Source organism: Salminus brasiliensis, chromosome 9 (assembly GCF_030463535.1).
Source record: "Salminus brasiliensis chromosome 9, fSalBra1.hap2, whole genome shotgun sequence".
Lineage (NCBI taxonomy): Eukaryota > Metazoa > Chordata > Actinopteri > Characiformes > Bryconidae > Salminus > Salminus brasiliensis.
In genome coordinates, this window is record NC_132886.1 from 8,625,175 (window position 1) to 8,879,005 (window position 253,831).

General features: G+C 41.3%; 1 protein-coding gene across 9 annotated transcripts; it reads left to right on the forward strand.

Moving 5' to 3' along the window:
• The first annotated feature begins 47,435 nt into the window (after positions 1 to 47,435).
• On the forward strand, positions 47,436 to 243,008 carry LOC140561978 (adhesion G protein-coupled receptor L2-like). 9 transcript variants are annotated; one of them, XM_072687301.1, is made up of 23 exons: positions 47,437 to 48,225; positions 88,586 to 88,816; positions 119,815 to 120,028; positions 131,411 to 131,520; positions 141,285 to 142,085; positions 161,583 to 161,885; positions 162,474 to 162,577; positions 164,007 to 164,192; positions 169,223 to 169,261; positions 174,896 to 175,079; positions 189,726 to 189,848; positions 191,177 to 191,382; positions 192,795 to 192,968; positions 198,476 to 198,685; positions 199,969 to 200,189; positions 202,029 to 202,095; positions 211,623 to 211,714; positions 213,466 to 213,631; positions 216,442 to 216,570; positions 219,604 to 219,700; positions 224,353 to 224,481; positions 237,091 to 237,126; positions 238,682 to 238,772. In XM_072687301.1, exons 2-22 carry the CDS (start codon positions 88,741 to 88,743, stop codon positions 237,123 to 237,125), a joined length of 3,666 nt encoding a protein of 1,221 aa, XP_072543402.1. In that variant the 5' UTR covers positions 47,437 to 48,225; positions 88,586 to 88,740; the 3' UTR covers position 237,126; positions 238,682 to 238,772. The 9 variants fall into 9 exon arrangements, with proteins under 9 accessions (XP_072543399.1, XP_072543398.1, XP_072543400.1 ...); XM_072687302.1 differs by having other exon boundaries at positions 237,091 to 237,141; positions 238,682 to 238,766; XM_072687293.1 differs by lacking the exon at positions 237,091 to 237,126 and having other exon boundaries at positions 238,682 to 243,008.
• The last annotated feature ends 10,823 nt before the right edge of the window (positions 243,009 to 253,831 follow it).

The following is a 253,831-nucleotide window of genomic DNA, read 5'->3' on the forward strand; positions in this document are numbered from 1 at the left end:
ATGTGCATCCGTAACAGTAGATGTTGCAAAACAGCTGCAATGAATTATAGACTGTTGGAGGCGCTGTGCAACCTCGGGTTGCTACATGAACCAGGCTTTGCCTGATGCCACTGGCCGAGGAAGGGGGGCATGGAAAGCAGCGTGTATGTACAGTATCTGCGCTAGGACAAAAACTGATACTAGCCAAGCAGTTTTATCAACAGACAGGACTACCTCAGACTACACTGTTTAAAGTATGTGATCCTTGGAGGAACTTTTAGAGGTTCTTCAGTTTGAAACTGTGGAGGAACATCTTAAGGTGCTTTGAGGAACCGTTTTCTTCCTCAGAGAAGAAGAAATATTGAGAGGTTCCAAGACCTTCAGGCAAAAACTGTCTAAAAGCATGCAGGAGAACCACTGAGAAAAGGCAAAGCCATCTGCACCGGGTAGTGGTGTTATGTTTCAAGCACGACAAGTGAGATTAAACAAGTTAATACAAGCTTAAATGTGAGTTGAAACAGAAGCACTTGGATCAGATAGTGGAAAGATCTGTGAGATATGCCTCAGCTTCATGTTAAAAGTCTATCAGAAGACCGCCAGAGAAAGATCTGGTGGGCTTCCAATTGTGTTAGACATACGCATGATGTTGCATATAGGAACCTCACTGGTAAGGGCTTCAATATGAGCGTGCGGTGGAATTGCAAGTTCCAGAAACGGGTGAGGAGTTCATGCAGGGATCGGCAGTCAGGAAGGTAATTACAGATCATGACAGGAGAACCTTCAACAAAATCTTGAACAGAACCTAGCATAAGCATTTAGCGCTGACGTCCATTGTTCCACAGTCGCTCCACGACTCGACTGCATGGTAACTATATAGTGTTTAGCGCCTGTTTTGTGTTTTGAAGCTCTTCATGACTGACAGATTGAAAAGGGCCCTGACAGTTGGAGCAATCCCTGATTGGGCCCTTCATTGAACTTCAATTTAATTGCATCTAATTCAATATGAGCAAATGGATCCCTGTGGGACGTTCAGCGTAGCACGGCCGATTCTACAGCTTCTGTATGCCTTGTTGTCTTTGTGTGAGAGAAGCTGTTTTGTGCTGCGTTACCCATGTGTAAAAGCAGAAACGCTTCATTAACAGACGCTCTGATAAGTGGTTAATTAACTCCAGCTGGCTGTTGTGGTTTCTCTTTTCGCAGGGGTGTGGTTTTCCTGTCGTGGGCGGGGGGCGTAAGCCTCTGTAATTTTAGCCATCCTGCACGACACAAAGGACGTGAGTCTCCCAGTGGTCAGACTGCTTGACTTGACTGTGGCTCCAGGGGTCAGGGTTGCGATCCCCAGATGGTGGCGGCGGCTATTCGCCCTGTGCCCCTGAGCAAGACACTTAACCTCAAGCTGTTCGCACAGTTGGTTAATAGAAGTAGCTCCAGGCTCATGTAAAACAACAAGTGTTAAACGAACTCCTGTGGAGTTAAACACAACTAGTTGGGCCTCTTTAGTGCTGGATTTAACTCCCCTGGAGTTGATTTCACACTATCGATTTTACTGTGTAGGGAGGGAAGGATGGAGAGGCAGGGAGGGCCGAAGGGAATGCTTGGGAGAGAGAAAGAGAGACAGAGAGAGAGAGAGAGAGAGAGAGAGAGAGAGAGAGAGAGAGCTCTCTTCATTGCATTTTCCGCCGAGGGTAGAGGTAAAGCGAATATCCGTGGCCTCCTTCCTGATCCTCTGCAAAGAGCCTCTACTGCTTTAATATCCAGAGGATTGTTTCATGGCAGTCGTTGCGGGTGAGCTGGACAAGGGTCAGGCCCAGTTCAAGCCAGAACAAAGCCAAACTCCAGCGCTGCTATATGCAGCTAGCGTGTTATCAGATTGTTCCCACCCTGACATGAATGATGCGTAATGCTGGCAGACCTCTATCCGTCTTGATGCGGAGTCAATTTGTGCTGAGTCTTGGCCGTCGTTTCAGAGGCGCCTTGTGAGAACTGTTGTGTGGGATGACTTCTGGGTGATTATTCATTTAAGTGCGAGAATACAACCATTGAACAGACAGTAATTAGCATGCGGCTAAGCACAGATTCTAGCAACGCTGATGCAAAGCATGGTGTTATTGCCTATGATTTAGATCCCACAAAGACAAAGAACGGTAGTTGACTGCTTAAGGATGTAATTATCCTTAATTTAGCATTCAGCATGTTAATGCTGAACGCTGACCTCCCCCTCCAACCCCTCTGCTGCCCTGGAGGGAAAATGATTGAAGACATAGGGGCCCAGCAGCGTGTTGAGAACATTCAACGGGGTCCAAAAATGATGTAAGCACAAGGATAAGACAGGAAGAACGAATGGCCAGTAAGAACAAGCTCCCGAAAGGCTACACAGCAGCTGGACAGTTCTCATAAATTGTCATAACACCAAGGAGCGTTTGTTCCGATATTAAATAAGGAAGAGGAGGAAAAAAAATGGGTCGGAAAGTTCAGAGTCTTCATTCCGCCCCAACCTTCGAGCGACCTGTTCTGCAAGGGTCATGGATTTGTAATTAAGTCCAGCAGATTCTACTTTTTTTGGCAGCAGAACGTGTTGCTAGTAATGTAGTTTCAGAGGAGTATGGGAAATTTGTGAAAATAGCCCCAGGCTCACGGGCTTCGGCGCAGCATGGGGCTCTGCCTGGGAGTCTGAAGAACAGGCAGAAGCCAATTTGCTGTCACCCACCTCCAGCTGTGGACATCCCCAGATCAATGACCTGTGTTTATATGGATGATCGTGTGTGCTAAGGACACAGGTACCGCCCTCAGCAGCCCTTCTGGCTATTGTCTTTATGCTTTTGGGTACTGTGGACTGGAACGTAGGTAGAGCTTCCAGGCCTGCAGAAGTCTTGTTATTGTTATTTTGCTATGGTATTTCAATGTAATTACATTTACACTTGGTTTGCATTACATATGAACAAGTTCATGCCTGTATTTCTGGCGATTATTGCATCTGTTGGAATGTCAAAAAATAACAAGAACATGGGAACGAATTGAGAACTGTCATTTTTCCCATATAACAAGAAAGTATACAACACAATAATTTAAGTCATAATACAATACCTCATCTTTTACTAATATCAGCCCTATAATGCAGATCCTTAATCATTTGATATATAATTTAATAAACCCAAGTACTTTGAGTTGCACACCTTGCTGACACAGAATTGCAAATGCACACACACAGAGCTTCTTTAGTTCTTGTAGAGAAGTATTGCCAAAACAGTGGGACTCTCTGGGCTAGAGGTGTATAAGGCCCCCCAGCATTGAGCTGTGGAGCAGTGGAACCGTGCCACCTGTGAGGATGGATGATGGTGCTCCATCCAAAACCTTTGGGATGAGTTGGGGAGGTGATCATCCAACACCTGATGCACCCAAATGCAACCTTTCCTTTTTGCCAATCATTAACTGTATCTGCTTTGTGACCCATTTCCACACATCCAATGAGACACTCACTGCACTGTACCACCTATTCTCAGTCTATGAATCCTGTCACACACCCTGCAGGTATTTATAGCCCCATCATCCTCGTGCAACACCATCTGCAACAGCCTGAAGTTAACACCACCTCAAACATGCAAGATGACTAACTGTTGGTCCTCTGAGCTTGAATGCATGAATGGATGGATAGATAGAGATAGTGTATTGTGTGTAAGTCCAGACTGCAACACTCTCTACAACATAAGTATACATACTGTTTTTCACTTTTTTATATAATGTGAATCTGGTCTTTGCATTGTGTCCAAGTATAATGATAAATGGTAAATGGACCAATAGAAATGCTCCGAAATGACTGGGAATTAAACCTTTCTACATTGACTTCCATTGAAAGATAAGGAGTTTTTTTTTACCTTCTCCTGTAAAGTTGGCATTTTGGAGATACAAGGTTTTTGTGTGACAACAATAGACATGTTCTCCAAAACGTCTCCTCTTAATTCCATAAGTTATGGGTGAAAAGTAAGAGGAGGCCCACAGGGTTGCGGTAATGAATGTGCTCGTTTGTTTTGTATGGTGGTTGTCAGGCTTGTGAGCCGCTGTTTAAATGTGTGTGCTGAGCGGAGTGTGTGTTTGTGTTTGTTTGTATTCAGTGGACAGTCGCAGGTTGCGAGGTGCTGAATGCTGTGTTTTCTTGTAAGATTACCCCAGCGTGACGTCCCTTTCAAAGGTCTCCCGCTCCGATGAGAAACAGGACGGCCATTCCTTTTGATTCATGCACACTTTGCCAAAATAAAGCCTACGCGTCGCCCCCGCACTGTCGCAGCCTCAGATGTGCCGGCCTTTGGGGGGGGTGGGGGGGGGGGGGGGGTGGCAAAAAAAAGAAAAAGAGTATATCTCACTTTTAAATAGTGGCGGACTGGCACTGGGTTTTCTGGAAAGGCAAAACGGCAGTGAAGTGGCCATGTGTGGCCAAAAAGCTAGCATTCTGGTTCCGTGCAAGTGGCAGATTCCCTGCCACTTCCAAAATGCCCCGTGCTCCGGGAACGGACCCCTTTTTCAATTCATTGATCCTCATTTATTATTCAAATAGAGCGGTGGTCCGGCAGATGGCAACAGAGGGGGCTGCGGGGCTGGAGGAGCTGAGGCTCAGAAACCTGTGCACTGGCCCAGCCGCCACCGCCAAACAAAGTTCAAAGAGAATCAGCCATCGTGACAGAGCGGATTAGCATATTCCCATTGAGAGTGCACGCTTTAAAAAGGCCATGTTGGGGGAACACGAGGGAAAGAAAAGGCAGCTCTGGCCCGGACCCCGTGCCTGAGAATGAGGGGTGTTTCAGTGTGCAGCTGCATGGCTAACACGTAACACGCTTGTTTGGGACTTAAAGAAAAGCTGGTTTCGGACTGGAACTTCTCAAGTAATGAGCCAGTGTGTATGGATTCCAAGTGCCAAGCCCTATAGTGGCTACTGGAGTGGCCAGCATTGATACATCAATGCACCTCGGCCTTTGCTGTCTAATTCCATAAGGCTAAGCTTGCTCTCCTGCCACTGACCAGGCCTTTAATTGAAAACTTTAATAAGACTTCGATCCTCACTGACTCAAGCAGTTAACTAAATAAGATAAAGGACCCGAGTGGTACAGACGCATTTGTAGCCAATCAGTGAAAAGGCAACAACAAAAAGGCATGCCAACATGGCAGCCCATTTAATCCCACTAAGGCTAATTAGCAGCAGCCACGCTATCCCTGTCCTCCGCAGGTGAATGGTAGGGGGTAGGGTGGTGGGGGCATCCATCAGATGGTATTTAAAGCGCAGAGGTAATAGATTTTCCCTCTTGTGCTCCAGGTGGTTTTCAGCACACTCTTCTCTCTCTTTCTCCCAACTCGAGCTCCGGCACCTTGACCTTCCGCAGAGGTTCAATTAAAGCGAAAGACTTTGGATTTACACTCCAGCTTTTGCCTGCCGGCTCAGAGACGCCACTGCGGCGGAGGACAGTGCTAGCGTAAGTGATGTTAAAAAGGCTAAATGGAGGAGGATGGCATCAGACCATGGCCTGAGGTGGCACCATCTGCTGCCTGCTACTACCGTCACGCTGCTGTCTGCGGTCGCCTTCGTATTAGCACATTTATGAACTCGCATTGACACTTCTGACGAACCTCTCTTCACTCCCACAAGTAAAGGCCCTTAAACGGATCCTGGATGTGTAGTTTCTAGGAAAAACCTTTAAAGGAACCTTAGGACATCAAACTGGTGTTACATTAGCATAGTTAAATACTGAGAGTTCGATACATGGAACTGACATTCTGCAAACCTCAAAAATCACCATAATCAAAATAGAAGCTGTAGAAAATCCCAAAACTGCTTAGTAACAGTCATGACTTCATCCCCAATGTTTAAATACACCCCGTCCACTAGAAAAATTCCTCATCAAAGCTGGCGAAGTGGTAAAACATGGAGGTGACTTCAGGAGGATATGGTGTTGTTGATACCGGAGAGCAGCTCATCACCTCCAGACTAGTTATTGGAATACAGCTTGCTACGTGAACCAGGCCTCAAAACCCCAGAACTGACAGTGCCCACAGAAGGGGAGCTTAAACTCAGCATGCAACAAAGCAAAAGCCGAGGGGATGCTAGCTTTTACCATCTCTTCTCTCCAACGTCCACGCTGTCGAAAACTAACTGGACAGCTGAGCCACACTGGAGCTAAACACACATCAGAAGGGCAAGTGCTGGCTTGCTTGTTTTTTTACCGGTAAGACTTAAAAAAGCCAAAACACAGGAAAGTGAGTGACGGCAAGGCTAAGAGCTAACCAGCTTTAATCTCTTAAATCTCTTCAATCACTTGCTAACAACACATTGTGGACACAACGAGAGGACAGCAGCACTATCCAGTATTCGGTTTCATGCGGAGGTAAAAACAACAGGGTTGTAAATTGGCTTCTGAAAGTAATCTGAGCATTTTAGCTCCAACCAAAGTTGCATACTCACTATTTAATTTAGCAAATTTAATTGTTATTTACATCCTGTAGAGTTTATTTTTTACTTTTAAAAAGGTTTGTTTAGTTTAAAAGGTTCTTCACACTTAAATAACTCAATTATCACCCACAGAAAGATTCTTCATATGACCAGCAGTGCACCAGCAATGATTTACTGTTAGCATTTGGTGACAATGGTGGAGTGGAAAATATTGCAGGTTAAAGAGCCCCTCTGGTAGCCCAAAGGTCAAGAAAGCTATGAATGAGGGGGTCAGGGACTCCAACCCAGCTGTTAACAGCACACCATTGTGCCCTTCAGGAAGGAACTCAAACACTGCTATAGAGGGCGCACCCCTGCTGTTAGCGTGCATGACGCACTTTGCAGGGACAACAGTGTCATGTCATTGTAAACATGTCTGTTTATAAACTGCTTTTTTCCCCACAGAGCTGTAGCACTCCTAAACCACAGTGGACACCTCACACCCTAATCTATAACCCTAATCTATAACTGAACTGAGCCTCTAAATTTCATTGGAACAAACTGGATTTAACTGCAACACAGTCCTGATACACAACATGCAGAACATTTAAACTATGATTATTTGCACAGCTGTACAGATGATAATTTACTGTAAACGTTTATATTATTATATCTGTACATAATAGTTTGTTTATAGATGTCTACTCTGGTTAAATATGCATGTTACAGATGTTTTACAGTTGTTTTTTTATTTTAAGTACTTTTTTTAACTTATTATTACTATAATTTATTTATTGTTTAGTGTGTTTTTCTCTCTTATTGTAATCGTCGTTAATAGTCTGTTTGTTTGTGACATATATGTTTGTGTTATACTTGAGTTGCTCACACCAGGTAAAATGTGAAACATACTTGGTGAAATAAAGAGATTCTGAAATCTGATTCTGATTCTGTAGGCGCCTAAACCCTAAGTAGTGTATTTTGCACCAACGTCTGTCAACATTTCACCTGCTAATGTTCACTAGAGTTCAGAATAAACACCAATACCAACCAAACAGAAAGGTTTTGTGGTGTTGAGAGCATAGTTGCAGTCTAGTATAGTAGTGTATATTGTCGCTGTCCAATGGGAAACCATGTATTTCCAAAATGGCAACTTTACAGGCGAAGACAAACACGTTCTTAACATTGACTGGAGGTCAATGTAAACAAAAACAAGTTTATTAACGGGTTTTAAGTAATTTAAAGCATTTATATTGGTCCATTCATTCAGAAATATTGACACAGTGTACCGAGCAGCTACAGGGTTCAAACCATGGACAGAAATATACATACATGATTTTCATTGGACAGTTCCATGGATCATTTTAATCGCATGTTCAAGCTCTAATCCTCTGATCCATTTAACATCAATCTTCCAATAAATTGACATAAATAAATGTCAGATTAATTAGCTCTAATCCGATGTGAAATAAAGCATGCCACACACCTGCAACCCACCAGTCCCCGACGTCCAGAGCATCTTTGCGATTTTCGTGGCAGGAGATTTAGCAGCTGATGATTATGACCCCGGCTTCTGGGGTTTTACTGCAAAGTCCCTTGGTTTGGACAAGTTTCAGTGGGAGTTCAGTGGAGGCAGGGATCGTAAATCTATCCCCAGGTCAAAGTTTTATTGTGCCTCTTATAAAATACAAACATCTGTCGGCGGGGTTTTAGTTGGTAGCTCTCAGTTAAGGGCAGAAACGGCCTCTTGCCTTTCAGAAGCACTACACCTGCCGTTTTTGCTAATTGGTAATGCATTTGTTGGTGACGGACAGCCGTGGGTTTGAGTTGTTCTGCTTTGTGAAAAAGCAGACTGTTCCTCACCACATGTCCATATGGCATTCACTGGAATTGTGGTGTTGTTGTTTTATTGGAAGTTTATTTTTTAGGCCTGTTTGAAGTTTTATGAGAGCAGCAACACAATGTTAATACTTAATAAATTACAGAATAATATTTAGGTTTTAAATAAATGTATAATAATAATTAAGACTGTTAAGTTTAACTATATTTAGATGGGTCTTCATATACAAGTAAAACCCCATCATGAAATTGTTTTTAAACATTTTGATTTTTAAAGAATTTTGATTCTCTTGGCACAGCTTGGCACCCACACCCCACTCGCCTAATCACATTACTACTGTTACTAATACTACTACTTATAATAATAATAATAATAATAATAATAATAACAATAATAATAATAGCAATAGCAATAACAATAACAATAACAACTAATATTAATAATAGTAAGCATCATCATCACCATCATAATAATAATCATAATAATAATAATAGTAAGAATAAGAAAAGGAAAAACTGTTATTATTATTATTATTATTAGTAGTAGTAGTAGTAGTAGTAGTAGTATAGCTAGAGCTCTTGTATTGGCTAAATCACAATGCTCATTTTGCAAGCTTGTGTTTTCACTGACCCTGTTACTGCCTAGCATAAATAAAGCCTATGCTAATGTAACTGATGCCTTTGTTAGTGTAATTAACGACCTTTGCTTCTACCATATATATATATATATATATATATATATATATATATATATATATATATATATATATATATATAAGGGGTAATAACAAAAACATATTGCTATGAGTTTCTTTGAAATTTTTGTAATTATCCATTACTCCGTGCAAAAACCCCAACACAGCACAGCAACACTTCACTGCGGCACACACCTCAGAAAATTAGGTGTAATGACGTCCCTGGCTCGTGTTAAGTAAATTTAACTCAAACGTTTTAGTGTGTTTAATAAAGCCGAACCTAATTTATTTAATGTTAATTAAATGGGTTGCCTTAAAGTTTATACATTAGGTGAACTTATCCAGGCTTACAGTGTTCAGGACATTTGTGAGTTATCTGTGATATTTGTAAGAGTGGTTGATTGATCACAAGGTTGTGGGTTCGATACCCAGATTCACTAAACTGCCACAGTTGGGCCTTTGAGCAAGACCCTTCTGTTCACCTCTCTGTTCAGTGGGTGCTGTAGCATGCTCTGACCCTGGCTTTCTAAGTTGGGATATTTCTAACCCTGGGACATGAGGAGCAGGACTTCAATGTACTGTATGAGCATAATGACAGAAATTATAATAATAATATATATTTCTTTATGATAATAATTAATACAATAATATAATAATTATTATTATCTAAGTTTTGGATTTTTTTACATAGACAGTGAATGTCTATTAACCATTATAATGTGGGTTTACTGTTAATTACTAATTCATGTAAAAATATATATACACACACACAAACACACACACACACATATATATATATATAGTCCCATCCATTTTTCTCCCTCCTCTACAGAGTCTATCAACATTTGTTGTTCTCGAATCTCTCGACCACAGAACTTCCCCTCGTACGTCTTCTGATCGTGACGACTCTGTTCTTTCTTCATTGTGACGTTTAAGAAAAATGATCTGACTCTGCTGTCCACACCACACATCCTCTATGACAATGCTCCTAACCCGAACAGATATGAAATACTGCAGGGGGAAATTCTCTCTCGCTGGGTCCCACCCTAGAGCCACGGAGGCCTGAAACCGGAGCGAGTTTTCCACAGTTCCCCGCGGTGCCGTACGTTTGGACCTTAACAGGCCGCAAATCTGGCCGAGGACGTCCTCCCCTCTGCCGCCTCGCGAGGGAACACACTCTCTCCTCTGTCCGAAACTGTGAGAGAGGGTCTGGTTTGAAGTGGAATGCTTTAAAAGGCCGGAGAGAAAAAAAGAAACATGGCTTCAAACTGTAGTCAAATGTCAAAATAAAGATGGAGAAGCCCACGTCCTTCAGATAGGAGGAATTCAATACAAAACTAGTCCTCATATCCTGTCCTCCTTCTTTTTTCCCCCCTCTGGTCCTGGTCGAGAGGCGGTAGAAGTCTGTTTTTGATTTTGAGAGCAGAATATTTTTTATCTGTGTTACAACAATAAATCTGATATCCTTCTGGGATAGTTTGTTTTGAGGGAGGTCCAAAGTATTAAGAACTCTGTGACCTGCAGTAGAATTGCGGTGTGATGACTTTACAATATTGCATATTTATAGACTCCTACATTCATAGGCGTTGTAGCTCAGATGTAAAAACAATGTTTCTTCTCTGCACAAATAAAACAAGAGCATACATCGTGTACCCACATGGCTTTTAGGATCATACTGTGGACCGGAGGGGGTGGGGGGGTGCTTTTCACAAAGTCAGAAAACTTGAAGGACCCATATAATGGAAAAACTTGATATTGTTGTTCTCATGCATCAAAAACATTGTATCTCCAAAACTGCACTTTTACAGGATGAGAAAAAAATCCAAATCTAATGGAATTAAGCAGAGAAATTCTGGAGACTATATATATATATATATATATATATATATATATATATATATATATATATATATATATATATATATATATATATATATATATATATGCATATTGTTGTCACACAACTCCTGTGCATCTCCAAAATAGCAACTGTACAGGAGAGGGTGCAAAACCTCTTAACTTTCAGTGGAAGTCAATGTGGAAACAGTTTAGAGTTTGGAGCATTTCTATTGGTCCATTCATCAGGACGTTGTAATGCAATATACAGAACCACGGCCAGATTTACGTTATGGCAAATAGTTAAAAACCACAAAAATGAAGATACAGTTTTTGCGCGTCATTGGCAATGTGCTATGTGAACATTAGTAACACATAAAAAACACATTCCTGTAAAAACATGAAAACAGACCCTTTTAATTAACTGATTTTACCCTGAGAGTCAGTATACAGCAGTAGAGCTCCATCCATTCACACTGGAGACATACGGAGTGGTCATCATATTCTCTATTACATTTTATTTAATAATTGTGAACAGATATTGCAAAGCAACGGGGTCTGGTTGTGTGATTTGAGCTTGTATACCCCTTTTCAATCAGACGTATGGCTTCCGTGTAGAGACAGATCTGTTATGGATAGCCCCTATGGGAATAAATGGGTTCACCTTTCTTATGTGCCAGATTCACTAGTAACACCCAACCCCCACATGGGGTACCATCACAGTTACCACTTGTCAGCAACACCCCAGCAACCATTGGAGACCACCTTAGCAAACGTCTGTGGATATCATAGCAAATGCTCAGCAACCACTAATCGAACAACCTAGCAACACAATACCAATCATCTAGAAACCACCTAGGAAACCACAGTAATTCCTTGGCAACACTACAGCAACCACTTGGCAACACCATAGAAAACACCTGGAAACCACCTGGCAACAACAGTATAACACCCATCTAGCAACCACTTAGCACTGCTTAAGCTACCACGTGAGCTGTACAACCAGTGTTCAGAAAAATACATTATTATAATATTATTATTATTATTATATTATTTTATTATATTATTATTATTATTTTCATACAGCTCTCTGTTCTCCTCATCTGCTCGTTTTGCTGTTTAATGTGAAATATGACTGAATGTCAACATGATGTGCTCTTCTACTGGTGGTTAGTGTTGACAGATTTACTCACTTTGAAATAATTCAAATGTAAAGTAATATAGAATATTAAATAATACAAAATATTAAATAATCTAAATGATAAAATAAAATGTAGAATGTAAATAACATATAATACAAAAATGTAATATAGAATATAAAACAATATATTATACAAAATTAAATATAGGGTGTAAAATGATATAAATTATAACAAAATGCAGTGTAACACATTATAAACTATATATATATATATAGATTATAACATACTATAGAATATAAAATAAAAATAGAAAACAAATAAAATAAATATAATAATTTACACATTGTATTCCATGAAGTTAGTGAATAATAAGTCTTGAGCTAAATTAATAGTTAATAACTCAGTATAAAGTACAGAATTAAATTGATATGTTCAGTTATATATGGAATATGCTGTGGATCGTGGCTTTAGTCAGTTATATTATGGAACAGGAACGTCCTTATTTATATTTTCTTTGGAAAACTGTTCTGTGCAGCACCAGAAAGCCACAGAACATTGTTTTGGGAATATTTGGAAGTCTTCTTGTTGCCCCCAGGACAAACACTATACCCCCTACTACGAGTGGAGTGACATTCAGAAATCTAAACTGACAGGTTAGGCCTAACCGATTTGGTCCCTCAAAGTGAAGCAGTTTCTCCGCTCAGGATGTTTGGGCTGAAGCGGCGGAGCTGAATCTGAAATAATTTTGGGCTGTTCTATTAGATTTAGTTTTAGTTTTCTAGAACAGTCGCAGTCTGTCCCACATTAAAAACCCACCAATGCAGAAGACTTACCCAAATCCTGCTGGAGTGTCCGGAGGCCTGACCACCCTGTAATGACCACATGAGCATGCATGTCACCCGTTTTCTTTTTCTTCCCTGTTCTGCAGGAAACACGCAGGGAATCTGATTTGGCAGGACGGCTGTTTTTTTCCACCTCTAATTGTCTCTGGTCTGCAGTTTTGTGTAGAAGCTGAAGTACAAAGGAGGGGAGGAGGAAGAAAACTTCTGGCGGTATAGTTGCCCTCATTTCGGCACATTTACACAAAGGAATAATTCATAACAGCTCTGTTTTAAAACAAAGTGCGAGGAGAAATTCTCTCCAAGCCGTTGTTTAGAGAAAGACAGAAAGAGAGAGAGAGAGAGATAGAGAGAGAGAGGTACAGCACTAGTGTCTGTTTCCTATCTGTTAGCACAATGGGCCTGGTATCACAAAAGCAGATTGAAAACAGTTGTGTACACACACTTGAGACGTGAGTGACAATGGAACTGATTCCAGATAAGAAGCCAGTCTGGCACTTCACAGCACATATAAGGGCATTTTTCACTGGCAGTTCATTCAAACTCCTTGTCTGCTCGCACGGCGGATGTACACTAATATTTAGAATATTCGTACAATGTAAATATTTGTTCCTTAACGGCTAGATCTACTTCTCAAACAGCCATATCAATCACAGCCGGCCTGCGCGGACGCTACTGCTTCAGAAACACCTGCGTCTGAAAACACCTGGGTCGAAGCAGATGAAGGACTTCAGTTAAACTCTCTGAAATCAAGAGAAATTATATATTAGAGATTATAATAAATAATTATGATAAATATTCATATGTAACATTAACACGTTAACGCACACAATTAATCTGCAAACTTTAACTCGTTAACCTTTTTTTAACGCAAGTTAATCATCTTGACCCCAACAAATCTAATAACTACCTCTCCTTCTATTACACACACACACACACACACACACACACACTCACACACACAGCTGTTCCTCTCTTAGCTGGCTCAATCCAGCCCAATGACTAACCATCTATTAATTTCTTAAAAAGTTGGTGAAGCAGTGTCTCTATTAAAGCTTCTGTGTCCGATCTCTGTTGTGTTTGAGGGTAAGGAAAGTTGTACACTGAGATATTCAAAGAAAAATAACATACATTTTAATGTGTATATGAGTGAGAGAGAGATAAAAAGTCCTTACAAACAAATTATGCAAAATAGATAAGCCACCAGTCATAAGCTGTTATACTGTATACCACCAATCAGCCAAAACATTAGTATGATAGGTGAAGTGAAAAAACCTTGATTCTCTTCATCTACACTGGCATCTGAGACACTCTGAAGAGAGGCAAACTGCTAGGCAGGTCTTTTGGGGTGTTCCTGGTATGCAGTGGTCAGTACCTACCAAAAGTGATCAAAGAAAGAACAACCAGTGGAACAGGTAATAGGGTCGGGGGCATCTAAGGCTCATAGATGCAATCCATGGAGGCCCCACCTCACAACTTACGTCTTGGTGGCAGAGACCCCCCCACAGGTCTTGTGGAGTGCATGCCTCGAAGGGTAAAAAATGTAATGCTGAAAAATTATTGCAATTAGTGCATTGAATTAAAATGGAAAAATACAAATAAATAAATAAATAAATAAATTAATTAATTAATAATTAAAATAAGGAACTCCGTAAGGAATGAGGTAAAGAAACACTCAGGTCACCTTGTCATTCCGACGCCGATCTCTAGCATGCAGCAGTCGTAGTTCAGTGGAGTGGTGGAAATACACATGGTGAGTGGGATATGTGGCTCGGCTGAACTGAATTAACGAATGTGGCGATTGTACCTAAAGATCTCAAAGTGGCAAAGCCAGGAGAAAAACTCGAGCGTGCAGCAGAGGCCTTTCACAAGGTCCTGTTGCAAACAGCCGCCAGCTAAACTCTTACCGTGACCGAGGCCCAAGGGGGCGCACCTTCATAGCATGTTGTCTTTTCATTACAGCGTGGATTAGTGTCGCTCACAAAGCTGAGGAGTGAGGACAAGCAGCTCTGTGGCACATCAGCAAACCCTGATATACAGCACATAGACCATTAGCACAGTTACCATACAAATGAGTGTAGTAGGTTCAGCAGTCTCTGATCACTGTGTTCATAATGGTTTTATTATTTATTTTTTTGCTCCACGTCCCATATCACACAAGGACGGTGCTGTGGGCGACTTTGGCCTGGTTTTGGAGAGGTCTGACCTTAAGAAAGCACTTTAGGTCATTGCACCAACATGAAGAGCCCCAGCATGAATCCATTACCAGCCATTTGTTTGTTCGAGGTGGAAGTGCATTTGTATTTACTCAGTTGTATGTGAAATTACAAAGGAAAACGAGAGACCAAATGACAAGATAGATATGTAGATGCAGATAGACAGACAGATAGACAAACTGTGCAGATAGACAGTCAGATAGCTAGACAAATACACACACACACAATCTGTCTATCTGCACAGTTTGTCTATCTTACTGTCTGTCTGCATCTACATATATACAGATAGACAAGTAGACAGATAGACATACAGACAAACAGACAAACAGATAGATAGATAGATAGATAGATAGATAGATAGACAGACAGACAGACAGATACATAGATAGACAGATAGACAGACAGGCAGACACAGACAGACAGACAGACAGACAGATAGATAGACAGATAGATAGATAGACAGACAGACAGACAGATAGATAGATAGATAGATAGATAGACAGACAGAGAGGCAGACAGAAAGATACATAGATAGATAGATAGATAGATAGATAGATAGATAGACAGACAGACAGACAGACAGATAGATAGACAGATAGATAGACAGACAGACAGATAGATAGATAGATAGATAGATAGATAGATAGATAGATAGATAGATAGATAAACAGATAGATAGATAGACAGACAGACAGACAGATAGATAGATAGATAGATAGATAGATAGATAGACAGATAGATAGACAGACAGATAGATAGATAGATAGATAGATAGATAGATAGATAGATAGATAGATAGACAGAGAGGCAGACAGACAGACAGAAAGATACATAGATAGATAGATAGATAGATAGATAGACAGACAGACAGATAGATAGACAGATAGATAGACAGACAGACAGACAGATAGATAGATAGATAGATAGATAGATAGATAGATAGATAGATAAACAGATAGATAGATAGATAGACAGACAGACAGACAGATAGATAGATAGATAGATAGATAGATAGATAGATAAACAGATAGATAGATAGATAGACAGACAGACAGACAGACAGACAGATAGATAGATAGATAGATAGATAGATAGATAGATAGATAGATAGATCGTGAACGAACGTGTTTTTGACTCCGCTCGCTGCGTCTGCTCCAGACGGCCCACTTGTTATAGCAACACATTTAAGGTCAAAGAATGTGATCCAAATAAGTGGGCCGACCTAAAGCCCCCCAAGCAATTCACAGCAGAGCAGAGCGGTTCCGGAGCAACAAGTGTGTACCTGGGGAGGGGAGGGGGTCAACAGAAGCAAAAAGACCACCATGACTTTACAGCCTACTTTTGCTTGCAGCTCGCTCTCTCTGTCTCTCGCTCCCTCTCTCTCTCTCTCTTTCTCTCTAAGCCATGGCTCAGAATAGCAACGTCAGTGTCAGCGGTGGGTGCTCTGCTGTGTGTGTGTGTGTGTGTGGTGGGGACCAGTGTGAATGGACCACCCTGAGGATCAGCTGATGGCCCCCACCTAGTTTTATGGCAGAGCCTGCTGTTCAGAGGCAGTGTTGAGCTAACACTCCGTACTGTATGTGTAGAGCCAGGAGAAGCAATCTCTCTCTCTCTCTAGAAATGTTCACTCTTTCATTGTCTCTCACTCTTACTCTTGTAGTCTATCGCTCTCTCTCTCTCTCTCTCTCTCTCTCTCTCTCTATCTTTACATTTTTCAAGATCAGTTTGTGCAGATGTTTGGACACCAAAACTTTTTTCAGGAAGGTCTTAAGAGTAGTGGAGCACTGTTGCACTGTGCAGCATTGCTTGCACAAGTATAATCTTCATGGAAGAGCCAAAAGAAGGAAACCAGACTCTCAAGAGTCCTGCCATACCATTAAAGACTGTGTCAGTTCAACAGTTCAATCAGATGGATGTAAAAACACATTTACAAACAGAATCTGGACAAAGTTTTACAAGCCACTAGTTTGACGAAAAAATTTTTTTTGGCTGCTTCTCAGCTCATGTGGGACTCACATGGGTGGAACATGGGTTAGGTGGGTTTCAGGTGGGCATGGGCTCTGAGTGGGTTTACACAAGCATTTTTACTGGGACCTAGTTTGGCTTCCCAAATGGGTCCCATTGTCACAGCCTACCTTGATCTTACATGGATCCCATCTAGGGGAACCCGTATACAGTGTACAACCCAGATGGGGCCCATGTTTAACCCCTCCTGGTTCAATCACTGACCCTGGGGCATCCATATGTGGGGCCTACGTGGAACTCGAAGACAAAACTTTCTGGCTCCCAGTTAGGCTACCCACACAGACCCTACATGGACATGTTAGCTGGGTTGTTTTCCTGGTGCTGAAGAGATTTGTACACATCTGATCAGGATAAAATTCAGATCAGGGTCTCATATGAAAGCTGAGAGTCTTACCAACCCATGAGGTCATACCCAACAGGCTGTGGGGGCTAAAGCCGGTCTGCACTTCAAACTTACAACAACCAAACCTAGTTGACAGATTATGAAGCCCTAACTTTTGATCTACCAAAACATTACAACCCCCTTTTAATGTCACCAGTCAGAAAAAATCACGTATTTACAAGAGATTTTTTTCGCTACATCGTTTTGGACTCGGTACCTGGTCTGTCAGGTCCATGGTGGGTCTGGTGGTGGCTGGCTTTGCATGTTTCAGAAGAGACATGTAATAATAATTAACCCTTGTGGTGTCAGGAGCTTTGCTTGTGCTAGGGGGAGCAACGAATGGTACCAATTTGGGAGTAGAGAAGAATTGGCAACAGAATAGGACTCTCTGGAGCAGATAAACATGAACATATTGGCAACATGCTGCCTAATGCCAGTCATAGGCTAGAGGGGTATAAAGCCCCCCAGCATTGAGCTATGGAGCAGTGGAAGAACTGTGTTCTCTGGAATGATGGTGGGTGCTCCATTCAGTACTTTTAGGATCACATGGGGACTTGGGGATGAGGTACAGTGGTGATCACTTAACATCCTGACCTCAACAATGCTCTTTTGTTGCTAAATGCAATCAAATCCTCACAGCAATGCTCCAAACAGTAGTAGAAAGGACATTTTTCTGGACAGTAGAGACAGTTAAATAAGCAGGTTTCCCAAAACTTGTGTCCATATTGTGTCTGTAACTGTGTAACATTGTAAATGTATCTATCATATGCTTTACCACTGAGTATACCTCTCCTATTCCAGTGTAAAAATGTAAAGCATTGAATATAAAGTGCTGTAGAAATTGTCTCATCGCTTCTCACTGAGCTCATTTAGAGCACTGATTGTCAGATCAGAGCAAGAAAGCAGGGCTGTTAGATCATGCCTGTCTGCTGGGGCTGCTACAATATAGTGTAATATGCAGAGAGCGAGAAAGAGAGAGAGCGCGAGAGAGAGAGAGAGAGAGAGAGAGAGAGAGAGAGAGAAAGGGAGGGAGTTCAAGCTTTCTCATAAAATGCACTTCAAAAGAAACAGAGGAAGCCAGAAAGCTCTAACCAAAGCATTGTAGATTCTCCCGCCATTGATATTACAGCCACATTATTACTGTTATTATCTAATTATTACATTACTTTTCTTTTTTTCTCCTAGTTGTTGCTGTTGAGTCATTACTTTCCCTCATTGTGGCTCGGCTCGGCTTATGGCTCGCATGGCGCTCTCATGCCGGGCTGCGGCGGACCTTTTGGAAATGGGCTCAGTAATAAGAAGCACCCCTCGTGCCTGACGCTGAATTGAATCTGTGAAATTGAGAGCAGACGAGAGTGAGAGATGAGAGCTAATCTAGCCCAGACTCTCTCTCTCACTCTCTCTCTGTCTCACTCTGAAGGCAGTGTGGTGTTGGTGGTGTTGGGGGGGAGGTTTGGTGGATGGGGTGGTCGGTCCTTCTCCACTTCCACGGTTAACAAGCAGCCTCCTGGGCTCCTCGGAGCAGGCGAGTGAAATGTTTTTGAGCTCCAATAAGACACAGGTTAGGCACCCCACCCTCTGAATTTAGGGATGTGGCCGGTCTAGTATGCTGTAACTGGACACAGTGGACACCAATTTCAGACAAGCTGATTCATAGACCAGCTCATATTGACCAAAGTATTGGGACACCTGCTCATTCATCATTCTTTTCTGAATTCAATGGTGTTAAAAAGAGCAGAGTTCTGTTAGTGTGAGGCAGGGGAGTCTCATATTAACACGGGCTGAGTGTTAAGAGGAGATGTGAAAATGAAGACGGTCACTGGTTGAAATATGAATGGGAGTTTTCGTAACGCTTAACATGGTAAAAGCCCGTTTATGGATAAAGTCCTGCCCCTCACCAAAAAGAACCAATCAGATTGCTAATTACAGATTAAGCCCCGCCCTTTCACAAAAAAGGTAAGTATCTTGCTGGAGACTAATTAGTTCTTCTCTTTAACTATTAAAAAAACACAATCAGATTTCTGGATGCAGAATAAGTCCCGCCCACAAAAAGAGGCCGGTGACTAATAAGTTCTGCCCTTTAACCAAAAAGAACCAATCAGATTACTAGTTACGAATTAAACCCCATCCTGCAACAAAAAGAGGCAAGCAGCTTGCCAGTTACTAATAAGCCCCGCCCCTTTAACCAAAAAGAAGATTCAGATTGATGGTCACAGATAAAGTACCGTCCTTCAAAAAAAAGAGACGAGTATCTGGCTGGTTATGAAAAGTTTTGTCCTTTAACCAAAGAGACAATCAGATTGCTGGTTACGGATTAAGCCCCGCCCTTCAACGAAAAGTGCCAATCAGCTTGTTGGAGAAGGTTTGATGATAGCATGTCAAAATAAAAGTCACTACTACAAACATCTTTCATTTGTCTCCCTTTTTACATTTTTGCTGAACTGAATTATGGGATTTAATGCAAAACGTCGTGTTAGATTTTATAGATTTTATTGCTGCTACTTTGCACATCCTTGGTTTGAAAATATTTCAGGAAAAAGGAGGATATTGGAGTTTTAGCTTTCTTTAATATTATCAGGAAAGTTCATTAAAACAGTGAATAGGTGAATAAGATTCCTCTTTATTGACATACTAACAAATGCATAAAACAAACTCAAGCTAAATGTAAAAGCTGATTAAGTTATTTTGGTAATTAAGCGAGTCATAATCAGAATAATCGAGTATTCGCTTTAATAATCAATAGAATATTCGACTATCAAAACAGTCGTTAGTTGTGGCCTGACTCTGGATACAAAACGCATGTCAATGTCAGGTGTAAACAGGCCCATTGACTCCCTAGGGGTCATTTTACAGTTGCTCCAGAGTCACTGTTTCTATAGTACGACGCTCACGGGCTGTATTAAAAGAAAAAGAAAATGCAGACCATATTTTCCCCTAAACCTTTCTGTATCGATCTGCTCTCATATTCAGGTCTAAAGTCAAGCCAAAACACAACTTCCAGACCATGTTTTTAATGCTCAGCTTGGCCTTTATTCCAATTCTCTTCAATACATAAGAAAACAGGAAATATATAAACAATCGTATGAAAGTGTGAACACTTTATTGATCTGCAGTTTTATGCAAGTCTGAAGCGTCGAAACCGAAAGCAAGGAAAAACACAACTTCAAGACGGAGCGTTTTCCCAACATTCAGTGCAGTCTCTCTCCCCGTTTCCTTCCAGCACAGGAAAATATGAGAAAAATGGACAATATTCTCACTAAAATGCGAAAAGCTCAGTCCATCGATCTACTCTCGCATTCAGGTCTAAAGTCAAACCAAAGGGGAGGAAAACACAACTTCCAGACAATTTTTGTGTAATACGTCTAAGCTGCCAAGAGGCCGCGTGTGTGTGTTTGACGCTGCAGCCGAAGCGTGTTAGAAAGTCAAATGAGGAGTGTACCCAAAACCCCCCGCTCGGAGACGCAGGCGTTCGCAGAGCTGCGGGTGAGTGTGGCGGAGCAGGTATGGGTGATTAATGGCAGTCAGAGGAGAGCAGACTCCCTTAAAGACATTTAGCCACACTGCTGGGGTAAAGTGACAGCCCCCCGTCCGTCATGACTAATGACATCCCCTTTAAAGCAGCAGCAATATTGCCCTAACTGTGACAGACTGATGAGGGTCCTCATGAAACCTGATTTTAGCCCTCATTTACATAAGCATGCCTTCCGGATGTGTAATTATGTGCATGCGTGTGCGCGTGTGGTTGTACAGATAGACTACGTCGTCTGCGGAGGACTCGGACCCGTCCTGTCGGGCTTTGACGAATTCGGTCGGTGTTACGGAAAAGGGCTTCGGTGATAAAATGCTAATTACCTGATTGTAATATCTTTTTAAATGATTTTGAGCACGCTGCCTTGAGACATGCGCTGTATATTAGGGCGGCATTTGACGCGAGCTACTGCATCATCACTCTGACTGCAGCAATGAAATATTTCTAGTGTAAGGGCCTAGCAAATATAACAACTGTGAGCACAATGCAGAAACAGGGAGGGTTAATGTTTCTAGAGGGGGAGCTGTGGCTGCTGCTGCCAAACACAGGCCCAACATCCCTCAGTGTTTTAATAACCTGGATCCCAGTGTTGCTTCATAGCGCAAATTCAGCACCTTTAGTTGAGTATAATGACTAGCAGTCGCAAGACTGTGAGGTGCACTCTACATTTTTGGAACACACATGAAACTTCAGCTCTTACACACTTTAAAAAAGAGGTTCTTTAAGGGTTCTTTGGTAAAGGCAGTGGTTCTACAGAAAACTCAAAGAAACGTTCAATGAAGCTCCTACAATGATTTTCTTGCTTCCCCTCTTGTAGGTTCTTCTTAGAACCTTTTACAGTGGTGTTAAATAGCACAAACAAGGGTTCTCCTGTGTGAGAACCCTCTTTCCTAGTACCATATAGAATTCTTTTTACTTAGAGATGATCCAAATTCAAGCATGAGAGTAACACTTTCTGCATAGATCTGTTATTTATAATGGAAAGTAAAATGCAGAATGTTTGTGTAACCAACTAAGATCCTACCCCTAGGCTGTTGCTATGTGGTTGCTATGGTTTTCCGGGTAGTTTATATGGTGTTGCTAGCTGTTTTTTCTGGTGTTGCTAAGTGGTTGCTATAGTGTTGCAATGGTATGTATTGCAGATGGTAGCAATGATGTTGCTAAGTGGTTGCTGTGGTATACCAGGTGGTTTCTATGGTGTTGCTTATAAATGCACATCCATATTTATAATTATTTTATAATTCTATAATATTATCTGGCTATCTGGCTAGAATACCCCAAAATCTCTGTTCTGCCCCCTTGGTCATGTAGCCATGTCATTTTGTATTTGCCTTGGTTCAGGACAATGTATCCTCCCTGGTCCTGCCCCTTGTCTAGCCGGTAGCGCCACCCTCTCGTTATATAGGTATTAGCATCAACATCAGATACTGGTATCAGCCTAGAAGTCCCATATTGCTGAATCCCAAACAAACAAGCATTAAAATCTCAAACATTCTTGAAATAATGAACCCCTGTTTCAGAAACTACATAACGTGTACAATCAACCCCCCCAGGTCCACCATACAGACCATTAGAAACTGTCCAATGTGAGGAGTCGTAATCAAGGACAGTGAAGGCTTGCCCACATAATATAATAAAGTTGTTGTTCTGTATTTCTTTTGGTTTGGTCTCCTCTCTTCCCCTGTCCTAACCCTTCATTATTAGCCCCACCTGTGTCTAGACTGCAGCCCCACCCTCTTGTTGTTACTTCCAGGTGTTTCTTGTCTACGTTAAATGTGTTTGCAGCTCTGATGTTGTCTCAGGCCTGCTGCCAGAGTTACTCATCGCAGCTGGGATGTTTCCTGGGCTGGTGATGTCTCTACATTGTGGCTTGGAGCTCTCCCATGCTGGCCGATGGAGTAACTGTACGCTATCCTGGCTCTAACTGAGCCAGCTAAGTAACTTTACACCTTGGTCTGGAGAGTATCTCCTTCTGCCTCATGGGGAACTGGGTGTATGTGAGTGTTTGAATGTGTTCTGTAATGTAAAGCGTCCTTGAGATTAGGGGAGGTGCTACATAAATTCAACTTAAATTCCATATAAATAGGTGCTTTGCAAAGCCTTATTGAAAATATTTACATGTAATCTTTCAAGCTGATACTGCTGATGCATTTCATGATTTATTAAGTCCAGAAGAGCTGAATATTTAGGTGACGTTGTGCTTCTGCACTGAAAAATGTCTCATTCATCAGAAATTAACATGGTTTTCCAACAATGTCAATCTAAGTAGATGTGGCCCTAGTTTCTACACTTTATGACTGTTGATTATTAGTGTAGGTACTGGAATCGGAATCAGCATTAGCCTAGCGCTCTCATATTAATGCATCCATTAAAAAAAACATTAAGGATGTGTTTATACTTGTTAGCTTTGGTTTGTTTAAAACCAAGCCTAGTGCGATTGCTCTTTTAGTGTGGTTCGGATATGTGGGGTTGTTTGTCAATGTCTTAATGTAATAGTAATGTAAACATTTTACAGACTCTACATAAAACCTGTACATTTTAAACCTTGCAATATTCAAATGTGTCAAAAGTATTCACATTCATTGCTCAGGTAGAAGTGGAGATACTAGGGTTTAAAAATACTTCTATAAAAGAAACTTAAGCTTTTTACTCCAGTAAAAGTGTGAAAGTACTGGTTTCTAAAGGCCAAAAGCTTAGGTCGTGCCACAGGGGGCTATAGTGCACAACCCACCCCAAAACAAATGTTTCTAAAAGCCATAATATCTAAAATGTTCTATTAAAATGTTGATGTTGAAAAATGTTGGGCTGCACTAGGCGGCCTGTTTCAGCTGCATGTCTGCCCATTGAAAATGAAGCATTTTAGTAATATCAGATCTATTAAAGGAGCGTCTCTGTGCTCTACTGAGCATTAACATGAGCTTCATGGAGGAAAATATGAGGAGTCGTTGTCTAGAAGTTTTGTAATGGTGCAAAAAGTCAAACTTCAGAGGCGTGTGATCAATAAGCTTTATTGGAATGTAAATGTGGGGCTTAGTCGGGACGTTTCACTCCAGTTCTCTTGAGTCTCTTGAGACTTCATACGACTGCTGTGTCACACTTTCTGGATGGCGCGATTTATCTGGATAGGGTTTTTGTTTGTTGCTTTTTTGAATGATGACGAGCCAGAATGAAAACAAACGGAAATGAAATAGGAGTAATGAGGCTATTTTTTAAATATAAGGAGTAGAAAGTTTAATAATAATAATAATAATAATAATAATAATAATAATTGGGTGAAAATGGAGTTGAAGTAAAAAGTCGGCTGGAAAATAATTACTCTAGTAAAGTACAGATAATAAAAAAGTAAGGTAACAAAGTATTTGTACTTCGTTACTTGACACCTCTGGAAATAGTGTATTTGAAGTGTATGTATAGTGTGTTTATAGTGTAAAGTTAAGGTCTATATATTCTGTATAGTTACAACTATTGTGAGGGACTATGCACCCAAGGATTTCCCTCCCCTTAACACCTGTGTTAATTACATGGATCATGCAGGACCCATAGACATACTTTCTGCAGCCTTCTTACATGCATGTGTCATAGGTCACCTTTATTCCCTTCTGGTTCGATTCTGGTCACGTCAGTATGAACGCAAAGCAAGCCAAGACTAAAATGAAGCCCACCAATGTAATTAAAAATAATTAAAACTCTTCATCGTGAGGGGCTGTTCGATATGACTGGGCTGTTAGATGTTGTGTGGTTGGGTTAGCTGTTGGACAATGTTCTCAACTATAAAATGCTTTAGAAACTTTACAAAATCACTACCTTCTTCACTCTGCCCTGCCGTGTTACAATACCCTGGATTAAACCATTTCCTGTTCCTGTAGAACAGCTCAAACAGTCTCGCTGAATGGTCGACGCTTTATGACCGTATTCTCTCCCGTCCTTCCACACAGATGAGTCTATGTGAGCGTGTATCCAGTAGCAGAGAGACGGAACCAGCACCGGCCGACTCTTGCGCGATGCTGGCTGGCCGAGGGGTCTGGGTCCATACAAACCCGATTAAGAATCAATTTGAGCCAGTGTCAGACTGTCTGGCGCCTGCTGAGGGGTGAATGCTTTTGATGTGAAACATTTTATTGTTGTCTCGGATGGGCCGGCGTTGTTGGAGCGCTCTGGCGCAGGCCTAAAGTACCTGTCACGAGCCATTTCAGTGCTAATGCTAACGCATTATAGGGCAGGGCGGGCCGGCACATGGCCCACATATGAAGAGCAGGGCGGAAACGGCTAGAGAAGAGCATCAGGATGGAGATATCAAAGAATAACCCCCCCACACATCCACCCACCCACCCACACACATTCTCACACCAACTCCAGTCTCAATGACCTCACTGAAGACATAAAGCCATAGTCAAGTCAGACACAATGAAGCTCGGATGTAGCAACGCACGCTAATGGCATATTTATAAAACAATTTATTAACTCCATCGACATCCTGTAAAAGCTTATTGGACGTCCTCGTCTCTCTTCACTCTCTCCACCGCATGCAAAGGGAAACGTAATGAAATGCTAAGCGATGAGGTCATGTTAAATATGAGGAACAGAATTATGGTCCCACTCTCCAATGAAACACCATCTCCACATCTTAATGTTTTTTCCTTGACAGTAGAAATTAGTGAAGCATATTTTTGGGGACAGCTGCTATTGTAAAACCCGTGGTGGAACTCGGGTGCGTTTATCAGCTCTGTTCCAGTTCCATTTGCTGACCTGTACTATATGCGTCCACCCCTATTAAAATTCCCAGCATAGATACCATATAGCCTACTGTCTCCGCTACGTCACGTCTGTCTCAAAGCATGGCATAACGCATTGCTGTCTCAGCTATGTGTGGTTGTCTCAATGTGTCTGTGATAGTAGAGTCCTAATTCTATCTTGTCTTCATGTAGGACTCATGATCTTTTTGGATGTACCTTAGGTCCAAAACGTTCTACATAAAAGTTCCAAAAAGATCCCACTTAAAATAAAAAATTCAGATCAGTCCAAAACATAAAGCTTCTCAAAGTAATGAATTAGTATATAATAATAATAAGATGATATCTCAAAATAGTGACTTTGTATATCAATATAATGTATTAGCATCTCAAAATAATGACTTGGTATGTTATAATAATTAATTAGTATCTCAAAATAATGATATATTATCTGAAAATAATGACTTAGTATCTCAAAATAATAAATTATATTTCACAATAATAAGACTGTATTTCAAAATGAGATGGTATCTAAACATAATGACATAACATTTCATACTAATTCATTAGCATCTCAAAAATAATGACTTAGTATCTCGAACTAATGACATTGTATCTCAAAACAATGAATTAGCATTTAAAAAATTATGACTGTATCTTGAAATAATGAATTATATTTCACAATAATAAGATTGTAGTTCAAAATAAGATGAATTAAAATAATAATAAATTAGTATGCTAAAATAATTCATTAGCATCTCAAAATATTTACTTAGTATCTCAGTATAATGACTTTGTATATCAATATAATGTCTTAGCATCTCAAACCAATTACTTAGTATGTTACAATAATTAATTAGCCTCTCAAAATAATGATATAGTATCTCAAAATAATGACAGTATATTATAATAATTAATTAGCATCTCAAAATAATGATATAGTATCTCAAAATAATGACTTTGTATATTAATATAATATATTAGCATCTCAAAATAATGATATAGTATCTCAAAATAATGACTTAGTATATTATAATAATTAATTAGCATCTCAAAATAATGATATAGTATCTCAAAATAATGACTTAGTATCTCAAAATAATGAATGATATTTCATATATTTTCATATTTCAAAATGAGATGATATCTGAATATAATGACATAACATTTAATAATAATTAATTAGCGTCTCAAAAATAATGACTTAGTATCTCAAAAATTATGACTTTCTCAAAATAATTAATTATGTTTCACAATAATAAGATTGTGATAAATAACATGTTATCTGAATAAAATAATGTAATGTTATATAACAGTGAATTTGCATCTCAAAATAATGACTTAGTATCTCAAAATAATGAATTAGTATCTCAGACTAATGAGATCATCTGAGAATATCTAAATGTTTATCTATCCATCCATGCCCCGCCCACAACTGTGCTCCTTTATGGCTGCTGTTAGTGAAGCTTTGCGTAACAACTGACCTGAACTGCGGAACAGTGTACAGTGAAGTACAGTGTATGGAAGGATGTGGAACCAGTGCTGCAAGAGCACCAAAAAAAAGGCAATTCATCTTCCTTTTGCGCCTCGTTTCACTAAATTCTTTAAAACAAATTTAATATGTGGACGTTATAATATATTGGGAATTTAACAGTGAGTGTTTAAACATGCATAAAGTTAATTACCTTAAAGTCAGATTTGAAAAGTCATTTTTGCCATTGTTATAATTGTTCATATTTCAACTTCCAGCTTAAGACATTTCATTTTCTTATTTAATAATCTCGTTCTTGATGGTTTTCATAATAGCGGGGGGATTTGCATTTGTCATTGTAATTACATTTGCATGTGTGAGCACCTCGGCAAAGTGGGTTCTCTAGAGAATCTGCGTTTAATAAAATATATTAGATAGTGTTTGAAATCAGAAGTGTGAAATTAATGTTACTGAAATTGGTCAAGTTGCTTGTTTGATTGGCGCTGCATTGTGTAAAGGAAGAGTCTTTTGGGCCTTGGTTGACAACAAAAAATGAAAAAATATATATTTAAAAAAAAACCTGAGAGCTGAGAGGTTTAAGGAACGTAGCAGGTTCTGTAAGGGAGACTGCTGTGACAAGTCAGAGCCGAAAGTAAATACTGCATGATCTGCTTCTATTGTCCTTCAGATTGAAAACACACAGAACCGGTTGTCTTCCCCTACTCAGCTTTTGAAAGGAATTTCTGCTTGGATGGGAGAGATACGGCCCTAGAAGGTTCTCCCACCCGCCGCTGACGCACTCCACACAATGTTAAAACACTTGTAGCTACACAAAAGTACAGGTCTATGAGCCTGTCTTGTTAAAACTTACGAGTGCAGCTGTTCGAAAATGAACGCTCATACCACTTCACACGTAGAGACTAATGGTATGTGCATGTCAAGTTTTGGCAGCTTGTATAATTTCTGACAGCCCGCTCGTATTTCTGCTGCTTTATGCACACTGCTCAGTGGGCTGACTCTCAAACTCGCCATAGGAGACGCTAAGAGAAGGTAAGTGCTAAGTGATAAGGAGCTGAGCGCACCGACTGAGCAATAATGGCTCAAAGCTATTGTAAGCAGTCGTAAAGGGAATGGCAACCCTGAGGGAACTAGCCAACCAGTGAAAGCGGTGCTTGCCGGTGCAGAGGTGTGCTCTAGTGCTGCAGTTCAGTTTGCAGCCCCACCGCAACCGTTTGCTGTGTCTGTGGCCAAGAATACAGTTAACCTGAAGGTCATGGAAAGGAAAAGGCAAGAGTTGAACGACCCATTCCTAAGTCTACGGTTGCGGATTTGTGTACTTGTGGGTGGGTTCATGTGTTTTCCAGTGAGCTCAAGTGTCTAAGTGTGTATCATTTCTCAAACATGCAAAATTACATTGCATCAGTACAGAATTCAAGTGTTTTTAGGCTAAGTACAATATATGGACAAAAGTATTGGGACACCTTTCATTGTTCATTTGTTCTTTATTCCAAAATCAAATGTAATTAAAAAATGTAAAAAAAAAAAAAAACTGTCCAAGGAAGAAGGCTTTCTACTAGATTTGTGAAGCATTGCTGTGCGAATTTGATTGCATTCAGCAACAAAAGCTTTAGTGAAGTCAAGATGTTGGAATGTGACCCTCCCACTTCATCCCCAACTCCCCAACTCATTCCAAAAGTATTAGATGGAGCAAAATCCATCATTCAAAAGAACACAGTTCTTCCACTGCTCCACAGCTCAATGCTGGGGGCTTTATGCCCTTCTAGCCCACGCCTGACATTAGGCAGCATGGTGCCAAAGGTTCATGTTTATCTGCTCCAGAGAGTCCTATTCTATTGGCGGTACTCCTCTACAGGAACTAGACAAGCTGTGTGTATGTACATCTGTGTTAGCAATGGGAAACTTAAAGTAGCTGAGAGCATTTGTTATAAGGGGTGTCCACAAACATTTGGACATACAGTATATCTCGTTGTTCAGTGGGCATTATTTATATATAGAACTTCTTATTCACTTCCTTATTGCTTAAAAACCCACTTATGCAGTTTCCAGGCGTTCACCAGTGTTTTCTTATTGGGGTTTGCTCAGTTTTCCAGGACAATGGGATCCATCCTTATGAGAGCAGAGCTGTGAACAATTCCGCGGTTTAAAAACACATAATGAGTCTGACCCAGATGTTTTGTTAGGACTTTTCACAAGAATTAATTCTTCCTAAGAAAAATCTTTGAAAGATTCTGGTGGATGAGGCCCAATGTCCTTTTTTCAGGTTCGAGAAACAGGCCCAAATCACCCCTTCCTCCCCAAATGTTCATAAAATGTCTACAGCTACAGTACAACAAGGATCGCTTGAACTTCTAAGTGATAACCTTCTGAGCACAGCATGACACACGGCAACATTTTAAAAAGACAAGATGGCTGCATATTCATTATGCACCTTTCAGATATATGGTAGAGCCATAGACGCCCACTCATGAAATTGATTTGTGAGCTCATTTTAGGATCCACACAGCTACACAGGCACTAACCAGTAGACGTCCTGCTCTACTGTCTTTACAAAAGGGCAAAGAGCTCTTGAACCTCACTATGGATTTGTCCATTTTAAGAGAAGTTTAAGCTTACACTGCTTCTTCATGTTGTTTCTCAACTTTATTGGAAGGTTCTGGAATGTAGGATGTTTCACGAGCTGAATCAGGGCGTTACCCCAGCTAAATGTGCGGACGCTACTGACTGAGGGGGTTCTTGCGTTAGTTAAATGAACCAAACTCAGATCTGTTAGGACACATTCACACCTGCCTGTTTGGTGCAGACCAATTTAACGTTTTCCTTTAGTTCATCTCATTTTGACAGGTGTGAACACTGCACCTGTACTCACAAAACAAGAGGACCGTGGTTCACCAAAAATTGGGGCTCTCGGTCTGTCAGTATATCATTTTCGTGCACTTCAGCTGCAGCAGAGTGAAACCAACTGATCCAAAAGGAAAAGACAATGTCAGAAAAACAAACTGTGTGAAAACAGCCTTAAAAATGAAACCTGGAAGGCAACCAGCTGCAGCTGTCCTCAATGTAAGCAAACTTTAGAAGGGTCCCTCGTTTTGGCAGTGAGAAGATACAGCCCTGCCAGCCCTAGTCAAAGCTGGCACAACAACAGCTTCAGGAGAATATGGTGTGGATGATACTAGAGAGCAGCTCATCACCTCCGGACTCTGCTAGTTATGGGAACACGGCTTGCTACTAGAAGCAGGTTCCTTGTGCTAGTGTCCGCAGAAGGGGAGTTTAAGCTCGGCAAGCCAGAAAGCGAGAGAGTATCTGTGCTAGGCTAAAAGCTAGCACAGTTATCGCTTCTCTCCAGGGTCCGTTCCCTCAAACACATACTGGACGACCTCAGCTGAACCAAACTAGAGAGCTAAGCACTCATCAGAATGGAAAGCGCCAGCTTACCAGCAAGTGGGGGCAAGACTCTGGTGACCAGATGTCCTCTTTGTCCTGGACATGTCCACATTTGCCTGTATCTACATGTAGCCATTGGCCAAACTACTTCCCACCACAGTTGACTGGTCACTTCCTAAAAATACCAGAATTTTATTGATGTATTTGGTCACATTTTTTTTTACATTGGCATGAAAATAAAAGCCTAATGTAACAGGGTGGTAAAAGTAAAAAATAAATAAACTCAATTTGAAATAAAAGGAGATTATGGTTATTTATTTATTTATTAAATAATGTTTATGTATTAATGTTCACTAAAAGACGTCATGATTTTAGAGATATTAAACTCCCTTCTACCCTCAACCACACACATTCTCACTGTCCTACAACGTATTCTACATGAAGCCCCCCAGCCAGAATATCCTAATCACAACAAAGTGACACCAAAATATGGTCACCCCAGGCAAGGCTAAAAGCTAATTCAGCTACAATCTCTTCAGCTTGCTAACAGAGCATCACACAAAGAGGACACCGTGAGAGGACAGCAGCACTATCCGGGAACACTTACAATTACAAAAATGAAAAAATAAAAAATGTAGTAAACTTTTATATGTTTTGCAGCTTCTGTGAGCCAGCGTCGGTAACATAAATCAGTCAGTAAAAGCAGAGCTTACAATTGTTTCCTCAAGCGTTCAATAAAAGGAAAAACTCCAAAATAACAGGGTGGTAAACAGGCTTGTAAAACTGCATCTGCCCATTTTACTCCCCAACCAAAGTTGCATGCTTACTATTCATACATCAAAGAACAACTTGAAACACTTACCTATCGCACTTATCATGTATCAGTTCACTGACTTATGATTATGTGCTTAATTAACATTAAAGAATTTTATTTCTGCTAGTGATTAGCCGGTCCTACTGATTGGCTTGTTTATTTGAATTCCAGCGAGACCAAAAAACATCTATTATTTATTGTTTTTTTTTAAATACACTTTCATTTTATTGTCCCAATTAAAAAACAGACAAAAGCCAGATTTTGCTAGATGATTGCTTTCAGTCCTGAGAGCTGAAAGCTGATTTGCAGCTTTCAAATTCAAAGCCATTTTGTACTTCAAAGCTAGGAAATTACAATCATCTGACAGCTCTGAGTTCCTCCAAACCTTTCACACACATTAATGTTATATTAGCACACAAGTATGACTAAATCCCCAGCTGTCAATACACTGCTATACTGTCTTGCTGTACGGTGGAGGGAGTGTGGCTTCGCAACTCGTAGCACATCAAAATGCATAGAAAGTGTTCTTTCAAAAAAAAGAGGAAGAAGAATTTCAAGGAGGTTAATGGAGCGGATCGCTAATGCCCTGTATGCTGCAGTGTTCTTTTTAAGTCAAACCAACACATAAAAAGCCAGATAAATTGAATTACGGAGCTGAGGGGGGGAGTTGTACTTTTGAAACCTTGAGCCTTACAGCTGCAAATGTGGCGGAGGATTGTGTTCGGCTGCGGCACACAAGGTCCTTATCAAGCACTTAACGAAGAGGAGCCCAACTCCCTTCCTTTGTACGCTGAACTCGAAATGGAAAAGCTCCACATCAACAGTGACGTGTAGATGTTTATGGTTTACACAGCGCTTCTCGTGATGATTCCCCCCGAGCCGAGCTTCTTCCTTTTAATGGAAACGTTCCTGCCGCAACGAGCCACGGCCGAATGTATAGGGACGTTCTGTTGGCCCGTTCTCTTTGGTAGTGCTGTGATTTATTGCGCCTATGTGTGCCATGATTGAAGCGTATGGAGGGCCCTCTGCATGCCTGGCTCTAAAATTAGAGACAGACAGCTCCATAACTTCACCTTGAGTGACAACAGATTCATTTTAGTGGCACGCAAATCCAGCTATTTCCTGGCTCTGCACTTTCCGAACTGAGCTAGTGGAACTGGTGCTTGGGCCTCTTTAAGGGCTCCTAGGAGAGGAGAGACACTTTGGAAGTCCCTTTCTCAATTCATGTCAAAACCTCACAACTCGAAACAAGCCTCAGCGATGTGCGAATGTGTGCCGGAGCTGAACGGAGCAAACTGGGGGGTCAGCCACTGAGGAACTGAATTATCAGACACTGCAAATCTATTTTCCGCATCTCTCTCTCTCGCTCTGGCTCTCTTTCGCTGTCTTTTTTCTTCCTGCTCTCGCTTTCTCTCGCCTTCACTCCGCTGGGACAGCAACGAACAGCATCTGTTTCCATTTGGCCGTGTCTCTGCACAAAGACAGAGAGGGAAAAAAAAAAGAAAAAGAAAACGATCGCCAGACGCACAACAGACCCTTTTTTGGTACCTCCGCCCTCCTTCGCTGGCAAGCCAGCCGCACACTCTCCACGGTACAGTACAGCAGACCCTTTCGATCCCTGCTCTACACAATGTACGACGGGTACGAAAAACAGCCCGAACAAAACCTTTTCAAGCCTTTCTCCATCAAAACCCTGCTCTGAATTGTTAACGTTGTGGTGACGAGCAGCGCTTTGATGTACAATCAAGTTACAAACATCATTGATCAGGCTGTAATTCTCTTTGTGGTGCTGCTATTAAAGCAGCCAGTCATTCAGTGCTACGGCCTCTGCGGTGGGACTGCATTTGAATAGGAGGAACTGCGCCGGGGTTTGTTTGAGCTCGGCCTTTTGTCCAGGTTTGTGAAAGGGAAGAATTCAGACGTGTGATCTCACCCTGACACCGCACCGACTCTCCGCCTGCTCTTCAAATGCAAAGATAAGGCATTCGAGGCAGTGCATTTGCGGTGACATTTCCAGATAGCTTAGCGACATTACGGCCTATTAATGTAGCTCTCCTGTCGCTGAAAAAGTCTAAGTGCATGTGCCTTGTAAAGAAACTTCCTAATAGCAGAACAGAGGTCAGACAGCTACAACTCAAGAGGTCATAGGATCAGTCTGCTTGTTGGCTGCTGTGCCCCAATTTACTCCTGGGCTCTACTGTTGCAGCGGTTCTTCAACATATGCTGCTTTTGAAAGTGTTAGGTCAGAAAACTACAGCTCAGGAGGAGGTCATGGGTTTGATCCATCTATTGGCTTAGCACCAATTTACTCTTGGGCTATTTTTCAAGCAGCAATTTAACGTAGGCCACTTTGGGCTGATGCTTCAGGTCAGAAAATTACAACTCCAGAGGTCAGGGGTTTGGTCTAACTATTGGCTTAGCATAAATATAATTTTGGGCTGCTGCAAGACTCACATTGCTTTAGGATAAAGCATTAGGTCTGAAAACTACAACTCAAGAGGTCATGGGTTTCCAGCGGTTCTTCACCATATGTTGTTTTTGAATGACAGAAAACTACAACTCCACAGGTCATGGGTTTGATCCATCTATTGGCTTAGCACCAATTGACTCTTGGGCTATTTTTCCAACAGCAATTTAATGTAGGCGGCTTTAGGTTGAAACTTCAGGTCAGAAAATTACAACTTAAGAGGTCAGGGGTTTGGTCTAAACTATTGGCTTAGCATAAATAAGTGTTGGGTCAAAAAAGTACAGCTCAGAAGGTGGTCATGTGTTGGGTCCAGCTATTAGCACCAAATTAATATTGGACTACTGTTCAAGCAGTAATTTAATGTAGGTTGCTATAGGCTGAAGCATCAGGTGACAGAAATGTACAACTGAAATGGTCATGGGATTGGTTCTACCTTTGCCCTAAAGTGGACTTAACACCAGTTTACTCTTGAGCCCCTCTGTTCCATTGATTCTTCACCATATGTTGTTTTTGAATGTCAGAAAACTACAACTCCAGAGGTCATGGGTTTGATCCATCTATTGGCTTAGCACCAATTTACTCTTGGGCTATTTTTCAAGCAGCAATTTAACGTAGGCGGCTTTGGGCTGAAGCTTCAGGTCAGAAAATGACAACTCCAGAGGTCAGGGGTTTGGTCTAACTATTGGCTTAGCATAAATATACCTTTGGGCTGCTGCAAGACTCACATTGCTTTAGGCTAAAGCATCAGGTCTGAAAACTACAATTCAAAAGGTCATGGGTTTCCAGCGGTTCTTTACCATATCTTGCTTTTGGAAGTATTGGGTCAGACAACTACAGCTTAGAAGGTGGTCATGTGTTAGGTCCACCAACTTAATACTGGACTTCTGTTCAAGCAGTAATTTAATGTAGGTTGCTATAGGCTGAAGCATCAGGTGACAGAAATGTACAACTGAAATGGTCATGGGATTGGTTCTACCTTTGCCCTAAAGTGGACTTAACACCAGTTTACTCTTGAGCTCCTCTGTCCAGTGATTCTTCACCATATGTTGTTTTTGAATGTCAGAAAACTACAACTCCAGAGGTCATGGGTTTGATCCATCTATTGGCTTAGCACCAATTGACTCTCTGGCTTTTTTTTAAACAGCAGTTTAACGTAGGCGGCTTTGGGTTGAAGCTTCAGGTCAGAAAATTACAACTCAAGAGGTCAGGGGTTTGGTCCAACTATTGGCTTAGCATAAATATACTAGTAGGCCACTGCGAGACTCATGTCGCTTAAGGCTGAAGCATCGGGTCTGAGCCTTAAAACTCAAGGGGTCATTGGTTTGGTCCTACCTGTTGTCTGCAGTGGATTTAACACCAAATAAGTATTGAGCTTTACTGTTTCAGCAGTCTTTCACCATTTATTGCTTTTAAAAAGTATTTGGTCAAAAAAATACAACTCAAGAGGTCATGGGTTTGGTCCACCTGTTGGCTTTAGCACCAATTTGCTCTTGGGCTGCTGCTCAGGTCTTTATCACAAGTCACAAATTTAGAACTCAACATGTTTTCTCAACAGGGGGTTGGTCCTACCTGTTGTCTTCTGTGGACTTAACACCAGTTTACTCTTGGGCTGCTGCTCCAGCAGTTCTTTAGTGCAGGTCGCTTTAGGTTAAGGCATTAGGTCTGAAATGATCTCTTAAGGGGTGATAGGTTTGTTCATACCTGTTGTATGGTGTGGACTTAACACCAATTTGCTCTTGGCCTCTACTGTTCAAACAGTTCTTTACTATATGTTGCTTTTGAAAGTGTTGGGTCACAAAACTACAACTGGAGAGGTCATGGGTTGGGTCCACCTAATTACCTTAGCAACTATTTACTCTAGAGCTAATTTTCAAGCAGTGATTTATAACATAGGTTGTTTTAGGCTAAAGCATCAAGCCATGAAGGTCATGGGTTTCGTCTTACCTATTGTCTGCTGTGAATTCACCACCACTTTTTGCCAGCACTGCTGTTTTAGCAGTTCTTCATATGTTGCTTTTGTAAATGTTAGGTCAGAAGACTACAACTCTAGAGGTCATGGGTTGGGTCTACCTGTTAACTGAGTACAAATTCACTCCTAGGCAAATTGTCAAGCAGCAATCTAATGCAGGTCACTTTAGGCAGAAGCATCTTTTAAGTCTAATAATTACAACTTAAGAGGTCATGGGTTTGGTCCACTTGTTGGCTTAGCACCAATTTACTCTTGGGCCGCTGCTCAGGCAGCCTCAGGTCACAAATTTATTACAGGTTTTTTTAAGAGGGGTTTGGTCTTACTTGTTGTCTGCTGTGGATGTAACGCCAACCTGTGCCAGCACTACTGTTCCTGCACTTCTTTAACATGTGTTACTTTGGGCTAAATTAACAAATGAACCAAATGTAAGCTCAACTGTGACAGTCCAGGAGCTAAATGGCAGCATCTGACCCCGAATGCACTCAGAATTCCTTTGTCTTTTCTGAAACAACACCAAAATCATATCAAAGAATCCCAGCCCGCATCGCTTTCGACATGCAGTTAATCCAAGATTTTCATCTTGCTTTGGGCGCAATTTCCCTTTTTAAACTCGGTTAAGACCATTGGAGCGCAGAGGTGTATTTTCATTTCAATTTCGCCCTTAAGATTAAGGGCATTATGGAATCACTCGTATCGACTTACATGGATCAATCGTGGCAGGGCTGCCTGGGTAAAGCTAACTTAATTCCAGCTTCATCACAATTTTCAGGCCCTTGCGCCCTCCCGGAGGCCTGATGAGGCCGAGCTCAATGAGGAGACAATGGAGTTCAGCCGCCAAGGCGAGTTATGAGAGATGCCTTGTGGCATGACGTTCGTACCACGCTCACTTCGTTCCTCATGGAAAATCATGGAAATGTGTTTCATTACGGACTTCTGACAGAGCGTCATTTCCAAGACAGCTGAAGACTGGCCAGGCAACACCCCACCACCACCACCCATCACCCCACCCCCTCCTGTTCTCCCATGCTTTTATTTTTTAGCATTTCCAACCAGAGGTCCTATTTCTCATGGCTTAGGATGGCCTTTGAATATGTGTCTTCTGAATTTAATAAGCACAACCACTGAATAATGACTCAAGACGTATTTCACCACAACACTGTCGAGGACCCTCTTATTAGCTGCATGAGGCTCTTCTGAACTTCTCTGTGAGGTTTCTCCCCATGCAGAGAACAACATATTTGAGAAAAAAGCACATGTATGGGAAAACAGAGAACAAAGCCATGGTTGGTGAGGGTGGATGTGTGTGTGTGTGTGTGTGTGTGTGTGTGGGAGTAGGGGGTGAGGGGGGTGTCATAATTTTTCCCTGAGGAAAATTTCCCTTAACTGTTTCTGTTCTTCTTTGGATGTAGTCACACTTCTGATACTTAAGGAGAGAAGTCGTCAGATTCCTCTGTTTTATGATGGCTTTTTCACACCCCCACACACACAGACGGATCTTTTAAAGGGTGCATTTTTACTGTCTTCATGTTCCAGTCCTGGTAGCTTGCTTTACTCTTATACAGCTTGACATTTAGCCCCTTTGCTGCTCGAACAGATGCCGGTGTTAAGCACTGCAGTCGCCTACAGCTCTACTTATTATTTGACCTGACCAAGAAAGCACCTCTTCACTGTGGCACACATCTATGCACAAAGTGGAAAGTAGCTGACCTTATCAAACTTACTTTGCTACTTTAAAATGCTAATCTGCATTCCAGAGAGTTATACAGTAGTGAGCTTCGGAGAAACGGGGCGCATTCTTCCTTCTTCTGAACTGTGCAGGCCATTTTCAGCTGTTTCTCTTTTCCATATTGACGTGCTCTCAGTAAATGGATTTTCTTGCATGTTAGATTCGAAATGGAGCATGAAAAAAGAAATACTTTTCCATATTTAGGATTTGCTTTACTCATTAAGTCAGCAATAAAGTAATAAGCAAGCAATCAGGTGAGAAAGTACGGTCTTACACCCCTCATTACATTTTATGGGTTTTTGATTTTGTAGGTGTAAATAAGTCCACTTGCGAATATTGCCCTGTACAGGATGTGGACTTATTTACACCAGCAAAATCAGAAACCCATTTCATTTAATGAGGGGTGTAAGACCGTACTTTCTTACCCGATTGCTTGCTTTCTTTAAACCGTGTTATTACAAACTTCTATTACTAAAGAATAGCCCCACCAGTTTATGCAGAAGTCATATACACCATAGTGTGTAATAAGCCTTGGAGTGCCGGCAGGCCGACAGTTTTACTACCAAAGAATAGCCCCACATATGTACATGAAATAAATTCTGGACACTTTATGCCAAATGTTTATGGACACAGCTTATCTAGTACCTGTAGAAAGCAGATAAACATGGACCTACTGGCATGGCTAGAGGGGTGTTTGAGCTGTGGAGCAGTGGAAGAACTGTGTTCTCTGGAATGATGGATGGTGCGCCATCCAATACTTTTGGGATGAGTCTGGAAGTTGGGGATGAGTGATGATCATCCAGTGGGGAGTTGAGGATGAGTGGGGGTGGTGATCATCCAACATCCTGACCTCACTAGCAATCTTGCCGCTGAATGCAATAAAACCCTCACAGCAAGGCACCTCCAAAATCGAGTAGAAACATCTAGCCTTCTTCCCGGGACAGTAGAGACAGTTACTCCAACCAACACAGTAGAAACTTTTTAATTTAATTTTAAATACCTTTGATTTTGGAAAAATATTTGGACAATACTTTTGTCCAAATAGTGTAAAGTTGATTGCCAAATGAATCAAGTCTGAACGGTAAATTCTAGTAAAGCAGTGCGTGAGTTCTGAAGTCCAGGATGTATGGGTAATAGTTGTCTGTGGTATTCGCTAGAAATGTGAGAAATGTGAGAAAGCTTTTCGTTTGAACATACTTGAATGAAGCAAAATTCAATTTACCACAATGTATGTAATAATATTGTTCTATAGCCAAATCCAGACAAAACAATAATGCCAACAGAACATTAAAAACTGTAACTATTACATAACCATTAAACAGCCTATTGAAACAAGTCAGATCATACCAAGGCCTCTCTTTATAAAAATGTCAGGCCGATTATGGCATTCGGAGAACAGCTGAGTAGTGTTCCGCATGTCGACTCTGAGAATTACACACATTCTCTCATACAAGAAATGATTTGTCTATGTTATGTTATGACGTTTTACTTCGTGCTCTTCAGACCCAGCAGATGACCTTTTACAGACAGCGGTTAACACATGCAGCAGAAGCTATCTGAATAGGGGTCCTGTTTGCTAACTAACAGCGCGTGTACGGGCACTGTTTTTACAACAATGCCTCAAAAAGATTTAATGTAAAGTTTACTTTAAAATGTTGTGTCAAGTGAGTCCAAGCAACTGCGTTAAGCTGCTTCACAGCCACTTTACTGAAGAATATGTACTCAGAAAGTACTGGTTAATCACCTGAACTGAATATCACTCTTATTTTAATTCCCTAAAGTGAGAAAACGAATCTCAGGTAAATAGAGTTTAGTAACAACCTTAAAACAATAAAGGTTAACTAAATTGATCTACATGTAAACTCATGCCATAGAAGAACCATTTTTAACCCCTTAAACAGCCTATGGCCTTCTGTTACCAGAGAATAGCCCCACCAGTTTGGACAGAAGTCTCTGTAGTTACTGAGTGATACACCGTAGTGTGTAATAAGCCTTGGATCGTTAAGAAGTTAACCCCTTATACAGCCTATGTCCCGCCGCCGGGCCGAAAGAGCTTATACAAGCTTCTACTACCAAAGAATAGCCTCATCAGTTTGTACAGAAGTCCCTGTAGTTACTGAGTGATACACCTTACTGTATAATAAGCCTTAAAAACGTATATCTCCATACTTAAGCGTAGGTCTTACTGTACTACTGTACCAGCCGTGAGCAGTAGTGTGCATGCTAACTTGCCCTGGCAGCCAACCAGGCCAGGTGGTCAACCAAAGGTTATGGAGGGTTATAGGATGTTCACACAAGGTAAGGTAGGCCAAGGGGGGAAAGCCTATTCACAGAAGGCGAGGTGGGGGTGCAATTTCAGTGCATATGGTTAATATTATCGATTAGGAAATTTACTAATATTGTAACCGTCTCACATAATGCCATAAATGAGCATGTCTTAAGTGTGTAATACTGCATAATTAAATAATAAAAAAAGGAATTATTTTCAAAGAAATATCAGCATTTTGACATGTCCCCTTTGACTAACATCACATTTAAGTGGACTAACAAAAAAAAAATAAAAAAATTTGTAGTAATTTTTTTTCAAAATTGTACTTTTACATTCATTAACATATAATCTTATAGAAATAAAATTTCTATCACAGAATACATTGTTTTTAATCTAACATTCTTTCTAATATTGCAGCAATTTTTTTGGCGTCCTTAAGTCCCTCATTCCACCCCGTAACACTGTAATTTTTCCCTCTTTCAAAAAAAAATAACTCTTTGATCTTTCATCAAAGTCTCTCTGATCGTTCGAAGGTTCGATTATACCTAGGATCATCTTCCCTCTTTTATATATGTTGAAACAGCTGAACTTTCAGATCAAGCTTCTCAAACTTCAAACTTTCAAAATGTACGCAAAAATATTTGGCGAAGTGCCAATCATATTAATACGTGGCGTGAACAACACCATCTTGCACAGTGCTGCTTGCTGGCACTGAGAGGCATTCGCCCTGTTAGCACAAAACCTACAACCCCGTCACGTTCCACCCAAAAAATGTGACGGGGTCGAATGGCTGTCGCTTTGTCGTCTTCACGTCTTCACCCACTCCTGAGAATGTCTCAGCGACATGTGTTCTGTATTACTTTCCTATGCATAACTCCATAACTTACTTCATTTAAAAAGGAATAACTGAATACTAAGAGTGCAGGTTAAGGGGTTAAAGTGGGTGAGTGATTGCTGACACTTTGTGCAGAGCGAGGGAGTGAGAGAGAGAGAGAGAGGCGGCGAGAGAGTGAGAAAAGAATGAATGAAGGCCAGTCTGTCCCATGCCCTGACCAGTCAGCCTGAATAAAGCCTTCACACCTCTCCACGTTGCTGCTGCATACTGATGCATAAACATTTTTTTTGTCTCCCGCTATGAGAAAGTGGCGGTGGATTACCTGCGTTACATCTGGTTTCACTTACCCTGCTATTCTTTATTATGTAAAATTATGCCTCCGAATACATGAGCGCTCTCTGCTAATCCCCCTCCTCTTTCCACCTGGTGAATCTGACCCCAATTCATGCCCCCCCATCGACTTTTTTTCCACTTTTCTTTTCTTCCCCCACTTTTTTCGGATTATTGAAGCCACGTGCGAGGCAGCACACTGGCCTTACAGCGCTGCTTGGACTAGCGAGGATAAAAGAAAGGGCAATGAGCAGAAACAAAGCTTCTGAATGCAGCAGTTCGAATCAGGCTTGTTTGCGTATTTGTGAGAGTGAGAGCGGTGCTGTCGGGACGGCAGTCAGGCTGGAGAAATACGGGGTGTCGTGGTGTATGTACTTAACCCGGTTCAGGCAATCAAGACCGGGCTCTTTGAAGCTGGTTGAAACAAAGAAGCAAGCATTATGAGCGGGACAGGCCCGTCTACAGCCCCTCCCCTCCTCGACAATGTTTCCTACTCGCGTTCCTTTTCTTCTGCACCTCCTCAAAGGAGAAGTCGCACTCCTGACAATTGAAGTTCAAGAGCTTTTCCGCATCAGAATCTTCAAAACCGAAAACTGCAGCGCTGCCTTTGTTTCCTATGAGGCTCGCTAGAGCTGGAGGTGTTCTCCTGCCAAACAGGCCTCTTTCTTTTTCCCGAGGACTTTCAAAAGCCTCTACTAGTCTTCCCCACCGCAACTGATGTTTCTACCTTTCACCTCGCCTAATCCTGTTTCTTCCCGGAATTATCAGCAAGCCAGTGTAGCGGAGGTATGTCTTAGTGGGGGATTGCGGCCTGCATAAACATTTCTTTCGGCCCGAGGTGTTGAAATGGCAGCTCGCGGGCTCGGGTTGCAGCGCAGCCTGTGGCTCCATTCACCCTATGCCTCTCTCGCCCTCCCTCCCTCTCCGTTCTAGCTCTCCTCTTGAATCGCTCTGGCGTACGCATTATTCCTGCTGATTTTGCCCCTCTGCTCCCAGCCTGGATTATACATTTTAACTTACACGTCAAGAGGTATTAAGGTGACGTATTAATGCTGTACTATTACAATGTAATTATGCAATTATTACATAGTAGTTACCAAGTAATTTGATATTGATAACTGTACTCACAGTTTTCTTTTATATATATAAAATCAAATCAGGTTTATTGTAAAGGTGAGTGAAAAATGTAGGTGTATAGTCCCCCACGGTAGTAAAAACACAAATATATATATATAAAAAAATACAGAATATATACACACATTAACTCACATTATACATCGCTGTTGTCCAATGAAAAACATGTATATCCATTTTTGTCTGTTTTTAGTTTTCTCACTAATTTGAACCATGTAGCTGCTTCTGTACACTGTATAAATAACTAATGACCACTGTATAAATGGACCAATAGAAATGCTCTAAATGACTTGGAATAAACTCTTATTTTACATTGACTTCCATTCAAAGTTAAGCACATTTCTGCCATCTCCTGTAAAGTCACCGTTTTGGAGATACACGTTTTTCATTCGACAGCGACGATATACACACACTGTACATACACTATACGCACACTATACACACTCAATACACAGACTATACACACTCTATACATACACTATGCACATTCTATACACACACTACACTCACACACAATACTTACACTATACATACGCTACACACACACTATACATACTCTATACATACACTTTGCACACACTATACATCCATTATTAAACATAATTGTTCAAATGTATTGCATATATAATCTGTGAAATGTTTACATTACTATATATATATAGACACTGGTATAGTGACTACGATGTGAAGTAGTGTGAGTAGGGAGGGTCTGTGGTGGGTGCAGAGTGGCTGAGCTGTTGGTCACAGTTCCAGTAAGTAAGTAAGTGCAGAGGGTGCAGAGGGTGTTTGTATAGGGTGGAGGTGTGATAAGCTTAATCTCAAGAATAACAAAAAAGTGATGAAAATGTAAAGGATGCTTTATCTTTCAACAAAACAAGACCATACACTGCTAAATGTTAGGGGTTTATAATGAGAACCACACTTTCAGTTCAACATGTTTGTAACAGAGATGAGTAAAGAACCTCGAAATAACATAAACACTTTAAAGGTTCTTTACACTCACACATTCCTATTTCAAAGCTTTCCTAAGACAAAACTTACTTAAGATCTTAAGATTATCTTAAGATAAACAAAGGTTCATAAGAAAGTTCTTAAATGCAGTTCTCCAAAAAACGTAAGAAGTTCCCAAATATTCTCTTAAGAAAGTCTTAAATTATTTTTTATTACAATTTTTGTATTATTCCTTAAAGTCACTCTGTGTTGTTTTCTTATTTAAGCCAACTGTAACACAGATTTCACAGATTATTATAAATAATGCATATTTAGTTTTTTAAGTTTACATATTCTGTTAAATCTGTGCGATGGAGGTAAAATGTAGGAAAACCAGGGTTAAACTAAGCATTTGAACATTTTCAGTAAACAATTAATTTTCCTAATAACAATAACAGTACTTCTCTAACAACAGTACAATCTCCACTTTTAATTCAGTTAAATTAGACATTAATTCTGTAATTCAACCATTTAAACTGGTCATTTCAGAAGCTGAACTATTAAACTCTTACTCTTAGACAAATGTGAGGCCATCATAAGGTTAAGAAAATATTTAAAAACATTTTTTTTGGAGAACACTAATTGTTCCTATAATCTTTCTTAAGTGAAAAGTTAAAAAAAATTTGAAATCAGAAATTTTCAATTTAAATTTAAGCATAAGGTTAAGGGAAAAAACAGATATACAAAAAGGTTGTTCTTTTTAAGATACATTTGTAAATTCAGCCCCTGGTTCTTTTTGGAACCAAAAGTGGATTCTTATATGGCATCTCATATTTTTTGCATGTGCACAATTGGACAGATTAATTCTTTTTGGTGGTAACTATGCTACACTACTCCATGCAGTCTGAAAATCAGTTTTTCTTAAAAGCAGGTTTAAATAATTAGCTAACATATATCAAGACATGCCTGTGACACCAAACATGTTTGAAAACAGCATAAAAAGCAGTCCGTTTAGGGTTTTTACTGGTATTTATATTTTCGGACTCTTCTACTTTTACATTGGATTTCTTGCATGGTGGTGTGGTGTTGTTCATCAGTAATAGCTCATCCAAATAAAGGAAATGGGCTGGCATGGTTGTGCTAGATTTCCCACAAATAGTATAAAAGAAACGGCTGAAATCCTCCTACTTAATTCATTTATGATAAAATACAATCTCTGCACTTCAACTTACAAACACAAATCTGACTCATTGGCTCAAAGAGTATAATCTGGACTTTCATTGTGAAACTTTCGCAATTTTGAACTTTGATTGAGAAATAATGAAAGCGCATGTAAGAAGAGGCAGAACAGGTTAAGCACACTCTTCCAGGTCTCCTCTTAACTCTTAAGTCCTACCTGAGGACTCTGTGTAAAGGTTGGGGTGTCTCAAAGTAATGCTCTGTGCTATAACAGTTTTGCTTTGTGATATTATTTCATTTCAGCTGTACTGCTATTTTGTGTATGATCTGTTTCACTGTATGAGCTATTTGAGCTATTGGGAAACACTTTGATCAACATTGACTTATTTTAAAAGGTTTTTTGAAAAAAAAAAAAAAAAAAAAATGTCTTGACCTGACATGTTCTTAAACATACCCCAACCCACTGAAACCTGAGCCAACACAGAGGTCCAGAAATGGTTTCAAAGTGACTGAAATTTGGACCACAGTGGACCAGAGACATGTAGACCCAAATAAAATCCATCCTCAAATAAAAGTGTAGTTATTTTGGCTACATAACTTTTATTTCTGGGAACAAAAAAAAAAAAAAAAAAAAAAAAAAAAAAAAAAAAAAAATATATATATATATATATACATACATACGTATATATAGTATAAGTATTTACATAAGTAAATATAAAGTATATGTGTGTATATATATATATATATATATATATACTTGATTATTGAGTAGAAAAGTAGCAGGAATTGAAAATGCTCAGAACATCCATCAAACATGTGGCTAATGTAAGTAGTAGTACATGAATGTAGTTACCGCCCTAACATGACATCTCACCCACTGGCTATTTCTCAATTTATGCTATTTCAAAATTTGAGAAAAGGCATTTTTGGACATTTAGTCTCTGCAACGTAGGGTAGAGGTTTATTGGTCGACACATTTACACCTGCTGTTTTCCAAAACGCATGGACTCGTGTTCCAGCCTGGGCAGAATTATGTATTTACAAGCAATGTACTGTACATGCTGTGTGCCTTTCCAGAAAACCGCTTGAGTAGATGTTTAAAAAGCAGCAACTCAACAAACTACTGAGTAACCTGAGCTTTCCTAGTACATCCAGCTGTTCATTAGACTCTATTTCCTCTAGTTCCTCTTCTTTTTGATCCTTTTTCTCTGGAATAAAATTAGTAAGCTAAAAGTTAGAAGTGAGACATAGAGCTTTAGAGGTGCTGCATTAGTGTAATACAACTCAGTCAAACAAAAGGAGGCTAATTGTTTCTAATAGTTAAAGATTAAACATTATACTGAAATATTGTTGAATAAAAAGTAGATTTCTATCCATAAACTGAAAATTTAGTAAATTGTCCCCAAATTAGGACATCCCTTAATACCTTTTGTCTTTTTGAACATAAACATATAGATGTCTGATCTTCATGTGACATAACACATAACACAAGTCTTTAAAATAATGTGTAAAAAAAAATATGAACAGAAATGCAATTTTCCTGTGAGGAAAAAGTTAGAACACTCCCAAATGTATTACTGTTAGAATCAGGTGCGGCACATCAGCTGCAGATGGTTAGAGAGGATTCTGGAGTCTGTCTGATTTAAACCTCAGACATTTAGCCATTGGAGTGAGTGGTGAAGTGGTGAGTGGTGAAAATCACCAGAGTGAGATCCTTCAGGTGCCTTCAGAAAGGAGGTTGTTGATGCACATGGGTCTGGGGAGGGGTTTCAAAAGATCTCTGAACAATTAGAAATCAGACATCCCACACAGCTGAGAGAACTCTGCATGGAGGAGAAGGAAAACACTCATCCCAGTCAATTCCAGAGGCTGGTGGATGTGGTTGGTGTGGCACATCAGATAACACCACTACCTGCCAGTGAGCTCCCACACCATGTGGGAGACTGGGGTTTTATTCCCAGTCTGGGTGACTGTGCTGTGCTACACCAATACGAGTCCTTGGGCAGAACTTCTAACACTACACTGGCCCACCAATACGAGTAACCTTGTAAGTCACTCTGGATAAGAGCGTCTGCTAAACACTATAAATGGTAGATGGTATAACATTTTTTATACATATAAATTATGTTATTATTACTATAACTAATTTATATTATTAATATTATTATTATATAGGTTTAAATATATATGTTTTAACATGACTGTGAATTTGGTAAATGTAACTCGTTGACACTCTAATGTCCTATTGTTGCTGACAATTTCAATTTTTAGTTTTTCCCTTTTTGATGTAATTTCAGTAATTTTACATTGTGATACTATTTCACGATAAACAGACCAATAGAAATTCTCCAAAATGAGCTGCGATAAAACCTTTATACATTGACTTTCACTGAAAGTTAGGAAGCTTGTTTCCTTCTCTTGCAAAGCTGTCACTGTGGAGATACAAGATCTTAGCGTGACACTGACGATAAGCTCACCCACTGGATATTTCTCTACTTCTCTATAAGATTATACTTATATAAAAGATTAAGATTAAGAAGATTAAGAAATGATGTTATGGACTTTCCACACAGGGAGTTTAGTGAAACTACAGATTCAGGCCAGGTGCTTATCAAAAGGCCTGTATGTGTGTAATAGATGCATGCCTGCCCATGGCCATATAATACATGCTGCATATAATACACTGCGCTGTCCATGTTGCATGCATTTGCCCATGGGCTACTGCATGCTCTTGCTCTAAAACTGCTGGATCAGATTGCTATTCGCCTCGTGCACGTTTGTGTACTGTGTGTGTGTGTGTGTGTGTGTGTGTGTGTGTGTGTGTGTATGGGGGGGTATACTAAAGTTTGTGTATGCATGCCTCCAAACTACTCAAGGTCCAGGTCCTCCTGTTCTGCCTAGTCCTTGCCAGGTTTTGTGGCAGGTTTTGTCTGAGGCAGCTGCTGCAGAGAGAGAGAGAGAGAGAGAGAGAGAGAGAGGGAGAGAGAGACTGAGAGAGAGACTGAGAGAGAGAGAGAGAGAGAGAGAGAGAGAGAGACTGAGAGAGAGAGAGAGAGAGAGAGAGAGACTGAGAGAGAGAGAGAGACTGAGAGAGAGAGAGAGAGACTGGGAGAGAGAGAGAGAGAGAGAGATAGAGACTGAGAGAGAGAGAGACTGGGAGAGAGAGAGAGAGAGAGAGAGATAGAGACTGAGAGAGAGACTGAGAGAGAGAGAGAGAGAGAGACTGAGAGAGAGACTGAGAGAGAGAGAGAGAGAGAGAGAGAGAGAGAGAGACACTGACTTCAGCCACGGCGCTGCTGCCTTTCCCTTTTTCACTCCAAATCCAGCCCAGCCTGCTCTGCCGCGAGCTCGCTCAATGCGACTGGGATTTCCTCAACTTGCAAACATACACACACACACACACACACACATACACACACACACACACACACATACACACATACACACGCGCGCGCGCGCACTCACTCTCACGCACACGCATAGGCTATACACTTCAGCTTGAGACTGTTGAAGAGAGCGAGCCACGTCCGAGCTGGGGTCCTCTCCTCGTCCCCTCCACCCCCTTTCTCTCTCTCTCTCTCTCTCTCTCTCTCACACACACACACACACTCACGCACGCACGCACGCGCACACGCACACACACTCACTCACTCCGTCCGTCTGCGGCTGCTTTTTCAACCCTCTCCTGCGCGCAACGATGGCGAGACGACGCTTGATTTAGTCCCTCGCGCCTCGTCCGCTCGTTTTCTCTCTCTCTCTCTCTCTCTATCGCTCGCGCTTTCGATAACGTGGAGATGGCGCGTTAGGGACGAGAAACCGGCTCCGTCTCCCCCTCCTCTCTCCTTCTCTCTTCACGCGCTCGGCTTTGGGATGGAGTTTATGCGAGGAGCTCGTGCTGGAAGAGCAATGCAGCAGCAGCAGCAGCAGCAGCAGAAGCGGCAGCAGCAGAAGCGGCAGCAGCGCGCGGGGCTTTGCACTGCACATCGAGGCTGAAGCTACCCCTCCAGAAAAGCCTAAACACACCACCCCAAAAAAACACACACTAAATAAACAGCTGGGACGACACACACTCCACTCTGTGAGTATACAGGCCTCCTGAGCTCTTGTGTCTTTCTGCACACACACACACACACACACACTCACACACACATACACACACACTAGACCACAAGCGATGCAGGCAGGACTTCTGGAGTGTTGTGTGTGTATGGATGCATGTGTGTGTGTGTGTGTGTGTGTGTGTGTTTGCAGCATTGTCTCGTTCACCCTTCATCTGTGCGTTGAAGCTTCTGCTCGAGCAACAGGGCTGTAGTAGGAAATGCTGGGAATGCATGCATGGGGTAGGGTGAAGTTGCAGGTCCTGGAGCTACTGTAGAGTCGGGCATTAGTTGGCTCGTGCTGCCCCGTGCTGCTGTTGGTTGCTTTGGGCTGCTCTGGCGTGCATTTAAAGCCCAGTTTAAGCACATTTAAGAGGGCAGCAGCTTTTAATTCTGCAAATGAGTGCTGCCCTCCAGAGCAGGATGCATGGTGAAGTGCCAGTGCCAGATGTGGCTCGACTGGAGCTTGCCTCATGCTGTAATCTCGTCTGGATTATGGAGGTTATGGATAGATGGGGGGATCCTCTTTTCCGCTGGTGTGTTTGGTGGGACACAGTGTTCCAGAGTGCTCCTTTTGACGGGACATTTTGCTGGTCAGAAATCACCTAGACCTTTTTGAAGGCATCTGTGCAGCTTATTTTTGGCTGTGCAACTTTGCCATGGACCTGCATGGCTCTGAATGGAGGCATGTGTTTGGTATGGTTCACAGTGAGCTCGACTGCTGCGGCAGGAATTAGATCATTTTACTGCACATGCATAATTCACCCAGCTATGAGCTGCCCATGTGCATACACATGTGTGTTTGTGTGTGTGTCTGTGTGTGTTGTGACATTTACATACACTATGTAGCCTTGCCTTTGAGAGCATGCCACAAAGCAATAGGCCATGCCCAAGCAAATGGAAGGGAAAACGCCACGGGAGTGCTAGATTTGGGCAAAACCAGAGACTACCAGATAAACGAGGCCTGTAGTTCAGTAGACAAGTAGACAAGACACGGATACCTCCAGAGCTCCATCTGAAAGACAGTGTATTGTTATCTTCTGAGGTGCACGCTCAACATTTTTCTCCTACAGGCCCAAAGAAGTACATTATTTGTGTGTAATTTGGCCTGTAATTGGCCAAAGGCAGCCTACAACCCGGCTCAATCAGTCGTGCTTTCATTCACTCATTCATTTCGCCCCTTTTCTAACTGACAGAAAGGAATTCTGAACAAATGCTCCGTTGTTGGACCTCCGGGAACCACCTGTTTTCCGGCAGGCCGCGCCGGGATTGGCTGCTAGTTCACACTCGCAAGCGGTTCGCCCAATGGCAGCTGCCAACCAATCCTAGCGCATGTGGGCGGGGCCTGTCCCGAATACAGGCGTGGAAACAAGACCAGGACCTGCTGCTTGTTCCATTTGTCCTGCTCGTCTTCAGCAAACCTCCTCCGAGTCTGGTGTGATTTCTTGCAGGTTTCTTTGTTTGCCTAGGCGACCATTTGCATATCAAAAGTGGCTCCAAAAGTTAGGCCTACCTCCCCCCTCCTCCAAAACACTCACACACACACACACACACACACACACAGACACACACTCGTACCCACACGCTCACTTCAGTTTAGCCAAATCGGGTTAGTTAGGGTTTTCTCACTGCTGTTAATGCATGCAGACTGAGACTGGATCTGAGAGGCCTGAGAGGTCCGGCAGTGTTTCTGGTGGTGCTTGTTGGCTTGAGCTTGATCCTACAGAGTCGAGAGTTACAAAGACAAGTAAACAGCAAAGGGATCCAGCCTGTAAAAGTGGTCTTTAGACCTGCTTGGTGCGGCGTTCTGCTGTTCTGGCCAACAGAGCTTGAGCGAGCTGAAGGCTGGCCATGAAAAGGGAGTGAAAAGGCTGGCAGGTAAATTATTCCTGTGCTCAGAATCGGTGTAAAGCAGCCCTTATGTAATTTTAATAGCTTACTCATGTTTCTTTGGCTCGGAAATGTGCCGTGTTATGAAAGCATAGCATATATATATATATAATATATGCCGTTCTAGCATATATTTCAGTGTAAAATATCCACACAAGGCGGCTGCTGCATCTTATAGGCCTATTTATTGATTTTCCTGATAATAAATCAAGCTCAGATTAAAGTGTATGTATTTATTGGCTTGGATATTTGACATAATTAGCAATTAATTGGTTTTAGTTCTTCATTTGCTGCTATATTTGACATTTTCTATAAAAGCACACCCTGTAAAACCCTCTCTCACACACACACACACACACACACACGGCAGACTGTGGTAGCGACTCCATCGTTCAGCGTTACCTCCATTAGTAATCCTTTTCCCAGTCTCTTTTCCGTGTGCTCTTATTAGCAGGTGATATAAATGTACTGCCGCCAAATATCTGACACTTAGTGTGGGCACTGCTGTGCAGACCATTTAAACAGCAGAGTTGTTTCAAAAGAGTGGTCCTCTAAGAGATCTGTCATATTGGATGGCAATAATTGGGTTATCCTGTCGCTGTGGAGAGCAGTGTATCATACTGCAGAGCAGACGAGAGCGAGAGCGATAGAGTGAGAGTCAGAGAGAGAGAGAGAGAGAGAGAGAGAGAGAGAGAGAGGGAGAGCTTCTCTGTGGTTCTAGTCAGTCAGCCAAATTTTGCCAGGAGCTCGAGGGGCGATTAGGTGAGTTGTTGAAACTACTCGGGCGCCGTCGGGCTAGACGGCAGAGAGAGTCCGAGAGCACGCAGAAGAGAGCGAGAGAGAACACAAGGGCGAGAGAGGGAGAACGAGAGCTCGAGAGGGAAAGAGAGGGAGGGATGTGCTGTATTCAGAGTAGGCCTGCGTGATGTCGGCAAAATAATACCAGGCTGGGGTTATGTAGCCTATTGCTGCGTAATGCGATTATGGTATGTCTTGCATTATATTGAAAGCATGTTGGTGAACTTGTTTTGCCTTGTTTTTAGGGATGCATGATGGAGTCAGATTGCGATGGGCGGATAACTGCTTTTTTAAAATCATCGGCATTGGACAGATGTTTAGACATGGCTGGTATTCCAAACTGATATTTGATGATATATTTATTAGGTCCATGTAGGCGATGCTGGACTACTTCGCTAACAGTACCTGCAGTTTATTCATTCTACTGCGTTTGTAACCCTACAGAGCTGCATGTTGTATTTCTCACCTTCGCTGAAGGTAGTAAATGTTCCTCATGTATTTTAAGGTTCTTCACACTCATAAACATGCTTCTTAATGGAGGCAGCGTAATATATTAGCTTAAAATGTATAGATATCGGCACTGGACAGTCGCTTAGATTTGATGGATATTTCAACAAGCTTATTTTTACTGCATTTGAAGCCCTGCACTAATATATATTGCTGCTGTCCCACAATTTATTATTATTATTATTTTTTGCTGTTTTTCACTTTTTAACAAAATATCAATGTGGCTGTTGTTCTTGACATGGTGTCCAAATTTCATGATGAACGGACCAACCGAAAAGCTCCAAAATGGCTTGGAGTAAGATCTTTTAACATTGACTTCTATTGAAAGTGAAGATGTTTTTTTCCTTCTCCTGTAAAGTTGCTTTTTTAGAGATTCCAGGTTTTTGATATTTTTTCATGGATTAAGTACCAACTTCTGCATTTCTAGATATTTTTGCGTCAGCTTCGTTATTAACAGATATATACACCACAGTCAATGGCTCAGAATTCCCTAGAATTCCTCCGTAATTATTTTTGGGCCATGTGGGCGCCTCACACACCTTGAGCCGTCGGTTAAAGGCTCACTTGAATTGTTCTGTCCTCAGTGAGAAATCAGTATAGCGAAGCTCGTTATCATTCTGATAATCATTAACATCTGATATATTATTCGGCCCAAATTCAAAAGCAGTTCGGCGTGAAGTGTGAGAGAGAGAATCATGGCAGGAGTGTGTGAGTGTGTGAGCCCCACCTGCCCGCCTCACTCACCGCATGACACTTTGACAGCTGTCGCTCTGATCCATGGACACACACACTCACACACACATGTCCAGAAAGGCAGGAAGCCATAAAGGGAGTGGTGTGCGTTGTGGTGCCTCGATGACTTGGCTGTCTGTTCAATGCGGATGTTGTCGTGTTGTCAATAGTGTCAAATCAGTCAAAAGTCCCTGCAGGATGGCCTTTACTATTCACTCGGCCTCAGCATGCACTCTTAGAAGGTGCTGAATAAAGGTGCCTAAAAGGGTTCTTTGAGTGATGCCATAGAGGAACAATTTCTGGTTCTATAAACGTCCACATGGTGCAGGCCCTTTACATTCACTTCTTTAAGCCTCTTGACACTCACATCTCTTTTACAAAAATGCTTCTTTATGGAACGAAAAGTGGCTTTTCTGAGAACCTTTTGTAGCACCTTTATTTTTAAGAGTGTAGATGGCCACGGCTAGTCCTAATTCCGCCGTTATTGACTCGCCTCTATGCTTTACGTTGAATGGATAGCATTTCAGGTGCTAATGGGGGCAAATAAGACTGAGATTGGGCTCAAAACGTTGGCCTATTGATTCTCGGCCTGGCAGGTAAAACACACAATGCGGGATTTTGCCACTTTAGAAATGAGAAAATGGCGTTATGTAGAGTCCGTAGTTGTTGGATTTAATTGACCTTTAGAAGTCCTCATACTTATCGCTGGGAAAAACAGAAGCAGGGGGGGTTTGCAGGGTTTGTTTCCAAATTGCATTAAATGCCAAATTAATCAGTTTTTGTCTTCCAGTGAAATAAGTTGTTGGATTTATTGTGCTGCACAAGGAATGTCAGAGCTAGACGAAAATTAATTCGCCATTATCCGCCATCATTAGAGAAAGAGAAATGTGTTTTGTGTTGAACAGGGTGTTTGTTACAATTAACACGTAATACTATAAAACTTCTGAGAAGGTTAAGCGTTAAAGTTAAGCGGCTCATGTCCAGCTTCTTTCTTCTATTGTATCTTACTGAGCTCCACTTATGATGTTTATTTGGGTGTTAATAATAACAACAGTTATTATTTATGTACATGAACACTGTCCAGCCTCTCTGTATCGCCTGCTATTTTAGTTTCTGTGCCTTTAAGACTGATATATGTAAAATAGTATATATGTATGATATATGATATGTGTATGCTGTTTAGTTTTGTGTGTTTGAAAAAAAAAGCCACCCAGGCTGAACAGCTCTTTTATACGTCAGGGTGAACCTTGCGGAGCAGACCTGCTACAGGGTGTACAGCCCCCACACTCCTATGCAAAAGTGTGGGCACCCTCATGGTTTACAAATTACATGTGCTTTTTCTACAGAGACACGTCTACACATTCAAAAGCACTGAAACTACTGTTTAGTAGCTTAATTTAATAGGTTGTCAAAAAAAAAGGCATGTGAAAATGTAATGGCAAATTACTTTAAATAAATACATCATGTTTATTTTTTCTGATACGTTTAATTTGGAAAATAAATAAGAATTTAGCTCTAAAATGTTCAGAAAATGAAAAAGAAAAGTATGTATCATGTAGAGAAAATTTTGACTTAAAATCTGAATAGGGATGTCCAAACTTTTATAAGGCGATACATATAATTAAAATTTCATTTATGGACTAGAATGGATATATACACAAACTGTTTTCATTAAAAAGGTGAAGATGGTTTGAATTATTTTTGACTTGTGGCTGACTGAAGCAAATTAAAAAATGCATAAACTAAAAATGTAAATGTTAAAATCTCATGAGAGGGATTGCAAATTTCACAAATAAAAAAAGAAATCTTTAAAAACTAAAAAAATGACAAGAAATTGTAACATTTCAGTTGATACTACACTTGTGTTCATAAGTAGATTGAGGAAATTTGATTTTGGTTATAAGTATGATCTTAAAAATTCTGATCAGTGTTTTAACATCAGAAACAAATGGGATTAAACAGAAGCATGACTTAGTACAGGTTTGAAGAAGAGAATAAAATTATCTGTAACTATTTGTAAGTATTTAGTGGTGTAGTTGTGAAATAGTGTATCAAAATAACTGTTATAATAAAAGTAATAACTGTTATAATCAATAATCAGGTGAAATAGCCTGAGGACGACTTTGCACTGGAATGCACTGGACCCTTGATAGCATCGCTCATTACATTGTGCATCCCCACATCATATCACGACGCCTTTCTCACACTTTTTAGTTGTTTATGGTGTCCTAAGTGTAAATGTAGGATATGATGGGAGTAAAACAGGGAGTAAACTGGCAACCGTAAGCATTTGCTGCTTGTAGGCGCATCGATTCGCTACCGTACGCGTGTATCGATTTGTTAGCAATGTGAAAATAATGGCTAAAAAAATGTGAGGGAGTGAGAGGCAACCCCAGTATGTCAGAAACAGGGGGAAAGTGTTGCATCACAGAGTGAGTTTGGGCAGAAAGCTCATGCATTTTGTTCAGGAAACAAAGAGTGTGTGGGTGGACGCTGCTGTCGTAGTCAGCAGTTTTTCGCATGGTTTTTAGCTCCTCGGTGGGCTCCTGCTGGGCGCATAACTGCTGCCATTAAAGCGGACGCCGAGAGCTGTGAAAAAAATGGCCACAGCAAATGTAACTACAGCTGACATTTCAGAGAACGATAAAAAAAAAGGCCCTCGCACTTTCAGAGAGATGTAGAAAGACAGATTTCAGAGGGACATCTCTCCATTTCCATACCGAGCCGCCATACACCGCCATTCTCTTTCTGCTGTTCTCCAGCAGCCTGGGCAAGGTAACGAACACGGGTTGTGTATGTGAGTGTTGTGTGAGCGTAAGTGTGTTAGAAAATAGTACAAGAGGATCTTCCTGCTGCTGATTTCCATGGAAACACTTTACAGAAGTTTCAGACAAAGTTTAGCTTCCCCTGAGGGCGACTGATGTTATATACGTTAAATAATTCACACTGGTTTCAGAGCTACTGCTCTCCACTCATAGCCACAGCTGTGGCGGCTTACTGATGCCAAGATGCAAAATACAATGGGACAAATAGGCCAGCCCAATGATATGCCTGGAAATCAGAACTGCATTTGAGACTCATTGCAACATTTGAGGAGACGTGAAACCACCCAGTCGAGCCGCCGCTTCATCTGACTGTGTTTTAGTGCTTTCATTCGCCAGCTTCCTCCTGTCTCCCCTGGTGTTCGGAGGCGCTACTCGATGTTTGTGTTTTAATAAGACATCATGCCGGCAGGGTTTAACCTGAAACTGTTTCGACTCATTCATTAAAAGGCTGTGGAAATGTGGGGGATGTAATAGGATGATATTAAATGAATTAAAATCTCAAGCCACATTAAAATAAAGAAGTTGGACAATAGGAGTGATTTCCAGACAATGCAACTGCAGGAATGCGATTGTACAGTGGACCCTTCCGTCTTCCTCAAGATTCATACAACTGCAGGAATGCGATATAAAAAATAGATAGAAAATAAAATTAAATTAAACAATCCAGGTACATGTAGTCCGTTCTATATATGTTGAGATATGACAATCAGCAGATATGGCCATAAAAAATGTTGTCTAAGAAAAATATCAGATATTGGCATCAGATCTTAACTCTCATATCCCTACCTTGTAGGACTCTTCCTCCTTCCTGAACAATCATACAACTGCAGGAATGCGATTGTACAGTGGGCCCAAAACGATTGCTTAGTTATCGCTGTAGAAAACGAGTGGCATTTCTTTCAAACAGACCCTTTCAAGTTTCTTGGACTGCAGACTTCTTCAGGTTTGCGTCCAGAATGCCTTCATACCTCCATTAGTTCAAGATCGAGCTCACGGCCGATGTTGTAAAGGAAAAATGTCCCACATTCCTAAAAATAAAGTGGTTCTTTGAGGAATTTCGTAGAAGAACCACTTTTGCTTTGGTTAAGAACCATTTTCATAGCCTAGACTTAGTTAGGTGTGAGAATGAGACCCTAAGTCATGGCCATGACTTAGTAATAAATGATCCCACATTCCCACGCTTTACTAAGTCATGGCTATAACCTAATTATCTTGTTCCCTGGCCTTTACTAAGCCGTGGACTTTGTTTTATTTAGGTGGGATGTCACCATTGGGGCTCCGGAGGGGGGTATATGTGTGAAGAACCTTTTAAAAGCTTTAAGAAGTCAATGGAAAGGTTCTTCCATGGCATTGCTCAAAGAACCCTTTGTAACACCTAGGGCTGGGCAGTATGGCAGTATTCTATCTGTTATGTTATAGAACAGATATATGTTGATTCTATATATAAAAAATAGTAAAAAAATAATAATAATCATAATAAAAAAACATATATATATATATATATATATATATATATATATATATATATATATATATATATATATATATATGCTGATAGTGAAACCTCAACATATATAGAATGGGCTACATAAATCCAGGTACATGTAGTCCATTCTATATATGTTGAGATCACAGTCAGCAGATATGGCCATTAAAAAAATATTGTAATATGAATAATATCAAAGACTGGCATCAGCTCTCAGCTCTCATATCCCTACCTTGTAGGACTCTTATTTCAGTCTGGTTGGAAACCCTCTTCAGACTTTCTCCACACAAGGTGTCTACCAAGTATTCATTTCTAAAATAACCTAAAGAAATTCACTGAGGGTAGCCAATGGTTAAACAGTTGAAGTGTCCAAATACTTTTTGGGACCACTGTCTGCAAAACATAACATTATTTAAATTTCACCCTCACAAAAAGTCCTGAATTGGAACCTGACCTATTGATCTGGTAGCCTTCCTGAGTATGAGTGTGTGTGTTGCTGAGTGTGTGTGTGTGTGTGTGTGTGCGCGCATGTGCGCATGTGTGTGTCTGTCTCTGGTTTGAGGCCCAACAATGAGCATACACGCTATCTGACGGCTGTCAGCGGACGAGGGTTTGTTTCCGTGATCAATCCTCCTCCCCTCCTTTTTTAGAGAAGAAAAGGGGGCCAAACACACCCTGTTGGATCTGCCAGTTTTGAGTGATGGATAGCTGGACGTCTTTTCGCTTCCTTATTAACCCCTGTGTGTCCACGCAGGACTCTCGGCTGGAGCTGCCGAAATGGCGCTTGATGGATAGCCAAAGGTCTCGGCACTCCATATATCAGGGGATTAGCGCAGGACGCCTCCGCCGGCCCCTGGGCTCCTTCAGCACAACAAATGGCTACTATTAGCATAGAGAGAGACTGCAGGATCTACAGAGGCCCGGGTGATAATATACTCCATCCCTCTGTGGGGGTTTCTGTTTTCACACCACTTTCTGGCAATAGCGCATGCACACACACACACACACACACGGATGCCCCCATACGTACACACGGACTGGTAGGACATGGCAGATATCTGTCAGTGGTCCCATTAAAAGAAACTATTGCATGTAACTGATAGGTCTTATTGTCAATATATTGAGATCATATTTATGTATTTATACATATGTATATTTGTGTGTGTGACCGGAAGGCAGGGGAAAAGTCTTTATTGAGACATTTCGTCCTTACTGCGTCAGGGTAGCGCACTGCGATGCAGTCTCGCAGGACATTTCCACTGTTTTTAGGTATTAGTTCAAAATATAAACTTTAACTTTCTAACTAAGAAATATGCTAAAGAATATTAAATATGAAAAGATATTACTTACTTCACTTTTCTCTTTATATATATGTATATATATATATATATATATATATATATGTGTATATATATGTGTGTGTGTGTGTGTGTGTGTGTGTATATACAAATATTTATATATTTATGAGGTTTAAATGCAGTGAAATGCCTTTATTGTGACATTTCTTCCGTACAGCGACATTTTTAGGTATTTGTTCAAATTATCGTAGCTGTAATGCGTTATGCTAAATATCTACATGCACTGATTTAGCAACTACATGCTAAATATATTAAAAATGAGATAATATTTCCTTCATAATATTTACTTATATATATGTACATATGCGTGGTTGGAAAACAGTGAAAATGTCCTTATTGTGACATTTCGTCCTTACTGCGTCAGAGTATCACACTAGGGACGTGTTACAATAAGGACATTTTCACAGTTTTTAGGTATTTATGCAAAATATCGTAGCTATAATTTGTGTTATAACTACAAGCTAAAAAATACTGAACATGAGAAGATCATATTTACGTGTATAAATATATATATCTTGACATTTCGTCCTTACTGCGACAGAGTCTCGCAGGACATTTTCAGTGTATATAGAATAAAAGTCTCCTTCAAAATACAGTGGCTTTAATGTGTCCATTAAGGACACTCTGAATACACTGAAGTGGATTCACTTTTCTGTGACTCCAAGGACACCAAGATGCCTTTCTCCACGCTTTTGTCCTTGTGCTCTTAGGCTTACATATGCTTCCATTGAAAGTAGCTTTATTTGAATGTATATTGATGTCCCATAGGTGAATCAACCTGCTTGCTAATATAAATAGCCATTACTGCACGAAGGCTTAGGTAAAAGAACCTTTCCACAATGAATTTGTCGCTCCGGTCAAACGTAATTATAAATTAATGACAAAAGTGACAGTTTTTTGTACAACATAGCAATATTGGCCTGTTTTCTTAAAGAATTAATTAAGCCCACGCCGTCTACTTGCTGACAGTACAGACAGCAATATTTACTGTTCCTTATAGTGTGAAAACACCACTGAACACGATAATTAGAACAATAATGAGATGACTTTTTTATAGGTGGATCGATGTCTGCAAGCATTTTACCAGTGCAGTACTTGCAGTGATGTCAGCAGTTTCTGGAAATAGCATTAAAAAACAGCACTGGAACAGCATTATGGTTTGATTATGCCCTTTGTGTTGCGGGCAGGAAGGCTAATCCCTCTCAGACTGCAGCTCATATCACTGACACGGAAGCCTCGCTGCATTCCGCAGTGAGACGAGCCTGCATTCTTTCACGGTGTTCAATAGGGACGTCTGAGTGATCTGAAAACCGGCATTAGAGTCGACTAAGGCGTATGTTCATTTGGAGCACAGCCATTCTGCTTTTCCTGAGTTTCATAAATATCTTATCAAATATCAGTTTGATGACATCTGATTTTTTCTAATACTGATATGATTCCAACATCATTGTAAATTCTTATTTTTGATGCAGTGATGTCGGCCTATTTTATCATATTTTGCTAAACTATCAATTTTAGGTCTGTGCGGCTTGTTTTTCAGAGGTTAAAAGATGGTCTGAATGTCTGCAGTGTGGAACTATTAAAATGGAGAATAAGTGAAACAACCCAGCCGCTGCTTGTAACATCATTTATAATGGAATAAATAACTATTAAACTATTAAACTACTTGCTTTTTTCACTTTTTTGGTCCATTTTTACATTGTATTTAAATTCCAGGATGAACTAACCAATAGAAATACTCCAAAATGACTCTATATAATATAAAATATAAAATTCTATAATATAAAAAATAATATATTTTTTTACATTCATTAAAAGTTACTAATTCTACTGCAGTTTATTAATTCTACTGTCTTTGTAACCCTACCCCTCATTTCTATGTGACACGGCATGCTTCTCTGTTTTAAGAACATTCGCTGGAGGTAGTAAATGTTCCTCACGCATTTTAACCTCCTGAGACTCTTTTTTTTGACGATTGCTTGGTGTGCATTTTTAATTTCTCCTATTTGGGATTAGTAGGACCTAACAAGTCTAAAGTCTTTGTACAGGAAGTCATTTTTGAAAAACAGTGTCATCATATGAGGCCAAAGGGTCAAAGTTTGAAATATTTAAGTATCATGGTGCAGAAAGGCAGAAATGTGATGTCCCCATATGAGGACGCAGGGTCTCAAGAGGTTGAGACTCATGAACATGGTTCCTTATGGAGGCAGTGTAGAGATATCAGCACTGGACAGCTGCTTAGATTTGAGGGATATTTTAAGCTGATATTTAATGATGAGTCGCTGTCCCACAAAACCCTAATGTGACTCTGACTGTTGTTGTTTACATTGTATCCAAATTTCCTGATGAACGGACCAATAGAAATGCTCTATTGGAGTAAATTCTTATTACACTGACTTTTATTAAAAGTTACGAAGGTTTTTCCTTTTCCTGTAAAGTGGCAGTTTTTGAGATTTGTGAAGGTTGGAGGTTTACAAAGTGTTTACTGTTATGATAATATCCTGGTGTCAGCAGATACTTATTATTTAAGTATGATATTGACAAAAAAACCAAAATTACATATATTTAAATTAATTACAAAAGCAATTATTTCTTAATATTCCCAAGTATTATATGAAAAACATACCTTTTCTCCTTACATTTTCATTTTGACCCATTTTAATATTTTTTATATTTTATTACAAATAAATACATTTCTGTAATTGTAATATTTTAATATAAGTTTTAATTTTTGTTTTTCTAAAAACATCCAAGTAAATCAGTCAAAAACAGAATTACTCACGACTATATGCTAATAGATTTTTTTGTGATCACCAGTAAAACCAGTTAGTCATTGCACCAGACACCACTACATCACACTCCACCTCCTTAAACTCCAATGTGTTCAAGTATAGACACTTTTATACTTTATTAAAGTTCATGTTGGCTGTATTTGACCTGTAGGTATAATTTCTCTGTTTTCTCTCCCCCTCGTTTTTACCTTAAATTCAGTTGCAAAGGTATGTTCGCTGTAGTTTGTCTGAATGTTTGTACGTCTGTAGTTTGTTACTTTATCTTAGCTCCTGTAAACTAATTGGAATTGTGCAACCTGCATGCCTGCAGTTCATCACTCACACACACACACACACACACACACACACTCAACCCAAACCAGTTGGGGTTGTTAAGTAACCTCAAACAGAGCGGCTTCTGTGGCCAAGTTCCGACTCCAGTATGGATTCCACTGCCGTTTTTAGCTGCTTGATATATTTTTTGCTAAAACGACTTGATCCGGACATCCCTAGTAGATTAGTGCGTCAGGCGCACGCCGGCTCTTCCTGCTATTGAGCGGCCGGCGGCCCGTGCTCCAGCTGGGGAGCCATTAGCGGTGAATGGGCTGCCCTTTTAACGAGCCAGATAAGGCAGGCTTGTTGTCCGGCCGGCCGGCGGTTTTCAGAGGGCCCTCGCTCTTGGCCCGGTGGATAATGTGTCAGTGGGGATGGAGCTGTGATGGATATCAGGTGGTTAAGGGGACGCATGCAGCCTCCCAGAGGAGCATTGATCACCTCCATAACTCAAACTCCCTCTGATGCATGTGCTCCAGTGTTAAGCGGGCGGGCTAGAGCAGCGGAAGGTCCTTGAATGGTCCTTGGGCCCTGCAGCCCAGCGAGGACTCAGAAACGAGTGCGTGCCCTTGGTGTGGAGGGCAGTGAGCGATGGAGGGGGTGCTGTGTAAGGCCGTATAAATGTTTTCTCTTGTAGGCTTTGCAAGCTTATCTGTGGCACCAGGTTACACATAGATGTCAGTTTGGTGGGTGTTTTGATATACGCTCTTTGCTTCAGCATCTTAGAGCTTGAGACACACACACACACACACACACACATATATATATATATATATATATATATATATTACTGCACAGTGGACAGTGCCGGGGGTGACTTCTGGTGTTTATTCTAGGTGAAGAGAAGGCTCCTCTAGGGCCTCAAATCACTTGCCTTAAACCCTCTAGGATTGTTTAGGGATGTCTAAAAGACTGCTTATGTGGATTCGAGCATTTTTTGATATAGTCATCTTTTCAAATGGAGATAACACCAGGGTACGGGATGACTGCTACTACTATATGTAGCTATGCAGCAGACTTTGTTCATATTCTATGTAATGAGCCATTTCTAACGTGTCTTTTCAGCCAGTAATCTACCATATTAACACAGAAAAGCAGTTTACCTGTACAAGACCATGTACGGTACCTGAGAAATTACGGGGAGCGTACAGAAACCAGCACATTACCAGGAAAACCAGCAATGTCTAGATCACAGCCGGCGAAATGGAGCGTTTCTGTGACTCTTACTGTAGTCTACCTGTATGAGCAATACCTGGGAAATGAACAGGAGGATGCGTAAACAGAAGCCGATACATTAACATTAAGACCTTGATGTCTGGATTGTAGCCAGAAACATTTATATTTCTGTCACTATTACTGGCTTTTGTTGTTTATTTATTTATATATTTATGTATTATTTACTGTTCTCCAGTTTTCCCATTTAGTTTACCAGTAGAAGACCAAGCATAATACCTTGAGAATTACTGGGAGGATGTGTAAACAGAAGCCAATACAGAAGCCGGTGACCTCTAGATTAGTGTTTAGTTTTTAGTGTTTAGTTCCTTGCCACTGTCGCCGTTGGCTTGCTCATTCCTTGCCACTGTCGCCGTTGGCTTGCTCACGGGGGTCTTTGACGCTTCATGTTATTTCTTCTTTCTTCTCTGTCTCTGTTCTTTATTAAGTAATAATTATGTAAAGCTGCTTTGTGACGACAACAGTTGTAAAAAGCTATACAAATAAATTTGACTTGACTTGACTTGACTTTATTTGTACAAGATCAGGTACGATTTCTGGGAAAATGACGTTTCTGGGAGGATGCGTAAACAGGAGCCCATACATTGACATTAAGACATCGACGTGTAGACGTGTAGATTGCAGCCAGAAAAAGTAATATTTCTGTCACTATTACTGTTTGTTTTTTGTTTGTTTATTTCTTTATTTATACTCAGTTTTTTCCCATTTCTTTTACGTGTGCAAGACCAAGCTCAAAGGAGGATGTGCAAACAGAAGCTGATACATATCCAGGACATACAGTAAAGTCTAAATTACAGTCTGCAAAATTGAATGTTTCCTGTGACTCACTGTACATTTATTTTTTTTTTACTGCTTTTTTAATTTTTCATTTAGTTAGTTTAGTGACATTTAGATTGCAGACAGGAAAATATCTCGCTTTAACTTTTATTTTCATTGTAATTTAGCTTTCCGTTAGTTACCTGTACACGTGCAAACAAGAGATCTTGGACATTACTGGGAGGATGTGGTCCTGGTGGAACAGATCCATAGCATGGACATACACAGATGTCTAAAATACAGCAGACTAATTCGTTATACTGTTTTGAGTAAAAATGCCATGGTGGTATATTTTCTATATCCTAGCTGTTGGAACAAAGCCTCATATCTCTTACACAGTAACTTTACAGGACAGTTTTTTTTATTGAGGGACCGTGTAAGATGTTTCTTTTACATTATTTGAAGCATTTCTGTTGTTTTGGTGACAATTAGACCATTAAAAATAGCAGCTAGTAATTTAGAGTACATGGAAATACCAGGTTTTGTTCAAACAGCCACAATGTGAGTTTAGAGATAAGAATCAAAGACCCGCCCTGCTTGTGTGGGTGGCCTGGAAAAGCGAACCAAAGCTTCTGTTTGCTTTTACAGTCGAGTGAAAGTCACAGGACTGTCATTTTTCACACTGCTCTGTCGGGCAGGTAGGAATGTGTGCATCATGTTTAAGAGCTGCGTGTCTGAATGACTCCTGATAATGTCCCTGTTTGGGGCGGCATGATCTGGCCTATTCAGTGTCAGGAACCATGTAAGCAAGTCTAGTTGAGGTTTTTGCGAGTGCACCGTGGAGTGTCCCGGCACCAGAATTACAATAACCTCAGATCAAACTGAGAGATCCTCCAGCATTAATAACGAGCATGTCTCTGAGCGGCAGGCCGGGCAGTTCTTTATGTTTTTCTGCCCGAGCGGCGGTTTTAGTCAGTGATGCAGATTTCACACAGATCTGTCCGCAATCTCGAGCTGCTCTTTTCTTCCAATACCTCATGCATATGATCTGTAGATCTCAGGATAAGCGCAAAGCCTCTCTTAATGGAAAGCGCCATATGGGGCCTATAGGCCCGGCGTCTCAGGCGCAGCGCACACAAACGAGTGTTGGATATTTTCCTCCAGCGCGCGAAAGCGGTGCCCTTCAGCTCCCGCATGTCTGAGAATGCCATCCTCAGAGGCACCAGAGGCTCCAGAGGTAAGCCGTATTTTATTGTTGTGGTAAGGCAGGGTAGTGGAGGGAGAGCGCGCCGCTATGTGATATGCGAGCCAGCCTGGATCCAGCAGCACCGGAGCACTAGAGAGTCTTCAGAAGCCCGCTGACGCTAACCGCAGTACCTGAGTCGGAGCAGGTAACTTTTTGATGTTGTTTAAATTGTGAGGAAATGACTTTCCGACATAAAGGCGAGCAGTAAGCCGGCTCTAACCGCCATCGCAATTGTGGCTTCATCTGTGTTTATGGCGAAGGATTTTCCCAGGCAGTGTGAAGGGTTGGCATTTGATGCTAAATGCCTGGAGCAAATACCAAGCAGTTATGAATCATCGTCGCAGGCACCAGTCACTTTGAGGTTCATTCCAATGCCCTCGTTCGACACCCGTTCCGAACGCAGATAGACTTGGAGTGGTGTGTGGCACTGATTGTACCCGTGCCCAAGAGCCAATGTTTTTTTTTTTTTTTTAATCTTTATACACTCTTTAACTCTCCAGATGTGCGCAACCAATTTTCTCCTAGCGTCCTTCACACTTAACCTCGGCCTGTTTTACAACTGCAGCAAATGCATCAGTTGGCTAGATGTAGGTGGAAAAAAATCAATTGAATCCCAACAGAGAAAAGTTCATTGCAGCTATAAATAAGTGTTTTTTTTTCCCCTGCTGGAATCGTGGCAGAGCGCGCTTGCAATGACCATGATTTCTGTTCATCTTTCTTACTCCCTCCAGATGCATGCAACACGTTTTAGCCTTGGGCCCGTCACACTTGAGCTGTGTGTATTTTTCCATTCTGACTCTGATTTCTGTTCAATTTCTTACTCCTTTCAGATGCAACAGGTTGTGTTTCAGCATCCATCACACCTCAACTTTCTTTATTTATAACTGGAGCAAACATATCAGTTCAGTAGTTGGATCTGAAAAAGGGGAGAAAAAAAATAAGACCTTCCAGCCGAATCCAGATCAAGGAACGTCAGCTGTGAAAAAAAAAAATAATAATAATAATAATCCATATTTTCTGCTGGAATTCTGACTGAGAAACTTACAATGACTATGATTTCTCTTCATCTTCTTACCGCCTCCAGATGCGTGCACCGCGTTTATTTATCTCTGGGCTTTTCACACCTGACCTGGGTTGCATCAGTTTACTGTTTGTCACTGAACAAATCATGTTTTTTACCACTTGAATTCCAACTGGGAAAAAGTTTCAGCTGAGAAGAAGTTGACTCGCTCCAGATGCACGCCACAACTTTTGCTATGGCAGAAATGTGAATCCTTCATACGTAACCTATTTTACAGCTCATCAGTTTACTATTAGTCACAAAAAATGACATTTTCCAGTCACGACTGTGATTTTTGTTCTTCAACTTGAGTGTCTGCCATCCTTCACACTACATTTATTTACTGAAGCCAATGCATCATTTACCTAGATAGTTTAAAAACAGAAAAGTAGGTACTAGGGTTGTTCCGTGTGAGTTCTAAAATATAGAAATGTTAGCTGTAGCTAAAAAAATGACTTCGATCTTCTTGTGGTGTTCTGGCATTCGTCACACACTTTGTTTAGTTTTTACATCTGAAGCAAACAGATCAGTTCACTAGACACACTAAGGCTTATCACACACTGAGGTGTATTACTCAGTGACTACAGGGGCTTCTGTATGACCTGGCAGGGCTATTGTTTAGTAATTGAGGTTTTTAATAACACTATCGGCCCGCGGCGGATCATAGCCTGCGTAAGGGGTTAAAAATGTTCTTCTTCTTGAATCTTCTTCCAATATAGAAAATGTAGCTGTAGCTAAAATTGGCACATTTTCCACTTAAATTACATTACAGTTACCTTAAATTACAATGACTGTGACTTTAGCTCATCTCTATACTCCTCCAGATGTGTGCAACACATGTGCATCTCTACGCTATTCAGTCTGGACTCGAGTTGTGTTCGAGCATTCTTCACTTTCTGGCTTTGTTTTACACCTAAAGCAAATATAACAGTTGACTAGTTGAACCCAGTCTGGGTTCCTCTCAAGGTTTCTTCCTCTGAGGGATCTGAGGGAGTTTTTCCCTGCCACTGTCGTTACTGGCTTGCTCAAAAGAGGCTCGGACCCGGATCTCTGTAAAGCTGCTTTTGCTCTGTAAATATTCATTGTGAAAAGGCTATAGAAATACATTTGAATTGAATTGAATGAAATTACATATTTGCCTCTCTTCATCGTTGTAGTCCCTCCATATGCTTACAGCAAGTTTCCATCTCTGAGCTTTTCATACTTGACCTTAGTGTATTATTTTTCCATTGAATTAAATGCAAGACTTTATTGTTTGTAACTAAGCAGATTGAGCTTTCCTCAATCGATTTCCAACTGAGAAAAGTTTCAGCTGCTAAAAACGTCACTTTCTGCAGATGAATGTGCAGACTTTGGGTCTTATATCCTTCACTCGCAACGCCTTCGTTTATTTTTACAACTGGAGCCACAATAACTGTGATTTCTCTTCCTTCATCTTTGAACTCTGCCCAGATGGATGCAACGCCTTCTATCCCCGGGCTCTTCACACTTGACCTGTTTATTGTACAAGTCAAGCAAACGCTTCGGTTTACTCGTGAGCAAACCATGTTTATCCCATTCGAATTTCCAACTGGGAAAAGTTTCAGCTGTGAAAAAAACATTCCCTCTCTCCGGATGCAAGCAACAAGCTTTGGTTTAGGGTCCTTCACACTTAGCCAGCCTTCTTATCTTATCGCTGAAGCAGTTGCATCAGTTTATGATTTGCGACTTAACAAATCCCATTTTCTCCACTTGAATTCCAACTGGGAGAAGTTTCAGCTAAGAAAAGTTTCAGCTGAGAAGCGTGTATTCTCTCCGGAAACCCACAGCAGGTTTAGTTCTCATCCTTCAAAACCTCACCCTCTTATAGCTGGAGAAATTGCATCATTTTAGGATTTGGTCACTAAACAAATGATATTTTTCCACTAGAATTACGACTGGGAAAAGTTTCAGGTAGGAATACTTTCGGCTAAGAGACGTTCACTCTCTCCGGACGTGCGCTATACGTTTCGTTCCTGCGTCTTTCATACACATAACCTTAGTTTATCCTGCAGGATCTGAAGCCAGTGCAGCATATTTGTTGAGTTTTCCACTTTTCCACTTCAGTCCTGGCAAAATTTACATTTACATACAAATGACAATTTCTATTCATCTTCCTGTCCTCCACATTTTTATATACCTGGGCTCTACACACTAGACCTGTTTATCGTACGACTCGAGCAACTGCATCAGTTTACTAGTTAATAAATCTTGTCTTTCCACTTGAATTCCGACTGGGAAAAGTTTCAGCTGAGAAAAGTTGACTGTCTGTGGATGAATGCTACAGGTTTTGTTACGGCGCCCTTCACGCGGCACCTTCGTTTGTGCTGCGGCTGAGGCGAATGCATCGGTTTAGTTTTTATCACTTTAAAAAAATCCAGTTTTCCAGTTATGTCTATGATTTTCCATGACTTCGGCTCTGGCATCCTTCCCAATTCAGCCTCGTCTCTTTAATAAATGCACCAGTTTACCTTTGCATTTGGAAATGCTTTTCCCCATATATCCCATGCATTCTCATGTAGTCCAATAGAGAACAGTTGCAATAATGTGATTGTGATTTTTTTTATTACGCCCCCTAATTCCAAAGAAATGTGTATTTATTTGTGGTCAGCAGCTTACTGACACTCATAAGTGTATGTGGGGAAATTTCAGGAGCAGGAATAATGGGTGCATTTCTCTCCATGTTTGTGCTGAAAAGGTTCGCATAATGGCAACAAAAGAGCCGGATGAAATATTATGGTGTAACACACAGGAGCGCTCAGGCATCATGGTGGGGGTGAAACGAGAGTCGCTAATTTAGCCACTCGCTCTGATTGCTGCTGATTGGTTCCGTTTGTAAAGGGCCTGTGACGAGGAGCCGTGTCCGTCTGGGCTCGGAGAGAGAGAGAGAGAGAGCGAGAGAGAGAGACAGCGAGGGAGCCTGCTGCCGCTCGCCCAGCAAAATTGTATCTTGAATGATGTTTGGCAAGAGGGATTATGATTACTGATTGCTCTGGGTTTTAATTATGGAAATCGTGAGATGCTCCTTGCATCTCCGCATGGCTAAGTCTTAAACACGCTCAAGGGAGCGGGCCATTATTCCGCTAATAGCTGAAGTCGTAAAAAACAGCAAGGAGAGTTCTTTTTTTGTTGAACAGCGCACTCCAATTAGATGAAGTACGTTCCGCTCAGTCAGGATGGTAAACAGTGACATGGCTTCCACTTGGAGAGTTGTTAATGGGTGTTAAGGTAGTGACTCCTTAGAGCTTACTCTGCAGTACTGTAGGTAGAGTCGCCAGCGAGACTTAACACCTTCTTCATTCACAGTGGACTCACTGCCTGTCAAAAGTGTATGAACCCCTAGTTTTTCAGTGCTGTAGAAGATTCTGCTTCTTTGTCAGAAACATCAACCTGCAGAGTTATTGTCCCAGTTATTGTCATAAATTGTAGCATTCAGAGATATTTAATTATGATTTGAATTTGATGAAAAGTTAATATTGGATGTAAACCATCCTTCATGTCACTTTTTTTGGTTGACATCAGAACGTCAAGCAAGTTGGGAGGTCAACCTTAAAGCTAATGAAAATTAGCTTAATTAACTTAAATTAATTGTGTATTTAATTATGTAAATTCCCAATGTTGTGTGCTAATGCATTAACATGCTAATTCTGAACGCTGTTATTATTTTTTTCTGGTTTGACCCATAAAATCAGCCCTAATCCAGATTAAATCCAGCATGCATCATGGTTGACTTGGTGTTGATGTTGGATTTTACTTGAAAACGTCAAAAAACCCAGCGTTGTACAGATGTAGAAGTTGAATTTTGGTTAAAAGTCAAGGTCACCGTTCCTTCAAAAATCAACGCTGAGTTGACATTAAGCCCCAGCGTTGGACAGATGTTGAATTTTGGTTACATAACCATGACTTTAAACCAACAACATGTCAATGTCTAACTGAGATGTTTGGACGTTAACATTATGAAGTTCAGCAGATGTTGGGTTTTGGTCACCACACCTTATAACTAAATGCTTGCTATTTTGGTGATTATTTTAGTAACTTAACATCACGACACGCAACAATATGTCAGCATCAGCTGTCGTCACTATTCTACGTCAAAGTAACATCGACATTAGACATTGTCCTGACCTCAAATTTTGGTCACCTGATCTCACAATCTACATGCAATCAGATAACAATATCTAACAACGTTGGTGACGAAACATGCAGGCTGCATGTTGGGAATCTGGTTTTAAAGGGTGACTTGCTGCACCTTCAGTAGACATTTGCTGGACGGCACTCTTGGGAGATCTATGGATAAACTAACTATGGGCAAACTAACAAAACCCACAACAAAGTGGCGCTCCAGTTCCCCTCGAGAGCCTCCACTGTAATGAGATTCTACAAGCTGTATGAATGAGAGCGGGAGTAGAAGCGAGGGGCTACAATTGCAGAGGAACTGAACTATTGAATGTATTTATAATATATAAATGTTCTATAGAGTCATTGGTTGGATCATGTCGTTACTGCCACCCTTGCATCACAATCTGCATTCACTTTGTGGAAATCAAATGATTTACATGTTTAGGATCTTGTAAGGGATAAAAGTAGTAACTGTCTGTCTGCGTTTGCATCTGTTTTGCATTTTTTGACATAATTTGAATCTGACAGCTGTTTTTTTACATTCTGTCAATATTTTATGATGACTGGACCAATAGAAATGCTCCAAAATGACTCAAATAAAAACTTTACATTGACTTTCAATCATTCAATTCAAGTTTTTTAAGCTTTCTGTATAAAATAGACTGACCAAATTCAAATGGGAGCGAATAAGCTCAAATATAATCACTATACATTACTTTTATGGTTGACAGCCCTAATAATTCCCAAACTACAGTAGATTTAAATGGTGTCACAAAATGACACCAATAATTCTTGACTTGATAAGGAAGGATAAACAGGCTAATTCTGAGGAATGCTATATCACATGTACACCTGTACCAGTACTTGTGATGGTCCTAGATGGATCACTGCCACATCCCACCCATGTTCTTTTCTTGTTTTGATGTTAACACTCTTAAACTAGAATGGAAAATGTCTGGAAATTGTCTGATTCAGTGTGTTTGCTGTCGTTCACACTGTCACTGCCAAGATTTTGGGATTGGGCCCACCTTTACCTGCTGTGTGAACGTAGCTTTATTGGTGTAGTGTGGCGTACTTGCTTGGCCATGGAATCAAACCACAGGGAATGCTCCAGGGAATGTGGTGTTGTTGCCCAGTCCGACTGCTAGCCACCTCTGAGCGTTATACGTACTAAACTGTGCTTTTAGTGCTTTTATTTAGGCGAAACCTGCTCTTCATAACAAGGTCCTTGCTTCAGTGAATGTGAAGCTGATTAAAAAATAAGAAAAAAAATTACAGGTAGTTTTTCTTGCTTAATTAAAAAATTCTCATTTCAAAATAAGCCAGGTTGGGCAGTGTTCGCCAGCTCAAGGCCACCAGAAGGCAACTGCTTTTCATTTCTGAGAGTTATTTTTTCATGTTTTACTTTTGTTGAACCAGAGAAATAAGAGAGCGGGTGCATATCCTCATACGTGAGCACAACACCTGGGGGTGTGGGATGGTGGATTGGGGGCGTAAGCCACACTGTAAGCCGTGCTGCACCAGCCCTGGAGCAACTTGGGGTTAAGTGTTTTTGCTCAGGGCCACAACAGCAGTCGCTGGAGGACGCGAGGGACAGAAGAACCTGTGGGAGTAAATCAAGGTTTGGCTGCTATGACACTTCATTTATCCAAGGCCGCTCCTGAGTCAATACCCCGCTATATGGTCTTATTATGGAGCTTTGGGGGGGAGCCGCGTGGTGCTTAGCGGCTGAAAATTGCGGCTTTGGAGTTAATTCTCTTGATAGCGGGTCAGAGGTGAGGGAATCACGCCCAATTCGTTCCTAGATTCGAGTCAACAAAGCGCTGTGATTACAGAGCCTATTGCAAGGGCGTCATGTTCAGAAGCAGATTCTGAGCCTCTTTTTTTGTTGTTTTTCTGAGATGAGTTGACAGGACGAGTAGTATGAGCAGTATGAGCAGCAATCGGGTTGCAGTGTGTGATCTCAGTGGTGGGAATGACGCATAGACCGCATTCCTGGACTCAAGCCGACAAAATATGGTGATTTGAGGGGTGAAGATTTTTTTCTGATGTTAGAGAGACACAGACAGATGTCACACGGAGGGTAGAGGCCTGACCAATATGATGATTTAGACCAATTATGGAGAGCTCGTAAAGCAGAGGTTCTCAAAACATCCCTGTCTTGGGAGTTGTGGACCGTCTGGAGGGGCCATAAAGGGGGTGGTTTGAGAACCACTGCTGCAAAGAACACCAACAGCCAGTGTAGCAACTGCAAAAACAGCGTAGTAACAAGGATGTGACTGGATGTCGGAGTAATGTACCATTATTTTAGTCATTTATGTTTACTAATTGGCTAATTTTCTCTCTCCTGATTCTTCTGGAATAGTGCAAGGGAGAGCAGAGCAGAACTTAACACACGTTTTTACGAGATGAAAACATAATTTGCTAAAAGCAGCACCAGTGCAGACGTTACCAAGTAGCTCAACAGTAAGAGACGACACAGGGAGGAAGTGCCATCAACCCACATCTGCGAGAACAAGGCCAATTGTGCTCTCTCTGACTCCGGCTGCTGATGGCAAGCAGCGAGAGCTAGGATTGGAGACAAATGTTGACGTTTTGATGGACGCGTTTGGCTACGCATAAGCTAATATCTCGTTAAACTGTATCCATTTATTGATCTTGAATAAGCCTAATTCATACAGCCTGGTGTGAATGCCGTAATCCTATCGCATGCCTGTTTCCACCACACTGTTGGTTAATCCAGTGAAACCAGACTCTGAATACGGGCCGACTGCAGATCTTAGTTCAGCCGAGCTATGATACGCAAAGCAGGCGATCGTCAGTTAATTATCTGTTGCTCTGACGGAAACTTGGCTGAGATGAATTCAGCGAGCACGTGGACTAGATTGATGTGATGCTGTGACAGTTTCACATAAACATTCATTTCATACGATATGATAAAAAAAAGAAGCTGAAACTCTCCAGGTTTTAAAGTGAGCTTCAAAGCTCAGAGACTGTATTAATGTTTTGCGTGCTGCTCTCTGTTTCCTGGCGTACGTTCTCTCATGAATAGCAACAAGCAATAGGGTTGGAAATCCGCTGGTAGTGCTGGATCGGGAGCAGGCTGTAGTGTTATAAAAAACAACACTTCGGCGGCGTCTCCGGCGCACCAATTCCGGGTGTTTTCAGTGCACTTTCCAGGCCTGATTCCTTGGTGTCTTCACTGTTATTCTCACCAACATCTCTTTGCTGTCTTACAGCTTGTGCCGCTTGTGCCCCACTTTCCAGTTTACACGGACCCCGTGGTGCTCTCCGCATGGGGAAACCGCTGTCCTTGAGTTTACCCAACAGTTTGTTTCCCAATATTTGTCCAGCGTCCCCGCCTGCTAGTCAGCAGCAGCGCTGCACGCTGCAGGTTGGGGCGTAATTGCCAAGGCGGCACGCGCACATTAAAAAGCGCCATTGCTTTGCATTGCTAAGCATGAAAAAGCCCTTGAATCAGTGCTTGCAGGTGGGAATACAGATAGTGGGCCGGTTTAATTTCACTCCGCAGCTCAGTGTCTTCAGTTCAAAGACCTTTAGTCAGACATTTTAATTACTTTGGAATTGGATCTAATTGATCTTGGCTTAGATGGACTTCTCTTACTTCCACACTTGGTGCAGCTTTTCTCCCAGTGGAGATGAGCTCGGTGCTTAACGACTGTCCTCTTCTTCCTCTTCTTTCGTTTCTTCCGCAATAAAAAAGAAAAAGAAAAGAAAAGGAGGCTAAAAACAGAATAAAAGCTGAGAGGATATTAATGCAGCTAGGTCCTATGAGTCCACTGCATTAGCTAAAAATCTGCCGTGCTTAATCATCATGTCGTTGGGTCATTTGTACTTACTACTGGAGTGTATGGCGAATAGCTGCGCTCTCTTTTCTTATCAACCTTCTTATAATCACTTCACACATTACGATCATGATATCATCTGTCCAAATGATGTGTTCATTTTTCAGTGTCAGGATCGAGAAACCGATTACTCAGGAGCTTTAACAAATAAACCTATTATCAGATGTTGGAGTGTTTGGAGCGTCCACCTGTACCGTTATTACAGCCTCCATATGGGTTTTTCCACGTTTTTTCTACGCGCTGGGTCCCCAGCTCCACCACACCAGCAAACATGATGCCTGTACTGGCCAACATCAGCACAACAGTTGTGCTCTCCCAGACTCCGGCTGCTGATGGCAAAAAGGCATGGCTCGGGTCCAGCTTCTATTCTTTTGAGGAGACTCATTTTCAGTGCTACTGCAGGTAGAACGTTCCACACTTCCAAAGTCCGGTCGTAGAACATCCTAGTCGTCCCGAACACGTTCAGTGAAGTTGAGGTCTGTACCCTGGGGTGCTCTGGCCATTGTTCTGAGAACACCAGCAGCTTCGGCAGCTTGATTTGCTCAGATGCTCTAGTTTCTAGTCTTAAGAGCTTCTTAAACAGCTTCACATCCTGTCAGACCCACGGTGCTGGATCATCGTCTCACAGTGGAAGGATGGACAGAAACGCCTGTGGATGTTTTCAGATCTGAAAGGATTAGGTGCTGTTTTTCATAGAGAGACAGTTGTGGTGGTCTGCCAGGTCTTGCATAGTTGAGAAGTCATCTGTCTTTTAATCAACAGTGTCAACACTGTTACCATTATCAGTAATTGTCATGACAGACACTATAATACACTGTACGGACAAAAGTATTAGGACACCTGCTCATTTTTTTTTTCTTTATTCCGCAATCAGTGGTATTAAACTAAGGTTATCCTGCTTTCCTGCTAGAATTATTGTCTCTGCTGTCCAGGGAAGAAGGCATTGTACTAGATTTTAGAGGAGCATTGCTGTGAGGATATGATTGCATTCAGCTACAAGAGCGTTACCGAGTTCAGAATGTTGGATGATCTCCACCCCACTTCATCCTCAACTCCCCAACTCATCCCAAAAATATTGGATGGACCACCACCACCATCATCCATGAGAACACAGTTGTCTCAATGCTGGGGGGCTTTATACCCCTCTAGCCCACGCCTGACATTAGGAAACATAGGTTCATGTTGATCTGTTCCAGAGATACTGCTCCTGTTCTACTGGCAAAACTTTCATTAGAAGGGGTGTACATCAAACATTGTAGCATGACACTGCTTTACAGGACATCATTTGCTAGTAATTTGATGGCATGCTAACATGTTTAAGTCAAAGTTACGTAGCAGTGCTCAACTAAAGTGCTAACAGAAAGGAGAAACGTCATTCAGGGTTTGAAGACCTTGACAACCCTGCTAATACAGCATATCAGAAAGCTAGCAGTCTCTGCCTGTACATTTAATATTGCAGTAGTTTTAGTAAGAAAGGGCTGAATTGCTCTTTTATACGCTGTGAAAAAAGTGGGCCTCTTCCACTAATTTGCATCCATCGTGGAAGCTTTTGTCGCTCAGTTTTTTATATATATATATATATATATATTTTTTAACACCACACCCCCCTCCTCTCATCCTGCGTTGTCACCAACCATGCTAAAAATTTTATCTGGCTGTTAGATAATGCTTCCCGGTGATGGTGAATTATTGAAGGCCTTGTTCATGTGAGTGGGACAGGGGCGCGCTTTTAACTCCCTGTACTGCCGTGTCTTCTATCCAGTAACTAAGAGACGCTACACAAACAGCAGAAGGAACACAGCAAGGCAGGGGACTGTGGGTGGGTGGGTGGTTGGGCTGGGGGGGCTGGGGGGAAATGAAAAGAGGAGCGGAGTCTCGCTGACTGGTGGGCTGGCCTGCAGATTAAGGCGAGCCGATGAAAGGCTGGGAAGCTCTGAGTGGAGTCTGCTTTGCTGGAGTAACTGATGTTGCTTTGGTGAATTAATGGGCTGAAGCTTTATTATGAAGCACATTGACGTTTCTTCCCAGATATATAGCGAGATATCATTGGCTGTTCCTTCATCATTCCAGCACATCGAGTTGGAAGAGGAAGCACTTAGGGTTACAGCTCTGAACCCTCCCGACGCCTGGCCTGAGGCAATATATGAAACATGTGAAACGTCAATATGGATCCCAACATAAAATCAAATGTTTCTCCACTGCAGTCGCTTGTCAGGCCAGTAGGGCAGCGAGAGAGTTTCGTCATTGCCGTGTGCTCGTGTTTGTTTTTGTCAGTGGTGCTTAATGCTGCTCGATTACGCCTGAGCAGTCTGAAGCACGGGAGATCAGGTGCCGGAGCGAATGTGAACACATCAGCGTGTAAACAAAACCTTAACCTTGCTTTGGGGTGGAGATCACAGCCTGGGGGTCCGGGCGGAGAGCCCAAAGTGTTGATTTTTTTTGCTCTTCCCTCCGTTTCAGCCAGTGTTTCTCCATTCCGCTCGCTCCCCCAAAAGACTGATGGCAAACATTACTGGCTGTTCTGACAGTGGTAAACATAAGTGAGGTTGTCAAGCCAACCGTGGTTTCTCCTGCACGCTGTGTGAATTGAGAGGGAGCGAGTGAAGGTTGCGGGAGGGAAGGGTTACCGCGTGTTTCGCGCCGTTTGAATGAGGAGAATGGGCAAAGGGCAGAGAAGAAAAATCTTTCTTTCAGTCCTTCGGGAAGGAAGAAAAAACAGAAATCAAAGCACATGAGCACTCCGGCATCAGAGTGAAAAATAACGGCAGCGCGAAGACTCAGAACTCACTGATCTGTACATAAGATATGTAGCAAGATACATCTATATATACATATATAGAAACAAGGAGGTGGTATTAATGTTATGGCTAATCCGTATATGTATGTATATACATATATATTTATAGTTCTATAACATAAAACACTCTAAAACACTGACTGACATGGTGGTGGTGGTGGTATGTTAGTAGTATGTATGTGGTAGTAGGTGGTATGTGTGTTACGCTGGTGGTTCGAGTGGATCAGACACAGCAGTGCTGCTGGAGTTCTTAAACGCCTGAGCGTCACTGCTGGACTGAGAATAGTCCACCAACCAGCAGCAGCAGATGAACCTCTCTCTGACTTTTAAATCTACAAGGTGGACCAACTAGGTAGGAGTGTCTAATAGAGTGGACAGTATATATATATATATAAACACACTGTAATTTAAGGTACCTACGCACATTTAAGTTTACTGTAGAAGCTCCAGATCTCATCAGAACAGATGCAGGTGAACATAAATCCAGTAAAAAGGAGAAACAAGAGCTTCTCATTCTGAAGAAAGTAGTGAGATCTTGTCGGTGAGCTAGTCTGAAGAACAGAGCTCGGTTCCTCCAGGTTTCTCCTGGACGCCCCCCCCAGTCCAGCCAGCACAGCGTGGAGGATGTATTCAACTCCATCATCATCATCAGCAGCAGCTCACCTGATTTACCATCATTAAGCCCTGATTTACCACCAAACCAGGTGTTGATCTGCGGAGAACTCTAAATAATACTAGACTCCATGAGAGAGGAGAACTTTGGAGATGTTCTAATGATGAACACAGTGATGGAGAACCACACATGTACTGCACACATTCATTCATGTTGGCTTCAAGGACCTCAAACATGATTTGGAAATGTTGTACATACCTGAAGAAAAAATCGGTCAGCAGTTTTGGAGCTTAACGGCTAATATGGAAGTGAGTACGTCTTCTCCTTCTGATTTAAAAGTTATGATATAGCCACAGCAGAGCTACCAGCTGTAGTTGTGTAAATTAAGGTCAGGATTAAATCGTTATAATTTCTGTTTTAACACATTAGATGTCATTATCACTGCCCGTGTGACAGCTGTTATATAAGGGTCAGTGAGCTGCAGTGTCATCACACACCTGCTGACCGAAATGACTGAAAATATCGCACAGCTTTTTATATATATATATATATATATATATATATATATATAAAACAACCTTTGGATTTCCGTCAAGACACAGAAAGAGCCTTCACGAGAGGAGAGCCAGTTTGTGCCTGCCAGCATGTTGAGAGATTTATTCTATAAAAGGCAACGTGTAACATGATTAGCATGGAATATGATTTGCTAGCTGTACATTGCTAGTGGCAATGTTGACAGTTTTGCCTGCGATGCTAAATTTCAGATCATCAGCCTAATGAGGAAAATCATGTTTCTAGATAGTCTCAATAATAACAGATAATAACAGATATTAATTAGCAAATAATGAAAGTTTACTGTATTTTATTTGTAATTCAGGCCTGTCTACAATGAATTGGGTATGTTAGCTATACTTTAGAGCTATTTCGTGTTGCAGGTTGATATTGCCGCTGTCTGAATGCCTTTAAACGACGTTTTAATTTCAAGCAAGAACAAGCAAAGTGTTTGATGAGTGCAATAACGCTCAACAGGGTGCATTATTGTACTGCTCTTGGCTTTGCATCCTGTGACACCATAGGGGTGTGTGTTGTACACCGATAAGCATTGTTCTCTTACGCATTATTGCACACTTATGCTTACGCCATGACATTTGATCACAGATGTGTTGACGTCCTTGTCATATCTGGGAAGGCATTACCAAATGCTGTTGAAACCCTTGGTGTCAGTGGAACTACAGCATCGGGCGAGGAGGAACATCTCTCTCTGTAAATGAATGTGACATTTAAATCATTTCCATTTTGGCCTGTTCGTGGCAAATGCTGAGATTATTGCCCAGAATACATTAAGCCTTCATTAAGATCCTGTAACCTTTACAAATCAGTTCTGCACGAGAGCTACGGGAGAGTGTGACCTCGCAGAGTTAAAGGCGGACAATTTCAGTTCATCCGCTGTCATTAGGGAAAGCAGTGTTAACAGGTAATAATGAGAAGGAGGTGATAACAAATATGACAGCTATGGCTCAGCTCGGCGTGAACGGCCTGCTCGCACAAAAAAAAAAATTGGCAAGCGTGGAGCAAGCCTGATTGCTATTTAATCATCCTTTAGAGAAAAAGGAACATCGCCAATTAATTCCAAAAATTCTGAGGTGTTTCCGCGCATGCATTATTCGAAGTAAGAGCCGGCGCTCCGGTGACTGGCGTGCACCTTTGGGATGCGAACCCCTAGCTAGCTTTCTCCCCTTCCCACCCCGTACCTGCAGCTCAGTGACTTTTGGCAGCGATGTCTCCCCTCTCAGCGCCCCAACGATGACAAGTTTTCTGCAACATCGCCGGAGCCAAGAAAATGACATTACATCCTTGAGGGGGAGGCACCGTCTGCCTTAGGCTTGTCAAGCACTGTCAAAGACAAAGTGCAATGCAGTGCCTCCGGAAGGTCCCAGACGGGAACGCTGGGTGTATCCAAGGAGATCCGCTCCACTCCTGCCCCGCCTCCCCTGGCTCTTTTGTGTTCTGGATAATCAACCTCTGCTCTTTACTGACAGCACATCCTCTTCCTTAAATTGGCGGTGCCAGAATTCCTCGAGCAGCCCGACTCTTGCTGAGACTTTCATTTGAGTCTCTGTGTCCTTAAAACTGGGAGGCAGTGATATCATTTAGGCAGTTTTGGCTTGGGGGTCGGGTTCCTTTCTTGTTATCGTACCTGCTGTGTTGTTGGCCATACATTCAGAGAATTTGTCTTTGTGTCTTTGTATCTGTTAACTGGTTAGAAAATAGAAGCATTAACTTTATGGGACCGCCACACAATCACACTAGTGAATAGGGGCAGTGAGCACACACCCTGAGTGCTGGGCAGCCACCCTGGGAGTGATTAGAGGTTAGGTGCCTTGTTCAAGAAGACCTCAGCTGTGAATGTAAGGGAGAAGAATGCACTGTTCCTTTACTCACTCTGCACCCATTTCCTGATGGTCCAGGGGATTGAACCAGCAACCTTCTGGTATAACCTCCTCTAATCTCTCTACCTTCTCTAACCTCTAATGGCTGCCTCCTGGTATAACCTTCTCTAAGCTTTCCTTGACTCCACCTGCCCCTACTTCTTGCCTGTCCAGGGAATTGAACCAACAACCTTCTGGTATAACTTCCTGTAATCCTTCTACCTTCTCTAACCTGAAACAGCAGCATCCTGGTCTAACCTTTCCTTGACTCCACCTGCCCCTACCTCTTGCCTGTCCAGGGAATTGAACCGGTGACCTTCTGGTATAACTTCCTGTAACCCTTCTACCTTCTCTAACCTGAAACAGCAGCATCCTGGTCTAACCTTCTCAAAGCTTTCCTTGACTCCACCTGCCCCTACCTCTTGCTTGTCCAGGGAATTGAACCGGCGACCTTCTGGTATAACTTCCTGTAACCCTTCTACCTTCTCTAACCTCTAACAGCAGCCTCCTGGTCTAACCTTCTCTAAGCTTTCATTGACTCCACCTGCCCCTACCTCCTGCCAGTCCAGGGGATCAAACCAGCAACCTTTTGGTCCCAAGCCTACTTCTTTAAAGATTAGGCCACGGTTCACCCCATGGTAAAATTCTGCCCCTAAGGTGGTTGGACTACATCCATGTCCAGTAGTTAAGATCATAACATAGATCCTCATGTTTAGCTTCAGTGCTACTGTGTTTTCTAAAAAAAAGCCTATGCTGCCTTTATTGTTGGGTGCACTGCGACTCCAACTGCATTTCTAAGTGAGTGTTTAAATAATTCACAATAAAAACAACTGTTAAGCTTTGTTCGATCAAGTTGTTTGTATCTGAGAATAAACACAACTGCAGCGCTGAGAAATCCTGTTATTAGGCGAGAAGAGGTTCAAAGGCAGGAATAGCTGCTTTCTTTGCATTTTGCTCAGCATTAACGGCTTAAATAGAAGAACTGGGAAGTGGAAGGCAGAGGAAAATGCAGACCCCTGTCTTCGTTCAGCTGTGCTCGGCCTTACGCTTAAATTTGCGTTTTGTTCCAGCCTCATTTGATATGCATGTATGTATGCATGCTTTATTTTCTTCCTTCCAGGCGCCCGACAATCGAAAATAAATTAACATTCCAGCTCTTTATGTTTCTCCTTCTTTAAGCCGGTGGAGAATACTTGGAGGCGAACCCTCAGAGGTCAAGCGATACTCAGGAGCTGTCAATCTTGCTCAGGGAGCCTCCCACCCCCTTTCTTTCTCCTCCGATCCATTCTTTTTACTCCCATTCATTCGACTCTCCATCTTAGAAATGGGGACTGCTTCTTCTTGGCCTATTCTTGCGGTGCTGCCCCCCCCCCAGATTGACAGAGGCAACCAAGGCCTTTGTAAGACTCTCACGTCCATTCACTCTCCTGTCACAAACACACTCATATTTCATGCGGAGGAATGATGGCTGTCCTTTTTTTTTTTTTTTTTTTTTTTTTTTTTTTACATCAATTTAGTTAAATCTGATTTTAATTGCATGGTTTTCTGCTGTTTTCTGCCATTTGTTGTATACCTTCACTGCAGATTCATTATTTATATCCGAGACTAGTCACGACTATTTGATCTTATTGTGAGTAATAACCTCCGCTCATTTATATATATTTATATATATATATATATATATATATATATATATATATATATATATATATATACACACATTGTCTAATGCTCTTATCATGTAGTTTATACACCATTAATAGATGAGCAAAGGTCATCACTGCTCTCTTTTGGCAAGAAAGGCACAGGCAGCTAAAAAAAGGTCATGTGATTACATTACATCTCCTAAGGGTTCGAACCGATTAAGCGATTAACACACGGTGTTGTGTGAACAAGGTAAGGGAATATCTGTTAAGCTTTTGCTCGAGCAGCGAGCAAGCAAAGCAAGTGCCCATCCCTCAGGTATCAACAGCAGGACCTTAAGCAGCTGCTAAACTTTGTCTCATTTGCCTACTTAAGCCATTTCATGCTTGGAGAAGTGAACCCTTTTCCACCCCACCCCCCCCACCCCCTCTGCTTTCCACCACCATCTAAAATTATGATGCGACCATCAGGAATGGCGCAAAGCTTCTTAATGCTAATCGGCTAATCCTTTTATTTCGAGTCGGACCAAATCCAGTCCGAAATCTGCCAAACAAAACGGTGTTTAGGGGGATGATAATGCCGGGCTCCTGCGCTTAAGCTTCGCAGACATGAAGCGAGTGTGTTTCCCGGTGGGGTGACGTCTTCAGCGCCTCAATGAAGAGCAAATCACACACACACTCGATCCTCGTTTCACCCCCCCCCCTCCTCCTCCTCCTCCATGTGGCCTGCTGGGACCAGGGGTCTCAGCTGGCGCAGCGGGGAACGGGATTTTCCCGCAGTTTTCCGTGCGCTCACGCCGACTGCTGAGCGTTCGCAGCTTGAGGAATGCTGTCTGGCAATTATATCCTTCCTTCTCCTAGAAGAAGAGGGATGATGATGGGGGGGGTGTATGTGGTTGCTTCCAAGGATTGAACTCCTTGCTCTTTTTGGAGCACCTCATTTTCTGGGATGCGTTGCGTACTTGTCGAATTAAGGCTGAAAGATAGGTGTGTGTTCTGGAGTCAGAATATCTTCATATCATATGTGTCTCTAGCTGATCACACCTGGCTTGCTCAGACTGTGTTTTGTGAAGGCCTCAGGGGATTGCTTAGCAAAAAAGAACTGTACACGGAAAAGGAGAATGCAGCGCTACTGTTTGTCATAGTACAGTGGATTAATATCATAAGCCATATTAGGAGGCCTGTTTTAGAGTCACCACAAGGTTTTGGCTTTGCCTATTTTGACTTTGTAAGTTTAAAAGCACCCAAAATACCTTCTTATCCACCTAGCATGTGGACCTGGAGCACTCTGTATGCCACCATGTTTTCTGGCACTATATAAAAGAAGCTCTGTGCCGCCTTTATTGTTGGATGCACTGGGATAAATTAGGCAGAAACAGGCTGGTTTTTGTAGTGGCCTTAAAAAAAGATAAATTAGGATTTAACAGAAGATATAAAACTTATTTTCTTGAGTTTCCTGCATTTAATTTTTTTTTCTTTGTTGAGAAAAACAGAGCAGCATTTTTACAGAATGCTGCTTTAACATTTGTGCACTGTCAAGCCTGACATTGAGACTGGTTCCTTTTATTAAAGACACTAATTACGATGCTTGGAGAATTTCACAGCTCTTTGGAGTGTGTGTGTGTGTGTGTGTGTATATGTGTGTGTGTGTGTGTGTGTGTGTGTGCGCTCTCCTCATTTGTCACATTTGATGAATCTGGCACGAAAGCTGAGTAACAACATTCAGAATCAACTGGACGTGCTGTGGTGACAGATAATGGTTAATGATGGTGATTTATACTCATTTTATGAAGTTTCTCATAAAAGTCATTAAAGAATCAGAAATTAAAAAAAAAAGGTGCTTGCAACTCCTTTAAAGTCATACAAGCTTTCTGTAATCAAGTCCAAGCTTTCTTTGGCTTCCCGGATTATGTTCTAGTATGATCCAGTACGTGAATATTTAGGCCAGTGTTTTGCAAAGGACCTTAAACAAATCTGAGAGTATTTGATATTTTGACTCCACTTTTTTTTTTCTTCTTAAAATCTTTGGCTCCATCCTTCGGTATCTTGGCCAGCGCTGACATTACGTTCTGAGCCACCCCACGGTTCTCAGCAGTTTTTGTCTTACATTTTAAATACCTCTGGAAACAAAGGAAGCCTCCTCCCGCCAGGCACTTAAGGAGCGAATTCATTACGGCAATTTGAATTCAGTCTGCTGTATGCTAATGCCTAAAGCTCCTTGTGTTTTGGTTCCAACTTTATCCCTCCCTCTTTCTTTTCTTTTTTTTCTTTCTTTCTTTTTATTTTTTTATTCATTGTCTAAAAATATCTCTGCATTGAGAGTGATCCGGGCAGAGTGCATATTTAGGCTCATTATAAAATAATCAGGATAGTTGATGAGGGGGAGCTCATCAGAGGAGGAGTTGTGGGAAGTTTTTTTTTTTTATGACTCACACTTCAAAGTGTGAATTTGAGCGGGTGAGCCGGATGATTTTGCAACCCACAGACTACCTGCACTCTCAGCAGCTACATGGAGGAGGACTGGGAAGAGAACTGTGGGGGGGGTGAGCTTGGTGGTTGGTTGTGCAAGATGAAAGTATAAACTGCTTAGTGGGTGGATAGTTGTACAATATATACACACACATTATATATATATACCATATACTGTTATATATATATATATATATATATATATATATATATACCAGTTGTATCATACACGTCTATCTGTTTATATATATATATGTATATAGACAAGTGTATGATAAATCTGGTAATCGCAAATTAATTATTGTATATGTTAATAAATCAAATATTTACCATTGATTGGTTACTCGTTATTGACTTATAGGATAACTGCTCAGCATTAGCGGGATCACTGTACTTGAACTAAACCTTAAATCTAACTCTAAACGGGTAAGGTTAAGCTCTTAATTTAGCAAAGCTTATTACACGCTTAGGTGTATTACTCAGTAACTACAGGGACTTCTCTACAAACCGGTGGGGCTATGCTCTGGTAATAGCAGTTTGTAATAACACTTTCTGCCCTGACCGGCGGATCATAGGCTATTTCAGGGGTTAAGGTTAGGGTTACATTTAAAGAACGGTCATTTACATTCAGCTTTAGTTGCATATTAGCTAAATGTCAGGTAAGAATCTACGAGGCATCTACAATGGACCAGCCAATTAAAGTGTTACCGCATTATCTATTACTTAGTAACTGATTAATCAGAATCAGAATTATTTGCCAAGTATGTTCACACACACAAGGAATTTGTTTCCGGCTGTTAGTGTCTCTCTAGTATATACAGCTATAATATAGCTATAATATACAGCTATAATATACAGCTACTCCACATATAATTTACAACAATGCACAATATACTATAGTATACACTGTATACATTAAGTACTTTGTAATTAGTATTTGAGCACATTTTTAATATATTTTAGTTTGTCATTAGTTCAGAGATTATGCACACATTAACTGTGAACTGTCAGTCATCTGCTATAAGTATTTACTCTCAGAGAAAGAACACATAACCTTACTAGTACTTATTCCTGTTAATAATTTGCTGAGTAATCTAATTAGTAGATTAATTGTATATCGGATAAATACAAATAAATACAAATTTAATAAGGCCCCAATGGCTGGCCATAGGCTGTTTAAAGGTTTAAGAGCGGTTGATGAATAAGGCCTAGGTTCTTAACATTAGTATAATATTAATATAGCGAGATTGGATCCCCAGCTATTCCCACCATTTCTGTGGGCCCGTTCCCCATGAAATGCTCAAACAGCATGACAGCACAGCGTACATGTTTGTTTGTGTGTGTGTGTGTGTGTGTGTATATGTGTGTGTTCATGTGTGTTTGCGGACACGTCTGCGCCTGTGTAAACGCACATGTGTCAGTGGCTATGAATGCGCAGGACAAGTGAGGCCGACACACCATCCATCTTCAGTATTTGACATATGTTATAACGAGGCCCCGCTTCCCCTGGGCCTCAGATGGTAACCTTTGCCAAGCGCAGACAAAGCAGCGTGCGTTTGTTTCAGCTTCCCCTCGAGACGTGGGATGAGACGAAACTAATAAATAAATAAGTTAAAAATAAATAAATAAATAAATAAATCATATGCGCACACAAAGAGCTGTGTTTATGCGGCCTTTTCATGTTACTACACAGAGGCCCACTGTCCACCCAGTTGTGTCATGTCCGCCAACGGGTTCAGTTGTTAGATAGACAACAACAGGCTGCCCACTAGCAACTTGGCGTGCAACCTAATTAGCTTGGCAACATAGAGGAGGCTGTGTTTTGCAGCAGGTGAACTCCTAGTGCTCGGAAAGTATTCGCTTTTTTTGACAATTTCGCTTGGCAGCCCACGAGAGCAAGCTAAGGAGAGACCGGCCGCGCTGCCAGCTGAACACTGATGAATAAGAGAAAGTGTGGATTACATTGGCAGCAGAGCAAGACATCTGAGGTGGCCATATCTGTGTGGAAAAAATAATCATCTCAAAAAAGTGCTTAAAGACGGAGTAAACAATAAACAAGCGTTTTTCAATATAGAGATATATACTATATACGTGCTCCTTATTGCATTCTAACAGGTGATTTGTCCAATAATAGCCATTTTATGCTGATAAATGACACTTTTGCTGGCTGCCGAGCTGCTAGTGCTAGTGCTGTGTCTGTAATTCCGCCTCAATTGATGATAAAATAATGAGAATTTTTTCCCCCACTATTACATTGTGGTGGGTGGTGGCCTTCTGAATGGTGACACCCCCTTTCCTCATTCAAGGCAGCATTAACGCAGAATACTCCGTGATCGCCTCCTTTCTACTCTGCTCACTCCTCACTAAGCCCCGCCTCTGCATGCTTGATATCAACCCCGTAACGTATGTTTTTTTCAAGAGGTTGGATATACTCTGTACATGAGGCATTTTAGATCTGTCACTAGTCCATGAATTATCGTTTTCTATCGGGCTACTTGCTTGATTCATGATTTCGTTAGCGAAGGTCAGGGGTCACCACCACTTTTGGTGACCTACAAACATTCAGCAAAAAGTGAACCTCCCAATCTAAAGTGTAAAGCCTGTGACCCACATAGCCAGGGACAAATGTGTCTGATGATTTGTTTGTCGTCTGATTGCTGTATTCTGAAGTTACACAGCTCAGACTTTCAGCAGTTTGTTTTTCCATCTCTTTTCCTTCCAGGCAGAACTTCGGTGAAGGAAATGTGAGAGATTGAACTGTAGCCAATTAAGATTGAAATAAAAATGAAGGGAGTATTTTTTTAAAGAAAAAAAATCGAATTAAATATAAAATGATTCTAAAAAGACAAAAAGCTAAATATATAGTGTGTAAATAAATACAAACAAAGATATAAAGCTAATATATAGTAAAAAGTGGAGGTTAAATCTCAAGCCGATAAAATTAAACTATTCATATAAGCATCTAAATAATAGTATATTATTTACTGTTTAAGATCAAAGAAATATAATAAAATAATTGTTTAAAAAATACAAGTACAATACAAATACAAATCTAAAAAACATCTAAAATACCTTTTGGTGAATTGTAACATTAATTATCATAATTACATAAATAATAATAATGAAAATAATAATAATTATATTCACATTTATATTACTTTATAAAATAACAATAATGGTTGAAATTGTGGTATTTTTTGGCAATTCTAAACTGAAAAACAAAATAAAATAAAAAAAAAAACAGTTTTTAGACATAAATATCTTATTTATGAGATTCTCTAATGTTCTAAAGCCCAGGACCCCTTCCTGTGTATTCAAAAAAATCCAAGGACCCCCACAGATTTATTTTATGAACACAATTGAATTGTTCAAATGTTTATTAGGCACATTAGGCAAATATGTACCATCATATTTATTTGATGGGATAAACAGCTCTTCTCCAGTGATGTGTGGCGTTTAGCTCGTATCAATCCGCTGAGCTTCTAATAGTTTTCAGACTCACTGTTCATTTTTTTCCTGATCATTCCTGGGTTTGAAGAATGACGTTGTTTTGCTGGTGTGATCAGGATCATTTGTAAGCAGATTCTTGGCCTCGTTTGCTAGAAGACGGATTCTATTTTGGCCTACCGTCAGTTGGAGCGGATGCAGTCGTCTCTGTACTTGAGATTCAGTTGATTTACGGTGAGGAACACAGGGACAGTGAAATCAGTTAGTTCAAGTAGTTCAAGCATGTTTGAGGTCCAATCAGCATCACAGCTGGTCCATTATTGTTCTTAAGAATGTTTGAATACACCTGACTGAATGTAGTTTACTCCAAATCTGAATGCAAAGCTACAGATTATCCTTAAAATGTGCTTGAAATTTGTTTCTACAACAAATATGAATATGAATATTCTTTCACAACAAACAAACAGGCCGAAACAGAAAAGTAAAAAGCATTTTTAAAATGCCTCCAACAAGTAGTTCCCGGCAGCCAGCAAGTTCTCAGCATATGTGGAGCTTCTTCTAGTCTTTTGAAAAAGTGTCCCAGGTGGCTCCTCATGAGGCTGCTTGAGAGAATGCCAAGAGAGTGTAAAGCTGCATCAAGGCAAAAGGAGGCTACTTTGAAGAATCTTATAAATAGAAGATAGTTTTGATTTCTTCAACACGTTTCTGGTTGCTGCTTTCCGAAGGAGTTTAGTTGCAGTTTTTTAGTCTTAACTATTATTCCAAAATATTGAAAATGGTCAAAGTAACCCTTTCCTTTAGGTGTAGGTCCAACTAGTGCTGGAAAAAACTGTTCTTCTGAAATCAAGACTATTACAAGAGTTGATCCTGCTTTTGTTGGAGTAACTGTCTCTACAGTCCATGAAAGAAGTCTTTCTGCTATGTTTTGGAGAGGCATTGCTGTGAGGATTTGATTGCATTCAGTAACAAGAACATTAGTGAGGTCAGGATAAAAAGTACTGGAAGGAGCATCAACCATCATTCCAGAGAACACAGTTCTTCCACTGCTCCTCAGCTCAATGCTGGGGGGCTTTATACCCCTCTAGCCCACACCTGGCATTAGGCAGCATGGTGCCAATAGGCCCATGTTTATCTGCTCCAGAGAGTCCTATTCTGTTGTCAGTACTTCTCTACAGGGACTAGACAAGCTGTGTCTTGTCAATGGGTGAATGCATTCATAGAAGCTGAATGCATTCATTAAAAAAGGCTGTCCACAAACATTTGGACACATTGTGTATGTTATGGAAAAATGAGAGCAGCAAGAGTTTTGATGTAATTTGCCTAGTGAGGCGATACCATCCCAACTGGTACTATATTTTTGAACCTTTAATATTTTTAGAGCAGTTTGGAGGAGCTGTGTAATCCACGCGTGCCCAGTTTCTGTTTGGCTGGAGCCACGCTTTACGACCTGTATGTTTTTCAGCAGATGCTTAATGCTGTATCTTAAATGACACTTAAATGGCTTCAGTTTAATCTTACTCTTTATTCCGTGCAGATGTTGCTCGTGAACGTCTCGTACATGACTTTGCACCACAGAGAATTAAAAGCCGGTAGAAACGGGCCCATCAGATAGCGAGCCATTATCCACTATTTGGCCAAAACAACCCATTGCCTGTTTGCTTTGTATTGTCCACAGACAAAATACGCCTCATTCTCTGATTTAAACACATCCACTTCCTCTGATTGCTGTTAATGTAAGGGGACCCTCTGAGGCCCGAGCATTCGGACCGCTCTCCTCTTTCATGTTTTACGGTGTCTTGGTGGAAATTGATAATCATGATAGATTAATGTTGAGGAATGTTGTCATGTAGGGGGTAAAACGACGACGAAACGCAGATAGCCTTCGCAGCTGGCTGATGTGAATTCCCACGTTTCTGATAATCGCCTTCTTTCCATGTGCCTGCAGATGGAAGATGACCGGTGAGGACCTTCGGCCCATGACCGATCGCTGACATTCCCCAGACCTGGATACGTGCTGTTTTTTTGTTTTCTGCTAAACCACTCACTTCTCCCAACCGCTGTCGTTGTCGTCGTCCGGCATCTGGAAATTGAGGAGACAAAATGTCTGCGTGGGTGTGGAAATGCCCCCTGCTGTGCGGCCTCCTGTTCGCCATGGCCTTTTACCAGTGCTCTGAAGGTAAGGTCATCTCTGTTACTCTTTCCTCCCCATGGACGCACACACTCACATTCACACACATTCACCACAATGTCTTCTCTACCTGGACTTCGATCATCGCTATCCTGTGCAGATACTTTCCCATATTATCCTCAAAGCCATGCAGTAGTACACTTTCCCCGAGGACTAGAGGTTCAAGCTAGTAGATGTTCAAGCAAGTAGATGTTATTGTAAAAAATGAAAAATAGTGAAACACCTTCTACTTTTAGTCCTTTTTTCAAAGACACCCCCCAAACACACAGTCAGACATGGTTTAATCAATTTTTTAACAGATCCAACCAAAAAAGTCCCACCTTCCACTACTTAACCTGTATGGGTGGACCAACTGGCAACCAGAACATTTCGGTTCCCAAAGGTTGACCCCACATATGGATGCCCATTAGGGTTGGTGATGGGACCAGGAAGGGGCCTAGATGGGACCCGTGTGAGATTAAGGTGGGCTGTAGCAATGGGGCTAATTGGTGAAGCCCAGTGAATCCCAGTAAAAACCTATGTACAAACCCACTCAGAGCCCATGACCACTTGGAACCCACCTAGCCCACATTCCACCAATGTGAGCCCCTTGTGAGCATGTTAGCTGGGACTATAGTGGTATGAAGCCCCCCAGCATTGAGCTGTGGAGCAGTGGAACTGTGTTCTTTGGAATGATGGATGCTGGTGCTCCATCCAGTACTTTTGAAATGAGTTGGGGAGTTGGGGATGATGAGGTGGGGTGGTAATCATCCAATATGCCTCTGCGAAATCTAGGACCCTTCTAAAGCCTTCTTCCCTGGACAGTGGAGACAGTTACTCCAACAAAAGTTGCAGGTTAGAAAAGCAGGTTAGAATCTGTTTAACACCAATAAATGAGCAGGTGTCCCAATACTTTTGTCCATATAGTGTATACCAGGAGAAAAATAATGAACTCTTGGCTATGTTGGCTACATAAATTTGGGAAAAAAACAAATCCCCCCATAAGCAAGACTAAACTTCACCTGTCCAGCAGCATAGCGGTGACCTTGGCATTGCTTTCCAGGCTCTCAGCTCCTTCAGGTCTCTCCACAGTTGAAAAGCCTACACTGATTTTCACTCCGGGTCAACCTCATGCTTCATCCAACTGCTTTTTTGTTCCAAGCCTTTTCTACTTCTTCCTTTTCCTTCTTCCTTTCTTCAGCAGTACAAGCTGGGTCATGAGGTAGGCAGAAAGGCAGGCTGGAACATAGGCCGTCCGATCATTTTTCTCGGTCCGTATGAAATGATTGGACAGGGTGCAGGAATGCAAGGACAATTCCAAGAAATACAAAGCAGAAATCACCTCTTCCAGCTTCCAAACCACGCCGGTTAACCCTGTACCTGCCGCCAAGGAGGACGAAGATGAGTTTGAAATGAAGGTGGTGTCAATTTTTCCCGTACGCCTCCCAACCACCTCCATCAGTCTCGCACCTGACTGAATGAGATGTGTGACCTGGCTGGCTGCCAAAATGACGGCTTTGGGAGGTGAAAGCAATGTTTGCAGTAATCTGCTGAGAAAACACAGGTCCTAAATCATTTTCTCCACGACTCTTTGACTTTGATTAGCATGTTCGGTTGTAATTACAAGTGTAGCAAACACACAATCACACACAATGTGCGGATGCACATACCCCATCAAAACTACACATATGGGCGAGAATTATTTCCCTCTGCTCTTTTTTCCCCATATTTTCTAGAACAAAGTTGATTTAATCATACACTCGTGTGCCAAACATTGATTACTGCAACACACAAGTAAGAAAGGCTTTCTTTATAGTTCAGCTTTTTCCCCTTGTTGTTGTGCTCTGCTGTGGCTTCCTGTTTTAGCTGGCATTTTCCAGAGCAGTGGGAAAAATAGGCTTCTTGTTGATCTTTAGTTTTGGTGCCACTAGCAGATATTTTCCAGAGATTCCCGACATTTGAAGTGCTGCTGGAATTGTTAAATTTTTGGGTGGACATAAGTTTACATGCAGCTTATATACAGAAAGCTTGCATACAGGAAGAACTAGGGCTGAGCAATATGACAATATGTTATAATATTGTGATAAATATTGTTATTATGATACACGAAGCGTATCGAGGAGACTGTTAGTGCTTAATAAACACTGATCAGCTGCAGGTTTCATTACTAACAGTGTAATCAGACTGGTTAAATGAGACGAAGAGCAGCAGATGTTGGATAAGAATCGCTGTACTCAGTACGGGAGAATATCTGGGTAGTAGTTTTAAAGAATCTGTTGCTACTGATGTATTTAGTCTTGTGTATCGTGAAAAATATCTTTAAATATTGTAATATAGTATTTTTTTGTCGTCCAGCATTAGAAAGAACCCTTCAGAAGTTTCAGAAAAGCTTCATAAGAAATGAAAATAGCACTTTTTGGATACTGATGACGTTACTTAAAGGATAATAAAAAAATTAAACAAACCTAAGCAAACCTATAGTCAGATTATCCTGTGAAAATATATAATATAAAATAAAAAATATATATATAATAAATAATATAATATATAAATATAATAATAATATTTGACCCAAGCCTTCAGATGGCTTTAGAAAAAATGAAGGAAAAAAAAATATGCTAATTTATGCTAGCTTCCCTATGGGATTCTAGTACTGTTAGTGCTAAGCAAACAGTAATTTGAAGAAACACATTGGAAGCTGGTTTATTCGAAGCTTGTATAGTAGTGACCTATTGCTGTGATCATATAAATGACCTGCTCTGTTGCAGTGTTACATTGAGTGTTTTAGTAATGGGTCCTGGCACAGAGCTGCCGCTGCTGTTTTCTGACTGAAACACGCTCAGAGCTCTGCTACTATTCAGCCAGTGATGAATCTAGCCCTTCCAGAAGGTTTATAGTTCCATTTGTTCTCATAAAACCGGTCCCACCTAAGCACTGGGGCCTTCAGTTCTACCAGTGAAGTCCTAATCAATGGAAGAGCTTGCTTGGCTGTATTGACCTACATCCTACATGAATCACAATTTGGCCCAAAATCAGTTGTTTAACATTAACCATGAGCTACAGATTATTATTACACCATTTTCTGAAGGCCTAAAATGTGCTTTTTCATTTTGGACGATGTAATAAACTGATGATGGGACTATTAACGTATTGATATAAAAAAATATGGTAAAAAGTCAAGTCAAGTGAGTTTGTGTGTGCATGGAACAGAAAAAAAACATCAGTTCAGTCTCTGGAGTTGAGAAGTCTGATGGCTTGGGGGAAGAAGCTATTGCAGAGTCTGGTCGTGTTGGACCGGATGCTGCGGTACCTTCTTCCTGATGGCAGGAGGGAGAACAGTCTGTGTGAAGGGTGGGTGGAGTCCTCCACAATGCTGGTTGCTTTGCGGATGCAGCGGGCAGTGTAAATGTCCATGACGGAAATATGGTGTATCTTACAATTTCATAATAATTCCATGAGTCAGAACAGCCCTAAAGCTTCATGTATTTGAGTCACATACACACACACATAAGTCCAGCCCAAGCCTTTCACTTTTTTTTGCCTTGTTTTTGAGGTACTTTCTTTGGTATGTACAAGTTAAGAAGCTAAGGTTTTCGGTTTCACTCGAAATGAAGGTTTCCAGCTCAATGAATGATCATTCACCCATCCATCAATAGTGGAATGTGTGTGGGTTCCTCAGAAAACAATGTCTTATCCATCCGCAAGCCATTTACCTTCTCCCAACCCCCTTGAAAGATGCGTTTCCCTTAAAAAAAAAAAAAAAGAACCACATTTCGGTGGAGGCCTTCGCAGAAAGGGCCTCTCAGTAATTGCTTCTTGCTCTGCGGCTGGCGATCGTCCTTGTGATCAGTTGCACAAAAACCTCCTAGACATGCTTTGAAATGTCCGATGAAGTTCTCGCGAAGTTCTCCAAAAGTTTTCCTTCCTTGGCGAGTTCTCCTGGTTATAGGGCAGTCTTTAACATTTTACATGAGGAATCAGCGGGACATCAACTATAAGCAGCTTCTTAGGGGTCTGCATTTCTCTGACGCCTCTCTGTGTTGTCTGAACTGTGTTTCCTTTGGCCTATCTGTGCTGAATCTTCACAGCTAGCGAGCCTTTGTAGTTTGAAATGAAAATATGTCAAAGAAAATGCTCCGCTACCTGATGCGTCACCCGTTGCTACAAACAGGAACGCTGCTTTCGGAGTGTTTGTGAAGTTGTGGAGAATGCTAAACAGTGGCCTTGCTATATGCACCCCCTGTTTTCTAATGCTTGCCCTAATCCCTATCACACTTATTCTTAGTCTTTTGTCATCACATCCTGCTGGCAGCTAACTTAAGAATGCCTTGAAGAGGTTTGTGCCTGAGGGGGTTCTGTGTTCCTCGGGGGTGGGTGGGCCGGTCCATGGCTCGAGTGATTTACATTACAACGAGACAAAGAAGGCGCGCTCACAAAGGTGCGCCTCCACCGCGGCCCTGCTGCCTATCGCGCCGGCGTAAATGCATGCAATTACGGCCTTCAAAGAACGGCAGAAGGTGCAGGGAGGCGTGTTTACGCCGTTGCATTGCAGTGTTATGTTCAGTGCCTAGAACATGCTAGCCTTTGAATGGGCCGCTAACAAGGCAAGCTGTGTTAGACACAAAGACGGATTAAATGATCTGTGTCATCTCTGCGTAGACAAGAATCAGCATTAAGTCCCGGAACCACTGTTTGTTATGTGTTTTTAAAAGCACTTTGGATCGCGGACAGAAGGGCTGCGAGCCGTGTCTCAGCTTGAGTTCTGTTTGTTTGCCAAATGCGTTTAAGTAGCAGGGAAGCAGGAGGTGTTAATGTATTGTGGAAATGAAGTAGCGTCGGAATGAAATTGCAGGAGTGTAATTGGGTAGAACGCGCCTGCCCCTTGTGACACAGAGGTATTTCCTGGCCGTTTTCTTAATCAGCTGCACCCAGCCACACTGAAAATCTCATTAAAGGTTTTGGTTTTAATCGCAAAAAGGGGCTGTGCTACGGAGCCAAAATCACAAGACACATCCAGGCGAAAAAGACCTAAATCCTATCAAACACAAGCCACGCGAGCCAAGAAGCACGTACGTTATTTGTTACGGCCAGTGGAAGAGTTTCTTGGAATCGGATCACATGAACTTAACTTTGGGGGTTTAGACACATTAGAATAAAAGAGCATCGCTTAGTTACGGCCTCGTCACAAACCGGGAGGTTTAGGGTCTGGGATGCTGTACATTAAAAAAACCTGACTAGTGTCCTCTTACTACTGCTGTTCGGCAGACGACTGATCAGTTACACTGTCTAAATGTGGGTGTTCAGCTAGTGTTGTGCATTGGGGCTGTGAGGCTAATGTATAAACTCCATTTCTGGAAAAGTTCAAATCTGTGATTTGCTAATTCCCTTTATATAACTGACAAAATTACAAAGAAATGACTTTTGATGTTTTGCCTAGGAATGCACCAATCCGTCTTTTTCAGTTCCGATACCGATACAGTTACATAAACTTTGCATATCGGTCGATACCCGATACCGATCCAATACTACTGTCGAATTAATAAACCGTATACCTCACCATGTGGGAGAGACTTAAGGCATCAGGATTGACCTAAATATTATTTTACTAAATTTATAAAAAAAGAATATAACAAATGAACACATAGATCCACATGTACTGAGTTGCTATTTCTTTGTCACTAAAAGAAGCAGTTGTGCAGGACACAACATTCAATTCAAAATAAAAAAAGAGTCATACTTCTAAAAAAATATTAAAATACATTAAATGTATCAGTCAAAACTAACAGAAATAAGTAGCTTCACTTTGTCAAACATACAAGCAGCAACCAAAAATTGCCAACATCTAAACATTTAGTGCCGTCTCACACCAACCAATTAAAGTGAAAGGATTGGTTCCATGGTTCGGCCTAATTATCCCAATACCTAATCCAGCTAATTTTGTTATTATTGGACCGATATCCAATCCTAGTATCGTATCGGTGCATCTCTAGTTTCGGCTGACCAACTTGTGACCAAATGTCTTTAGCATTTACATTTGTGGCATTTGTCTGGCCCTCCTATCCAGAGCTCCTACATTCAAGGCACTGCATGTAGATGTCTGTAGTGTGTAGTGTGTAGTCTTGCGTAAGAACTGTATTGGTACAGTGGGGTTGGCTTGTCCAGCCAGGAAATCGAACATCTAGTTTCCTACAGTGTTGCCAGGCAGTGTTGTGACCCTCTAAGCAACACCAACCTCTACAAAGACCTCAAAACTCTCAACCTCTGCAACCCACTCAAAAAAGCTGCAGTGAAAAGCTAAAGCACCCTGAAGTTTTGAGACTTCCCGCAATAAGCAGGTGAATTGGTAACAGTTGAGGGTACCATGATTGGGTATGAAAGGAGGATCCATCAAAGGCTCAGTCTTTCCAAAGATGGGTCATGGCTTACCACTGTGTTCCAAATCCCATGACAGAAGAACATTTCTCATTTCAAGAGAGCGAAGAATAAAGATCTTTCACCAGCTGCCGCACATCAGATTGTTTACATGCAGGGAATTCTGAGAAATCTCAGTCCTTGTAGGACAAAGCCGAAAACCTGAATGTACATGACCTTCAAAGCCCTCAGATAGCACTGCATGAGAAACCGTCATGCTGCTGCACTGAATACAGCAATGTGGGCTTAGGAGTAGTTCGGAAAACTGTTGTCACTTAGCACAATCACAAGCTGCGTAAGGAATTCAATCTGAAACTCTGAAGGGAAGAGGAGAGAAGGCCATACATTCATTCTAATGCGAGTTCTTTGGTACCGAGCTCACCTCAGATGGACCAAAAGACAGTGGAATTGTGCACTGTGGTCAAACGAGGCCACATTTCAGCTTGTGTTCAGGGAAAAAAATGAATGCCAAGCTCTTTGTGGCGAAGACAGATAGATACCATCCAGACTGTCATCGGTGAAAGGTGCAAAAGCCAACATCGGTGATGGTATGGGGGTGCATCAGGGCTCACAGCATGGGTAACTTGCGTATGTGTGAAGGTGCCACTGACACTGACGTGCATTTGGGGATTTTACAAAGACATAAAGACCTTTTTCCCCCGTGGTTATTTCAGAAGGACGATGCCAGGCCTCATTCTGGATGCGCTACAGCAGCATGGCTTTGTTGACACAGAGTGCGTGTGCTTGACTGGCCTGCCTGCGGTCCAGGTCTGTCTCCTATTGAAAATGTGTGGCGCATCACAAAGCAGAGAATCGGATAACAGTGACCGCCGACTGCTGAGCAGCTGAAGTCTTTTATCAAGCAAGAATTGCCCTTGCAGAACTGTATCCAAACATTTGTATCTTCCAAGAGAATTTCCAAGTGAATAAGAATTGTAATTAATAGGAAATGTGATGTAACAGGGTGGTAAACATGCCTCTATCACAGCTGTTTTGAGTGTGTTGCAGGCATCATGTTTTAAATGTGTTTATATTTATATTACGTTGGTCAGCAAAACTCATCTGGACATCTGTTTTGAGTACTTTTGTCTGTTAATCTGAGCTTCAAGGGAATTAACAACTCAAAACAATGTCCAACTTCTCCAGAAATGGGGTTTATAGCTAATAGCCCAACAGTTACTGGCACAAAGATAGTAAACAGGTCTCAGATTACAAATACATTAAAAAAGGGTGATTACTCGCTGGACTGCATTAAAAACACATGCACTTTCTGAGCATGTCTGCCTGAACTCGCACAATTTACACTGTGAATTTTTACAATCTATGTTGGACATATTGATTTGGCCTTTTTTTACTTGTGAGATTACTGACAGCTTGTGTGCTGCTTAACTTAAAAACTTAAAAATAAAATACTGATTACCACATTTGGTTAAATTTGTCAGTTTTATATATTATATCATATTATATATGTTTGATATATTATATAACTTTAAAAAGACAAATAATTCTAAAGTTATAGAAGGTAATCACGAATGTATTTAATATTTAATATAGTCATACATTGTATTACATCACAGATTATATTTTTTAAATCAGTATAACCCTCCAAACCTGGCCTAGCTTATAGCACTGTGATAACTGCATGTCCTAATCAACACAGCCTTGCTGATAGGCCTCAAGAAACCTCAAATTCACATATATACGTTAGAGATGCAACGATACCATATTAGGATATCGACCCCGATAATTTAGAATTACTGTTTATGCTAAATATTAAAAAATCAGATTGATTACTGTTTGTGTGTTTGACAAAGTGAAGCTACTTATTTTTCTTTAGTTTTGACTGATACATTTTATGTATTTTAACATATTTTAAGAAGTTTGACTCTTATTTTGACACTTGTTTTGAATTAGAATATTGTGTCCTGCACAATTGTTTATTTTAGTGACAAAGAAATAGCTATTTAGTAAATAATAAGTAATGTTTAAGTCAATCCCGATGCCTTAAGTCTCTCCCACATGGTGAGGTATACGATTTATGAATTCAGCAGTAGTATGGGATCGGTATCAAGTATCGTCCGATATGCAAAGTTTATATAACTGTATCGCTATCAGAACTGAAAAAGCCAGATCGGTCCATCCCTAACATATGTATATGGCCCTCAAACTACACTAGCCTAAGTTACATTAGCCTAATGTACTGGTTGCTCCTGTGCAAAACCAGTGTAGAGACAGTGTGCAAACAGCAAGCCGAACCTGGCTGATCGAAACTTGGTGTACAGGGGTCAAACTGTGCAAATTTGACTTCTCTCTGAACTTTTCCGATAACCTCCAGACGTTCCAGAGTTCTGTACTGTGGCATGTGTATCTCCCCTACCCCTTACAGATCGATGGCTTTAGCGTTATTAAATAAAGGTGTTTTAAAATCGAACAGAGAAGCCCAGGCCTGTAAATCCACTGCCCTGAGACGGTTCCTTCTGAGTGCGGCTTAAGGCTCACCGAAGCTTATCAAGGCGGCGGGGGCGATATTTCCAGTTCTCCTTGCCAAAAAGAAGAGTGAGTCGGATTGTCGTTAAGCGCGAGCCACACAGCTGTCCTCCACCATAAACGTTCACTCCGTCATCTCGCTTTCACGCTCAGTTTGCCTTGTTTTGTTTCAGCCCTTTTTGCTGCTCGTGTCTGAATCATAGGGGTACGTGACACGGCTATCATGAATTATCGCCACATTGCCATGGGAGATTCGGAGACGAGTGATGCACCAGCGTGCCCAGAACAAACGCATGCGCACACACACACACACACACACACACACACACACACAGATTCCGGCCAAATGGAAGTCATCCATGAAACAAGGACGGCCACTATCTGCGGAGCCGCAGTCTGCCCCGTGACCGACGTGTTAGCGGTGACGGTTCTCCAGCGCTGCCACAGCCGGCACCTCTTGATGTTAAAATGCAGATTCCGTAACAAGCCACCCAAGAAAGATCTCGTTCTCAATGAGCTCTTATTTTTTACGTTGCTTTCCAAAGAGACCTCGGCATCGGCAAACGTCTCTCTGATCTCGCTGTTGACGTTAAACAGAGAGATTATCTCCTCTCCCAGCCGGAATTAGCGGAGATCTCTTCTACTAAAAGATCCTGATTAAAACTCATCTACGCTATCAGTTGTCTGATCAGCTGCTTGGTGGATTTTTATTTATTTTTTGAATATATTTCTCTGCTGTCTTTTGTTTTTCGATCCGAACGAGGTCCAAAGACCTAGATTAGCGACACCTAATTTCCCAGCTTGAGCACACAAATACAAACACGCGCAGAGCGGAGCGTCGGAGGCAGTTCGTCAGGAAAACAAGGCCGCTAAGCACACCAACTGACGTGCATTAAAACAAATACACAGAAAGTGATCCTCGGCACTCGTGCAGTTGGACGTTTTTCGCGGTGACGGATGTGTTTGCTCCTCTGGCGCAGTGCTCCTTGTTTTTTCGTGTGAGTGTGTGTGTGTGTGTGCGTCTCGGAATAAAGCCCAAAAAACAGCCCAGAGAATAAACCCCTTTCTGATGCATTGCAAACAAAAGCATATGAGATTTTGAAACAATGCCGTCCAAAGAGACTGTGATGGAGCTGCCTGAGAGGAAATTGGCCCTTTCCCCCACTCCCCCGCCTCCTTTTAGGAAAGCACTGCAATGTAATATTGCCCTGTGCGCGGTCAAGCGCAGATTTAGTGGGGAGTGGGTTTGGGTAAACTGAAATCAGCACACACTCTCTGGTAAGCCCCGAGGATTTAAGGGCCTCCAGGGTTCTTGGCTCGACACAGCTTTATTGTCTATTTACATCTGATTGTAAAACGTCCCCGTGACTTTTTTTCTTTTTCTTTTTTTATGCCCAGGTGATGAACAGGCACTGCGTCTAAACGAACCGGGAGCCATAGCTCCTGGCAGTTTGATTTCGGGCGACTTAGGCCGGCCTTAAATCTTAACCTCGCTGACATCATCGCGGCTTCTTATGGTCGTCCTTCCCCTCGAGCTCCCCGCTTACCACCTACTTAAGCGTTCCCCGTGAATCGCAGGGCCTCCTTGTAGACCTCTCCTGGTCCATCAAGGACCGCGTTGCTTTATACTGCTGCTATCTGTTTTTTCTATGAGCAGATAAAGAGCAGATAAAGCGCAGAATAGCAGATGGATATAAAGGAACACTTTGGCCCAATGTAAGCTCCCCGACTCCGCTTTCTTCCATTCTGCGGTCGGCTTCTTTGACAGCTGTTATGACAAAGCTGTATTTTTAATCTATAGAAGAAGCTTTTAACTTTAATCAAGTTGTCAGGATCAGCTTGCAACAATGGGGAATAACTCCGCGCTTGTAAACCAATATTTACCCAACACAGTGAGCAAGGCAAGCGAATGGGGAGAGGAGAATATCTGCCTTGATTTCACTCATTTAATAAATGCCTCTCTTATTAAGGCGCCTTTATTAAACCTGCGCTGTGGAAGGCCTCGGCGTGGAGCTGGAAAGAACAAAGTGCTGCAAATCTATGAAAACACTTGGAAAAAAAAAAACAGGCAATATGTATTCTGCTCTGCTGCTGGAAATGCAGCAGTCTACAGAGAGTGAACCGCGGACAGAGGAGAGTGTACTGTAAAAAATATCAAATTCAAATGCTTTTCCAATCTAATCACTTTTGTAAGCTACAATGCCTTCTACCTAAAGACAAGAATGTATGATTTAAATATGATGCTCATCTTTAAGGTAGTGGGTAACAACACCGTGGCACTTTATACTTGTGGCAAATTAGGGTTCGATGGATTCCATGGCTGGGCAAAACTAACAGGCCACGCCAATAAGAGCCCTTGGGCAAGACTCCGAACACTACATTCAGCCTACCTGTGTAGCATGACTCAAATGGAAGTCAATCTGGATGTGATAATTATTGAATCAGCAATCTTTTAAGGTATGTTTTTAAACAGCTTTCAATTGATGGTAGTAATTAGGTTAGTAGATTGACTGGATCTAGATATTTAAAATGAATGAAATGCCCAGTATTGATGATCATGTGAAGAGGAGCCATATAAGTGATGCTAAGTTTTGTATATTAGCATATAGGCAAATAAAGGCATTTTCCAAATGTTTTACAATCCAAAATACCCAGCGAACCTTGGAGCTCTGACTATTATATAGACCACCTCTCCAGCAGGACTTCATAAAAAAGCTTTAGGCTGAAACCTTCTCCAAACTGAGTCTCAGGTGCTTCATGTTAGAACTTTCTCTGATTATCTGATTGGCTGGTTCTATTCAACACCCCTGAGAACAGTTTCCACTCTGTCAGTTTCTGTCAAGAGTTTCAGTCAAACCTCTCCGGATGACTTTGCTTACATCCTGAAGATTATGTGGACGTTTTTGAACAACGCAGCGGTTTGCACAATGCTAATTTCTGACTGTATGTTTGAATAAGCAAATTATTTGTTAGCTAGATTAGCTTCCACTAAATAAGCTAAGATCACAACCAACCAAAATGTCTTGGATAATTCCTACATTCATATCCACAAACAGCCAAAGCCCACACACACTTGCACAATATGTCCAAACATTTTTGGACGCCCCTTCTAAAGAAAGCATTCCAGCTACTTTAAGCTGCTTCCATTGCTGCTACAGATGTGCGCATGCTAACACACACAGCTCTAGACCCTGAATAGAAGAACTGTCAATAGAATAGGACTCTCTAGAGCAGATCAGCATGAACCTATTGGCACCATGCTGTCTAATGCCAGAAGCGGGCTAGAGGGGTAAAAAAAAAAGCCCCCCAGCATTGAGCTGTGGAGAAGTGGAAGGACTGTGTTCTCTGGAATGATGGATGGTGCTCCTCCAGTACTTTTGGGATGAGTTGGGTGATGATCATCCAACCTCCTGAACTTACTAACACTCAGTCAAATCCTTCCAGCAGTCTTCTTCCCTGGACAGTAGAGACAGTTACTCCAGTTATTATTCATTTTTTTTAGTGAATAAGCCGGCGTCCCAATACTTTTGTCCATGTAGTGTATCACTCGCTTTTTTGAATGAAACATCTCCAACACACAGAGATCCACAACAGTGTTGCTAATGGACCAACATTGGTATGCTAATTGAACAGAGACGAGGCTTCAAGGCCAGGTCAGTCCCTGCATTGCGCATTACACTGTGCTGGTAATTCATGTGGGCTGCGGTCGGGCATGACGTCTTTCTTTCCTGAGCGGGGGCGCAAGAAGGGGTCACATGAGGAAGGGTCACAACAAAAGAGTCAGTGGGGCTGATGTTCAGGTATATACAGTGTCAGAACCCCCCCTCCTCCCCCTTTCGTGCCCCCTGCTCTCACTGCGGCTCAGGAAATTCAATGAGCGCTTTTTGAAAGCGGTGATTTGAGGAGGGGGCATGAAAAATGCGCTGGAAAAAAAGACACACAAAGAGCGTTCTTGTTTGCTTTCCCGCTATCACTGTTGACCCCTCCATGTAGCATATTCTGGAGTGAGTGCTCGGGTCAGGGAGGCTGGTGGAGGGGGAGGCTGTGTTATCAAAGCTCCAGCCTGTTCCTCTCATCGGCAGCTGAAGGCGGCATGCTGATTGTGTGGTGGGGTCATGTAGAGGTGGGTTTCGGAGCAGGGTAATCACACTTAAAGCAGCAGTTAAACAAATAAGGATCCAATTTAGACATTTCCCCTCACGGCTAATGTGGCCAATCAGTCAGGATATGCTTGGTGCCCAAAGGTAGCTTCTTTTACAAATGTACTATTTAATTATTTGGTAACACTTCATTGTAAACATCGCAAATTAGGGATTTGTTAAGGTATTTCTTTAAAAATGAATTTATTAGATAAGTGATTCACTATGCATTAAGCTTTATTCATTATGACCTTTATTCAGACAGAATTGGAGGCCTATGATATGAAAATTCCCAATAATTGCATTTTTAGTTGTATTAATGTACAATAGACACTTTGTTACCACCCTGTTACGCAAATAATGTAGTGCTTTTTAGTCTCTAATTAGTGATAAGTGTAATCTGTAGCACCTGCAATGTCCAGTACACAACATATTAGCTGGGCAGATGTTAGTTTTAACCCTCTTGGGAATCAAAGACCACCAGTAAGCAGCCAACGGCGACAGTGGCAAGGAAAAACTCCCTCAGAGCTGGAGGAAGAAACCTTGAGAGGAACCAAAACTCACAAGGGGGACCCGACCCGTCCTCCTCTGATCAGAACTATTTGTTAATTATTGATAAAAATGACCAAATTATCTATACTGTTGAACTGCTCTGATCATAATCATAATATAATAATCATGGTGTAGCAGAACTTAATATAGTCATGGCAGTGATGGTCAGAGTAATGAGAGTAATGATAGTTAATAGTGGGAATATTAATAGTGGCAGATAGTTAAGAGTCCAATTAGTAGAACCCCATTTGATGCTATATCTGACCATTTTTGTATTTGCAGTTTCACCATCCAAGCAAAAACTCATTTACATTAATAGTGTTTTGCTCATGCTCTTATCCAAGGTTACTCATATTACAGAGGTGGACCAGTGTAGTGTTAGGAATTTTAGTCACCCTGACCAGGAATCGAACCCGGGTCTCCTGCATAGTGTTGTAGCTTACTGGCAGGTAGTGGTGTTACTTGTTGCACCACGCCAACCAAACACTGAATGTGTTCCAATGATTCTTTGAGTTGCTGTGGATGGAAATACATAGTATCATAGTTTCCTTCCTACAGTTTCTTATTTACTGAGAATTTCTCACTGAGAATGAACACCTGCCTTCCAGTAAAGCTAAATTCGTGGGCTGTGTGTGTATGGTAAAAGTATCCCAAGTGCGGAAGGGGCTTGAGACTACTTAACAACTCAGTGCGAGTGATTAGGATGCTAATTGGTGGGCAGTGGTTTAAGCATGCAGTTTGAACAGAGCTAATTGGTGGGGCAATAAAGCTCCAATCACAGCTCCAGTGCAGAGCGGAATCACTTGTGTTGATTGATTGCATTAGCAGAAAGAAAGAAGAGAATTGTGTGAATGAGATTTTTCCAGAATAAGTGCTCTGACTGAGTAAATCAGGGATATTCACAGAGATAACCAGGTCTGCTGGAATGCGTCTGGTTTTTGCCCTCCTTCCACCCCCTCCTCCCAAGCACTTGCTCGCTGAAAGGAAAACAGTGAGGGACACTTTTAGCACCCCAGTAAATTGCGCCCGCGTCCTGCTGACATTTAAATCCCGGCTAAGTCTGGTCTGGCTTCCGTGCGCTGTTCTAACTCATCCTGATTTAGATGTTCTTCTATCAGTTACGTGCAGAGAAGCTCCAGTCACGTGCCAAAAGGGATTCAGAGAAATCCTCTTTAAAACTTGCTTCATTATAGCGTTCGCACTCGGGGGCTTTCAGTTCTGCAGTTTAATGTGTCAGTGGAAATTGTATGATGATCCGTGATCATCTCAGCCGCCTTATCTCTTAGTTTCACGCTAATAAAGCAGACTAGTTACCTAAACTGGATTTGTTAAAGTTTATAAAGTTACATAAACTGGATTTGTTAGAATGTAGGGAATGTAGGGATCAAGGTACACTTTACTTCAGTTTGAAGTTTGAAGGTTTAATTAATTTTGACTAGTAACAAAACTGTTCGGACTAATTAAACTGTTTTGAATAATGGAACCGTTTTGACTAATCAAATTGATTTGACTAAATAAACCGATTTAACTAAATAAACCAATTTAACTAATCAACTATTTTGACTAATTAAACTGTTTTGACTAAATAAACTGTTTTGACTAAATAAACTGTTTCAAACTATTTTGAATAATTTAACTGTTTTTACCAATCAAATCACTTCGACTAAATAAACAGCTTTAACTAATCAACCATTTTGACTAAATAATCTGTTTTGACTATTTAAACCACTTTGACAAAATAAACAGTTTCAGACTGCTTTGACTAAATGAACTACTTCGACTAATTAAACCATTTTTGACTAATTGAACCATTTTGACTTTTAAATCACTTTGACAAAATAAACAGTCTCTGAATTTATTTTGAATAAATGAACTGCTTTGACTAATCGAACCGTTTTTGACTAATCAGACCGATTTGAGTCAAAACAGCTACCTGATAATTCTTTGTGGGTATTTAGCTTCATCACTCACCCTCATGTTCATCAAAGCATCTTTCTTGGTATAAAGAACAGATGCGAAATTAAGTTTTATGTTTTTTTCTTTACCATTGTTTAGAGAAAACATATTGAGCAGTTTTTTTATTTTCTCTTTTTCCGTCGTTTGCTTCTTCAAAAGCAAACTGGACTACCTCAGCTGAACCAAACTGTAGCTGAACTCGCATCAAAGAGAAAGTACCAGCTTGTTTTTTTACCGGTAAGAATTGAAAAAGCCGAACTGAGTGGGCACTTAGTGGCTAAAATCTGCTATTAGCCTTCTAACAGCATATTGTGCTAAGAGGACACAACAGGAGGACAGCAACACTGTCCAGTAAGACTCTGGAATAATTACAGTGTTTGTGTTATAGTGATAAAACCATGCTGTTACTTGAGGCTTCTCCATAAACCAGCCAATAAAAGTGTGTTTCATCAGGAGGTAAAATAACAGGGTTGTAAACTGGCTTCTTAAACAACATATGAGCATTTTTTAGTCTCATACTATTTATACATCAATGAACACCATTAAGTCACTGCAAACTTAACATAAGACAGTTTTGGCCTCAAACTCAATGGACAGTCCATAAACTGTTGCTTACTAAAGCCACTGTACTCAGTACAGCCAAGTGAGCATCAGAGAACCACAGCTTTCCAAATGTTACCTGGGCTTGTGTCTGTGAGGGGACAGCTTCAGTCCTCACACTGTGTTTCAGTGGAAACAGATGTGCATGTTAGAAGCACAGAGGTTTTCATCACCCATTCATGAGCAGGTGAGGCTGTGTTAACCCGAATAGCTGTGCATTCAAAGTGTAAATAAATGCTCCAAAAATATATAGACACAGTTGCGCTCAGCAGTCAGTTTTACATCATTATGAAGCATTTGGATCCGTGTGAATCTTCACACTACTCTTTTTTATCCATACTTGCCAGAATGTAAAGTGAGCCATTTGTTGTATGTTTGTACTGTAATGTAATTCCTGTGGCGCCGCGGGGGTTGTCATACGGCACATCTGCGTTGCATCCTGTGGAGTGTTAATTTAAACCTTTTCTGCACAGACAGACTGGAGACTATCTTTAGCTACGATGAACTCTAACATTTATTCTTTGTTAGCAACATTAGCATTTTGGGGGTGTCTGATCAAGCTTTTTTTGTTGTAACAGTGTAAATTAGTGCCCTTCTTATGGGAGAGGGGTGATTTGTTCACTAGTTTTCTTCTCATTTGAGTCATTGCCAATTCCTAGGCCTCCTTCTCCAATCAGACAGTACTACCAAAAAGCCTACTAGGCAAGCTGGGTGAAGGCTTGCACAATCATCCTTCCAAACCACACCTTTTCAAACTGCTACTAAAACAGCTGATAGAGGAGAACGCTAACTGCAAATTCAGTTGTGGTAGCTAATATACACAATTAACACATTGGCTAGCATTGGGCTAGATGATGGGGGAGAGGGAGAGCCATCCTGCCTATTCAGTTGCTGTGGCAGTGCTGGGAATTGAATGTGCTCACCCAAAGGCTGATTTTTAGTCATTGAGCCCTCTAACCAGTCATTGTTTCATTGTGTGCTGGTGAACATTCTTGCTAATTAAGGTATTAATGTAACCCAGGGGTTCCTAACCTGTAATTTATATTTTAGCATTATTTCCAGATCTAAAAGCGCCTGATTAAACTAATCTGCTTATTAAGAATCACCTCCTCCTGAGCTGAAGTGGCTGTGCTAGAGCAGCAAAGCACTAAAACATGACGGACGAGCTTGGAACCCATTGCATAATAATGTGTTAACCAAATGTATTTCTAATAAATGGACAAAAGTATTTGGACACACCTCTTACTCATTGAATTCTGGTGTTTCATTCAGTCCCATTGACACAGGTGTATACAATCGAGTCCATAGCCATGCAGTCTGCCTTTCCACACCTCAGTGAAGAAATGGGTGGTTCTAAAGCAATCACTGAACGCGGTCAGCGTTGTTCTGTAGGTAATAGGAGTCTAAGTCAGTTGGTGAAATTTCTTCTGTCCTAGATATTCCACCATCAACTGTGACCAACGGTGGAACCACAGAGAGCAACCGAGTGTCAGACCACGTAAAGGTACAGAGTGGGGGGTCAGGGCCAAGTGCTGAGCTAAGAGCAGAGTGCAGAAAAGTCTCCAACTGACTCAATAACTGCAGAGCTCCAGACCTGCTGCTGTTAGAGCTTCGAGCAAAGGGGGACCAACTCCTTATTAATGCCTTTGGAATGTTACAAAAGCTCCTGTAGGTGTAACATGTTAGCGTCCCAATACTTTTGTCCATGTAGCGTATATTGTAAATGCACAATCTCAGTGCTAGTTTTATGTCCATACTAAACCCCAGCTGTAGTGTAAATGTTGTATTATTCATTTACACGCTTTTGTCTGGTCCATAACCGCATTAATACACGACCCCTGACTGTTCTGCTGTCTAAAAGAGACCCTGCTGGAGCCTGCTGGGGCAGTCAGCGTTTTCCTAGTTCACATGTTTCCTGCTGTGGAATCGGAGCACTGTTGTTGATAATTCATTGCAGTTACTTTCAGCACTAGCTTGCTCCCTTGCCTTTCCTTCAGAACTCATTCGTTCTAAGCCTCCTTGACCACATGGATTATGCACCAATTGCGCTATCATTATTATAAGAGGAGTTCAAGTGATATGCAAAACGTACTGTTACCTCTTATGCAACGCTAGCCAACTCCCACTGTGACCGAGGAATGTCGGCTGAATGTGAATGCAGAAGGAACAGAAGAGTTACGTGCTGCTGACAGCTGAACACCACCCAAACTGATCTGGTAAAGATATGCCGCTCTGCTGTAAAGCAGTTGATTGGACCATTAAGAAAGCGCTTGCTTTAAAAATAAGGCCGTCCCACTATTTTAGCTTCAGGTGGAGAACCCTGATGCCTTGTGCTGTGTGGAGAAGCCGACCCAAAAAGGTAGAGCCATCTCATTTCCTGCAAGACTTCTAATGATTGTAAATTCTATGGGGTTTTGTGATGAGTCTTATTATGGATTACCTTTGTAATCCTCTGAGGATTATGAGTGTATGGTTCATTATGATTCATCCTCCACGCGGAAAAGCGCTCTCCGCTGGTGTGGGTGGTGCGGAAAGGTTAAAGGTTGCAGATTCTATTAATAGAGAAACAAGCTCCAGATTAGGGAAGCGTGCGATGCCACCATAAGGGCCACCATATTGATCATTTTTCAGAAGCCGGCATGGGTTGACACCTAATCATATGCGGCACATGGCCTCCTTTTGATACACCAGATGTTAGTGGAGTTAGTTTTGCATGCCGTACTTAAGGTGGAGGGGGGGGGGGGGGGTGATCATAAGTAAGGTTTGCTGAATATAAAATTTCCACTGTGTCCTAGTTGGACTTTTCCCAATGGTATTTTATCATTTGCACACTCCCTCCTGCATTTTTGGGATTTTATTGCACCACACAATGCTCTCGGATGTGTTATCACATCTGCTGACTTGTGGAAGGTCACCTGTAATTGGTTGGCATGAGATTGTATATTATCGATATACTGTTTGTTTATCATAATTGCTGTATTGAGGGCTACTGTAAGCATTGTGACCAACCTGTGAGTGCATCAAGATAACGCAGGACAATCCCTATCTGCCACTATTAATATCACCACTATTAACTATCTACACCATGATTAATATATTATGATTATGATCAGAGCAGTTCATCGGAATAGATGGTTTGGTAATTTTTATATTAATTAATAAATAGTTCTGATCAGAGGAGGACGGGTCGGGTCCCCCTTGTGAGTCTTGGTTCCTCCCAAGGTTTCTTCCTCTAGCTCTGAGGGAGGTTCTCCTTGCCACTGTCGCCGTTAGCTGCTCACTGGGGGTCTTTGATCCTTCATGTCTTATGTTATTTCTTTTTTGTCTCTGTCTTTTACTAATTACTAATTATGTAAAGCTGCTTTGTGGCAACAACAGTTTTAAAAACCTATATGAATAAATTTGACTTGACTTGACCTGACTTGACTTTATATCAGATTGGTTCAGTAATGCATTGCAAACTATGTGCCTTGGTGTTCTTGGCCATCGAACACGTAGCTATGTTTTCCATAACTTGTTTTTAAAGCTTGGTAAATCAGCTGTAACCACAAAGCAGCTGTTAGCTGGCAGGAGACGTATGTAGAAGAGAAGTCTGCTCAACAGAAGCCAGTGTTGGCAGGCCTCTCTCCCGTTTTCGTGTGAGCTGTAGGGCAGGATCAGGAGGGCAGATTCTTCTAAGAACCTTCCGGTGGCAGGACCTACATCTGCGCTGGCAGGACCTACCTGAGCGTTCTCTCTCCAGACAAACAAAAGGGAAGGTAAAAAAAAAAATACCCACTTCCCATTCTGGAGACACGAATCAACACGCACAGCATGACTCGCTCCGGCTGTCTTGCAGGAGTTTGCTGAAGAGCGCGTGGTAGGTATATGAGGAGAAAAGCCTTTGCCATGAATACAAATCAGCGGTGACTGGAACCTGAGCTGAGGCCATTGTTAGTGGCACATAAGCCCGGCTGGAGGAAGATCAGCCTGGGGAAAATGGACTCTCGCCGCAGATGGAGCACCCGCGTTTCTCCCCCGCGCTATTTCCGAACGCATATATCGGAATTTCAGTCTTCTCAATAGCACCTCGCCGGGAAAGGCTGGTTTTAGCCTTCGGGGTTAGTCAGCTCGTCTCTCTGCTTCCTCCAGTAACTACTTACCACAAGGTAGTGCAAGGTGGCATGAATGTTACATGAGATGGCTGGGCAGTGGCATTGTGCTTCCAACCCGGCCGGACCCTGGTCAGGCATTTCCTCGGTTGTAATTCTGCTTTCCTGCTGACAACTGCCTTCTCAAATAATCCGAGTCTGTTTGCTACTATTGTGTGATAGCGACTTGCCCAAATAGCACAGATTTGGGCCCTTTCGTATTAGCATTGGGGACGAAATTGTTTTGGTAATTTGCTTCCCTTATCAAAAGTGCACAGTTGCCATCACTTGAAACGAGGTAGTGCATGTTGGAGACTTGAGCTTGAGCTCGTAAATGATTTCCAGCTTTATTTGTGCAGATTCTTTCAGATACGTTGAGGAATTACGCTTCTGCCAAAGGGGATTGAGCACTTTGTTTTGGGAAATCAGTCTGAGGTTTGTTTATGAGGTACATAATGCTTGTATTCTTCTTTTTTTTAATGCTTAATTACTTGCTGTATGGTGAGGAGTTGTACTAAGCGCTCAGTGTAGTTGCCGAAGATGAAAGGAGCTGGGAAACAAAGCAATGTTGTGCATTGTTCTTGCATGAGAAGCGGCTAAAACGTGCTGCTCTTGATTTCGCCCCCTTTTTTCTCTAAATCCCTTGGAAAATCTTGACTTTGTCTCTGGCCGCATACAGTGCCGTAAGCTGTGCCTTTGCAGCGACGCTGGATTACGAAGGCATGAGCACGATTGGGGGCAGCGCTTAACTCTCAGGGTCTCCTTTTCTTCCTGAGATGTTCCTGGCTGGTAATATTCCGAATCAAATGACCAAAAAAAAAAATAGACAAACAGTCATGAGGGCTCTCCTGCTGAGCCCGTGGCGGGGGCCTCTCATCCTCATCCTAAAAGAGACACCCTCCCTCCCGCTCTCTGTCCCTCTCTCCCTTCTTTCCCCTGAGAAACGTCCCCAGCCGAGGCTAGGAGTCCCAGGACAATGGAGGAAGGCCCCGGGGGGTGGAAGGGGTGGCGGCTGGGAGATTTGCATGCAGCTGTTTGCCGTTTCCACGGCCACAAAGGCCAATCAAAGCAGCATTAATGGAGGATGACAAGCGTCGCCCGACGCCTGGACCCCCTGTCTGGGCCGGCCCTCGCACACTCTGTTTGGCTAGGAACAGCAGGCCGGTCTTTTCTCGAGCTCCCAGAGCTCTGCTGCTCGCTCGTGCTTTAAGCAATGGTTCAGCCAAAAATCGATTTTCCCCTTTCCCTGCGTGTAGTCGAAACAGCCAAGGAAGGCTGGATGTTTTGCTGCTTAAGTTTTGGACTGGAGGTATGAGGCTAAAGTAGCTAACAAGTAGCAGAAGAATTGATCAAACTTCATAATTAAATAATCATACAAGTCAATTCTCTTGGTTTTGGCAATTTCTTGACCACTCTATGGCATACTGTTCACCCTATGGCATACTGCTATCTATAAATATGGACATGGTCTTGAGGCCTCAGTTTCTCCCAGGCTTTTTTATGTATCAGAATCCCAGCTAACAAATTATTAATTATTTTTAATATTAGGGGTTTTATTTTGGTCTGCTAAATAAAGCTATTCACAAAAATGTTAGGAAGATGTCCTGGGAATTTTACAATGACATTTCAGTTATAACATTGGTAGGCAATTGTGCTGAAATATTTGGTCTGTTTTTGCAGAAATTACCATCAATGATCATTTACTGAGCTTATAAAATGATAGTATGTAGGTTTTAGATGCTGTAAAGTAGGATTGAGAGAAATGGAGGGAAATAGACATATGTCCAGGTAAGGATACAATTTCTGTCCTTAAAATGTTTACTGAGACCATGGTGATGTCTCTGGTCCCTGGAATTCTGAGAACGTCCTATTCTGTTAGCTGAGATGCCATTCAGGGCTGGAAACTATCTCAACAAACCTAAATTATGGAATAATGACACAGTTTGACTCTAAATTTGAGTCTTGTAGCTCCAGTGGAAAGCAAAGGAAGAAAATTTCAGACACCATAGAGATTGGCTACATGTGGGGTAAAAGGGTAATTACCTTAATTTGATGTTTGGCCAGACCATCTAAACTCCAGACGTGGATCAAAATGAACCCTTCAGAGTTGTGAGATCTCATAGATCATAGATCTGGTGGCCATAATTTGGTTTTCAAAAAAATAGGCCCAGGAGACAAGCGGGTGGCACACCAAACCAAGCAAACCAATGTTGAATAAGAGCCAAGTCTCAGACAATTTAGGCATTTTTGGAATTCTGGCTACATTTTTTAGCTCCCAAAATGAGGACATGTCCTGGAAAAAACAGGACATATGGTCACCCTGCATTTGTGTCTTCACGCCCAAGCAGCAGACCACTGAACAAGGCATGCAGAGGCCAGCCGAGAGACAGGTCAACCCAGCCTCGTTACTGACCGCTGGCTCGGAAGATCCAAAGCGGTGTATTAGCATGTACCCTTAAGGTCCTGAGACTGTGGCGGTGTACCCCTGCCTGTGCTTGTGGTAATTTTTCTCTCTTTTTTTTTTTTTTTGTACCTTTCTTTTTTTCTTCCCCAACTGCATTTATCTGAGCTCCAGTGCCACATCCAATTTCAAGGGTGTTGATAGAAAACAAAATTTGTATTATAGTGGGAGTTCTTACCCGTAAATTATGGGCCCTGGACCGAAAGAGAAAAGAAGGGAGGTGGCCAGAATGCGCTCCATTGTGCGACTGTATTGGCTGCTGACTGCGTGCCTGGGCTCAATAGGCAGCTTAGGGAGTGGGGCCGGAGGAGTCATAAGAAAGGCTGCGTTTTCCCAGCCACTGACCAGAATGCCTGATAAGGCTCCGTGTCAACAAGGCCACGAGAAGTGGGGATCGCAGCCAATTACGTCACGGCCAGGGTAGTTGCCATAGCAAATTGGATTGAGCATTCCTCTTAATATATTATTTACTGCCTAGGATACCCCATAACATGATTTAATTTAAGACAGAGGGAAATAAATAGAGATAGCAGCGCTGGCTGGCTGGCTGGCTGGCTCTGATGCAAGCGCCAGTGTTTCTTCCCCATTCTTCCTGTTCCCCTTTATCTTCAATTTTGACTGCTACTGGCAATATGCTGCTCGAGACTTGGCCGAGCATGTAGAACTATGCAGGTGCTTGGAATTAAATGGAGCTTTTTCAGCCAGCAAGCAGCCTGGACAATTCCCGACCTTCTCACAAAAGGAATTCGGTAGCATATACAGATATACAAGCCTTTGCAGCCCTATGAGAACAGCTACACTCGCTCTGACTAGCTTCGCCTCATAGGGTTTATTTTTGTTGTAGGTTTTTTTTTAAATGTATTCTGTGGTTTGTACAACAAAGTAGTCCTTTGGTCACTTCACTCGTTATAAAGCAGGAATTGGAGGGCCTGTTGCCCCCCTCCGATTCACAGATGGAGCTCTAGATCTGAGAATTGATTGTCAGGAACCTAAAGAAGCATGTTTTGAAGCTCAAGCTGGCTTGTGTTCTCTACATGGGGCCTAAGAACCGTCTTCATTTGGCAGGTTTGATCGACCAAAAAGTCGGCGTGAGCTTCCGAGGCTCCTAAGAAAAGTCGCCTTGAAGCATCCCGGCTCTAGTTGGCGAGAGCGAAACTACTTCAGAAATCACAGGGCATCATTAAGGTTCAGTGAGATGTCTTTTTTTGTTTTTCCCTAAACAGCGGAGTGTTTTGGAGCTGGCTGCTCGTGGATTACGCTAACCTGCGGGTCTCGCTTGATAAACTGACTGCCTGATTCTGAATGGCATTGTAATTAGTTGTCAGAGATAGGTTCCCAGGTTAGTCCAGATACTCCCCTGTCCCTGTTATTGATTTAACTTTTGTTTCTTGCCTTCGGGCCCCGGAGACATGCATCTTGCGCGGGGGAGGCTTGTGCTCCAGCACCGGGCTTCATCAATTCCTAGGCCTTCTGTTGACAGCTGTTTGCGATCAGACCGCATACCCGTGATGGATGCGGGTAGCCTTTCTGCCGAAGGAGTCGGAGACGGTGGGGGAGCCGCGGTGACGGGTGGTCCCGCACAAAGGCAATATGTGCGGCTTGTTTTTATCTCTTCTGAGTTTTGAAAAGCCATGAAACGCACGGTCCCTCTCTCTGCAAAGCGTTAAAGAGTGATAAACCTGTCACGCCCCGCCATGAGGAACGAGCATCCAGCTATTCATCAGTCTTTGTGGTGAAGCGAGGGAGGGGCCTGGGTTAGCTCAGGCTCTATTCCTGACAGCTCTTTATTGCAGTTATGGATAGCTGTAGTCATCGGGGGCAGCAACCAAAACGGCGGACCATTTTCTTACCTTGCCTCCATGACATAAACGCTGGACCAGAGGTGTAGCAAATGTATACTTTGAGAAATTCAGTCGACTGTGCTGTGAAATCCATTACAGTCCATGACTTTATTTCACCTGGATCTCAGAGAAAGAAGTACAGAAAGTCTGCTGAAAGTGGGATTTCTGAACTTTTAATTAACACCACGTTTTTCTGTATGAGGAGAAGAGCCGATCTTATTCGAATCTGACAAGAGGTCTTATTTCATGGGAGAAAAAAAAAAATCCTTTACAGCCCTCCCCGTGTTTTTGCTATTTTGCGGCACAAAAAAACAACAAACTGAAGAGACTCAGAAGTGCATGTTCACACCTCTCCACACAAGAATGCAAATGTAATTTATCATGGAACTAATTCTGTAGCTATGCAGTGACCTAAAATAATGATTTAATGTAAATCAACTTGACAATAATTATAACTCCACACTCCTAAGAGGCTAATAGGCCTATAGGGATATTGCTTTCCTGCATGGATGTCTTTCTCTAGTTCCACTTTATCTGGGTTACATTTCTAAGACTGAGCTTTTAGTTTGACCTCTGGCGTGGTCGTCCATTTGAGTGTCCATCTTCGACAATCCTAAGGGTGCAGAAAGTGGCGTGTTATAGTACATTATGTACAATAATGCTTTCAAAACCAGTGCGCCAGTCCTTTTAACAGAGTGGAATTTGTGCATTTCATGCTTCTTAGGTGCTTGTGAGGCGTTCACTTGTTCAGTGGACAGATCAGGCACCATGTATTCCAATGCGTCCACACATCTGGAGGCTCTCAGAAACCACATAAAATTGCCAAAGCTGTTGATTAAGCAGCAGAAAAAGCTCATTTTTGCTTCATACTGAATCAATAATTAGACAAAAAGTCTAACTTACACAATTTCCCTATAATTCTTCAAGTTTTCGCTGGAGCTACGTGGCTACTGGGAAATAGATGGACTCTTGAACTCTGAATTCTGCTAGCACTCACTTGTTGCAGTTCCTTCCTTTCGACATGCAGCTCTAACTAAGCTAAACTAGGTGGAGCACCACGGGCACCCACATCCCCCCATAGTGCTTCACCTAGTTTGGTTAGCCTTAGCGTTTGCTTTTAGCCTGTTTAGCCTTGCTTACATATTCCGTGCACCAGACGTAGCTAGCCATGGTGTGCTTAGCCTCTAAAGGCTTTCGCTGGTGGACTGGATAAATGTAAATTTGGGGGCATAAATATATAATTAGTCAAGGCTGTTACATAACTGTCTTGGGGTTTTGGAATTGGCCCGTTTTACAGCTCTGCTTAGGTTCTGCTGGATTTTGTGTTGAATGAGGACACAACGGTGTTGGAGGTTTACGATTTTTCTCACCTCCATGTACCGAACTCTCGTTATTCAGCGATGCTAATCTAAACACAATGATCCATTCTAGATCACCTTTAAGTAGCTGCGAAGGGAACAGTGCTGTCTATACAACATGCAGAAATTCGCCCGTTAAACCCCGAGACTCCGTTAAACCCGAGACTCAGTTTTGTCTGCGACTGGGAAATGGGTCTGTTTACCCCGAAACACAATTCAGAAAAGCCAGGACAAGAGAAACGGACTCGGTCAGGATCTCAGCGGCCACAGCAGAGAGGAGATCACAGCAGTCATCTCATGAGGCTGTGCTCATCAGCGCTTTGAGCCATGGTCAGCTTTTGTACTGTGTGTGTGAATGTTTGTGTGTGCATGCGTTCGCACAGTGTGAGCGCGGTGCCGGGCCTGCGCTATACTGAAGCAGGGGTAATTAGAGGCAGGGCGCTAAGTGAGTTAGTTTACATGGCAGGGCTGGAGAATGAAAGGCGTGATGAAAAAGAGCAGTGCCTTTTCTCTTTTCTATGTGTGTGTGTGTGTGTGTGTGTGTGTGTGCTTTTTTTTTCCCGCCGAGGCAACAGGCTGAGAACAGGCTAATTGGGGAGCACGGAGCAGAAAACACAAATGGCAGCTGCCCCCCTCGGGACTGAGGGTTGCCGCTAACAACTGTGATTATTGACAGTTCGTTCAGTCTCCTTATGCTTTGTTGGAGCGGAGGCGAAGTGCAGCACCTTCATGTGTTTTCAGTTCTGTGGCAGATCTACACACCACTGCATATGGTGCTGCAATCAGAACACGCTCGAAGTTTTAGTCTTGCTAAGTCTTAAGACGCACCCTTCTTTCTTTCTTCCTTCCTTCCTTCCTTTCTTCCTTTCTCTCCCTCTACCTGAAGCAGCTGTTGCTTTGCATTTCACCGCTTCGCAGAAAAGAAACAACAACCTTTTCAAATCATTTGTTGAAGGGAACACAATTGAGCAAAATAGTTAATTTTCCCTCTAAGCACGGCTGTTTGACTGCACTCACGGCTGCGCAGCGCGGCGTATGGATTTTTCCTCCTCTGTGGACTCCAGACAGTCCCTCCTTCGATCGGCACGACTGTAAAATAGATTAAATTACACTTCATGCGGCTAGGATTCATGTTCTCTCTCTCTCTCTCTCTCCCTCTCTCTCTCTAGCCACCCCAGTTTTCTTTCCTGTTCACATAACTCTTCTTCTCTCTCGCGCACACTATTGTAGACTAGTGGTAGAAAATTACACATAGTAAAAACCTGGGTGCGACAAAGGCAGACGGATTCCACTTGCCTTACCCGGGAAGCTTTCAGCTTTTTCAGCTGTTGTTGCTGGTGGGTTTTCTTTTTTCGGTGGTTAGGAGTTTCAGAATAGAGCTTAGGTAGAATGTGACCTTTCTACAACACAAGTAGGCATTTAATGATGTGCTCTTTCCTCGATACGAGTTCAATAGCAGAGTGATGCTGTTGTTATATCCGCTGTACTGTACAGGATGAAGAAAAGGAACAGTAAAAGAATCATTACGCTTGATCTGGGGGGGTGGTGGACTATGGAACGATATTTGTATTATTATCGTGATTCATTTAGTCTCAATATGCTTTACTGAGTAGGTTGTGGATGCCGTCAGTGCCTAAGAACCAAACAACTGTGTGTTTCATTGAAACAAGAGAAGAATAAGTTTGAAAAAAAGAAATGAAAATTGTGTAGGCTGTGTGTAAACAATAAGAAATAAAAAGAAAATAAGAAATTAGGGTTTTTTTTGCATTTTCTTACTTTTTGAGCATCAGAAAAACAAACTAAAAATCATGATATAAATTATGTGTCATAAATAACGTATATATTTTTGGCCACCCGTAAGGCTTTTAGTGAAAACCATGTAATAACTATTAGGGCAGCACTAACCAACCAAAATGCAATATTGCATTATATTGTTTGTATTTTATTGTATTATTGAATACAAGATTCTCAATTTAATACACAAATTACACATTTAACACCCTGGAGTACGTAAACAAGGAGGCCCAGTGATCACAAATTTTATCCAAAATGAATAATTTACAAGAAAGTAAAACAAAAACTAAATCTTATTAACTTTAAATCAATCCTAAAATAAATACATTTTCTTTTAATTTAAATTAATAAAAAAATATATTTGTCCATTCATTGTAAACTTTGGACACAATATATAGAACAACTGATTCAAAACGTTAAATAAATGATAAACAAATTGTAAAAAATGATGAGATACAAGACTTTTGCATCGCAATGATGAATTAGTTCATTATTATAAAGTATTCTGCATTTATCATGTTTATAACGCTCCAATAACCTGAAAAAAACTGAAACATTTACCTAATCATATTAACATAAGACACAGTTATAGGCACTCAATTCATCACTAGCCTACACGGTATCACAATATCAAACGATACGATTTTGTGAATCATCATTTGTGGTTCATTCTTCATATTGCAGTTGTGATACCTCTTATTTGTAACAATGACCTTAAAATGTTTATAGCAAGTCTATCTTAAAACAGCTGCTTCAGATACATGTTGATGCTCCACTGACTGTAATAGGGAGAACGGCGTCTCTGTCATTGCCACTCCGGGCCGAAACTATGGAGCGTTGGTGGAGCTGCACGATGAGACCTCTCTCCAGAGCGTAACACTGCGCAACCCGAGTCATATTAGTGTAGAATCCTGTAGTATTACTCTACTGCCTCAGACCACATGCTTCTCTACCTTCAGATTAGCTTGTCAGGACAGGCATTGTCACAAATGCGTGATTTGTATTTACAGCGGTGGAGAAAAAGTGGGCTCCAGCTGTAGGGGAGTATAATCCTTACATAATATTAAACATATATATTATGCATCAAAATCAGTGAAATTCTTGCTACTGTTCCTGTATCTAAATTGTTAGATTACACTATTTGCTCAAGACTGTGTTATTAATTCTCGCTTCCAGTCACGCTAGTCTTTGATTCATGAGTCTCCGAGTCTTTTTGGATTGTTTTTTGAGTGTTTTGATCCTAGAAGCTTCTTCCACTTGCTTTTTTGTCCAAAGGAAATATGTAGATATATGTGCTTCCAGTGTTAATTTGATCGATTTGACTGATTCTCACATCTTCAAAGTGCCTGTCGTGCAGCCTATGTCTGCAGCATGCTCTTTTACCCCCCTAAAAAAGAAAAAAAATCATGCAGGCTTTCATCTTCATCAGAGAAACGGGGGTTGTGTGCTTTGTCTTTCGCTCAAGGAGATCTTTTTTTTCCCATCCTGCTCTGCTTTAAACTTTTTTTTTTAAACTTTTTTTCAACATGTACTTCACTGTTTTTCTCTTTCAGATTCAGTAAGCATGGCCAAGATTTTCATTTTGTCCAAAATCACAAGCATAGCAGGGCCCAGCCTAAGAGCCGCAGTGCATTGCATTATCTCCACGGCCAGTTTGAAAGAGATATTGTTTGTGCTGGTGAGGTAACCATGAAGGACATCCACTAACGTCTGTTTAATTGTCTGTCTGTGCGAAAGCCTGTGTAGACAGAACCAACTGCACATCCCGCTCACCTCCGTATCAGTTTCAGACACAAATTAAGACGCATGCTTGCGATATCACTGAGGTGAAACGGCGATGAAGTCATCGATGGGAAAATGAAAAAATATGTTTCGCTGGACGACAGTCAGCCGTATCTCATTTCGCGTCCTCTGACATTGTTATTGTTACCATTTTGTTAACGCTGTTGAGAGTAAGACTTACGCTGCTCACATTACGGTCTTACGGTTTTATGGTAACGGGCAGTGTAACGTGGTACTTTTTCAATGTCAATAAAACAGCGGTGAAGCGGGCGTGCCGTAAATCCTGACCAGCAGAGCACAAACTGTATACACAGCGCTGTGGAAACGTCCAAGACCACCCTTTCCAGTCAGAACTCTCACAAATGAGAAGTGCTTAATATGTAAATGCTCTCATTTTCAGTTTACTAGAGAGTCAAATGGTGGCTAATTTATTAGCCCCAAGTCAACACACTAAACACACACTAATATTCTAGCCACTATACAAGAACATAAGCATACAAAACATGGTGGTGGCCCAACAGGGTTCGATTCCTGGGCTGGGTGACTATGCTGCACTAATAAAAGTCCCTGAGCAAGACTCCTAACTCTACGCTGGCCCGCCTCTGTAATATGATTAACCGTCATACATGTAAAACAGGCCACCGTTTAACCAGTGGTTTTATCACACACTCAGATTTAACCACAAGCTAATGTGTTTGCCCCAAACTCAACACACTAAACACACTGATATTCTAGCCAGTACACAACAGTATAACAATATAAAAAAGGCTTCCTGAGTGGCCCAACTGTCTCATTACTGGCCTGATGACACACCCTACACAAGCTATCATCAGTAGATTGCAGGGTTGTTCCCTTAGGCTTAGGCTTGTCCTTTCTGGGTGGGTAGGGTAGGTAGGATTGCCCAACCCTTTCACCCCATTGCTAAGTGTGATGCTAGCCAGCACCAGCGTCTGTTAGCTAAAATATAACCGAACTGGCGTACAGTTATCCGATTAAGTTGCACCTATGGCAGCTTGAAATAATGTGGATGGCTGGCTTCATGTGACTCGGGGAAAGCACATGCTGGCCTTCACCCTTCCAGCACTGGTAGCACTGTGTTACGGGGAGTCCTAGCTAATGGGTGGGGTGTGTAAATGACAACAAATTGGGGAGAAAAAAATATTTAGTTAAAAAATGACCCTTTATAGTAAGTTGTCCTAATTTTGGGCATTTTTATGCAATATAGAAAAAAAACAAGTGACATTTCTAAATTATATAGAAAAGAAAAGAAAAGCAACAAAATCACAGATACAAGGATTTGTCCCAGCAGCAGCCGTACCAAAACCAAAAGACCGAACAGGGCAGTTAACAAGTGTGATGCATAAAGACATACAGTGTACACTGAAGCACTGGAAAGCTCTTACAGTTAGAGTTTAAGGTGGACCGTATTGCCTACTGAGATTATCATTCTGCTATTCCCTCACCACTAACCTCTGCATCCTCGCTCTGTTTTGCAGCGTTCAGTCGGGCGGCACTGCCGTTTGGCCTGGTGCGCCGGGAGCTGTCGTGCGAAGGTTACCCCATTGACCTCCGCTGCCCAGGGAGCGACGTCATTATGATCGAGACGGCCAACTACGGCCGCACGGATGACAAGATCTGCGACGCTGACCCTTTCCAGATGGAAAACATCAACTGCTACCTCCCAGATGCCTACAAAATCATATCTCAAAGGTAAAGGCTACGTGCCAAGCATCACTCAGAGTGCAAATGTGGACTCCATTTCCTGACTCCAGATTTGTTCCTAGATAGAGCGTTATTCTGAGCCTCTTTAAGTATGGCAGGTCTTTTTTTTTTTCTTCCCCTATTCGGTGGTATGGTATGGTACTTGCTGCTAAGGGGGCTGCTGGGTAACGTAAACAAACCTGAATTCTACCATTAAGGCTGACTCGCCGATCACTCAAGGGTTCTTTCACCAGGTGCACCTGACCACAGTCATTTTAAAGAATGTCTGGGTACAGAAGCTTCCAGAACAGTCCTGCTACAGGCATGCATTTGAGAGCTGAAAATGATAGCTTTGTGAATTAGCAGGAAAATATAAATTAGTTGGGTATGTTGGGGTATTATGAGGCTTTTAAGCTGTTAAGTCACAGTAATAAGAATAATAGTGTTGTGTAATTTGATACGAGTTATTTTCCACTTGCAGCTCATTGAAATTGCTACTAAACTTGTGTTTTTTAGTAAAAGAAGAGATATCTTATTATTTATTTGAATTGAATTTTAAGTTCATTAGAGCATCTAATGTTACAATATTTCTAATCAAAGCTGTGCTTTAGTGTCACAATTTAACCACAAGCTAACGTGTTAGCCCTAAGTTTACATACTAAACAAGAAATCCCTTGCTATTTACTATACACCAATACTAAAAAGGGGCTCCCGAGTGGCACAACTGTCTAAGTGTCCTATGACACACACTATAAAAACTCAATCATCAGGAGATTGCAATTGTGATCCCTGTTGATGCCACGGCTATCTATGAGCTTGCTCCTTGTGTGAGGGGGTGCCTGTGATACAATATATTACAATACAATGTTCTGCAATACAATACCGTACAGTCCAGTAGACTGTGATACATTACAGTGATAAGATACAGTATGATATACTGGGATACAATACAATACGGTACGCTATGATGCAATACAGCAATATTGTATCATATATGATGCTCCATGATGCAATATGGTGCTCCATGATGCAATGCCGTGCATTATGAGACACTGTGACACAATGCAATACAATATTCTATGATACAATACAAGGCTATACAGTATGCTGTGATACAATACAGTACAATATGGTATGGTATGAGACAACAGGGTGCATTACGATGCACTGTGATGCAGTACAATATGATATGCTGTGATTACAATACAGGTCAATACTGTATGGTGTGATACAAAAAGTAGGATAAGATACTTTGTTACACAACACACTACAATACAGTATTGTGTGATACACTACAGTACAACACGATACACTATGATACAATCCAGTACAGTATTATACAATACAGTACAGAACGATACACTATAATACAATACAGTACATTATTATACACTGTAATACAATACAGTACACTATGATACAATACACTACAGTATCACACAATACAGTACGGCACGATACAATACAGTACAGCACGATACACTATGATACAATACAGTACGTTATTATACACTATAATACAATCCAGTACAACACAATACACTATGATACAATACAGTACAGTATTATACAATACAGTACATAATGATACACTATAATACAATACACTACAGTATCACACAATACAGTATGGCACGATACAATACAGTACAGCACGATACACTATGATACAATACAGTACATCATTATACACTATAATACAATCCAGTACAACACAATACACTATGATACAATCCAGTACAGTATTATACAATACAGTACATAACGATACACTATAATACAATACACTACAGTATCACACAATACAGTACGGCATGATACAATACAGTACAGCACGATACACTATGATACAATACAGTACATTATTATACACTATAATACACTACAGTGCAGCATGATACACTATGATACAATACAGTACAGAACGATACACTATAATACAATTCAGTACAACACAATACACTATGATACAATACAGTACAGCACAATGCACTGTGATACAATACAGTACATAATTATACACTATAATACAATACAGTACAGCACGATGCACTATGATACAATACAGTACATTATTATACACTGTAATACAATACAGTACACTATGATACAATACACTACAGTATCATACAATACAGTACAGCACGATGCACTATGATACAATACAGTACATTATTATACACTATAATACAATACAGTACAACACAATACACTATGATACAATACAGTACACTGTGATACAATACACTACATTATTATACACTATAATACAATACAGTGCAGCATGATACACTATGATACAATACAGTACATTATTATACACTATAATACAATACAGTACAACACAATACACTATGATACAATACACTACAGTATCATACAATACAGTACACTATGATACAATACAGTACATTATTATACACTATAATACAATACAGTACAACACAATACACTATGATACAATACACTACAGTATCATACAATACAGTACACTATGATGCAATACAGTACATTATTATACACTATAATACAATACAGTACACTATGATACAATACAGTACATTATTATACACTATAATACAATACAGTGCAGCATGATACACTATGATACAATACAGTACATTATTATACACTACATTTGATACATTTGATAATGCAATACAGTACAATGTAGTGCAGTACAGTGTGATACAGTGCAGTGCAATATGATATGATATCATACAGTACAGTGCACTGTGATAAAGTACAGTACGGTATGATATGTTGTGATGCAATGCAGTGCAGTACAGTATGATACTTTGTAATACAGTACTGTATAATACAATATGCTGTAATAAAGTACAGTGCAGTATGATACTCTGCAGTAAAAACAGTACTATATTCCAACACAGCACACTAAAATACACTTCAATACAGAACAGTATGCTGTGGAGCATACAGTATGATGCGCTATACCGTGCAGTAGTTACATTTGACTTTTAAACCACCGCATCTTTTCCCCCAATATTGCATGAAATCCCCCCCGTAAACGTTAGCTCTACATAGGACTCATGCAGCCATTTCCTGAGCTATTTCCTCGCAGATTGAAAAGCTGCTTTTCTTTGTACAGAGCTGCGTTCTCGGCGGCAGTGGCATAGGCTGCAGCCCTGAGTAATGCTCTCCTCTCAAACCATTTATATTTGTGACACTTGTGCTTGCTCCTACTCTCTCAGGACATTCTTGTGTTGCTGCCAGACTACACACACGCACACACACACACATACACACTCGCGCGCATTCATAGCACTGGGAACTCTCTGCTGCTGCTAGCTGTGATGGTGTATATTTAAAGCACCCCAGATATTAACATTTCATAAGGCCCGGCCGACGCTGCTCGTCTGGTGAAAAAGCACTGCTAACCCGCAGTGTAGCTGCTGCCTTCCAGTTAAAGCCCAATGCCATGAATCGTGTGATGCAGGCAAAGGCCCTATTTTAGGCCTTAGTTAAAGGCCTGGGAATGTGACTTTTAGCCGTTTTTTAGAGGACTTCGAGGACTTGATGCTTCCTCAGTGCCTGGTTTTAGAGCCCTAGTAAAAGATATAAGAACCTTCGAGCTCTTTCTTTTTCGCTATTCATCAAGGAAAGACACATGGCTTTAGTAGTCGCTGTTAAGGGTTAGCAGCTTCAGCACACTCCGCACTGCACTACATCTCTGTGAAAGATAGCCATACGATGAAGTCAGAGGGACATTTAAGAGTTGTTTCATTCTTACATCAGTCCTTGGCATTAATATTCATTGCCTGTCCTTCTAAGAGAAGACAAATGAAACCCTATTAAAAGTGTGCCTCCTGATTGGTTGTTTCTTTGTCCGTAAAACTGTGCACCACACATGTTCCCATGGGTAGTTTTAGGTTATAATTGACACTTTGTGGCGGCTCCACCCACTGTTGGTTTCGGAGGTTTCCGCTGTTCACAATTAAGCTTTTTCTTTCTTTTTTTTCCTTTTTCTCAAGACTAAGGAGCTTTTATTACTGAGGGAGAACTTAGTTTAACCCTTAAGTGTGCAGTTACCACGGCAGTATCACAAGCATGACAGTGGGCAGTGGTGGCTCAGCGGTTAGAGAGCCGGGATATCGATAACAGGGTTGTGGGTTCGTTTCCCGGGCTCGGCAAGCTGCCACTGTTGGGCCCTTGAGCAAGGCCCTTTACTCTCTCTGCTCCCTGGGCGCTGGAGTTGGCTGCCCACCGGTGTGTGTGTGTGTGTGTGTGTTCACTACCAGATGGGTTAAATGCGGAGGACACATTTCGCTGTACAGTGACAAATAAGTGCACCTTTACCTTACATAACTTATTATTAATATTAATTATTATATTAATAATATAATTATATTAATTATTTGTACTTCTGTTAAAAGTTGACTTGGAATCAATGCTGTATTTCGAGGGACAAAATTATTGGGACACATGCTCATTTCCTGTTTCTTCCAAAATAAAGGCTATTAAAAGTGGTGTATCCTGCTTTTGCTGGAGGAACTGTCTCTACAGCGCAGGGAGATCCTTCTACTAGATTTTGTAGCATTGCTTTGAGAATTTGATTACATTCAGGAGGTCAGTTGATTACTGTCCCATCTCATCCCCAACTCCTTAACTCATCCCAAAAGTATTGGATGGAGCACCATCCATCATTCCAGAGAACACAGTTCTTCCACTGCTTCTCAGCTCAATATTGAGGGGGCTTTATACCTCACTAGCCCACGCCTGGGATTAGGCACGGTGCCAATAGGTTCATGTTGATCTGCTCCAGGGAGTCCTATTCTACTATTCTATTGGCACTTATTCTTTACAGAGACTAAACTTTCGTCACTTAGTGGTTTTCTTTTACTTAGCTTTACTTTAGATTTACTTCAGTGTGTGTATATATATATATAGTCAAGTAATATATATATATAATTATTATTTTTTAAAATTCTGTTTCTCTCTTTTATATTGATATTTATAAGCTTGTCGGTAAATGGAGGAATTGTACAGTATAACTGCCTGTTTCTCCTGTGTACATCACAATAAACTCTTGATTTTAATTGAATAGAATTTAAACAATCTGTACATGTGTGCACTTGCACAGCTGTGTCAGCAATGGGTGCAACTGCACCTTTACGATCAGTGTATGCAAGCTCTGTTGTTTTTTGGGTGGGGCTAAGGCTGTTGTAGGCTAAAGCCATGGAACTTGTTTTTTGTGACATCACAAAAGCAGTGAAATCAAAAGGAACTTTAATAATATTTACATATGACATCAAAGCCAACTTTAGTTCAAAGGAAATCTTTTTTTGTTGTTGTTTTATATTATATGGGCTCTTTAAAGCCCATTATTACAGTCAGGGCTGGCACGAATCCATGCATCCAAGTTCTGAAGTTGAGTTCAAAAACTGCACTTGAGACCAAAAACCGAATCCAAAAAGGACTCGTTAATTCACTTTTGCATCTCGAGTACATAAGAGAGTCACCCCGCTACCAATTTACTCATTTAGAATAAGCCAGCTGCCTCGTCCTATATGACTCTGCTACTCGACTCGGAGCTGCTGGCGCCTGACATTGCCGGCGTCAAGGTCAGCACTCCGACTGCACGATGGTCATTCAGCATCTCTCCAAAGAGTCCTCCAACGCAGACTGTTAGCCAGCGCATGCTAACAAAAAAATTAGCTCCACTTCAGCCGAAACGACGTCTCATCTAGCTTAAGTGCCTTCCTGTCGCCCACTTTCAGCTCGCCATTGGTGACATAAGGGGAAATGAAATCGTTGACGGAAACATATTAATACAGACCATTTTTTTGCCGCTTCGCCATTTCGTAAGAGCGAGTCCTCTGGGCTTAGACAGCCTTTCTCCTCTGTTTTATCTTTCCCCTCAGAATAACTTGACGTTATGGCCTTGGGCGAGGGATAATGAAATTTCTCTTAATTAATATTTTCAGTATGGAGCTTATGGTTAGCCCAAAGCCACAACTGTCTCACAACCAGCATCCTGTACATGAGAGCGCATGGAACAGATCAGCGTGCCCCTTCAGATGATGCGCCAGATGATGCAAGGAAGAGGCAACTAACTTTTTTTTTAAAGGGCAGAGAAGATGACACTTTGTAATTAGGGGTTATGTTAAGATCCCAAAAGTTCTTGTGAGACACAAAACAAGTGGAGATGTTTTGAGGAAAGGTCAGTGAAGTGGGTGAGCAGGAGTTGAGAAGTTAAGGACTAGAACTTATATAATATAAAGGCCTTCTTGCATGTGGGCTGGGAGAAAGCTGGTTGGCTTTGCTGGTGCAATTACGAACCCACAGACGTTTAACTATAAGGCTGTGTTGCTGTCTGAGCCTTTCTCAGCAGTCACTGTAACAGGAAGGATAAAACAGTGCTAGTTAGAGATTTGTCGACACATTTATGGAGCTGTTTGACAAGCCTCATTTCCATTTGCCATTAACTCTTTTGAAGAATGCCGTCACACGGGCCTGACTGGAATGTTGCTTAAGTCTTAGAAGACGCATTTATCACCGCTGATAGAAAAAACATGTCGGCATCTTATGTTAATTATTTCTCACCCGGTCCTCGTTGTAACGAGCGGAGATGTTCTGTTGACAGTATGTAATGAGTTGAATTTGAATTGAATGAACTGCAATGTACAGTTTTGTTGTGCGGGACGAAATTTTTAAAACACTTAAACTGAAAAAAAGTACAGAATATATCATATAAAATTTAACGTTATACAACCTATGGCCCGCCGGCGGGCAGAAAGTGTTTTTACATACTGCTACTTCCAAAAAATAGCCCCACCAGTTGTAATAAGCCTTGGGGTGTTAATGGGTTAATTATATACCTAATAACACAGTAATTACTATGTTGTGCAGTTATGCTGCTACATTTGAATAACAAATACAGCAAAATTCAGCAAAATATCATTAATATCTCAACTGTATTTGTCATTATTTCATCAACTGACTTGTTACTATTACAACTCCATTTAATTAATTTCTACTTTTTATGTAGTGGTTACAATACAGTGGTCCCAAAACAGCTTTTCCACAACTTTGTTTCTTAAACTGGTAATCTAAGACAAGTAGACGGTCCACCTTTTTGCTCCAATCAAACTCACAACACATAAAGAAGATAGGGAAAAGATGTGGACTGTCTTGAGGCCTCCAATGGCCAGTTTGAGAACCACTGACCTACTCACGCAGAAGTGAACACCAACCAAAACTCAAAAGGAACAACTCTGAGAGTTGGTCACTAGGTGCATCTTGAGCATCAGAATAATGTCTGGATAAGGCCGAGCAAACTCAAGACCAGATACAAACCCCATCACTCAAAGCACTTCAGGAGGTGTTCTAAGGCACATTTGGGCCACATAATAGTGTAAACACATCCATCGCTTCAAGATGCATTCAACAACCAAAACCCCTCCCAGTACAAACGAAACACCAGTTAAAATTGCTGCACAATTAGGCAAATCTGTATATTCCGTCCCACACAGGACACACAGCATTCAGATTTTAGTCTGACTAACCAGAGACCCATTTGACAGCCAAGTGTAAATTCATGTAGCTATCAGTGTACAAATCTTATCCAGATACTATTTACGTGGAAGTGACTGAATGAGAAAGTCCATAAGACCATGATGAAACACAGCTGAGAGAAGTCAAGACTCAAAATGAGAAACTCTGAGACAATGAGAAGAACCACTGAGAGGATACAAGTCTGAAAAGGAAAAACTCTTAAGAGCATGATGAAGAACCACTTACAGGAACAAAAATGAGAAAGTTCATAAGACCATGATGAAGAACCACTAAGAGGAACCAAAACTCAAAATGAGAAAGTTCATAAGACCATGATGAAGAACCACTAAGAGGAACCAAAACTCAAAATGAGAAAGTTCATAAGACAATGATGAAGAACCACTGAGAGGAACCAGAACTCAAAATGAGAAAGTTTATAAGAGCATGATGAAGAACCACTGAGAGGAACCAAAACTCAAAATGAGAAAGTTCATAAGAGCATGATGAAGAACCACTGAGAGAAACCAAAATGAGAAAGTTCATAAGACCATGATGAAGAACCACTGAGAGGAACCAAAACTAAAAAGTATAAACTCCATTAGAGCATGATGAAGAACCACTGAGAGGAGCCAAAACTCAAAATGAGAAACTCTGAGACCATGATGAAGAACCACTGAGAGGAACCAAAACTCAAAACACCAGCTGGAGTTAAGACACAGGTCGGCCGAGTTTAGGAGTTTGATTTACACAGTCAGTCAAATCAGACAGCAGAAAGAACCAGTAAATGAGCTGCTGATTAATATTAAAAGTATAGCAGGTCGTGTCAGACATGGATTTCGTTTGTGAACGTAGTTGGTAATGAGTTGAATATGATTGTAATAAGAGAGCAAGGCAGGATTACCATTTTCATTTCAGAACAGTGGGAATTCAGTCATCTACTAACAGTTCCTGACAATCCAGACTGCGACCTGAATGCAAAAAGTCTTTCTCTTGAAAGGTTCAATACTTCTGGAACTTTTGCTACTTTTGCTCTTGTCAGAGAGGCTTTGGTCTTTTCGGAGGAAGTTCTTGCAAGAGCCACGCGAAAGCTAAAACTTCAGCTTCTTCTGGCATGTCCTCATAAAGCCTTTACAATTTCTCAACGTGAGGTTTCTAAACTGCAAAGTGCCTGGTTCTGCGCTGTGTCGTGTAGGATGGTGCACATGTGCCGTAATTGCTTACTGGGGCTGTTTCACAGTATTATATTCTGGGTGTTATTTTTTTATTTTTTCTGGAGGCCGAGCAAGAATTTATTTTCCTTATCGCCGCCCCACAACATGCACAAGCAAAATAGTTCCAACTGTGAGATAATCTTAGCCCGCATGGTTTTCTCGCCAAATTGTCCAGTCTTAAATATTAATAAACGGCCAGAAGACGTGCGCGAGAGGGTGTTTTTATAAATATTTAGGAGGCTCGCTGTTGTGGTAAATTACCGAATGTGAACGCAGTCACCCAATCATTGAAATGCGCATCAGGACGCCCTCCGTCTGATAAATACTGTGGCAGTTTGCCTGAGAAAAAAAAAGAAAAAAAAAAGACACAAGCCGTCCTTTAAGGTGTCCTTTACCAGAATGCATTTTTTACAACTTCCCGGAGGAAGATGACTTTGCTTTCAATCTGCTGAAATATTTACAGCTGCTGATTGTGGAGAGGCCCCATTTCGTCCTTTTTTCCAGAAGATCTTCCATGTTTGCTTCCATTGTGTCACCAATCCCTCTGCATATAGAAGGCTTGATTGAAGTTTGGCTAATTTCATCATTTATTTACTCAAATTCATTCCATTATTCGCTCACATAGGTACACACATGCATGCCCACACCCACTCCCACACATACACACACACACACACACACTCTCACTTCTACTCTTCTACCCCCATTTCAAGTCCTCAAGATGTCTAACTTCATAGTCAAGGTCACTGCAAGCTGTAAAGGAGCGAAATCTCCCAGCAGTCGCACACAAGTGCACAAATTATTCTTGTTCGAAATACTTAAGGTGATTTATTCCGCCGAGAGCAACAACAGACGCATGCCTGATGAGTCGCACGTCTTGAGAGGCGCAGCTGAATTCTGAAAGTTCACGTAGCGCCAGTCACTCGGCCTCATTGTCAATCAGCGTCTCTTCACTTAAACTATTAAAGATTCCCAAAGGAGGAGCAATCTCACCTGCTGCAGCAGGAAAAAGAAGGCAGACAGAGATGCATTTTAATCTGACAGTACTGTGTGGAAAGGTGGGGTAAAGGTGGGGGAAAATGTAGCGGGCTAAGTTCATTTGAAAAGTGAAGGAACTCTACCCCAGTACTGATGGTTAAAATCCCGGCCTTCCTTCAGCTGCCTTTTTTCCCCCTCCAAACCGCAGCCTGTCGACAGCTTTGCTAAGTAACAGAGACCGGCGACGTTCTATAGACATAACTTTGACAGATATTTTATAATGTCATCCTTAAACCTGGCTTTAAGCTCTGCTTAGACTTTTAAAAATCCCCTCATTTAGCTCTGTTTTCTTTTCCGGAACTTTAACTCAACACTCAAATCTCCTTTATGGAGTGATTTGACTTCGTAGCTGGGGAATGAGTTCATATGTTGGCACTGAGTGTCCATTAACCTGTCAAGAAGTATACGGTTGTTTCTATTGTCTTGCCATACTATTTATATTGTAATTATGGGATTATATACTCAGTTGCTTAATGTCTCAAGAATAAAATGTGGCAAAATGTTGCTTGTTTGTTTATTTTATTATAAATAAATGTCCTCTTTTACTTTGGAAAACTATTGTTGAATCAACTGCAAGTTTCAAATACACTGAATTTCTCCACTAAATGTATTTCATTTGATTCATATTCAAAAAATATTTTCACATTTTTTACATTGTTAAGAAAAAGAATGACAGATGCATGGCAGAAATCTAAAAAACAAATGTTTCAGTCAAATTTGCATTACAATAACTTAAGCTCCCCACACAAAGCATTAGCCACCTTGCATGTTTAAGGTTTTGGTAGCTTCAGGCTCCTGCAGAAGGAGTTGTACGAGGATGATCAGGCTATTTCTACCGACAGGGTGTCTGGCGGGATTCATAGATTGAGAAGAGAGGGTACAGTACAGTGAGTGTCTCGTTGGATGTGTGGAAAATGGGTCACAAAGCAGATACAGTAAATAACTGTCAAAAATGAGTGACTGCATAAGGGCGTGCCAAAGGCCACAGTGTGAAGGAAGTAGCTAAATCTGCAGGTGTATGGAAGCGTATGGTCATACTGGTCTACCAGCAGTGGCAGAAATCCCAGCCTACAGACAGACGCAGTCCGATAAACAGGGGCCGCCGGCGGGTTTGGCAGCTTGTGAATGAAAATGCAGTGCCCTGCTGAGGGTTCTTTGAGAAATTGGCTGTGAAGGACCGATTTTCATTCACAAGCCACAAAACCCGACCCGGCCCCTGTCCGTCAGTCAAAGTGAATGCACTTGCACATTGGCTCTAGGTTTGCACATTTGGTCTTATGGTATGGTAGCATTAGGTGAGCTACCACACAATTTGAGAGACTGGGGTTTGATTCTTGGTCTGGGTGACTATGCTACACTACACCAATAAGAGCACTTGGTCAAGACTCCTAACACTACATTGGCCCTCCTCTGTAACACGAGTGACCTTGACCGCAAGCCACTCTGGATAAGAGCCATAATGTAAATGTAAATGCAATTCTGACACCAAATAGAACATCTAAAGGGTAGGACATCAAATCATGGCCTACTAACTCTCCAGGTTTCCTCATACAGAGAGCAGTTACACAGTGTGTTTGTGCCTCAGAGCTCTGCGCTAACCGGCTCCTGATCTTACTCTGTTTTGCAGATGTAACAACCGGACGCAATGCGTCGTTATCACCGGCTCCGATGTCTTTCCAGATCCTTGTCCTGGGACCTACAAGTACCTGGAGGTCCAATATGAGTGCGTTCCATATAGTAAGTAGTTCTTCATAGTCTTCTGAGGCCACACGCTAAAGTCATTTATCCTGTTTTCTGTACGGTGTGCACAAGACATTATGAAGCACAGCATATGATATGATGAGGTGGTTGATTAAAAAAGTCAGCCTGTAATGAACGTCCTGTGGCTTTGTTTAGACGTCTTCAGAGGCCACGTCTCAAAACCCCTCACGCTTCTTTAGAACATGGCTGAATGTGACTGCTCCAGAACTATTTTCCAAACATTTGTACTGTTCCTACTTTTTGACTGCATGTGACTGCAGGTATTTTCCAAAAAAAACAAAACAGCCCTGCAGCTTCAGCTTCTGATGCCTCGCTATTGATTTTTCTGTCTGTGCGTATACACCAGATCCTTCTCAGCAGCTGAAGTGGAGAAAAATGTGAGCATACAAAACCCCACCCCTTCACATCTGGACAATAGCTTTAAAAAATGGGCTTCAGTTTTAAGAAGGGGGGAAAAAAAAGATGTTTGAATGTGATTTAGCCCAAAAACAGCATTCCAGATTCTCCGAGGCTGATGTTTGCAGTGTTATGGAAGCCCTGTCGGAGGCTGGTTTAGGAAAATGTGCAGCCAGCTTTAGTCTGTGTTAGATCTGCAGTCTGATGGCAAAGAAAAATGTGCACTCATTAATAATCTGTGTCAAAATATGTCATGTGTGATGTATGATGTTAACCTTGCATTACATGTGTAGAGTTGTCGAAGCTGCTGTAAAGAACTCTAGTCAACTAAGCTACCAGTTGCTCTGCGAGGCAAACGTTGAACATTGGATATGGAAGTCAGCTGCATTAAAACAGCTGCAAAAATAAATAAATAAATAAATAAATAAATAAGCTGCTTCCTGTCTCAGCACTCCTGTTAACGGAAGCTTGACTCTTGCCCTTTAAAAAACGAGGGACACCAATGATGCTAATAGACATTACAGCAAAACCAGCACAGTTTCAACAGAGCAGGATCTTCCAGGTGGTCTCGATCAACCTTGCTCGAGCAAACCTGAGGGTGAAAGAAGCTAAACTGCTTGAAAAAACAGCATTTTGCAAAACTGAAGCTCCTGCAAACGCAGGAAAACTGGAAGCTTAGTTACTTTTAACTCAGCTTTTTCTTCCATTAGCGGTCGCTTTGTGATTTAGAACAATTCCATGTTTGCAGCTGTCCTTTATGAAGGTTGAATCCTGCAGAGCCCAAGACGTCAAGTCCTACTGAGTCATCTCCGCGTTAATCTCTTCTCCAGACATGTTCTTTTTCACTCATATTTGGCTTTTTAAATCCTTTAGCTTTTCAGCAGCCGCGCTGAATTGGAGCACCTGGTCCGCTGCATATTGCCGGTGAATAGAAGTTATGAAAAGCCTTTATTTATGGCTGTGGTCATCAGCTATATCTCCAGTTCGATTGATTTTTGTCGACGAAGAGCACTTTTCCCTTCAGCAAACCTGACGGGAAAGAGAGAAATATTATAGAAGGAGCTGTCAAAGTTTGCGGGCTGAAGTGACTGCTTTTCTCTTAGCCGGGTGCTACCTTGAATGCTTATTGATGTGAGTTTGACAGTCCACTTGTAGAGGCTCATTCCGGTCCGAAAGTGCTCAGGCTCAGGCTATTAGAAACGACTGCTCTTTTGTTTTTGGTTTTGACACACTGTCCTCACTGATGCATGTGAAAAAGAATTATTTGGATGATTTTTTTATTATTTAAAGCAAAAATATTTACAGCCACACAATGAAACTTTTAGTTTGACTTAGTTTGACTTCTTTTTCCTTTGTTTCTCTTTCTCTCTCTCTCTCTCTCTCTCTCTCTCTCTCTCTCTAACGATTAACCCCCTTTTTTTGCGTTTAGGAATGAAGTGATGTAGCAACATCATCAAAACGTCGTTCATGTCAGGGCTTCCCAAATGCTACTTTGTGAAGATGTGTTATCAATTTGAGTAAATTATTAGTGATAAGAATCCACCACCAACATTAACACTTGGTGCTTAGCTTATTACAGGCTTAGAGACTGTCATTTTGCTGTGTACTGTGTAAAGAATTAACATTATATAATTAAAGATGTTGAGATAAATAATTATATAAAAAATTATAATAGTCAACCTTTGGCCCTTACCCCAGATGTTGTCAAGGCATGTAGTCATGTAAAGGCTCATTTATACTCCCGTTACGTATAAACCGCCACTGCCCACACACTTCTATGCATCCTTCACATCAGCATATTTATATATTAATATATATGCTAAGCAATACATCTGCTAGATGTAGGGGCAGTTCAGGGCCGAACAGTTCTGACAGCAGCAAACGGACAATGGAGGCAATGGAGGAAGAGGCAGCGATTTTTGTACTCACTACAAAAACGATGAAAGAGGCACAGGTTGCACAGCCTCTTTTCAAAAAGTTGTGTCCACATGGCAGTGGTCGCATTTCGAACTGTTAGCTACATCTGCCTCCACGATTTCCAGTGGTGCTGCTCAATCCGTCCGTAACTGTGAGCTTTTAGAGAACGCACAAAGATGGAGGAAATGACCGCTAAGACCTTGTCTGCGTCCGTATCTGTATTTAACGTTGAGTGTAAATGAGCCTTAAGACATGCTTGTTGTTTTATTTTTCTTTAATTTGTGCTACATATGAGGTTACTGTAACCAACAGGTCAGTTAGCATGGTGCAAACTGCAAATATAATTTTGTTAAATATATATATATATATATAGGTGTGTGTGTGTGTGTGTGTGTGTGTGTGTAGGCCCTCTTCACCTGCTATAGTCCTCATAATCTGCTGACTCAGCGGCCATCTTTGCCACACGTTGGCAATTTCTAGTCATTTCCAGTCCAGGCTCTAGAAATCTGACAGAAACGGCCTAATAATGCACAAAAATAGTGCACAGATCTCCACATCTGGGGGAGGGGGTTCCTCTGCTCGGGGCGTAACCAACAAGCTGATTGGCTCATTTTGTTAATGTTCCTGAACTTTATTCAGAAATCGATGCCATATTGAGCATTATGAGAACTCCCATTCATATTTCAGCCAGGGGCTGGTCTTCTCATTTTTAACATCTCTGCTTTACCAGAGCACGACAGCTGGCTCTCGGTTAAGCTAGTTTGCTGTGTCTTGCCTCTTCCAGCTAGATAGGGCCTGTGCTGTAATAGTTAACAGTGCTGATAATGTTTTGGATAGATGTTGGTTCTCTTAGTAGTTGAACAAATGGGTAAAAGTCAGCTAAGAAGCTGTGAAGAAGCAACTCGACTCTCAAAGCCTTTTTTTTTGTATTTAGATATGGTATTAGATACCGCTGTCACAGAGTGTCAGACACTTCAGCAAGTCTCTTTGAGATTACTTGGCAACCCGACCTGGCATGAGGCAAGTGTGTGATGAGTTATTCATGCAGTTTGCACAGTTTGCTAATTGACTGTAGGCCTCAGTTAACTTGTTAGCTACGTTAGCCTCGTAGCTCCAAAGCAAAAAACAGGCTGGTCCGATCAGTTACCTGTGGGAAAAGTGGGAATATGCATACATGTAGAAATGCTTTTTTTATTTATTTTTTTTCGCCAACAATTGCTGTAATTACGACGTTCCTACACTGAATGAATTATATTTGCACTCTTAAAAATAAAGGAGCTTTTGGATTTTTTGGATGGTCTTTGGAGTGATGCCATTGGGGAACCACTTTGCTTTTACAGTGATTACGGTTCTTTATAGAACTAAAGGTTGTTCTTCTATGGTGTTGCTTAAAGAACCACCTTCACCATCAAGGCATGGACTCCTAAAGGGGTAAGACGTAAGTAGCAGATCCTTTAACCGCTTAACACAGCAAGGCTTATTACACACTATGGTGTACCACCCAGTATCTACAGGGACTTCTGTACAAACTGGTGGGGCTATTCTCTGGTAATTGATGAAGTCCTGTACGTTGGGAGGTGGGGCAGTTTATAGCTGTTAGGTTAGCATAGTACAAATCTTCTAAAGAGCCACCTTTGAAGCTCCTTCATTTTTAAGAGTGTACGTCCGATTTACATACTATATAGCAGTGTATTTTAAAGCCAGCCCTGGAGGACCAGGGTCCAACACGGTTTGGGGATTTCCCCACTTGGACACACCTGGATCAAATTGTCTGCTAATTACCAGGTGTAGTCAGCAAACTGTGTTGGACACTGGGCCTTCAGGCCTGGATTTGAAGAACCCTGCTGTACAGTCAGATCTGATCTATTCTAGTCTTCTGACCTCAATCTGGTAACCACTAAGAATAACCTCTATATGTTTAAGTGTGTGACTGGATTTTGTGCTTTAATGCATTTCTTTATGTATATAAATCTATCTGTGGACTCTCTCTCTCTCTCTCTCTCTCTTTCTTATGTCCTCACTCTTACTCACTCTGTATAGATACACTGTACCTGTACCTTTTCTCTATGACTCATGCTAATCTTTCTCTCCCTTGACACTCTTTCCACTTTTTTTTCACTGCCCAATAGAAGTGGAGCAAAAAGGTAAATGACTGCTCTGGTTCTCGGTCCTCAGCTCCTTGTTCTGTGTTGTTTGGTTCTGAGCCCTCCACCCAGTCCCTGCCCCCCGCCCCCTCCCCCGCCCCTCCTTTCTCCCTGCTCCCGCCTTCCCTTATCCCCACATGAAATCCAATATCCAGATCCTGAGATCTGCACGATCTCTGCCTCATTGACTCCAAATGAAATTACACTGAGCGCTCTTTTGGACGAGAAATCTCATCGTAATCAACGTCTTCACATCACTTTTTTGTAGATATGCATTGGTCTCGGCGTGTCCAAGCTGAAGTTCCTGGAGAGACTTTTGAGACTCATAAAATTGCACAAAACCCATCTCTTTTATTTTTGACAAAACTATCTATATAAAAAATATCTATAAAAGCTTCTTCAATACAGACGTATTTTTCACTGTGAGTAGTTCATACGCAGAACGATATTTTGGCATGTGAAAGGATCTTCAATATAGGACGCACACAGATCAGCTGATCCACTGTAACATTAAAGCACCACGGCTCTGGATCATTGAGTCACGGACTCCTGAAGGCGTCCTGTGGTATCTAGCACCAAGACGTTAGTCAGGGCCTCCATGAATGGCATCAGTGAATCTTAGGTGCCTATGACCCGAATGCCGGTTCATGTGTCCTTCCTTGAAGCACTGACTACTAGATAATGACCACTGCATACCGAGAACACCCCGTCGTTTTGAAGATGCTCTGACCCAGCCGTCCAGTCGTCACAGTTCGGCTCTTGTCCATATTTCTGACTGAGATTCTTACCCTGGCCCAGTTTTCCTGCTTCTTTTCTGCCAAGAACTGACTCTTCACTTAATGACTTATGTACATCCCAACACTTGACAGGTGCCATTGTAACCAGCTAATCAGTTATTCACTTCACCTGTTAGTGGTTTTATTGTTGTAATTAATTTGCATCTGATATTTGTTATGAGTTGTTATGAGATTATTTACTATTCCAACACTGCCTGACTTCTGGAGCTGAATTAAATGATTGTACTGGGAACACCGCACCAGTTCCAGTCATATAATGCTGTATGCAAGCCTAAAAAAAGAAATAGTATAGTATTCCATATTTTCTGTATATTCTGTGCACATAACTTGATCCATAACTTTAAATAAATGCATATAAATAAACATAACTGTTAGTCAGTGGATGTTTAACAGTGATTTGCAGAAGACACAAACTGTAGCATACATAATGTAATAATTGACATAAATAATTGACATAATAATCAAAATCTAACTATGTATATAAGTGTATATATATATATATATATATATATATATATATATATATATATATATATTGTGTCCAATGAAAACTTCCATTTCCAGAAAGGCAAATATGTTAATGACATTAAGAGCATTTCTATTGGTCCATTCATCCAGAATCATTCTCACTGTGTACAGAGCAACTACAGGGTTCACACTATGGAGAGAAAAAAATATATATAACATATGTATATATATGATTTTTATTTCATTTATGTCAGTTATTACATATATAGATATATAAACTTTATATAAAACTCTAATAAAATAAATAAATGTCTGCAATTTCATACTGACAGATGTTAGGAATGTCTGCATTTAAGATGATTTTTAAAATTATATCATATAAGCATCATATAAGCAAAATGACTGTATCTACCAGTGCAGTAAAATATGTATTATTTAATAATTACTTTAAATCAGTCATAATGTCTGGAAATAGGTTGCGTAATCTTTCACTAATCTAAGCTTTATTGCCTACATTTAATTTGCTTCCACATGCCAAGATATCACTTTTTGCAATGTACGACGAATTCTGGCTTGCCTATTTGGCTTTCTTCCAACCGCCTGCCATGACACATCTTTTGACCACATGGTTGGTGATGGGCGAGAGAGGCCGCTGATTATTTTAGCCATCTGCATGTGATATGCTGTCCACCAGAGAATGCACATACATTGCGTTAACGGCCAAAGGCCACAGAGATGGACGTGTTGTTTTATCTTTGGCAAGGCCTCCCTCACCCATTATCTTTTTAAAGCGACGTCAGTCTGGTCGCTTCTCTTTCTCCCTCCTCTCTCTTTCTCTCTCTCTCTCTCTCTCCCTGTATCTAGCTCTTCCTCCCCCCCCCCCCCTCTCTCTCTCTCTTTCTCTTTCTGTCTCTCGCTGTCTGTCATCCTATCTGTCCTGAGCAGCATTGGCATTCTGCTCCACCGTCCTTCTCCTGCCTCTTCCCTCCTATCGCGTGTCATGTGTGTTGTTTGTTCTTTCCTCAGACATAATTCATGTATGTGTGTTTTATTTTCAAAGGTATGGCTTTTGCGCTGCTGGTAGAACCCTATATCCTATACCCCTATCCTCTTCCCCGACCCTCACCCAACCAAGTTATCCAATACCGAGTACAGCTGGGTATTAAAAATAAGTAAAGAACGTCTACATAAAGGCAAGGCCAAAAGTCATCTCTGTCGTCTCCTTTTATTTGCAGGGCTTCTTTTGCGGTTTGTTTGGTCCCCTTTTCCCTTTTTCAGTTACACTCGTGTTAAGACATCTCAGGGAGCCAGGCCATAGCAAGCTCAGTCCACCGAAACTGGCCATATAAGAGCCACCTTCACTTTAACCTGTTGAATTTCCTCTCAACTATGCATGCACACCTGATCCCAAACCAGTTCATGATGCTTCTCTAATTCATGGTACATACAAGTGGTCACCACCTGCTCCACATCTTCCTGCAGGTTCACCTCCAGTCCAAATCTGACAGACCTCGCTCCTCAGTTAACCCTTAAAAGAACCGCATTCTTAAATATGAAAAAAGAACCACTTTTGGTTCCATGAAGAACCATAGTTGAGGGAGCGTGTGAGCGTGAAGAACCGCTTGATCACTTGATGTAATGGTTCTTTACCGGTTTGAAGGTTCTTCCCACCATCACACCTCTTTTTGGGATTACTATACTCTTAAAAATAGCGATTCCGTCATAGAACCACTATTGGTTCTATTAGGAACCTAGAACATCAAGTGAAAATATCTTCATAAAGAAGCATGTTTGTAATAGAAATGCATGAGTGTGGAAAACCTTTGTAAAGTTTAAAGAACCTTCACTTGATGTAAATGTTCTCTATGTGCTTTTTTATGGAACAAAAAGTGGTTCTTGTACGGTATCCCTCAAAGAACCATTTTAGGGCCCCTTTATTTATATATTTTTAGTATATTAATATGAATTTTCTACTTTAATAGAGATGGGTGAATGTGAAGAACCTTAAAATTGTACAAAAATACATCTAGTGAAGGTTCCTTTTTATATCCTTACAAGGTTCTTCACACTCACACACGAAAAGCGCTCTGGCCAGAGAACCCCTAGCAGCACATTTCTTACTGAGAGTGTGTGTAAGTGGTTACATGGGTGACTGTCATGACGGATAGTACAGTGTTTAATGCTGTGACAGCTGATCGCATGTTAAGTCATGACCTCATATGTCAGATACGTCATTGGTAATGGTAACGTGACACTGTTATATTACTGGACATGATCTGCCGTGACAACATATTGACATTTTAATGGCGTGGTTATGTCAATGTCATGTTGCAGAGTTCGAGCAAAGCGTTACCAACAATCTCCAATCTGCTCTTTCAGCTAGCATTCCGTTAAAAATGTTGATTATCAAAAATTGGGACAGTTTAAATGCAAATATTATGCAAATTATTGTCATTTTAGCTTCATTTAACTATTTATATGATCTAAAAATGCATACAAATATATTTAAAAATGAGAGGCTATACAAACCGAATGCCCAACTAATTACCTACACACATACACACTTTCAACAGCCTTTCATGAGAGATTATATAACATATGATATAATATAATGCAGATTTCATTTGTTGAAGATCTGCAGTAGAGAGAAAAGTGGTGACTCTATCCACCTCTGGCACAATTTGTCTTTCCTATGAAACAAATACATAACTGCCATTTGTGCAGAATAAACCTGACCATTTTAGAATATTATGACCACCTACCCAACAGTGGAATGACCACCAGATGATGAAACTAGCAAGGCTACATGGCATGGACTGTATCAGGTGATAGAAGATTAACTGCTCCACAGTGGCCCACTGATTGCTCTGTGACACTCACTGGAGTTGTCGTTTCGTGAGTGGTAGCATTTCAGAAACCGCGAACTTTGTGGGCTACTCTAGAGCCACCGTATTAACGGTGTACCGAGAATGGACTTCTTGCCCATGCTACAGAGCTATTGACATTCTGCTGTGGACGAGTTAACCTCTATAATGAACACCTTCCGTCCCCTAATACAGTCCATGTCACAACGTTTCGCTAGTGTTGTCCGGGCCAGGTTGGTTATTCTCACTTGAAGGTAGGTCATGATTATGTTTAATAAGCTATATTCTAATAATAATTTCATATTAGAATGAAAATCCTGTCCAATGATTTGTAGATTTTCTACAAGTTAGAGAATCGCAAAAAACACTGAGTGTCTCACCTTACAGCTTGCATAGTGTAGGGTTACGCAGGGATTCGTTTTTCATGATTCTATTATTTCTGATGTCAAAAATGACTAAAATTGGGTTGCATTTTTTCACAAACCATCTGCAGATTCAAACGCTAATACAATGTTGCCTATATCTCCACTTTTTTAAAATCAGAATTAGCTCATATTGAATTGTAGCACACTCTTATTAGTGCTGATGGTAACTGTGACTTCTGAGGTTTAGTAACAGACCTTGTTTGTTGATAGTTGGATCAAATGTGGTGGATTTGTGGATTAGGACTGGAGGTCATCTGCCTAAAAGAAGGTACAGTCTTAAAGATAAAGGGGCTGCAAATGGTTCTTTGGGAGATGCTACAGAACAACTACTGTTGGTTTTGCAAAGAAGCCTGTGTGTAATAGAGATGAGTGTGAAGAACCCTTTAAAGGTCTAAGGAACCTTCATTTGAGGTTCATTTGAGGTTCCTCACACAAACATGCTTCTTTATGAGACCAAAAGTGGTTCTTTTATAGCATCGCTCATCCATTTGAAGCACCTTTTTTTTTAAGGGTGTACAGGGTGCAAGGTTAGGGACCACTGGTCTACCCACACACAAACACACACCCACACATACAAACAGAAACACACCCACGCATCCACGCACCCACGCACCCACGCATCCACGCACCCATCTCGGAGTAAAAGAATACCCGTAGAGAAAATCAATAAAGAGTTCACGAACATTTGCATTTCTAACCCAGGGTCTCGCTCTCCTGCCTTTGTTTCAGTTTTCATTTGCCCCGGGACGCTGAAAGCAGTGGGGGAGCCCGCCTTTGTGTTCGAAGCAGAGCAGCAAGCGGGCGCCTGGTGCAAAGACCCCCTGCAGGCGGGCGACAAGATATATTTCATGCCCTGGACCCCGTACCGCACAGACACCTTGATTGAATATAGCTCTCTGGACGATTTCCGGAATGGCCGGCAGACGACCACGTACAAGCTCCCTCACCGAGTGGATGGCACCGGCTTCGTGGCCTATGACGGTGCCATCTTCTTCAACAAGGAGCGTACCAGGAACATCGTCAAGTTTGACCTGCGCACCCGCATCAAGAGCGGAGAGGCCATCGTGGCCAACGCCAACTACCACGACACCTCGCCCTACCGCTGGGGTGGCAAAACAGACATTGACCTGGCGGTGGACGAGCGAGGGCTGTGGGTCATCTACGCCACCGAGCAGAACAATGGCCGCATAGTGCTGAGCCAGCTGAACCCCTACACGCTGCGCTTTGAGGCCACCTGGGAGACGGCCTACGACAAGCGCTCCGCCTCCAATGCCTTCATGGTGTGTGGCGTGCTGCATGTGGTGCGTTCCACGTACGAGGAGAACGAGAGCGAGGCGGGCCGCAGCCACATCGACTACATCTACAACACCCGGCTGGGCCAAGGGGACCGTGCCGATATCCCCTTCCCCAACCAGTACCAGTACATCGCAGCCGTGGATTACAACCCACGTGACAACCAGCTCTACGTGTGGAATAACTTTTACGTCCTGAGATATGACCTGGAGTTTGGACCGCCTGACCCAGACGAAGGTAAGGCCAGTTTGGCTTTCAGGGATGAAGTGCTGCTAATCTGGTTTCTTTGCAGAATGAATGATTCGGAATGAATCGTTTATTTTAATTAAACCACTTTTAAAACAGACATCCTAAATAATTTTTGATATCTGATTCGATTCAGACCTTAATGGCACCAGTTTGATTCATGTGTCTAATCAGAATCCAGATCTGATTTTGCCGGAACGATGTGAACACACAAGTCAGATTATTTTGCTTAAATAGGACGTAGATTTGATTTTATTAGAGCTGTGTAAACACACAAATCTGATCATTTTGCCTAAACAGGATTCAGATGTGATTTGTCTTGTGTGAACACACAAATCTGATTCTCTTGCCTAAATAGAATGTTGATCTGATTTATTCAGAGCTGTGTGAACACACAAATCTGATCATTTTGACAAAATAGGACTCAGACCTGATTTTGCCAGAGCTGTGTAAACATACCAATCTGATCATTTTGACAAAATAAGATTCAATTCTGAGTTTGGCAAAGCTATATAAACACAAATCTGATCATTTTCACAAAATAGGACTCAAATCTGATTTTGCCAGAGCTATGTGAACACACATATCTGATCATTTTGACAAAATAGGACTTTGATCTGATTTCATCAGAGCTATGTGAACACACAAATCTGATCTACGTCAGCAGTGTTCACATTATAGACATGCACTGTGACCTGCGATGATCTTCACATGCCCACTAAAGGAGAGTGAAATCCTGTGTGACTGATCTCATTATGGAGACACGGCCACATATGTGATTCATATCTGATCTAGGAGCAAATATGAAAGATTTATTTGAAGAAGGCTGCATTCATATTTTAGATTTGAGGAGACCCTTTTTCATACGCGTCCATAGATTGGATACATGTCAGAAAAGTAAACAAATCACAGTAATGAGATCAGACAGATCGCAATTTATCATTTTTTCATAGTTACCCAGTTTTGGCAGCATATCAGCAGTAATGCACATTATTATTGATTGGAAACTGTGGTCATGCTTTTTTTAGGACAGAATTGCGTTTCCACTAATAACAAACATGGATCACGTACAAACATGAATGTGAACCCGTCGAGGCCGGAGGATTGGAACTGCAGTGAGGCTCAGCTGAGCAATTAGGTCATGTGAAGGTAAACTTGTTTGGACCTGCTTGCTGGACACACTTGTATTTTTCAAGTGTGTATGCAAGTGTGTGCTCACTCTAATTGTGCTTGAAGTGCAGTTATACGTTATAGACCACTGAGCTTTAGTGCAATACAGAAGCGAAGCGGCCAGCGCCGGCCCTCCAGAGAGGGCCCTCTTTTAAACAAAAATGACAGACTGAGGAAATGTAGGACGTGAGCTGATTTCCACCGCTGTTATGAGCCGGCCGCCCGCGAAGGCTGATTATCGCTGAGAAGAGCTGCGAGTTGGACGGCTTCACTCGTAAAGAGGCTCCGACCTCATCAAGTGTCTAATCCCGGGGCCCTGTGCCCATCTATTATGAGCGCGGCCCTGTTAACCTTCTCTTGGCACTTGTGTGGCCCGTTGCGATGTGAAATATGCTATTGCTATCTTGTGCAAATGCGGCGGGAAGCCTAGAGATGACCCACCCTCTCCTCCGGCTCTTTAAAGGATTGTGATGCCTGTTGCCATGGCTACCTCATCAGCCGCTTGGGCGAATACAATTCGAAAGAGATTTGGACAATCCCCGACATCATTTGGCAAGTGCGAAAGCCAAACATATAGCCTGCGCTCGGCAGGGCCCACAAATCAGCGGCGGTGACAAGGTTGGAGGGATGACTGCACGGTGAAGAAGAGCTCAATTACCGAGGGCCATTTGTTAGATGGATTTGAAATTCACCTCTTAAGAGCTGAGAGGAGCCAGATGTGTCACCAGACAGCGCTCCTCTATCAGCGAGATAATAGGCATAATTACCCAGCCACTCCTTCCCCTTCCAAAGCGGTAAACCCTGGCAACCGCTTCCACGGCCATCCGCTCTGCCCCAGGGGCAGCGTTATACTTCTTGAAAGTGGCAGCGCTTCCCCGCGTACATGCCGGTGTGACTCGAAGGCATGGCGGCACGCAAAGGAAGGCATATGTCATGCAAATAACCTATTCCCTCATTGCATGTCTTTTGGTCTTTTGAACATTCGTAACACTACTACAACTAAGCTCAGGCCAAATCTGAGTCACGCTCCTGAAGCTGTGGAGAGTTTTAAAGGGAAGCATTTGCTGTCGGAGATTTACACGCGTTCAGTGGACGTTCTCTGGGAACGCTTTCGTCTGATCCCATGCCGCCAAGCTCTTTTACAGGTGTGCCAAACATCTTTCTGGGCGATTTGAAGTGGAGATATGTTGATTTCAACGAGGCTGGAACCTTGGGCAGCCCAAACTGGCAATTGCGGCAAATGATGCGTTTGGTTTCCAGTGAAAATCTTAAGTACCAGGTTTGAGGAAAGCACAGAAATCCGATAAACAAGGCTGCTAATGAGCTGTTGTAGAAGGTGAAGTACAAAGCTATAGTGTATCCTATACGTGTGTATCTGCAATCAGTCCAGAACAGGCTTCTTGCTCCAAAAGATGTGAAAGGTCAGTGATGTAAGCTTGTCTAGCACCCAGATCTCTGACTTTCCCACTTGTAATTCTGACTTGCCCTGACCTTTAAGTGCAACCCAGAAATTCATAAGTTACTGGATGTATTTCCCATCTGTTTACATCTGTCAGGCCTGCCAATATTTTGCACTTTGAGATTTTCCTTTTCATTCCATATTCATCCGTTATCACCCGAGTCCCATGAGCCTCTTTCCCTGTCAAATGTCACATTCTGCTTGTCTTAAATACCACAGTTAGCAAACAACTTAATGACCATTTGGCGTCTGCCTACAACACTGGCAGTAGTAGCCTGGCAGATCGCGTGATTCAGCTCCCCCCAGCTCCCTAACTGCAGAATGGGAATTTCTCAGACATGTCCTTGGAGTGATGCTAATTGTTGGGATATAAGCTTTCATCACTTACTTGATGCATTAGCTGCATAGCTCTGGGGCAAAGCTAAAGCACAAAGCTTCAGACACTAAACATGTCTAGGCTGATGGACTACTATTTGGAGTAAGAGGGAAATTGTGTAAATTGCCAAGTGATTCCTTCCCGACACGTCGTCAAATAAACTGCACTGTCTGGATGCAGTCTCATGTGCAATAGTGTACGATAGTGGCCATATCTGTGTACATGTAGACCTCGTTGTCCTCTGTGTTGCTGTTTTGCTTCATCTTCTGCTCGAACAGAGGTGTAGTCCGGGAGCAGTCTCCGACAAGCTGCAATTAAGTCGATCTAGACACTAGAATTTAAATGGGCCCACCATGCGTGAGGGGGAATGCATGCAAACAGCCCACTTTCGCTCTGACGCTTGCACGTATGTAAATGTGATTAACAACAGAATTATCATAATTACCATCCGCGGGTGATCACAGCGCCGTGACAAAGAACAGCCGAGATTGCTGAGCGTTTCCAATGACAAGCTTCAACCCCCCGCCCCCCCCCCCCCCCCCCCCCACACTCCTCACTTCCCATCACTTACACCTTGAGATGCCTTTCTGAGACTACCCGGTGATGGTTTAACAAGTGCCGGTGCGTTAAGTTCGCGGGAAGCGAGACGTCTGTCAAGAGTGAGTGACACGGCTGACGCTAAACTTGTGGCGAGAGGCCGCACGTAAAACGAGAGGCCGCACGCTCTGGTGCCTTTGCCCCAGGTAATGTGGCTAATAAAAGAGACTCCGATTGAACGTATTCCGGCTTTGCAGGGAGTTGGATGATCAATTACATGGGGGGCTACAAAGCAGCCGTTTCTCGGCGTATGAATTGTAGGAATTAATTGGTTAATGTTTATTAGGTTAGCGTGCTTTGCACCTCCAGCTACTTAAGCTGTAAATGCTATTATGTCTTATTGCCGCTCTCACTATAGATTGCAGTAAAACGGCTCGCTCCGAAAGGGAATCTCATACTGCTGGAATAATGTGTCTTTGCCTGAAAGTGAAAAAAAAAAAGAGAAAAGAAAGAAAAAGGTTTCGGGGACAGATAAAGCTGATTGTTGGCCATTAAGGTTCGCTAAGCAGAAGTTCATGGCTAAGGGTTACAACAATGGTTCCACGCAAAGCACTGATTGAATTCCAAGGAATCAAGACTGGTGGCATCGGGGGCTAGACGAAGCAGGAATTGGATTGTTTTGTTTGTGTTTTATGCATTTGGCTGGATTTATGAATAGGCATTAGGTTGGCTACAATAATATCGACTCAGATGTTACTGAACTGGGTAACATTAGACACCGTAGCCATTGTCATATTGAGTAATGAAAGTGCCACTGTGACAGGCTTTAAAGCTTTGACGAAAATGCTATCGACATCTCCAGCTCAGGCTACTCATTCCATTATTCCTTGCGTGTTTTAACCAGTTTCTTGCACTGTTTTTTAATATGCAGTCGATAGGAAAGCTTAGCTTTCGAGACTTTCAGCTGTTTGGAATAAATATTGGATATTGTGGGAATATTGTAAGGTGATGCCTGTGTCAGGATGCGAGGAGTGTTGTGTTGGTGGGGGATATTGAATATTGCGGGAATACTGTAACGTGAAGCTTTCTTCGGGATACATGGGGAGCGCTGTGGGCTGAGCTGACCATTTCATGCCTAATTATAAGGCATCCAGTAAACTCCAAATGCTAGTTGATCCTCAAGTTGCTTTGAGGTTCAACATTTAAAAGCAGCTGAACACCACGACGATGCACTCCTGCCCTTTTACCTTTAATCCCTATCAAAGGCCCAGTCCCACAACACATAAGCCAGAAATGGTGTCAGTGTACAACGGGGCTGTTGGTAGACCTTCTTTGATGATTCTGATGTTCCTCCAGGGTGAAAGCTGGCATACAACAGCTCCTGAGTCATTAGGGTAATTTATGCACCACAACCATACACACACAGAAGCACACATACACACAAAAAAGGGAAACATGCACCTTATTGCCACTGGGCACTGGTCTTTTTTCTTTTTTCTTTTTTTAGTATCTGTATAACAATTTAGCTCTGATGCTAACGCCTGTCCCTCAAAGGAAAATGCTAATGTAACATATGTGACAAGAATCCTTCTGAAGTCTTTGTTTCCTGGTGTGGTATTGAAGACCAGCTCTCGAGCTCGCAGCATGCGGGGCCACTTGTAGCTCTGACGATAACAGTGCCGGATGGGGAGGTTGTTAAAGCTTGGCGTGGAACCGGAGCGGTGTCATAATACACATGTCTTTTGACACAGGCAAAGCAAGACACCAATAGCGCCCGAGTTCTCCTTACGCAGAATAGCATTTTTGGAATGCGGCTCTGAGACTTGGATTACATTTGGCTGGCCGCTGCGTGGCCGTGAACAGCTGAGACATGCGTTAATGGATTAGGAGGGCTGTACTGTAGTTCTTCTTAATGTCAGGAACCATGATAATTAAGTAATCTTTTTTTTCTGTGCTGCAATCTGCCACACTTCATGGCACATCATTGAGGCTCAATTCCTAGTCTTGCACTATTTGCACTGCACATGTGCTGTACATATATGCACACACACACACACACACACACACACACACACACATATATATATATTACACCTCAGAATGAGGGATGGTTGAGAGATTGTAATTTCATAATCAAAGCAAACAGTTCTTTTTGGCCTATTTCTACCTTAAGGCACGAACGACTTAATATAAGGAGGATTTATGAAGAATCGCTGTCCAATAAAAATCTCCAAAACTTTAACTTTGAATGGAAATCTGTGGTAAGTAAGAGTTTATTCCAAGTAATTTAGAGCATTCCTACTGGTCTATTCTAAAACTATTGATCTATTCAAAAGTATTTCTATTGGTCTATTCTATATACTAAAAATGAACATAAATGGAGATACATGTTTTTGTTTTTTTTGGACAGCAGCGATATATAGTACGGTGCAAAAGTTCTAGGAACTTCATTCAGTTTAACGCTTGCTTATCTGAGCAGTAAGTGTTTTATTTCCTTAGTAAAACACTGATATTAGAATAAGCACTAATAATAACAGTCCTACAGAAAGCTGTGGTGGTTCTCCATCACTGTGTTTCTCATTAGAACATCTCCAAAGTTCTCCTTATGGAGTCTAGTATACTCCTCATGGAGTTCTCCTCAGATCAACACCTGGTTTGGTGGTAAATCAGAACTTAATGATGGTAAATCAGGTGAGCTGCTGCTACTGCTGCTGCTGCTGATGGTGTTGAACGCATCCTCCACGCTGTGCTGGCTGGACTGGGGGGTGTCCAGGAGAAACCTGGAGGATCCGAGCTCTGTTCTTCAGACTAGCTCACTGACAAGATCTCACTACTTTCTTCAGAATGAGAAGCTCTTGGTCCGTTTTACTGGATTTCTGTTCTAATGGGATCTGGAGCTTGTACAGTAATAATTCTCTTACTGCTGAGAGGGATAGTATTAAATAATGTGCTTAGGTGCCTAAACATCTGCACAGTACTGTACTGTACACTCACACTAGATGTGGGATTTACATAGAGATAATTTCATAATAATAATAAAAAAGGTTATTCTCTGCCTAGTCCTTAATGTGTGCTGTCTGAGTTACTCATACCTTGGAAAAGGCACAGAATCGCTTCACCCAAAAATAATATCCACTGAAACAAAGGCAGTTCTTGTACCACACTGGCTGTTAGCACAAAGCCCCGTGTTAGCACATTCTGTGCAAGTGGTAGCCACTGTTGTTCCTTCTGGGGTTTCAGATTGTTCTCTTATTGCAAGGCGAGGAGTGAAACCATGGCCTAAAAAGGAGATTACGACACTGACTGATCTTCTGAGGTATTCCTACAAAGGGGACTGCCAATAGAACATGTACTGATAATTAAGCAATCTACTGCTACACTTGGGACAATGCTGTGGTTTATCCCAGAGTTTTACAGCGCTGAAAACAATAGCAGTCAAAAGTGGAATAAATGCTTTTGACATGATAAAACCAATTTGCTGACCATCGGGTGTGATATGCAGGCTGGTGGGATGATGATTACCACAACTGTTTGCTATCCTGCAAACCTGAAGGCAGGTAAAATCACTCAAACAGATCATTATATATATAATATTAATCATTTTATTCACTTCATGTTCAAAGAATTCTTGAAATATTATATTATTATATCTTCAGGGGGGAAAGTTTACATTAGAAGGAAAAAATATTTTATTCCGTAAGTACTTTTGGAGCATTTTTATTGGTGTATTATTGTAACAATATTTAAAATATCAACAAATATAAAAGAAATATGATGGAAAGTGGTGCTAAACTGTATACCATAGCAAAAAAAAAAAAACTTCCCCAAAAGAGGGGGTTTTACAAGAGTTCTGGAGCATTTCTATTGGTCCGTTATTCATGATATATGACATAATGTAGGGAGCAACTGCTACATTTACATTATGGAGTTATGAAATATCACATGGGAGAAGGACCATGCCCAGGTTTCTCCTCCTCTTCATTATTACACATCCTATGAAAACACTTCTCCTCCCTCACCTTCTCGTGCCGAATATTCGCATCTCACACCGCCCAGCTCCCCCTTCTCTTCAAACTCATGCTTGGTCTTTGGGGGAGGGGGTCTGACTTCGAGTTTCATCAGCTGAAGCGAGGCCAGAACTCCACCCCAGGTTTCTCGAAGTTCAGCTCCCTTGTCTTAGGCCACAGTGAGCGAGGCGAGATCTGTCAAGACATCTGTGAGTTACAAGGTAAAAAAATCTATAATTTATATTATTGATATATTCATAATATTTTAAGAAAACTTTTAATACATAAATAAATAAATAATATATATTAATTTTGGAGCAAAAGAAGGCTTCCAGACGAAGGATTTATGAGTGAAACAAAAGGTCATTCAGTCTTCAGTCAGGAATCTAATTTTCAACACAAAAAGCATTTGGCACAAATTCATGCTTCAGGAAGGTGTCCACCTACAGAAAAGCAGTGGTCATACTACCATGCCTGTTCACGCATTCTGTGCCAGCGCTAGCCGACGTCGTTCCTGACTGGGGTTTGGAATTGTTGTCTCATTGCCTGGACAGGAATGAAACCATGGCCTAAAAAAGAAATGACAGCGATGGCTTATCTTCTAAGGGCATTTCAGCTCGCAGACGTGCCTAAATACCAGCGACTGAAACAGCTCACAGTGACACTTCAAAGGGGCCTTCTGGAACACACCAACACACAGCCTTACCTTGGCCCGTAGAATTAAAGAGCCGCAATCACAGACGCCAATAATTTCCAGGAGCATTTTCAAATGAATGCGGGGCGTATGGGGAAAATGAAATCGCCTCCGAGGCGGTATTGATCTAACAGCCGAAGAATGCAATCGTAAAATTAATTAATTTCATCAGTAGAAGAAGTAGAAGACCATAGAGAGCCATAGAGATATTAGTAGGATTCAGCCGCTGACTGACGTCCCACATCCCCATCCTGACCTGTTTATTGAATCGTTGAGCTGGAATATAAAATGAGGACGTTCGGTAAAGGAACGGCAACAAAGCGCATCATGGAATGTGTCACTCGCGTATTTAGAGCCATTGTTGCGCCCTGTTAGTGAGTCGACCGAGGGCAAAGGTTGCGGCCCCGGGGGGATTACCTCACGACGGAGGGCTGCCAGGTCCGTTGCCGTGGAATTGGAGTGTGAGAGGTGTTTGGAGTGGGGATGAAACATTCAGAGGGGACAACAGGCGGAAACACAATGTGGACGGAAAGCGAAACAGGCCTCATGCTTATTCCCTCATTCCTCCTGTCTCCCCAGCCTCGGATCTCTTTTTACTTCTGGCTCAGCCCCCCTCCCCGTTTGCCTTCGCTCTCTCCATCTCACCCACTTTGTGTTTGTCTAGAGGCAGAGCGAGAGCGTCAGTGCCATGACTAATAAGCCGCGTCTTGGCCTCGTAAATCAGGATTTTGGGTTTTTTATTTTTTCTGCAGGAGACCGGCTGGCACCAGTCCACCATGCTTGTATCTGCCTGTGGTCTTTTAAAAGCCTGTGATGGAGGCACAACGGCCCGTCTGTTAGCGGCTCACGTGTGTGTGTTAGTCATAGAGCAGCAAACACCTGTTAGTCTGAAGTGATTATAGGATGAGGAGTGTCTGGTTAGTAGAACTGGGTCATACTGCCAGAGCCATGCGGCAGTATTTTCTGATCATTTACTCTTGGGAAAAATGATTTACGCCATAGAAGAACCACGTTTGGTTCTACAAAGAACCTTGGGGCTGATTTACCAAACATTCTTAAGAGGAATCGTCTCCGAAAACCCACTTATGCAGCTTTCGCGAAGATTCTGACATTCCCCAGTGTTTTCATATTGGGGATTCGCTCAGTTTAGGAGGACAGTGGGATTCATCATTATGGATGATGATGAAGAGCAGAGCTGTGAACAGTTCTGTGGCTAAAAACACTCCATGATGGCGTGGTTCTTCTATGGCATAGCTCAAAGAAGGTATTGATGAATGAGGCCCCGTATCTTTAATAGGTAAAGGTGCACGTATTTGTCACTGTATTATGCACAGTGAAATGTGCCCTCTGCCTTCAACCCATCCATGCAGTGAACACACACCCATACACATATAGTGACGGTGAGCACACATGCCCGGAGTGGTGGGCAGTTATTGCACCCAAGGAGCAGAGAGGGTGAAGGGCCTTGCTCAAGGGCCCAACAGCGGCAGCTTGCTGAGCCTGGGTATCAAACCCACAACCCTGTCATCCATAGCCCAGAGCTCTAACTGCTGAGCCACCACTGCCCCTAACGGTAGTGTCAGAGGTGGGACACTCCTGACACTAGAGAATGTGAAGAACCTTTAAATTGATAAAGAACCATTTACATCATACATCTCTATTACAAGGGTTCTTTAAGGAACCGTCCGTATTGGTAAGTGATCCCAGAGTGTACCAAACTCAAAGAAACACAGGGAAGCTGGTCAGATTTCAAAAGTGATGTGGTTACCTCTGAATAAACTATGAAAGATCATACGAAATAAAGTAAGTATGAGTCACTTACTTCCTCAATGCTGTTTATTTGAGTCTTGCGTTGTACGTGTTGTATTCTGGAGGCCTTTTATGAGCAGCAGTAGTCAATAAGGTAGAAATTAATGAGAGTAGCAAGATGTGATTTCCAGTCTATAATTATCTTTTACAAGGAAAACAAGCTGTGAGACAAATGCCCATCTGCATTTAGTTAAGATCCTGTAGTAATCACTGTGAGAGGTAGATCCACAAGAACAGTTCCACGCCACTGGAGGTGTCACCTGAGCAGTCTGCATCATTAACATGAATCACTGCTCAATTATTACTTTTACAGCATTGTGTTGGGAATTTACCAGTGTGATTTTAAAAGTAGAATGGACTTTACCTCGGGATTGCTGAATAGCGAGAGTTGGGTACATGGACCCAACACTGTTGTTTCCTCAGAAAGTAACATAGAGCTGTAAAATGGGCCAATTCCAAAGAATAGGGACACAAGGCTGAAAAGGCTAATAGCAAAAGTTAGGCCGACCAGAGAAGGTGCTGATGCGGTTATCTAGAGCGTGGATGCCTCTGGAGCAGCTGAAAAAGCTAAAAGCTGACAGAAGGGCGACTGGGGCAAGTGCAGATGTGGTTATCTGGTGCCTGGGAGCTTCAGGAGCTTCAGGAGCTACAAAAGTTACAGAAAATTATCCCATTTTATATATGTGTCTGTATTTAATATCTGTGTAGTTATACATTAACAATTCATGTAATAGCTATGTAACTACAGGTGTTAGTTATTTTGTTATTGTACCGGCCTAGTGATAGTTTCACTGAGCTCATTTTTTAATTCCTCCCAACAGTTTTGGATCAACATTTCCAGAAAAAAACAAAACAAAAAAAAAACAGTCAAATGCTGAATTTTAGTTGGGGGTCGTGCTGATCCGATACTCAGTATTGGATTTACACTAAACAACTACTTTTGCCCAGTTCTGGAATATCAGAGAATTGCTTGTAGCACAAGTTAATTCAAAGAAGCCAGGTCATGTGATAACAGTGGCCTAATGTAGTGTCATTTTGACGTATTCAACAACTTGAATTACAATTCTACAATTCTACTAGGGGCAGTGGTGGCTCAGCAGTTTGAGCACCGGGCTATCGATAACAGGGTTGTGGGTTCGATTCCTAGGCTTGGCAAGCTGCCACTGTTGGGCCCTTGAGCAAGGCCCTTTACCCTCTCTGCTCCCCAGGCTGGAGCTGGAGTTGGCTGCCCACTACTCTGGGTGTGTGTACTTAATGCCCCTAGTTCACTAGTGTGTGTGTGTGTGTGTGTGTGTGTGTGTGTGTGTGTGTGTGTGTCTGTGTGTGTGTGTGTGTTCACTATCACAGATGGGTCAAATGTGGAGGACACATTTCACTGTACAGTGACAAATACATGCACCTTTAATGTAATAAAATAAAAAAGAAGAAAGCTTAATGTTTAAGGGTGTTTTATTGAGGCAGAAAAAAGGAAATGACAGAAAAAGGAAATGACAGAAAATAGGCCTTATATATCGATCAGAGGTTCCAGTTAACCAGCCAAATGCAAATTTTAGTTGGGGGTAGCACTGAACTGATACTCAAATCAGCACTAAATAACTAAACACATAAACTAGTTCAACCCAGTTCTAAAACAAATCCACTCAGGAATTCTGAAATACCACAGAATTGCTTGTAGCACAACATGTTAGAAAGTCAAAGCAAAGGAAACCAGCTCATGTAAAAACAGTAGCTCTATGAACAGCTTGATCAAAGCATCATGCTCGAATAACAAGCATACAATACAATATACAATAGTATAATAAAAAGGGTTGTTTTTTGGGGATGTAACACTCGCCATTTAACGTCCCAATCTAAGAACTTTCATTACAGCCAAAACAGGGATTGGCAGAAAATTGGTTAACGTTTTACTCTTCAGTTTAATTGCTAATATGTTTACATCTTAGTCACTACAGTACAATTTAATACAGTCCATATTGTCATACTGGTCATATTGTAGGCTGTACATTTCTTCCCATGGGTTAGAGTATAGTGTAGGAGAGTAGGTTGAATAATGCAGTACATTTAGACAGCCATGTTAAGGAAAGTTCTTCAGTAACAAATAGTTTAAGAGTTAAGAAAGTAAAAACAGAGAGGAACTGGCCCGTGCTCAAGGTTTCAGTACCAGAAAAAGCACGGTGACTTCTCAAGGTCTTAGCTGGAGTTCTCTCGAAACTCAAGTTGAAGTTTCAGTGGTGCTGTTTCAGTCTTCCACTCTTTAGAGGTATGGACCCTTTGACCCTTACTCCAAGCTCAGTCCTGCAGACTCTCTCGCAACTACCTCAGGTAGTATCGGGTACCAACTGCAGTGAGAAGTGAATGATCCACCCCTTCAACCACTTTCACTGTTACTGTTCCAAAAAAAGAACCAGGTGTCTCTCATCACACCCCCGTTATTGTGTGGCGGCAGTCACTGATGGAAGCGCTGCCTGCTTGCACTGGTGCGAGCGCCTGCTAACAACCAGAGGTGCGGGTGGGAGGTGGTAGCGGAGGTCGCCTGAATGAACTGACTACCAGAGGAATCCCGCACAGATGGGCCCTAGAATGGTTCCAGCAGACGGCTGGTAAAACGGCAAACGCTTGACATATTTCAGTAGGCGAGGTACTGAAAAAAAACCGGACGCATCCGTCTCAATCACGCTTTGATTTAGACTCGGGATCCGTGAGGAAACAGTCATAAATGACTTCAGCTACTGGGTCACATGATCGATAGCAAGAGGTGAAGAGAGGCTGATAAATTGTCCCCCAAGGACTATTTACTCACCGCAGTAGAGCGAGACATGCTTTGGGGTGTATTGATGTCACACATTTACCGAGCACATGCCGCCTGTGCTTTATATTCCGGCTGTGTGACAACCACTTAATTTCCAGTATTGAAACAAATACGCCAACAAAATCTCCTGGACTTCTTTTCATGTTTTCTTGGCTGTGCTGTTATATGTTTTTTTTTCTTTTCTTTTTCGTTTATAAGGGGAACCGAAGAGACCAAAGGACATTTAAAAGGGAGTTTTTTTCTCGTTATTTGAATCAAAATGGGTTTGTTCCGTTTTTTAATGATATCTAATCCAAGAGCCTAAAACCTATTAAAAGTTGGAATTCAACTCAGAGTCTAAAACCCATTAAAAGTTCGAATGAAGCCTGGCCATGTTGTGTTGTTTTTCACGTTAATGCCCATTCATGCAGGCTGGTGTAGCAAAGTAAGCAATGTCTCGTAATGGTTGTGTGCAAGTCTGATAGAAATCCGAGCAAAAACCTTCCCTGCAGACGAAATCTCACATCTATAGTGAAGCATCTTGCCACACTGCTCTGCCTTGGAAGGCTTTCAGAAGCTTTCCCAGATTTGACAGTTTCTCCTGCCTGTTTTTTGAGGCCACCTATTTTCCGACTTCCGCTTGCACTGACATCTGGGCGCTGCTTAAGCAACTTGGGCATCATTTGCTTCATCCAGACTAAACATACAGACGCTGATCCCTCCTTTATTATCTTGTTGTCTTGCGGCCAGCCTGTTTCTACACACATTTAATAACTTGCTTTTGTGCCTTTCCTTCAAAAGGCAGCCATCTGGGAACTCAAGATGGGAGGAACTTTCGGACAAACAGAGTGGGCAAATGAAATTTGCATTTCGCACGAGGAAGCGAGCTCCGAGCCGAGAGAAATTGAGCGAGAACTCGGCCGTTGCTTCAGAACCGGCGGTGGTTTGACAGTGTTGTGTTTTTCTGCCTTGGCTAAGTCCGTTTAAGCGTTTATGTAGATGAGCGGTAACCTCTGCGCCCCGCTCGGTGCTCCACCTTTACTTGCTTTCATTCCGCTCTTCAACAGAGCATGCGGCGAGCCTCCTCACCCCGCTGCCTGGGTTATTGCTAACGCTCGTCTCTTGCCCAGTGGTCTTCGCCTCTGATGGACTATATGTCCTTGATTTCTGATTCTTCCACGGATAGTGACTCCGCCAGCTCTTGAAATGACAGCTAATTGAGCCTCGTTTGCCGGCGGAGTGCTGCTGGATGACGCCCCGAGATTCCTCCTTTCTGCCCGCCTGTGAAATTGTTCGACATAATCAAAAGAAAATTGTAGAGCTGCGAGACAGAAGATGTCAAAAGAAACAGTGAGGCAGGCTAGGTCACTGACAGGCGCTTTACCTCGCTTGCTTGCCCACCCCCTCCTCTCCACCCCAAACCCTCCTTCCTCCCATCACTTCTTCTTCTTCTTCTTTCTTTCTTTCTTTCCCCTTCACCTCAGGCTGTAGGGCTGAAGTAGACCGTTTAAGTAGACAACGGAAAAAGAGAGGATTCAATGGAAGCCGAGAAAGAAGGGCCAGAGGTGGCGTTTGGGGATTGAGCAGCATTTCGCCGGCTTCATTTGGATAGGCTGACAGGGTCAGATAGGCAGGTCATTCAATGCATGACAGGTCATTCAATGATAATAATGTTTGCTTGTCAGCGAGCCCGTCGCCTGCAGTATCTGCCCCTCTCACAGGAGAATAGGACTTTCTGTTTGTGCTCTCAAGGTGATGGTCAGCCAGGGGTTTGTTTGAGAGAGGTGGTAAGGCTATAAATGGCTTTACGGCCGAGCTTGTTCGGGAGGTGCCCTGGAGACTAGTGAAGGTCTTCTATGGAAAAACTACGGGAATGTGGAAGGCCGAATTCTGGTGGGTGGACATTCCTGTGCTTTTGATGTAATCCTCAAGGCTCACTTCATGGACCAAATGTTTTACCTCTTCTCAGCTCCCAACAAGAACCAGGCCATTAAGAACTCAGCTCTGGCTCAGGTGTGCTGAGGAACATCAAGGACCATCTGTTGATTTTCAACTTCACTGCAAGAGCTGGGTTGAGAAACACCTTGCTAACATCAGAGGAACCTTGAATCGAGCTCTGTTCCTGAAGCTGTTTGCTGTTAGTTAGAGTCCCAGAGACTCGGATGGATAGCTCAGGTTGTGAGCGAGAACTTTCACAGGCCGATCAGGACACAGTAAGGTGAACATCACGTCTTCATGATCTGCTGAGATGAGATGAAGGAAGGGAAACTGGATCCCACGCCTGGGACATTATCTTAAGGTACAGCAAGTAGGGAGCTTGTGAAGGAAGCTGAATGAACGAAGGCCTGCCCACTCATGCGGCCGTCTTACTTGGTTGCTCTCATCTCTGGAATGATCAGCGTGTTGTGATCTTACAGGGAGGGACTGTTTTAACCCAGTGGGTCGGCGTGTTCCAGCTTCTTTTCCTTTTTCAGGCAAAAGGGGATCTGCTGCAGGGGTGATGGGGAGGGAAGATGCGGGAGGGACTCGGGGACATAATGAACTGCATATTTGGCCGGAATCAGGGAACAAAAGGAAAGATGTTCCAGACTGGTGGCTTGGACGCCGGCCAGGCGTATGTGTTGGCTCGGAGGAAATGGAGATCAGCGGCTGATGCCGATGGCTTGCCGTACATGCGATGCGACCGTTCCCCCTAAAACGCCTCTCCACCCTCCTTAGCAAGTTATCGCTTCCATCATCGGCCCTTTGCCGTGCTCTAGCCAGCATGATCCGAGTGATCGAGTGGCTTTAGCCGCAATCAGCCGACCCGCAAACACATCCACACTTCTGCTGGCATTATCCGAGCAGCGTGCTCCGGCGCAGTTAACGTCCCCGACAGAAGCGCTCCCTCTTTCCCTCTCACTCACTCAAACATACATGAACGAAGCAAACATGGCTCGGCGCCCCGCTGCGTGAAGCCACTCCGTTTCTAGCATTCCTTGAGGAGGTGACGTGTGTTTGAGGGGGTGCGAGTGGGCCTGTGTTTGTGTGAGCGTGTGTTATTTGAAATATAAGCTGTGCACTTCATCACAAATTCTCTTAAATATGTCAAATCGAACGGCATCAAAACCCTCTTATCTCTATCTCTGCTGTGATGCGCAGGATTTCTCCCAAGGACTTTTGCATTTTTAGCTTCCTCAGATTCACTTTATCAAAGAATTAGGCTGAGGGGTAAAGCGGGACAAGAGGAGGAAAGAGAGAGATGAAACCGGAGAGAAATAAAAGGCAGGCTTTTTTTTGTCTCTTTTTGGTATTGACATTTAATCAGGCCAGAGGAGCCGAAAGAGGATGATGTCCTAGCAGAACGCAGCTTGAGAATTTCATCTCTGCCTTTCATGAGTTCTGAGCAGAACGTGGTTCAGGGGATGGAAATCCTGGGGCAGTTAAATATTTGCATGGCCATCAGTTTTGTGGTGGAGACAAAAAGAAAACAACATGCTCTGAATGATGGCAGGGCCTTTCTGCTTTGAATTAGCGCTACATCTGAGGGAGGACCGGCCTCGGCGGGACCTCCAGAGCAGTTTACACAAATCATTATCAAAAGGGAAGTTTGCCGTCATCAGAGAACAAGATGCAGTGCTTTGTACGGTAAACATTGTTGTTGTGAATTTGATGAATCTTAGCAAGGGGCAAGGAGGTCAGTCTATCCATCAGTCGGTGTTTCATGAACAAAGAAACTAGCTCTAGCCTTAATTGTCTGTCGGACTCGTTCTAGTACTTTTCGGTGGCTGATGAAGCTTGTAACTCATCTTGTAAGGCTGTAGTATGTCACTGTGTCTGAGGTAAGGCCAAAGTCTGTGGCGTCTGTCTTCACTTGAGCTGACGGTAGGCCTACAGTGCAGGAAACTCACCACATCCTGCTTGGGTCATCTAGCCAGCTAATGATTTTTGCTTATCGTACCGTGTGATCAGAGAATCCCACCAATTTCTCAATTATTTTGAAATTACAATTTAAAAAACAAGTAGTCAGCAGATTTATTTAGAATGAAAATAATCATTAGCTGGAAATTGAATAATTCAAAAGAGCTTCACCTCATATTCAGCTTTCTTTCTTATTTATTTATTTATTTATTTACTTATTTATTTTTATTTTCAAAAGGGAGACATTATGTAAAATGTATCGCTTATGAAAATATAAATAAATCAATAAATAAATACATACATTTCATTTACAAACTTTTATTAATAAATATGTTTTAAGTTTTCACTAAAGTGAAGCTTTTGTTCAACCCAAAAAGATCCTGTTTTCACTCCAGGGCAGTGTTTATTATTATTATTATTATTATTATTATTATTATTATTATTGTTATTGTTATTATTATCATTGTTGGCATTATTATTATTATTATTATTATTATTATTATTGTTGGCATTATTACTATTATTATTATTATTACAATAATTAATACAATTATTGACAATAATAATAATAATAATAATAATAATAATAATAATACATATGCATATAATGATGAGAACAAGAGAAAGAATAGTGAAATTCTGTGTACTGTGACGCCGCAAATCGTGATATTTTTTGGAGCCGGTTATCATACCGTGAAAATCTCATACCGCTGCAACCCTGGTCATTTGGTTCAACTTTTCTGGACATTATGAGAACGGTTTTCCACACCATTTTAAAATGTCCCTACAACATTGCTGCAACATTCTGATAACCTTATTTGTAAACTACCAAAGCTTTAAATAGGCTTTAAATAAGCTTGTAATTATGTATTTGTATGTCTATTTTTATTTGTTTATAGTTTCGGCAATGCTACTTCAAACATTCCCATAACGTTGGTGTTAGTCTAAACGAGAATGTTGTTGTTATTATTACACTCAATCATTATTGGAATAATAGTCCTGTAAAGTTACAGACTAACCCTCCTAGAACCTTTTTCCACACCTTGCTGGACGCTCCAGCAACGTTTTTTGTTAGCTGGGCATCAGCTTCACTTTCACTACGGCTGTAGTTGTAATGCCATCGATGAACATTGCACAAGCTGTGTATCTCCCAGTACCATTCTCCTTTGAAATGTCATTTTTGTGCTCACCATGAGACCTCAGTCTAAAGTCGAGCCGGAGCAGAACCTGCTGTCAACGTCAGCTTTACCGGAGAACTTTCTAAAGTAAAAAAAAAAATACATTTAATTAAATTAACTTAAAAAAAAACATTACATTCAGTATCATTATAGAATTATTCAGAATGGGTACATTTGCATGACAAATTACTGTACATGGGCAGAAACCGTAGACAACAAAGGATCTTCACAGAGCCTGAGCTTATAGTAGCTGGTCCAAGATTCCTGACGCTGCTGCTAGAACTTTTGATGTAGGATGTGGTTGATTACAAAACCACCAAATCAGCTCTCATGAGCGCTGTAGAAGACCACAAATTTTACCTCTGGACCAAATCATGCTTTCACGATTTGTTATTTTTGTATCCGACAGTATTATTACAGAAAAGGATTTACATTTACATAAACGTGTTTACATTCGTTGATTATGTGTTTGATATCACTGCTGCCTGTTGAAGCCCACCTACACATAGAAGGGGTTTTCTGCCATGTGTAGGTGTCCACAATTATTGTACTAGCAGGAAAAACTGTGACCACAAAGAAGGGTTAAACAAATGGAAACTGGGTCCCTCTTTATAATGCATGTGTATAATAACTGTGTAGTTACACAGTCATAACCTATGTAATAACAGTGTTACTATTGAGAAGTCCTTACTGTTACAAATAGGTTACAGTGTACAGCTTATGTAATTACACATGTGTATTAACTGTAGTTGTGACTAGCATATTCTCTTTTCTGCGGTTATAAATGTGTAATAAGAGGATTTATATAAACTGCTGCTTTTCCCGTTATGATGCAGCTAATGAGAAACATTTGTGTAATTGTAAGGCAAACTAAAATTGATCATACTGTAATGCAGCTGTAACACTAAATTCAACAGTATTTACATTGTTATTACATGTTTACTAATGCGTAACTACACAGTTATTGCCTGATAAAGCATTTTAGCTTGCTTTAAGCCACTTCTATTAGTTTTAAAGGCCTTTGTGGTCCTTCCCATTCTATATCTCAGTGGATTGATTGTTAGAAACCTTCCTACAAGAGCTCTCAGCTCAACAGAGCCGTCGTTACATTGTTATTACATGTTTACTAATGCGTAACCGCATAGTTATTGCCTGATGAAGCATTTTAGCTTGCTTTAAGCCACTTCTATTAGTTTTAAAGGCCTTTGTGGTCCTTCCCATTCTATATCTCAGTGGATTGATTGTTAGAAACTTTCCTACAAGAGCTCTCAGCTCAACAGAGCCGTCGTTACATTGTTATTACATGTTTACTAATGCGTAACCGCATAGTTATTGCCTGATGAAGCATTTTAGCTTGCTTTAAGCCTCTTCTATTGTTTTTAAATGCCTTTGTGGTCCTGCCCCTCCATATCTCAGTAGATTAAAAGCTCTCAGCTGACATACACAACTTGGTTATTTCCTTGACTCAGCTAAGGCAATGAGGCGTCTATTTGGAATTTTCTTCTGGGTAATCTAAGAGCTATTGATATTCTCGCTGACAGTGATTGTTTTCACTCTTATATCCTTGCAGTGTCAACTGTGCCAGACAACGTGGTGTCCACAATGTTCCCCAGAAGGACCACGACCACCATCAGCACCACCACCAGCGGCACACACCGGGGCCCGGCAAATATAACAGCGACAGCGGACCCCAGGCAAGGCAGGGGGGTGCTGGACCCAGCAGTAGAGCAGCCCGGCACCACAGACCCCACCATCTCTAGCCTCCCCCCCTCCAGCAGACGCTTCTGCGAGAGCGTAGAAAACAGGGACATCGTCTGGCCGCAGACACACAGGGGTGTTACTGTGGAGCGCCCATGTCCGAAAGGAACCAGAGGTGTGTTTGCATAAATATGTGTGATGTTATGTTTACTACCTCTGAGACCATTCACTTTAGACCACCACGGGCCTCCTAGCCTAGAATTAACTTCATAGGTGTCTCTTTAGCACTACAGGACTTCATTTAACGCTAGTGATTTAGCTGTGTGTTTGAGTGTGGGGTGGGGATTTGCATGAGGCTCTGACTCATGCAAATCTCGTCTAGGGATTACACCAGTATTCCTCCGTTCCCAGACCCTGCGCAATTCCGTGTTTTCCAACACCTTCTGCACTGTCAGGTCTTCCTTGAGCTGAATCAGGTGTGTTAGAGCAGGAAAAAAGTGCGGTGCAGAAGCAGCTCACAACTGGAGTCGGGAAACACTGGATTATAAGAGTTTCCGGCATCTCTTCACTCCTTTGCCTATTCCCCCCCGATTCACTAGGAAAAGCCTCAGGGGGATTTGGCTTGCCTTTGAAACAGGAGTGAACAGGGCAGGTTAGAACAACAGCAGGGCAGGTTAATCACACATTTGGGTTTGTATTAGATTCTCTTCACCCTCTCACCGTCTCTCTCTCTCTCTCTCTCTCTCTCTGTCTCTATGATCAGGAATTGCCTCGTTCCTCTGCACAGCTGTGAGTGGCACCTGGAACCCAAAAGGACCGGATCTTAGCAACTGCACGTCCCACTGGGTCACACAGGTAGCACAAAAGGTCAGTAGCAATGGAAATCATCATTAAAACCATTTATTAATATATATTATTATTATTTTTTAAGAAGTCATGAATAATTCATAGAAAACTACAGCCTATATTGTCGCTGTCATAGTGTATCTCCTTGTATCTCAGTTTTTGAATCTTTACATATTAACAGAATGTGAAACAGCCAGTTATTAGCTACATTGTGTCCATATTTCATGACGAATGGACCAATAGAAATGCACCAAAATGACTACACTAAAATCCTTTTCCATTGACATCCATTGAAAGCTTGTGTAAAGTTGACTTTTTTTTTGTTGACGGCCAACAGCAACGATACAGTCGTCTAGAGATGTATTTGACAGCACTTCACCTGAACTCTGCTTCATAACATGTTGTGACAGATGTCATATGCTGTCATGAGTTGTCTTGGCAGGTTATGACCAGTGACAGCGTTTGTTTTACCATCACCGGTGACCATTATGACAGATACTGTAAAGTTTTTTACATTTACATTAATGGCGTTTTGCTGACGCTCTTTTTTTTTAGAGCAAACTTAATTTGAGTCATGTTCTGCAGGGAGGAGAATGTAGTGCGAGGAGTCTCACTCAAGGACTCAAGGACACTCATTGGTACAGCATGCTTTGCTGTCCCAGCTGGGGAACTGAAATGGCGGTGTTGTTACCCACTACTCTATCCAACTGCTTTTTGATGGCATGACCTCAGTTATGACTGTAGCGTCTGTCGTAACAGCTACCAGTAATGGCGACATGACAGTTTTGTATTAGTAACTGTATATTAATAACTGTTCATGGCATGGTGGTCAAAGTTATGTACCAGAGCTCCAACAAACAGTGTCACCATGTATTACTTATTTATTGAATATATTTTTATTTCTTAAAAAATAAGATATAGAATAAACAAACACACTGATGCACGAAAATGAGGCTGAGAGAAAAATAAATAAGTATATAAATAAATAATAATACATTATATGAGATTTTACACCACACACAGCTTCATGTCTGATTAGACAGATCTCTAAGAAAGTCAATGGCCTCGGACCACAGATGAACCGTGGCTGCCCTGGCATGATGTAATCTGCCCATGTATTATTTATATACAGTTATCAGTTATACTAAAAATAATAATAATAATGCCATGTATTAAACATGCTGTTTGTATTGATGTGTGGACCCCTTTGAGATGCAGCCTTTAGGCCCGTTGCAACAGCTTAGCAAAACAGAAGTAGTCCAGAGGTATCAGTTTCACCCTCAAAGTCGGTTCCGCAGCAGAGACTTACCCCGCAGGTCGTATTTGTGTGGCGAAGTGTTCCAAAGTTTATCAACATGCCTTTCCACTTCCCTCATTCCAAACCCCCTCATTTAGCCCAGCCTGTAATTTGTGACCTCGTAATCACACATTTGATTCTAAATTGGGTCAGATCCGGAGCGGGGAGAACGCGGCGAATCTGGCCAACGAACTGGCCCGGCACACGCAGGGCCCTGTGTTTGCGGGCGACGTCAGCTCTTCCGTCCGGCTCATGGAGCAACTGGTGGACATCCTGGACGCGCAGCTTCAGGAGCTCAGGCCCAGCGAGAAGGACTCGGCCGGACGCAGCTTCAACAAGGTACACTTCAGACTTTCTTATGGATACTGTGTCCAGTTTCACAGTCTCCACATGCAGTGTTCAGAGGTACTTATTCTTATGAAGGCTCTGATATTAATACCCTGATTGATACCCACAGTAGCCCCTGATATACTGTTTACAGGAATTACAGTATGATTCCAGTAATGATGAATGGACGTGGAACTATGTTGCCCATATGTTTGAGGGGATGTAGCTTTTCTAAATGTCTTTTAAAGTAAATTAGCATATTTCCTAGTTGGTTTGCAGGGGAGAGATTAAGCCTAGTCTTGGGCCACCCAGAATTTGAATGTTTTTGAGGTTACTGACCAATAAAAGTATCGTCCAGACCCTCACTTTTAAAATGAAAGGTGCATCAAGTGTTTCTTTAAACCTTTAAATTGGCCACCAACCTCTACAACAAGTGGAAGTTCTTTAGGCCTTCACACATTTCTCACATTTCTACTACAGTATTGCTTCTTTCTGGAACCAAATGTGGTTCTTCTGTGGTTTTGCTCAAAGAACCATTTGAAGCACCTTGATTTGTGAGACGTTAAGTTTAATCCATGTCCAGAAAACTGGCCTTTAATGTGGCAACTCTATCCTGGCAATAATGCCAAAGCCCACCCATGAGCTCTTCATGTCAGGGAGGATACTTTGATGAGGATGCAGCTCAGCTTTTGTATCTTTTGTAGACGATTCCCAAATAATTTGTGAAAATCTGTGTTAATAAAGATAGATTTTATTGACCGAATTGGAACAAAAAGACCAAATTCCAAATCGCAGTCAAATTGCACTTCTGAAAGCAGGCTGAGGTGCCTGTTTAGCTTGCGTTCCTGGTTAATAGGTGCTGAGCGGTTCCTGCTTGCCTCTCTGTTGCTAAGCCCCATTCACAAGCCCACCCCCTCCACTTCTTGAGGAACCCTGGACCCCTGCACAATTTGGAATTTGTGGATTTCCTGAACCCAATTGGCCCTGCAATTCCCAAAGCTCATTTTCCTGCCACTGCGGAATTCAGCCAGGCCGTGTGGATTCCCTGAACAGTGACCCTGCCCATGCATATTTGACTTTCTCAGATAAAAGGCACAATCCCTTTTCTTCTCTTTCCTCGAGAAGACTTTCCACTTCACACTGGAGAAGGCCGCTCCCTCTGGCCTGCCTCTGCCTGCTGGTATTAGAGCGGGTCCTAGGCCCCAGGGCTTCTTCTTCTTCTTCTTCTTCTTCATCTTCTTCAAGCAACCCTGCTCTCCCCCCTCACATCACCCCTACTGGTTCTGTTCCAACTCACCTCCCCTGTAATTACTGCGTTAGCGCATCCGACTCACCTGCCGCCACAGATGTAAAAAGCCGGCCGCTAATGGGCCAGGAGCTGTCTAAATAATAATAATAATAATAATAATAATAATAATAATAAAAAAAAGAAATATGGTGGCCTGTTCGGAAGCATGATTGCCCTCCGGGATGGGGCGAGGTGTTTTCACAGGAGAGCCAAGAGGCCACAGATTTCCAACATGAAGGAGTGGAAGGTGGTGGGCTTAGCAGAGAGCAGGAGAAAAAAGCAGGGCAGGCTCATGCAGCTTCAAGGCCGGCTCTCGGTGCTCCCCTCCTGGAGCCAAAAGTGCTGGCTGCTCTGGAGTGAAAGAAAAGAAATATGTGGGGTTTTTTTTGTGGAGGGGGGGCAAGTTTTCCTTTCTTTTCCCGCATGCCGTGCCTCTGCACCATTGGTTTGCAGTGAGCCTATTAGCCAGTAAATGTTCTTATACTTACAAAATCTATGGAGAGAGAGAGAGAGAGAGAGAGAGAGAGAGAGGCAGAGAGAGGAATAGAAGGAGTGAGGGAGAGGAAAAAAGAAGGGCACTTTGTTTTGATGGAATGACTATCGCAGAGCCCGAAAACGATCATATCGCCAGATTGCACAATTATCCTGACCATCAAATACAAATGACCTCCTCCAGCTCAATGGATTGAGTTTAATGGATTTTCGGGCTTCATTTGAATGCACGGTCCAGTACTTGCATCTTCCGCTTTCCTTTTTTTTTTTCTTCTTCTTCTTCTTCTTCTTCTTCTCCCATCTTTCTTTCTCTCTCTCTTTCTCACTCACACTCTGTGTCTCTATGTCTCTCTCTCTCTCGTTGCGATTCAGAGTCAGCAGTGCTGGTGTTTTGGTTACGTAAGCTGGCCATGTATTCTAAAGGCACTTTTAATTGAAGTGGGGGGAAATGGGCCGGCTGGGCCGCTTCCATTCCTGCTCGGCTTCGGCCGGCCGTGCCGATGCTCTGATTACACACTCCAAAACACGCGAGTGTGAGCGCAGGAATGTGGCACCTTGATGTTCCTTTGATGATGCAGCCGCCGGTTTCATACACTCGTCCACTTCTGTCTTATAACTCTGTATGTGTGTGTCTGTCTGTGTGTGTGTGTGTGTGTGTGAGTGAGTGCGCATTTGAGGTTGTGTGATGTATGTGTGCTATTCTTGATCTTTCCTATTTTTATGTGTATGTGTGCACAGGTGAAGTGTGTGTGTGTATTTGTGTGTGTGAGTGCGCATTGGAGGTAAGGTATGTGTGTTTGTTCTTGTGTGTGTGTATGTGGGGGCATAGGTGAGGATGTGTTGCTGTGACTATTTTCTTCTTGATCTTCCCTTTCTCTCCTTTATTTCTAAAAATGCATCAAACGCAAGGAAACACATCTAGGATCCATATAAGCTCTTCTAACCTCTAACAGCCATGTGTGTGTGTGTGTGTGTGGGAGAATGTGAATGTTCGGGCCTGACTGATATAAATTGTTCTTGTTGCTGATTCCAGTTTTAGGAAGCTAGAAGGGCAGATAACTGATATTATCAGCCTGGGTAATTTTATCCGGCCGTAAATGAGAGCTAGTGATTGATAGGGCGGTTAGAGAGGATTCCGGAGGAGCCTGTCTTACCTACACCTCAGACGGTTGGAGCCTGTTCACACCTGGCATTTAATAAGCGTGATCGGATCACGCTCGGATTTCACTTGCTTGCATGAAAAGCTGGATGTAAACACCCCCAACATGCTTTTTGCACTTCGAGCTGATGGGACCCGAAGCCAGACTCAACCATCCCCCCCCCCCCCCCCTTGCCAGATTAGAGGTTGAGTATAATTGGACCATCAGGAGGAGCAGGGGCGATGGTGGGGTGCGAGTTTTGGTCATGAGAAAGAGAGAGGGGAGGAGAGGTTTTATAGAGCGAAGTAATGGAGGGGAGGAGTTTGGGCGTGGTCCTTCTCCCAAGCTTTCAGTTATTACGTAACTCCATTGTGATTGGATTATGATCGGATCACTCAAACCACATTCAGAGGTGGTCAGAGATGGATCACGTCCACATTTAATACAAGTGTAAACAGATTGAGTTTACTGTAAAATATCAAAATCCGTCTGTCGAAGTATGAGAAATCATTTGCTCTATATCTCTCAATCTCTCTCTCTCACTGTGTGTGTGTGTGTGTGTGTGTGTGCGCGCCCTCACGCTCTGATATAGTCGTTACGGGAATGTGAGAACCCTCTATGGTTCCACTGTATTGTAGAACCCTCACCGTTCCTCTAGGGTCAGCGGTGGCTCAGCAGTTAGAGCTCCTGGATATTGATAACAGGGTTGTGGGTTTGATTCCCGAGCTCAGCAAGCTGCCACTGTTGGGCCCTTGAGCTAGGCCCTTTACCCTCTCTGCTCCCTGTGCGCTGGAGTTGGCTGCCCGCCGCTCTGGGTGTGTGTGTACTCACTGCCCCTAGTTCACTAGCGTGTGTGCACAGTGTACAATGACAAATATTTGCACCTTTACCATTAAACTGTCCACAGTCTCCTGAAGCAGGACAGTTTAAATGGGAAACCTCTGTTTACAGGAAGTAAAGTGGACGTGATGTACGTGCCGGTGTGTTTTTTACACAAAAGATTAAAATCCTGGAGACGCATTTTAATGATGGATGTAAAGAGAATCCAGTCTGAGTAGATCCAGAGACAAAACACATGTCATGCCAGGTGTAAACAGGCCCTTAGTTTTTAGGTTGACGTGAGTGGTGAGGATCACCATGGCCAGCTCCAAAGAGCTCTCTGAGGCCTTCAGAAAGAAGGTTGTAGATGCAGAGGAGTCTGGGAAGGGGTTTAAAAGGATCTCAGAACAGTTAGTCAGGCAAGTCAGCCGTTCCACTGCCCGCTTAATCAGTGGAGAACATTTACAGCACACTGCCAGCATGGCCAGGTCAGGCTCTCCCAGCAGGTTCAGACCGCAAGATGTGTAAAGGAGTCCCCAGCCACCCTAAAATGTCATCACGGGACCTACAGGTAGCTCTTGCTCACAGTAGATGTCAAAGTATGCGGTACAAGGCAACTCAGCTGCATCCTGTGCTTGCGTTGCATTATAAAATGTACCGTGACCCATTTCTAAACGCAATCATGCTTAAAAACCCAGCCAGCGTAGCTCACAGCGTCTAGCGTGAAGTGTCACATGTTTGCCTCCTCCTGTAGTCAGCACTTTACAGGAATAAAATACAGGTATCTTAGTGGAGAAGTCCAGCATCATCTGAATATTCAGCTCCTCTGGTTCAATAAGCAGATCATCAAATATCAGACTGAAATATCGACCCAGTTTAAGCATATGTCGGGTGTCTGTGATTAATTGTTTGCATATTGTTTGCATAGTTATCGACGATATCGATATGATTCTGATATAATTGTACATCCCTGCCCTTCTCCTTTTGCTAACAGTCCAGTTTAGACGCGTCTTAAATGGTTTAACTGTTTAACCCGTAATGGTGTGGTATGTTCAGCTTAACCACTTCAGTCTGTACCTGTGAGTGTATGTAATTAGGCTCTGAAGCCGCTGCTTTATAGACGTCTCTCCAATCCAGTAGAAAATAAGCCACTTAATGTCACATTTATTTTTGCCAGTAACTATAAATAAATGGGGTCATTAGCGGCTGTATATATCGGTCAGGCCCTGGTGTGTATGAGTTCTTGATCTTTCCTCTCTCTCTCTGTATGTGTGTGTGTGTGTGCTTCTGTTTCTCTAAATAAGCGTCAAAAGCGAGAAAAGACGTGCAGGGCCTATATGAAGGTACACACACGCTGCATCCCTGCTTCTGTTGCCCTGTTTCGCTGCATGCGGCTTCTCCGTCTGTCTGGCTGTCTGGCTGGCTGGCTGTGTGTCTGTCTGTGTTTCAGTCTGTGAGTCTGCGGGACGCTCTCTGCTGGGTTCTGACTCATTCTTTAGGCACTTGTTAGCGTCTCTGCCTTTGTCTGCCTGGCTGCTGTTCTGTTGCTGCTCTTTTTTTTTTTTTTGCTCTTCCCCACTGCCTCTCTCTCTCTCTCTCTCTCTCTCTCTCTCTCTCTGTGTCTCTTTCTACTCCCTCGCTCACTCTTTCTCCCTTACCTTTCATCTTAACACCCCCCTCCCCCCTCACACCCCACCCTCGTCATGCTTTTGCTCGCCCCTACCCACTTTTATACTCTCTCTCTCTCTTTCTTTCTTATGCTCTGGCTCTCTCTCCCCATTCTCAGCCTGTATCTCTCGCCCTTTCCTTCTCTCTCAGTGCTCCCTAATTTTCTGTATTTCCACACACCCTACTCTCTCTCTCTCTCTCTCTCTCTCTCGTTACTTTTTCTTCCACCTCCTCTTGCTTGCTCCCTCTACTCCTCCCGATTTCCTTTGCACCTCCTTCTCCACCCATCTGTCCTCAACACTCGAGTATCGTATGAGTAAATTGTCTTTCCAAAAGGTGTGTAATTGCACCCCCCCACCGCACCGCACTGCACCGCACTGCACCGCACCCCACCCCACCTCACCCGTCTGCCAATAGTGTGATCAAAGGGGTAGTGTGATAACCTTCTTCGCCTTCCTTCACCATTGCTGTCTCCTGGCTGCTCGAGGTGGCACGCCATCGCCTGACAGAGTCGTTACCGTATTTACGGTGTATCTGATATACTTTATACCCTCTCCCCCAGTACCTTGTGTTTCACGCCGGGGTGCATTCTTTCTTCCCCGAAACAAACACACGCTGCCGCCGAACTCCCAGCCCGCTGCCACGTGAGACTCTTTCTGACTGGGGTTTATTTATGTGATAAAGCGTTTTTCTCCCCCCCCCCCCCCCTCACTCCCTCCTTTTTGTCTGCCAAGAGAAATAGGCCAACGCCGGGCTGTTTCGCGTGCCAACTTCCTCGAGTGTGTGCTATGATCCGCCTGCCTCAAAGTCCCTCTCCATTCAAACGCCTGTTTTAGCGTCGACAAAACCAGCCTCAAATTAAGAACGCCCCGAGCGCTCAGTTCTCACGCGGTAAACCCGGCTCGTCTGCTCGTCTGCTGCAGGTCTCCTCGCATTCAGTTCAGAGGGTTGTTTTTTTTTTTTTTTTAAACAACCTCAGCCCAGAAATGAACCCTTAGAAGCCTGGAGAAGTCTCATTTAGCTGTACACCCAGTTGGCACTATGTAGTGGTTTCAGTGTGATTATATAATTGTATGAACACCTAAATAATGGTAATGACATCCAGTTATAGAGCACCCCCAATTTGTCCAGTGCTTATTGACATTTAAGCACTTCAGGTTAAGTCCAAATTTTATCGTATCGTGATAACATTTACATTTAAGGCATTAAATTGCTATTTACCCAAGAAAAACCTCAGCTAGTTTGAATAGACTAATAATTCAAAGATAAATTTTATTGTGATACACAGTATGCTTTTCTAAGCGTATCGAGGATATTTTTAGGTCTTAATAAACACTGATCAGCTGCAGGTTTCATTACAAAGAGTGTAATTAGACTGATGTATTTAGATAAAGAGCAGCAGATGTTGAATATAAATCACTGTACTCAGTACGGGAGAATACTGAATAGAAGTTTTTAAGAATCTGTCGTTACTGATGTATTTCGTCTTTAAATATCGTGATATGATACTTTAACCATATCACCCAGCCCTGCTTCAAGTCCTGTTGATAGTCTGAAAGGGTGACCTCAAATGGTACAAAGGTAAGCAGTAAACTGTCGGTTTTTGAGGGAATGATTGAACAAAAACTGAAAAATAATGTGAATTGTGATACAAAATGTATCCCATTGGTTGACAGCTTACTGTAAAAAGGAGGTAAATTAAGCTTTGCAATTTGATGAACAATTTACAGTTTACTGTGTTACTGCACTCTCCACGCAGTCTTTACTCGAACTGTTTAGACTCTCTCATAATGACTAGAAAAAGGCACTTGACAAAGTAGAGCATCCTAATTCATACGAATGGAGCTCTTCCTTTTAGAGAAATGACAGAAAACACCAGAGTGTGGTGAGTCCAGCTTCCTACACCATCAGAAGACTTCTTGGAACTTGAGGAAACTGAAGAGGTCCTTTACAGTTAGAGGCCTGACACGCTCAAATCCTCGACAGCATCAGAAGACGAGTTTCTGAGATTCAACAGCTACCACACCTTAACATTTAACCAAGTGTCAGTTTCAGCTGGGAAGAAGGGAAGACTTGAAGCTGCAGGTTTGACTGCAGGTGGAGTGGCAGTTTGAAGGTCAGTGCTAGGATGGCAACATAAGAAAATCAGGCTTGCCTGGACCATGCAGCACTGCACTGTTCTAAAACTTCTGACTGGTAGTTTACATGGTAGTTTGATAACGAATTACGTTTGTTTTCCGTATGAACAGGATTAAAACTGCACTTCTGACTTTATTCCATTAGTTTTATTGTCTAGAAATGACTAAAACCGTCTGGGAAAAATATATAATTATTATAATTATTATATTATATGTAATCATATATTTATATTTTTCTATCCATAAAACAAGACCCTGCAACTTCTAATCAAATTCAAATAATAACAAAATAAGCTCCTTTCCTCCTTTTCTGCTCACAAAAACACGAGCTAAGACAAATAATGATTGTAACACTATTCCAGACTTGTACCACGGCTGCAGACAGCTCCTCTGACTTCTAGGGGTTAAAGAGAGCGCTGCTCGGTGCCCAGGCTTCCACACACGAGAGCAAATTAGAGACGTGGAGAAGACCTAGACGCTCTACGTGCCGTTTATTCAGCAGCTGGGTCAGCCAGTGTGCCCGCCAGTGACCACCAAAATAAATAAAGCCGTGGCTGGGTCCTGAGCGTGGAGTCCTTGGTTTGTACTGTTTTGCTGGACAAATGCTGAAACACAATTAGATCGTTACCACTCCGGCTACTGTTACACGCCGCTGACCGTGAAAAGTGCTGGTACGCCTTTGTATTTGTCAACAGTCCAGTTGAGGCTGTTATGGAAAGCAGTACAGGTTATTTTCTGGTGCGTTTCTAGGCTGCACTCCTGGAACGTCGGAGCAGAACCCAATTGAGCCCATAAACAGCTCAAAGATAAGCTGAATTTAAACAGTTATAGGATCCGCCTTATTTGCCTTATTTTATATACATGACATACTTCTCACTAGCATTTTAGAGGAGTCGTGAAGACGTGAACACTACACTCCAAACAAAAAGGTTCTGTATAATACACAAAAAGGGTTCTCTGACTTTAAACAGCAGTAAAACCTATTTTGCTTCTACTTAGAACCAATTTGATAGGATTCTTTAATAAATAATGCATAATCAGCGTTCCTCGTATGTCAATAAAGCTTTTAGGCAGTTAAAAGGTTTTCTGAGTTCAATATAGAACCATTGGCTTTACTAAAGAACCCATGAAATAGGGCTATTTTATCGTATAATAATAACAATATACTCTTCTAAGCACATGGAGGAAACTGTTAGTGCTTAATAAACACTGATCAGCTGCAGGGTTCATTACTAACAGTGTAATTAGACTGGTTTAATTAGATGAAGAGCAGAATCTGTTGCTACTGATATCTTTAGTCTATGATTAAAAATAATCATCAAAATTTTTTTACAATATTTCCCAGCCCTACCATGAAAAACCCCAATTTTTAAGGGTGTATAAAGCAACACCTATATACAAAATTACACATTGACCAAAATAAGGTTTCAAGGCCCCTTTTTTGCACTGATGCAGCTACACTTACCATTTCCATTCTCTTAAGCTTCTTCAGAAGACGCCTCCTTAGACACCATTCCAGCATGCTGCACACTGGTAGGGGCTCCCAAAAGGCTGGTTTTGCCAAAAGGCTGGTTTTCCTCTTAGCCAGTGATCCTTGTTAAAAAATTGCAGAGCAAGCATCCAGCTGACCGATCTCTCTGCCAGTTAAGGTGAACTTACTTAGCTTAGTACACTCTTAAAAATAAAGGTGCTTCAGAGGGTTCTTTGAGCGATGCCATAAAAGAACCACATTTGGTTCCATAAAGAACCATGTTTGTAATAGAGAAAATAGAAATAGTGAGAGTGTGAAGAACCTCTAAAAGGCCTAAAGAACCGATACCACAAGCTAAGGCTCTGCACACTCTCACTGTTTCTATTTTCTCCATTACAAACATGGTTCTTTATGGAACCATAAGCGGAACAAAGAACCTTTGTTTGTAGTAGATATGTTTGAGTGTGAAGAGCCCTTTAAGGTTCTCTTCCTTATGGAACCAAAAGTGGTTCTTCTTCTTCTGCGTCACCAGTAACTCGTCATGAAGATGAAAAAATAAAAAAACACACATTCAGGCAGGGGTGTCCAAACCTTTGACTGGGCCAGTATGTCATGGAAAGCTCTAAAGTGGTCAGTCCAGAGGCCTAAGGTTAATCTGACCCATCTGTAGGTTATGAGGAGCACATTCCCTCCGAGGACAGAAATAAAAAAGCGGTAAAGCGACAAGCGTTACTGCGCTTATTGGTGGTGACAGAGCTGTAGAGGAGCTTGCTGTCACTATGACATAGCTAATCTCGACTCGTGTGTGCCTCAATTCCGTTTTATCTCCAGCAGATCGAGGGCCACTCGGCGGAAACTCGGCAGGCTATCTTCTTTTCCTCTTTAATAGCGAGTCTGGAGTGACACTGTGCCATAAGAACCCGCCATACGGTGTTGCGAGCCAGTCAACAGTGTTTAAATAAGGTAGGGAATAGCCCTGGAACTGTTTAATTCAGTTAGCACTCGCTCCAGGCCTCAGGAAATGAAAGGATTGTGATTAGGAGCGGGAGAGGGAACGTCGAACGTCTCCGTTTTTTCTTTTTTTTCTTTTTTTCCTTTTTCCCCTCGAGTCCGCCGGGCTTCTGCAAACAGATCCCGCCGCCTGATAAGCCGTTTCCCCCTCGTAGGAAAAAGTATACATTCTGAGGGCATTGCGGTCAGATCCTGTTATGGAATGTAATCATAATTGTTCCTTGGAAAACAGGCCACTTTGTCCGAGTAGGCCTACTTAGGCCTAGTCTACGGCAGAAGAATGCTCCATTTATTTGGAAAAGTATCGGGCTGGTTTCCCACCGCAATTTGCAATAACAATCCCCGTGATGGTTAAATGACAAAGGTAACACACACACACACACACACACTAAACAGACACACACAGTCTTTCATACATACGCCAACACATGCACTTCCAGGCATAAAACAAAGCCCTGTTTGGGCCAAAGACCCACTTTTCAACTGCACCCCCAACCCCCACCCCCCCTTGTCTGCCCTCAATCATGGTTCTACTTGCTTGTCATGATTTTCATTTGTTTTGGTTACCCCCTCATGTGTCTCATATATGGAGTTTCTTTTTTTCTCTCTCTCTCTCTTTCTCTTTTTTATTTTTTTTTCCTCCGGCAAATATCACACGCCTGTCATTTCTCTTGTTTCCACGGTTACAGGCCATCGTGGACACGGTGGACAACCTCCTGAGGCCGGAAGCCCTGAAGTCCTGGCAGGACATGAATTCCACGGAGCAAACGCACGCCGCCACCATGTTACTGGATACCCTGGAGGAAGGGGCCTTTGTCCTCGCGGACAACCTGATTGAGCCCGCCGTGGTCAAAGTGCCCGCAGATAACATAAGTGAGTCATTTCATCAGGCATGCTGAATAAAAAAAAAAAAGATGAGGGGGGGGTGGGGGCCAGGTTGTGAAGTCTACGACAAGGCTTTATGTGTGAGATCTGAGCCACCTGTCAGAGTGCAGACCTGTTCTAGTTCTCCTACATTCAGCTGATAGTGTTCTCTGTTGAGTCTGTTGCAGAAAAACGTGGAACAGAAACCGTGTAACCTATACCTGCCTTTGATCTGGTCTTCTCTATTAATAATGAGACGTCTCAGTGCATCCCAGAGCACTCTTAACCCCTTGAACCCTGGACATAGGCCCACACATCAGTCCTTCACTCTCATATCTATGTTACTGCCACAATTAGCATCAACTTCACAAACCCTAAAACAGAACCCTGTGGGACACCACAAAATGAGATAAACTAAACCATCACTAAATAAGGCATAACAGCTCCTGCGCTAAGACTAATAACTAAATAATAAGTCTGGGGTTCAGAGTGTTCAAAATAGAGGTGATTCAAATAGTCATAGAAGAACCAATTGTGGTTCCCTAAAAAACTTCTGGTTCTTTTTTTTTTTTTCGGGAATGTGAAGAGCATTTACATCAAGTAATAACTCTTTAGACATTTGAAAGGTTCTTCACATTCACAAATCTCTGATATAAAACAGTGGTTCTTCTTTGGCATCACTCAGGGAACCTCCTGATTCCCCTTTATTATGAAAGATTAGAGTGTTTACTTTGTTTTATCCCAGCCAGCATGCTCATGTGGGGCTCACATGGGTGGAACGTGGGCTAGGTAGGTGGGTTCTAGGTGGGCATGGGCTCTGAGTGGGTCTGTACATGTGTTCTTACTGGAACTCGGTTGGGATTCCCAAATGGGCCCCACTGTCACATCTCACATGTCACATCTAGGCCCCATGTGCAGTGTACCACCCAGTTGGGGCTTATGTTTAACCCCTCCTGGCCCCATCACTGACCCTGGTGGGCTCCACATGTGGGGCCAACAGGGACACATGGAAAAAAAAACTTTCTGGTTCAACCATACAAGCGCCACATAGGATTTTTGGGGAGTTTTATATGAAGAAAACTATCCTGAAGTAGCAAAGGAATGCATAGGAATACGCATGTAGCAAGTAATAAGGTAATAATCTCCCAAGATTTTGCACATAATTCAGTCAAAATGTAATAAAGCCCAATAATGTAATAAGATCTAACAAATGATCAACCTGAAAGATGTAAAAAAATTCCCAATAGTGCACTATGGCATTACATCATTTGTACAAATGGTAATACACGAACGGCCAAGACTCTGTTTTCCATTATTAGGTCAGTTATTACATTATTAGGTTTTATTACTGTAACAAATACAGTTTTATTACATGCATGGGTGTTATTACGTTATTGGACAAGGACCACAATATTACACAGACCAACACTGACCGGCCATGGCATGCAGCCATGTAGACGTTGCCATGGCGATAGCATAACTCGAATAACAGTGCTGGTTCTGCCTGTGCGCCAATGCTATTAGCTGATGTTGTATCCTAAGAGGTATTTTGAACATGTGCAATATGGATTTCTGTGGAGGTGGGCTTGATCAGGTATGCCTGGTAAGATCCGGCTTGTTCTGCCAGCTTTGGAATGGTAGCAAAATGGGAAGACTGAACTCCTAATGGAACGGAATGGGGTCCTAATCGTGTGGGTTCACTGTTTTGTTGCACTGTGCCTGGACCAACTGTGCCTCAACTTCAACAACGACTGAAAAGAAGTTCTTCAGCGGTTCTGTAGTAAAAGCATTAGTTCTGTATAAAACAATGCCAAACTGGTTCTGTAGAGAACCATGAGTACTCAAAGAACCATTTGGATGCGTAAATAGTTCTTGTGAAAGGGTTCTCTGCATTTTGTAGTTGTAGTAGCATGTATTTCCATGGAGCACCAAAAAGCAAAAGTCAGATAACCCTTGGCTAGTACCACATGGAACCATTTGTCTAGACAGTACTGTACACTGTATCTGACCAGTAATGGCAGGAAAATTGCGCTGAAACTGGACTTGATGGAACGTTCCAGAGACTGCTTTTTGTTGGAGTAGCTATCTCTACTGTCCAGGAAAGGCTTGGAGGAGCATTGTTGTGAGGATTTGATTGCATTCAGCGACAAGAGCATTATTGAGGTTATTCAGGATGTTGGATGATCACCACCCCACCTCATCATTCCCAGCTCCCCAACACACCCCCAAAGTAAAGGATAAAGGTGCACGTATTCGTCACTGTACAGTGTGGACTGTACAGCGAAATGTGTCCTCCGCATTTAACCCATCTGGTAGTGAACACACTCACACACACACACACACACGTGTTAGGGGCAGTGAGTACACACACACACCCAGAGCGGTGGGCAGCCAACTCCAGCGCCCGGGGAGCAGAGAGGGTAAAGGGCCTTGCTCAAGGGCCCAACAGTGGCAGCTTGCCGAGCCCGGGAATCGAACCCACAACCCTGTTATCGATATCCCGGCGCTCTAACTGCTGAGCCACCACTGCCCCCATTCAAGAAGTATTGAATGTAGCACCAACCATCATTTGAGAGAACACAGTTCTACTGTTCCACAGGGGCCGATTACCCCTCTGGCCAACTCTGGCCATTAGACATGGAGCCAATAGGTTCTTGTGTTCTAATGTACTCCAGGGAGTGCTATGTACATCTGTGTACATTTGCACATCTCTGTCAGCAATGGGTGCATTCATTAGAAGGGGTGTCCACAAATATTGGGACATATAGTGTAGTTCCAGTGGGAAACTAAAGAAGTGAACTTCAGACAGCGGGTTTAGAAAAAATAGTGTGAATTAGATTTGGGTCTGAATTATTGTTTTAATATTCACCTCTTCTCCACGACCCAGCAGACTCTTGTTCTGACCCACCGTTGCGGCTCAGAGGCTGCAGATGTTCATTAAAATGTCTGTTGTCAACGTGAATAAACCCAAATATGACCCTTCCAGAAAGTTCCACAGAGCCAGAGGAGAGAGCAAATGATGTGCTTGCACTTGTTTTGGAGCCGTGTGTGATGTGAACGGCAGATTTCTCCCGAGTGGTCCGGTGCCTCCAGCTTCCAAATTAGCTGGCTTCGTTTTAGAGCTTTTCGCTTTGAATTGGATTTTGAAGTAAACCTAATGTGAACCCCTCACTTCATTACAAATTTAGATGATGTTCGGTAGTTATTTGAAACACTTGTAAGCACACATGCTTGAGCAGGTATTCGAAAAACCTCACGGACTGAAAACACAGCTGTTGGGGATGCCATGGTGTGCACTGTTTATGGTACAAGGACAGACATTGATCAGAGCAGGCTGGCAGGTCCTGTCAAAGGTCACACGTGTCACACTAATATTATGTACTGAATATTTCAACTGAATGTTAGTAGTGGCTCTGTTAAAAAATAGGCCCAGCGGTGGATCTACTGGGACCGGTATCAGAACATATTCAGAACATAATTCTCATGAATTAGAACTTATTATTATTGGGGGTTGGGAGGGGATGTGGTAGGGTTCCAGAGTAGTGGGCGATTAACGTGTAAAGGACATTTTAGTATCACACAAAAAACAGAATTTGTTTTTTGTTTTGATTTTATATAAATCTGGCAGTTGTTCTTAATATTATATCAGAATTTCATGACATTTTTTTTTTTATTATTATTTTATATTGACTACCATTGAAAGTTAAGAAGGTTTTATCTTCCTCCTATAAAGTTGCCATTCTAGGGATACAAGGTTTTGTGTAAGAGCGACAGTATTGGTATTTGTGTTTTTGTTAATCAGAAATGTGAAACAAAAATGGTGTTTTCAGCTGTTTTAAGTCATGTTGTTAACTTATCAGTTAATGCTGAGACTTTATTAACAAAGAAGAATAGATTAAATAAAAAAAAATGCTGCTTTTAAATTTTTATAAAGGATTAAAAACTTTATTAAAATGAGCAATTTCACACAGTAATAATAATAATATATAGTATATAAAATGTTCTTATATATTATATAATTTTGTATATAATATAATATGTAGTAATATATATATATAAATGTGGTGTTAAATGCTATATTTTGGACAAACTTAGAATTATTCATAGTTATGATGAATAGAACCAGGTGCCCCAAAAGTTGAATGCCTCTAAAAAGCTACATCACGGAAAGTTATTAGATTGACAAGCTCAAGAACTCTAATTCCCAAGAAAAAGATTAAAATCTTTATTAAAATGAGCAATTTTACACAGTTCTAGATATAAGTAATATTTATAATATATAGTACATAAAATGTTCTTATATATGATAGAATTTTGTATATAATATAATATGTAGTAATATATATATATATATATATATATATATATATATATATATATATATATATATATATATATATATATATATAAATGTGGTGTTAAATGCTATATATTGGACAAACTTATAATTATTCATAGTAATGGTGAATAGAACCAGGTGCCCCAAAAGTTGAATGCCTCTAAAAAGTTACATCACAGAAAGTTATTAGATTGACACGCTCAAGAACTCATTGCCTAATTCCCAAGACTTTGTTTTGCGACAGTTCTGAGACAAAATATGGTCTAAAAACATATTTTTTAAAAGCTAGTCAAGGCATAGAGCTACACACCAGGTGCTGTATAGCCAAATAGTCGCTACGGAGAACTTTTTCATGAAGATTTCACGTCAAACCCCTCTGAAGGACTTTGTTTATGTCTTAGCAGTTTAATTATACAGTCATTTTGAACAATCAGTGTAGTTCCCATTTAACGAATGCATTTAAATATGTGTGTGTGTGTGTGTCAGACTCTTCTGCAAAATGTTTCTTATGCAAAATAAGTGCTTATATCTCATGCGTTTATCATCCTGAAGCCTAGAGGACCTAAAGGAAATGCATTTGACTAGATGATAATCCTTCGCAGTGGGAGAGCAGAGGTGGAGACTGGGGGCTACGGTACAACCGGAGTGTAATACCCTTTCGCCTCATTCGTGGAGAGGAAGTTTGCCGTAGCTTTCGTCTGGTTCCCTTCCATTTCCATCACAGTTAGTAGAGTGCAGATCTCTCCCCCCTCCCCCTTTTTTTGCAGCCAGTCGAATGATCACACACGTTAAAGTAATTAGTCTGACAAATGCATAATTATAATGGAAATATCGCTCGCTCGTTTTTCAGATCTCCTAAGCAAAGAAAAAGAAGCGGTTAAGAAAAACCTTTTTGCAGAAGTTAAACCAACATAAAATGCAGTATTCATACGTGCGAGGCTGAGAGTGTGATGTCTGTTTAGTTTCACTCGTCACTAATACATCTGAGTGAGCTGAGAGCAGACTGCAGGGCGAGGGAAGCTGTGCAGCAGTTGTTTTATGGATGTGGTGGAAGGGAAAAAAGAGTCTTTTCGAAGGAGGATTTATTCAGCGGAGAGAGAGAGAGAGGGGGGGGGGGAGAGAGAATGAGGGAGAGGAGGGGATTTTGAAAGAGAGTGGATTTGCCCGATCCACAGCGCGCTGCCGGTTTGATTTCTCTGCCCCGTTCAGAGAAAAGCCGACACAGGCCTGTGCCAGTAGACTTTATTAGTGATGTGAGCTCATTCATATTAGTCAGCTTTGCGCACTCGACTGTCATTTCACCACACAGGCCTTTGGGTTGCCATGGTTCTGCCTTCAACCTTTCCCTCAATGGCCTTCCAGCCCTTTGATTCCAGAGTCAGCTGCGTGGAAACCCTCATCAAACTCGCATTGAGCCTGCACACCTGTTTTACCCTGGTTTCAATCAGGTCTTTTGAGCTGCGCTTGAATATTAAAGCTAACATAGGGCTAGCGTGTATCAGAATTTCAAAACCCCGACGCCGGGGCGCTATTTGAAAAGCAGATGCGAGGAAAGAGAGGCCGTCCTCTCGAGTAACGCAGGAGCGGATTATCAGGAATCTGTTTGTGCTTGGTGGTTTTATTTTATTAGCTCGCGTATCTCCATATTTTATCATTTATTAGAATATTTCATATTTGCAATTTAGTTGAAACACCCCTGATAACTTTAACATGAGGGGCTAGATAAAACAAGCTGCTTTTGTAGCTTGGTTTCCTTATATGGACTTAGGAATGAATAGGATTTGTTTTTTATGGCTGTTAAATTTTTTAGTTTACTAAATCTACAGTGACTCTAAAATAAACATATTTTTAATGAATAACTAAATAGCAAAGCTGTAAGGTTCTGTATCAATATTTTTTTAATAAAAAAAAACATGTAACTGGAAAGCGAAATATAAAAAAATGACATTTGCTTTATTTGAATACATTGTATTTTTTTATTTAATTGATTTATTTAGTATTTACTGTTATTATAATGTATTTAATATAATTTATGTTTGTTGGCCACACTACTGTTCTTCATTTTCATCATTACATGACTTATATATGGTTTCATAGCAGTTCCAGATAACAGCAATTAATAACAGTAACACTAACAGTAGTTGTTGAATAATAAACCTATATGGTTGTTTAAATTTGATTTTCACTCTTGAATTTAATTATTATAATTGATCTTGTTTATTTTATGTCTTACTTGTTTTACAATATGTACGTTTCTTTTTCGTTTCTTAATATATATTTTATGCTTCCGCTCAGTTAGCTGTTGTAAATGAGGGTCAGCCCTCAATGTACTCTTAATTGAGTGGTTGAGAAAAATGTATAATGAACAAATTATGAGACATAATTATTAATTATAATTATTATTGAAAAAAACAACAACAACCACACCATTGGGTTACTAAACACCAGTGCACTCTGAATTAATCTGGGTTATGGGATTTATACATATGAGATTTAATCAGTAAATTTAGATTTACCTTAATTTTCATTTCATTTTAATACATATTGTTGTAAATAAAATAATAAAATGATAAATTAAATTAATTAAATAAGTAAATTGATTAATTATGTATTAGTCTAACTGAATAGTTAGTTCAATAATAACAACACACTGCTCAATTCAAATCAAAATTATTTTATTATTTTTAAATAATATTATTAAAATGTATGCTGTAGGCAGATATCCTGACATGTTTGTTTCAAGCTGTAAAAATATTTTTCACTCACCAAATATTACATACCAAATAATGTACCTTAATGTACTAAATAATGTTCCTTAAGAACTTCATTTAAAGATTTAAATTGACAAATATCATCAAATTGTGGTAAAAACCTTACAACGTCAAAGCAAGCTAACTATGCTAATTCTATCAGTTCTATCAGTGTTCATAAATGAATGCTGCTAATGAACCCATCGGCTGGGCTGTTACTATGCTGTAGTCAGTAACCCAGCAGCTGGGCTACCCAAAAACTACCCCAAAACTGTGTAACCCAGCACTGAGGAAGTAACCCAGCTGAATGACCCAACAGGCTCAGTCCAGCTGTTGTAGAGTGTAGGATGCAGCTGTGTGGCCATTTGTGAGGGTTTGACTGATTCTGCACGGGTAATAGCTGTAAAACTCTGGGTGTATCAGTCATAGCAGCTTTTGCTGTAGCCCAACAGAACCCACACCTGATTGAACTACACAAACAGCAATTAGGCCTAAAATGGAGATGAATCACATGGGTTTCTTGGCAGGGATACATAAGGAACATGTACACCACCTCCACTCTGGGACAGGAGTCAGGAAACACTTGTTAGATAATAGGACGACCATTTTTTTGAAACGCACTGCACTTTAATAAGCACACTGCTTTATTGTCCAGCCAAGTGCCTGAGAACAGTGCTCGTTCTTACTAATAACCGACCCAGCTTAATGCTCGAAACTGCGAGGACCTGTCTAGACTTTAACCCTGTAATAAAGAGGCAAAAAGCGGCCATTTCTGCTGTTTAGTCTACTCTCCTCCTTTAATCATGTGATTTCTCAGTGCTGTTGGGCCCTTTATTCTGATATGTATACATGATGAAACCCATTATTATTTGGTGTTGCAAACTACCATTTGAGCAGGCAGACGTGTAAATAGGGATGTACTTCACACTTCAGTCACATTTTATTATTGTTCTGATGAAAGAAATCAATAACCGCTGTGGTGTATCCAGTAATAAAAGCAGCACGGAGCTTCTTTTACAGGATGATAGAGAACACAGTGGAAAGCTCCAGTTCCACATGCTGATCTATTTCACCATCACCAGTGTTGACATGCTGATAGGGAGCAAAGGCAAGAAATCTGTGGAACTGACAAGATACGTTAAATAAGATGTCATTTATATTCTTATTTACATTAGCTTCAGAGTCGATGATTCAGAATTATACATTTGAAATATAGCAATCAGGGTGTGATTGATGTGTAAACTTTCAGCATTAAATCAATGCGAATCACACAGACATTGCATTTACCATTAAGGAATTACAGCCAGTTTTTTTTTACATGCATGCCCATACATTTAGACATGGTCAAAAGTAATTTGACTAATTAATAAAAGTGTTGATAAAAGTATGAATTTCCTCATAATGTGTGTGTATTAAATTAATTAAAGTAGTAATACATATAATATATATATACATTAATTTTAGTATATGTATAAATTAACAGCATTTGATGCTATTAATTTTATTTCCTATATTTGTATTTATTAACATTTTTATGTAATTTAAATAATTCTATAAATTAATTAAAGTAGTGATACATATAATAATATATATAAATTAATTTTAGTATATGTATTAATTAACAGCATTTAATGATATTAATTTTATTTCCTATATTTTATTTATTAACATTTTTATATAATTTATATAATTCTGTGTATTATTATTTTTAGTCCTTTTTACCAAGTATGTTAAAAAACTGTCTTTAATTAAATGGTTAATGCAGTATTTTTGTCAAATTGATTTGAATTTTTATTATAATATTAATAATTTAATTAATAGATATTAATGATTGTTACATTTATTTTATTACATTTTAATTTGTCAGATTTTCCCCTTTTTCTCCCAGTTTGGTACTGCCAGTTAACCCACCCGTTTGTAGCAGCCCCTAGCACTTGCAATGCTTCCTACACTAGGAGGGCGAGACTTAACACATGGCTTCTCCGATACATGTAAAGGCAGCCGCCGCCTCTTCTCAAACTGCTGCCTATGCAGAATGGCAGGGCAGTGGAGGTCCCTAACTCCACCACACCAGCTAGCAGAAGCCTGTGCCGGCATTACCACTCATCACTCGTCACAGCATCACTAGAACCTCCTGGGTAATACTTTGATGCAGATCATTTACATGAGGTCTGAAATGCTGAGTTTCCTCCTCTGAAATGCTTTACCAGGCTTTTACTGCAGCCGTCTTCACTTGCTGCTTGTTTGTGGGTCTTTCTGCTTCAGTTTTGTTAAAAGTGAAGGTGAAAGTCAGGTTATTGACTCTGCCATTTAAGATCGTTCCATTTCTTTGCCTTAAGAAGCTCTCTGGTTGCTTTAGCGGTATGTTTCGGGTCGTTATCCATCTGTACTGTGAAGCGCTGTCCTATAAGTTTTCCCGCATTTGACTGGATCTGAGCAGAAAGTAGAGCTCTGAACACTTCAGAGTTCATCTTACTGCTTCTCTCCGCTGTCACATCATCAGTAAACACCAGTGACCTAGTTCTATTGGCAGCAATAAGGGCGTATGCCATAACAGTGCCTCCGCCATGTTTGACAGATAGGCAAAACTACTCTATAGAACTCTACCCTAGCCTTTGCCAGCTCATTATTGCCATTGGTGGCATGAGCAAGAATTGCAACTTAAAATACCCTGGTCCATAACTCAATTTAACCAAATGAATGGTACCCTCTAAATTACCGGGGGCCTCAGTATAGCATACCCCAAGTTGTTTTAAGAATTGAAGAAGAAACAATGTCAATTGGTGACCAATGTCCAAATACTTATGGATACTTTTGAGATCCACTTGATGATGCTTATGTGTGTTATATTGTATTCCAAAAAGAATATATGTGTGTTATATTGTATTCCAAAAAGAATATATGTGTGTTATATTGTATTCCAAAAAGAATATATGACTATATGATCATTTTCCAACATTACTTTGGTTTTTAATTATATAAATTAATCAAATTGCCCTGTTCTGATTGGCTGCCCGGTATTGTGCCTCATTCCAAATGCAGTCTGGGCTGAAACACACTCATGGAAGTCAGACTAAATAGTAAATAGGCAGTGTATGCAAATGTGTTGGCTGTGGCTTGGCAGATGAAGCAAATCAAACGCAGTGAAGTCAAAACAGACTGTTTTCGCGGCTTAGTGTCAGAATATGGCCCTGTATTAACCGGGTACTAATTGAAAGCAGCAGTGTTTTCCATGCCAAACACTTTTATTCAAAAGAAAATGAGGAAAATCTGTTTTTCCGTCATTCGGGCCGTTTAAAATGCTCAGCTAACGCCAAGCCTTCCAAGCTTCCAAGGGTTTAAACGACTCTCCCTTCTTTTCGACTTCCTTTTTTAACCTCTACCTTCATCCATCCATGTCCCTCCATTCTACACACACACACACACACCTCTCCACATACCTCACACACACACAGACACAGACATTCTTGCCTTTTCCGTCTCTTTCTCCACCTCTTCATTTGAGAAGTGTAAGATGTGGTAACAATGCAGGCCGGTGCCCGCTGGCTGTACGGCTGACAGAATGTGCCCTGGAGCGCATTAGAGAACTTTTTTTTTTTCCCTCCCCAAACCAACCACTCTCATTCTTTCACTCCTCTCACCCTCGGTTTCTCTCGCCCACACCTTCCCTCCCTCCCTCTCTTTCATTCTTTCTGTGTCTCTCAATAGCAATTAGCATAATTTAGCTCAGACCACAACACAAGGTAAGCGCTCAAGGGCTGAGTGGAGTAGGTGCTGGAAGGGAAGAAGTGGAGGGAGACGAAGCGAAAAGGAAAAAGTGCCTTATTTCTAACTGCCGGAAAATAGCAGGCTGGAGAGAGAGCGGGCGAGCAGGCGAGCGAGTGAGCGAGAGAGAGAAAAAGAGAGAGAGAGAGAGAGAGAGAGAGCGAGAGAGAGAGAGAGAGAGGGGCAAGTGTGAACTGTCTGGAGGAGAGAGGAGGGAGCTAGTGCTAATGCTAGCGCCTGACCTCGCCGTATTTTCATACATCAAAGGGAGTGTGAAGTGTGAATGGTCTGGAGCGGCGCTCCGTCTGGGCCTCAATCAGCTCAGGCTGGAGGCACAAACTTATCGGCAGCCACAGGGGGAAGCGCAGTAAAAGTCTAGTGATAGGTTTGATCTCGGCTATATTTGACATTCACACACTAGCAGGTACTCTGGGTATACGTCTCGCTCTCTCCCTCTCTCTCTTATGTATGTGTGTGTGTGTGTGTGTGTGTGAAAGAGTGTGTGTATATGTGTGCGTATATGTTTTCTTCCAGCCGGCTACTCTCCTCGGATAAGCAAATGCTCCGTATCTTTCTTTTCAGCACACAGTGGTGGACGCAGTAATATCCTGGTAATGCTTTACAGGGATTGGGGCTGAAAGAGAGAGAAGGTCAGCGAGGCTTTCACCAAACCTTTCAGAGCCGCGGTCAGAAATCTAGTGTAAATGAATGGTTTCATCAGCATCATTGTGACGGTCAGTCTTTTCCCATTGGACCAGAAGTAGCATCAGAGTAAGCACAGTAAAGGGCTTAACTTAGGCCAAAGGTCGAGCCTTTGAACAGTTTGAATGATGAAATTGAACTATTTAGGGCAACTGAGGTCAAGATCAGGCCTAATCTGCATTTCTGACCGCTTTATAGATAGGCATTTAACATTTGTCGGCAGTTAACCCTGTAAAGTTTGTAGGCCTAAACTTCAATTCCAGTTACATATTAGTTTCATAGCAGTTACTAAATCATTTATAGCACTTTCTGAGTTATTTATAGTAGAAAATGAATCATTTGCATTTTATAGTTATATAGATGAATCCTTTACCGGATTGTTTATAGCAGTTACTGAATCATTTATAATAGAGACTGAATCAATTATAGGATATATTGAATCATTTATTGTGGGTACTGAATCACATTTCTAGCAGTTACTTGGTTATTTATAGTAGATCCTGAATCATTTATAATAGAGACTGAATCAATCATAGGATATATTGAATCATTTATTGTGGCTACTGAATCACATTTATAGCATTTACTGGGTTATTTATAGTAGATACTGAATCATTTATAATAAAGCCTGCACCAGTTATAGTAGCTAGTGAATTATTTATTGAGGCAACTGAATCATTTTAATTCTCTATAGCAGTTACTGAACCATTTATATCAGTTGAAAACAATTCATTATTAATAACAGTTACTGAATCATTTTAATCATCATTTCAATGTTCAATAATCATTTCATGTTAAATTAAATTAATTACTTTTAGCCATTAAGTATATATAGAACCATGTATAGCAGAATCATGTATAGTGGATTAAGATTCAATTATTGCAGGTATTCAAGGTTTCAACCAGTCAAATTATTAATTAATGAAGTATTAAAATAGTCAAACACACTTTCAGCACACACAATATCCACTCTTAAAAATAAAAGTGCTGCAAAGGGTGCTTTTAGCAATACCATAGAAGAACCATGTTTGATTATGTAAAGAACCATTTTTGTGATAGAGATTTATATGATTCAATTATATTAATATTATTATACTATATTAATGTTGTAAGGCAAATGTGTTTTTTCCATGGCACCACTCAAAAACCCTTTATTTTTAAGCGTGTAGGTCACTAATGGTCACTGTAATTCAAAAATAAAGAATTTATACCTCTGACAGTCAGCACCAAACATCAGACAGCACCCTGATTCCATGACCATCACCTCCGTTAAGCCAGACCCACCGCTCCAGGCGTGTGTTTGCTGCCACAGATGGGTTAAATGCAGGCTACTGCTTTATAGGATGATCTTAATCCATCAAGATTCCCTGTAACATCAAACCAGGCAGTCACAATATTCTGAAGATTTGTGTGTACATATCTGCCGATTCCAATGCCAATTCCTAACGACTTATTAAATGTAGGTTGGGATTAACTGCAGCTGGATCAGCCTGGATTTATTTCCGCCGGGTTATAAATGCTGTACAGTGAATAAAATGCAGATATTTTAGTGCAGTAGCTCAGAAACACTCTGCCTCTCCGGAGTTACCAGTGTGTTTAATGAACCCAGTTATAATAACACTGCTCAAATCTAAGCCACTCTCCAGACAGTAAAATCTTTTAAGAAATGAACTGCCAGTGTTATTCTGGTATTACTGTGATCACCCTGATGATTTTATATATTTTATTCAGTATAAGCTTATTTTATAGGTTTATTAATTAAATGAATAGACTTATTAATCAGCGTTTACTATGAGCTAGTCAGTAACTGCAAGAGGTGTAGGTGTAGTAACCCTTTAACGAAAATAGGTTCGTTGACTCTTCACAATGATGGAATGCTTTTTGGCTAAAGAACCATGTACTAGAGGTTCTCTATCACAGAGAAGAATTGGATGGATAGTTGGATGGATCGATATTTTAAAAAAATAGAGGTGCTTCACAGGGTTTGTTGATGGATTCCATAGAAGAACCATTTTGGTTCCATAAAGAAATGTTTGTAATAGTAATGTGGGGGCAGTGGTGGCTCAGCCGTTAGAGGTCCAGGCTATTGATAACAGGGTTGTGGGTTCGATACCCAGGGTCGGCAAGCTGGCCTTATTGGGCCCTTGAGCAAGGCCCTTCACCCTCTCTGCACCCTGGGCGCTGTAGTTGGCTGCCCACCACTCTGGGTGTGTGTGTGCTCACTGCCCCTAGCTCACTAGTGTGTGTATGTATGTGTGTGTTCACTACCACAGATGGGTTAAATGTGGAGGGCACATATCCCTGTACATAATACAGTGACAAATACGTGCACCTTTACTTTTACCTTAGAAATGTCTAAGGGAGAAAGGGTCTTCACACCTTACAGACAACCCAAATGTAGCGTTTTTATTTGCTCTTCTTTATTGGTAAAGAACCTTTGCATTAACCCCTTAAACCCCATATGGACCGTCGGCGGGCTGTACAGAAGTCCCTGTAGTTACAGAGTAATAAGTCAATGCTCTTTAGACCTAGATACAATGTGCAAAACTGCATATATCATAATGTTTACCTTGTTTTCTATATGTAACCATTGCTTTACTGAAGAACCCATGAAGAAGCCCTTTTTGAAAGGGTGTAGTCGCACTTATTTGCTTATACTTACTCAAATGAAATCCTAATGGGTTTGTGCTGAGTGATAAGAAGTGATAGCACGGATCCGGAGCGGACTTTTCTAACAGCATTCTCTACTGATTTGCGCTTGATCACATCTCCTACGTGTAGGCTTTTTTAATTGATTGTAGAGCAGGATGACCCCAGAAGAGAACAACAGAGCCTAATCAGGACTTCTCATAAATGCTGAATGCACTAAGCAGTTTCCCTGTTACTCAGGACTCAAGTGGTGTTTATAACCCGGTGCTTTCATCCCTCTACTCAGGCTGATATTTGTGTGGCTACTTTCTAATCTGTGATTTTACAGAAGTAAATCAACTTTAACTTGAGTGTGAGTTCACACTGCTCCAGACAGCTCCGCTGCTGCTGTTGACCTCAGTGCATATCATGACCTTGCCTGTCTTTCTCGTACTCTTCCGTCTCCTGCAGTGCTGGATGTGTACGTGCTGAGCACTGACGGCCAGGTTCAGGACTTCAGGTTCCCGCAGAGCAGCAAAGGAGGAGCAACTATCCAGCTCTCAGCCAACACCGTCAAACTGAACAGCAAGAACGGTGAGTGAAGCAATGTTGCCTGAGAGGTCTGAGAGGCTTTAGTGGACGGGTGTCCTGAAGTGTAGCAACTGGTTTGACGTGAACCTCAGCTCTCAGGATTAGGGAGCGATGCTGTAGCCCACGTCTTGGTTTTCATACTGAGCGTTTCTTTCCACAACTGCCTAACTGTTACTAAACAACACCATAGCAACCCCATAGAAGAACCATAAAAAAACATCATAGCAACCACCTGTCACACCAAAGCAACCACCTGGCAAAGTCATAGCAAGCACCTGAAATACTATAGCAAAAATAGCTAACCCTAACTCTATAGCAACCTCCTATCAGCACTGTACAGCAGCACTGCAGCAACCACCTGTGATACTATGGCAACCACTTAGCAACATCATAGCAACCCCCCGTGATACTATAGCAGCCACCAAGCAACGCCATATCAAGCACCTAACAACTACTAAACAACTTCTTTTTTTAGCCACCTAGCAACACTGTAGCAACCATCTGTGAAACCATAGCAACCACCTACCAACCCCTTAACAGCTACGAAAATAAATTTCATAGCAACCACCTAGAAACACCATAGCGACAACCTAGCAACACATTTGCAGCACTATAACAACCAAAAAGCAACACCAAATCAACACCTTGGCAATCACCTGGAAAACTATAGCAAGCACTTAGCAACATCATAGCAACCGACAAGCAACACCATAGCAACTACTAAACAAGTCAATTATCAGCCACCTAGCAACATCTTAGCACCAACCTGGAATACCATAGCAACAGCTTAACATAAACAGTTTTGCATTAGAGATCACATAGCAACAGGTTAGCTACTACCTGGAAGTGGGGAGCACTCGACCTGTACAACCCCTCTGCCTTTTCATCAGGAAATGCACTTTTCTAGTTTTCTAAAGCATTAAGATTTAATTTCAGGCCGTTTCTATCGGCCCATTCAGTCTGAAGTGTTTGCAGTGTGTAAAAGCAGCCAGGACACTGCGTAAGGTGTAGAAGCGTGTTTGTTTGTGGAGCGTTTCTCAAAACAAACACTGCTGCACAGCATTGGCTGAAATTTCACACCTAGCAAGTGGGTCGGGTGCTAGGAGTGCTTTACTGCTCAATTAATGTTACACAAGCAAAAGCTGTGTACGTGCCTGCCTTAAGACCATAATTTACGTGCATGACCCTGCAGTGCTTGTAGTATTAGCAGGAATTAAAGCGGATTAAGATCCTTCCAGTGAAAAGACCTCTTTGCTCTCAGGGATCATCTGTACGCTCATTGAGCTTCTGTCTGTCTTTCTGATTGGTGGTTTCCTCTTTCTGCACCGCAGGTGTCGCGAAGCTGGTCTTTGTGCTGTATAAGCACCTGGGCCGCTTCTTGACCACAGAGAACGCTACCCTGAGACTGGTGGGCGAGGGTGGGGTCAGGAACCACACCCTGACCGTCAACTCCCACATCCTGTCCGCCTCCATCAACAAAGAGTCCAGCCGAGTCTTCGTGTCCGAGCCGGTCATCTTCACCCTCGAGCACCTCGATGTAAGTGTTGGCGCTGCCGCTGCAGTAAAGCTGCTGGTACTTGTATTATCGCTGCAGTTATGGGACTGGTACACCTTTTAATGGTATCCTATAATAGAAGATCCACTGAGAATCACAGCGGTTCAGATTTTAACCCTTTAAGGGTTGGAGTAGCATAGTGGGTAACAGCACAGTTCTCCCATTGGCAGACTGCGGTCTGATTTCCCCAGGACATTTGTCCGGACGTATGTCCGTTTAGATTAGGGCAGGCGTGGCCAGTTCTGGTCCTGGGGGTGGTATCTTCATATTAGGCAGCAAGAGAACAGTCAGTTCCTGAATGTGATGTGTTGGAAGGCTGAAAAATGAGGAAGCATAGGAATCTGAGCCACTTTCACAAGGCCCAAAGACAACTGGGCAGGTCTTCCTGGTGTTCCTGATATGCAGTGGTCAGTGCCTACCAAAACCCAGTACCTACCAGTACCAGCCAAGTCTCACTGATGTGATCCACGCAGGCCCACCATACTAGTTACAGGACTTAAAGGATCAGCTGCTAGCAGCTTGCTGCCAGATACCACAGGATGCCTTCACATATCCTGGGGCATCAATGCCTTGACGGGTCAGAGCTGTTTTGGTGGCATAAGGGGACCGGCATAAGATTAGACAGGTGGTTTTAATGTTATGGCTGATCAGTGTATATACATCTGAGCAATTGGCAGTATATTCAGGACCATACAATGTACTAGTCTTGGCTTTGGCGATTGAAAATGGCCTAAAATGAGCAGTGCAGGGACAGCGTTCATTGGGGTGTAGAGTTATTGTGGTATATCAGTCAGTCAGTGAGTGACATGAATCAGTTCCCATACAGCTGCAGTAGCATAAAAACCCGGGGCATAATGTTGCCTTGTAATTATGGATGTCAGTACTCATTAATTAGTGTAGCTAGTCCACACACCTGAGGCCATGGAGGCAGATATGACACATAGCAGTACTATGTAGTAAATATGCACGTACGTGTAGATCACGTGTAGATCACGGTAGTAAATATGCACGTACGTGTAGATCACGGCCACACTCGCCATTGGAGGTATATTTAAAGTCCTGCCTGCCTTCAGTCTTCTTTAGTATTGCTCTGGCTTTACGGCTAATGTCGCTAACATGTAATGGAACCTTATTACCACAAATTACAAGCACTGTGCAAGCTACAGGCTTAAATCATCACACGCTCGCCTCAAACCCTGTCGAGCTGTTCAATGAATCTCAAATAGACTTACTTATGTGGTCTTAGACACTGCGGTGTTCTGCGGTTTATGTAAGTGACGGAAAGTACAGACAAATTACAGGCTTGAACATGGCTACTACCACTGGTTTTAGATATGCAGCATAATATTGTCTCTTGTCTCTAATAAAATGCCCCCCTGTGACTGTCCTCACAGACGGAGAACTACTTCAACCCAAACTGCTCGTTCTGGAACTACTCGGAGAGGAGCATGATGGGGTACTGGTCTACTCAGGGCTGCAAACTGCTGGGCACCAATAAAACACACACCACCTGCTCCTGCAGTCACCTCACCAACTTCGCCATCCTCATGGCCCATCGAGGACATGTGGTGAGCAAGCATAACCCTCATACTTTTGCCTTGGTACCTTCCACTGTTATATTACGTGCAGAATCATTCAAAAGTTTGGAATCACTAGTTCTAGTTATCATTTGTGCAAGTTACAAACAATAGGCTGGTTAAGTCTACTCTTTGACTACAGAGCATTCTGAATGGTGATTCTTCATTGAAAGTAAAATTTAGTCAAGGACTAGAATTTAGTCTAAATCTCCCATAGACTCTATGGGAAATCAGCCCATAGAGTGTAAAGGCTTGTTATTATGCATCAGAAGTTTAAAAGGTAGTTTTATTTAATTTATTTAATTTAATTTAGTTTTTTTATTCTTGTATACTGTAAATAATATAGAGGTATTATCATTTATAATATATGTATTTATTTATTTTTCAAATATGAGGCATTCTGGATATTAACCCCTTAAACAACCTACGAGCTGCCATGTTATCTATCTATCTGTCTATCTGCCTGTCTTTCTGTCTATCTATCTACCTATCTGTCTGTCTGTATTTTTCGTTTTATGTATTTGTTTATTTTTCAAATATGAGGCATTCTGGATATTAACCCCTTAAACAGCCTACGGGCCGCCATGTTATTACAAACTTCTGTTACCCACGTATAACCCCACCAGTTTGTACAGAAGTCCCTGTAGTTACTGAGTAATACACCTTAGTGTGTAATAAGCCTTTCTGTGTTAAGGGGTTAATTTTATTACTCCCTTAAACCCCAGTCATATTATACCCTAAGGCTTGTTTTTCATAAGTACAGTGAAAATAATGCAAAAAAGGTACAAGAGTGTACCAAGGTAAAAACATGTGGACCCCTTTATGGGATCTGAGATTAATTTATGTTGCAAACTTTCTTTAGTTATTAGAAAATTATCTGCTGTTCTGTCCTGAAATGTCTCACTTTTTAACATCTTCTTACATAATCATCGTAAAGTCTCTGTGAAATGCCACAGGAATTTGTGCTCTAAGCAGTATAGCACTGCATTGTACTAAAAGGGGTTCTTTGGCTGATTGATGCTATTTGATGCCTCTTAATGTGCAGGGGACAAACTTTCAGTAACATCAACCATTGTAGCATCTGTACCATGGTGTAAAGACGGCTCATGACACTGATATATTTTCAGCGAACAGCTGTGATTTCATAAAAACCTGGGGCAAATTGTTGCCTAATTATGTAGTGTAAGCGTGTGCTCATTATAGCTAGACTATATTACACCTGAGGCCGACCAAGGCAGATATGACATGGAACTCATAGCACATAACATATGCACAGTAATGAATAAATGCATGTTCATGTAGATCATGGCAACACTTGATATTAGCGGTAACTCATGACAGCATGTGACACCTGCAATAACATGTTCATGGCGTGGTTATGTCAGTGTTAGGTAACAGGTTTCGGTTAAAAAGATTAGGTGATATTTCTTTCTACAAAACAAGACCATACACATACCATCTTTCTTTCTATCTATCTGTCTGTCTCTCTGTCTGTCTATCTATGTATCGTTCTTATCTGTCTGTCTATCTATCTGTTTATCTATCTATCTGTCTATCTATCTATCTATCTATCTGTATCTATCTGTCTGTCTGTCTATCTATGTATCTTTCTTATCTGTCTGTCTGTCTATCCTTCTGTCTATCCTTCTTTCTATCCTTCTGTCTATCTGTATATCTAGCTATCTATATATCTAGCTATCCATCCATCCATCCATCCACCCACCTATCCACCCATCCATCCATCCATCCACCTTACTTACCCTTATACCTATCTACCTGCCAAACCACCTGGAGACAGCAAGGCAATTGTACTCTCTTAGGCTCCGGCTGCTGATGGCAATTGGGGATTCTGACCAGTGATCTACACCTTAGTCCGCTGGACAACTCAGAGCCTGTAAAACCACTATTTCATATATAAAAAAATGTATTAGTGTTATACTGAGTAAATAAACACATACTGTCCAGATAAGCAGCTTTTAATAGGTGCCTAAATCCTTTGCACAGCACTTTGTTTATAAACGTTCAAATTAAATCAGAGTAAAACCTACCTTCTGCTTCTAAACATAAATATCGAATTGAGAGAAATAATCAGCAGAATGTCCTGAGTGAGAAATAATTCATATAGTATTACAGCATGCGTTTGTTATTGTTAGCAATAGCTGTGACTTCTATGGGTTAACTCCACTTTCCTCATGTTAATAATGCCCAGATTACTCACCCTGAGTGATGAAAGAGGCTCAGCGAGTAGCTTCGGGCAGCGTTGGGCAGATGCTTGCAGAGTCTAAACATTGTAAAACGAAACGGGGAACAGAGCAGCATTAAAAACTCATTGAGCTCAAGTTGTGTTTACAGTTTGTGGCCAGAAGCCAGCAAGGACACATGCTCCTGAACATGAAACACACACAGTGAGCAGGAATGTACACAGCTATTCAGCACAGGCTTGTGCACGGACGCCGGGGGAGCGCATTTAGGAGCGAGCGATACAATTACGACACGATTACATGATTAATATCATAAGCAGCTAGCATTTAGCCAGTAATGAATGTGGAAACATTGGGTTTTGTGGTGGTGGTAATTATACGTCTTGCCCCATGAACTCTACCCCATCCATCGCTTGACGCTAGCAGTAACATTAACCACAATTATAATCCCGCCTTTTGAAAGCGCGGGCCGCGAACACATCAGCCCCCGCATTGACCTCAGAAGTGCTTGGGCCTGCCACGACACAAATTTAATCAAAAAGTAAAAGCCCGATTTGCGTCCGGGCTCGAGTCTGCGCTGTGCCGTAATTCCAGAATGAAATAAGCTGGAGCGAAATCAGCTTTGAGTAATGAAATAACTCAGCCCATGAAATTCTGGACCCTTCTTCACATGCTTTGAAACTTGAGTTTCATTCAGTAATAATTGCCTTTTGTAGAACTGGATTTTTTTTTCTTTCTTTGTAGCGTTTCCACCACAGTATCTGTTTCAACTGAAAGTCACTGTGCTTATTCAATTGAGCTAAAATAGCAGAGTGTCCAGTCGCGCTGTGCTCAGTGGCAGTGTTCTGGCAAAGTGACTTTGTCAACTTTAAAGAAGAATGTGAAGAGAATCTTTGGTGGTCATAGTGGGTAGTTTGATCGTGTCACGATATATGAATGTTACTGATGATAAATACAGCAGTTTTAAATAACTGGGAGCAGATGTGGAATGCCATCATGCTGTACCAACAGTGCTCACACATGGGGTTCTCGGCTTGGTTTCCCAAAAGCATCTTAGCATCAGGATTATTTCTGAATGGTTGAGCGAGCCTCACACCGAACTAATCTCTTAAAAATGAAGGAGCTTCAGATGATTCTTGGATCGATGCCTTGATGGAACCAACAGTAGTAGTTCTACAGGATCAGAAGCTTCTTTATTTTTAAGAGTGTAAGATGCTTTAGGGGGTCTAGACTCATGAAGAAACACTGAATGTCTGTAGTGATGGGGTGGAATACGGGTAAGGGTATTACCCTATGATGTCACATCATTCATTTGTTGATTAGAGTGCTAGTCATAGGGTTTTTGATCACAGGGTTGTGGGTTTGATACTCATTTCTCATATCTGTATATGATTCTCATATCTGTTTATTTGTCTGCCTATCTGTCTGTCTATCTATCCATCTAACTATCAACAAAATATTTTCAGAAATAACTTGGGTTATTGATCATAAGGTTGTGTGTTCAATACCCAGGTCCAAGTTGCTGCTTCTATTGGGCCCCTGAGCAAGGCACTATGCTTAATCTATCTATCTGTTGTCAATTGCACTTATGCTGTACCACAATACAACAATTCTCTTCACTCGTAGACTGGGTTTTTGATCACAAGGTTGTGTGTACGATACCCAGTTCCACTTAGCGGCCTCTGTTGCAGCCCCTGAGCAAGACGTTTAAACTATCTATCTTTCTATTGTCATTATACTTGTATAATACAACAAAATTATTTTTCATATATTAGCTGGGTTACTGATCACAGGGTTGTGGGTCGATTTTCGGGTCCTCTTTCATGCCTATATTGGGCCCCTGAGCAAGGCATCAAAACTTTCTGTCTCATCTATTTTCATTAAATATATACAATACAATGAAATTCTCTCCACATCTAAGCTTGGCTATTGATCACAGGGCTTTGGGTTCGATGCTCCTGTCTGCTTTGCTGCCTCTATTGGGCCCCTAAGCAATGCAATGAAACTATATATATCTCTGTTGTCATTACACTCATATAGTACAACACATTTCTCTTTATATATAAATGGGATTATTGATCACTTGGTTATGGGTTTGATACCCTTCTCAGCTAAGCTGCCCCTCTTGCCATGTGCTCTGGCCTTATATGCAAAGAAGATTTCATTGTATTGTACATGTATAAAAATATATAATAAAACCTTTTCACAAATAAAAAAATCCAAATTCATATAGTGATAAAAACCCCTCTTTTCTCCTAACAACCTCACATATCCTGGGGATTGAGAGCGCAGAATTCTCACTTTGAATAGAATATCTCCGATCCTTTTAACGAGCTACGAGTGAGGAATAATTACCATTAAATAAAAGCTGTTTTTGTTAACTGCCAGCCTGAAGGGTTAAGAGTGTTGAGGCGTATTGCATGTTAGCAGTGTTTGGCGTGTAATGTGAGACCTAATGTAGTGGAATGTGGGAGTTTGCAGTGAAGGTATAGCCACTGTGAGAGGTGTGGAGCATGTATGAGTGAATGGTGGGTCATTAACTGTCTGTTAGCATGAGCGTTAGCGGTGAGTCTGTGATGGTAGCAGAAATGTCAGCAGTGTCAGTGTTAGCAGTGAAGGAGTGGTGTGTATGTGTGTGTGTGTGTGTGTGTGAAGGCAAAGTGTGCATATTAACACTGAAGGCACAGTGTAGGCATGTAAGTGGTAAATGTGTGACAGTAACATGTGCTTTATCGTGACGGTGGAGAACGGGAGGTGTTGTTGGTGACAGTGTATGTAATGTCAGAGTGAATGTAGGTCAATGAGTGCATTTTAGTGATGATTGTGAATGCAGTGCGGTGCGGGTTTCATTTGTCCAGTTACTTATGGACATGTTTTTCCCATAAGGCGGTACCAGTCAAAATATAGCACATACACACTCATAGATGACTTTCCCATATTTTTATTATAGTGAAAACATAAAAACTATGAAACAGTACGTAAGGAATTATGCAGTGAACATAGCAGTGAGTATTAAATCAAAATGATCTTCCATTCAGATTCTTTAAAATAGCCCCCCTTTGCTTTCATGACTCCTGGCGTTCCCTCAAGCAGCTTCATGAGGAGCCACATGGAAAGTTTTTCCAGCAGGACTGAGGACCGTATTCCTACTCTGAGACCTTGAAGCAAAGTCTGAGCATTTATGACATGCTGTTTCTTATACCCAAAGCACAACGATCACTTCCCACTCCAGAGTGTGTCTCTAGCACCAGTGTTTGTGGTGATGTAAATGAATGTGTGTGTGTGTGTGTCTTTCAGGGCGATGGAAGTGTCCACGAGCTGCTCCTAAATGTGATCAAGCGGATGGGCATCGCAGTATCCCTCGTTTGTCTGGCCATCAGCATATTCACCTTCTGCTTCTTCCGTGGCCTGCAGAGTGACCGCAACACCATCCTTAAGAACCTGTGCATTAACCTCTTCATTGCTGAGCTCTTCTTCCTCGTGGGCATCGACATGACTGAACCTCCGGTAGGCAAACATGCTGCGTAGTAATACTTTTTGTATTGTACAGGATGATAACAAGAAAAACATAGGAACGTTTATGGCATATATATATATACATATATTTGTAATCAATACAAAAACATTGCATTTTCAGTTCAAAAACACTCTAGATTATCAATTTTCAATTTTTATGAGATGTGAACTTTTTCCATAGACTTTACAAGCAAACAAAAAACCCTTTTGTACTTTTTGGGGCAAAGCATGGTCACTCATTCATGCAAATATCTAATTCTGTTAATATGTACATCTCAGCTGAAGATAGGACAGGAAAATATCATGTGACCGTCCTCTAAATATGTCCAACAATTTCATTACATTTACAATTCAATTAAAACATCCTGCAACATTGCCTAGGGGTCGTAAGAGTCAGATTTCAGCTAGTGTTTTTTATTACTTAAAGAGAAGGATCCTCTCACTCTTCATATATATTTTGAAATATATTCATTTAATTGGTTTATATATAACCAATAAAATATATATTTTATAAATATATATATTTTTTTTATTCTGCAAATTAAGGATTTTTTTTAGATTTTACAGAAAATAAACAAAACGTCATACTAAGAGTCCCCATTTTGCATACAACTACATATATATAGTATTTACAGTACTGTGCAAACTGAGGCATCCGAGATTATATGTAAAGCTTTTGTTTTTCTAAACAGTAAACATTTTTCTTTCAAAATTAGTAAAAGTTAAAGTAAACAAAACATTTCCAAAGAAACAAAAAAAGTTTTTTTTTGTTGTTTTTTTTAACTCTTGTATCTTGCTTTGTGTTACAAGAATTACATGTTTTGTTGATCTTGTGAAAATATATGAACAAGTTTCTAAAGGAAACTTAAATATTTCTCAGCTAGAAGTGCTGAGAAATCCCTAAGACATACTTGGACCCGCTGTAGATACAGTTCAGTATAAATAAGGTGCGCTCTTCATTATATGACAGCTAATATTAGTCTTGAAGATAATGTTCATCTGGCCCACAGGCTGAGCTCTGAATCAGAATCAGAGGAAAAATGAAAACTCATGTTTGATAAGGAAGACAAATCCAGGCCGAGAGTCTTGTGGAAAGATTCACTGCCCAGCTGTGCGAATTGAACCAGCATGTTGTGAAGATGTGGACGTGTGTCTGTGTGTGTGATGAACTTCCTGGAACAGCGTTAGTTTCTGTAACTGATGTTTTGCCTGTCCTCGTGTTGTTGAACACTCTTTCTGTGTGTGCTGCTGCTTTCCTCTCTGTGTGGGAGCAGATTGTGTGTTCGGTCATCGCTGGAGTGCTGCACTTCTTCTTCCTGGCGGCGTTCGCCTGGTTGTGCTTAGAGAGTGTGCAGCTGTACCTCATGCTGGTGGAAGTGTTCGAGAGCGAATACTCGCGCAGGAAGTATTACTACGCCTCCGGGTACCTCTTCCCAGCCGTGGTGGTGGGCATTTCGGCGGCCATCGACTACAGGAGCTACGGGACTGCCAGAGCGTGAGTGACCTTTCCCTGCACGTTCATGCTTGCATTCACATTAGGAGTGTAAATCTTTCACCTCGTGGTTCAATTTGAGTTTAGAGGAGACGATTGAGTGTATCACGGAATCTCTAAGTTCATCCTGATGGGAATTGATTTGAGCTACTCACGAATGACGCAATAGAGGAATAGAGACAGTGGTAGAAGTGAAGTTTCAGTACATTTAAAAGATTTGTTTTTTGGGTGAAAATATGACAGAGTAGTGGATAAATAAATAAACATAATAACATAAACATAATATTAATAATAATCAAAATCAATAATATGTAATATAACAGTAGTAAGTTATGTTTAACAGTGAAACAATTTGGCCCTTCCAAAAACATGAATCTTTAATAAAACATATTTTAGGAGCTTCAAAACATATTTAATATAGTTGCATAATTGTTTTTAATCAATATGAGTGCATAATAAATAAAATATGATGATTATTATTATTATAATCATGATAATTAATAATTCTAGCATTACTAAAACAATTTCTTATTTAGAAATTACTTAGAATATATTTACATTCATATTGGCCAAAATATATCTGCATAATGCATTATATTTTCTTTTTATTACTTAAACATACAAAATTAACAAATACGTTATTATTATTATTAGTAGTAGTAGTATTGTTATTAATAGTAATAATAGTAATAATGTTAATTATAAACTAGTAAGATTATTATTATTATTATTATTATTATTATTATTATAATTATAAATGTAACATTACAAAAATGTTGCAATTTTATTGTAGATGAATACACACAGAAATAGTATGTTATCACACCCTTAGTTCACATACAGCATTAACCCCTTTAACACCCAGGGTGTGTGTGTGTGAGCTCCCGCTGCAGTTCCTCCCTCCATATACAGTATAACTTATATATTAGATACTGTATATTAGCTGTTACTGAATAATTCATAACAGCAGGTGCAGAAAACCTGATTCCATCATTATCTGATTAATAAGTCTAGTCTTTAATGGCTTAAATATGCTAGTTGTTATGGCTGAGGGCTATCCAGCGTAGCGAGGCCCCAGCTGCTCTTCTCATCCCATTTTATTGTGTATTCTGGTTAGAACTGGAGACCTTTTAACACCCAGGATTTTATAAGGCCACGGGTGGAAAAGCTGAGCTATCGGCTGGGATGAGACAGACTCGGTCTTTGCTCCAAACTGCGTATATATATATATATATATATATATATATGTGTGTGTGTGTGTGTGTGTGTGTGTGTGTGTATGGTGTGTGTGTGTGTGTGTGTGGATTCACACTGATGTACGTGTGTTAATGAGACAGACAGAGCATATTTTGCCTCTCCCTCTTGGCAGATTTCCACTCCGACACGGGGAATAGAAACAGGCTCTAAGCAAACTGTGACCGTAATGATTTTGCGTGCCGACTCAGCTCCTTTCCAAAGGCACCTGATTGAGATGGGGATCTAAATTGCTTTACTTGTTCATCTCTTTTTCCCCAAAGAATCTCTTGTGATGTACAGTTTCGCATCAGGCCTGGATTCAAATGCAGATAGCATCTGTAATACACACATAAATCATTCCTTACTCGCTATGAATTCTTAATCAAAGCTGCATAGGCGTGTGTGTGTGGAGCATCCACTGCAAGCTCATCTCAGTCTCGGTAGAAGAGTGGGGTGGAGATGAGAGTGAGATTCATGTCGGCGTGGGTTCGATTTTGTTCTTTTCACAAGCTGAAATAATGTTTTTTCTGTTTGAGTAAATGTTAGTGCAGAGTTCTCAGGTTGATCTGCATCAGCGATGACTGATTTGCATCTATTGTTTTGCAGCTGTTGGCTGAGGGTTGATAACCACTTCATTTGGAGCTTCATCGGCCCTGTTGCGTTCATCATAATGGTAAGTGTTCTGAAGCTCAAAGCTTCCCGCAGAGAACGTACCGTCATCGCACACTGACGAAAAGCTGACTACACTCTTGAAAATGAAGGTGCTTCAGACGGTTCTTTGAGCCATGCCACAGAGGTTCCATAATGAGTTCCATAATATTGGCGATAGAGATGTGTAAATGTGAAGAAACCTTTCTGAAGAAGCTCCGCTAGATAGAAAGGTTCTTCACACTCACACTCACTATTAAAAACGTGGTTCTTTAAGGAACCCAAAGTGGATGTTCTATGGCATCACTCACCCATCTGAAGCGTCTTTATTTTTGATTATTTATTATGTAACAGAAAGGAGGAGGTTGAGGTGATAGAATGAGCTCATAAGTTAAGCTTATTTTGCCAGAAATCGAGACCATAGTTCAGATCTGGGGTCAAACCACAGGTGGTCTGGGTCAACATAGGCATGTCCCTATCCAAATTTAGACAAAGGTTGTTGAGGTCTAAGCCAGGAACAGCAACCCATTGAAGGAAACTACAAACTGTAAAAAATCAGGCCAAGTAACTGATTACAGAGCGTTTTAAATGAAGCCAAAACTGATAAAATATTGTTAATTTTTATTGTTAAATAAAAAGTCAGATCTTATAAATTCTTCATATTTCCCATGAAAACATGCCTTTACTCATGTGGACGAATTGTTTTGGTGCCTCGAAACTGAGGCAGTGGAATATCTGAATACCATATTTAAACATTGAGAGGCAGAAGACGAGTTTCTGAGTGTCCATTGGTCAGTTTCACACAAAACCATAGACGGACACACAAATCCACTGATTACAGATGAGAGGCAGATTACGGACACACAAATCCTCCAGTTATTCACGGCAAGAGGCAGAGACAAGTATCTCGACCCATCTTCTCAGTCTCCTAACTCCAGATGTGAGTCACGTGCAGTCTGGCAGTGAAGTGCAGTGGAAAGGGTGTTTCTGATCTGTATTATCACGATGATATTAATAGAAACCACCATCACGCACCAGCACGATTGTAGAATCCAGAAGGTTGAGAAAACCGCAAGTGGTTCTTCTATGGCATCGCTCAAAGAACCCTTTGAAACACGTTAAGCTTAAATAGTTACTTCCAACAGAGTTCCAACATCGCTTCATTCGCAGGTTTGGTGTATGTGGTCATCCATATATATATCTAAATATACCTAATTATTATTTTTAAACATTTATTCTTTTTTCAAATGTAATACTTGTACAGTTACAACTGCAAGAAGGAAAGTAAATGTAGTTTTACATTAATTAAGGCCTTTTTTTTACTATTTATGAAATATCTGATATTTATTAAGTCAAATATCAGATTTTGCTGATATGTATTAAATCAAAAAATCTGATTTTACTGCTATTTATTAAATCAAGTGTATTGTTGACTCTTGTTGGAGTAAGAATTAGATTTAGTGCCTATACTTTCACTTAACTACATTTGAACTGCTTTCACACTCCTGTACGTTTGTAGCCTTCCTGGCCAGTATTGAATAGCCCTGGTATGCCGCCGCATCATAACACATCCATTCAGCTCGGAACTGAACCAAGAACCTGACCTTTTCCTTCAGCATCAAATCATTGCCACTTTTACACTGAATGTGTGTGTTTGGTGACTCGCAGGACATAGACTGTTTTTTTTAAGATTTCATACTTAATCAAATACTGAATTAATGAAAAATGTAGAGATGTAAATGCAACCCTTCTTCCCCTCCTCCTCCTCCTGTCTAAACTCTGCGCTGATCTCAGAAGGTTCGTTGGGTAGTTATGTAGGCTGTGAATGCCACGCTCCTTTATGAAAGTCTCCCATGGCTGTATGATGATTCAGAGGGAGTTCAAAGAAGACTTCCTGTCCCTGTAGACTGCAGCAACAGCAGCTACAGGGAGAAAGAGAGGGGGGGAGAGACAGAAAGAGAGAGAAAGAGAGAGAGAGAGAGAGCGCTCTCTGACTCACGCCTGAATGTCACTCCATCCTGAAAGAGAGGCGGAGGGGTGTAAAGGTAAAAGGAGAAAGAGAGACATGGCCATTAGTCGAGTCGGACTCTACAGCTCACTGACAGCAGCTGAGACTGACACTATTGCACTATTGTGTGGACGCACTGTCTGGGACCTGGGCACATTTCATTTTAGATGGATACACACACACACACATCTGTAAACTGTATCTTGTCAGTTTGTAAAGAAATGTATATATATATATATATATATATATATATATATATATATATATATATATGCCTACAGTACTGTGCAGAGGTGTGCAGAAGCAGTGAGAGAGTTTTACTGTAGAAGCTCCAGATCCCCTCAGAACAGATGCAGGTGAACATAAATTCAGTAAAAAGGAGAAACAAGAGCTTCTCATTCTGAAGAAAGTAGTGAGATCTTGTTCCTTCAGGTTTCTCCTGGGCGGCCCCCAGTCCAGCCAGCACAGCGTGGAGGATATGTTCAACTCCATTAGCATCAGCAGCAGCAGCAGCAGCAGCAGCTCACCTGATTTACCATCATTAAACACTGATTTACCATCAAACCAGGTGTTGATCTGAGGAGAACTCTAAATAATACTAGACTCAATGAGGAGAACTCTGGAGATGTTCTAATGATAAACACAGTGATGGAGAACCACCACAGCTTTCTGTAGGACTGTTATTATTAGTGCTTATTCTAATATCAGTGTTTTACTGAGTTAATAGTTTTATGTGTTTACCTACTGTCCAGACTTTGACTTGTAATTTTAGCAGGTGCCTAAAACCTTTGCACAGTACTGTACCACGTGCAATAATTATATGGCATATATAATGGCAAGAAGTGATAAAAATGTAGATCAGAGGTTTGGTTCTGACAGGCACGATGTTCTCAACCACAGGTATGCAATATTCATGTGGCCCATTAAAGTGGCTTTGTTCTTTCAAATTAAAGAGCCAGCTTCAAGAAAGGGCACACAGTGGCACCCTCATATGCTCTACTATACATTTTAATTCGCTACATTTCATTTCAGATCCATTTCACACTAAAATGTGCACACGCACACACACACACACACACATACTTCTTTGCTCATTACACTTTACCCTGTATTAAGGGATAGCAAATTATAGTGCCCCTGAAACACAGCACTACACACACAGCGGACAGTCCGTCAATACAAATACAATAAATATACAATTACTGTATAATAACTATATAATACACCATACAGCCCACACTACATGATCTACAGGACACTAATCAGTAACACTGGACGAATGTACTGCCCTTAACATTAATAATTAGACTGTTGGATGTGGTTCAGTCATTCCACAAACCCGGGTGCCATTAGCTTTCTCAGTCTTTTTATATTGATATTTATAAGATTTTGTTGGTAAATGAAGGCAAAGCAAAGGAAGAATTTCATTGTACAGTGGAATTGCTTATTTCTGCTGTGCACATGATAATAAACTCTTAAATCTTGAATCCTAACACGATACATAAGAAAGAAATTTAATCAGTGTTTCTTTAGTACGCCACTATTCATACATTTTAAATAAATATAAAAGATTTGAAATCAAACCTTCATTGTTTTAAGGATTATATGTTGTTTCCCTGTTCACATAAAATGCATTTATTTAAATAACAAACAAAAAAACAACAACAAAAAAAAATGTACCACCCCGTCACTAGCTGGTTTAGTCTATTGTCTATTTTGGTACTGTTGCTTTAAATGGCATCATAAAGAGGAAGTGACATCATTTGACCCTTTGAAACAGCCAGAAACAAAAACAATGCGAGTTCTGAAGTTTTGATCTTTTGCATTGTTTATTTTTTGCTTATTCATGTTAGACAGTACCCGTCAAGCCTAAACCAACCCCCCGTTATACAAAATAGTTTCCACAATTTTACTCTATTGTAAAGATGATGATATTTTAAATTGATTGGCATGTTTGCTAGACCAAGGATTAAACCATTTTAGGATTAAATTTACCACCCCATCACATACCACCCCATCACATACCACCCTGTCACATACCACCCCGTCACGGTTTATTGTGAATTTGGCTCTGAATAAAAAGCACAATATTAGGAATTTTATGCTGGAGGTAGGAACGTTTTTTTGAAGATAGACATATCTTATATACTGTGGATTTTTTCAATGAATGAATGTTTGCTCCAGATGAACATTGGTTAAGGAAACTGGAAACTGCTCCCGTTTCATTGAATGACTCAGTTGTTAGAAGCACTTAAGATCATAACAAGGGACAAGTATACAATACATAAATTCATACCATACATGCAGAGCTGTTTATAAAAGCTGCATTCACTGCTGTATTCACACTTATAGAGATGGATTTCACACACACACACACACACACACTCACACTCACACACAGAAAAGAAATCCTCTGCCAAAACACTCCACTGGCTCAGTTTGAATGTCCTCTTTGCCCAGCCGTTTTTTCTGCCCCAGACTCTTTCTGATGTTACTGTACTGTTTGGTGGGGGTTCTATTTTTGGCAGGTGAGGGGTGATTCAGGGGGAGCAGAGAGGAAGAGAGGAGGGAGGGAGGTGTGTGTGTGTGTGTGTGTGTATCGTGCCTGGTCTGGCCTGGCTGTCTCATCAGATCTGTGTCATCACTCCAGCTGTGTTAAGTGCATTTCCAGCCTCTGCTCCCACACCGGCCCCAGTGGCTCAGACTAAACTCAGCAGCACTGCAAACCTTGATCTAAAAGCTCTCTCTCTCTCTCTCTCTTATTCTCTCTCTCTCTCTCTCTTATTCTCTCTCTATCTATGTGTGTGTGCTTCTCTCAATATTAAAAATAAATAAGTAGCTTATTGGCATATATATATATATATATATATATATATATATATATATATATATATATAAAAGGCCAAAAGTATTGGGACACCTGCTAATTCACTGTTTGATAGTTGGAGTAACTGTCTCTACCGTCCAGAGAAGGCATCCTACTAGATTGTGGAGGAGCGTTACTGTGAGGATTTGATTTGATTGCATTCAGCAACAAGAGTGTTAGTGAGGTCAGGATGTTGGATTATCACCACCTCACCTCATCCTCAACTCCCCAACTAATCCAAAAAGTACTGGATGGAGCACCAGCATCCATCATTCCAGAGAACACTCAGTGCTGGGGGGCGTTATAGCGCTATAGCCCTCGCCTGTCATTAGGCATGACCCCTACAGGTTCATGTTTCTCCACTCCTGGGTGGAGTCCTATTCTATTGGCAGTATAAGTTGTGTACGTGTGCATTTGCACATCTGTTCAAATTAGAGGTCAAAGGCTGCTTATACTGTACAGATACTGTACACACACACACACATATATATTATAATAAATCAATCACTCCATCTCTCTCTCTCTCTCTCTCTCGCTCTCTCTCTCTCTCTCTGCTCCGTGTCTTGTCAGAGAGGTGGTTAGGTTGAACTCGTGTTGCTGATCCATGAAGCAAAGAATCCATTTGCTTTCTTTTCAATTTTTTTTCAGAGCACATTGACTCACGAGTCTCTTGCCCACGCTGTGTCTTTCTCTCTTTCTTGTTCCTTTTTTGAAACTGTGAGGGTTTCTTTGTGCTCTTTGTTGTGAATGAAATTGATGTGATTTTAATGAACTACTTCTGCGTCATTCTGTATGTTTTCTGTTTCTGGACGTCAGCCAGTGAAAATATACCCAGTTAACAGCTCCAGGCACGGCTACGTTGTTTACATCCCTCTCTTGTCAAAATGTGTTGCTCATTTTGACCAGATTGTCCAGTTCTTTTATTTTGATTTCCTCTTATTTTTTTATCGAGGAGCCAAAAACACATGAATCGACCTCATTTCCAAAGCTGACGGACAAACGCTCAAACAAAGCAACTTGTACTGAAATAGCTGTTGTGCCTTTTTCATGCGGCCTTTCAAGCAGACTTGACTTGTTTGCTCCAGACTTCGTTCGCTGGGCCTGTGTTTCGCTTTGTGCCTGTTCCAGAAAGGCAGAGGGGTATTGATGTTGCAGATCAGCTCCAGATTGCTCCGCAGCCGGCCTGCTTTCATAACTTTCGCTCGCTGTGATGTTATTTCCGATAACCCCCCTCCACTCCCTTCCCCCTTTTGGTGGAGGTTTTACTTCTGGAGTATTCCTTCTTCTGGCTGATGTTTTAGCAAAGGTTTTTTTTTTTTCATTCATTTCTGGACCCAGCTGAGAGTTAGATGGATGGCAGATTATAAAGAGTGGCTCTTTCGATAACATTTAGATCAGGATATTGATCCTGATCTAATTGATTTTTGTTTTTTGTGTTCGTGGCAGAATGCAGTTGGCTGAGAGCCAGACTGACAGATCATCTTGTTCACCCCATCCTTAATCTCCCACTGTCTTTCAGAGATACATTATGCTGTTGAAGCACCGTAGTGGTTGGTGTGGCAGATTACACCATTACCGGCCAGTGAGCTACCTTACTGTGTCGGAGACTGGGGTTCAATTCCCGGGTTGGGTGGCTATGCTGCACTACACCAATAAGAGTCCTTGGGCAAGACTCCTAACACTACATTGGTATTTGGAATTTCATTCACAACAAAGAGCACAAAAACACCCTCACAGTTTCAAAAAAGGAACAAGAAAGAGAGAAAGACACGGCGTGGGCAAGAGACTCGTGAGTCAATGTGCTCTGAAAAAAAATTGAAAAGAAAGCACTGTAATACGAGTAACCTTGCAAGTCGTTCTAGATAAGAGCGTCAGCTAAACACCACTAACGTTAATGTAAATGTAGTTTTTGCCCTCTAGAGGACTTGTACTGGTGGCATGATGACAATAAACTAGTTGAACTAAACTAAGGCTATGTCTGAAATGATGCCCTATTCACTATATAGGGTTGTAGCTGTAGATTCTGCTTTGGTGTCTAAAAACATAAGACCCTTTTTTACATATTAGGTAAGAATCCAAGTAAGAATAACCCTGCAATTCACCTGCTTGAGACCCAATACAATACCCTGGCCATTACTGGGAGAGCTCATGTGAACATTAGCTAAAGCAACACTGGAAAATAGAGTAACGTCGTCTAGATTACAGCCGCCATGATTGAGAAATGAAGAAACTGTTTTGCAGTATTGCAGTATTTTACTGGCCAGTATGAAAGCTTTCATCCAGATAAAATTTAAAAACCTTTTAGCTCAAGACCCTGTTTGGACTTTTGCCTGTTAATTACAGCTCACTGATGTTGCTAAATGTACTTGATATATGATAAAAATAATCAAACAAAATTAGAAAGTCCTGGATTTTATTTGGTCAGTGTCAGAAACTTTAATCTTGACCAAGAAAAACAGCCAGGAATAGACATTTAAATCACATATCACTTGCCAGTATGAAGACCACAACACTCACGGCACTACACTCTGCCTAAGTACTCTTGGAAGAGGAGGGTCTTCACTCTGCGTTTGAGGACAGTGAGCGACACCCAGGGCAAGTTCGCTCCACCACTTCGGTGCAGGACAGAAAAAAGTCTGGATGCTTGTCTTCCATGCATCTTAAAGGATGGCGGGTCAAGCCGAGCCGTACTTGAAGCTTGAAGGGCTCTTGGTCCATTCAGGGTTTTGAATCTGATGCGTGCAGCTAATAAGAGTTTACTGAATAAACTGCACTGAAAAAAACACAGCGCAACAGATAACATCTCTACCTGCCAGTGAGCTACCCCACCATGTGGGAGACTGAGATTCAATTCCCGGTCTGGGTGTCTGTGCTGCGCTACACCAATAAGAGTCCTTGGGCAAGACTCCTAACACTCCATTGGCCCACTTCTGTAATATGAGTTACCTTGTAAGTCGCTCTGGATAAGAGCGTCAGCCAAATGCAGTAAATGTAAATGAAAGAAAGCACTGATTTTACACACTCATCAGTTGTGCCACATGCAGTGTAGACTTACACATGCAGATTTTTAAATGAGTAATAACAGTGCTCTGTATTCATCCAGCTGATTTCCATTCTGCCCAGTGAATTGGTCACTAAGGGCCCTGCTGAAAGAGGCCACAGGCTCTGAGTGTGAATGATGCAAAGCCCAGACATTACTGGTAAAAGTAACCTGGTACTGTCCTGGGTGTGCCCTCGTACAATCCTGAAATCTACCAAAATAGATTGTGTACAGAGAGTCTACCCTATCAGATGTGGAAGAGTCTGCATGACAATTTTGTTCTTTATAAAATAGAGTGCTTCTGACTTTCCAGTGCAACATGATTATGGGAGCAGTGTGGGTACAAAATAGCTCCTCTTGGTAAGTCTTTATATTCGGAGAAATGCAGGGTAGTACTGATATGCGAAGATCATGTTGGATCATTTTAATGTGAAGGAATGAATTTTCATTTCTCCGTGAAGTCTACACAGTGTACACTTACATCCCACCATAGAAATGCACTTTGAATATCCTCCTCTCACTCTTTAGCCTAGTATTCCCAACCAGACAGCTTTTCTTTTTCTCATGCAAGTTAGATTTTTTCCCTGAACTGTTGAAATAATGGTCAGTTTTTGTGTGTGCTGTTTTTTTATTCCTTTTCCCAAACCCTCAAGCGCATTTCAACAACTATGGTGCTATCTGGCGATCGGTTTGGCCGTCCCGTCGAAAGTATTTGTTTTTTAATTGGCACTGTTGTTTTAGAGCCGTGTCCCAGTAGCCCTGTTCCGCCCCACTTGAATTTACTGTACGCTCCCATGTATCGGGGCGGCGTAGAAAAACACAAGCTCTTGGCAGCGAGCTGGCTTGTCCGCGGCCTACGTTCATGACTTACTGCCTGGGAAGGTGTCCGCGAGGCAGCACTTCTTGAAACAGCTCCATGAGCTTCAAATCAAGACCAACTGGTAGCACTCCAGGCTGGGGAAGATAATTTGTGTGAACCAGCAGTTTGTAGGCTAGCGAAGGGGTTCGCTTTAAAGCAAATGCATTGGATTGTGTTACGTATGATAAAGCAGTATCGCAGACTGGATCTGGATTTAAGACTTGGCCCTCCGCTCCATTAATCACATTAAGAGTTTAGGAACCTTTCAAACATATGGGATAGCGTCAGGATATTTGATCATTTCATGTGCGGAAAGCAGAGTTCTTGTCTTCCCCCAGTTGAGAAACATGACTAAATTCTTGGGAGTTTCCAGCAGATGTGATCCATTGCGGCGCTTTGACGTGGCGACGTTAGCAGCCGCCCGCTCGCTCGCTCGCTGAGCCGAATGAGTTATTGAAAGCTTTTCGTCTCAGAACGTAACGCGCCACGGCCAACATAAACCATTTTTGGCACAACGTGGCCCAACGGCTGAACTAATAGTGCAGTAATCACAGGGTTGTGAGTTCAAATCCCAGGTGGGACCCGCTGCCGCTTTGACCTACGCGGCTTGCCTGAGAAAACACCCTTGTGTAAAAGCATCAGTCTTTGGGAATATGAAATGTGTCTGTTGCCTTCGATAAACATGTCATGCGAATGATTAAATGCAAATGTGGGGATTCCGGGAAATTAAAGGCAAGTGGCTGTGTGGTCCGCTCACCATGCTCTGAATGTTTTGACAGCTCAATCTGGTCTTCCTGGTCGTGACCATGTACAAGATGGTGAAACACTCCACCTCGGTGAAGCCTGACTCCAGCCGCTTGGAAAGCATCAGGTGAGTTTGCTTAGCTTGTCTTGTTGTTGTTGTTGTTGTTGTTGTTGTTGTTAGTGTTTTCTCTTTTTTTCTTTTTTTTTTTTAGCTCGCCTGTCCACAAAATTAGTCAACCCTGTTCCGACACATATTTGGGAAAGCTTTTTCCACATCGCTTTCCATTTTTGTCCCACAGCGCCTTGATTGCCATCTTAATTGCTTTAGCTCGCGACGTTCCGTGCGGTCACGCTTTGCGCCAAACGTCCACAAATGTAATAATTACAATGTGACAATTACATGTGACTTCATATTAACTCAAATTAGTTTTATGGAAATGGATGTGTAATTTGTCAAAAGTGTGCTGGACAGCGTTCCCGGTCAAAGGCTGAGGACGGGCTAAAGGTTGTGTCCGAGTCAAATGTTAGCAAAGCAGCTAATTTGACTCCGCGGCTATAATTAGGAAAGCCATTAACCTCTGCGCGGAGTAGTTAAGTTGTTTGGCGCGCTTTAGCATCACACGGCTGGTGTCACAGCCCCTTGTAAACACCGTCCTTGAGAAGCGCCGACGCGTTTTAGAAGTGCCGGCGCATTACGGCGCGGTCCGAATAGAGACGACTTACAGGACACGTGGTCAGAGCTGCTTTCAAACTGACTGACCGTGCCGGGTAACCCGAGACGGACGGAAAAGAAAACCCTTCCCATGTCACGAAGCTGCGGCAGGCCACCATCCATCCTGTCTAGCAAACGTGTCATCCGATCCATACGAAGAGTTCCGGGAATCTCTGGAGAGAGAGAGAGACAGAGAGAGAGAGAGAGAGAGAGAGAGACACTGCAGCATGAACGCTCTCTCCAAACCAGGCCTGAGTGGAGTGAAATTCTGTCATCTAGAAATGCTCTCTGGGCATTCTTATCAGATTTCTGAGCCCGAGTGAATTTGTGTCTGTGTTATTTATGGACTTTCTTGGGGCATTTAGCTAGCATGCTAATAAAACATGGAGAGGAGCATGATTGCAGAACTAGTTTTTTTGTGGTGCCAATTTATGGCAATAAATTTCCATTCTTCTGCATTCATTCTGCTCCCCAGACAAGATTTATTCCCTACTCTTTATTCCGTGCAGAGGTTTTCATTATATAACACTCTCTTTTTATAGCATTGCTCATAAATGTAGTGCATCCTGCACTTTAGCGCTGCTTGTCGAAACTATGTGGACACCTTGCTTTTCGTTCAAAATGTAAATATGCATGTTACTAATTAGGAAACCATTCAAATGATGTGTTTATTCTGGCCAGGAAGGACTGTGGTGTTACTGGGATTTGAAATAATCATCTCCTGTCCCTTAACAAGCAAGCAGGCAGTTAGACAGTAGCGCCACCCTAGAGCTGTGAAATCATGTGCATTTCAGTGGCCAAGAAAGTGTAAATGATGTTTTGACAGTTTTCTTTTTCTGAACTATTGCTAAAAAAACACAGATTGACACTCTTTTGGCCCTAAAAGTGGTTTAAACAGTTGTAAGGAGTACTATAGGGGATACAAAGTGTTGGCTTTGGCTTTATTCCTGATTCATCACTGTATCAAATATTGTTGCACAAGTTTTTGCGCATACGACTAGTCTTTAACATGAAATCGAAGTTGCTGCAAACTCAAAAAGAAAACCTGCATTGTTAAAAACCTGCACAAGTTAAATATTAGTTGAAGATGTCTATCAAAAGTTGATGGACTGTGACGATTGCTGTGGATTTAAATGGTTGCTTATGGCAGTATGTCTGTTTCTCAGGTCCTGGGTGCTGGGTGCATTTGCACTGCTGTGTCTTCTCGGACTGACGTGGTCATTCGGATTGTTCTTCCTGAACGAGTCGTCCATGATGACCTACCTTTTCACTATCTTCAACACCCTGCAAGGGATGTTCATCTTCATCTTCCACTGTCTCCTGCAGAAGAAGGTAAAGACACCCTCAGCGCTCATTTTCAAAGCTGTCAAAGACTGTTAATGTGTAGTTTGGATGGGTTTGGACATTTCTCAGATAGTTGCTGGGCTTAGGTCAGTCAAGGTTCTCACATCCAGCTTTTAAAAGCTTCTATTTACTTGAATGTACTTGATTTGCCTTGTTTTCCATTTAGTACATAAGCTCGGGTTATATTTTCAGTGTAGCTGAGTGGCACTGGAAAATTAAATAAAAAGTTATAAAAATAAATATAAAAATAGATATAAAAATAAAAATACCTTTAAAAAGGTTCATCTTTAACCTCACAACTGCTCAGATGTTGAATAGAATAGAAATATATTGCATACATACACAGTACATACATCGCTGAAATACTAATAGTAATATATAGAGGTAAGAAATATATTGAAAAGAAATAATATAAATAAAATATTAATATTAATAAAAATGTAAAAAATAAATTAAATTAAGAAAATAAATAAATATGTAAATAAAAAATATTCAAGAGCTAAAACACTACAAATAGAAACGTGGAGAAAAAATAGTAGATAGAAATACTGCAAATAATGTATAGAAAAGTGAGAAATATAAGATAAAACTACAGCTAGATATATAGACATATAGAAATATATAGACAAAAACTGAGAGAAGTACTTGTAATAATGTATAGAAGTAAGAAATAGATAAAGCTGAAATATAAAATACAGCTACACAGAAATATATGGAGAAAAATATTAGCTAGAAATACTACTGATAATGTATAGAAAAAAATACAAATAGAAATATATAGACGAAATATGAGATTGAAATATTAATAACATATAAAGATTTCATATATACGTAGAGCTAACATACAATAAAACTACAAATAGAAATATATAGAGAAATCTGAGATACTGAAACAAATGAGAAATACTAATACACATATATAAAGTAAATAAATATATAATGTTAAAGATATAAATGAATACAAACACTTTTAAATATTAATATAAATATTGAAAATGTATATATATATATATATATATATATATTATAAAAATGATTTAATAAATGGTGTAAGAAATTATTCAGTACATTGTGAATCTTGAATTTTACTCTGAATGTTCAGATTTGTCCACCATCATCTTCAGATTAGTAGATAAGAGATATTTAGAGATGACACCAAAGCAGTGAAAGCAACAGTGGCCACATGTTCTAACCAATGACTGTGCATATCATATATAGACACTGCATATTCCTTAAATCATGTAGGCTGCATAGTCAGTGATTCCAACTCCTCCATGATTCACACAGTTCATAAATTCTTGGCAGCAGCTGGAAATAACTTTGGTTTTATTGCGAGAGCCTCTATGGCCATTTAAAAGCTGCATTTGAAGGAGAGAGGTACAGTTACGAGTCCCGTTTCAGTACTATTTTTAACACACCCTCTCCAACTTCGACTCTCCACTCAGGAGTGCGTCTCACTTGCGTTACACAAGAGGACACGCAAGGAAAGGAAAGATGGGACAGTGAGGAGGGATAGCATGTTTTTTAAAATGTACACAATCTTAAATAAATATTATTTTCATCATTTATGACCTAAAGGTTAGAAAAGTAGGCTTAGCACCGGTAGGCCGCTGATTTCCGAACTCCAGGACCAGCATCCACAGCTGAGGTTCCCTTAAGCGCGGCCTCCATCCCCCACCACTGTCATGGATGGGTTAAATGCAGAGGTCGGAGTCCATTGAACTGCTGTGCATATAGTGGTAAACTGGGTCTAATTACTGTTGTCCAGTTTCAGTTTTCAGTTCAGGGTGGTGTTTGTGTTTGTGTGCTGACAACTCCGGGTCTGATTAAGGCTCAGACTCGTACCTCTCGGTGTGCTCCTGTTTTATGCAGAGGCACAGGGATGGGCGGGGGCCTGCTAATGCAGTTAAATGATCGTTGCAGTCCAGGGGTGCTGTTTTCTGGCTTTATTGTTTATTTATCTAATTAAATTAAGTTGCAATCAAGCTTATGGCTCGTGATTAGCTGCCGTGATTGGGGAAATAACATTAGCCTCTGGGGACTATTAGCGAGTCGCTTACATATAATGATCATGTGCTAACTTCAGCGGTGCGTGGGGCGTCTTTATACTTTTAAAGACAATCCCAGCTCTGTCTATCAAGCCGATCTTTGATACATGCTTCTAGATTATTTACCAGACTGCATGAATAAAAGAAACTTGACATCGCAGCGACTGCCGCGTTGCCTGCGGTGATGTGTAAATAAGCCCAGATCCGCCTAAGGGGGGAACTTTACGTCACCATTACTCAGTGTTATTTTTTCCTCTGTTTAATGTTTCAATTCATCAATGGTGTCAAAACAAGTGTTTGCCTGTCTGCTCCATTAGCTGTGGCCTCTCGAGGGTGAAATGAGTCTTTTTTTTGACGCGGGGGCTAATATTGTGTGGCTGCGGGAAAAGAAGCACCCTCTGGAAACCGTTCGAGGCGCGACATGTCTATGATCGTCAACAGCCTTGGCCAGGTTCTTAGAAAAGGCCTTAAAAAAACAACATCAGCATCAGCAGCAGCAGCAAAACAATAGCCATGTTCAGCAGTCAGTGTCAGAATTGCTGGCCATTATTATGATCTCCTGCCATAACCACAATGCCGCATGTTGTTTCACACGGATGTGAACTCCTACTTTTTATAACGTCCCACATCCCACAATGTCCTCATAACGAATAGCCGCCGCCGCCGCAGTCACTGCAGTCACGGGTGATGAGGACGTTCTCCTAAAGGCCATCACGCCCCAGAGGACTGACGTGCAGTTTGTCTCCGCAGGTACGGAAAGAGTACAGCAAGTGTTTCCGCCAGTCTCAGTGCTGTGGCGGTCTGCCATCCGAGGGGCCTCACAGCACGGGCAAAACCTCCACGTCCCGCTCCACTGCGCGATACTCATCTGCCACTCAGGTGACACATTTAACACTAGAGTCTAGAGCTGTTAGCAGCGTTTTGCCATAGTCAATCCACGTTGCATTGTTATTTCAATGTAATTACATCACTACATAATTAATAGCATTAATTATGAATAACACTGAATTGCATTTGCATGTGATTTGCATTCTGTACTGCTGGTTTTGCCTCATGTTGTTTTTTTTTCTCCAGTTGTTTTGAGGTGCAAAACTCACAAAAAAACCCCAAAACTAAAGGATTCTTTCTACTAAACAAAAGAACACTTTTCCACAATAAAATCATTCAAATCATAATTAAATATGTCCTGCTTTATTTAAATATCCCACTGTAGGTTTCAAAACATACTCTCTGGTACAGTTTATTTAGCAATGTTGGCTAGAACCAGGGCGAGCTCTAAGTTTTGATTGAGGTTAAGGCTAGGATTAAGTTCATGACCAGGAATGTAGCTTAAATAGTTGAGGTTTTTGGCTAAGGTTAAGGTTAGGATAGTTAGTAAGGGTTAAATTAAGGTTTTGGGTTAATGTTAAGGGTAGAGCTAGGATTAAAGTTCAAACTGTAGGTAAGGGTTAAGTTTAGGTTTAGGGCTAGAGTTATGACCAGGAATAAGATTAAGTTTAGGTTTTTGGTTAAGGTTGAGATTAGGGATAGATTAAGGACCTTAGGTAAGGGTTACGTTTACATTTCAGATTAGGGTTAAATTAGGGCTGCAGGTTGAGTTTAAGGTTAGAGTTATGACCGTAAGTAAGAGTTAGGTTTACATTTAGTCTAAAATTAAGGTTAAGATTAGGGACCAGAGGTAAGGGTTAAGTTTACATTTTGGCTAAGGTTAAGATTAGGGTTGAACCTAGGAGGCAAGGTTTAAATTCAGAGTTTGGGTTGAAGTGAGGATTAGAGTTATTACAAGGTTAATGGCTACGTTTAAGGATTAATTTGAGGTTATTGTTAAGGTTTGGTCTGGTGTATTATTATTAAGAGAAATATATATATATATATATATATATATATATATATATATATATATATATATATAGCAGAATTGTGGTCAGAGTGCACAATTTCTCAGAATATCTTGAATGAGCAACTATTGAGAAATAAGTGTTTATTTAAAAATATCACTTGCTTTTGTTTTTGTGAGAACTGTGGCTTAAAACTACACTCATTTGTATTTAATGTTGGTTCTTGGTTCTTGTGTTAGGCATGAATGTTTTTTTCAAATATTATAATATATAAGAAACAGAATTCATCATAATACAGTGATTTTGTGCTTCTGCAAAGACACTGTGGGCCTGATTTAATAAAGAGTTGCCTGGCTTATCAATATTTACAGTGGTGGAGAAACGAGCACACTCAGGAGGAGGTTATTTTGCAGAGCTGATGCAGGAAAATCGTCTGCATGCTCATAATATCACAATACATTCATCTGCATGACGTTTAGATTTGTCAAGACCAATATGAGGGCTATTGTGAGATGTGTCTACGAAAACAGAGGCAAAGGCATCTGAGACACTGTGTCATTGCTGAGATTTTGGACCTGGACATGGATTGAGGCCTATACTAAAAATAAAAAGGTGCTATAAATGATTCTTTAAGTGATGCAATAGAAGAACCACTTTTGTAAAGTAGTAAAGAACCTTTACAGCAAGTGAGGACTTTTCTACCCTTCTTTAAACGATTCTTAACACTTGCACATCTCTTTTATAAAGGGTTTTATATGGAACCCCTGGTGGTTTTACAGAAGGAACTGTTACAATACCTTTATTTTTAAGAGTGCAGTTTTACTTAGGGTTGATTTCAAGGAGAATTTATTCACATGTGGTACATGGGGTGGAATGAAATTAAGATTTCAAGGTCCCAGTTACACCCAAAGAGCAATTATTAAATAAATAAAATAATAATAATAGAAAATACAGAATATAAATGGGGTAGACATAAATAGGGAAAATGGGAAAGCAGAGAAATTAAAAAAGTAGCAGCAATCTAATCAGAATATGAGATGAAGTAGCATAATAAAGTGTGGTTAAAGTGTCTCAGTGTCCTCACATTTGCCTCTGAGGAACCTTTTAAGTCAGAAGGCTTTCTGCAAACATGTGTATATTTATGCTCTTCATTTGTTGGTGCTGATAATCTTCTCCATGCCAAATTCCAGTCATCACCTCTAGCTCAATTTCGGAAACCATGGGCAAATTCTCCAGCCATCTTCTTATCTGCTTCTTCCTGGCCAGGCTCGCCGTAGCTGGAATCATTGGCCGCAAATCAGAAACACCCCCTGGACAGGCTGCCGGTCCATCGCAGACCCAAATTCACCCCTAAATTTAATTCCTCATCCAGATTAGACCTGATTTGACTCCATAACTGGAATTTGCTTATTGGTGCCAAACAGTGAAATCTCAGTGTGCTGTTTAAACGACATCCGTAGCAGCCGTTATCATGAGCATAACTGTGGTTAGTGGGTTGCCAGCGACAGTAAATCAATTGCAAAAGTAGGATTTATTTCCCTGCGCAAGTTAAACGAACTGCCCGGGAATGGCACTGTTAGCTCTTCACAGCTGCAGTTTTCTTGCTGCAGTTAATTAGCAGCCGCATCATTTCAAAACCCGACGTGATAAAGTTCCATGTCAAACCTCGGATTCTGCCGAATATAGCCCAGCGTGTTTCGCATTACAGTGCATTATTAATATATTCTCATCCTCGGTAATGACACTATAAAGCGAATATTGTTATTGCTTTTTCGGCAAAGTAGCGCTTCCAGCAATTACTTCTCACCAAATATGTTAATAAGGCAGCGCCACGCTCCGAAAATCATCCATAAATATGAATATGAATTTTTGGAACTCCTCATGTGTGTGTAGCCGGCTTGCGGTGTTGAGCTGAAGACTGTAATGATAGATGCTACCTTTCTGCTGCATGGCAGATTATTAGCATGTGCTTTCAGCATGCTGTGTGTGCACGTGTGTGTGTGTGTGTGTGTGCCGCTAGCTAACTGCATATGTGTGTATGTGTGTGTGTGTCTGCATATGTGTGCTGCCGCAGAGCCGCATCAGGAGGATGTGGAACGACACGGTGAGGAAACAGTCCGAGTCGTCCTTCATCTCTGGGGACATCAACAGCACGTCCACGCTAAACCAAGGTGAGGCCTATGTGCTACTGCATACAGCGGGAGAGACCAAAGCAAATGAAGGGAACTAGCGTGTCTGTGTGAATGTGGATGGGTGAGTGTGTGAGACCTTGTTTCTCTGCTTGGCTGCTCTTTCCTATCTTACTTTTTTTTTTTTTTTGGATCTTTATATCATATTTGAAGGCATATTTAAACTGACATTTTCACAACGAACCCACTTACTTAGAAAACAGATTTAACACATACTGAGTAATTATGGAATTTGTGGCATTTCACTCATAGACACACCTCAGACTGCTAGCAAGCCGTGACCTCATACACCCCCCCCCCTCCGCATATTGAAAGCTTTAAGCAGATAAGCAAAAATAAATAAATAAATAAATAAATTGTACAAATGGATTTTTTTATTTGTAACATTTATATACGTAAGTTTTGCACTGTCCCAGCACAACGTACATTTTTAAAATATACATTTTATGATTTTATGACACTGCATGATGTTATTGCACTACTCCTTTAAACTAAAAAGAATAAAGGGACCAATGGAAATGTACAGTTGCTGTACACCAACCCTCTTAGACACATTTGCCCAAGCTAAAGAGACCATTTCAGAGATATGTGGTTTTATTTTTATCATAACCACTAATATATATATATATATACATTAAGTTTTAAGTGCTAGGTCACCAATGACCTGACGTACAGCACTGTGCAAATTACATCAGAGAAATCAACACATAAAACCATTTATTATTATTATTATTATTATTATTTATGTATTTATTTATTATCAATAGAATATTAGAAGAAAGGAAAATAAGTGTTACAGAGTAACAGTGCATTGTGTTTGGAGGTGTGACATAGGAGTTTGCTGTAGTGTGCAAATATAGTCCGATCTGATTTTTGAATGAACTAATTTTGTGATGCCATGAAAGTCATCCCAACACTTTAATACACAGTATCAAATCAAGTCAAATCAAGTTATTTGGATATCGCTTGACCTGTTGTCACAAAGCAGCTTTACACAATCAGTAATTAGTAAAACGACAAGAAATCAACAACATAAGAAGACCTGAAAACCCAAGACCCCCAGTGAACAGCCAAAAACCACAGTGGCAGGGAAAAACTCCCTCAGAGCTGGAGGAAGAAACTTCGGGAGGAACCGAAACCCAAACTATTTATAAATTATTGATAAAAGTCACTGAACCACCAAGACTGTTGTACTGCTCAGGCGTGCAACATGTTCATAATCATAATATAATAATCATGGTGTAGTATGACTTAATATAGTCATGGCAGTGATGGTCAGAGTAATGAGAGTAGTGATAGTTAATAGTGGTAATATTAATAGTGGCATTAATAGCAGATTGTGTATCCATCTGTTCAGCCTTCAGCTGTTCACAGTCTGCCTTGCCCTTTCACACTGGAGTTATACTGTGTTTTTAAGCCCAGGCTGCAGTTCTGAATGGCACACAGTGTAGGCCTGTCAGTCAGTCAAAAGTTCAATGATGCATGGAACAGTGTACCTGATGAGAAGGCCTTTCTCCTTCTACTGTAAAGTTGTCATTTGGACGATTTGAGGTACAGTAACAATAACATAGCCTGATGTCCAGTGAAAGAAAAAAATGAAAAAGGTAATTATGACCATCTGAACCTCAGGGTGAAAATTACGTACAGTATTAGAAAATATAGTAAAATGTGTATTTAAGCTCATTTAACTCCAGAAGTGCCACGCCGGTCCTCCAAAGCTCTCCTCAAGCAAGGCCAGTTCCTAGCCAACTCCTAGTTTAAAGCATATCAGGTGAGCTGCTGGTGGAACTGGACAAGTCCAGACAGTACTGACCACTGTATGTGTCTGTTTATATTTATACTAAAGTAATGTAGTGTCTCACAGGTAAAAAATAATAAAACAGTATTGCACGGACATGCACAGCACTGTATGTGTCAATGGTCAGTATGGACAGACGCTTGCAGTTAAGAGTAAATGCATAAATACTGGATGTGTGCTGGTCAGGGATTGTTTCAGTGATGTAAACTGAAGATTCTGTAATCTGATCATTCTGTAGTCTGTTATGTTCTAAGGCAGGAAACCCTGTGTGCACAAAGTAGTGTTTGACCTCTTAAGCTTACAATGTCCGAAAGCGCGAAAAACTCCAATTCGTCGACAAACAGCTGAGACGAACCTCCTCATTTGATCGGCCTGACGCTCACAGCGCTGTTTTCAGTTCCCCCACTGGAAAAGCCCTGTTACCACCTGTCAGATTTAAAAAATGGACTGATCAATTATTTAGACCTAGCAAGAGTGTTGCTGATGAGAAGATGATGTTCAACTCTGCACGACCCCTCCCCGTCTCTAGCAGAGCCTCTGAGTCACACGCTGGCCCTAAAAAACGGCCCACCAGGTATCGCACGCGCTCCTCCAACAGAGAAGGAGAAAAGTTAGCAAGGCCCTTTTTTAAAGTTCCAGCGAGATCTGAAGGCTGCTCCCTCGGCGGAGGCTGCAGACGTTTCAATAATTGCTCCCCAATCAGTCGGAGGTGTTCGGGAGCTGTTTGGAGCACAAAAGACGCCTGTGTGTTGGTGTCAGGAGCAGAATGAGGCTGTGAAGAGAGCCGGCATTGTGAAAGCAGTGCGGAAAAGCACAACGTCTTTTTTTTTATGTAGGTGGAACTTTAACGGAGGAGTTAAAGGAGTCCCAGCTGCTAAACAGCAACTGTTCAATACTCCTTCTGACTGGCCAGTGATGGCCACTTTTGTTCCTGATAACGACCAATCAGTGATGACCTCTGGAGAAGTCGCATCACTCCCCCTTTAATTACATGAAAATGTAGCCCACTGAGTTTTCACCATTATTTACTGTTTGCTAATTAATGCTAATTAACAGGTAGACTTAATTAGCCAACAGCGTCAGCCATCTGTCAAACTTTACTGTAGTGCAGTAGCGACTTGTTCATTAACAGAGTGTCACACTGGTGAAATGAGTGGAAAATAAAAAGAAATAAAAAGTGCAAAGTATTTCAAGTATTTAAAGAATTCAATAGATGAAGGTCATCAGTGTTGTTTTCGCTAATGTTATGGCCGATCGGTGTGACCCTGCTGTTTAAACAGCATTATTAAAAGCTCCTTCTGATTGGTCAGTGAGGGACCATTTTCTAACACGACTACTAACGAAGTCCTAGCACTTGTAATAAAAAAAACCCTGTAATTACATGAAAGTGGAACCCACAGTTTTCAGCCTCTACTGAGCAGCATCTACTCTTAATATAATAATAAGGCAAATAATTAAGGCTAATTAACAGCTAAAAATCAACATACATGCAAAAAGCTTTGCACTCATCATATGCAGCTTGCTGTATTTTACACATATCCATTTACATATCTTTGCCGTCTGTATCTCCAAAATGGCAACTTTACAGGAGAAGCAAAAAACTGTCTTAACTTTCAATGGAAGTCAATGTAAAAAGGTTTTAGCGCAGGTCATTTTGGAGCGTTTCGATTGGTCCGTTCATCATGAAGTTCTAAAACAATATAAAGAACAACAGCCAGATTCAGATTATGCCCAAAGCTGAAAACGGCCAAAACTGACACGGTTTTAGTGAGATGGTGATGATATATCACTGAGGGCAGAGTATCAAAACCCACCATATTTACTTTATTTAGACAGGCTGACAAATGGTCATGTACAAATGAATGATGATTGTTTATGCCGCTTATACCCTCACAAATGTGAACAAACACCAAATAAAAAGCAAAGCAGTGTGTATTTGGTCCCTTGAAACTTGAGTTATTATTGATTGTATCCGTGTGTCCTTAAAGTCCTAGCCAGGAATCGCTGCAATTGGCAGCGTTTCGGAGTTCAGCTCAGAGGTAGCCTTTTAATAATGTTTAAACCCATAACAAATGTAGCGATAATGCGCACATTCATCATAGTGTCTCAGACAGCTGCGCTTCCATTGGCTCGGCTTCGGAGCAGGCCTTGGAGCCATTCTGCTCGACTGCTGCCATTCTTTTATAGAGGAAATGTTTTTTTTCAATAGCAGGTGTTTATCACTGTGAGTGCGGGAGACACGGGAACATGGTCATCATCATCATCATCATCTGCAGTCCATTTACTCTACTTACTTCAGCAACTTCAGCAGGATCCCATTACAGAGCTTTATATGCTGTAGTGTGGGGTCGACACAGCTGACATATTTACAACATATTACACAGTATTACAGTAAATACCATAGAAATACAGCAGAAGCACCATTTTGCACTGAGTGGAGTATTCTTTAAAGGATAAGGACAGAATGCAGGACAATGTGCACTGATTGTGTTCAGGGTTCTGTGGATGAGCATTCGTCTGTGTGTGTGTGTGTGTGTGTGTGTGTGTGTGTGTCCATTTATCCTCTAGTCATCGTTTTATTCTAGGTAGATCAAATATAATCCTGCTTTATAATTAGATGCTGGCAGGAAAACACTTCTGAATTGCAGTTTAATCCTGTCTGGAAAAAATAAAATAAGGTGTGTGTGTGTGTGTGTGTGTGTGTGGGTTTTAATGCTATCTAAGAATTCCTTCTCCTTTTTTAATTCCTTCTCTTTTTCCCCTCCTCCCACTTTCCCCTTGTCGTCCTTTTCCCTCTCCTCTCCTCTTCCTTGTCCTCTTTTTTTCCCTCCTGCAGGAATGACTGGCAACTATCTGTTAACTAACCCCCTCCTCCGAGCACACGACACTAATAACCCCTATAATAACCTGCTGGCCGAAACCATCGTGTGTAACACACCCTCCCCGCCCGTCTTCCACTCACCAGGTGCCCCACGCTCTCCTCCTCTTTCTGCATGGAAAAGAAGCTGTGATGCCATGTGTGTGTGTGTGTGTGTGTGTATGTGTGTGTATGTGTGTGTGAGACAGTGCATAGAGGGTCTGGGTGGGTTTTTGTTTGGCTTCCTGGTTGTGTGAGGTTGGAGGAAAGCTAGTGTTTTTTAGATGAACTGAACTGGGTTCATTTTTTTATTTTTTTATTTATTTATGTATTTATTTATTTATTATTTTTTCCTTGCGGATCATGAACAGCATTGCAGGTTCCGTTGCAATACTTTTGCTTCATTCTTCCTCATCTTCCTGTGTTTACCTCCTTTGAAGTTTATCTTCAGAGACTATGTAGAATTTTTTTACTGCAGAGAAATGCTGCATGGACCACCCCTCTCCATCCCGCGTGTCCACTTTTCCATTTCCTCCAATTCTATTATTTATCCTGGAGCTTTTTTTATATTTACAGAAACATTTAGAGTTGGACGTTTACATACACATATTATGGGCGTCATGCAGTGCCATGCCAATATTTGTCCTTCAACAAAAATGAGATTTGTTCTCATTTTAATTTCTAAGTTTGATTTTTTTTAGGGTTTCTGAAATCAACACAGGGTTCGAAATGAAACACAGGGTCAAAATATGCATACAGCATGCATAAAAATACTTGTTTACATGTCTCTTAGAAAGTTGCACTTTGACTAGACGTATTTGGTAGCCATCAACAAGCTTCTGGCAGAATTCTGGCTGGATTTTTGACCGAATTGATGCTGCCAAGTTCACAGATTATTATTTATTTTTTTTATTTTTTTTGGGCTTCCTGGCATGGACCCAACGTTTAAACACAGTCCACATATTTGAGGTAAGGACTTAATATTAGCAACTTTCTAAGGGACATATAACCACATATTAGATGTGCTATATGTATATTTTTTACCCTGTTTGTATAATTATGACCCCCCCTCCAAAAAAAAAGAAAAGAAATAAAACTAGATTTTAAACCATTATTGTTATTATTTTTTGTTTTGTTATATTTTGTTGTCGTCATTCTGCCCCCCAAAAAAATGATTTTCATGATATTCATGGTCATGATTGTGGTCACTGTCACGCAAAAATGTCTATCTTGAATCTCGATTTGACCCTTTTTTGCCATTTTTACATGGTGGCATGATGAATTTTCTGATGAATGGACCAATAGAAATGCTCCAAACAAAATTGGACAAAAATCTTTCACTGACTTCCATTAAAAGTTTCCTTCTATAAAAACAGCAAGAGCTTCCAACACAGCGAAGTTTCCAATTTTCATCTAGTTTTCATCACCAACATCCAGTAAGAGCAGCACAGGATGCAAAGTCCTGCCAATGACTCTGTAGATTATACTATATATAAAGTCAGTAATTCAGTTCCTCTGTGACTGGAGCCTTTCACTGTCACTCTAGTTCACTTTTATTTCTGTAATGAAAAAAATGTAAAATTATAATTACACTCCTGTTATATTGTTGCAAAATGTATCTTGAGGGGGGTTTTTCACTTTTTGCCATAATCAGAATCTAAAGGTTTTTTACTGTAAAAACAGCAATGATGTATGTAAACGTGATGTCATCTAGTTCTTATCACCAACATCTAGTAAGAACAGCACAGAATCTATGTTCCTGCCAATGGCTGTAAAGATAATGTTTATATATAACGTCAGTAATTGCGCTCACGTTCTTACTCTCGCTTGTTTGCTTTTATTTTTTTAATGTACAAATTTATAAAATGAACTTTATCATATTTAAATTCATATATTTGTTCATAATTACACCCTTATTATATTGTTGCACAATGTAACATTTAATTTATTATTATACATTGTTATAAAATAATTTATAATTTGAATCTGCCAGTCATTCTTTACATTCTATCACAATTTCATGATAAATGGACCAATAGAAATGCTCCAAAATGACTTGGATTGAAATCTTTTTACTTAGACTTCCATTAAAAGTTAAGAAGTGTTTGGAGATTTTTGTGTGACAGCAACAATATGCAGTATAAACATACATTTAAGAATTGAATTTTCTCATTGTCTATTAAATGTTAGCAAAATGTTAGCATTTGCGTTGGCTTTGTACTGCTCAATCCAGTCTGATCTTGAAGTCAGGTCTTTTTTTGTCATGTTGCAACTGCCACGCCATGCTCATGCTAATGCACAGATGGGCTGTTATTTTTCCCTCGCCGACTTGCATTGTTCCCGTGGCCATAGCGGAGCCGTGAATGGCATTCATGGGGAGTTCTCTGCATAACACATGCCCTTCCCTCAAAAATCCAGCAGAAGCAAACAGCTTTAACCGCCGCAGAAATGTTCCATCGGCCGCCGCTAACCTGACAGTCGCATCTGGCAGCGTCTCTCAATGAATTGATGGGGATGGAGAGAGAGGGAGAGGGAGAGAGGGAGAAAGAAGGAGAGATGAAGGGAGAGACAGGAGGAAAATAAAGGAGGTCATACAGAGAGAATGGATTTTAGGAAGGCCTGACAGACGGCGATTATGTTGTGAGCTCTTCAGAGTTTTTTGGACATGCGGAATGTTGCGTACGTGTAATTAAGAGCACTCCTCGGGGCTCTGCGCGTTTAGTCTGCAAACAGAAAAGACACATGAAAGGAGAAAGAGAAAGCAGAAGGCAGCTGGATGCGTCTGTGTATGTTTCATGAAGCGGTTTCCATCACGTCACTTGTCATGGACAGACACGGAGCTAATCACCGCTCTGGCAATAAGACAGGCATATAGGCTAGTATGAATTTTTCCTCTCACAAGGACAGACAGGGCTATTTTTCAGTGTGTGATGGAGTATTCACACAGCTCAATGGCTGCTGTCACTCACATCACTTGCTAATGCCCACTCAGGGGACAAGAAACAAGCCTACTAGAACATACCAAATTAACTCCGAGCCTCTTTTTTCCACGTGTTCCTGCCGTAAGAGGATTCGTGTAGACGGCAGGCCGTCACTGAGACTGTTCTGTGCTGAGCTCTCCAAGAAAGACCAACCGCTGAGATCTGGACACAGCAGCCCAGTGCGTGTTTATCAGTGTATATATATACAGGCTAATGCGGAAAGCTCAGGTCAAATCCCATGTTTAGTTGATTTTCTAAGTTTAAATAAGTTTAAAATCCAAGATCCTACGCAGAGACATGTCTGCACATTCCAAAACACAAACACTGCTCATTAGCATAATTTAATATGACATTAAGATTAAGCATTAAATCTGGCTAATGCAGAGGTACACAGCACAGTGTGTTTTGTTCCATTTTTAAAATTCAGTCAAAAAAAGTTAGAAATGTTTGCATAAGACTGTAAACACTGCCCGGAATTGTGGGTCAGTGCGGATTTACTATATTTTTCATCTGTCAATTTTGATACATAAACATGTCAAATGTGTTAAATATGTAAAGCTAAGAGAATGAACAGTTTCATCTTTATTATTAACAATAATAACAAAAGAAAAATAAGAATAAGAATAGACCTGTAAGGACAAATAAGAATAGGAATTAGAAGAGATGGACCATTCTGTGTTTTTAATAAATAAAATAAAATGTGCCACTTGAGGGGTTCTCAGACTTTTGCATCAGGCTGTTAATTAGGCATTAGGCTGCACTGTCCCACACACTTAATTCTTAATGATTTCTAATGAAGCACCACTGTGGGAATTGAGTCTGTGCTAATGTACAATATTTTCCATGTACATTTCTGTCAATTTTGATACATAAACATGTAACATGTAAAATGTGTAAAAAATATAGTTGTTTAACAGTTATTATTATTATTATTATTATTAATAATAATAATAGTAATAATAATAATAAAAATAATAATAATGATAGTTTTGGGGCCCAATACCGGGGCTATACTGGATACTGATCATGCCAGCAGAACTGCAAACTAGCAAACAACTAGCAAAATATGGATCATGTGATCTGACCAACTCTCAGGATCTGCTAAATTATTGGTCGGTCACTGATTACAGATTTGGTCTCAATTCTTCCATCTCTGAGAATTAGTTTAAAAAACACCAAAAGGCCTCTGCTAAATGTGATAATACTTTGATTATATTTAGCCTCAACACTTTCAGTCAAGAAATGTTGTCTGAATAATTGTCTGAATTGTCAGAAACTCTTTTGGCTGAAAGCTGGTTTGAAGCAGTGGTTTAATAGGAAAGTGTTGAGAGACAAAAATGACCTGAAATGTATTTTAAGAATAAGAGAAATTTATGAGAATATCTTATAATCATTATCCAAATACATATAACATCTAAATACACATAGCGCTGGGTGCTAGTCGGGCGTGCTAGGCTGAAAGCTAATTCTACTAGACCCTACACTTCAATCTCTATAGCTAGCTAACTGCACACTGTGCTGAATGGACTGGACTGGTTCTTGTTACAGTCCTTAGTTAAGCTAGGCTAGGCTATGTGGCTGTGAATTGACTTGGTAACATAAATCAGCCAATAATAATATCAGAGCTTATAATTTTTTTTCCATCATAAGAGTAAAATCAGCATGTTTTAAATGCAAAATAACAGGGTTGTAAATATGCTTATAAAACCACATCTAAGCATTTTTTTAACCCCAGTCATAGTCACACGCTTACTATTTACATATCAAAAACAACTTAAAATACTCAAGAAATGGTTTCTATGGCGAATTTACATGTATTTATATCTACAACTTTTTGAATTTACCACCATTTTACTATTTTTAATAATAATTATTAAGAAACGTGCACTGCCAACTTGAAACAGTGAGTAAAACATCTGTATAGACTATGCAGACAGACTGGCTTGCCCTAAGTTATAGGACTGAGGAATGGAGGCCTGAAGCCTGAAGAGCCTCTCCGACAGCTCCCAGTCATTTACATGGTTAAAAAGTTTCAGAAGGCTTGGGGTCCCCCAAATATTTGACAGGCAGTTTACACACACAGCGTTTAGGCAGTGCAGATTACAAATGAGCGCAACCGGCATTTCCATGTTCCGATGACACCAAAGAAATGAGTAATAATCCTCAAACGCTCGTGTTCGCTCAGTATGGGGCGCCAGCAATCTCGGCAGTTCGGCGGTCCCACAGAGGAATGGCAGGCAGATAAGAAGGGCTTGCCCTGTCAGAGAAACTAGCAGGTGGCGAGCGCTTCTGCTGTTCTGCGCTAATCAGACAAGAGTTTCATTCACTGCGTCTGAGTCACTCATTATATCTGATTAAGCCGCTTTCATGTTATTTCAAGTCGTTTTAAATGCAGGCCGCAGAATAAATAGGTGCCTTTGACTTTCACATCTTTGATCTTGAGATTCTCTTAAGGAAGAAGGGAAGTGCAATGAACAGCACACAGCCATCTTGCAGCACTTTAGCATTGAGCATCTTTAGCGTAGCATTGCATATCTTCACTGCAGATTTTGGTCAGTTTTGTTTTTCCAGTATTTACAAGTTAGTCTATTTCTATCCCGTCATGATCAGCTAGTTAAACGTCCGTATAACCCTCAGTGTCTCATGCTTTGGTTAACATTGGCTTCGTGTTTTGTGTCTTTAGGCCTTTTGCTAACCACCTCTCATATCTCCAGAGCTTTGCGTCTGCATGTGCCAGGGTTGGAGGAAGATGAGGGGGCTGCAGTAGGAATTCCAACCTGAGCAATCCTTCCACGCATGCATGCCTAAAGCACGACGCGCTACCGTGCTAATGGCTTCCGCTGTAGCTCACAGAGGCCGGAACAATGCGTGATGTACTTAGCCACAGCTCTTGCGCTCTAAACTTAGGTCAATTGCAATTTTATTTTAATCTAGATTTAAGTTATGGCAGCTTTTTTGAGCTGCACTACTAAAAATACTGTGCTAGGTTCTCTACTTTTTTAAGTCCACCACTTTACAGTTGTTCTCTTCTGAAAGCTCATTTCACCATTGAGCACTATGTTGAAATCTACTACTGTACAAGAGTGCACTAGTTCTGAATTCCGCTACTTTGTAATTTCGAAGGTCATTATCTTGCAAGAAGGGTACTTTTTTGACGTGCACTGCTGTACAATAGTGCACTACTTTAGAAGTTTGCTACTAACCAATAGTGCACTGCTTTAGAAGTTTGCTACTAACCAATAGTGCACTACTTTAGAAGTTTGCTACTAACCAATAGTGCACTACTTTAGAAGTTTGCTACTAACCAATAGTGCACTGCTTTAGAAGTTTGCTACTAACCAATAGTGCACTACTTTAGAAGTTTGCTACTAACCAATAGTGCACTGCTTTAGAAGTTTGCTACTAACCAATAGTGCACTACTTTAGAAGTTTGCTACTAACCAATAGTGCACTACTTTAGAAGTTTGCTACTAACCAATAGTGCACTATACTATGGGGCAGTGGTGGCTCAGCGGTTAGAGCGCCAGGATATCGATAACAGGGTTGTGGGTTCGATTCCTGGGCTCGGCAAGCTGCCACTGTTGGGCCCTTGAGCAAGGCCCTTTACCCTCTCTGCTCCCCGAGCGCTGGAGTTGGCTGCCCACTGCTCTGGGTGTGTGTGTGTACTCACTGCCCCTAACACACATGTGTGTGTGTGTGTGTGTGTGTGTGTGAGTGTGTGTTCACTACCAGATGGGTTAAATGCGGAGGACACATTTCGCTGTACACTGTACAGTGACAAATACGTGCACCTTTATCCTTTACTACTTTAGAAGTTTGCTACTAACCAATAGTGCACTGCTTTAGAAGTTTGCTACTAACCAATAGTGCACTACTTTAGAAGTTTGCTACTAACCAATAGTGCACTGCTTTAGAAGTTTGCTACTAACCAATAGTGCACTACTTTAGAAGTTTGCTACTAACCAATAGTGCACTACTTTAGAAGTTTGCTACTAACCAATAGTGCACTGCTTTAGAAGTTTGCTACTAACCAATAGTGCACTGCTTTAGAAGTTTGCTACTAACCAATAGTGCACTGCTTTAGAAGTTTGCTACTAACCAATAGTGCACTGCTTTAGAAGTTTGCTACTGTACAATAGTGCACTGCTTTAGAAGTTTGCTACTGTACAACAGTGCACTACTTTTGAGGTTTGCTACTGTACAACAGTGCACTGCTTTGGAAGTTTGCTACTGTACAACAGTGCACTACTTTTGAGGTTTGCTACTGTACAAGAAGTGCACTATTTTTGTCTTGTTTTAGTTCCAGTACAGTGCACTCTGTTGAACACCATTTTACAACAGTGCACTAAGGCCCACTACTTTATAATAATGCACTATGTTTGTGGTCAGCTACTTTACAATAGTGCACTTTTTTGAGTTGTTCTTTTAAGTTGATCCTCTTTTGGGATGTCACTCTAATATAGTATTTTAGTATACTTTTGAATTCTGCATCATTACAGTAGTGCACTGTGTTTCAGTTCAGCTACTTTGCATTAGTGCATTAGTGCAATAGTGATTGCAATAGTGACTCTTTTGGTTTACTGTGTTACCCATAACTGATAGTCATCCTGTCATCGATAGGTCAGCTCAGGGCCACATAAGTGGACAGCACTAAATTTAACACGGATACGCTAATTACAACGTGCCGTCTTAATTAATAAGTCAATGACGGCGACATGCTAGGAAAACATATTTCAGCCCTCCTTTGGGATCAGCTGTCAGCAGCAGCAGTACTGGAGAAGATAAAGCCACGGTTTAGAGCGCTGTGGACACTTGACATGGTCAAGGTGGTTAGCAGGAGGTTTTCAGTGGTGTTTACGCCTCAGAATACGACTCCTAGTATGATGACTAAACGCATAATGTAGGAAATGGTTTATTTGAATCATGCCGTGTGCTACTTTTCTGCAGTAGCAAATAGAGAGTAGGCTGCTATTTTGAAAATAACAGCCATTCAGGAGGCATTTCAGTGTCGTTTTTCAAAGCCAAAGGAGACACAGCCTCAGTCACCGGCACTAAACAGTTATTGCAGACTAATAATGCAAACTGCAAAGCTGTGCTGTGCTGCTACCAGTTACTGGTCATTTGGTATAAGGGTTGCCAGTTTAAGCTTCAATATGAGCTAAAATATACATTTAATAAATGTGTAAATATCAGCACAGTTCCCATCTCAGCGCATCCCTAAGCCTGGTACAGTACAGCACTGCCTCAGTTTTGGAAGCTGGAGCCACTTCCTATTAGAGGAACATTGCACTATATAGTGTGTGCGCCATAAATCATACATAACGAATATAAAAATAGATGGAAAGCTCTAGGTAGTGAATAGTGAATAAGCTAACAAGTGAACATCTGCTGAAATGGACCACAACCTGACGCGGTTCCTTTATCCTCATTACAGGTCTGCTGTAAGCTACACCCGGGTTTGATGAAGGCCTAATTACAAAAGCAGGGGAAATGAAATACCTTGAAAGTGAGGCCCACCTCTTGCAAGTCAATGCCGTTTCTGTCTTCCTGCCGTTTCTACAAGGTTGATGAGACATGCGTTGGCATAGCAACGTCACTTCATCGCCTCCTCTTAGTGCAAAACAGTGCAGAATGTGGATACTATGCATTGTAACCGGGCCACATCTTACAGGATGTGTTTGATGGTATTTAGTAGCGAGTAACTGGGGCACAGCTAAAGCCTCGTCCTGCGGTGACGCCTTGCTGGCGTAGCGTGAGTGGGAGGAGGTGACACGTCCACTTGCGTTCTACACAGATCTGTCGGACTCTCCAGACAATACCTGTCTGGATTACAACGTCTGCTGATGCATAAACAAGTGCAAAATAATCCTGGCAGTAGCCGTGTTTCACTGCCCGCCACTCCCCTCCTCCAACACCACCACCACCACCCTCGCTCGGCCCTTCTCCCCTTCACCCCACCCTCCCCTCCAGCTAAACTCGTTTGATGTCTGTTTTTAGTTTCTTCTCTCCGTCTACAAAGGAGACGTCTCTTATCTCGGCTGCGGCGTGTCACACTACAACACCGATGGATTTTTTTTTTCTCCCCCTCCTTTCTTTCCTCCCTCTTCTCTCTCTCACTCTCTCACCATCTCTCTCACTCTCTCTCTCCCCCTCTCTCACCATCTCTCTCTCTCTCTCTCTTTCTCTCTTTTGCTGCAATCTCACACCCATTTGTGTTCAAATTAGAGCGACTTAAATCCTATCCTATGCGGGCCGTGAAGTGGAGCAGCCAGTCGATACAGCGTGCAGCTTTCTCATCCTGCGCCTCGCTCGCCCTCTCAATTTTCCTGGCTCTGTTGCCCCCCTCCCTCCCCCCCACTTCCCCATCCTTCTTCTCATCCACTCCTGTTTACATTGCCTTTTCATTCTCCATCACCTGCACATGGGGATCCATATATATGACTGTTTGAAACTGGACTCTTTTGGGCTTGTTTTTTTTTTTTTAAACACTGCTAGGCCTCCCATGCTTGTTATTCGACTGTGGGACAGTTTCTCACGCCTGGGTTAAGCCTGGTGTGGTTAAATTACAATGCTAGTGGTGTTTCCCTATTTTGTCCAGTGTTTACTTAATAGGACCAGATATTTAGATAGGATCCCTACCATGAATACTCGGATACCATAAAATAGGCCTTTATTAGAATGCCAGTCCACAAATGGGTAAGAATTGAAGGTAAAAAAAATAATAAAATAAATAAAAAGGGAAATGTACATTTAATTAAAAATCCATTTTTTTGCAAGTGCATTTTAATCTCTTAAGCTCTTAAGTGAGTTTTATTACATCCTTAGGATTATGAATTAGTAATTATGTGGAAAACAATGCAAACTGTTAATGCTCGGAGTTTTGGAGTTTTGAAGGTTAGATTTATCTTTAAAATGATCTAATTTATGTTTAATCAAGAATATAGAGGCTTATATAATAGGCATCACACAATTAAGAGAAAAGGTGAAAATTTGGACTAATTGTATAATGTAAAGAAAACAGAATATAATGTACAAGACAAAAGAATGGTGTAGAAGTGTGAATGTGGTCTCTGCTCCCATCACACGATCCAGCTAATCAGCTAATTAACAAGCCCTTGTGTTTAAGGTACTGTGTTTCCTAAATAGGGGCAGATAGTCAGATACCTACAGTAAATAGTCTGATAGCATGACTCATAGCATTTATTTGCAATGTCAGTCCTTAGATAGGCCTTTAATACACAGCATTGCCCAAATGGATAAGAAATGAAGAATTAAGAATTAGAATTTTAAAGGAAAATGTACATGTAATTAAAAAGTTGAAGTATGTTTTAATCTCTTAAACTCTCAAATGAGTTTTATTACATCCTAAGGATTATGGTTCAGTAATTGTGTGGAAAACTATGTAAACTGTCCGAGTTATTTGCTTATACGATATAGGAGGGAATATATATATATATTTTTTGTAATACTTTTGTAATAATTTTGTGTAACACTTCTGTGTTAAGGGCTTAAGAGGTTAAAATTACATTGAAAATGTAAATCTGTGTCTAAATTTAGTTTAGTTTTGCTTATTTGGGCATTTTTTGAATACTTATAAAATAAAGACATCATATACAGTGCAGGGAGAGACACAGAAGATAACATATAGGCTTATATAAAACCTGCAATTAAATAATATTAAAAATGCACACATGTTGTGTATTAGTGTTGTTAAATAAAGATGTGTTGTAGTGTTTCCCTTAGATGTCTCTGTCAGTTTTTTTTCAATGTTACCCTAATTGGGGCAGATATTCAGATAGGATGCCTACAGTGAATAGTCTTGATACCACAACATATGGCTCCTAACATTTATTTGCACTGTCTGTCCCTCGATAGGCCTTTAATAAAACACCAGTCCTTGAATGGGAAGGAAAGCATAGGGAATTTAAACGAACATTTGCATATAATTAAAAATCTGTCTGTTTTAAAGTATGTTTAAGCTTAAAGTATGTTTAAGCTCTGTGAGTTTTATCACATCCTTGGGATTATTATTCAGTCATTTAAATGTGAAAAACAGTGAAAACGGTCTTAATCTGAGTAATTGCAAATACGTTAAAGCAGGGGAAATATGAGGTCTCGCAGGTGAAATATCTTTATGTGTGTGTATATATATATATATATATATATAGATATAGATATAGATATATATATATAGATAGATAGATAGATAGTTATAGATAGATAGAAAGATACAAATCTGTGGTCTCTGGATAGTATGCCCTTCAAATTGTAGTGTTTACCCTGCTCCCAATACACACCACCCAGCTAATCAGCTAATTAACAAGGCCTTGAGCTGAAGGTAGTGTGTTAGAGCAGAAAAGCACTAAAATGTGCAGGGCAGGGGGTCCTCCAGGACCAGGGTTGGGAACCACTGATCTAAATGCACTGATCAGTGATGAGTAATGAAGAAAGTAATGATCACTGTAATGAAAGGGGGTCTGCTCCACTCAGCTCCATACGGATGAAATGCAATTATGTAATTACATCATTTGTTCCGTAGTTGGCTGTTTAATATGTCATATCTAGATTCAGCTTACAGGGTCAAATGGTTTTGATGGAGAGTTTAGAATCTGTTCTTTTGATTTTCACTGCTTTTGCCTCTGAGGTTTGCTGTATGAATGACCAATAACTCTATAAAATGATATTGTATGACAGGGGTGGGCAATTCTGGTCCTGTAGGACCGGGTTCCTGCACAGTTTTGTGCTTTTCCTGGTACAGCACACCTGGTTCACCTCACCTGTTAATTGCCAGGTTTAGTCTAGGTCCTGTTAGAGCAAGAAAACCAGCAAACTGTGTTGGGCTCTGCCTCCCGATGCCCAACTCTGTTCTGTGGAGTTCATGTTTTTGATTTTACTACAGTATAATGGTTCAAATTCCTTATTAGTCTTGGCCTAGGCCTAATCCAGGCCTGAGAAAGTGGATATACTGTAGATGTTGAAACACTCACCCAGACTGCTAGAGGGGCTGCTAGAGAGAGTGAGTGAGAGAGAAAGAGAGAGAGTGAGAGAGACTGTGACTGCCTGCTGCTGTAGCCTTACACACGCCATATCCTGAATTCAGCCATCCGGCGCTCGTTAATTAAATGAACTAAGTGATGAGTAATGAAGGAAGTAATAATGCAATGAAAGGGGGCCTGCTCCACTCAGCTCCATATGGAGATCCATGTTTTATTGATCGTACTCATCCACATTCATTTATTATGGGACATGAGGGGACAAATTATTTGGAGTTAAATGTGTTATTTATATTTAAGAATTGTGTCATTTATCCACAAAATGTGTTTTATGTTGAGGAGGCCCATTAGGACTGGAATAATTCAATTCCCGTACAGAAATAATCTTTTTGTTTTAATAAAAAAAGGAAAAAAAGGTAACGCCACCTCATCAGAAGAGAAGTGATCCTCTGCACAAACTCAGTAATTACACAAGTAATTTACTTGTTGTAATTGCTTTACAATGAAGGGTATCGAATATGACAGCATATGAGAAAAGTGTTATAGTAACCATGGTTTCACCTATTGGCTGTTTAAATATGGACATTTTCCATATTCGAGGAAGAAAACAGTGGACTGGATGGACTGAATTCAGGGCCACAGAGTTTGAAAGCTTTCTTTTTTGCTGTTTCTCACTTGTTTATCATTGCTGCGATTTTTAAAACAACGCCGTTGTTTCACTTTTCTTTTGGCACGGCCGGCAGTTCTCAGGCCAGCTAGCCTGAGCAGACACACATAATGTGAGTGGTGGCAAAGTGAGTTGTTGCACCTCACCTCACCCGCCTGCACGCCCGCATGCCTGCCTGCCCGAGTGTATGTGTGTGTGTGTGTGTTTGTGTGTGAGTATGTGTATGTGCGTATGTCTGGATGTGGGTAAGCCTGTGCGTATGTGTGTTCGTGGTCAGGGCTGACTGGAATCCATGGGCTGAAATGGCTGTGTGTGCATCATGACCATGCTTTCATTTCTTCTTCAGATGGTTCATGAGCCATTTTCCTCGTTCTTTGCCTCTCCTGGTTTTCTGTTTGTCTGATGATCATTGACAGTGGCAGCTTGCTTTTACATGTGACTACATGCATTATGTGTGTGCATTTTAAAGGTTTAATGGCTGCTCTCCTCCCCCCATTGACACACTGTTGAGGACATTATAGTGCAATTACTTTCATTAGTTGCAGGCCTGGCCGTTAGAGGTGCAATGCCTCACTAACTCCATTTCATAAAACCTTTCTATTATTATTATTATTATTATTATTACAGCCATTTCATTAATATTATGCATATTATGTACAGTCAGTAAATCTACTTTATAACCCAGCAGTTCTCAACCGATCCTTTTTTCATCTATACCTCTATAAAGGGGTTCCTTTAACTCAAAGACCATTTGTCCTGCTTCTTCTCAATGGATGGTGCTTAAAGGTCTACATCGCACCAAACAGGATTGAACCCCTTTGCTTTTGTTTCATAGTCTAGAAGAAAAAATGTGGACTATCTGAGGTTCTTGAGGAGCACTTTGAGAACCACTGCTCTGTATAGCATGAGCTTCTGTTGTCTCCTTTATTAAATAACCAACATTAACTCAAACAACATTTACTGCCAGTTTTATCTGATTTCTTCAGACATATCTATCTAAAGACCAGTGCTTCTCAAACAGGGCCCCTCAGGCAGTCCAGAGTTTTGTTCTCACAATACATAGAGCAAAAATGGGGACCATTTGGGGGTCCCTGAGGACTAGTATAAGACCTGCTTCTGTAAGTGGGAGTAGCTTTACGACCTTGGTCTTGGAGAACCACCTCGCCCTGCACATTTTAGTGTTTATTCTGCTCCCAACACACCTAATCTAGCTAATCAGCTAACTAACAAGCTTTTCCTGAGCTGAAGGTAATGTGTTACAACAGGAAAACACAAAAATGTGCAAGGCGGGTTCTCCAGGAGTTGAGAACCTGTAAGATAATATATGGTAACTAGCTATGAGCAGGCTATCCTGAATATACTGGATAAAATCATTATCCTGGATACCAGAAAGAACTTCTTGTATTGGCAGGGAAAGGATATGATGGAGTGGCATTGCTACCATACAAATAGGGGCTTCTCCCGCCATGGATTTAATAATTTGGTTGTGATCCCGGGCCCAGTTAGTATTTTCCAACAAAATAGACTAAGTGCTGTATATATGTCCTCAACAGTACCCCATACTTTTATTTATTTATTTGTTTGTTTCTGATGTAGCTGTGTGTATGTTGCATATAAAGAGTTGGTACTGTGTTCCTGAGTGTCCCCTCTTTGTGCCTCGTTTGCAGGCCAGCACTCTCTGAGCAACAGCCGGGACGTCAGCGCCATGGACACGTTGCCGCTCAATGGCAACTTTAACAACAGCTACTCTCTGCGGGACGAGGAGTGCGACGACCCTGTGCTGCGCTGCCCGGCCGAGTGCGCGCTGGGCCTGGACGATGCCGCCTTTGAGAAGATGATCATTTCCGAGCTGGTGCACAACAACCTGCGACCGCGGGGCGGGGGTGGGGCCGGGGGCCAGCCTCCTCCCCCCCGGGGCCGGGACAGGGGGTTTCCAGCCGTAGCCTCCCGACACGCCGTGCGGTGCAGCGGGAGCAGCAGCGGTAGCGAGGACGATGCCATTGTGGCCGACGCCCCCGCCCCACCCACTTCTGCTTCCGCCGACCGCTCGACCCCACTGGAGCTTCTTTTGCACCCGCACCACCGGGACGTCCTGGATGCCCCACTGCTGCCCCAGCGGACTCATTCGCTGTTGTACGGCAACAGGCAGGCGCCCCGCCGGCCTGCCGTTAGCCACGGCGACCGAGGGGATGGAGGAGAGGAGGAGGAGGAAAACGAGGAGAAAAAAAAGGTGGGGCTTGAGGAGAACACGCAGTCGCCCAGTAATAATAGAGACTCGCTGTACACCAGCATGCCCAACCTCAGAGACTCGTCCGTAGAGGACGAGCGCTCACCCGTTTACCCGCAGGACGGTGAGGAGGACGAGGAGGACGAGTGTTTGCCCTCCTCTTCCTCCAGCCACAGCGAGGCTAACGACGAGCCGTGCCACAAAAGCATGCCGGACCTCGGTGACGGCGCGCAGCCACTGTCCTATTTCCACATCGGCAGACGAGGCACTAGCGAGGGCTGCATTGGGCCCGGAGCACCCGAGGCCTGCCAGATGGCCCAGGTTGAGCCAGCCCTTGACGGACAGATGCAGCTCATTACCAGCCTCTGAGCAACTCTTCACAATCCTTCTCTCCTTCCTTCCTTCTCTCGGCCCCGGACGGTTTTCATAAGCCCCACGTTCAGTCTTAAAGGAATACCCCACAATTCTAATGGAAGCCAATGAGGAGATTCTTCCATTCTAGGTGTACTGCAAGTCCATGGTTCTTTGGTACTAGGAAACTAGAACAGATACATATTAGTTAGAAAAATAATGCAGTGTTCCTTTAAGGCCAGAGCACATCAGCCCAGCGTTCTCCAGCAAACCTAAATGTTTGGTTGGTGTGCCATACTTGTGTGTGATATCTGAGATATTCTAGGATGCCCTCCTCCTTTTAACACTGTTTTAAAGTGTTCCCCCATTTGCACAGTTCTAGATTGTTCTTCCTCAAATTCACACTGTTCTTTAATGCTATTCTCCATATGTACACTGTTCTCCAATGTCCGTCCCAGTCATAGGGTGCGTCCCAATTGCATATTAATTACTAATACCAACTAGTTTTTGAGTATGAAGTGTGTGGTCTAGATAAAAGTGTCAAAGTTTGAGTACACTCAATATCCTCAGTGCATACTCAGAACCGGTCGTTTATCCCTTTATTCCATAATGCAATGTGAAATGAAAAGGAAGGATCTACTCACGCCTGGAACAATTATTATTTTTAAAAATGGTGGCTGGAGAGGCTACAAAGGCTGGAGAACTTGCAGTGACTTATGTTGTCATAGCAACGTGTCCAATCACTTCCTGTTAGTACAAAGAGGGTTAGTACAATAATATTTAGTGTAGTAACCTGTCGAACCCGCACTATTAAGATTAGTATAAAGTGTTTATTGTATTAGTGTGTAGTACGCAATTGAGACGCAGCCATAGTGTTCTACAATGCCCTGTTCCCTACATCCACACTCTTCCATTCACACTGTTCTAGAATGTTCTTTCCCACATTCACACTGTTCTAGGATGTTCTTCCCTCTATTCATACTGTTCTACATTAGAGTTCCTACATCTATGCTATTCTAGAATGCCCCCTCTCTCATTCATACTGTTCTAGAATGTCCTTCCCCCATTCATACTGTTCTATTCATTCATACTGTTCTAGAATGTTCTTCCCTCTATTCATACTGTTCTAGAATGCCCCCTCTCTCATTCATACTGTTCTAGAATGTTCTTCCCTCTATTCATACTGTTCTAGAATGTTCTTCCCCCTATTCATACTGTTCTAGAATGTTCTTCCCCCTATTCATACTGTTCTAGAATGTTCTTCCCCTATTCATACTGTTCTAGAATGTTTTTCCCCCATTCATACTGTTCTAGAACATTCTTCCCCCTATTTATACTGTTCTAGAATGCTGAGTTCCTACATCTATGCTATTCTAGAATGGCTTCTCTCTCATTTATACTGTTCTAGAATGTTCTTCCCCTATTCATACTGTTCTAGAATGTTCTTTCCTCATGTATACTGTTCTAGAATGTTCTTCCCCCTATTCATACTGTTCTAGAATGCTGTTTTCCCACAGTTCCTAGAATGCTATTCTAGAAAGCCCCTCTCCCATTCATACTTTTCTTACACACAGAAATCATACTGTTCTAGACTGTTCTTCTCCCTCTTCATACTGTTCTAGACTGTTCTTCTCCCATTCACAGCATTTTACAGTGTTCCCCACATTCACACTGTTCTAGAATGCTCAACTTCTTACTTCACACTGTTCTACAATGCCCCTCCCCACATCCACACTATTATTTAGAAAGCCCCTACTCCTTTAGTTATACTGTTCTAGAAAGTTCTTCTACATTCATACGTATCTAGAAAGTTCTCCCCTCTTTCATGATGTTCTATGATGCTCTTCTGAAGTTCACTCTGCTCTAGATCGTTCTTCTCTTTCTGGAATCTGTTCGAATGCTGGCGTTTGTTGGGTAACGCTGGGTCAGTGTGCCATGGCCTTATTTACCTTTCTTCAGTTTAGTTGATTTTAAGGATGAGTGGACTGCTGATGCCTGTGTATGTGTGTATGTATGCGTGTGTGTGTGCGTGTGTGTGTGTGTATGCGTGTGTGTGTGCGTGTGTGTGTGTGTATGCGTGTATGTACGATTGGAGTTGACTGGAATCTATGTGCCCAGCATTGCGCGAGGGGTCGGCCCATGTGTGCTCATTATGGCCACAGTTTTATTGCTTCTCTGATGATCCAAGACCCGCAGACGTTCTTCTTTCTTCTCCTTGTTTTGTTTAGTTTTTTGTTTTTGTTGTTTTTTTGTTGTGTTTTTTTTAAGTGGACCAGCCATCTGCACGGTTTAAATCACTCCGCTGTGGGATGGTGGCCGCTGAGGTGGGAAAAGCACACAGGCTGCTTGACGAGCAAAAAAAAAAAAGGTGTTTGTGAGAAAGGCTGGCGTTGTCCGCGCTCCGGCCATCGCTTTGTATGATATCCTGTACTGTTTGTACTGTTCCAATGAAAAAAATGGACAAGAAGACATGAACTTTACCCATGCTAGTCTTTCAGAACTCTTCGAGAACTGTCTCGGGACATTTCCGTCGGACAGTCCCTTGGACCCCGCAAGTGCGTGGGGGGGAGGGGGTGCGGGTTGACCCACAACTCATGTCACGGACTGGACTGAATTTAAAAAAAAAAGAAGAAGAAGAACAATAAGAAAGAAAAAGAACCACTACTCCTGACTCAGGCCTTATATTTTCTCTATTGCACATGTAACAGTTGTAAGAATGACAGCTAAAGAAAATATATTTTGCTGTACCACAAGTGGAAAAAAGGAAAAATAATATTAAAAAAACAGATAATTAGAAAAAAAAAGGATTATTGCAACCATCATTGAAATTGGAGACATTTCGGGACGGGGTTGCACTTTTTTGGGGTTGAAATGTGTGAGATCTTCTTACATTTTGCTCATTGTAGAAGCTTTGAGGACATGAAAAGAAGCCCATATTCACATTTCCACTTGTGAACAGTGTATTTGCTTTCATCAGTTATGGATTTTAACAGTAAAATTCCTTGTTTTTCTTTTTTTTGTTGCCAATGTACGTGTGCAGGGAAAAAAAGCTTTCTTCCTTCTTTTTCCAACCTAAAAAAGTTCCGTCTTGCACAAATTGGGAGTGAATTGGACTTCTATGTAATTTATTTTGGTGTAAAAATGCTTGGCAGTAATTGCCGGGGACAAAGAACCTTTTTTTGTGTGTCAACATAATGTCTTATAAAACATATCTCAGCATTTGACACTAAATAATTTATTAGATGAAGTATGGAAAACCAAGAAATAATAATAATAAAAAAAAGGTTGGAAAGAAAGTGTGTGAGAATACAGCGCCGTTGTATTGGTTTCAATCTTTTGTAGGAGCCCATTGTCAGACGCTGATGTAAATTCAACTCTTGTTTGATATCAAATAAATGTGACAATTTTTTTTCCTATTTGCAAATGCATGGATGTTATTCCGCATGCCATCAAAACCTGCCGAGTTCCGGGTTGATGGTTTTACACACGCCGCAACGTGGAAATCACACTTCCTGCAGCATTTTATTAATGCATTCCTGAGTTTGGCTCATCAATTCTATACTGTTTAATTACAAAGTAACCTAATTAAGTCGATTAGCTGGTAATTAATATGGTAATGTTTTCCAAAACAACATACACTGGAACAAATGAGGCGGAGAGCATTTACTCAAAGCAATAGGCCCATTCAAACACGAGCTGGGGTGATTGCATGCACCCCTTAAATGGAAACCGCCGATGGCATTAAAGGAAGAGCAGTTTGCGGCGTTCTCGCACTACATGAAACCCTGATGGACTCGGAACCTCCAGAAACTAACAGAACCTCACGCTGCTTTTCAGCCGCTCTGCTGCTGTAATTCATCAGGATATTCAACACAATCCTGTCCCATTCCTTCTAAACGGCCCCTTCAAACTGCACTGCAATGTGTTTTCACCAATCGCAGTTCTTTCTACTTTCCACAATCTTCTAGAACGTTCTTCTCTCATCCCCACTGTTCTAAAAAGTTCTAAAAAGTCCCTGCTCCCATTTCTTCTAGAATCTTTATCCCCTTTCATAATGTTCTAGAACGTTTATCCCCTTTCATAATGTTCTAGAATGTTCTTCCCCTTTCATAATGTTCTAGAATGTTCTTTCCCCTTTCATAATGTTCTAAAATGTTTATCCCCTTTCATAATGTTCTAGATTGTTCTTTCCCCTTTCATAATGTTCTAGAATGTTTATCCCTCTTTCATAATGTTCTAGAATGTTCTTTCCCCTTTCATAATGTGCTAGAATGTTCTTTTCCCCTTTCATAATGTTCTAAAATGTTTATCCCCTTTCATAATGTTCTAGATTGTTCTTTCCCCTTTCATAATGTTCTAGAATGTTTATCCCTCTTTCATAATGTTCTAGAATGTTCTTTCCCCTTTCATAATGTTCTAGGATGTTTATCCCCTTTCATAATGTTCTAGAATGTTCTTTCCCCTTTCATAATGTTCTAGAATGTTTATCCCCTTTTATCATGTTCTAAAACGTTTATCCCCTTTCATAATGTTCTAGATTGTTCTTTCCCCTTTCATAATGTTCTAGAATGTTTATCCCTCTTTCATAATGTTCTAGAAAGTTCTTCCCCCTTTCATAATGTTCTAGAATGTTTATCCCCTTTCACAATGTTCTAGAAGGTTCCAGTATTTATAGCACGCCAGAATGTTTTCCTCCTAATCTCATAATGTTCTAGAATGTTCTTCTCCCATTCGCAGCGTTCTAAAATGTTCTCACCTCCTCTTTCAACATCAGCTGTCGTCACTATTCTACCTCAAATTGATGTTGGCGTTAGACTGAATTTTGGTCACCCGACATCTTGACCTACATTCAACCAGATAACGACGTCTATGTGCTGGGATGTTCCCCGTCTCTTTATACTGCAGGACGTTCTTCTTCCCTTCACGGTGCTCTGAAACGTTCTCATTCTGGAATCTGCCTAAAAGAGGCAGGGTGGGATTAAAACACACACGGCTTCATGCTCCACTGCAGTATTGAGACCTGGAGTCATTAAGACACACTGGCAGTGAAGGAGGCACTGCATGTGTATGTACACTATAATCAGCACCTCGGATTCCTTTGTTGGGGGATTAGCCATTCTCCATTTGTTCTGTCAACAATGACGCGTGACATCTTTCCCTCTCGTTTTTACCCAGCAACAGCTCCCGCACTGCATCGCTCCCACTTCTGAATGCTTGGAAGTGTGTTGGGGCCGAGATCTCGGAGATAACACACACACACACATACGCACACATACACATACACATACACACACGTACACATACAAAGAGAGCGAGAGCGCAGCGAGCTAGAACAGCGAGGAGGGGAACAGGCCTACGGAGAAAAGGCAGCAACAAATGAAAAATTCACTTATTATTCATACAGTGAAAAATATCCGCCCTGCGCTTTTCCCCCTCTGTCGGAATCTGGCTGGTTAGCAGTTCCGCTCCTGAAGGAGGAAAGCTCTGATTTTTAACCTGTTTGCTTAATTCAGTCTCTGGGTTTGATGTGGACTGCCTCGTTGTAGAGAGACGCCCCCAGCCAGGTGGAACCAGGTGGAACCAGTGTCACAAAACCTACAACACAAATATCTAGAACGTTGTTCCACTATTCATAGCATGCCAGACCGTTCTTCCCTCTTTCATAATGTTCTTCCCCCTTTTTAATACGGTTCTAGAATGTTCTCTATTTCATAATGTTCTACAATGTTCTTTCCCCTTCATACGGTTCTAGAATGATTTCCATTTCATAATGTTCTAGAATGTTCTTCCCGCTTTTATACGGTTCTAGAATGTTCTCTATTTCATAATGTTCTACAATGTTCTTCCCCCTTCATACGGTTCTAGAATGATTTCCATTTCACAATGTTCTAGAATGTTCCTCCCCCTTTTTATACGGTTCTTGAATGTTCTCTATGTCATTATGTTCTACAATGTTTTTCCCCCTTCCTAAGTTTGTAGAATGTTCTTCCCCTATTCATAGCATACCAGACTGTTCTCCACTTCATAATGTTCTAGAATGTTCTTGCCGCTTTTATATGGTTCTTGAATGTTCTCTATTTCATTATGTTCTACAATGTTCTTCCCCCTTCATAAGGTTCTAGAATGTTTTTTCCACTATTCATAGCACGCCAGACTGTTCTTCACTTCATAATGTTCTAGAACGTACCTTCACCCTTTTATACGATTCTAGAATGTTCTCTATTTCATAATGTTCTAGAACGTACCTTCCCCCTTTTGTACGATTCTAGAATGTTCTTCCCCTTTCATCATGTTCTAGAGTGTTCTTCTCCCTTTCATCATGTTCTTGAATGTTTAATCCTCTTTCATATGGTTCTAGAATGTTCTTCCACTATTCACAGCATGCCAGACTGTTCTCCATTTCATAATGTTCTAGAATGTTCTTCTCCCTTTCATCATGTTCTAGAATGTTTATTCCTCTTTCATATGGTTCTAGAATGTTCTTCCCCATTTCATACGGTTCTAGAATGTTCTCTGTTTCATAATGTTCTAGAATGTTCTAGAATGAGAACCTGCTCACGTCCACTGAGAGTTCTAATAGAGCATTTCTTTTGGTATTATTTTGCCAAACAACACCCGGCATGTACACTTTTTGTACACCAAATGTTTGTGGACACCCCTGCTAATAGATACATTCATTGCTGACACTGATTTACACTTACGTTTACAGCGTTTAGCAGACGCTCCTCTCCAGAGCGACTTACAAAATATGCTTCACTATTTACTCCAAAATAACCTCAGCTAGTTTAAATAGACTAAACATTCAAAGATCCTCTAAGCTTAGACTCCACTACTAAACACAAGTCAATAAGGAGACCATAGTACTGCACTCTTCACTCTCGGAAGAGGAGGGTCTTCAGTCTGCAAATGCACACACACACACACACACACACACACACACAGCTTGTCTAGTCCCTGTAGAGAAGCACTGGCAATAGTTTAGTACGAATACTGACTCTGGAGCAGATTAGCATGAACCTCATGCCAGGCGTGGGCTAGAGGGACATGAAATCCCCCCCCACCCACCAACAAAGGTGCAGAGAACCACTTATGGTTTCCATAAAGAACCATTTATGCAGATCTCTATTAAAAAAACTCGCTTAAAGAAACAATTGCTTCAAGAGACATTATCCTATTCAGGCATCTGGTTCCGTTCACCACCACTGTAAAGAGTTCTGGCTCACTAAGTTTGTCTAGAACTGAGCTTTCCACATCAAACCACTCCAAACGACTGTTCTGACCGCAATGGTTTATGCATAAACCTGCATGGTATTTGCATAATTCACATTTAATAAAGCCAATTATATCATGTTTGATACATATTTGAGTTTTAATAAGCCTTAAATAATACATTCATAAAATATTTTAGATATAATAATATATAATATATAATTGTATATACATATATTTAATTTTAAATAAAAATATTTAGATAAAAAAATAAAAAAATATAAGAAATTAAGAAATAATAAGAAATTTTCTGTATGTTTGTTTAAACAATCCTTTTGTAAGTGAGATATTGCAGATGTATGAAATATGATACTCATAATTACTACATAATTGACCAGATCGACTAAAATAAAATCAGCTTTTAAAGAATAATAATCCTTTTCTGCCAATTGTTTGACGGTTCAGACTGTAAAGGGTCTCTAGATTCATTTTATTATTGTTATAAATAAAAATATTATGATTATTGAGAAAGTGAGAAACATCTATTTTTCTAAATATGTAAAAGAAAACAACATTAGCAGGATTAAATGTAAGAAATGTAAGAACATGTGTGGCAACAGAAGATTGGAGATCCTTCACCAGCATCCAAACAACAGCAGTGCAGCTCCAGGAAAGAGGACAGGGATATAAACTCAGGGATGTTTATTGCACGGCTGTCAGGAGTTGTGGAATGGCATCTGGATCCAGTACAGCTTCAATGTGGAGTAGAATGGGGTGTGTGTGTGTGTGTGTGTGGGTGGGTGGGCGTGTGGGTGCGTGAATTTTACTCCCTACAGCAAATCCCGCCTCTTCACCTTGCTGCTGCAGAAATGCGGCTTTTGTGGATTTGTTTTGTGTTTTGATCCCTAAGCAGGGAAATGTCGGATGTGTGGCTGGAATTCCCAGTCTTACTCCAGACTGAAGCTGGTCTCAGGACGTGCGGGAAAAACACCTAAATTAAAACAAGCCAAAAGGGATCTTCTTCGCAATAGAAGAATCACTGTCTTCCTTTTCTATAGAACCCTTTAGTGGATGGTTCTTTAAAGACCAAGAGATGTTCCACGTATGAAGAACCAAGCTCAGGCCACTCAGTCAATACAAATACCAAATACAACTGAACAAATGAATGATGCAAAAGTACTGTAACAATGGTAAGGGTCTACACTAAAGGGATTTTCCTTGTATTGAACCTTGTTTTGAAAATAAGGTGTAATTTAGGAATGTTGGAAGCAGTTAATAGTCTTCCCGAAAGAAATACTGTTCACATAGTTCAGATGTTTTTAAACGAGTTAGTTTGATTTTTACTGCTAAAACAGGATTATATAGCATGTTTAGGTAAGCAGGGTTTTTTTGCAGTTTTTCTTTAGTATCTTCATGACTATATATATATATATATAAATATATAGCATGTAATTTAGCATAGTAATTTATATAAATATAAATTACTATAAAAAATAAATATATATATAGTATATAAATATATATAGATGCAGTGTTTTGTTTATATAGTACTTTTTATTTTTGTAACTATTATTATTATTATTATTATTATTATTACTAGTAGTAGTAGTAAAATAATAAATAGTTATAATTGTTGTTATAGTACTTTTTCATGTATGTAACTATTATAGTTATTGTTATTAGTAGTAGTAGCAGTAGTAGTAAAGTAATAAAGTTATACTTGTTTTATAGCATTTTTCATTTATGTAACTGTTATAATAAGTATTGTTATTATTATTTTAGTAGCACTAGTAATAATATATAATAATAATAATAGTAATAATAATAATAATAATAATAAACATTTGTATTGTCACATTAACAGGTGTGAAGGTTATGAAACATACATAGTACAAAAACTAGTAGTAAACTAACAGCAAAATAAACCATAGTCAAATAAATCATAGCACTAAATAAAGAATATATACAGATAAACGTACATCACACAGAAAAAAGACAGAACAAAAAATATAAATGACAATGAAAAAAAATATCAAATCACAAACGAAACACTGAAGAAATCCACTTCTTCTAATCTTCAAAAGCTCCGTCACACACTCACTTCTTCTAGTGTCTTGCTATCCCATTTGCTGCTGTGACACTGAGAAATTCCCCACCGTGGGACTAATAAAGGATCTTATCAATATTCACAATATATCTAGATGATTTCTACAGCACTGTGTAAAACGTTTCTGGTGAAAATTAGGAGTAAAAAGCAGCTTCTCTGGCAGTAAGTGTTCATTTGCTCTATTTGTCCAATAGATTCTACTGATCCAGCATTATTGTACTCTACACAGTTCAGTGTTGAGGTGGGGTGAGGTTGGATATAGTCTGAGAGAGTGGGCAGTGTCAGTTACACTTCCAGTAAAGTGTAGAGAGCAGAGTGAGGGTGTATGGGGTGCAGGTGGGGTGTAGATTGTCCATAGAGATGATGATGATGATGATGATGATGATGAATGAGGTGAGATGTTGAGTGGCTGTCTATAGGCTGATATACTCGTCACACATCCTGGCCGTTCAGTAGTCTGATTCTCTGGGAAAGAAGTGGGCTCGGAACCAGCTGCTTCTGTGCCTTCTGCTGCTCTGCTTCATTATTCTCCGGGTCTTCCTCGTGGATAGTGGGTGGTGCAATTTTAGGAGGTTTGGGAGCTGAACCCCAGTAATGTGCTGGGCTGTCCGAACTGCTCAAGTGTGGTGCAGCTCCCATACCAGGTGGTGAGGTACCAGGTACATCCCGTCAGTGTGCTCTCCACAGTGCAAGTGTATGATGTCCTGAGGAGCAGGGGATTTAATCCAAACCCCCTCAGACGTCTGAGGTGTCGAAGGTGCTGTCTTCACCACCCCTGTGGTCTGATTGGAATAAATAATTAGCATAATATTTCATCTAGATGTAAATGAAGTAGCTAATATGATTAATTAACCCTTTATCCTGCATAGAGCAAATACTCTTAATAACAAATGTACTGGAAAGGGTTCTTTGAGAGAAGCCATAGAAGAACCATGACTGTAAAAGAGTTGAGAACGATTACATCCATTTTTAAACCCTTAAAAGGTTCTTAACACATATACTCTTAATGGACAAAAGTAATGGGACACATCCTAATTATAGAATTCAGGTGTTTCATTCAGGCTCATTGCCACAGGTGTAATGCAGTCTGCTTTTCCACGCATTAGTAAAAGAACGGGAGGTTCTGAAGAGCTCACTGAACTCCAGCATGGTTCTGTATGTAATATGTCCTGTATGTCCTAGATCTTCCTCCATCAGCTGTGGTATTATTATTGAACAGTGGAAGCGTTTAGGAGGAATCACAGAGAGCAGCTCAGCCACCAAGTGTCTGTCAGACCACCTAAAGCTACAGAGCGGGGTCACTGCAGAGCTCCAGACCTGCTACTATTAGAGCTTAGAGGAAAGGGGGACCAACTCCTTATTAATGTCTATGGGTTTAGAATGGGATGTCCCAATACTTTTATAATTTTATACTACACTACATGTAGTGTCTCTTTTACAAAAATGGTTATTTGTGGAACCAGAATGGTTCTTCTATAGCATCACTCAAAGATCCCTTTAAATGGAGTTAACTCAACTTTGGGAGAAGGGCCACACAGAAACTCCTCATCTCCATTATTACATAACCTATAAAACGACCCTCTTCCCTCATTTTCTTGTGACGGAAATTCACCCTTTTTTTGAGTGTACGCCCCAATGACATGGAATGCTAAAATGTGGCTATGTTGACACCTTTACTAGTCACCGCTCGTTGAAAATGCTCAGCCCATTCCAATAACAGGAAATGAGCTGTAAAATGACAAAGCCTGAAATCTGTTTGTTGAGTTCGCTCTCAGGCCCTTATTTTCTAAAATGTTGTGGCTGTTGTATCCATCAGTAATCAATCCTTTAGGGAAGAGGAGAAAGTACTTTCCGCCTCCGGAAAACATGCCCAGGGATTTGACGTACATGAATTCTGACCTTGTCGATGGACGAGGCTAAGGTGATGTGAAGTTCAAAGTCAAATCTGATTGATTAAAGAGAATGTAGAAGCAGAAGACCTGTGTTCGCTCTATTTCATGGAGGAATGCTTGTGTATCAGTGCAGTGGCAGCAAATGATCGACCACCCTAGATAGTCCACAGTGCTTTTTACATTGTGGCTTATTGGTGGTTTATTTGGACCCTTTTTAGCTACTCCAAAGCCAACATCTACTCCTCCACATGCACAAAAGACCAACAGCAAACAGCCCATATGGTTTACATAGGGATAACAGTGACCACATGACTGTTTAATTGAATGACAGTATGCCAGTGTAGCTGTTTTAACTACTCTATATAATACAACGTCCCGTCTTCAGTTTTGCTTTGGTGTGGTGTGGTTGGTGTGGTGCAATGGATAACACCCCCAATTGCAAGTGAGCTACCTCACCATGTGGGAGGCTGTGGTTCGATTTGCAGTCTGGATGACTGGATGAAAATGCTGTGCTACACCAGTGAGAGTCATTAGGCAATACTCCTAACAGTACCTTGACCCTCCTCTCTAATATGAGTAGTCTTGTAAGCTAGATCTAGCTAGCTGTTATATCTACCTACCTTAATTACTTTTGACCACCTTTTCTAATGAACGCACTCCGCTACTTTAATTTGCACCTATTGATGACACAGATGTGCAAATGCACACAGACAGCTTGTCTAGCACTCTGCCAATAGAAGAGCACTCTCCAAAAGGAGAGCACACAAACACAAACCAATTGGCACCATGCTGTCTAATGCCAGGTGTGGGCTAGAGGGGTATAAAGCCCCCCAGCATTGAGCTGAAGGCAAGTGCGCCATCCAGTGCTTGAGGAGTTGGAGATTAGCCAACATCCTGTGGACCACCTCAGTGATGCTCTTGTTGCTGAATGCAATCAAATTCTCAAAGCAATGCTCCAGAATATTGTGGACGGCCTTCCCTAGACAAAAGAGACAGTTACTCTTTTAAAAACCTTTGATTTTAAATACCTTGGAAATGTGGACAATGGACAAAAGTATTGGGACACCTGCTCAAGCAAGGCTAGACAATTCTGTCCCCATAGGCCACCATAGATGAGCAGAAAGAATAGATTCTTCGAATGCCCCTAAAACATCCTGTTCTTTGAGATTTATTAACACTCTGAGTGTAAAAACAAGTGCAGAAATCAACCATGTATCATTATTTGATTAAATTTTTTTTTCCTTAAAAAAAATAACACTTTTTAACACTGCAAAACTTGCGGCGTATAAGTCTTGCCTTCAGTCTTCAGTGCATTAGGCTCCAAAATCTGCCGAGCAACATGGACAAAGACCCAAGCTGTTACTACACGTCCCACTAGTTAGGCGGGACAATGGCAAATTAACATTTTCCCAATACCACGACCGGGACCAGGGCATAAACCCCAGACACAACATGGGACACGAAAGAGACATAAACTTACACACACTGCCTATGAGAACAGGCCTGCAAGAGACAATACACAGCTTAATGAATCTCTTATCTCTTTCACTAAAGCTTGGTATGGCATTATGCATACATATTGGCTCATTGTTGGTTTGGAGAACGACCTGTCCCGTTCTGTTCCTATGTAATTATCACCCTTAGGGTGGGGGATAAGGCAAATTAACTGCTGGATCCAGACTGCTGACGACGGCCTCGTCTTATCCATTTTGCATGATGACAGCGTTCGGGTTTTATGTAAGTTCTGATTACGACAATTTTGACAGCAGGGGGCTGTTGTCAGGGCCAGTTGAATGGAGAATAGGGGGAGGCTGATGTTGCCATGCGTGGGGGAATAAAATGCAGGCACCTGTCTCTCCATTTGCCAGCCTATGGCTTAACTAACCTGGGTCTTCTGCGCCGCGTTTCTTTAAAGGTGCAGGGTTTCTGCAATATAATAGCAGGAGATCGGAGCAAATCGGTGGGAATTACTTAATGAGCATCATTGACCAAGATTTATTACCCTAGCTGTTGTTGATTTTCAAGCAGTTCTCAAAAACATCTCTTCACATCCCTTTAGCTTTTTTTCTGCAGCAAAAAGTGCTGTTGTTAAATCTGGGCTGTGAATCTCCCTTTTTCCCTTTTGTGGAACAGCAGGTTATGAGAAAATGAGCTTTTGCATACAATATGTGCACAAATCTCAGGCAGTCATAAAAATTGCTTAAAACCCTCTGGTAAGCATTAAGTTAGCTATTATTCCTGTAAAATCACCATACCTGCTTCCCTATCAATGCCCTTCTAATACACAATATTAATAACATGCAGTCTATTCAGTATTAAAATAAATCAAAATAAAAGTTTTAATACATTTTCTGTAAAGTTATTGATAAATTGATTATAAGAATACACTCTAGGTTCCTAATTTGAATGAGAGGTTTCTAAAGAGCGAAGGTTAGCAGATGATCTTTGTGCTGTTTTTAACAAATAAAAAGGTACCTTGTATTTTCTCAGATTCCCAAAGACTATTCCACAGAAGTGTATATATTAAAAGGATTCATTATTTTGTGCTTCAGTTTAGTCTACGCTTGGTGTCTTGTGTGTGGGTTTGTTACACAACTTAATGTTATTGTCAATGGCACTGATATTTACTAATATGCATTGCCACATTTATTTTTATTATCAAAATGAATTAAACCTGATTTACAATATATACACATTCATATCTCTTGGAACCCACAATTAGATTAATAAGAATTAAAGCACACATTGGCAAATTGATATCCATTTAAGTCATTGACAAATTGATATCCAATTTAAAAGTTCCATAGTAATATCCATTAAAGTCATTGGCATAGTAATATCCATTAAAGTCATTGGCATAGTAATATCCTTTAAAGTCATTGGCATATTGATTTCCATTAAAGTCACTGGCATATTGATATCCATTAAAGTCATTGGCATAGTAATATCCAATAAAAAATGCCATTGTAATACTCATTAAAGTCATTGGCATATTGATATCTATTAAAGGCATTGGCATATTGATATCTAT

Bases quoted from the DNA above. Each gene is read 5' to 3' on its own strand.
- LOC140561978 (XM_072687293.1), top strand. From the start codon at position 88,741: ATGTCTGCGTGGGTGTGGAAATGCCCCCTGCTGTGCGGCCTCCTGTTC. The intron at 88,817-119,814 runs GTAAGGTCATCT...TCTGTTTTGCAG, and splicing joins CTTTTACCAGTGCTCTGAAG to CGTTCAGTCGGGCGGCACTG. The intron at 224,482-238,681 runs GTGCCCCACGCT...CCTCGTTTGCAG, and splicing joins GCCCGTCTTCCACTCACCAG to GCCAGCACTCTCTGAGCAAC.